This window comes from Microcebus murinus, chromosome 4 (genome assembly GCF_040939455.1).
Source record: "Microcebus murinus isolate Inina chromosome 4, M.murinus_Inina_mat1.0, whole genome shotgun sequence".
In the NCBI taxonomy this organism is placed as follows: Eukaryota; Metazoa; Chordata; class Mammalia; order Primates; family Cheirogaleidae; genus Microcebus; species Microcebus murinus.
The window spans coordinates 62,210,167-62,419,027 of NC_134107.1; the positions used below are offsets into that span (position 1 = coordinate 62,210,167).

The following is a 208,861-nucleotide window of genomic DNA, read 5'->3' on the forward strand; positions in this document are numbered from 1 at the left end:
GAAAATCTTTAAATGCCTATAAAAATTAAGTTTTATTATAATGCCAGCCAATACTGAATTTAGCCAGTGCCCCTAAAAGTGTCTAATAATTTAGTTTAAGGCTTTCTTATGAGTCCTGTGAGTTCCATATTACTTTGCTCTTGAAAACAATTTGTTGCTAAATTTGACAATTTTACTTACCAACTCCATGTTCACATAACATGACATTCTTTTGAACCTATGGTTTATGCCGTGCTACTAGAGAAGCATTTACGTAAAACTGATGTTTCATAGAGAACCAGTTATAATTGATATTTGCAACTGTTTGGCTATTTGCAGATCTACCTCTGTCTTATGTTTCACATCATATCAATGCTATAATATAATTAGTTTGATCACTTTTTCTTGTCTTTCAGTGTCTGTAATTACAGCTTATTTACTATAACCATTTGAAAATAACTAAAATTAGCTTAAAAGTCATTAAACATCTTTATGGAAGAACCTGTAAAATGAAAGAAAAAAAAAAAAAGGAATCATGTGATCATGATCCATCTGACCGGAAAATTTCAGTGCTTTTTTTTAAACTGTTGCACTTCCTTTAAGAATAAGGAAACACCCCTTTTTTTCCAATGTCTAACTACATAATTGCTACATAGGGAGAGTTGCTGGTGTTGCTGAGGTCTTTGTGAACATGCCACTGGACTTAACCATTTCTCCAAAATTGCCATCCCAGTCAGCTTCGTTTACCACTTAAAATTGAAACTGAAGATAAGACTCCGACTTTGGACTATATACACTTTTGCCTTGAGTATGAAACCTTGACATTGTTGAAAGAAAAGTGGAAATTGTAAGGGGTAACAAGCTTCACCAAGGCATAGTTCTTTCTCTGATAGGCAATCAGTGCTGCTAAGAAGAGAGATCACTAAAGAATTTAAGTAGTATTGTTAGCTACAGAATGTCTGCTGCTGTTGATACACATTCAGCCGTTTTGAGTAAAAGCTAAGCAGTACTGACCACCCATTTTAATGCACTGTAAATTTCTAATGTTGTTTCTCAAGGTCTTAATCTATCACTACATCTGCAAATTACTACATGTTTTGATTGGCAGCTAGTGTGGAAAATATTGATCACAAAAATATTTCACACTAGAAAACCCTAAAACCCAAGTCACAGTCCTGCAAACTGAAATCCCCTGACTTTGTTTAGTTACGCATTTGTCAATATTTTACCACCAACCACACGTCACACTGTGCTCTGCTCACAGTTCCTTTTCAACTCTTATTAACAGGACCTGCCTCATTGCTTTAAAGAGCACAGTGTTGATACTTGAACTAAATTTAGTCATTGGTGGGCCAGGTGTGGTGGCTCATACCTATAATCTCAGCATGTTGAGAAGCCAAGGTGGGAGAATCTCTCAAGGCTAGGAATTTAAGACCAGCTTGGGCAACATAGCAAGATACACCCACCCTACAAAAAGTAAAAAAATTAGCCAGGTGTAGTGACATATGCCTGCACTCCTAGATACTTGGGAGTCTGAGACAGGAGGATCACTTGAGCCCATGAGTTTGAGGCTGTAGTGAGCTATGATTGCATCACTTCAGCTGGGCAACAGACTAATACCCTGTCTCTGAAATAAATAAATAAATTTACTCATTGGTAACATAAATAGTCACAAAATTTTCATAAGCTTCTGAAATTTTTCTGGTCATATCCGCAGATCAACACTTTCAAACTCAGTTTGCATAATTAACTCTAAGATTGCAGCAAAACATATTTATTAAATAAATCTTTAAACATAAATATGGCTCCCTATAAATATTCATTCTGAGATCATCTGTGCCTAAGAGAAAATTAAAAATGTGTTATATCAAAGGACTCTAGACCAGGGGTTGGCAAACTATAGCCCATGGGCCAAATCTAGTCTGCAGTTGCATGGCCTGCAAGATAAGAATTATTTTTATGTTTTAAAAGCATTTTTTAAACAGAAAGAAAGAGAAGAAGAATATGTGACAGAAACCATATGTTGCCTGCAAAGCCTAAAATGCTTTCTCAGGCTTAGGAGTTTGCCTCCCCTGCTCTAGACCAAACTTGGAGGAGTCCCATGATGGAAGTATAGTGGTACTACCCAACTGCACTTCCAGCAAGATGATGCTAATGTGTATTTGTCAGAATGAAAATGTTTTATATAAGTATATAAGACATCTCTTTATTGAATGTAATCAGAGGATTTGTGTTTAATATTTACACTGTAAAATTATTTTTCATTCTACTTTTACTGTATTGGCAACAGCCTCTTGCAAAGTGCCTAAATCTTTGAGAAAAAGTACTATGAGCAAAGTCCATGATTTTGTTTTCAATATAAAAGGAATTCCATTCTCTACTGTAAAATCCAAAAATGCTAGTTGCATTCAGCTTTTGTGTTGACTTCCAGAAAGCTGAGATCTTTCTACCATTCTTTTCTCATGTTATAATACCACATGGTAGTTGTCAAGGACCTACATGGTTGGCTACAAAGTTCTTTCCATAATTAGTCCTGACTTCTTTTTGGCTCTTCTTTTTAGAGCTAAATTATACCAATGAACAAGTGAGTCTATTTTAAGAAATAGAGACTATTATCTATTTTTGTTGAATGTACTGATTGGGCATTGTTTATTATAAAGCATTTCTATACTTTTAATATTTGAGTCATTTATCAATGTGACCAACAGATAAACTGTTCAAGCTAGTATAATGTTCCCTAGTTTCATATTTGTTGCAGATGTGTGTTATAGTAGCAATTATTTAATAAACATATAGATTATATGAATCTTTACAAGGAACTAATTGTTTTCAGATATCTCAGATCTGTATATTCACTTTTTCCATTTGGTTTGCCAGTGCTGCATCATTTTTCTAAAAAATAGGATAATGTATTTTTATCTAATCTGCTATAATCTAGGCTATATTTCAGCATTCATTATCTCTCATAGGTGAAAGTATTAAATTATATTGTTTTGAATAAGACTTCTGGTAATGTTTTATCCCTGATTTATATTTTAAAAATCCATATATAAAGGCAGGACCACCATGTATAGTTGTACAGTTTGTATGAAAAACAAAGGTACCAAGTTGAGGGAGGGGGATGGGTAGGAGCTGAAATCTAGCCTGTGCTCAGCTTGCCAAGATACATACCTTGGTAGGGTTGCATCTCAAAGGACATACCTTCTTCCAGTTTGCTTAAGGGGGCAGCATAGGCAGAAGTGATCCTGTTCATGGGAAGGATATGCAATAATTATGCTGGGATGACTTTGTCATTAGACTCCTGGTGCTATACTGCAGTACCTTTCTACTGCAAGCCTGAGTAAGTTACAAGGCTAAAAGCTAATGATTTTTCAATTAAACATTTATAATCTATAAGTACACCGTATCTTCAACTTAAGAATCTCTGGAATAAACACATGAACCTTCCAGCTTCACACAATGAAAAGGGACAGATTAGGGACAGAAAAAACAGTACGGCATAAGCCATATGCGTCTATGGTTTCTATCTTTGACAATGGCCAAATTGCCATTTGTAAAACAAATTAGAGTTTCCCCACAACTCACCTAGTTTGTCAAACCACAGCTTTTCAAATATTAGCTTTCCTAGCCAAGCCTGCTGGAATGCGTAGTTTCAGTAATTGTTGACCATATGGTTGACTTCAACTAATCTCGCCTTTGTGTGTCAGGGAGGGGCAGCCTTGCCTGAATCAACAGATGGATGCTGGCAAGGGGGGAACCAGGAACCTTTGCCTGGCAGAACACAGAAAGAAATAGGCAAAGCAGTGTGGGGTGTACTTTGTGAGATGACTAAAAAGAGTCCGGAGTGCTTTAATTCCACCCTGAACAGTACACACCTTTCTAAAGCCACCCTGCCACACACATACCCTTATATGAGGCATCCATCATTTGATTTAGCCAATTTTGTAAACTTACTCTGGGGTCATCTCTAGCCTGGTCTAAGGTGGTGACATTTTTAGCTGTTTTTTTCTTTCTTCAGCTCTGGACTGAAATGCAGTCTACCTAGAATGGGTTTGCCTAGGTGAGAGAGAAAGCAGGACTTGTCTCACTTGGTAGAATGGCCTATTCCCAAAATAGGGCTTAATCCTCAAAGGAAAATGTGGAAAAAGAGAAAAGAGATTCTTTTCTTGAGCCTTACTATGTGGGGACCATATGGCTGTGCCATCCAGTCAACAAACCGGGATGCTATTTCTGTTTTAGTTGCCAGGAGAACAAAACAGGCCTGCCCTCATGGCACTTACAATCTAGTGTCTAACAAATAATTGTGCTGATTACATTTGGGATGAGTGTCATGGGGAAGGGCATAGACAGCATAGGAGTGTACACCAGGGAGGTGGAGTAGGGAAGACATTGAAGATGAACATCCACATCAAGAACTGAAGGAGGAGAGGTATTAAGAAGGGGAAATGCTGTTAAAAGCAGGGAGAGCAAGAGGTGAGTGTCTGGAGAGAGGCAGGAATTAAGTCACACAGGGCTTTGAAAGCCATCCTAAGAATTTGAATTGGGAAAGCTCTGGAAATGGACAATGGATTAAAGGAAGCCAGTGTAGATACAGGGATACCAGATAGAGAGGCAGTGCGGTCTCGAGTGAGAGATGATGGTGAATAGTGGCGATGGAGATAGAAATTCAAATGTATCAGAGTTATATGGGAAGAAGATTTGGAGTGAGTTATAGAATAAGTTTGAGATTTGTTGAGTTTGTCATCTGTGTGAGACATCTTAAGGACAATGTGAGTCTGGAGATCTGGGCTGAAGATACAAATTTAAGAATCATGGACATGTTAATTGAAATGGGAGTGAATGAGATCACGGAAGAAAACAGGGTCTCAGACTGAGTCCTAGAAACAAAACCATTTAAGGATTAGGTAGAGGCACTCTGAAAAACAAAGTCACCTCAAACCAAAGAGAATCAGTTACTTGGAAAGGAAGCCTGGGTAAAGGCCTGAGGTCTAGTTGGTCAGGGTCTGTGGATGCCAGTGGCTGGGCTGGGTACAGCTGTGGCTGTCAGCAGACCTAGCTATGTGCACGAGGGGCCAGGGGAAGTAACGCTGACATGACGCAGCAGCCTCCAAGGTAGAACCCACTGGCATTAATCCTGACAGGTTACTCACTGTTAGATACATTATCTCCTCTTTGGGTGTCTGAAACCTGACTTGGAACCCTGGTCCTCCACTGAAAGCTATGTGATTGTGGCCAGGTCACTTAACTAAATTTTGGATTCTACATCTGTAAAATGTAGGATTGTCTAAAGGGTTAGCACCATGGGGAAGTAGAAATCTAATTATAGTTTCTGAAAACTATCCTTCCTATAAGAAGGCCTGCCAGGGGTACCTCAAAACTGGACAAATGGGAAGAGTCAGCCCCTTTTCCCGATCCCTTCCTCACTGGGCAGGACATCCTGGAACAAGGGACCATCCAACCTTCCTCTTCTTCCTCCCTGGTCTTCAGGTGCTGGCCTGTGCCTACAGAACCTTTTTGTCTTGGAGGTGGGGATAGATTCTTCTGTCTTATCCCACCCCAGTGTTTCTCACTAAGGTGTGGTAGAACAGGCACTGGACTGAGACTTTTTACACTAGATTGAAACACCCACCCATTGTAAAGGACTTAGGATTGCCCTAATTCCAACTCTGAACATAACATACCTTTCCAAAGCCACGGTGCCACAGACACCCACTATGTACATCTCACTAACTAGAGAGGTCATAGCTCTCTGGCTGAAAGTCTGTTCATTTTACTCCAATAATCTTACCCTCTTTTAACTTTCTCCCTGCTTCAATTCATTTCCAAATTTCCCAGAAGACATATGCCAGTGAGTCTTTGGGCTTCCCTGATCTAGACATATCACCATCCCCAGCTAAAACCTACACTCCACCCCTCCCTTTCTTTCCCCCTTCCTCCCACCATCTCTACCCCCTTCATCCTTACCCCTCTTTCTTCATCCAGACCCTACCCGAGACCCCTCTAAATTATTAAGAAAGACAAGGAGCCTGAGGGGTGAACATTCTCACAGAAAATCCACTAAGTCACCAAGCTATGAGGAGGCTGTTTTGAAGGAAACTTGAGTTTCTCTATCAGCTTAATTCATTGCTGTTGTCTCCAGCAGCCACCAGCTAAGTTGATAGAGAACTCAAAGAGTTTCATTGGAAACAATTAGTGTAGTTGGCAGGAATGAGGTTGTGGCTTGGACACAATCTGAACATCTGTCCGCTATGAATGGCTTACTAACTTTCTGTATCAGCCAGCCAACTCAGTCTGGGACGACACTAGTGCTTGCTGGCGGTTCACACTGCTGTGCCACCACTTAACAGCTGTTTTAAGTGTTGCCTTGGGGATTCACCTGAAATTATTGGGGTTGCAGGTGATTTCTGAGCTCCAATGATCCTCCTGCCTCAGTCTCCCAAAGTGCCCCAGCAGTGAGTGAGCCACTGTGCCCAGCTATAGGTTCTAACTTAACATTTGTTAAAATGTACTAATTGACAAAACTTAATACTGTGGCTCAAATTATAATTGTACCTGGGGATCCCACTAATTTAAAATCTCTGCCCCTATAATCTTGAGAAAGTAACCAAATGCAAAATATTTTTAGTGAGTATGCCTCACTTTAACTATAGCATTGCCTAAATTTCCCATAGGCATATACCCATTGCTGTAAAATATTCTATATTGGGCATAGATGACTAATAATAAAATTAAAGTAACCCTTCATCACTTACAAATTGGCTTGCTAAAATGGGACTCCATGAACCCCTAGTTAAAATAGTTAGTATGTCCCAATGTAAGTTAAAGCAGGGCCTTCAAGATTAAAACTTATTATAATACATAAAACCTAAGTTAAAAGGGGGTGATTATCCTCACTGCTTCTTAATAGCCCAATTTTGCCTGTTCTCAAATCTGGAAAAAAAAATACAAAAGAGTGCCCTATGACAGATTACTACAACCCTAACCCTGTGGTCTCCCATCCACTAGGGCCTCATACCTAATACCTAATATTATTAAAAATTATGCTGATTTTCTTTAATCAATGACTGGTAAATATTTTGCTCTCATAGTTGTGGCTAACCTGTTCAGTGCCTATTCCAACAGCCCCTCAGCTGCAGTCAGCCTGCACCCCTGAGGGGCACAATGCACCTTTCCAGGCTACTCATAGGGGACCTCCACGTGAGGTTTGTCACCACATATCACACACAATCTTTGCAGACAAGGTCTTAACGGCACCCACCTTCTCCAGGAGCACAGGTACCACATTACATTGAGGACATCCTCCTCCAAGAAGATTCCTTTGATACATGCAGTAAGGACATTTGAGCTGAAGAGTGCCTGCTTAAAGTGTAAGCAGGCAGTCCCTGTTGGCTAAGGAAGCTTGTATCTGCCCTCCTCCTCTTCACCCTAGCCCTAAGGAGGAGGAGTGATGTCATGGATTGGTCAGATTCAAGAATATTAAACTAAGCCACAGTCCTGGGGGGTAGAACCTCAGTGTGTGAAACAAAGAGGTTAGAGGTTGGTCCCAGTCTGGGGATGGCGCTTGTCTCTTCTCTCTCAGACACTTGAGGTAAGATGGGGGCTGGGCTTCTTCCTATTGGGAGGGAGGTGCATTTTCTTCCTGTCTTTGGAGTGCCAAGCAAGAAGCAGAGGGAGGCCGGGGAAAGGAACCAGGACGAAAGTTGCCCTTACTGCACAGGTGCAGTGGAGCCCGAGGGGTTAGGGCTTCATCATGGGGGTTGGGGCCAAAGCACTAACAAGTAATAAAAGGTTTCCTTGCCTGTCATATCTGCTGTGCATATATTCCCCCAGGAATACCATGAGGTGGTAGGGAGCTGGTGGGGGACTGGAATCTGTGTTCCAGCCATCCCTCTCTTGGCATTGAGCCAGAGAAAGGAATAACCAAGATAGCTCTGGGGAGAGTAGTAAAGAAGTTGGGGAGTAGGGATTTTTAGGCAGAGTAAATAGCACTGGAAAGGCAAGCAATAAACGGGTATGTTAATATGTGTGGAACAGTAAACAGAAAGACTAGCAATTAGAGGATCACAAAGAAACTTTATACCATACTGTGTGAGAAGGCCAGACTTAATCCATAAAAAGATGACATCCTGTGTTAGCTAATTGCTAATGTTACTGTGGTAATTACTTCATGCCACGCACAGTTCTAAGTGCCTTACATGAATTAACTTTTATAATCCTGAGACACTGAGATAAATAAGTTGCCCAAAGTCCCACAAACAAGGAACCTAAGATTCAAAAGGGTTGGGTAAGTGGCAGATCTGTCCTCTTTTACCAACTTTGCTAGTCTGCAGCCGTGGCATTAGTAAGGAGACAGGTTCTGTTGACCTGGACCTACCAGGGGGTGACCTAGAAGAGGTGGCACTTAAGCTGAGACCTGAGAGACAAGGGATCAGGGCCAGCAGAGGCTGGGAAAACTTAAGGGGCAGGGGCTCCAGGGTGCCTGGAGGAGTGCTTTGAGAAACAGGGGCACCCACCAAAAGGAACCACAGAGAGAATGCCCTAGCTTTCACAGCCAGTGAAAGACCCTGCGCTACGCAGTGCCACATCCAAGAACAGGGCTGAGCAAGCTAGTGCCGCCCTCAGCAACAGAGCCTGGCCCAACACCTTTTTCTTATTTTTAATATCAAAAGTTGGTTGTGATCCAGGTTCAGTTGTATCAAAGTAAATGCAAGTTTCTTTGAAGCAAGATTTATTGCTGCATTAAGACAGATTATTTTTCTTTCTAGAAATGATTTCGAGGGAAGAATGCTTTTTAATATTTTTAAACTAGATATATATGGCACTTTAGCATTAACAAAATTTTTATTTTCTTATATCATTAAGAAGTGGTGTTATAACTTTCTCAATTTTCAGATAGAAAACTAAAACCTAGGAGGTTAACTAAGTAATGAAGGGAGGTGGGACGGAGGCCCCATTATTCAGACTCCAAATTCTGTTTTCATTCATTTTTTTATTCTTTCATTCACTGAAGAAAAAATTTATTGCGGCCATACATGGTGGCTCACACCTGTAATTCTAGCACTATGGGAGGCCCAGCTGGGAAGATCACTTGAGACCATGAGCCAAGCCACAGCCTCTGACTACCAAACCTCTTCCTACCTTTGGGGTGTTTCCTTGTGGATGGTAGCACTCTGGGGCAGATGTGAGAAAGAAGAGAGTTCAGGTTCATTCCAGGTGGCTGTGGACAGCCACAATGAGCAGTTAAGTAACAGGTGGCTGGTTGGACATATGGCTCTGGAGCTTGGATGCCCTAATGGTGAAGGAAACCATTTTGGACAATGGTGATCTGGAGGCAATGAGGTGCACAGATCTGAAGGTCAGAGGAGCACTCTGCACTGTGGGAGGCCTGACATGCTTCCATGTAATCTTGAATTTTGGTTCCTTTTTACCTCTTTAACAGCAGAGCTGAGAAGGGGATGGGGCTGGGTTCTGGCAGAGAAGTGACGAGGGAAGGGGAGCGTCCCGCTGATGTCAAAGACGACTCCTGGCTCACCTCTACCTCAGTTTCCCCCACAGATGGCTTTTCCCAGCCGCAGGTCCGTAAACCTCAAGACTCTGGCCTGCCTGCTGGCGGGCATGAGCTTCTTGGCACTGCAGCAGTGGCTCCTCCAAGCCCCGGGGTCCCAGCAGCAGCAGGAGGAGAGGCGGGACGGCCCCACCGATGCGGCCGCCACGCAGCCCGCGGTGCCCTACCCGGGACCGGGACCGCAGTGCGCGGCCAACTCTTCGGCGAGCACCACGGCCGACTTCGAGCAGCTGCCCGCGCGGATGCAAGACTTCCTGCGCTACCGCCACTGCCTCCGCTTCCCGCTGCTCTGGGACGCGCCGGCCAAGTGCGCGGGCGGCCGCGGCGTCTTCCTGCTCCTGGCCGTGAAGTCGTCGCCCGCGCACTACGAGCGGCGCGAGCTCATCCGGCGCACGTGGGGGCAGGAGCGCAGCTACGGCGGGCGGCCTGTGAGCCGCCTCTTCCTGCTGGGCACCGCGGCCCCGGAGGACGCAGCGCGCGCCGAGCGGCTGGCGGCGCTGGTGGCACTGGAGGCGCGCGAGCACGGCGACGTGCTGCAGTGGGCCTTCGCCGACACCTTCCTCAACCTGACACTCAAGCACGTGCTCCTGCTCGACTGGCTGGCGGCGCGCTGCCCGCACGCGCGCTTCCTGCTCAGCGGCGACGACGACGTCTTCGTGCACACCGCCAACGTGGTCAGCTTCCTGCAGGCGCAGCCGCCCGACCGCCACCTCTTCACCGGGCAGCTCATGCACGGCTCCGTGCCCATCCGGGACAGCCGGAGCAAGTACTTTGTGCCGCCGCAGCTCTTCCCGGGGCCGGCCTACCCTGTGTACTGCAGCGGCGGCGGCTTCCTCCTGTCCAGAGCCACGGCCAGCGCCCTGCGCACGGCCGCCCAGCACACGCCGCTCTTCCCCATCGACGACGCCTACATGGGCATGTGCCTGGAGCGCGCCGGCCTGGCGCCCAGCGGCCACGAAGGCATCCGGCCCTTCGGCGTGCAGCTGCCCGGCGCCCAGCAGCCCTCCTTCGACCCCTGCATGTACCGCGACCTGCTGCTGGTGCACCGCTTCGTGCCCTACGAGATGCTGCTCATGTGGAAGGCGCTGCACAACCCCGCGCTGAGCTGTGGCCAGAGACGCAGGGTCTCCTGAGGCCGGGTGCGCAGCTGGGTGGATGAGCGGCCTCAGCCCCCAGGCCGCACCACGGGAGGGTGTCCGTGCTGAGAATGCCTCTCTCCTGCCCTGGCTACCTTCTGTCCTGCCACCGGCTATGTGCATCTGAACCCTGGCTGCGCATTGAAATCAGCCGGCGAGGTGGGGGTAGGGAGGTGGGAAATACCTACGTACTGGCCCATCGCCAGAGTTTTGGTTTTATTGGTCTGGGTGGCCCCAGACATGTAGGTATTTTTTAAGTTCCTCAGGTGATTCTGATGTGCAGCGAGGCTTGCGGGCCACCGAGCTAGGAACGCCTGTTCGTCCTTGCAAACCAGCTCCAGTGCCCCTCTACCAGCCTTCCGGTACACCTACCTCCCGCACTGCGGTCGTTGTGCAGTGGGGCAAGTGCGGTACAAATACGAGTTGCCGTTTCCGTGGTCTCCTCTGCAGACGCTGGAGCGGGAGCTGGGCTGACAGTCGTCAGATGGATCCCGTCCCAGAGACCAGCCGTCACTTGTGGCGGAGGGGCATCTGGCAGCCTTCCTCCCCCCACTGCCTCAGGACCCCTGCGAGGTCAAAATCCACGCTGCAAAGTGGAAATCTGCGCCCCAGTCGGGACAGTGACTAATCCAGAGCCACGTGGACATTCGTGGACAACACACTATCTGCAGTCCCATCCACACTCACCCTGACCAAAGCTATTGGCTGTTCGGGTCCTACCCATGCACACCTGCCGGCCAGCACCCACTCGCAGGCCGCAAAGACAGGCTCCTTGCCAGGGTCAGGGCCTGGGGCAGTGGCCTGGGAGGACCACGGTGGGGGCTGGGGAAGCCTGTGGAGGCCAGCGTGTAGAACCGTGTCTAACGGTGGGGGCATGTGAGACTGTGGTGGACAACAGTCAGGGAGTGTCAGGGGTGGCTGGAGGGTCTGCAGTGGACAGTGACAGGGGCTCTGAGGACCAGACAGTGGTCCTGACCTCCAGCAGCTGCCAGTCATCTTGGTAAAGTAGGCAATCAAGCAGCTTAAGGGCAGCCAGAAATGTGTGTGACCAAGGTCCCGACTATGCAAGACAGATGAGAAGATCTCAACTTTCAAGGAGGAAGGAGGCTGGGCAAACGCCTTTCCCCACCTTCTGGACGAAGCCCAGACTCCTCAGGCAGCACTTGAGCTTCCTGCAGCCTGGCTTTTACTCACCTCTCCATCCTCGCCGTTCCTCCCCACTGTCGGATCCCATCCAGGCCGACCACTTGCGGCACCCCTGCTTTGTCGGGCTCTCTCCTGCCTCCCCATCTTTGCACAAGCTCTGACCTGGTTACCTAAATGTCCCCCAACCACCACCACCATCCCTGTCTCTCGTATCATTAGGAAGCCTGTGATGGAGGCCACTAGCTGGCCACCAAATCTGCCACTCCCACCTCCTGAGCACGCACCTAGGCTACATTGCCTGCCTCCCTGCCCCGCCCGCAGTTAGCTGTGGCCATGTGAGGGGGCTCCCTCCAGCAGCCGTGAGTGGACATGAGGAGCACCACCCCTGGCCCCAGGCCCACCTGTGCTCACTTCCCCCTTCCCCTGGGCTGGAACATGGATGCACTATTGACCCAGCTCTGACTTTGCAGGTGAGGACAACTCTCCAGGCCTAAGCCAGGGCTCCCCAACTATGAGCATTTTGAGCGGGGCAGTGGTTTGTTGTGGGGGACTGTCCTGTGCATTGTGAAACATTTAGTAGCATCCCTGTCCTCTACCCACTAGATACAGGTATCACACCTGAGTAATGACAACCAAAAGCATGTCCAGGCATTGCCAAATTCACCCTGGTCAGAGCCACTGGCCTAGAGGAGAGCAGGAAACCGTGAAGGTTTCTGTGTTACTGTGCAGGGCAGAGCTGGCGGGGCTGACTTGGAATGCTCAGCTCAGACTACTGAGGAAGACAATAAACTTTTATGTATTTTGAGCCTCTGTTTCTTTGTTATAGCAGCTTTGTCCTCCTAGTGTTTTAGTCTGTTTGGATTGCTACAATAAAAATACCATAAACTGGGCAGGTTATAAACCATAAACATTTATGTCTCATAGTTCTGGAAGCCGGGAAGTCCAGGGTCAAGTTCCCAGCATTCCGGGTCTGGCAAGTTCCCATTACTCACCACCTTCTAGCTGTGTCTTCACATGGTGGAAGGGCCAAATGAGCTCCCAAGGGCTTTTTTCTGTTTGTTTAAGAGGTGAGGTCTTTGGCACCCAGACTGGAATGCAGCAGCATGATCATAGCTCACTGCAGCCTCGAACTCCTAAGTTCAAACAATCCTCCCACCTCAGCCTCCTGAGTAGCTGGGGCTACAGGCCTACAGGTGACTACAGTTACTGCCAGGCCCAGCTAATTTTTAAAATTTTTTATAGAGATGGAGGTCTTGCTAGGTTTCCCAGGCTGGTCTCAAACTCCTGGTGTCAGGCAATCTTCTGGCCTCAGCCTACCAAAGTGCTGGAATTACAGGTGTGAGCCACCTCAGGACCCAGTCCTGAGGGCCTCTTTTGTAAGGGCACTAATCCATGAGGGTTCTGCCCTCATGAGCTAATCACCCTGAGGGGCATGATTTCAACATATGAATTTGGGGAAGCATAAACACTCAGACCATAGCACTTAAGTACCCTAATGTGTCCATCTGATCCCTTTTTTCTCCCCAACTAGACAGGCTGCTCCCAGATTGAGGGCCCATGTCTGGTTTACATCAGGGCTGGCACGGGTTTACTCAGAAGGAACCAATGACAAGTCCCATCACTCCCACGCTGGGAACTAGAGCAGCCCCTCTCACCTCTCTGAGCTGCTCTTCCCACGGTGATGATGGATCCATGCAGGGGCCCCTGGAATCCTCTGTAAACCACATGGAAAGACACTGTCATACTGAATGCTTACTGTCAACTCTGGGAGGTGGAAGGAGGCAGGAGGAGATGGAATGTCTAAATGACCTCGCTGCAGCCCTAGCCATGGACCCCCAGTGCTCACAGCCACTCTTCCCTTGCTGGCCTCCCTTCTGAGCAGCCCATGGCGAATAGGAAATGCTTTAGGGGGAATGATTGAGTGGGTGAGGGCCCATCTGTCCCGATGGTGTGGGATGCGTCTGTAAGGACAGTTAGTTTCCTACTGCTGCTGTAACACATTCCTAGAAAGTTGGCGATTTAAAACCACACCCATTTTGTAACCTACGGCTCCATCATCCGACACTGGTCTCACTGGGTTAAAGTCAAGGCGTTGGCAGGACTTCGTTCCTTACCGGACGCTCCAGAGGAGAATCCGTTTCTTTGCCCTTTCCCGCTTCTAGAGGCCCCATCAAGACCAGCAATGCTGCGTCTCTCTGTGCCTTGCTTCTGTAGCCAAATCTCCCCGACTCTTCTACCTTCCCCTTCCACTTCTAAGGATGCGGTGATTACCGTGGGCCCACCTGGGTGATCCAGGATTACCTTCCCATCTTAAAGTCGGCTGATTGGCAACCTTCGTTCCATCTGCAACCTTATTTCCCTCTGTCATGTAACCTAATATCTTCAGGGATTAGGGTGTGGACCACTTTGGGTGGCCATTATTCTCCCTACCACAGTGCCTGATAAATATATGTAGAATAAATGAATAATGAAATAATGAACAAAAATGAATAAATGAAGAAATGTGCTTCCTTCGTACAGACCTCCCCAGTGTGGACTTTCATTCTTGATAATTAAATATCATTAATCCCGAATTCCCTGCCCCTAGCTGCCATTTGTCAAGTGCTTCCAAGAGACAAGAAAATAAGAACGCTGAGGCCAGAATGCGGAGGTGTCCTCTGGAAACTCTGAATTGTGCTTTGATGCAATTCACTGTGTCACAAAAGCACTCAGGAAAGGGCTTTGAAAACTTCCATTTCCCTGACAAGCAGGTGAATTATCCCCATTTTACTGGAAAAAGAGATTAAGATTCAGGAACTTCACAGCTCAGAAAGGTCGGGAAGCCACAGTTATGGATCTGCTGAATGACTCTGGGTCCTGGGCACCCCGCTTTGAAGATGGGTTGCTCCCGTGTCCAGGCCCAGGGATGGCCGCTCGGCCCGCTCAGCGCTGGCACCATTTGGTGCCACCTGGCGGGTCACTGGCATGGCCATGGCAAGGCGGGCACCTAGCCGCTCCTCGGCTGATGAGCCCTGCGGCCGCCAGAGGGCGCGCCTCGCACGCGGCTCTCCCGCCCTGCACCCCGCACCCCGCACCCCGCACCCCGCGGATCCCAGGAGCAGCCCGCGAACGAGTGCCCCCGACTCCCTTCGTGAGGCCAGCGTGACTTTGATACTCAAAGCTCCCAGGGACCCCGCGAGCAGGGGAAAGCCTGCCTCACGAATCTGGATGCAAAAATCCTACACAAAAGGGCTAGCAGACGAAATGCAGTGACAGGTAAAAAGGAGAATTTATCAGAACCCAGACGGCTTTATCCCAGAAATTCCAGATGGGTTTAACATTAGAAGACAATCAAAATATATGAATAAAGCAGGAAGGTCAATGTAGTACATCAAGAGATATATGAGCATTTCAGATGCTGTGGGGAAAAGGTTTGATAAAATCAACATCCATTCGTGATTTTTTTTTTTTTTTTTTTTTTTTTGAGACAGAGTCTCACTTTGTTGCCCGGGCTAGAGTGAGTGCCGTGGCGTCAGCCTAGCTCACAGCAACCTCAAACTCCTGGGCTCGAGTGATCCTTCTGCCTCAGCCTCCCGGGTAGCTGGGACTACAGGCATGTGCCACCATGCCCGGCTAATTTTTTATATATATATCAGTTGGCCAATTAATTTCTTTCTATTTATAGTAGAGACGGGGTCTCGCTCAGGCTGGTTTTGAACTCCTGACCTTGAGCAATCCGCCCGCCTCGGCCTCCCAAGAGCTAGGATTACAGGCGTGAGCCACAGCGCCCGGCCCCATTCGTGATTTTAAAGAAAATTTTAGTAAAAGGTGAAAGCATTTAGAAGCATTTTGTTTGAGGTTAGGAACAAGACGAGATGTGCACATTATCACCACTTTTGTTCCACATTGTTCAGAACTTGAGAGAAAAGCAAGACAAGAAAAGATATGAAAACATAATGATTGGAAAAAAAGAAAAATTTCAAAACCTCAGAAGTTTATAACCCTATGAGAAGCAACTTCCCTTTCTTTAACAACTTAATGCCACCCTCCCCATCCTGAATTGAAATTCTTAGGTAATACAATCTGTCCACAAACATATCTTTAAAAAGGCAATGCAATGCTTTAATTGTAGCATAAAATATAAATAAAAGAAAAATACTTTAAAATACAATAATACATTTTGATGTGTCAATTCTGGGGCAAAAGAAAGAAAAGGGAAGGAAGAAAGGAAGAAAAAAAGAAAGAAAAGTATCAGGTTTTCCAGATTGAGAAAATCAATGTGCAAGAATCAATAATTCTATATAGTAGTAACAAGAAGTCAGGAAAAGTCATTTTTTTAAGTGTCAACAGGCCAGGTGTGGTGGCTCACACCTGTAATCCTAGCACTCTGGATCACTTGAGCTCAGGAGTTCAGGACCAGCCTAAGCAAGGGTAAGACTCTGTCTCTATTAAAAACAGAAAAAATTAGCTGAGCATGGTGGCATGTGCCTGTAGTCCCAGCTACTAGGCAGGAGGATGGCGTGAGCCCAGGAGTTTGAGGTTGCTGTGAGCTATGATGACACCACTGCAGTCCAGCCTGGGCAACAGAGCAAGATTCCATCTCAAAAGAAAAAAAAATACAATAGAAATATCAAGTGAATGACAGACAGTAAAGATATAGGATCATGGCTGGGCACGGTGGCTCATCCCTATAATCCTAGCACTCTGGGAGGCCGAAGCGGGAGGATCACTTGAGGTCAGGAGTTCAAGACCAGCCTGAGCAAGAGTGAGAGAGACCTTGTCTCTACTAAAATTAGAAAAAATTAGCTGGGCATGGTGGCTCGCACCTATAGTTCCAGCTACTCGGGAGGCTGAGGCAGGAGGATTGCTTGAGCCCAGGAGTTTGGGGTTGCTGTGAGCTATGATGATGCCACTGTACTCTATCTAACCCGTGCAATAGAGCGAGACTGTCTTGAAAAAAATATATATAGGATTGTGATATAAGATGTAATTCTAATTGCAGTTATGGTTAAAAAAAAAAATGCCAGCATCCTTGTAACAAGGTTGTCAGATTTAAGATCAACATACAAAATCCAACAGAGTGAGACAGAGTCTCGCTGTGTTGCCCGGGCTGGAGGTCTGTGGCGTCAGCCTACCTCACAGCAGCCTCAAACTCCTGGGCTCAAGCAATCCTCCTGCCTCAGCCTCCCGAGTAGCTGGGACTACAGGCATGTGCTACCATGCCCAGCTAATTTTTTCTATGTATTTTTAGTTGGCCAATTGATTTCTTTCTATTTTTAGTAGAGGCGGGTCTCTCTCTTGTTCAGGCTGGTCTTGAACTCCTGACCTTGAGCAATCCTCCCGCCTCGGCCTCCCAGAGTGTTAGGATTGCAGGCGTGACCACTCCTAGCTCTTTCTTTCTTTCTTTCTTTCTTTCTTTCTTTCTTTCTTTCTTTCTTTCTTTCTTTCTTTCTTTCTTTCTTTCTTTCTTTCTTTCTTTCTTTCTTTCTTTCTCTTTCTTTCTTTCTTTCTTTCTTTCTTTCTTTCTTTCTTTCTTTCTTTCTTTCAAGACTAGTCAAGTACAGTAGTGAGAAGGAAAGTAGCAGAACAAGGAGTTCTATCTGTAATAGACTGTGAACAATCAAGTGAGATAATTCACTACCTTCATACCAGCCTAACAGGTTATTTAAGCAAAAGGTTCAGACCTTGGCTCAGGGCCATGGCTAGGCAAAAGTGTCTAGCTAGCATCTGAGAACATTGTTTTGATTTCATTATACTTGTATTTATATGTCTTTCAATTTATGGCAAATAATCCTGGTTTCCATTTCTTTTCTTTTCTTTTTTTTTGAGATAGAGTCTCACTCTGTTGCCCAGGCTAGAGTGTGTGGCGTCAGCCTAGATCACAGCAACCTCAAACTCCTGGGCTCAAGCGATCCTCCTGCCTCGGCCTCACGAGTAGCTGGGACTACAGGCATGCGCCACCATGCCCGGCTAATTTTTTCTATATATTTTAATAAAATAAAAAAAAAAGACAAAAACCAACAGTGTTTCTCTACACCGAGCATAACCCAATGTCATTTTTTTAAAAAGACAGCATTCAACCTTAAAATCTGTACCCCCATAATATGCTGAAATAAAAAAAAAAAGACAGCATTCATGACATCACTTTCCCATGGTTCAGAAAAAAAGTGTGAATATACATGAAAGAGGGGAGGAAGGAGATAAACCAAATATGGCAAAATATGAACAGTGGGCAAGTGAAGCACATGAAGATGTTCATTGTTCTATTCTTTCAGCTTCTCTATGGGATGACATAGGAAAAAATAAAAGCCTGGGTGAAAATACCACTCACGTAGAAAGAAAAACTATAAAAGTATCTAGGAATTAAGTGAATGTGTAAGACTTCCATGGAGGGGAAAAAAACTCTATAAGGACATAGACAATGATCTGAGTAAGAAGATAGTTCACGTTCTTGGTTAAAGCTGCATAACATGATATTAAATGAAGTCAGTATGTCAAAGGGGCGTCCGCACTCTCCTGTTCACTGCAGCCTGACTCGGTGGCAGGGAGTTGGCAGCTGCGTGGTCTGCCCCAGGGAGCAGACAGGACGCCGTGGGGGGACACTCACTACACCCACGGCCTACTACACTGCAGTTAGAAGCAACAGCTTCAACATCATGCATAGTGTAAGGAGAGGCCTGAAAAATAGCACTCAGTGCGAAAAGTAAGAAACAGAAGGAGATAAAATTACATTTATGTAAATAAACAAGACACATGCAAAAAGATGCACATTAACTAAGAATAGCTGCCTCTGGCAGGAGGAAAACAGGAATGTGGGTAAGAGGGACTGGAGAGATGGAACCGGAGCAGGGCCCAGCACGCACCGAGGCCACGGTGTGCCCAGGACCAAGGAGTGGGCCAGTCGGCCTCTGCACTGGTCCCAGCCTGGCCTGTGGGGAGGCTGCTTCCCTAAGTCCAGGTGCTGAGGCTGGGGGGAAAGGAGAACAGGGACGAGACAGCAGGGGAAACATCCAGGCCGTCCTGGTAGCAGCAGAGCCCTGCCTGGGGTGAACAGGTCACCTCCCCTCCGCTCCCCACCTTGGCAGCCACATCCCACAGGTGGGGACACAGAAGAACCCCATCCTCCAGGTCTCTCCATGGAGCATGTGGAAACACTGTGGATTCTTCTGGAACGGGGTAGGGGCTCTGATACAGAGCTATTGCGGCTGCGGGGCTGGGAACGCTGGCCTACCACATTGAGTGTATGGGGGAAGTGGGTCTCACTGATCCCACAGCTGCCGCCCAATATGGAGGCGGAGACCACCCTGTAGACTCCTAGCCCCGGTTCCTCAGAGTGAGGACGGCCCGGTGGTCCCTGCAGACACCTCCCCTTGCCCAGGGCTGGGCTGTGGGCCACCAGAGCCAGGAGATAGGAACCACTGCCTGCTTTGGAGGGTCAACTTTCTCTTTCTTCAGAGCCACAGGGAAAACTGCCAGTCTCTAAGCTTAGATCAATGTTATAACAGTTTCTTTAGAGATAGCCCCTTTCCACTCAGGGACAGTCATTTACAGAATAATTCCGTTATGACACAGGCCCTCTCCTCCCCCCAGCCTAGACTCAGCCTGGTCTTTGAATAACAAACAGCTCCATTAATGTATTTTTCCCAACAGAAGAGCAGTCTTTCCAGAAGATTAATTCTGGTGCTCCCAAGAACACAGCGATGACATCAGTTTTTAAAATGTCATCCTTGATTCTTTGCTCCTGCTCTCAAGAATTTGAATCAGTAGAGTAGGGGACTGGATTTGGATTTGAGCAAGTTCATTTGGCTGCTGGGGCAGAGGGATCAGAGGGGCACAGGGAAGCCGGGGGACAGTGAGGAGGGAGTGGGGTGACTCCTCCGTGACGGGGGCGGCAGCCAGGGGCCTGGAGCTTGGAGAAGGTCTGGACACCTGAACCTGGAACTTGAGAGAGCCAGAGCCTGTGGAAGCACCTGGAGGCATGGAGGGCCCCTCACCCGACATCCCAACAGCCTCTGGCCCTACCCCCTTGCCCACAGCCCCCAGCATGTAGGCAGAGCGGGGAGGCCCCCAGGCGCTGGTCTGGCTCCCAGCTCCTCCCACGTCCCCTCCCTTTGTCCCCTTCATAACAACCGCCCTGTGGGCTGAGGGCCAGCTCCCCAATCGTCCCTGCTGGGCCAGGATGGAGTGTTCTGAAGCAGCCCCTGCCCAAGCAATGCTGGGCTCTGCACAGACATAGGAGAAGGGAGCCCCCAAACTCTCAGGGATGGGGCACAGCTGCTGGCAGCCCCATCCAATCCCTGCCCAAATGGGTGTCCAAGAGGCCAGCCGTGGTGGGACAAGTGCTCCCTCCCATACCTTAGGACCCTCCAGGTGCTAGAATCCCAGAAACCTTCAGGGAAACCCAAAAGCTTTCTAAGCAAATGAGCTCCTGTCCCTGGGCCCAATGGAACACACCTTCCTGGCTGCCTCCAGGACCTAAATCTCTTAAAGACCCAGCCAGGACCCCTTTCACACCCTATTCAGCCATATTCCCCTCTACCCCCACCCTGAGCTGGGAACCCAGAGCAGAATCGATGAGACCCCACACCCCAGAAGGGGGCGGTGGGGACCCTTATCAGCCTAGGGAGGGGCATAGGCAAGTGCCACCTCCTTTAGGTCTCAGATGGTACAGGGAGATCCCGGGCATCTCTGATGCCCACCCTCACTCCCCATGCTGCCTGCTGCCACCTGCCTGTGGGGCACTAGAGAATCTGGGGCGCGGGGAGCCCTGCTGGCCCTCCTTGGCAATGTGCAGGCAGAGGGCCCCGGTTGCCAGCGCAGCTACGGCTCCTTCCCCGGCTGAGGCCTTAGGCAGGAGGTTCCCACTCCAAGGGTCTCGGGGTCTACAGGTAACTCCCAGGGCCCAGTGGGGAGGACCCAGGTGGACATTCCCAGCTCTGTGGAAAACAGTCTGGCAGTTCCTTAAGAAGTTAAATAAACCAGGTGCGTGGTGGCTCACTCCTGTAATCCTAGCACTCTTAGAGGCTGAGGTGGGAGGATTGCTTGAGGCCAGGAGTTTGGAACCAGACTGAGCAGGAACAAGACCCATCTCCACAAAAAAATAGAAAAATTAGCTGGCCATGGTGGTGCATGCCTGCAGTTCCAGCTACCTGGGAGGCTGAGGCAGGAGGATCGCTCAAGGCCAGGAGTTCAAGGTTGCAGTGAGAGCTGTGATGAGGCCACTGCACTCTAGCTTGGGTCACAGAGCAAGACCTCATCTCCAAAAAAAAAAAAAAAAAAAGAATAGCTCATCAGAGCCAGAGGTGATACGAGTGATGAGGAGCATTGTACATACAGATGAAGCTCGACTCCCTTACTCACTGCTCACCTCCTGCTGTGCGGCTGGTTCCCAACAGTCCACAGACCAAACTGGTCCATGCTGGTCCGGGGCTTGGGTGTTGGGGACATATGTATCTATGTAACATATGTATCTAATTTTATCCTTTTCCAAATGGCTACCCAGTTGTCCCAGCAACATTTACTACAAAGTCCATCTTTAGTGTGTAACAAAGGTAGCATCGCAAATCACCAGGGAAAGATGTATTTAGGTATAATGCTGAATTTTCTGGTCTATTCATGCACCAGTACCACCCCATTTTTAATCACAGATTTTATTTTTAAGTGTCTGATGAGACTAGCTCCCCCTCAGTTTTTCCTTTCCAGTGTCTCCCTGTATGTTCTTACATGTTTATTATTCCATGTGAACTTTACTATCACCTTCTCTGTCTTCATAAAATAGCTTGCTGGTATTTTTATTGGGATTGCGTGGAATTTAAAAATTAGAGAGAACTGACACCTTTATAATTTTTTTTTTTTTGAGACTGGGTCTTGTTCTGTCACTCAGGCTGGAGTGCACTGGCATGATCATAGCTCACTTCAACCTCAAACCCCTGAGCTCAAGTGATTCTCTTGCCTCAACCTCCCAAGTAGCTGGAACTGTAGTTGTAAATCACCACACCCTGCTAATTTTTTTATTTTTATTTTTTGTAGAGATGGTGTCTCGCTCTTGTTCAGGCTGGTCTCGAACTCCTGGCCCCAAGCAATCCTCCCTGCTTGGCCTCACAAAGTGCTAGGATTACAGACATAAGCTACCTGGCACACATTTATAATGTTGACTTATCCTATTCAAGCACAGAAGATATCTTTCCATTTATTTTTCCTTAGTGTCTTTCAAGAATGTTTAAAAATTTTCCTCATATAAATCTATACCTACAGGCTATTGAATTTTATAACATATATTAATTTTATATCCTGCTACATCACTGAACCCTTTTACTGTTTGAATTAGTTTTATCATTGATTCTCTGGGGTTCTTCAGGTATAATTTTATACCATCTGAGAATAGATATACATTTAGTTCTTCTTTACCAACTCATAGGCCTCCCATTGATTTCTCTTGTCTAATTGCATTGGCTAATACTGCTAGTACAATGTGAAACAGTAGTGGAGATTGTGGCATTCTTACCTTGTTCTTGATCTTAGTGGAAATGTTTCTAGTGTTTCTCGATTAAGATGCTGGCTTTAGGACTATATTTTATCATGTTGAAAAAGTATCCCTCATTTCCTATTTCACTATTTTTATCAAGAATGGGCATTGAATTTTGTTAAAGCTTTCTCAGCATTTATTGAGAAAAACATATGATTTTCTTTTTGGGTTCCTTAACATGGTACATGCTTATTATAGGTTGCATTGTGGCCCGCAGAAGGAACCAACCCTGATGACACCTTTATTTCAAATTTCTAGCCTCCAGCACTGTGAGACAATAAATTTCTGTAGTTAAGGCCACCCAGTTCGTGGTGCTTTGTTATGGCAGCCCTAGGAAACTAATACAATGCTATTAATACATTTTCTAATATTAAACCAACCCTGCATTCCTGGAATAAACCCACCTTGGTTCTGACTGGTTTTTAATAACATCCATGATAGTAATAAAATATAAGCAGGATTTCAGAGAAGGATGGAATTGAAGGCAATTTGGATGTCATTCTGTCCTCCATACCTCCCTTTTCCATGATATCTGCCCCAGAGTTCAGTGTGACCCTCCCATTTCTTGACCGCTCAAGGTAGCACCATGAGCAACTACTCCCAGCTGGAAGTTCTGTGTGTCTGACCGGATTTCTCTCCCTGAAACCTTCACCCTTGCCCAAGCTAGGCGGGAACAGGAAGGACTAGATAACACAGTTATTTAACGTCCCACCTCAAGATCCCAAGCAGTAGGAGCCTTCACTTTGAGCTACTGCCCAGGCTGAGGGTTTTCCTTTAGGGTTCTCAAGCAATAGCTTGGCAATTAGGTGTGCTGGGTTTTTTTTTAAAAGCAAAATTATTATAATCATACATTTCAGCTGAGAACCCATCTCACACACAGGAGCAGTGAAGACAGGGCTTTTCTGGCCTGGTCCAGAGGAAATGAGTTCCCAGTCACACAGGGATCCAAGCGGAGGTTGGGCAACTGGTCAAGGGGCCCACAGAGTGGACTTTTCCTGGAGGAGATGGGGGAGAGGGAGGGAGAGAGAGCACAGGAGTGAAGTCAGACAAGGTAGGTTTGAATCCCAGTTCTGTCATTTAGTAATTGTGTGACCTGGGGCATCTCCCTGAGGCTCAGTGCTAACATCTGCAACATGGGCTAATAAGGGCCCCTGCACGAAGTGGTCGTGAGAGTTAAATGGGAAAGGCACCTACACTTCAGGCCCTGTAATGGCACCATTAGATGACTCAGTTCATAAAAACCGACCCGCAGGATCCCTGGGGGCAGAGCATCATCAAAGCCCCAAGATGTGATGGGCAGCCCTGGCTCTTCCGGGGGTTGTCTTAACCCCTCCCTTCCTTCCCCCTAAGAGCAGGGCCACTGCCCCCCTGACCCCCCAGCACCAGCTGGGTGCCCTGGACAGACTGTTTCTCTAGGCCGATTCCCTCCCCTGGCAGAGAAGGCGGAAGCTGCCAGAGACAGACTCTGAGGTGTGCCCCTCCAGCCCTAACATTCTAGGATGCCTGGGATTCTAACCAGCCATGTGTACACGTGTCTGCTCCTAGGGCCCAGTGTCTTCACAAAGTGAGGCGTTCGGACTAAATGAAAATAACACCAGCTAACACATGCTGAGCTCTTACTCCAAGCAGGGGCCACTGTAGGGCTCCGCATGGATCCACCCAGCTAATCCCACAGCAGCTCCATGGTGAGGCTGCTACTATGCTGGTTTATAGGTGAGGAGACTGGGGCACAGCGAGGGGGGGTCACTTGCCCAGGATCATACAGCTAATAAGAGCCCAGGCAGAGTCCACAATTGCAACCACCATTCGACACCCTTCTTGTGGCTCCAACACTGAGATACAGGAGGATCTGAATTTCTGATCCTCTGACCGTCTCCCCATTCCCTGTCCATCATGCGGGCCAAGGCGGACAGGCTTTCTCAGAGGCCACCGCAGCTCCAGCTTGCCCAGCCCAGAGGCAATGCTGCCCAATGTCCTACATGATGGGGCCCTTACGGAGCCCCATGACTTGCCTGTACCCGATCATCACATGCTTCAGCTAGAAGCCTATTTTACAGACAAGGAAACTGAGGCTCTGAAAGGAGAGAGGACTTGCTCAGGTCACACAGCCAGTAACTGGTAGAGCAAGGACTGGAGCCCAGATCTGCTTGGCTCTACCAAGTGCTACTGTCTTCCTGAGAATGACCCTGAGCCTCTGCCCTCAGGAGAAGCGAGGACCCCACCAGTAACTCAGAGATGCACCCGAGAGGAGCGCCCCGGAGGGGGGGTGGGAATGCTGCATAAGGGGGGCAGCATGCTGGTGTGTGGGGGAGGGAAGAGCCCTTCAGACAGCAGGAGATCAGCACAAAAGAGGCTGGAGGTGGGGAGGACAGTAGAGCCCCTGAAATGAGCGCAGTGGCATGGGGTTAGCGGAGTTGGGGAGTCAGATGGGACGCAGTCTTGGAACGTTGTCCTGTGGGGGGCAGCTCGCAGCTTCGGATTTGAAAGTAAATGTTCCTTGGCTGGAAAGGAGGCTCTCGAGGGGGCTGGGGCTACACTTAGGGGAGAAACGTCTGGGTGGCCTGGGACAGAGGCCTCGAGGTGCAGGAAGAGGTTAGAGAAGTCTGGGTGACTGCGACGTTGATGACATCAAGACTGGGAAACTGGAAGGGGAGGGGGAGCGGGCCTCAGTTTCTCCACCTGCAAAGTGGCAGACAGGAGCCTTGGAGAGCGAGCCGGCAGGCCCTGAGCCCCTGCTGCACCGCAGAACTGGTCATCCCTACGACTTCTCAATCGTATTCCCCACACTGCTCCATTTTACAGATGAAGAAACCGAGGCTCGGTGCCTTTCCAGGGCATCCTGGGAGCCAGTCACAGAGTCAAGTATAACCCGGGACCCAGGCCCCTCCTGCGGCAGTCCCAACACAGCGCAGGCACGCGCTCGACAGGCCGGGCGCTTTCCCCATCTGGCAAGGGCCCTCTCTGGTCTCACTGGGGCTGGGCTCCCCTCCTCCGCCCACCACCTGGCGATGGGCGGGAAGGCGGAGACGGGGAAAGGAGGCGCGCCCGCCTTATCAGGTCCTTTCCACAGCCACTGGCCGTGCCGGCGGGCTCATGGCACGAGATGCACGCCCCGGTGGCCGGCGGTCCCGCAGCCCCCGCCTCGGCCGGACGCCCTGCTCTCGCGCGCTGCCGCCGGGATGCTCCCTGCGGCGGGCAGGGCCCGGGTGGGACGCGGGGAGGGCCGCGGCCAGACCTCGCCGGGACCCGCAGGCACCTGGCAGCCTCGCCCCGCCGCCTCCGGGCGCTCGCCCCGCATGCGCGCAGCCCGGCCCGCCCGCCCCGCGGAGGCCACGCCTCCGGCCCCGAATGGGCGGGGGCCGCGGGGCGGGGCCGGGCCGGCCGAACCCCGGGAATCCGAGCCCGAGCCCCCGCCCCAGGCCAGCCCCCGCTGGATCTCCGGCCGGAGCCCGAGGCCGGCGCAGCCTCCGCCCAGGCGCCCGCGCGGGGCCCCGCATCCCGGCTCGCAGCGCGGCCCGCGGCGGCGGGGCAGGTAGGAGGCGCGGCGCGGAGGGAGGCGTGTGCGAGCGCGCGCGTTTGTGTGTTCCGAGCCGTGTGTGCGGGTGCGGCGCGCCGGTGCGCGCCCCGGGAGCTCCGATCTGTGTCGGGGGCTGTGCCTCCCGGCCGCTAGTAGGGGTGGGGAAGGAAACGAGCAGGCCTAGGGGGCGGGGGCCGCAAGGATCCGCCCGGCCCCGGGCTCGTCCCCACCCCCACTCCAGCGAGGGGTCTTTTCCACCTCGCCAAGCTAGTTCCGGAGTCGTTTTCCTAGTGCTAACGCGCTGGGCTGCGCTGGACATTCGGGGCTTGACTGTCCCTTCCCCGCCTCTTACAATTCCCCTTTACTGTGCCCCCTTAACCCGCGCCCAATCATCCCGCAACCCCTTCTAGGCCCCCTACCCCAAGACTTAGGGGAGCTGGCAGGGCCGAGCCCCCTGTCAGAGCCTGTTCCCCTGCCTAGCCCTGCTCCCCAGGTGAATGGGGGCCTTTCTCCTGGGCTGCAGGCGTGTGGGGGCGGGGGACCTGGGAGAGAAGGGATCTTCACCTTGTTGATCCTGCCCGCGTTCCCTCCCCCATCCCTCAGGTTAGGGGGTCGGGAGACCGGCCTAGGGGACCCGAGGTGAAGTAGGACAGAAGATCATTAACAGGTGCCAGGTTCTCTCCTGGCTTCATTCCACGTGTTGGGACTCAGCCCCAGACCCCACACGGAGGAGGAGAGTGGAGCACGGAGAGGTGATGTGAGCTGCCCTCTCAGGGCTGCTGAGCCAGAATTTGAGGTCGGGTCCACCTGGCTCTCAAGCCAGAGTCTCTTCCTGCACCAGCCTGGAGGGAGAGGAGTGCTAAGGGCAGCTAATCCCGAGAATCAGATTCTGGATTCTCGGCAGGGAGAGAGAGATCTGGGCAGGCCACTTGGAAGAGATGGGTTTAATGGTGAGGCTCAGCCAACCCTCTGAGTGTGAGGCCTCCTGGGGGAACCACTGTGTTCTGCCAGGATGGAGACCTCCCAGGTCCTTGGGCTGGTCCTTGCTCCTGTCCCCAGAGTCCTGGGGTGGGGGTGGGGGTGGAGTGGCTCTGCTGCCTTCCCCTGCTGAGAATCTGGGTGGGGTAGGTTGGGCCCAGCTGCTGCTGCTCTGGGTGGGGGGTACCCTAAGGAGCCTCTCTTCTGATAGACAGCAGGACTTATGGGTCAACAGATAAGCCCCCACCTAAGCTAGGACCAAGGACTGATCCTTGCCTGGGGGTTGGATCTCAAATCACCAAGCAGAAAAGGAAAGGCAGGGCATTGCAGGCCCAGGGCTCAGCATGGGTAAAGGCTTGGAGGTGTGAAAATGGGTGCTAGTCCAGTGGGTGGGGGATTAAGTGGGTCAGCTGTGTGTCTGAGAGGGTTGTCTCGGCTGCTCTTGAGGCCTGTGAGGAGGAGGCCACTGCTGGGAGAGGCCCTCCCCCCTGCTCTCTGCTCTTTCCTCTCCCCAGCTGCCCACCCAGGGCTAGGCTTGGGAGGGGGAGGGGCCTGCTAAGGGCTCCAGAGCAGGGGTGAGGTGGGTGGGAAGCACCAGGGCTGCACTGGGCCCCAGCACTGGGGAAGCGGGGGTGGGGTGCATCTCAGACGGGGCCAGCACTGGAGGTGGAGCAGGTCTGAGGGCAGTTGAGGAGGTGAGGGTGACAAGGTGGTTGTGAGATGCCTGTGGGCTTTGACATCCAGGACACTGCTCCAGGCCAGTGCTGTCTCTGGCTGCTTCTGCCCCTGCCTTCCCTGCAGGCTTTCAGGACAGCCCTGAAGCCCTGGTCCCCAAATAGGAGCCCCCTGCAGCCCCCAGCGGCACAGCAAGGCCTCTCTCCCCCACCTCGCCTCCCTGCCTGCCTGACCTTGAGGCAGGGAACTTCCCCTTTCTGTCTCAGTTTTCTGGAGTGTGGAATGGGTACAGATGCTGCCTAATCACAGGCATTGGGGAGGGGTGATTAAGTTAGATGGTGGCACTGAAAGCACTTTTCTAAGTACATGGTGTTTGGTAGCCATTATTATTCATAGTAATTAACGATCAGCATCACTTAGTTCCTTCCCTGGGGAAGGAGGGCTGACTTAGGGAGAAGAAGGGTGGAAGGGAATGGGTCCCTCTTGGCTTCAGGGGGCGAGGGGAACTGCTGACTCCCTCAGTCCCCTCATTGGAGTCTCTGTCCACCTGACCAAGTCCCCTGGGGAGAGGCGGGGGCTGGGCAGCCAAGAGCACCCCATAGTGTGCCTCGGAGGTGGTGGGGGAAGCCTGGCAGCGGGCCCTGGGCTCCCCAGCTGTGGCAGGCAGGGTCTGCAGCTGCGCTCCTCACCACACCCCCGGCCCCATCTCTGCCCCCTTCTGTTCGGGCATCGTGAGTGCCTTTGGAGCCCCTCCCAGCCACCCCTCAAGTCCCCCCAGAGACCTCCTCTGCCCCTTCATCTCTTAGCCTCCTTGCTCAGAACCTTGCCTTGCCTGCGTGGCCCCCCAGGCTTGGCCTTCCAGCCCCACCCCGACCTCTGCAGCCTCTTCTCTGAGTTGATGGGGACACCCTGGGACGGCCTCACTTCCTTTAGGTATTAGGCAGAGCTGTTGGCTTCTTTTTGGCCTCGGGCCTTGCCTTTCCCTGCTCACCAAAGGCCAAGTGGGCCAAGTCCCCATGGGGTTCAAGGCAGGATGTCTTAGGACGCCAGCCCTTAGGCTTGGGCATGGCAGTCATGGGATGGGTGTGTGCCGGCCTGTAATGCCCATTCTCATTGTTCTGACAGGGTTTCTAGGGCCCCTGGCTCTCCCAGGGCTAGGGGAGGGGTGTGGAGTGGCTGAGGCCAGGTGGCCTCCGAATCTGAAGATCCTCAATCATTTCTGCCACCGTGGGGCATGTGGTCAGCTGCGGGAGAAGGGGCTGGTGGCCAGAGCAGACCCGCCCATCCACTGGTGCTGACCTTCACTGTCGGGGTGTGCCCGGGTGGTGGTGGACAGAGGCTGAGAGCCTGTGGCCTGATATGCCTGCCTTGCCCAGCCAGCCCCTGCCCGGGGCCCCCACTGCTGTGTCACCTCTCCTGCCAGTCGGTCAGGTGGGGCCCAAGTGATTTGTTACTAGTAACAGTAACGGAGGCTCTGAAGTGTGAGTTCACTGGAACACTGTTGCACGCTGGAACGGTTCAAGGTGTACTAGCTTCATCCCCACTCCCTGGCTTCCCTGAGCAGGAGAGAGGGGCGAGCACTGTTACCCCCCTGCCCCCCACTGTTCTTCAAGAACAGTATTTGTTTCCTATCCCTGCTGTGACCTGGTGGCCAAAAGCAACACAAATTCATTCTCATACAGTTTTAGAGGTCAGAAGTGCAACATGAGTCTCATGGGGCCACAGTCCAGGCTGGGTCCTTCCGTAGGCTCTAGGGGACACTGTTCCTGGTCTCTCCCGGCTTCTGGCGGAGGCCGCACCCTGTGACTGCACCAGCCCGGCCTGCACCTCCCTTGCCTCGCGGCCTTTTCCTCCTCCGTAGTCAAGTCTCTCTCCTCTGCTTCCCTCTGATAAGGACACTTGCGATCACATTTAGGGCCCACCCGGATAATCCAGGATAATCTCCCCATCCCTCAAGATCCTTAATCATATCTGCCGAGTGCCTTGTGCCATGCAAGGTAACATGCATAGGTCCTAGGGGCTCCATCGTGGATATCTTGGGGGCCATTATTCAGCTTACCATAGGGACCAACTGCAGCGTCATTGCAGGCACCCAAGTGCCCACAGCTGGCCTCCCCAAGTCACAGCCCTGGTTACCCCATGAGGTCACTCTCCATGTCCATCTCCCCCCAGCCTGGGAGCCTTGCTGACGGGGCCCAGGGCTCTGCACCTCTGGCCCCAGGGCCCAGCCTGAGCCCATGGTAGCAGGGTATCAGGGATGTCTGGAAGAAGGGACTGTAGGGGCATGTCCCCATGGGCTGCCCTGGTGACTGGGCCCCGTCCTGCATTTGGCAGTGTGCTGGGCCCTTCAGGGCGGAGTGCAGCTCATTCCAGATACTCATTCCATAAACCCAGGCCCTGCAGGGTCATTTGCTTCTCACCATCACCCTACGAGGGGTGGGCCCCAGGGGTCCCTGTTGGCAGATGAGAACACCAAGCCTATTGAGGCCAAGTCCTGCCCAGAGCAGAGGTGTGCAGGGGTGAGGTGGGCAGGTGGGGCCAGTGGAGCATAAAAGACCCTCGTTTCACAGATGAGCAGTCTGAGGTGTGGAGAGGCTACTGCTTTGATGCTCCCTGGCCTCAGTCTCCCCGTCTGAGGATGGGCACGTGGGCAGGACATCTCTTGCCCCACCTGACACTCTGAGGCTCTGATTCGCCCTCTGCCCGGGCATGGGGAGGAGGCCTTGGCATTCGAGGCTGCCGTGGTCAGGAACAGGACACAGCTCAGAGCAGTGCCTGGGGCCTGCAAGTGCAGACGTGGGCTGCCATTCTAGCAGGTCAAGATGCCATCCTGCAGGCCCGGCCGTTCGGGGCTGCTTCTCTCGGGGCCATCTCTACAGCTTGGTCTTCCTCTCCTTCGCCAGGCTGCCCTCCATGGTGCAGCCCCATCTGGCTCCTCACTGCCCCCCGGGCCAGGCACAGAGCAGCTGAGCGTGAAGGTTGGGTGGGGCGGAGGGGACGCATACTGAGCTAGTGAGCAGGTGTCTTTGCCTGAGAGTGGTGGGCCAGGCAGAGCAGGACTTTGACCTGGGACAGATTCCTGCCTCTGCCCAGCACATCCTCTTCCCCCTCTGAGCCTCTGTCCCAAGCTGTGCCATGGGAACAGCACAGCTCTTTTCTGAGGGTATGCAAGAGCTTGAGCTGAGGAGTGACACACCTCAGTTTCCCAGCCTGACAAACGGGCACCATCTCACTGGCCTTCAAACCTTGAGTCTTGGGGGGCAGGTGGTATTAGGGGTACAGACTGCCCGTGCAGGAAGTGGGAAAAGAGGCTGTCCTAGTGACAAATGCGCCAGACGGGAATGAGCAAGTGGCGCCCCTCTCCTTGCTGTCAGTATGACAGCCTGTAGGCCAGAGAGGGCAGAGGCCTGCCTGGGACCACACAGTGTAGGGAGGCAGAGGTGGCTTAAGTGACTTGATCAAGTCTCATTTTGTCAGGTTGTCTTGCTGTGGGGGAGTGCGGGAGCACACATCCCCCGCCTCAGCCGGGTGAGAGAGAGGAGGCCCCTCTCGGGGGTGCCCGGCCTCACCTGCTGCTCTCACATCTCTGCAAGGCCTGGCGCTGGGCTGGGAGGCCCGAGGTCGGGGGCCACTGCCCTGCGTTGCCCAGGACTGAGGGGTTCCCGGGATGTGGGTCTTTCAGTGCTGAGACCGTGCTGAGCTGGTCACCTGAGGCTGAGCCTGCGCCAGCCCCCTGCCCAGGGAAGCCCCCATCTCCAGGAGGGTGGCCAGGCTCTCAGCTTCCTCCTGTCCCTGCCCAAGGCCCGCAGGAACCCATGAGCTGAAACAGCCCTTTTGGAGGTTCCTTTCCTGCGCACACTCCACTTACAGACTTCCCAGCTCCCCCTGCTCCCGCCGCCCTGGGGCCGGGCCCAGCCCCCGCTTGAGGAACAGCTGTGGGGTCAGGCCTATGACTCAGTCAGGGCAGCGCAGCGCCAGGCCCAGAGGCCAGCTCTTTCCTATACACACTGTGGGGACCTCAGAGCTCCAGGACCACTGTCCCCTGGGCCAGCTGGAGACCCCATGCCCTGCATGCACCTGGCCCTGCCCTCCAGGCCCTCTCATGTCTAGCAGGGAGCAACCTGGCAGGACTTGGGTGTTAGGAAGATCACCCTGCAGCTGGGTGGAGGACGGCTTGGACACGGACAGAAGCGATAAGGGCAGGGGAGGGGAGGAGGAAGACAGGATTTCCCAGCCCTGGTGCCAGCTTGCCTGGCGTTAGCTGGGGTGACTCACTGGGCTGGGCCGCCTTGGCCTTGGTTCCAGGACCCAGGAGCCCGGAACCCTGGGTGGCCCAGGAGCTGGAGCCTGTGCTGGGCCTGAGCCCACTGTCCTTCCACGTGCACGTTCTCCCTGTCCTGCCGTCCATTCCTTGGCACACTGGACGTGGAGAGCTGGAGCACACCCACAAGAGGACAGAGACACACGTTAAGCATCTTATTAGAACGGTGGCTGGCGGAGCAGGTAGAGGATGGCAGGGGTGTGGGATAGAAGGGAAGAAATACATTAACAAAAACAAAAGCACAGATAACCCGTCAGTCACCAGACTGACGCACTGCCCTTCCAGGCCCCTCCTCTGGCACCTGGCCTCCCCGCCCTGGCTCAGGCCATGGCACTCCCTGGCCTGGGTTACTGTGTCAGCTTCTGACCTTCAGTCTCAACCCTGGCTCCCCTGGACCCCAGTGTGAGCAGATGTCACTCAGCCTGGCATCCCCAGACCTGCACAGCTGGTCCTGCCAACTCTGTCAGGCTCTGCCCGCCCCTTGCTCTCCCCCTTTCCTTCCTCGTCCCTCCTGCACCCTGCCCTGCGCACTCCTCAGGCTCCATTTTGAAGAGCCACCACCATTCCCTCTACCCCATACCCACTCTAAAACCTGCCCTACTCCTGGGAGCGCTGACCTCAGAGTGTCTGGCCACGCAGGGCCAGCCCAGCAGGGGTGTCGGCAAAGGTGTGCAAGCTGGAGTGGGCTGCAGCCCCCAAACTCTGAAGGCGCCGCTGTCCAGCCCTTCCCTGTTCATATGGCAGAAGGGGGCGGAGGGGGCGCTGTCATGCCTTGAGTGTGGGGGGCAATGGGAGGTCAAGGAGGGGGGAGGGGGGCTTGGATGCCAGGGTGTGGCTGAGGTCATGTTGGCTCCTTCAGCCGACGCCTAGTGACACCCACTCTCCCAGGCCTGTGCCATGCCGCGGGCATCACCGTGGGGTGTGGGAAATGGGCTCAGAGGAGGCCCGGCAGGCATTCCTCATCCCCCTCGCAGCCCCTCCACTGGCTGGCTGCCAGGTAGAGCTGAGCCCCCTTCCAACACAGCCCTGGGACCCGGCTCCTCTCCCCGCACCGCAGCCTGCCCGCTCGCAAGTGCCCTGGCCTGCCTTCTGGCGTTTCTGCTCCAGTCTGGTCCTTTTCTGTCCATTCTCCATGTGGCAGCCAGATGGAGCTCCCTGAGACAGCCGTGACCGAGTCCCATCCCAGCTCAGCGCCCTTCCACAGCTCCCTGGCACCTGAGGATGAAGCCAGCCCCCTGTGCCTGACGTCTCTGGATCCAGGCTGGGATCCTCTGTGGCCTCCTCCGCCATCCCTGCACCCCGCCCCTCCGAGTTGGCTCGTTTCCTTTCCTGAGTGCCCGGCCCACCCTCCTCAGGGCCAGGAATGTCTCCTAGCAGTGGTCTCAGGCTGGCGCCCCCTTCTCAGGTGCAGAGGAAACCTTGGAGCTTCAGGGCACCACCCACCTGTGGGACCTTCTCGTGGACCTGAGCACTCCAAGCGTCAAATCCACAAGTGTCCTGAGAGAGAGATGAGGAGACAGGATCAGAGAGGTAGAGACTTGCAGGAGGTCACACAGCCTGTGTGTGGCAAGGCCAGGCCAGGGCTAGCGCTCTGACCCAGCCTGGGGCACCTTCCTGCTCTGCCTCCCCCGCTCCCCAGCTCATCCCGCTAGGTGCCTGGGGTCCAGCTGGACAGGGCCAGGGCTGTGAAGGGCCCAGATCTGGGGGGACCTGGGCCACCAAGTCCAGCCAGCCCTTCTTTCCAGGGCCACTGTGCTGGCTTCTTTTGTTTAACTGCTTATTGGTAAGTGATCTGCAGAAAGGTGCATAAGTCATAGGTGTACGGCTCAGTGGATTTCCAGCATGACCACACCTGTGTACCACACCCGCATCAGGAAATGGAGCCCAGAACCACCCCCCATGCACCTGCCAGTCACAACCCCCAAGGTAGCCACTGTCCTGCTTTCTATTCACTGTAGATAACTTATGCTTGCTTTTCTTTTTTTAATTAATTTTTAATTTATAAAAATGTATGTATTGGCCGGGCGAGGTGGCTCAGGCCTGTAATCCTAGCACTCTGGGAGGCCGAGGCAGGCGGATTGCTCGAGGTCAGGAGTTTGAAACCAGCCTGAGCAAAAGTGAGACCCCGTCTCTACTATAAATAGAAATAAATTAATTGGTCAACTAATATACAGAAAAAATTAGCCAGGCATGGTGATGCATGCTTGTAGTCCCAGCTACTCAAGAGGCTGAGGCAGGAGAATCTATCAAAAATAGAAAAAATTAGCTGGGTGTAGTGATGCACACCCGTAGTCCTGGCTACCTACCGATAGTCCCAGCTACTCATGAGGCTGACGCAGGAGAATCACTTAAGTCTAGGAGTTTGAGGTTGCTGTGAGCTAGCCTGATGCCATGGCACTCATTCTAGCCTGGCCAACAAAGCGAGACTCTGTCATCATGCACAACACAATATTTTGAAATATGTATACATTGTGGATATTGATCTGATTAACACATGCATTACTTCACATGTGTATCATTTTTTGTGGTGAGAACACTCAAAATCTACTCTCAGCAATCTTCAAGAATATAAAACATTGTTATTAACTATAGTTACTATGTTATACAATAGATCTCTTGAACTTATTCTTCCTAAGTGAAATTTTGTATCTTTGACCAACATCTCCCCAAGGTCCTCTTCTGTACTTCTATCAATGAGATGACATCTGATTGTGGTTTTGATTTTTTTTTTTTTTTTTTTTTGAGACAGTCTCTGTCATCCTGGCTAGAGTGCAGGGGCGTCATTGTAGCTCACAGCAACCTCAAACTCCTGGACTTAACTGATTCTCCTGTGTCAGCCTCACGAGTAGCTGGGACTATCGGTAAGTAGCGAGGACTACAGGTGTGCATCACCACACCCAGCTAATTTTTTCTATTTTTAGTAGAGGTGGGGTCTCACTCTTGTAGAGGCTGGTCTTGAACTCCTGACCTCAAGCAATCCTTCCGCCTCAGCCTCCCAGAGTGCTAGGATTACAGGCGTGAGCCACCACACCCGGCCCTTGATTTTCATTTTCCTGATGATTAGAGATGTAGAACATGTTTTTCATATGCCTGTTGATTGTTTTTAATGTCTTATTCAGATCTTTCATCCATTTTTTAATTGGTTATTTGTTTTGTTGCTGTTGAGTTTGTTACATATTTTAGATATTAACCCCTTATCTGATACATGGTTTGCAAATAATTTCTCCCATTCTGTAGGTTGTCTCTTCACGTTGTTAATTGTTTCCTCTGCTGTGCAGAAGCTTTTTAGTTCGATGTAGTCCATTTGTCTATTTTTGCTTTTGTTGCCTTTGCTTTTGGGGTCATATCAAAAAAATCACTACCCAGATCAATGTCATAAAGCTTTTCCTCTGTGTTTTCTTCTAGTAGTTTGATAGTTTCAGGTGTTATGTTTAAGTCTTTAATCCACTTTGATTTGAATTTTGTATATGGTATGAGATAGAGTCTGATTTCATTCTTCTGCATGTGGATATCTAATTTTCCCAACATGCTTTATTGAAGAGATTTTCTTTTCCCCTGCGTGTGTTCTTGGCACCTTTGTCAAAAACAAATTGACTGTAAATGTGTGGATTTACTTCTGGGCTGTCTATTCTGTTCCACTGGTCTATGTGTCTGTTTTTATACCAGTAAAACTATAACTGTAGTATACTATATAGTATAGTTTTGGTTACTATAACTTTGTAGTATATTTTGAAGTCAGGTAGGGGGATACCTCCAGCTTTGTTCTTTTTTTATTCAAGATTGATTTTGGCTATGCAGGGTCTTTTGATGTTCCACATGAATTTTAGGATTTTAAAAAATTTCTTGAGAAGTGTCATTGGAAATTTGATAGGGAGTGCATTGAATCTGTAGATTGCTTTGGGTAGTATGGACATTTTAACAATATTACTTCTTCTGATCCATGTATGTGGGACATCTGTCCATTTGTGTCATCTTCAGTTTCTTTTGGCAATGTTTTATAGTTTTCAGTGTGTAGATCTTTCACTTCCTTGCTTAAATTTATTCCTAAATATTTTATTTTTTGGTAGCTATTGTAAAGGGATTGTTCTCTTGATGTTGTTTTCAAATAGTTTGTTGTTAGTGTATACTGTGCTACTGATTTCTGTGCATTACTTCTATACCTAATTTTTTGAGAATTTTTATCATGAAAAGTGCTCAGTTTTGTCATATGCTTTTTCTGCATCTAATGAGATGAGCATGTGGCTTTTGTTCTTCATTCTGTTAATGTGGTGTATCGCTTTTATTGATTTGCATATGTTGAACCATCCTTGTCTCCTCTTTGAGATACTTCCTTCTTGATCATGGTGGATGATCCTTTTAATGTGCTGTTTAAGTTTGTTTGGTAGTATTTTTGTTTTGTTTTAGGGACAGGGTCTTGCTATGTTGCCCATGCTGGCCTCAAACTCCTCCTTCCTCAGCCTCTTGAGTAGCTGGGACTATAGGCATCAGTCACTGTGCCTGGCTTATTTGCTGTGTTTTGTTAAAGATTTTTGCACCCATGTTCATTGGGGATATTGGCCTGTAATTTCCTTTTCTTGTGGTGTCCTTGTTTGGCTTTGGTAACAGGGTAATTCTGGCCCTGCTTTTCAATTTTGTAAATTGTGGAATCCTATAATATTGCTTCTCTTGCTTAATATGCTTGTGAGATCCATCCATAGGGTTGTGTGCAACCACAATTGGTTCATTTTCATTTCACTGTTCATTTCATTCTTCCATTATATAAATATATAATAACATTTACTCATTCTTTCATTGATGGTCATTAAGGTATTTATGGTTTCTAATTTTCAGCTGTAACAAATATTACTGTGATAAATATTCTTGCACATGTTTTTTTGGTAAATATGTGCATGCATTTCTGTTAGACACATTCTTTGGAGTGGAATTACTGGATAATAGAGTATGTGTTTAGCTTTAATAGATATAGTCAAATAGTTTTGCCAAGTGATTGTACCAGTTTACACTCCCATCACCAATGTATAAGAGCTCCACTTGGGATTTCTGTGTGTGTGAGGTTTTTCACTGTAGCCGTTCTAGTGGGGGTATAGTAGTATCTTGCTGTGGTTTTAATTTGCATTTCCTTGATAATTATTAATAGTGAAGCTGAGCACTTTTTCTTCTGGATATGGGCCATTTAGATATGCTATTTTTCTGTGTTATATTCTAATAGCATTATTGTTTTATCTTTCAGTTCAATTTGCAATCTATGTGGAATTAATTTGGGGTATGGTATGAGGTGGGGGTCAGGATGAATCTTTTTCCGTGTAGACAGCCAGTCTACAACCAGCACCATTTATTGAAAGGATGATCCTTTCCCCAACGCACTGAGACATCACCTTTGTTTTATGTCAGGTGTCCTTGTAATTGTGGCTTATTTCTGGACTTTCTATTCTGTCCCGCTGGTCTATTTGTCTGCCCTTGCACGCACACCACACCGTGTAATGACTAGAGCTTTATGATCGTCTTGTTAACGGGTAGTGTAAGTCCTCTAGCTTCTAGCTTGTTCTCTTCAAACGGCTCTGGCTATTCTTAGCCCTTTGTGTGCTGGCTCTGAGGCCCTCGTGCTGCCGGAGTTGGGCTCAGCTGTGTCCTCTGGTTCTTATCGTACTCCTGAGGCTGAGGCTGGCTCCACTACCCCACCTCTGAGAAGCTCAGAGAGGTAAGTGACTTGCCGCTGCCACACAGCTCTGGAGCCCAGTCTCAGCCCTGCCTCAGCAGTACGCTGCCCTCCACGGCTTGCTTGGTGTGATGCTAAGCATCCCCCCACCTCACCCCCATCACCTCTGGCAAATTAATATTTTTCTTTAATTCAGCTTCCAAGCTGGGCACAGTGTGCACACCTGTAGCCCCAGCTCCTCAGGAAGCTTAGGCGGGAGGATAGCTGGAGCCTAGGAGTTCAAGACCAGCCTGGGCCACATAACAAGACCTTATCTCTTAAAAAAAAAAAAATCAGCTTCCTTTCTCCCCATATTTCTTTTTGTTTGTTTGGACAACAAGAAGATCTTTATTTTTTATTTTTGTAATGACTTTTATAGATTTAGGATGTACATGTGCAGATTTGTTACATGGATATATTTCACAGTGGTGTCATCTGGGCTTTTTGTATAACCCTCACCCAATTAGTGTACTTAGTACTCATTAGGTAGTTTCTGATCCCACACCACCCTCTCTCCCTCAGCCCTCCTGCCCTCCTGAGTCTCCAGTGCGTTCCATCCTCTATGTCATGTGTTCTCACTTATAAGTCAGAACATGGCGTTTTTGAACTTTCTGAGTTTTTTCACCTAAAATAGTGGTCTCCAATTCCATCCAAGTTGCTGCAAAAGATATGATTTCATTCTTTTTATGGCTGAGTAGTATTCCATGGTGTGTGTGTGTGTGTGTGTGTGTGTGTGTGTGTGTGTATCACATTTCTTTATCCAGTCATCAGTCGATGGGCACTTAGCTTGATTCCATATCTTTGCTATTGTGAATTGTGCTGCAGTAAACATACGGGTGCAGGTGTCTTTTTGATATAATGATTTCTTTTCCTTTAGATAGATACCCAGTAGTGGGATTGCTGGATCAAAAGATAGTCCTATTTTTAGTTCTTTGAGAAGTCTCCATACTGTTTTCCATAGAGGTTGTGCTCATTTACATTCCCACCAACAGTATATAAGAGTTCCCTCTTCTCCACATCCTTGCCCCAACATCTGTTATTTTTTGACTTTTTAATAATGGCCATTCTTACTAGTGTAAAATGATATCTCATTGTGGTTTTAATTTACATTTCTCTGATGGTTAGTGCTATTAAGCATTTTTTCATGTGTGTTGGCCATTTGTATGTCATCTTTTGAAAGATGTCTGTTCATGTTGTTTGCCCACTTTTTAATGGGGTTATTTGGTTTTTTTCTTCCTGAGTTGTTTGAGTTCCTTGTAGACTCTAGATATTAGTCCTTTGTTAGATGCATAGTTTGTGAATATTTTCTCCCATTCTGTGGGTTGTCTGTTTACTCTGTTTAATATTTCTTTTGCTGTGCAGAAAGCTTTTAGTTTAATTAAGTCCCATTTGTCTGTTTTTTATTTTATTTTATTTTATTATTATTTATTTATTTATTTTGTTTGTTTTTTAGAGACGGGGTCTCACTCTTACTTAGGCTGATCTCGAACTCCTGAATTCAAGCAATCCTCCTGTCTCAGCCTCCCAGAGTGCTAGGATTACAGGTATGACCTACCACGCCCAGCCTCCATTTGTCTGTCTTTGTTTTTGTTACATTTGCTCTTGGGGTCTTAGTCATAAATTCTTTGCCTTGGCCAATGTCTAAAAGAGTTTTCCCTAGATTTTCTTCTAGAGTTTTTATAATTGCAGGTCTTAGATTTAAATCTTTAATCCATCTTGAGTTAATTTTTATATATGATGAGAAGTAGGGAAACAGTTTTATTCTTATGCATGAGACTATCCAATTTTTCCAGTACCATTTGTTAAATAGAAGATCATTTCCCCAGTGTATGCTTTCCTCTGCTTTGTTAAAGATCAGTTGGTTGTAGGTATATGGCTTTATTTCTGCATTCTATATTCTGTTCCATTGATCTATGTGTCTGTTTTTATGCCAGTTCCATGCTGTTTTGGTTACTATAGTCCTGAAGTATAATTTGAAGTCGGGTAATGTGATACCTCCATCTTTGTTTTTTTTGCTTAGGATCACTTTGGCTATTTAGGCTCTCTAATGAATTTTAGGATTGTTTTTCTAATTGAGTAAACAGCAACATTGGTATTTTGATAGAAACTACATTGAATCTGTAGATTGCTGTGGGCAGTATGGACATTTTAACAATATTGATTCTTCCAGCTCATGAGCAGGGATGTCTTTCCATTTGTTTGCATCACCGATGATTTCTTTTGTCAGTGTTTTGTAATTTTCCTTGCAGAGCTCTTTCACCTTCTTGGTTAAATATATTCCTAGGTATTCTTTTCCTTTGTAGCTCTTTTAAGTGGGATTGAGTTCTTGATTTGGTTCTCAGCTTAGTCATTATTGGTGTACAGAAATGCTACTGGTATTTGTGTGTTGATTTTATTTCCTGAGATTTTACTTATTTTATCAAATCTAAGAGTCTTTTGGAGGAATTAGGGTCCTCCTAATATTTCTTAAACAAAACTGTATATCTACTATAAATTGAGAGTCAGTATTATTCTCCGTAAATTCAAAGTATCTGGAAGAATCTTTTTTTTTTTTGGAGACAGAGTCTCGCTTTGTTGCCCAGGCTAGAGTGAGTGCCGTGGCATCAGCCTAGCTCACAGCAACTTCAAACTCCTGGGCTCAAGCAATCCTACTGCCTCAGCCTCCTGAGTAGCTGGGACTACAGGCATGCACCACCATGCCTGGCTAATTTTTTCTATATATGTTAGTTGGCCAATTAATTTCTTTGTATTTATAGTAGAGACGGGGTCTCACTCTTGCTAAGCCTGGTTTCGAACTCCTGACCTTGAGCAATCCGCCTGCCTGGGCCTCCCAGAGTGCTAGGATTACAGGCGTGAGCCACTGCACCTGGCCAGAATCTTTAAAATAAAGTAAGAACAACACCAAATTCATTCAGTTCCAGCCAGACGCTGCTGCCTGTGGAAGGCTCTCGGCCTGAGGCCTGCTTCTCCTCAGTTAGGCAGGAGATGGGCAAGGCCCGCGACGGGTTAAAGACACTTTGGCCTAAACGGAGTTTTCCTTGGGAGAGAATGGAAGAGAATACCGTTCCAACTGGCTTCTTTATTGTCACACCAGGGTGCCCCTCAAATGATCAGTTTAACCCAGGCCCTGCCTCAGGAAGTCCTGGTGGGATGTGGAGTCTGGGGGCCATGTAACAGGCTACAGACTTCAGACAATTTCCTTGATGTTTCCACCTGCAAAAGGGCTTTCGTGGCTGTCATGTCTAGAGAAGGCTCACTAGTGTCAGCTGGTATAGCATGGCCTGCTGGAAGATGAGCCCTTACTCTACCCTCTGCACAGCCAGGCTGTCCCTGCCACCTCTAGCAGGTCAACAGAACAGGCCAGGCCACTGTGGAAGGGGTGCACCATTTCCATGGTAAGGGCAGACTAAACTTCCCTAAGGCAGGCCCAGGAGCAGAGGCTCCTTTCTTTCTGTCCTCTGTTACCTCCTAGGGCTCAGGGGAGGCCTGCTGGTTGATTGACAGCAGGTCCAAGGAGCTCCCAACTTGCCTAAGGACTCACAGTGGCTACAGGGTGCAGCTGAGACCCAAACTCAGGTCTACCTGGCCTGCCAGAGGGCTGGGTTCCTGGAGCTCCCTGCGAGCACCCCAGGGCTCTCAGGCTCTCATTCTGATCCACCTCAGAGCCACCGCTCTTGGCCCACTGGGGCCTCACTGTGCCAGGCTGGGTCTGAATCACCAGGCCATTGCCTTTGCCCAAAATGGCCTTTCTCTCCTGCTTCTGTGGCCAGGCCATTGTGAAGGCTTCCCTGCCCTCCTCTTGCTGGGACCTCTGAAGTGACACATATTCCTTCCATCCTGCCTCGTGTCTGTCTGTCGGTCAGGGAGGTGATGCAGCCTGTCCAGGGTCTCACAGCTCCAGGGACAGTGGGGACAAAAGCGAGTCTCGGTCAGGAGCTGGAGAAGGGCTGGGCCGCAGCGGAGAGTGCCAGGGCTGCAGCCGCCAGGACAGTGGGGTGTGGGCGTGGCTGGCTCCCATCAGGAGGGGGACAGAGAGCCAGGCCTATGTGCTGGTGGCTGGGATGTGGAAAGCTGATTCCCCTTGGAGCCCCTGCCATTCTTTGGCTTGTTTTTCCCATCCTGGAAGGAATTCCTTCCACCCTTAGCTTTGTTGGTTTGTTTAAGAGTTAGTGAATTCCCTGTCCCTCACGTTGGACCCTGGGGTTACAGAGAGGTGCTGGGGAGGGTCCTGCTGGGGTACAAGGTCACAGGCGCTGTCCCGGGGGCTCCAGGACGGCAGAGGCAGAGGGTGGATTGTGGAGGAACAGTGTGTGCAAAGGCCCCGAGTAATTAGCTCCGGGAGCAGCAGGGAGCGCTGAGCCCTGGACCTGTGGCCCAGGGTGGAGAATGGTGGGGCTGAGATTGGCAGTGAAAGGGAAGCGGGCAGGCTGTCAGGGCAGCTGGGAGGCTTGGCCTGTCCTGAACCCTTCAGGGCGTCACGGGGCCCAAACAGTGTAAAAGTGCTCAGGAGATGGGAAGTGCTGCGGCTGGAAGCTCAGGCCCAGAAAGGAGAGGCCTGAACCTTAGAAGCAACTTTCCTGCCTCCTGGTTTATCTGTGGCCTTCCATGAGTATGCCTGGAGCTACCGGGGAGGGCTGTGACCCCCGTGCGGGTGTTGGCCCAGTGGGTGCCATGGCGGGTGACTTTGTGGCAGATGGAGGGTGCTGGGGGGCAGGCTGTACAAGGGCCAGGGACCAGACAAGCCTGGCATAAGTAGGCCAGGGTCAGCCTGGCGGACAGGGATGAGGCTGGAGGGGTAGCTCAACGATGTCAGACCCTCAGCTAGCAGGGCCTGGCCCCTGTGCTCCTGGGCCCTGCATAGCTGAACTTTCCCCTCTCAGCCCCCACCTCCCTCTGTCCTCCCCGGAGCAGACCCTCCCTGCAGTGTGGGCCTCTGCCTTTCCCGGAGAACAGCCAGACCCTGTTTCTCCACCAGCCTGGCTGTGTGACCTCAGCCAGCTCGCCCACCCCCTCTGGGCCGGCCCTCTGGGCTCTGAAACACTGGAATTGCAAGAGCAGATTTCCGGCTCCTGCTTTCTACTTCTCTGATCTAATTCTTGCAGCTTAAATTGCTTCCTGAGCTGACCCTGCTGGAAACATGTGGTGCTAATGGTGCTTGTTGGGGACTGTGCCAAAGCACAGGAGTTAGCTCTGCAGCCTCCTCTCCTCTCTTTCCCTCAGGCCCCCAAGGCTGGGGGGGCAGGGCTGTTGGCCTCCTTGGGCAGAAGAGCAGCTAGAGAAATTAAGTGGCTGGCCTAAGGTCACACAGCAGCGAGCCCGTGGGCCCAGTGTGGATGTGGGGACAGAAGGTGGAGTGGCTTCAGGTGCAGAGCAGGTGACAAACTAGCCCTCAGCCCTTGAGCTCCCCTCCTTCCCTTTCTGTCGCTCCCCCCCTCCTCTCCTCTCCCTGCAGCCCCAGCTTAGCCAGGGCATGTGGGAGAGCCTGGCCTGCCCAGCACTCAGCCCTTTCTCCTGAAACGCAGGCTCACGAGACCATGGCAGAGGACCTGGGCCCGAGTCCAGACTCCGAGTTTTCATGGGAACTTGGGCAGGTCACCTCACCTCACGGGCCACAGGTCTCTCTTCTACAAAATGGCAGACGTGCACCCACCCAGCACTGTTTGCATAACAGACAGGAACCTCCTGTCAAGCGGTTTGCACCTGGCAAGGAAATGGAATCTCTTGAGCAAGAGGTGTCCTGGCCCCTTCTCTCCTCTCTGTCCCTGAGGCCTGCTCAGCAGCCTCCTCAGCCTTTATTCATTACAATGGCGTCTTGCAGGCGTTGAAGCAGCATTGTTCCCATCACAGAGATGCAAAAACGGGGGCTCAGAGAGGGTGAGTGACCTGTTCAAGCTCACCCCGCAGGTGAGTGGCGCAGCTGGGGTTGGCAACCAAATCAGTCTTGCTCTCAAATGTCACCCCAGAAGCCAGTCTACCTTGCCTCAGTTTCCCTCGGGGTGGGGCTGGGAAATTCTGGCCTGTACCCTGACAGATTGTAGTGCTGCCCTGGGCAGGCCCCAGGATGAGCAGATCCGGAGGGTGTCTCGGAGCTCCCTGCGGGCAGGATGGAGCCTGAGATGGGTGGCACAGACAGGGCAGTCATGCCGGTGCTTGGCCGTCCAGGCTCGCGCCTGTGCACCCCGCTGATGGCTGCTCCCCACCCTGCACCCCTCCCCTCCCCGAGGCCTTCCCTCACCATGTTGGTCCAGTCTGTGTCCCTTGCCCTTGGTCACCAGGGAGGGCAAAGGCACCGTGAGCCTGCTCCTACGGAACTGGAGACGTGTTCCCGAGGTGCAGACGGGAGGGCAGCCTGCTGGAACGGGGTCTCGAGGGAATAGATGACTGATGTCAGGGGTGTGCCTGGGACAAGGTCCCTCCCACACTGGGCAAAAATGTGCTGCACTCTAGAGGCGTGGAGAGAAACCCGGAGATGCACGCTGCTGTTTTGCTGTGGGTGTGACATCAGCCACAGGGCCACTGGGTTGGCCACTTGTCTGATTCAATCCGGGAGGTCTGGGGAAGGCTGATCAAACACAGGGAAGGAGGGCAGTGGGTGTGGCCCGGCCAGCCTGAGTTCCGCGTGCTGTTGGCCTGTGGGCCTGTATCACCTCTGAACATCAGGAGCGAGAGGATCCAAGCTGTGGCGTCCAGCCAGTGGGTGCCTACCCCTGTTCTACTTCGTACCAGCTGTGTGACCTCGGGCAGGCCTCCACCCCTCTCTGAGCCTTCTTCCCTTGCCTGTATGACGGGGATGATGCTACCTGCTTCACAGGGCTGCTGGGAGGGGACACAGGGGACCCGTGCACAGCAGGGACCCCGGCACTCAGAGGTGACGGTCTTCTTCCCCTCCCGTCCAGGTGTTCCCGGCTCCCCTCCCGGGGACAGCGGCCACCATGTTCTCGTGCGTGAAGCCCTATGAGGACCAGAACTACTCGGCCCTGAAGCGAGCCTGTTTGCGCAGGAAGGTGCTCTTTGAGGACCCCCACTTCCCCGCCACCGACGACTCGCTCTACTACAAGGGCTCCCCGGGGCCCACCGTCAGGTGGAAGCGGCCCAAGGTCAGTGTCTGTCTTGGCTGGAGCCGGGACAAGCAGGCCCAGACCCACCCTCGCGCTGGTCTGCAGGGCCCTGGGGCGTGGGGGCTGGTGGGGAGCCATCCTGGGCCCCAGGCTGCCGAGAAGGTGGAGGGGCCGGTGCTGTGGATTGTTCTGGATCGAGCGTGGACACGGGCCCTAACCCCTCGGCCGCCGCTGCCCACCAGGCCCTCACCTTTCTCCGGACCCTGCCACCCCTGTGCCCCAGCTTGTTTTAGGAATTTACTTTCCTGGTTATTATCGTAATGATTTTGAAACAGTCATTTGTTGTATAATGGAAAGTATTTACGATGATTAGTCAATAATAATAATAGTAGTAAAAAAATAATAGTGCCTCATCACAGGGTTGCTGTGAGGATTAAAAGAGGTGATGGGTGAGGAAGTCTGCACGGGGCCTGGGCCCCATGTGGGGAGCCACGGCCACAAGTATCGGTCACGATGAGCTCTGTAGTGTCTCTCTGGCCGCTCCTGACCCGGCCTTGCTCCCTGAGGCTAGAGTGTGTGAAACGGAAATGTTCGGCCCTATGGTGTGATTTCATCCGCCTGCACCCTGGTTCCTCTCCTGGGCGATGATCTCAAGTCCCTTCCAACTCGAAAATCCTATGAATTTGTTTGAGCTGGGACTCTAGGAAGGTAGAGAAACTGAGGCTCAGAGGGGAAGCTACGTGTCCCGATGGCCCAGGGAGGCACTAGCAGGGGTAGACTAGACCCAGGGTCCTGCCTCCTGGCCCCACCTCCCTGACTCCAGATAAAGGGTCCTTGGTGCCTGTGAGCTCAGCCCCGAGAGCTGCAGTAGAGTCTGGGCCCTACACTGGCCGTCCGGGCCGTCCGGGCCGCCCGGGCGCCTCCTGGCCTGGCCACAGAGCCCTGCCTCTTGGGCACCCTCCCACGCCTTCCTCCCTCTCCTTTGTCCAGTGGGTGGGGGAGGAGGCTGGCCTCAAAGGGCCTTTGTGAGGCCTTAAGTGCGGGGAGGAGGGGTGGACACTCAAGCTCTCTGGCCTCCTCTTGCTGTACCTTTTGCTGTCCCCACACTGACCCTGTCCTGCCCTCTGGCATCACCTGGACATTTTAGGTCTGTGGCTCTAGAAGGAGGAGGTTGGTAAGGCCCGGCTGGGGCAGGCTGGGCTTGTTGCGGTGAGAGGAGGAAATGGCAGGCTGGCTGGCTCAGATTGCCCTGCTATGTGACCTGCTGGAGTCACCTGCCCTCTCGGTGTCCTGCCACACCACCTTCACTGCCTGCCTCGCTGCTGCCCTGCCCTTTCCAGACCGCAGAGCCACCCTGCCCTGCCCGTGGAGGCGGGAGACAGACAGCGGGTGGTGGCTGGCGTTGAGATGGCTGTCCGAGTGGGGCCCAAGGGCAGAATTAGGGGGGCAGCGCTCGGTGGGGGCAGTTCAAGGCCAGGCACCGGCCGAACTGCGGTGGCTGAGGAGGTGAGACTGCAGGGAAACCACCGTGTGTAGGCAGTGCCTGCTGGATCCCAGGAGCAGGAAGTCAAGCCTGGGTCTGTGGCCCAGCCCAGTATGGTGATCATTAACTCCCAGCTGCCTGCCAGGCCAGGAAGGTGAAACTTTGGCCTGAGGCAGCCGTGTTTCCTTGGAGTTTCACTTCCTGGGTCCTGGCACCTCACTGTTTACAAATAGAGCAGGAAGCCAGCTTTTTCTGCAGCCCAGGCGAAGCCTCTGCACTGCCCTCCCCTCCAGCGCCTTCTCTCTGAGTTGGGCCTTGTCGCTTGCTCTCCTACTTGGACCTCAGTTTCCTCATCTGTCATTGGGGAGAGTAATTTTTTTTCTTTAAGACAGACTCTTGCTCTGTTGCACAGGCTTTAGAGTGCAGTGGTGTCATCATAGCTCACTGCAACCTCAAACTCCTGGGCTCAAGCAATCCTCCTGCCTCAGCCTCCCGAGTAGCTGGGACTACAGGCATGAATCACAATGCCCGGCTAATATTTTTATTTTTTATAGAGATGGGGTTTCACTGTGTTGCCCAGGCTGGTCTCAAACTCCTGGCCTCAAGCAACCCTCCTGCCTTGGCCTCCCAGGGGAGCGTAATTCTTGCTGATCATGGTTTCTCTTGCCCACCTTCTCCTTGCCAACCCCATGTTGGGGACCCAGAGCTGCCCTGCGTGGGACGTCTCATCTCCTGTGGACTCTGCAGGTGGCACTCGGCCTTGTTCTCTTCAGTCCCCACCCAGGGCACCTGCCTTGGCCTGACGCCCCTGCCCCCACGGGCTCATTGTTTTTCGTTCTTGCCAGTACAGTAAGCTTCTGCCGCCTCCCACGGGGGCCTGGTCAGGGAGATAAGACCTTCCTCTTTGCTTGGGCCCAGGGATCCTTCACCCCGTGAGGGCATAGTGTCCGCCCATCCAGCACTCTGCCTCGCCTGTCCTTAGACATCAGCCTGGAGGCCCTCTGGTGGAATGCGGAGGGGACAAGTGGGGGACAAGTAGGGGTCCTATGAACACACGTCAATTCTGGAACCTCCCAGATTTCTCCCAAGGCAGCCTGGTGGGTCCCAGTGCCCCCCACCCCCCCGCTGCTCAGCTGCTCAGCGTTAGGCCTTTCCATGCGGCAAAGCAGGCAGTGTGCGGTGGGGGCTAGCAGCGGGGGCACACCCAGCCGTCTGGGCCTCTGCCCTGCCCAGGAATGGCCCCCTCCCGGGCATGTGCTCAGAGACTGAGTTCAGTGGGGTCAGGGAAGGCTTCCAGAGGCGGTGGCCTGGAAGGGTGGGGACTGCCCTGGGAGGAGATGGGGGCAGGGCTGGAAGGCCAGTCTGTGGCAGGGGCGGGCCCGCAGGCTCTAACTCCTGAGAACACTGTCCTTGCCTGTCCCAGGCTGAAGCCCTGCTTCCTTCTGGGCCTCAGTTTCCCCAGTTGCCTAGTTGATTCCTTCCGTGATCTTCAATTCCAGGAGGGAGGTGACTGGGTGATGGTGGATAGAAAGGAAGGGGGGTGCAGGGTGGAAGGAGCCTGTGCAGGTGCAGCCCAGGCTGTGCTCCCACCTGCTGCCCTCCTGCCTTCCTGTTTGTGCACCAGGACTGGAAACCTGAATTTCCTGTTGTGCCGGGAAGGGAGGGTTGGGCTGTGGCTCCTCTGGTGGAGCTGGTCTCACTCGTGGGAGGGCTGAGGAGGCCAGAGGTGACTGCAGGTGCAGAAGGCCATGCCCTGGAGGCATGTGGACCAGGAAGTGGTCAACTCCAGCCCTCAGGCGTGGCCCCCACTCAGTAAAATTCTGCCTGTCCCTTTGTCTTCCCTCCTCCCGGGGAACTGTCTGCGGCTCCAGTGGAAGCTGCCAAGCTTTGCTAACCATGGATGTGGGCAGAGCCGGGCGTGGACACTGCCTTGGAGCTCGCAGGCTGGTGGGGGAGACCCAAAGGCAAACTTAGTGTGGATGGGGATGGAAGGGTGCATAGGAGGCTGGGCGCTCAGAGGAGGGCCATGTCAGAAGCAGCTGTGTCTCGTGGCTGTGGCTAGACCCTGTCTTAGGGTGTTTGGAGTCCCTATCCCCGCCCTGAGCCTCCTGCCCAAGCCCTCTCCATGCCTGCTGTACTAGCCACCACCGCCTGCAGGCATCCTCCTCTGACCTCTCTCTGGCCCCCCTGCTGTCACAGTTCTGCTCACATGAAGGGTGTCAAAGTCTGGTTCCTTCTCAAGGGTCCTGCCTATGGGCAGGGACCTTCCCTAACCCAGTCTGTGGCCCATGTCCAGCCAATAGCAGAAGGGCAAACACTGGTTTTGAGAAGCCTGGCTTCTTGGTGCCAGGGGTCAGGGCCTGGGCTCCCCTGACTCCTTGGTCCCATTGCTAGGCTTAGGACAGGCGCAGGGAAACAGGTAAAGGAAGAGTGGCTTTGTCACCCATAAAACCTAGCCTACCTGGAGGCTCTGGAGCCAGACAGCCTTAGTTTGAATTTCAGTTCACCTCTTCCTGTGTGGCCCTGAGCAACTGACTTAACCTCTCTGTGCATTGCTTTCCTCATCTGTAAAAAGGGGCCACTAACAGTACCTGTCTCCCAGGGCTGTTTTGCTCAGTGCCTGTGACACAGCAGGTGCCCAGCCATTGTGAGCTGTTTCTGAGGTTGTTCCTTTAGAGGTGCCCCAAGGTGGCCTCTGAATTCTAGGGCAGACCCCAGGTGCCACCAACCTCAGGCGGTTTCTCTAGGTTAGAGCTGGTAACCCTGAGGGGTTCTGGCAGTGGGGACACACCTGGCCACCTCCTCCTCCACCTGCTCCCTCCCAGGCTGCCCGGCCACCCCCAGGTCCCCACTTTGCCACAGCATGCCAGGGGAGTGGAATCCAGGAATCCCTGGGCTCGTTCCTCCCAAGGGCCGGAGCAGTGTCCGGGCTAGGGACCTGTCCTGGGGCGTCGGGGCCAGGCTGGGATGGCTGGATCTGCCCCACGGGTCTGCCCCGCCTGCTGCTCAGGGGGGAGGAGCCCTGGGCGGGAGCCCGGCAGACCTGGGTTCTGTCCCATTCACTTGTTTGCCTAGTGACCTTGGATGTCACTGCCCTCCTGGGCTCAGCCTCCTCCTCTGCGGAATGGGGCAGTCACGTCTCTGTCACAGGGCACTGGCTGGGAGGATTTGAAGTGGAGGGACACCTTGGAGTCACCTTCCCCTGCAGACCCTGGTGACACCAGGCAGTGGCTGTCTTTCTTCCCATGGCAGGATGTGGCTGGGGTCTTCCAGATACCAACCCCCCCCCAACTTCCTGCCTGCCCTCGGGGCCTCAGAGAGGCAGCAGCTAAAGTAGCTCGGTCTGGTGGGAGGGCTGGGCTGGGTGTGGGCAGGGCTGGGAGATAAGATGGGGGGCAAGACCCTTCTTCCCGGCTGTGGCTCCTAACGGTGCCCGGGGACAGGATGAGAGCAGGCACCCTGCAATGCCACCTGGAAGAGGCCACTCCTGCCCTCAGGGGGTTCTGGCCCGTTTTCTGGGCACCTCAGGGGGACTGAGAGCCCTTTGTCCCATTTCCCTTGCCACCTGTGGGGTCCCTACACAGCCCTGCAGGGATGACTGTTCATCTCCTTTGCACAGGGGAGGGATACAGAAGTCCAAAGTTTGCACAGCCGGTGGACAGGAAGCAGGAATTCAGGTTCCGTCTTCCTGCCTCTGCCGCCCCCTGCTGGCTGCCCGCGCGGGGACCTCTGAGCTCTTGTGCTTGAACTAGCTCGGGAACACCTGCTGAAGCGGAGGCGGGCAGAGGGCTGCTGCCCTCCTGCTCGTGCTGTGTGGCTGGGGCATGGCACTCAGCTTCTCTGGGCCTCAGTTTCCTCATCTGTAAAATGGGCATCTTGCCCACCTCTCAGCTTGGTGGAGTGAAGATGCTGATGGGAGAGGAGAGGGGCCTGCTGGACGCCGGTGGCACGTGTGTGCCACAAGCTGAGTCCTGGACTGGGCAGGGGAAGCCACCAGCCTGGCCGTTGGGCCCACATCAGGCACAGGCAGGGACTTGGGGACTCTGGAGGTATCTGCATGGCTCTGGTCCCCTGGCCAGGGCTGGGGGCCGTGCCAGGCACTCTTCGCTGCCCCTGCAGAGATCTAACCCGGCCAGGCTCAGCCCGAGGGTGGGATGTTAACAGCTGCGGGAACACGGGGTGAGCCAGCCCTTCCCAGTCGTGTCTCTTGGTGCTGGAGCCACCCATATAGGTCTGGCCCAGACACACATCCCGGCACCTGACAATCTAAACAGACTTTCATTCTCTTTGGGTCAGGCCCTGGGCTTGGCGCTTTGCATATGCTGATTCTTCACCAAGTAGGAATTACTGTTCCCACTTTATGGATGAGAAAGCTGAGACTCAGGCCAACTGCAGAGTGAGGAGCAGGAATTCAGTCTCCAGTCTGAAGCCAAAGGCCCTGTTTTTCCCACTGGCAGCACTGCCTCGGGAAGGGGTGTGGTGCTTTCAAGGAAAAACCCCAAAGCACGAAGAGGTGGAAGCCCAGGCCTGAGCCTCGGCGGGTCGGGTGCAGAGGGCAGTGGTCTTGGGGCCTCCCCCCACCCCGGGCTGGCTCTCTCCCAGCGGACAGAGCAAGGGGCTCCCGGAAATTAGGAAGGGCTGGGCCTGCCAGCTGCCAGTTGGGCATGACTCACTTTCCTGCCCGGGGCCGCCCCGGCCCAGTTCCCTGCAGCCGCCCCTCTGGCGGCACCCGCCAGTCTCCAGGGAAAACCAAAAAGGAGTTTCTGCCCCACTCGGGCATTGCTTGCTGTGTGCCTTTGACAAGTCACTGCCCCTCTCTGAACTTCGGTTCCTTGTCCACACGTCGGAATGACAGCCAGCCCCGTGCTCCTCCGAGGGTGTGAGGGTCTGCTGAGACCGCACTCAGGAAGTGCCACTCGCGGCCTGGCCCGTCCTCTCCCGCCCTCCCCTCACTTAGTGCCCATCATGTGTGACTTTGGCGTGTCACATCCCTGCACCCCCACACCACTTCCTCGTGACTGGGCCCGAGGGCTGCCCGGGCGGGCACTGCTGGCTGTGAGTGCGGGAGGGTGAAGGGGACTGAGCCCTTGCTGGTCGGGGCGCAGAGGCAGAGGAAGGTGGTGCCGGGGTCCTTCCCCAGTGTTCGTCCGTGGGCAAACCTGTGGCAGAAGCGCGCCCTCCAGCCGGGCAAGGGGAGGGGGCATCCCAGGCAGGCCCTGGGGGAGCAGACAGGCCACGTGGGGCCCCCGGTGTGCGGGGGAGGCAGACGAGTTTCTAGGCTGACAATGCAGTCTCCTGTCTGCGGTGACAGGCATGCTTGTGCCCCTCGGCCCTCACGTCTCCCCTCGCCTTCCCCGCAGGACATCTGCGAGGACCCCCGCCTCTTTGTGGACGGCATCAGCTCCCACGACCTGCACCAGGGCCAGGTGGGCAACTGCTGGTTTGTGGCAGCTTGTTCGTCACTCGCCTCCCGGGATTCGCTGTGGCAAAAGGTGAGGCCTGGGGCGGGGCGGGTAGGGGGAGCGGGGGTGTTGACGCAGCCCGCGGCCCTCGCTGCCAGACAGGTGTAGCCTGAACGCACAGAGGAGGCTTTCTGACAGCCGGTGCCAGCGATGGGTGGAGGTGACGCTGGGGCCCAGCACTGGCGGAGCCTCGGCGTTGCCTTCCCTCCCCCACCAGCTGGGGGTCCCGGGGGCAGGTGCTGGGAATCTGTGCGGCCCCCGGGAGGATTCCAGTGCGTCCCCTCCCCACTGTTGGGGACCCACCGTGTCCCTGAGCCACTTGGTGGGACACACCCCTTTGAAATGTGGAAGCTGCCTACAATGCAGAGACACCACTAAGGAGGCTCAGGAGACCCCTGCCGGTAACCTGCTGTGTGACTTGGGCCAGTCGCTGTCCTTCTCTGGGCCCCCCTTTGCCCAGCTGTTCAGCAGGGCTGGTTGGACCACGCCCAGCTTCGTAAATCCTGGTTGCAAGCTGCTGGCGTTCCGGACTGGGGCCGAAGGGCTTGAGTCGGAAAGAATGGGCTCTGGCCCTGCCAGTCCGTCCTCCTGAGGCAGCACCGGGCAGTGCGGCCCTTACATCCCATGCTCAGAGCTCCCTGTCTGGGGAGGCGGGAGGCGGAGGCTGCAGTGGAGCCGGACCTGGCTGTCTGAGGAATCACCGGCAGGGACGGCAGGGAGAGACACGGGTGCTGCCCCTTCCTAGCCCTGCCCTTCCCGCTGTCCCCGGGAAGGGGCTGCCCGTGGAGCGCTAGGCGTCTGAGAGTCCCAGCTCGGGTTTGAGCACCAGCCGCACTGCTTGGTAGCTTTGTAACTGGCCTCGTCTGCAGAATTAGGAGGATCGGAGTAGCTGTCCCTCGGGGAGCGGCGAGGGTGAAAGGAGACGCTGTACTTAAAGCACCTGGTGCCGTGCATTGAGGGAGTGGCGCCGGCGTTGCGATCGCTGACATCTGTAGAACACGAGGGTGTCCTGTGCCAGCAGGGCACAGGAGCAGAGCGAGTTTTCCTCGTCCTCCGAGGTGTCCCCATCCATCAGAGGGAGCTGTGCCCCCAGCTGAGGCTGGGGCTGTGCAGGTGCCCTGCGCTCACGTCTCCTCAGCAGGTGTGTGGCCTCGGAAAGGCACCCCTGGGTGGGCGTCCCTGGGGCTGGCCTCGGGTCGTCCTGCCATAGGGCACTTGGGGCCTCGGCAAAGGTCACTGTGGCAGCCTGTAGACGTGGGCACTCCTGGGGCGTCTGAGCCTCGGAGAGCCACGTGTGGGATCATGTCGCTCATGGGCCTCAAGGCCCAGAGAGGGTCAGGGCATGGCATTGACCTCCCAGTGTGGGGCCGGTCCCCACTCCCCAGCTTCCAGGCTGCGACCCCATTCTCCGAGCCCTGCCTCAGAGCCCCAGCTAGGTCCAGGCTCAGTCTGGGGCTGGAGGGCACCTGGGAGTCCTGCAGGGCGGGCCCCCCACTTCCTGCCCTGCCCTGTAATTGCCTGTTTATCTGTCGTCTCCCCCCTCTCGAGGTGAGCTCCCTGTGGGCAGAGCCGGCCAACTTATATCTTCCTGCCGAGCCCAGCAGGGACCTGGCACGGAGAAGGCTCTGGAGAGGTTTGGGTATGCAGTGAGCCCCTCCCCAGATTGTGGGGCCCAGCCACTGACCAGCAGCTCCACAGTGGGCCTTGGCGCCCCGGGACTCCCGGGGCCTTGGGTGGGACTGGGCCTGACCACACTGGGTCCTCTCCTGGGAATGGGCCGGCGATCACTCGGAGGTGGGCTGTGTGTCCCGCTTGGGCCTGGCCCCAGGCAGGTCTATGCCGTTCCCCAGCCGGCCAGTGGGAGGGGGCCCAGGACTCGCAGGCGGGAGGCTTGTCACTGACACAGTGCCACTGTGGGCAGGCCTGAGTGTATCTCTGGGCCAAAGGTTCCTGCTGCAGGGCGTGGGGGCGCCTGGCCTGGCTGGTCTCCAGCAGCTTGGGTCCCGGCGGGCTGCGTGTTCTCGGCTAATTGCACTCTGCCTCCTGTGCCGCTGTGGCCATAGCCCCCGGGGGGCTCATTACCGCACCTTACCTCCTCTTCTGTCCCTGCTGGCGGCCCTGTTTGTTGTCACCCCTCGCCTTGTGGGCCTGTTGCCCTGCAGGGCCTCCCTGCCCCGCACTGTTTTCTCCATGGAAGGGCAACTGGGGGGCTGCTTAGCACCCCTGTCCCACCCTCCCCACCCACATGTTGGGGACACTGAGCCTCAGACTCAGGGCCACCACACCTCAGCACATATGCCCCTCTGGGAAGCCACCTTTAACCCCACCCTTGAGGCTGCCTGGGGCTGGTGCATACAGGATTGAGGCCACCCAGATCTGCAGGTCGGTGCCCCTCTGCCCAGGTGAGACCAAGCCCTCCCCAGGGGCTCTGTGTCCTTGGTCCTCATCCTTAAGGGTCCAGTAACAGGAGGTCCTCTTGCCCAGTGCCGCTTGCAGACGTGACTCCTCATGCAGGCGCCTGGCTCCTGCTAGCAACTTGGCCCCCCAGCCCACTGCAGTGCTGTCCCCTGCCATCCGGCAGCCCCAGCCGGTCACCCAGGCCCAGAGGGCCTGGCACCTCCACTTCCCCAGCCTTTTCTACCCCAAGTACTGCTGTCTCCCAGGGGTTTACTGGTCCATGTGTCTGTGTGTCTGCCCTCTTGCCCCGGCCCCCTGTTACCGTGGTCTTAGTTCTTGGTCTCATTTCCATCAGCCTTCATCTTCAGCCACCTGGGTCACTTGCTGCCACAGCCCCAGCCTGGACCTAGACCTGCCCTCCCTGTCTTCAGGCAACAGCTCCACCTGTCTGACCTCACCTCAGAGTCCTCTTGCTCACTCCCAGCCCTGACACACCTGTCTCTAAACCTCATTTTGGCCCCAGCCAGTGCCCATGTACTGTCTCCCCACCTGTCCACCTTCCTCTGTTGTCCTTGGCCCCATGGTCCCTCACATCACCTGTCTCCTTGCCAGTTGCCCATTCATTCATCCGGCAAGCATCTCTGAGGCCTCCTGCGTGGCAAGGCCTGTGCTGGGTGCTGGCTTAGAGTAATGGACAAGACACAGAGCTTGCCATCTCAGGCAAAAATTAAGCACACGTACAAATAGAAAGCAAAATGCAGCGGTAGGAAGGGTAGAAACAGCTCCTCCTTATGGAGGAGAGGGAAGCCCCCACCGTAGCTCCTCAGCAGAGTTGGTCCCCTCCTCTGCCCCTGCAGCTGCAAAGTAAAAGGCTCTGTGAGGGTCAGGCAGTTTAACGTGCAGCGTGTGGTTCTTTCTAACACTCTTGGGGAATTGCTGCCAGTGGCCACCAGAACTGACCCCAGGGCCTGAAGTGTTGTTTGAACAGGGCCAGGTGCTCTGTCTCCCTAGGCGCCCCTGCTGTCCATGTAGCCCAAGATCCCACCGATTTACTTATCCTCCATCTAGCAATTGACTGTGCTTGTGGTCCACTTGACCCTTCAGATTGTTTTCAGTTGTTACACCTTGGCCTGTGGCTCTGTCCTCTTTTCTGAGTGTGGCATGTTGTGGCAGAGGCCCCTGTCCCCCAGCCCCCCCCCCAATTACACTCACACACTCCAGTTCTGCCATTTGCCCATTTATGATAGCCGAGCTCCTGGTTCCACCTCAGGTGCTGGGGACGGAGATTTTGCCAGATTATTCCTTGGCCCCAGGTCTCCTGGGGGACACTGAAGATCAGTGCAGGGGGGATGAGTGGTGGGATTTTAGCAGAAGCGAGACCTGGTTACATGGCTGCCATGGCTAGGGCTGCGGCAGGGCCAGCAGGCCACACTCGTCTGGGTCAGTGACTCTCAGCACAGCCCCAGGCCGCAGCATGAGTGTCACCTGGGAGGCTGTTAGAAATGCAGATGCTGGGCTCTCAGAGACCTGCCAAATCGAGCGCTCTGGGACGGCCCAGCAATCTGTGCTTTAAGTCCTGCAGCTGATTCTGATGCTCACTCAGTCTGGGAAGCCGGGGTCTAGGTGAGAGATGATGGCGGCTGGGCTGAGGTCCTGGCAGTGGGAACGCAGGAGAAGGTTCCAGGCTATTTGGGGAGCAGAATCAACAGGCCTTGGCGATTGGGTGTGGAGGAGGCAGGGGAGGCTCCATGGTTGGCTCGGGTGACTTCGGATCTCAAATCGGGAGAGCCTTCTCCGGCCCATGCTCTCCCGCGCCCTCCTGGAGGCCTTTGGCCTGTGTCCCTGCAGTGAGCACGTGCTCCCCTCCGCCCTCCCCGACACTGCCCGTGTGAAGTGCTCCCTTCTTCGCAGCAAGCCAGCTCCCAGCCGTCCCTGGTAGTCAGGGTGGTTGCCACAGCAATTGACATCAGCGATCTGGTCCCCGCGGAGCCTGCCGGCAGAGCCTGCATTCTCGCTCCTGCAGGAGTTTAGAGGAGGCGGGTGGGGACTCCCACGCCCCCACACACCCCGTTTTGAGAACAGGGCTGCAGAGGGGAGGAGGCCAGGGGAGGGCGGAAGGTAGGCGGGGCCCCCTTTGGTGGCCTCTTCTCTTGGCGGGGAGGCCCCAGCCCATTTGGCTCCTTGACGTTGGCGGGAGCAGCAGCAGCAGCAGCAGCAGCAGCAGCACTTGGGCCATGGCGGAGGACGGGCCGCAGCAGCCACAGCTGGACATGCCGCTGGTCCTGGACGAGGACCTGACCAAGCAGATGCGGCTGCGCGTGGAGAGCCTGAAGCAGCGCGGGGAGAAGCGCCAGGACGGCGAGAAGCTGCTGCGGCCGGCCGAGTCCGTGTACCGCCTGGACTTCGTCCAGCAGCAGAAGCTGCAGTTCGAGCGCTGGAACGTCGTGCTGGACAAGCCAGGCAAGGTCACCATCACCGGCACCTCGCAGAACTGGACGCCCGACCTCACCAACCTCATGACGCGCCAGCTGCTGGACCCCGCGGCCATCTTCTGGCGCAAGGAGGACTCGGATGTCATGGACTGTAACGAGGCTGACGCCCTGGAGTTCGGGGAGCGCCTGTCGGATCTGGCCAAGGTCCGCAAGGTCATGTACTTCCTCATCACCTTTGGCGAGGGCGTGGAGCCCGCCAACCTCAAGGTCTCCGTGGTTTTCAACCAGCTCTGACGGCAGCTGCTCGCTGCCGCCCCTTCTCTCACCCCCCTGCCCTCTCCCCTGCCTGCACCTCCTGTCCCCAGGTGTGTTTTGCGGGACCTTCTTCTAGCTGCTCAGCCTGCACCCAGCTTGGCACGAGGCCCCGAGTCCCACGCCCTTCCTTCTCTCCTTTTCCCTGGTGCCCGCGCTCCGGCTCGCAGGAGGAAGAGTGCCAGGCGCCATAGTCTAGAAGCTGGACTGGCCGCCGCTGCCGCTGTAGACTTTAAAGGCCTGGTCGGGGCTGGTGTGGCAGATGGGGAGGCCGTCGGCAGCTGCCTTTTCTGCGTCGTTGTGAGGGAGAGAGACTGAGAGAGACCAAAGAGACAGACACAGAGAAAGAGAGGTCTGAAGAACCAGCCATCCGTCTTTCTCCAGAGATGGGGAGACAGAGACGACAGGGGCAGCCTCGCTGGGGCCTGCAGACAGCCCCACTTGCTGCCCGCCCTGCCACAGCGCCCTTTGCCGAGGCCCATGTCTGGAGGTCAACACCAGCCTGGGGCCCCGGGAAGGCGCTGCTCCTGGCACCGGCCCAGTGTGGTCCCGCAACGCCTCGGCCGCCCTCAGGACGCGGGCAGGGTTGCTAGGGGGTGGATTGGGGCAGTGGGGAGTGGCTGGCTCCCGGGGGGCTGTGCAGGCCCAGCTCTGGCTCTCCGGGGCATGACTTCGGGGGCGGAGTGGAGTGGCAACATGAAGGGTCACACAGATCTGCCTGAGCACATACATATACATTGAAGGAGAGCATGCTGTATTCACCTGGATGTAGCCTAGAAGTCTATACCTGCCCTGCGAACAAGTCTGCTTTTAGATTATCTGGTGTCTAATTGCTGCTGGTTCAGGGGTGGCCCTTAGCAGGGGCTGGGTCCTGATGACCTTGGTGGGAAGGCCTTCTGAGCAGGAGACTCCGAGTTCGTGTCGTGAAGCAGGGAGCAGTTTAGTAAAGGGGTTTCCCTCTGTCTGGGGAAAGCTGGGTAGAGGGGTCCAGGGCCCAGGAGTTGGACACAGTGGATTCCCTGGGGCCTCGGTGTCCCCGCCGGGAAGCCAGGCTGCTTTGAGCTCTCAGGTCAAGGCAGGCGAGTGTCTCGTCCTGAAACATCTGGTGGCATCTTGGGCTTCTTTGGTGGAGCTGGGGGGCTGCAGCAGGGTGGCCTGGAGGGTGGGCATGGTGGCTGACGGTCGGACATGGCTGGAGGTGGCAGTCGGGTGATGGCAGAACACAGGCCTGCGAGGTCATCGGGTGCCACCCACTCTCCAGCCAGACAGGGCGAGTGTGGCTCATTCACCAGCAGGCCCAGTTCTGGCCCCGAGCCACGTCCCCTCCACGCTGCGAGGGCCCAGGGCCCCCTTAGCGGGCAGCCTGGCCTGCCACCTGGCACCAGCCGAGGGCACTTCAGCAGGTGCCCCCAACGCCCTGTCTCGGGGCCAGCCCCATTTTGTCCCTGGACAGCCAGTGACGTGACACTTGCTGTCACGGAGCAGAGCCAGCAGGGGAACCCAAGCCCTGGGCACAGTGGCACCAAGGGCTGGAGCTGGGGCTGCTGGGAGGGCAGGCCCTACCTCGGGGGTGCGCAAGGAGGTTCTGTCGGCAGGAGGTTGCTGTGGGGCAGCTCTGGTCCTCTCTCAGCTCACAGCTCTGGGGCCTGTTCCGGGACGTGCCTGGAGTCCCGCGGCTGCCCTCGTTCTCTGTCGATGACTGCAGGAGCCAGCCCGTGGGCGCTGGCCTGCCTTCTGCCACTTTGCTCGACCTCTCCCCACAGCTCTGGGGACCCTCTTAGTCCAGATTGCCTGCCCCCCATGCTGCCGCACCCCATCTGCCCTGGGGGGGCTGAGTGCCTGTGCTGTGCCTGCTGCAGGTCCCCAATAAAGCTGTGTGCCCTCGCCTTGGTGGTGTGCAGTCTCTCTCCGTGAGCACCCCAATCCCCCACCCCACCCTGCCTGGTGCCTGCCCTCCTGGCCCTGAGCCCCCTCCCTGGGCTTTTTCCCACACTCCCCACCCCTCCTCCCACCAGCTTTCAGGGACGAGGCCCAGAATAGTCAGGTGGCTGGTCCAGACCAGGATTGGGTTTTGCCGTGTCTCCTGATGCCCAGCCAGAAGCCACCACCCCTGTTCCTCCACAGCCCCAGACCTACCCTGTAGGAGGTGTGGAGCAAGCCATGCTGAGGCCACCGGCAGGTGCTGTTTGGGCTTTGTCGCCCGGGGTGGTGGAGTGGGAAGACGCTGAGCTGTGCGTCTCGAGTCTCCCTCCCCTGCAGGGTGGCGGGGCTGGGGGCAGATGGAACAGCAGTAGCCCCGGGGTAGGTGGGGCTGGGGCTAGGCCTGTGTCCGGGTTTAGTTTGGCCTCTGTCACCGAGTGGCTGTGTGTCATCTGGCAGCCCCTGGCCCCCTCCCAGCCTCAGACTTTGCAGAGGGAACAGCCTGGTTCTGTGACGCCCTTCCAGCCTGCCCGCTGGGATTATTAAACCCATGACTGATGGGGCTCTGTTGGCACTGATGCAGCCCCAGGCCCGGTCCCCGTGGCGCCCCGTGGTCCTCCACAGCTCTACACAGTGGGCAAGGAGGGGCTGAGCTTGGGCCAGTGGGCTTGCGCCATGTCCCCACCCCACCTGAGGGCCCAGGCCCGGCGGCTTCCTCCCGGGAGACCAGCGCTGATCCCTGCTTCAGAGGCTGAACTTGTGGCTTTGCTTGTGAGATGAGCCCTGCTTCACAAGCCCCGGCCCAGCCCGGCCTCAGCCCTGCAGAGCAGCCGCCGCCACGATTTCTGTCCCCCTGCGCAGCCCCTCGCAGCATCCAAAGCCCCTCCCCAGCCTGCACGCTGGTTCTCAGGAGTCCCCACTCTCCCACACTCCCCCCCAGCTGGCCCTCCAGCCACTCCTGGAGGGGCCTAGGGTGGGGTACCGGGTAGAGACAGAGGACCCAGCCCCTCCGCCCCACGCGGCTATGTGACCCTGGGCGACCTTGGAGCCTGTTTCATCACCTGTGAGTTGGGGCTAATGGTGGTGCCCCCCTTGTGGGGCTCTTGTGAAGGTCAAATGGGTTAAGGTGAGTAAAGGGCCCAAGCTTCTCAAAGCCAGCACATGGGCGCCCTCTCTGGGTTTGTTCGTCATTACTGCCTGGTCGCCGTAGAAACGTGGTCTCAATTACTTTTCACAGTTATTCTGGGAAGAGAGGGACTGGCTAGGAGAACCTGTTCACTGAGGAGGAATGCAAGGTTCAGAGAGGTGCAGTGAGTTGCCTGAGGCGACACAGCAGCCCGGTGCTATGGCAGAGGGTGGTGTGGGTGCAGGGATGGGCCGCTGCCAGGCCTGGCTCTGTGGTCTGGAAGAGCAGTCATGTGGGCGTGCATTTCCCTCCACCACCGTCACCAGGACCAGGATGGCCCCACGCAGGGGACCTTTAGCCCTCACACCATAGCTGGGAGCCTGAGGCCCCGGGCATGGCGCCTGCCCCAAGGCTGGGGGTCCCCGCCCCAGTCTCGCCCACGGCCCCTCTGCGGTGAGTCAGCGCCCTGGTCTCCGGCGTGAGCAGCCAGGCTCTGCTCCCGCAAGGAAGCAGGGGTGCCCCAAGGCCTGCCCGGCCTCTTCCAGTCACCGCACCTGAAACTCGGAATTTGAGACTCTTGGAATTAATTATAAGCTGAGGATTGAGGAATCTTAGAGACTCAGAACCAAAGACTCACTAGTTGTGAGGACTCACAAAGGCCTGGTGGCTCACCTCACCCAACCCGGGTGACACAGGAAACCCACCGTAGGCCCTTGTTCCCCAGCCCTGCCCGCGTGGTTCAGAAATGTTTCCAGCTGGGTTCCCAGGCAGAAATCTTTTTTTTCTTTTGAGATGGAGTCTCATTCTGTCACGTGGGCTAGAGTGCCGTGGTGTCAGCCTAGCTCACAGCAACCTCAAACTCTTGGGCTCAAGCAATCCTCCTGCCTCAGCCTCCCGAGTAGCTGGGACTACACGTGTGTGCCACCATGCCCGGCTAATTTTTTTATTTTTAGTAGAGATGGGGTCTCACTCTTAATCAGGCTGGTCTTGAACTTCTGACCTCAAGCGATCCTCCTACCCCTGCCTTCCAGAGTGCACACTCTCGCATGCAGGTCCCGAGCATTGCCGCCCTCTCCCCCCTGTGGCACACAGCTGGGCAGAGTCCTGTCTGCCACGGCCCCAGGAGGGTTTGAGCTCAGCCATTTGAGTCCAGGTGGGAGCCCCCCAGGGAAAGCCCAGGAGCCGGGGAGACTAGGGGTGCTGAGGCGTGCCCATCAGAGGGGCCCTGGGCTTTCCGGGCCCATTCTGCTGTGGTGGCCATTAGTGGATCACATCCCAGGGTGGGTGTGAAGGGGGCTCCAAACCCAACATAGTCCTTGCGTTGCTGCCGGGTCAGCCTGAGTAAGTGAGCAGGCTCGTGCTGAGATTTTCCTTCCTCCTCTCGGGAAGGAGGTTGACCAGGTCGTCTCAGCTGCCTCTCAACCCCAAGGTTTTCAGACTGTTGTGTGAATACACGGATGACCCCTTGCATGTGCACAGCCCTCTACAGTTTATGAAGTACCTCCAAGGCCATCTACTTTAGTCCTCATAAAAGTCCTGGAGGCTGGAGTAGGTAGATGAGGAAACTGAGGCTCAGAGAGGTGGCCCAGTCAAAACGTAAGTCCCTGTCATCACCCACCGTGCTTGGTGATGTGGTATTAAGCAGTGTGTACAGGTCACTGGCTGGTCAGGGGCTGTACAGTGACCAGTTTGGGGGATTTTCCTCTCAGAACGACTCTAGCCAGCCTTGGAGCTGGGCCAGGCCCAGTGCGGGGTGCTGGGGTCTGGGCATGAGTCCAACTTGCCCCCTGCCCAGCAACTCCTCAGTGAGCAGGGAGAAAAGAAGGGGCTGCCCCACCATGCCTGGGGCAGGGGGCTTGGCAGGGAGGCCCCTGGGAGCTGCTGCTCAGTGGACCTCTGAGGGGTGAGGGAAGGGACCGGCACGGGCACATGCACAGGGGCGAGGTGGCGTGAAGCATCACGGGTGTTTAGCGGTCTTGGTGGATTCCCATGGGTCCCAAAGGGCGGAGGCTGGGAGGGTCTGCTGCCGGGCCAGGCTGCAGTGTCCGTGGTGCTGGGCATTTCAGCCACGGTCAGCACCAGGGCAGGGTGCACGGCCTAATGAGCCCTCTTGTCCCCAGCCCCTGGCCTCAACAATTGTCAACTCACGGCCACTCTTATTTCCTCTACACTCCCCCGGACAGCATAGCATGTCTGTAAATATTTCTGGATGCATCTCTGAAAGATAGGGATTCAGCAAAAGAAAAATAAATAAATAAAATAACCCCCATACCAATATAGAACTGAAACATTTTAACGTTTCTCTTGTATCTTCAAATATCCAAGAAGTGTTCTAATTTCCCATTTGTGCTGTAAATATGCATACATTTTACTGTTTGTTTGAATGAGACCCAAACAAAAGTCCATAATTGTAGCAATTGTTTGATTGCTCTTTCATCTTTTTATTTTATTTTGTTTGCAACTTGTTTATTGAGGAAACTGGGTCATTTGTCCTGTGGGATTCCCCACTGTCTGGATTTTGTTGCCTGAATCCTCCTGGTGGGGTTCAACATGTTCTTTGTCTCTTGCATTTGCTGTAAAATAGGACTTAGCTCTAGAGGGTTGGGATGGTTTAGGTACAAATTTTTTTTGACGTGACTGTCCAGGAGGCACATAATGGCAGGGTGTCTCTTTTCTGACGTTAAAAGCCATCTGTGATCATCACCTCAATCCGTTAATTCCTCAGTGGTTACAAAATGGTGGTGGTGTAATGTTAATCACTTCTTCCTGTCTTACTTAGCTAGAATTCTTTTCCAGATAAAGACTTCCCTTCACCTGCAATTTGATTACCCCAGGGACAGTTTACAAAAGCAGGACAAATGCTTGATTCTTTAATTTCCCAGTTTCAAAAAACTGAGTTGATTCCCTGCCCTCCTCCAATAGTGACTGTTTGCTTTTGTAAATATCATTCTGATCTGTGAATTTGAACGCGCTTAATGTGTTTCGATCCATTGCAGCTATTATCCTTATCGATGCTCAGATTGGCCCATCTTTCGCCAGTGGGAACCTCTTCGTGTTGGTTCCTGAATGCTTTGACCTGGGCCAGGGAGGTTTTGGTGGCTTCCTTGACTTGTGGCATGGCCAGCTGTGATGTGGGAGGTTTTCTGGGGTGTGGGCACTCGTGAGTACACCTGCCGCCTGCTCAGCGTCCCAGCTAGCAGCAGCGGGTTTGAGAGGCGAGAAGGCTGGGCTGGGGCCCGCCCCGTGCCGGGTCCAAGCGCTGTGAAGCAGGGGTGCAAATTAAGGCCCTTGAGGACCCCTGACTCTGCGTCTGCAGGCCCTGGGGCCTCATTAGCTGCTTCTTGAGCCGCAGAGGGCTCAGGGACAAGCCCTGAGTTTGGCTAATGATCCTCCCGAGGCCCCGGCAGCATCTCCCAGCACCCTGCGGGGGCTGTCCTCCTTCCCTCCGGCACAGTCCAGAGCATTCCAAGCAGGGTAGGAGGGGAGGAGGGTGGTGGAGGCAGTGGCCAGGCCCTAAGTTCTCCTCCTAGGCCTCCCCGTTGCTCTGTGCCCCTGGACAGCTTCTTGCTTCTCTCTGGACCTCTGCCCTCCCATCTGTGCAGCGGGGACGGTAACCCCCACCCTGCATGTGGCCCATTTCTGATGCAACTTTCTGTCCTGAAAGAAAGGTGGAAAGAGAGCACTAGGAGACAGCGCAGAGGCTGGCCTTTACATAGAAAGGACACAGACGTGACGCACATCATGACAAGGAGGTGGGGGAAAGGAACAAGCCAGTCTTGGGCCCTTGCTGGGTTCCAGACACTGCAGCTGTGGGTTTGAATCCTGCCTCCCTCACCTGTGCCCACGGGCAGCCTTCCGCGAGTGACTCCCTGTGGTATTGCTGCAAGAGCTTGTTGTGAGGCTTGGGGGCGACACAGTAAACACCTGGCCCTGCGCCTGGCACCTAGCGGGGCTCCATTAGTGGCGGCAGTACCTCTCAGTGTGGTTAGCGTTTTCATTTTCTTGGTCTCAGATGGCCCACTAGGGAGTGTTTCCCTTTGCCAACATCCCTGTTGATGGTAAGAGGCGTGCAAACAAGGGCATCCTTAATGAGTGTGGGGGTGGGGAGTGGCTGTGACGTCTCCGCTGAAGTCTGGCGCTCAGGTGGGTGCAGGCCTCCTGTGCATCTCTGGCTCCTCAGCCTGGGTGCCCGGGTGCCCACCCCTTATCTCTGGGTGGTTTTCTTCTAGAAGGAGCTGCTTGTGGTCCCGATGGGGGTCAGCCCCACTTGGTGCCATGCCCACCAGGGCCAGCAGGTGACTGACACACCCTGACTCGGTAGGGTCCCTGCCCACCTCATGCTGCCCAGATTGCCTCTGTTTGTCATCTTCTGCCTGGGGGTTGCCTCCTGCCGGCTCTCAGGGTGTGCTGCCGGCCTCTGAGGCAGGGCCCACCGCTCCCTTCTCTCCGCCACCCCGAGTGCACTTGCCTGTACGCCTGCCTCCCTCGCCAGACTGGGGCCCCTTGAGGGCAGGGACTATGTGATTCATCTGGGTCCTCAGGGTCCCACGTGTGGCTGGGCGCAGAGCAGCCCACAGCGCTAAAAAGCTCATTCTTTGGGGGCAGGCAGACCTGGGTTTGAATCCTGGCTCCAAAGAACACGAGTATTTTCTAGCTACGTGGCCTGGACAAGTTACGTGCCCTCCCTGGTCCTCAGTTTGTCATCTGTAAAGTAGGGACAGACAACAATATCCTACCGTGGCATTGTTGTGAGATTAAATGGAGGTGATCCAGGGCTATCACAGGCATGGGACCTGCTGCTTCCAAGGCACTTCATAAATAATAAACATTATTAGAGTCCCAATTAATGTCTGTGGATTTATTTGTTCAGTCAACACATGGTTAATAAGCATACTGTCTGTGCCAGGGATAAGGCCTGGGCTGGGTGCTGGGTGTATAGCAGTGACCAGACCAATGTCACCCTGCCTCAGAGAAGTGACATTCCAGTGATAGTGTCAGACACTGAGCTCAACGTCACACAGCTATTAATTATAACTCAGTAAGCTAAGTTCTCAGACGAGAAGTCCCAGGGGCCCTGGCCTACTGTGAAGATCAGGGAGGGCTTCCTGGAGGAGGCGGGCGGACACTAGTGGATGAGTGGAAGTCAGTTGGGTGAAGTGGAGGAGGAAGAGCAGGTGTAGAGTTCCCGACCAGACAAAGCCTGGAGCTGAGAGGAGGGGTGGGGGCTGCCGTGGGGGAGTGGAGAAATGAGGCGGGAAAGCACAGTAGGGTTGGGCCCTTATTTTCCAGGGAGGTGACAGGGTCAGGCTGGTCTGCTGCTGTGTGGGGCGAGGGCGGACGTAGCTGCAGACGCTGGTGCGGTGTCCCGGGCAAGGAGGTGGGGGCTTGGGCCAGGGCGGTGCCTGCGGGATGCAGAGGAAGAGACGGGTTTCAGAAGAATGGAGGTGCTCGGGTGGGTCTGGTGGGATGGGCAGAGGGCAGGCGAGGAGGCCGGCGCGGCTGCAGCCTCTGATGGGCTGGTGGGTGGATGGTGGCGCCGTTTTTCGGGTAGGAACTGGTGGTGGACATGGATAATCTCTCGGTGCGGCTGCAGGGAGGCAGGAATCCTAGAACGACACAGGGAGGGAGCCTCCCACCCGGCAGAGATGGGAACCTGAGGCCCGGAGACGAGAGGATTCACCTGAGTCTCACACTGCTTCCTGGCAGAGACAGAACTTGAACCCAGGTTCCTTTCCGTTCTGATTGCCTGGAGGTGTGCGCACCCCCATTTCCTCAGGAAGCCAGACGTGCCCCTCACTGTGTCCCCATCCTGTCTCCACCCCCCTCCAGGTCATCCCGGACTGGAAGGAGCAGGAGTGGGACCCCGAGAAGCCCGACGCCTACGCGGGCATCTTCCACTTCCACTTCTGGCGCTTTGGGGAGTGGGTGGACGTGGTCATCGATGACCGGCTGCCCACGGTCAACAACCAGCTCATCTACTGCCACTCCAACTCCCGCAACGAGTTCTGGTGTGCCCTGGTGGAGAAGGCCTACGCCAAGTAGGTGCCGGCGGTGGGCGGGCGGGTGGGCGGTGGCAGCTGCGATGGGCTCTGCCTGGTGTTCCTTTAGCCAGGGCTCCAGGCACAGGGAGGCGAAAGGCTGGTTCAAGGACTCGCGGCGTTCTCAGAGCCCGGGCCCGGGGGCACAGCCCACTGAGCCGTGCTGGGTGGAGTGGAGGCCTGGCCCTGGGAGGGGAGGGATGGCTGTTCCACTCACGGGGAAGCCTGAGGCCCAGGCAGGAGTCCTGCAGGGGGCCAGGGGCAGGGCCAGCACTTACATTCGGGATCTTTCTCCAGGCCACGCTGCCAAGCCCTGCCTGGGGGCCTTTGTTGGGGATGTGGTCACTCTGGGCCAAGGGCCTGCCTTCCCTGTGTCCCCCACGCCCAGCACAGAGCCTGGCACGGGATGGGCACCAGCAGATGTCTGCCGAGCTGTGGAGGGCTCTGAGGTGGCGTGACCTGCCCAGGCCCTTGTAGGGCTGGGGTGGGCCGGGTGCAGGAGGGCTGGAGACCAGCCTGGCCAGCTCAGTGGGAGCCACCCGCTGGTTCCTCCTGCCAGGCCCGTTTGTCAGTCTCTTTGGGAAATGTGTGTGTGTGTGTGGGGGGGGGCAGAGAAACAAAAACTCCCAACATTAAAGACAAACGTAAGAAATCACGACATTGGCAGCTTCCATTTTAAATCCTAAGAACACAAAGCCACTCCCTGGGGGCCACTGAGTCACCACCACCCTTGGTGCAGGCTCCTCTTCTCCCACCCCAGGAAAGCCAAGCCAGTGGCCTTGTTTTCTGCTTTTTTTCTTTTTTTAAAAAAAGTTTTATTGTGGTAAAATACATAAAACATAGTATTCCTCATTTAACCATGTGTAAGCGCACGGTTCAGCGGCATTACGTTCACAATGCTGTGGACAGTCACCACTGTCTATACCTGGAACGTTTTCATCGTCCCCAACGAGAGCTCCGTAACCATTGAACGTAACTGCCTCCCCTCCCCCAGCTCCTGGGAACCTCCATTCTGCCTTCTGTCCATGAACTTGCCTGCTCTGGGCGCCTCACATACGTGGAATCATGTCTGGCTTATGTCACTGAGCATAATGCTTTCAAGGTCCATCTGTGATGTAGCGTATATCAAAATTTCCTTCCTCTCTGTGGGCGAACAGTATCTACTGTGTGTGTATATATCACAGTTCGTTCATCTGTCCATCTGTTGGTGGACACCTGGGTTGCTTCCACCCTTTGGCTGTTGTGACTGATGCTGCAGTGAACACACGTGTGCAGATGTCTGTCCGAGTCCCTGCTTTCAGTTCTTGTGGGTGTGTGCCTAGGAGCGGTTGCTGGGTCAGTGGGAGTTCTGTGTTTAATGTTTTGAGGGGCTGCCAAACTGTCCTCACAGCGGCCGCACCCTTCATGCTTGCTTGCTTCTTGTTGTTGTTGTTTTTTACATTTATTTACTTTTTAAATGATAAAATAAATACATGCCTGTTACAGGAAATCCAGAAAGTCTAGAAGACCACGAAGAAGCTAATATCAATAAAAGTCTCCCACACTGCTGCAGTTCTGCCAGCCCCCTGCTTGCCCCTGCCGTGCTTTGGGCCATCTGAGTCACCGGGGCTGCTCCACCGTTGGTGAACAGCGTGGCGGTGTTGGCTCAAGGCCCTGCCCCTGCTCTGTGCCCCATCTCTCCTGCCATTTAGCAACCCTCTTAACATCTTTGATGCATTTTTGTTTGCAGGTAACCTTGTAAAACCCGTGTTGCTGTTTTGTGGGCGTGTATTTTCAATTTGCACAAGGTGTGCCGTGTTATGTGTCGTATTCCACACTGTGCCTTGAACTGTGCCCCAGCCCTCTTCCTGCTCGTTTCAATAAGAAGCACAGCTGTATTTCCCGCATGTTGTATGTCACACATGGTGGATGCTTACTAAATATTTTTAAAGGCATTATTTAAACATAATTGGATTCCAACCATATTGCTTTTTCAAACAGAATAAGCCGGCGCTAGCAATTTCCCTCCCACAGGGATTCTTTTCCAGCGATTTTTTTCCATGGCTGCTCAGTGTTCCGGAGTATAGATGCAGCGTTAGTTTTTAAACCCAGTTCCCTCTTGTTAGACATTTAGGTTATTTCTGGCTCTACATCATTATAAATCATGTTACTTATCCAGAAGTGGTGTGTAAAAGATACATGAGCTGTTAACACTTTTGGAAAGATTGCTCCATTTTTGGACGCTGATTTGCGAAGATGGAGCTGCCGAGGCTCAGGGCGCGGCGAGCCGTAAGTAGTGTGTGCCAGTGGGACAGGCATAGCCCGGAGTCAGACCTGCGTTCCCGCGTCGGCTCTGCTGCGGCCTGCGCCGTGATCTTAGCAGTTTGTGTGACCTCTCTGAGTCTCAAAAATCCCCGCATGGGATGAAGGATTCAGACCTACGGGGGCGCGTGAGCTGGGCTCTCTTTCCACGCTGCCCCAGGCTGGCCGGCTGTTACCAGGCCCTGGATGGAGGCAACACGGCGGACGCCCTGGTGGACTTCACGGGCGGGGTCTCCGAGCCCATCGACCTGACTGAGGGTGACTTTGCCAACGACGAGACCAAGAGGAACCAGCTCTTCGAGCGCGTGTTGAAGGTGCACAGCCGGGGCGGCCTCATCAGCGCCTCCATCAAGGTGAGCACACAGGGCAGGTCCCAGCCTGGCCTCTGCCCTCTTGACGGGGATGGGAGGTGACTGCTACTTCCCGGCCAAGCCCAGGCCCAGGTCAGCTCATAAAGCCCTGTGGGGGAGGGGAGCGGTTGGAAGGCAGGATGCTTTCCCCATGGGGGGAGTACAGCCTCGGACCCCCTGCCCTGCCTGCCCTCAGGCTGTGAAATGCCTTTCCCACGCCGGTCAGCTCCTTTTCTGACCCCCCTGGGTTGTGGGTGTCTGCACACCGAGGGTCCCTCAGTCAAGGTGAGGCATCAGAAGCCGGGACACCTGGGGCACCCTGTGCACGCAGCACAGGGCTGGGGGCTTCAGGAGGATCCTGATCTCACTGCTGGCCGGTGTTGGGGTGAGAAAGTGGGGGTTCAGTGAAGGTGGAATTTGAACCCAAGTTTAGCAGACCTGTGGTGTGCTGAGAAACTGGTTCTCTAGGAAAATAGGCCAGATTTGTAGCATTTGCTGATTTCTGTGGTATGAATACTCCCCGCAAGGTTGATTGCCAGCTCCCAGTGTTTAACAGCCAGAGCTCAAAATTCCTGAATATTTAACAGCTGAGCCCATGCAAGCTCCAGCACACCCTGGGCTGACCCCACTCCTTTCTCCTCTAAGGCCCCGTGGGAGTTAGTAAAGGTCCCTGAACACAGCATTGTCCCTAATCACAGCAGAACAAGGTCTCACCTTTGTATGGGGCTGCAGTTCCCATAGCGGCCCGTAGAGGGTGCTGTGGCCTCCTGGCTGTAGCCCCAGCCCTGAGTCCCACGGGGTTTGGGTTCCAGTGTGGCCTCTCTGAGCAGTGTGTCCTCCCGCAGGCGATGACCGCGGCCGACATGGAGGCCCGCCTGGGGTGTGGCCTGGTGAAGGGCCACGCATACGCCATCACTGATGTGCGTAAGGTGCGCCTGGGCCACGGCCTGCTGGCCTTCTTCAAGTCGGAAAAGCTGGACATGATCCGCCTGCGCAACCCCTGGGGAGAGCGGGAGTGGAACGGGCCCTGGAGCGACACGTGAGGCCTGGGGATGGGGGTGCAGGCACAGGCTCAAGTGCGTGGACAAAGATGGGTGGGCTTCTTGGAGGAGGTGGCACTGAGGCTGGGCCCTGAAGGATCTGTGGGGAGGATGACACTGGGAAGAGACGGGAGACTTTCTTTGGAGTGAGTGTGGGGTGATGGATTCAGCACAGGAAAAGCCTGGGGTGGGATGCTGATTTGCAGGGGACGTAGAGACCAGTCCTGGGCAAGTGGGGAAGGGGCAGGGAGTGAGGCCACCAGCAGCGAGTGAATGGGGGCACCCCTGAGTGCTTGGCTCACGGCCCTGCTGAGGCCAGGAGGGGCATGGAGCCCAGGTGCCCAGTGAAGGAGCCCCCTCCACTGGGGTCGTGCCCCCTCGCCCCCAGCCTGCAGTTTTGCTTCCAGACCACGCAGCCCTGGCATGGTGGCACCCAGGGTTCCCCGTGGGAAGGGGCAGACAGGGTTCTGGAGAGGGGCTGGGCGTGGCCCTGGGTGCCCTTAGCCACACCGCACTGCTGGAGGCCTGGTGCTGAGTGTCCTGCCTGCTTCTGTGCCATTGTCGGGGGGTCCTGGTGGGGCCCCTCCTCTTAAATGTCTCCCTCTCCCCACCCCGGCACTCACATCCCAGCTCAGAGGAGTGGCAGAAAGTGAGCAAGAGCGAGCGGGAGAAGATGGGCGTGACCGTGCAGGACGACGGGGAGTTCTGGTGAGTGTGCGTGTGCGTGTGCCCTCCATGTCTGGGGCTGAGGGTCCCCCCGGGGGCCTGGCAGGGAGTCCAGGTGGGAGTCAGGAGCCAGGCCTCTAGCACAGGCCCCTTCCTCAGCTTGCTGTGTGGCCTTGGGCAAGTCACACCGTCTCTCTGAGGCTCAGTGTCCTCCTCTGTAAAATTAGCTGGGCAGTAACGGCCCTTTCATCCCCACAGTGCCCTCCGCCCACCCGAGGGGACCTTGGGCTGCTCTGGCACCCAGGCTGAGCCTTGGCAAGCAGCCAGGGTGCAGTGGGTAGGGGATTGACCAGAGGGCAGGGCCTCGCTGGCAACCTTATTGCTGAGAGTAAGTAGGGGAGAGGGGAGGCTCACGGAGGAGCCTACCTGGGGTGCAGGGTAGCCATGGTGGGCAAGGAGAGCGACCTGGCCCAGAGGTGAGAGAGCACAGCTGGGTTTGGGAAGAGTGAGCGAGGGAAGAGAGGGGAGCTTAGAGGGCACATGGATGGGGATGGGCTGGGGACATGGTGGCAGTCTAGCTTAAGGAGCCCGAAAATCACTCCTGCCATTCATCCAACCTGCGTTTGGTCCCGACTGTGGGCCAGGCTCCGTGTCGCTCCTCAGCAGAACACTTGACAGGGAGACTCAGCCACTTCCTGGAGGGGTGAGGGCATCCCGGGTGTGCCGGGTGCCCAGAGGCAGATGGCAGTGATCCTGGTGCCCCGTGGAGGACCCCTCCTGCAGGCATCAGGGGACCCACTGCAGGAAGCCACCCAGCCCTTCGTCTGGGCTCCCACGGATGAGCTTAGCTTTGCCAGTCTGGCTTAGGGCTCAGCTGCATTAAAACAGCAAAACCCCTCATCTGTAGAAAGGGCTTCTTTTTTTTTTTTTTTTTTTTTTTTGAGACAGAGTTTCACTTTGTTGCCCAGGCTAGAGTGAGTGCCATGACGTCAATCTAGCTCACAGCAACCTCAAACTCCTGGGCTCAAGCGATCTTCCTACCTCGGCCTCCCAAGTAGCTGGGACTACAGCCATGCGCCACCATGCCCGGCTAATTTTTTCTATATAATTAGTTGGCCAATTAATTTCTTTCTATTTATAGTGGAGACGGGGTCTCACTCTTGCTCAGGCTGGTTTCGAACTCCTGACCTCGAGCAATCCGCCTGCCTCGGCCCCCCAAAGTGCTAGGATAACAGGCCTGAGCCACCGTGCCCGGCCGAAAGGGCTTCTTCGTAAGGCCTGTCTCCTGCGTGTTCCCACTCAACACACGCCTCCTGCCCCCGCCCAGGCTCCTGGAGGTGCACAGCGCATGAGACCGTGGCGAGCCCCGGCCACTGTGGCCGCTCCTCACGGGGTTCCCACCGCCGGCTCACTCAGGCTTCGCCCAGACGTGGAAGATGATGGGTGGAAACAAGCTTTGTAAACAGTAGCAGGCAGCACACGTTAGTCACTCGACCTATCCTGTCACTGAGTGTCACAGCCGCCTCTGCCAACTGGCCCGTCTGCCGGAAGTTGTCCTCGGTGACTTTATTGCAGTATTTAATCCCTACGCTAACCCTGTGAGATGGGCAACTGTCGTTAGGTTCATCCCCATTTTACAAATGAGGAAACTGAGGCCAAAAGAGAGGTTACGGGTCCGTGTGGCGCCACATCCGTGCTCCTGTGGGGACCGTGGTTCAGAGCGTGTGGAACCGTGTGGAGCGAGCGGGCAGGGGGGCCGGGGGCCAGGGAGAGCGACTGGTGAGCCCCTTCCCGTGCCAGGATGACCTTCGAGGACGTGTGCCGCTACTTCACCGACATCATCAAGTGCCGCCTGATCAACACGTCCTACCTGAGCATCCACAAGACGTGGGAGGAGGCCCGGCTGCGCGGCGCCTGGACGCGGCACGAAGACCCGCGACAGAACCGCAGCGGGGGCTGCATCAACCACAAGGACACCTTCTTCCAGAACCCGCAGGTGGGCGTTCTCAGGGGCCCCACTGAGCCCTGCAGCCACGAGGCCCTGCCACTGTCCTGCCAGGGACTCCTGCATGACCTTGGGTACATCCCTGTCCCTCCCTGGGCCTCAGCAAACCCATCTGTACAGTGGGGGTTGGGCGGGCTCGTTGGTCCTGTCCAGGGGTCATGAAGGCCCCAGCCTCACAGTCTAACCTGCAGAGGGTGACAATGAGGAGACTGCGGGCTGAGGGACTTAGGAGTGCGTCGTCCTGAGTTACAGGGACATTTATAGGCTGAGCCGGGGACTCCACCCCATGTTTCTACATAGCACGGTTCTGTCCCTCCTGGGGACTTGGCCAGGCGGGGCTCCCCACAGGGACCTCTGCCCTGCAGCTCCCTCAGATATGACCCATGCAGCTGCTCAGTCCTCATGCATGATGTGCCCTTATTGAGCGCCGCCTGTATGCCAGGCTGTGAGCCGAGCACCCCTTATCTCACTGAGCTCCCCCACGCTGCATGCGGGGCAGCCGTGGTAGACACTCCTAGGCCCGTCTCACAGAGGAGGGACCGAGGCCCAGAGAGGTGACGCAACTGGCCCACGCTCCGGAGTCCAGGCTCCTGGGAGCCAGCAAGCGCCGGCTTGCACGTCCTTGGCACGGCCTCATGGCAGCGTCTCTCTCCTTGGCCACCCTGCAGTACGTCTTTGACGTGAAGAAGCCGGAGGATGAAGTGCTCATCTGCATCCAGCAGCGGCCGAAGCGCTCTACCCGCCGGGAGGGCAAGGGCGAGAACCTGGCCATCGGCTTCGACATCTACAAGGTGAGGTCAGCTGGACCCCTGCTGTGGGTGAGGAGAGCAAGGGAGCTGCAGTTCTGCCGAGGGGAGAACACTCTAGAACACCTTGGTCACTGCTATCCCTCCAGCCGCCCTGGCCGCCATGGCTGACATTGTGCTCATGCTGTGGGCCCCGTTTGGAATAGCCACCGAGGGCCCCGCCTGCCTGGGACCAGCTTCTGCCGAGGCTCTCAGTCTCACTTCTTTCTGCCCGAGACCCGCAGGCCGGGGCTGTTTGGCGGCTGAGGGAGGGGAGGGCTGCCGGAGGCTGGGGCCAGGCTCTGGGCGGTCCTGGGTGTCTGTTAGGCCCCACTGCTCCTCCCTCAGGGCTCAGGGCCTGTCGCAGCTCCTGTAGCCTCCCCGCACTGGAGGCCTTGCTGGGCACAGGAGGGGGCGTCCTTGGGCAGAGCCAGGCACACTCACCCCAGCCGCTCCCATGGCCTGGACCCTGAGGCCTTCTACACGTTGAGATGCCCGGTGTATGGTGACGGTCAGCATGGCGGGACCGCAAGCCCTTGTCAGGCTGTGATAACTTGATGAAACCACATGGATACGGCAGGGCTTGGCCCATGCGGAGTTCCTGGCATTTGGTGTCTTGGTCATGTCATGGCAATTTGCTCACGCCATTGCGCTGGTACATTCATTGTGTGCTGCCATGTTGTGACACTCTGCTGTGACTTTGGCATGCCATCTTCACGAGTGCCACTTCACTACCGTGGCACTTGTTTTCGGGTTGTCTAGCATGACCTGGCAGCTGGCAATGCCATTTCATGGGCACGGCTGCGACTCAGGCAGATCCGGATACTTGTTTCTGTGGTGACAGTCAGAACCCCGGTGGACATTGTTGCCAGGGGACTTCCTCTCGCACCCCCACCTTTTTAACAGCTTTTATTGAGATATAACTCATAGACTATGCAATTTTCCCATTCAAATGTACAATCTGTTGACTCCTAGTGTAGTCACAGAGTTTTGCAACCATTACCACGATCCATTTTAGAACACTTCATCACATCCCAAAGAAACCCACTCCCTTGGCAATCCCACCCACCCCCATCAACCCCTCCCCTGGGCCCCAGGCAAGCACTAATAGGCTCCTGTCTCTTAAGATTTGCCTGTCCTGGATGTTTCGTATAAGAGGGGTGGGGTGGGGAGGGGCGCTGGTGGCCCAGCCCGGCCCTCCTCCCGCAGGTGGAGGAGAACCGCCAGTACCGCATGCACAGGCTGCAGCACAAGGCCGCCAGCTCCATCTACATCAACTCGCGCAGCGTCTTCCTGCGCACGGAGCAGCCCGAGGGCCGCTACGTCATCATCCCCACCACCTTTGAGCCAGGCCACACCGGCGAGTTCCTGCTCCGGGTCTTCACTGACGTGCCCTCCAACTGCCGGTGCGTGGGGGCAGGCAGGGGTGGGTTGGCTGTGAGGGCCACACTGGGGTGACCCGGATCCTGCGGCCCCAGAGATGCTCAGTGTCGGCCCAAGGTGTGGAGCCCAGGCCTCCAGCTGCCCTGGGGACACTGCGGTGCCCACCTCCTCCCTCTCTCACCCCGCTCCCTTGTCCCAGCATCTCTGGCCATGACTAGGGTCAGTTTCTCATGTGCACCGCACTCCACAGTTTACAAAGAGGCTTGCACTCATCTCATTTGACCGTATTGCACCCCTGAGCAGGAATGAGAATAGGGGATCAGGTTAGATGGGTTTCCCAAGGTCATGCAGCCAGTGGCGGAGTCGGGCTGGGCCGCCCAGCCTGTCTGATTCCGGGATTGTGGTCTTGTCACCACAATCCCCTGTCCCATGGTCCAGAGGACTGCTGAAACCATCCCTGTCCTTGCTGGGGTGTAGACCCTGTGCGTCCCACACCATCCTCCCCACCTTGGTATGCAGCCCAGACTCGGTGTCCCCAGAAGGACGAGTGGGCCCTGCCCACGTGCCGACCCAGGAGGCAGCCTGTGGTGTGGCAGAGTCAGGTGGCCTTGGGTCCTGCCAGCCCAGCCTCCCCCACTTCCCAGCAGGATGGGCAAGTCCTTTCACCTGGGTGACCCTGCTGCTTCCTAAACTGTAACATGGGTACAATGACAGTTTCCTGTCTGCCAGGGCTCTGTGGGAAATAGGAGTCACACCTGTGACACCCCAGCAGAGGGCTTGGCACACAGCAGGTGCTCAGTAAATTGCTTCCCCGTTGCAGGAGGATGGAGCCCCCTTGGTGGCGATAGAGAAGGCAGGAAGCCCATGGGGGCTAGAGGGTCGGGATCTGCCCTTGGAGATGTGCCCAGGACTAAATGCAATAAATGTCTGGATTAAATACTGCTCCTCTTCCCTCCCACTTCTTGAACCCTTGCCTTACCTTGTGTCTCCTTGGTGCTCCTCCATCACCCGCCACCCCTCTCCCCTGCTCGTAACAGGGAGCTGCGCCTGGACGAGCCTCCCCGCACCTGCTGGAGCTCCCTGTGTGGCTACCCCCAGCAGGTGACCCAGGTACATGTCCTGGGGGCTGCTGGCCTCAAGGACTCCCCAACAGGTGAGCTCCCCCTGGCTTGCTGGTTGCCCCATGCCGCCTCCCTGCCAGCTCAGACGCCAGCCCCAGAGCCCTCTGCTCTCACTCAGCAAGTCAGCAGACCTTTCCTGACACCCATGGTAGGCCCAGCAGCCCTGGGGTGATGCCAGGCACAGAGAGAGGAGCAGGTCTGCCTCCTCTCGGGGAGCTTTCGACAGGGTGGGGCCGCCAGATGCAGGAATGGACAGCTGGGAGGGAGGGCTTCCTGGAGGAGGGGGCCTTCCTCCAGACTAAGGAGGTCTTAAGGTATGAGCCTGATGAAACGGGCTTGGGGAGAAGGGTGCTCTGGGCAGAGGGAAGAGCATGGGTAATGCCCATGTGCCCCTGCAGGTCAGCTGTCTTGGAAGTTAAGGGGCCCTGAGGTGGGTCAGGCTCCAGTCTCCCCCTCTGAATAACTGAGCCCAGGCGGGCGTCTCGCCTCCCAGCTTTGTCCCATCTGGGCCCTGCTCCTGCCCAGCCTCACCCCATCTTCCACCCCACTCTCTAGGGGCGGACTCTTACGTGATCATCAAGTGTGAGGGGGACAAAGTCCGCTCGGCCGTGCAGAGGGGCACCTCCACGCCCGAGTACGATGTGAAAGGTGTCTTCTACCGCAAGAAGCCGGGCCAGCCCATCACTGTCCAGGTGAGCCCGCCTGTCCGCAGGGCCCCTCCCATGCCCCCAGCCTGAGGCTCTTCACGGAGAGGGGCAGGGCCCAGGGTGAAGAGCCTTTGATGGGGACCCACGTGCCGGGTTCTGGTTGTCTGTCTCTGACCACCGGGGTGGCCTTGGGAGTTCTCTTGCCTCCCCTCTACGGTGGGCACGTTGGGTTGGCCGGCATGATTCTGGACCCAGCAGGGCCAGTCTCCTGGCAGGGCACAGTGGCCACCTCTGCTGGTCCCACCCAAAGCCAGTGGATCCCCGGAAACATTCACTGAGATGGTGCATGGTGGGTGCGGCCGTTTCCTAAGAGCCTTGAGCAGGGTCAGAAAGCCAGTGTGCTCCGCCGTGGGCTCCTTCTCCTCCCAGGCCAGGGTGGCTGGTGGACAGTGATTCTGTGCTCATTAGGGAAGCTCTCTGTCCCCCAGGCCTTGGTCAGCGTCTCGCCGGGTGAGAAACCATCTGTAAACAAATACTCAGGTACCCTGGGAGAACCACCGTAGCTTTTCTGAGTTCCTTAACACTGGGTCCCACTGCATCAGATCACAGACCCACAGATATCAGGACTGGAAGGACCCCTAGGGGCAATTGGTCCAACCCTCAGATTAAAGATGGGGAAACTAGGGCAGGGGGCGTATCACTTGCCCAAGTTCACCCAAGGTCAACAGCAGAGCTAATCATAACAGATTTAACTATGAACATGGAAGGAGCTTTGACAGATGGTGAGCCTGAGGCTCGGGGAGGGGCATGACCTTATCCATGGTTCACAGAGAGGCAGACAGTCCGGACTCCTTCTCCTCAGCTAGGCTTGCCTGCGGGAAGCAGGTTCAAGGCTGCCCGTGCTACCACCACCGGCACCCACCATGGGCCTATTTCCTGGCCTTGGAGCCAGCCCCTCCCACGGTCCTCTGTCTCCTCCCAGATCTGGAACCACCGAGTCCTGAAGGACGAGTTCCTGGGCCAGGTGCACCTGAAGGCTGACCCAGACGACCTCCAGGCCCTGCACACCCTGCACCTCCGGGACCGCAGTAGACGGCAGCCCAGCGACCTTCCGGGCACCGTGGCTGTGCGCGTCCTCAGCAGTGCCTCCCTCATGGCCGTCTGACACCTGCCCGCCTGCCTGGCCCTGACAGTTCTCACCACCATCTGCATGTCCCCACCAGCCTGGGACTAGCCTGAGAGCCAGGACACTGGGGTCCTTTTCCCACTCTTCCACTGACTTGCTGTGTGACCTTGGGAGGTCTCTGCCCCTCTCTGAGCTTCAGTGTCCTGAAGGCTCCAAAGCATTCCCTTCTTATGGGGGCATTTTCTTGTCTGACTTGAAATAGCCCTGCCACCCCAATTGTCACCACCGCTAAGGGACTGTCTCCGTTGAAAACATTTTCCCAAGGCCCTGCTGTCTGCCAAGGGGTGCCAAGAAGATGTCACTTGTTTACACACAAACTGCCATGTCCCCAAGCCCTATTCTTGTCCCTTGTGTCCTGTGCCCACCTCTCCCAGAACTCACTTTTCCTGTCACCTACACCTGGTTTTCTGCCACCTTGAAAGAGCTCCTGGCTCCTGCTGGGTTCCTGCTCAGCTTGGAATTGGGCAAATGTTCAGGAAATGTTTGTTCGTTCTCTAATCCTGTCCACCAACCCATCCATTTAGTCATTCAACAGAGATTTGCCAAATGAATTAATGACACCCTTGAGGCTCCGAGTGAAGCAGGGCACTCCCCGGCCTCTGCCTTGGGCCTCTCAGAGGCGGGCGCCCCAGGAGCTGCGGCTTCCCGCTCATTCCAGGCTCTGATCTCATTCCAGCCCCTGGCTTCAGGTTCCCAGAGAGGTGGTGGCCATGGGGGTGAGGAAGGCGCATCTTCCTGCCTCCACTGCGGATGCGAGCCTGGGCTGGTGGGCCAGGGGACTGTCGGTGGGGGGCCATGGGGACTCCAGGTCCTCCCAGGCCCCCAACTGCTTTTCCTGGGAGAAGGGACTCTGGGGTAGATGGTGCCAGGCCCACTGGGGTCAGCCATCCATTGGGCTTGGCAGGAGATGGTGGCTTTGTCACCTGACCAGAGGGTCCCCCACCACCACTCCCAAAATGCAGCTATGGAGGCCACAGCGCTCTTCTTGCTGCCTGGACCAAAACGTTCCTTGTAGTCTTTAATGTTTTATATCCTTGCAGTTTCAAAAGCCTCGATTTTAAGTAGGGGCTTTTAAAGGAAAATTTGAAGGCTGAACCTCATTTTTTCTTCTTGAACTCCAGTTTTGTGAGTTCTCTGATTTCATTTTGATTCCACTTGGGGAGGGACATGGGAGATGGTGTCCTCTCCGAGGAGGTCTGCAGTGGATGAAGAAGAGGGTGTTTTGAACTTGAATGTCTTGCAGGTTGGCACAGCCATGTTCTTGTTGTGTGTTGGTGCCATGACCCACCTGGGATCTCTTGTGTGCCCTTCTTGGGCTTCCAGACCAGGCATAACAATTGGTTCAACCACGGCAATTCCTGTGGCCTCGCTGGGAATTCCTTTTGGGAACCTGACTTTTTGAACAAGCCCGCCATCTGGCCCAGTGTCCTGGCTGGAGGTTCAGGCTTCTCTGACTTTGCCTCCTCCCCCGTGGCTGGCTCTGCTCCTGGGCCCTGGCCCTGGGACCCGTGAAGGGCCAGGAACTAGAAGATAAAGAGGACAAGAGGACTCTTTCTCGGATACCAGGACCTCCCCTCGAGACCCTGAGCCTGGGACCGGCACTCTGCGAGTGACCAGGAGCAAGTCACTAAACCTCCTGTGCCTCGATTTCCCCCTTCTATAGAGTGGGACCAATGATTCTCATTGTCAGCACTCTTACTACCAAGTGCTGAATAAGGGCAGAACAACCCCCCTTTCTCTACGTGTATCTGTATGCGCGCACACTACACGCACGTTCATGTAATCCCCACGTCTCCATGTCTTTCAAGTGACGCTCCTGCGATGGGCTGGAGAGGTGAGTGCTGGGGCAGCCAGTGTGGGCTCCAGCACTGACTCCTGGGTCTTTGCTCGGCCATGTCCCCCCGGATACAGGAGCGGACCAGGGCCAAGTGTCAGGCCTGTGTGGGCCTCAGCCTGGGGCCAGGCAGTGTCTCCCACTCCCGCCAGCCGCTTCAGCTGCCCTGCCCCTGCTTCCTGCCCGCGGAGGTGGGCCAGGCTGGCTCCTGGCTGTGCAGGCCTCTCTGGTCCCCAGCAGGTTAGGGTGCAGGGCGGATGGGGAGGAGAGTTGCTTTGTTCGCCTCACGCACCCATGGGGACCTTGGGGTCCCCATTTGTCAAAGGGTGAGGCCTCAGCCCACACACCCAGACCTGGGCTTCCTGCCTCTCGGAGCCCACCATGGGGTCAGAGGAGAGGAGGCCTGTCCTGTGCTCAGAATAAATGTTACCACTATTCCAGAAAGACTTTCCTGTGTCTGTGTGTCCCTCTGGGGGAAGGGACAATGGAGGGAACACTGCCCAGCCCGGGTGGCTGTCCCCTGGTCAGAGGGACGCGGGTGAGGACGCTGCTGTGTGCCTGGTGGGCCTGCAAGCTGGGATCTTGGCGTCGGCCCTTCCTTCCTTCCTTCAGCGACCCAGGGGCTGGCTGGGTGCTGAGCCCCAGCCCAGGCACCGGGGCGTGGGAACCAGACAGTCCCCGCTCTGGGACAGTCTACACACTAGTAGGGAGAGCACACAAGCACTGATGGTGACAAACGCTACGCAGTGTGGGACTTGCCGGAGCTCTGCCACCCTGCTGGGCCAAAGGGGACCTATGTCCTGGTCCCGCCGACAAGGCGGAGGCCGCCATGACTGCTGGGAGGTGGGCTGGTGGGGGCTGTTGAGAGCGGATGCAGCAGCTCGGCCAAGAAGAAGGGGTGGCAGTGGGGAGAACCAGGGTTGGGATGGATTCTGAAGGCAGGGGGGACAGAACCCAATGATAGATTGGACTTGGGGGACAGGGGCGTGATTTCAGTGTGAGGACAAAGTAAACCGGGGTGCCTGAGTTTTCTCATGGGATTGTGGGCAGTACCAGTCACGTGACCTGCTTGGCGTAGTGCCTGGTCCACGGAGGTGTTGAGTGCCCCGTAGCTGTGATCCAGGGCACTTGGAGGCCAGCCTGTCCTCCACCCCTACAGCTAACCTGCACTCTGTCCCCACTGCCAGCCCTGAGCCTCAGGCACCCTTATGCTCCTCTCTGGGTCCCACTTTTCCAACCTGTGTCAGGCTGATGCCACCTGGGAGGCTCAAGGAGAAGGCATTGAGGAGCAGCAGGTTCCCGCAGAGGCTGCCTGTTGCCAATGGCGCTTGTCCCCTCTTCTCCTTGGTCCCGCGGGAGCAGCGGGGCAGTGGCACCTGTGCCCGGCAGGTGGCGCTGTCGGGCCATTGGTGCCCCACCCCACACCCTTCTGGGCAGCTTCCCTGCAGACGCACCCCAGGTACAGGGCCGGGGACCCCAGAGAGCCCTCCCTGTGCCAGCTGGGACCCCCCCCCCCGGAGAGGTGAGCTGGTGGGCGGCTGCCAGGTGCGGTGCAGGCGGAGGGGAAGGAGGAAGTGCCAGGTCTCAGCAGGGAGGGCTCGAGGTCGCTGTCTTCACCAGCACTAACAAGGAGGATTTTGTGTGCTCTGTGCTTGTCCAGCACACCCCCCTTTTAAATCAGAGATTTCAGTTTGGATTGGACGGGTCCCTGTTACGTGCGGGTTGTTCCTAGCCAGCTGGTTTGGCGAAGTTTCTGGGAGGTGATAGAATAACACGCATCCTGTGGGCGGCGGTGTTGAACTGATGAGGGACACAGGTGTTGGACTGATGAGGGACACAGCTGCGGGAGCCCTCACAAGTGGGAATGGAGCAGGGGGCGTGTGCTCAGCGAGGGGAGAAGGCGCCAGAACACGGGGCCTGCTCAGCACTCTGCCTCCTGCCGTGGGGCCTGGCCTTGCCCTCTCAGAGTCCCAGCCCTGGAAGGGAGGAGGAGCCGGCGGAGGAGGGCAGGCAGGGGCTGAGGCCTCAGCACATCAGTGACCAGGTCAGGATCGGGCACGCTCCCTGCCCAGGTGCTGAGACAGCAGGCCAGGTACTGCGATTGACAGGCGGTACTGCAGGCCAGGACAGCCCCAGCCCAGGTCCCACGCGGTCAGCAGCACAGCCAGAGAGAGAGCCCAGCGCTCTGCCTCCCCGTCGGCCTGCCAGCCTCGCACAGAGCCCTGGGCAGCCTCTGGATGTCAGTCCCAGCCCCAGCTCAGCCCGCCCCCCACGCTGATGTCACCGCACCCAGACCTTGGAGGCCCCCTCCGGCTCCGCCTCCTGGGAGAAGGCTCTGGAGTGAGGAGGGGAGGGTGGCAGTGCCGGCTGGACAGCTGCCCTGGGCAGGAAGAAAGGGAGAGACAGTGTCCAGGGAGGCAGCCAGAAACAGAAAGACCCAGAGACCCAGAGTGAGCCTTGGAGCAAGAAGAGGGAAACGTGTTTGCAGAAGGTCCTGGGCCCATGACCCCAGCTTCCGGAGTCCTCTGTGCAGGTGGACGCTGTACCCAGGCTGGTGGGTCACTGAGAGTGGGCAGCTGGGACCCAGGTAAGAATGGTTGCCACTGTCTTGGGCATTAGGAGAGGGTTCGTTGGATGTGGAACCTCCAGAGCCTCCAAAGCCTCTGCCCCCACAGCCACTGGCTCTTGGACCTGGGCTTCCTGCTGCCCTTGAGGGCTCAGCCACAGCAGCCATTGAATGGCACTGTCCTGAGCTCGAGAAGATGAAGGCTTGTACCCCGGAGAAGGGAAGCGCCCAGGGGTGTGGCGTCCATCAAATCGTCTCTGAGCTGGGGCTGTGGGTGGGGGCGTCCTGGGGCCAGAGGAGCAGACCTGCTGGGGCAGCAGAGAGACCTCTGTCCTTGTCTCTGTCTCCTTTGCTTTCTCTCTGACACACTTTATCTCTCCATTTGGATAAGTCACTTCCCTCCTCTGTGCCTCAAATTTCCCACCTGAGAAATGGGAGCACAGAGACTCGCCAGCCAGGGTTGCTGTGGGGGCGAGGTAGTACCAAGCATGGTCACAGAAATGTCCACACAGTGTGTGTTCCCTGTTGTCAGTTTGAAAAGAAATGAGCTTAAACACGGTCTAGTTCTCATTGTTTTGAAATAAGATGTATATCTCATAGTTTTTCCTAATGTAAAAACCCTCCTCCTCCTCTGGATCCCCCAACCTTTAATGGAGGCGTGGGCTCTGCCCTGGCGCTCGTGGTTCATGCTGGCATAGGGCGCGGCCACCAGGGACCAGGCACTGTCTTCAGACGCAGCGCCCATGGCAGCAGCTTGCTGGCCTTTGCTGACTCCATTTCCTGGCCAGGCACCCAGGTGGGTGCAGGTCTTGGGAAGGACAGTGTGTCTGCTGCGTCCCAGAGCTCCAGGGCAGAGGTTAGGGCTCGGGTGTCAGGCAGTGTCATGGGCAGAGGATCAAATGACCCAGCGCCTCTGAATGGACCCTTGTGAAAAATTGATGCCCATCCTGGGGGACACGTTAGGAGCCAGAGGGGCCTCATGCCAGGGCCTGTGGGCCGGGGATGACTTCGAAAGCCACACTCAGTTCCATGAGTCCTTCCTGAGCCCATCTCTGAGCCTCGCCCTGTGCTGGGGGAGGCTGCAGACAAGTGACGGCTCAGACCTGGTCCCCCTGCCATGCCCTGTCCTGGATCAACTCCCCAACTTTGGGGGCAGAGGTGGGGACAGACCCTGTCCCAGACAACATTATGTGTATAGTCAGGATGGGATAAAGAGAAACAGGCTGTTGGCAGCTTGGGGGTGGGCAGGGAAGGCTTCCTGGAGGAGGTACCATCTGAACTGAGCCATGGGCCATAAGTGGGAATTTACTAATCAAGATTCCAGGTAGAAGGGCCAGTGTATGCAAAGGCCAGGAGTTACAGAAAGAGCTGGAATATTTCAGGAACAGTGAATCACTAAGGATGGTCCAAATGCAAGGGTAGGAAAGGAAGAACATAGGGAGAGAAAACACTGAGTTATCAGTGGGGGCCAGACTGTGCTGGGCCTCCAAAGCCAGGCTGGGGTGCTTATGCCCCCCCCAAGGACAACAGGTGCTCTAGGAGGGTTTCAGGGTGGGCCCTGAGTGGGTCATGCCCAGCCCATGACCTTTCCCTTGGGCCAGGCTGCCCTTGTCATCCATACTCCTGAGAGGAGTGGGAGGCCAGCGACTAAGTCCTAGTCCTAAATTTGCCCTGCCCTGTTGTGTAACCTTGGGCAAGTCTCGGTCCCTCTCTGAGCCCCTTTGCCTGTGTGTCCAGGGTGAGGCTAGACTTGCTACTTTCTAGGAGCTCTTTGGGAATCTCTGAATGATAGTGGCCAGGAGAAGAGCTCAGCGGCTCTGGGCAATGGAGCCGGTTACCGTGGCTGAGGCTCAGGTCATGGGGGCTGGGCTGTGGCCAGAGGGAGGGAAGCCAGGGAGGGTTCCCTCTGGGGAGGAGGGGCTGGGGCTTTGGGAGGAGCCCAGGTGACCCTCGCCAGGCTCAAGGCTGCCAGGGCTGGCCTCCCAGAGCATGACATGGTCTCTCTCCCTGCAGAGCTGTGTCTGGCCAGGCAGGCAGTGGGAGCGTCTGGCTCAGGACCATGGTGATTCTTCAGCAGGTGAGACCCCACACCCCACCGGCCCTCTTCTCCCTACACTCTCAGAGCCAGGAGTAACCTCGCTGGGGAGCTCATCCTGCCCCGTCCCGTATTCCCCCAGCCGCATGCTTACCCGTGGAACACCCTCCCCAGTCTTGCTCCTAGAAACTTGCTACTTGGTTTCCAAAGCCAGCTGTGAAACTTTCCCTGACCCTCCAGGCCTGGTCCGGACCCTCTGATGTGCTTGCTGGGCCTTCCTTCTCTCTCGGACTCACCCTACTGGGTAGACATGACTGATTTACACATGTCTCTGAATTGCAGGCATTCCAGGCAGTGGAACAGCATGTGCAAAGGCCCAAATGTGGGGAGGTCCGTGGGGATGGGGGTGAGGAGACTGGCAGTGCTCCCAAAGCCAGGTCAGGAAGTGCCCTGAGAGTGACTTATGCTGAGGGCCTTGGGGAGCAGTGAGTGAGGGGTGACAATACACCCCCCTGTACCACCTCAAGTTTTATGGGAAGAAGCAGGGGTGCTGTCCCAGCTGAGTCCTCCAGCCCCTCTTCCTACCCAGGGCCACAACGGCCTCTGACCCTCAGCCCTTCCCCGTGACCAGCCCGAGGCTCTAATGAGCTCCTGGGCTCCAGAGCAGGAGCCAGGAATGTGGGCCGTGAGCCAGGTGGGGCTGGCACGGGCCCTGGGGCTTGCAGGGCTGTGTGCTGTGGGCCGAGGCCAGCAGCTTCCCATCCTCCAGGGTCGCCAGGGGCCAATGGAGCCGGCTCGCCTTGCAGCCCGGAGGCCACACGGGACCAGCGTGTGTGCGTGTGGGAAGGCAGGCTTCAGGGCAGGATCAGGACGGTCTTCCGTCCCAGGACCTGGAGGAGATCCCCTCCAGAGCCCCTTGGCCTCCTGAGAGCCTTCACAGGCCCATCAGAGATGGCCAGGGGCTACAGGAGAAAGAAAGTCATGTGCACACAGTGCTTGCTGTGTGCCGGGGCCTGGGCCCCAGGTGGGCACACGCACAGCCCCCCAGAGCCCTCCGGGGTGGCCTCCCTTGGGGCCCTCTGGGGCAGGCCTCCGGCTGGCCAGACGCCCCATGTGCTCTCCCCTCCCGCCCTCTCTGGACACTGGCCCACCGCACCTGTGGGTGGCCTCTGGTGGGAGCAGGTGTCCGCAGGTGTCTGCCTGCCCCGCAAACAGGAAGTACGTGTCTGCTACTTGTTTGGTCCTAAAAAAGCCCCCAGCTATGGGGAGCTGGCCAGCTCCATCCTGGGCTTTGCTACTGACATGCAGAAGGACCTTGGGCACATGACCCAGCCTTCCTGAGCCTCAGTTTCCTCGTCTGTAAAGGAAAGATTAAAATCTTTCTCCCGCGGCTGCTATCAGGAGGGTGAAATGCCATGAGGAGCTCCACGGAAGTGCCTCTTCTTCACCTGCCTCCCTGGTCTGCCTTCCTCCTACTGTCCTCCTGCCACTTCCTTCCTTGTCCTGAAAGACCCGCAGAGTGCCCAGAGTCCCCTCCTTGCCTGGCCGACTTCTACTTATGCCCCAGCATGGCCTCCTCCTTCCTGTGGGAGCCTTCCCTGCTCTGTGACCCCCAGAGCCCAGGTCACGTGCCGCTTCTTTCCCTGCCTGCCTGGGGCATCCCGCTGAGCCCTGGACATGAGGGACAGCCTTCATGCCACACCCACTGTCTGCTCAGCCCCGGTCACCAGCGCACACAGGGACGATGCTCTGTGCCGAAGGAATGAATCGTTGTGATGGCACCATCATTTGGTCCCCGGGGCTGGGTTCGAATGCTGACTCCATTACTAGCTATGTGGCTGTAGGCAAGTTGCTGAGCCCAGTTTCCTTATCTGTAACAAAGTGCTGATGACGGTGCCTTCCTCATAGGATGTCTGAGGATGAAGCGTCAATGCATATTAAATGCTTAGCCCAGTGCTTGACCCAGAGCTCACTGAAGCTCAGCTGCTACGAGGACTGGTGCTGATAAAATAATACTGCCCCTGCCCCTGTGGGTGTGATTTCTCCAGTCTTTGTTCACCCCCACTTTACTTGGGATAAAACATCTCAGGAGACCTCAAAAGATATTATGGTTCTTTCTGCATGTATAGAGTGTCCCCATGTGGGACACATCAATGACAGAGATCCACCCATCCATCCATCCATCTGTCATCCCAGCCTTTCTTAGCCTCCCCAGGATATAGACACAGGACACACCTTCATAAAAATGGTCTAAGAACCCAAATCTCTTCAATCACGAGAAAAGCTTATTTATTTGTTAAGGGTTCTCATTCATCAGCGGTAGCATCCCTGGTGGTCCTGCTGTGTGCGGGCACTTCATACATGATCTCAGTTTACTGCACTAAGACTATGAGGTGGGCACCTTTGTGCCCATGTCACAGGTTAAGAAACTGAGGCTCAGATAGAGTAATTGAACATAAGCTGGGGTAGGTCCAGACAGGAGAGGGAGCCATGATGGTGCAGTGGGGGGACAGCAGGCAGGAAGACGCGGCCCTGGGAGGGGCTGCTGTGCTGGGCGCAGGGCTGTGGCACCAGGGGCAGGCACAGGCTTGGGGGAGGAGAGGTCAGACTGCTCGTGCTGGGTGCTAGTCATAGCACGTGGGCTTTCCTAGGGACCCTGTGGATGTGTTGATGGTCTTGGGAACAGGATGGGGGAGCCTGAGGACTCCTAGAATGTCAGAGGCTAGCTGCTGCAGCCACATTGTCACCCCCCCCCCAGCAAAGCGCCACTGAGCCCCTTCTCTGGGCCAGGGTGGACACAAAGGGTGCAGAGATAAAGTGGCTACCCCTCCCTGGAGGAACTCCCTGACCAGTGGGGGAGACAGCATAGAAACCCAGGGAGGACACCTGTGACTAGAAGCATGACAGCCAGAATGCAGGGGTAGGGTGGGAGGGAGCCTGGGAATGGGGGAGGCTTCTGCCCAGCCTGGGAGGGGGTGGTCAGGGAAGGCCATGAGACTGTTGCAGGGACGGAGGTGTCAGGGGGAAGGACTTGCCCAGGGTTGCAAGGCCAGCTGGTGCCAGGGTGGGAACAAGAACCCAGAGCTCTATGATGCATTTGACTCGCTCTGTTAAGGCCCTCAAGGAGGGCTTTTTCACCTCACTATGATGTAATTTCTGGTTCTGTGGTACAACCAGGGTAGGGACTGCGTGTACCAGCCCAGATTTGTGGGCAGAAGAAGCTTTGAAGATAAATTTGCAGGCTATTGATGACAGCTGGATTGACACTTTTAGTGAAATAGAATGTCCTCCTTTGTCTTGTGTAACAATTTTGGACTTAAAGTCTATTTTGTCTGATAGTATAGACATCTTGGCTCTCTTTTGGTTACTATTTGCATTAAATACTATTTGCACGAGAGCCTTGCACTTTTAACCTATTTGGGACTTTGGCTCTGAAGTGGATCGCTTGTAGGCAGCATATAGTTGGATCATGTGTTTTTATCCATTCTGCCAATCTCTACCTTTGTATTTGGAGAGTTTAATCTATTTACACTTAAAGTAATTATTGATAAAGAAGGACTTAACTTCTGCCATTTTGCTATTTGTTTTCTATGTGTTTATATCTTCCCCCCTCAATTCCTCATCATGGTCTTCTTTTGTGTTTCATTGGTTTTTTCTAATGTGCTGTTTTGATTTCCTTCTCATTTCTACCTCTGTATTTTTTCCTTAATGATTATCCTTAGGTTGACAATTAGCATCTTAAATTTATAACAACACAGTTTGAGTTAAGGCTCCATTAATTTCAATAGTAGTTAAAAATTATATGTAGCTCCATCTCTTCCCCCTTTATGTTTTTATTGTCACAAATTACATCTTTGTACATTGCATGTCCATTAGCATAGATTTATCATTATTTTATGGATTTTTATTCTAAATCACACAAGAAAAAGCATAATATCTTCATCCTCACATAAAATGTTCATCCAAGTTGTAGCATGTCAGAATTTCCTTCCTTTTTAAGGCTGAATAATATTTAATTGCACATATATATATATAAATCACATTTTGTTTATTCATTTCACCAATGATGGACACTTGGGTTGCTTCCATGTTTTAGCTATTATGGATAATGCTGCTTTTAACATGGGTGTACAAATATCTCTTCTAGTCCTTGCTTTCAATTTTTGGAGTATATACCCAGAAGTAGTATTGCTGGATTATGTGATAATTCTATTTTTAATTTTTTGAGGAACTGCTACACTGTTTTCCATAGTAGCTGCACTATTTTATATTCCTAGCAGCCATGCATCAGGTCCCAATTCCTCCATATCCATGCCAATACTTATTTTCTGTTTGTTTTTTTTTTATATCAGCCATCCTAATGGATGTGAGGTGCTATCTCACAGTAGTTTTGATTTACATTTCTCTAATGATTAGTGATGTTGAGCTTTTTTTCCCCATGTGTTTCTTGTCCATTTGTATATCTTCTTGGGAGAAATATCTATTCAAGTCCTATGCCCATATGTGAATTGGGTTGTTTTCTTTATTGTTCAATGTCCTTAAATTTTTAGCATTTCTTATAGAGCAGGTCAACTAGTGACAAATACACTCAGCTTTTGTTTATTTGGGAATGGCTTCATTTCACCTTCATTTTTGAAGGATAGTTATGCCAGACATAGAGTCCTTAGTTGACAGGTTTTTTCGACCATCATTTAAAATATATCATCCTTCTGGCCTCTAACTTCTGATGAGAAATCAGGTAATAATCATCGTAAGGATTCCATGTATGTAACAAGTCACCTCTCTCTTGCTGCTCTCAAGATTCTCTCTTTTCTTAGTCACCTGGGGGGAAAGGACCTATTCCTCCAGCTCAGGGAGGGTGTGGGTGCGCGGGGCTGAGTGGCAGGTCTGGCTCCAGGCAGGGCCAGGGTCTCTGTGCCTTGCAGGGTCTTCTCCAGGGGCCGCTCTCCAGCCACCAGACCTATTTTATCATATCTTTCCTCTTCCTTCTGATTCTGGTTGCTTTTCCCTATTCCACAAATGTCCTTCCCCCTCTTGCCTGCCTAAAAAACTAACACCTAGCTGTCACCGCTAACAGGACACTCGTATAGCATCTGCTCTAACAGGCACCAATCTGTGTGTCTTGCACATCTTAGCCTGTTAAATCCTCACAAGCACATGGAGATACTGTCATCTTGTCATCTGACAGATGGGGAAACAAAGGCACATGGAGGTTGAGAAACTGGCCCAAGGTAGCTGAGCTCTTGAATGGCCAAGCTGGGATTGAACCTGAGTTGTCTGGCTCCAGAGTCCGAGCTCTTAGCAGCCACGCTACCCTGTCTCTCCATGCTGGATCTGTGCTTTCTCTGCTGGTACCATCTTTATCTGTGTGTGGGTCTTTCCTTCCCACCAGGCTGGGAGCTCTGAGGACAGGTCTTGTTAACAGTCTCCTCTCTGCTTTAGTGTGAGCCTGTGCTCAGAGAAGGCCCCTTACATGGACGGATGGAAGAAGGCCTGGAAGCCCACTGCCCACACTGTCCTGTGTCTGAGGGTCTGGATCCTGTTGCAGTGCACTCCCCTGGGAGGGTGGGCAGAGATAGGTGCCCTTGTTCTCAGCCTGAGAGCAGGGTCCCCAAGAGGGCACAGGAAGTGTGTGGGAATCCCTGTAGCCAGTCAGCTTTGCGCTGGGTGGCAGAGCCCTGGGTCCCCAAGGCTGGGACAGCTGGAGACAGGGAGTTGGGTCAAAGGGGGCCCTGGGCCCAGCCTGGGCAGCTCTGAGCTCTGTGCGGGGCATCGCCGTCCCCTTCCTCGCCACTTTCTGCTGTCTTTCGTTTGTTGGGGGAACAGGTGGCTCCAGGATTCCAGACTACACCAAGGGCCAAAGATGGAGACAGGAGGCCTGGAAGAGAGAAGAGAGAAAAAGGAGGGAAGAGGGGAAGAGTGCAGAGATAAGCAGGGGGAGGCAGGGGGAAGGGAGTGGGAGGAGAGCCCCAGGGCCTGGGCTTCTGGGCCCTGGGATGGAGGACAGTGGCCTCTGGCTCACAGCCCAGCATGGACCTGAGCCCGGCTGGTGCTGTGTGACTGCCAGGACACAGGGGCCCAGCTTGGTCCAGTGCAGGGCGAGCTCTGAGCCGTCAGGGGGGCCGGGCTGTCCTGGGGAATCCAGGGACCCCACAACAGGCCTCAGCGGCCTCTTCTGTGGGTGGACATCACCTGCCAGGTGAGGAGGGCCGGAGACAGGCTCATCAGCGGCTTCCCCCAAAGTTGCTCCAGAAGGAAAAGCTGTATCTGCCCTCACTTCCCAGAGGAGGTCGGTGAGCCGGAAAGATCTTTCACGCACCTCCCCTTCAGTCTTAAAAATTCCGGAGTGTTCTACCCCGTAACATCCCCGCGTTCCTGCTGTGGAAAACATACTGATTTTCTCCAAAACTGCAGTCAGGGTGAGGTTCCCACGTTTACCCCGCGGCTGCGGGCCCAGCGAAGCCGCCGGAATCGCCGACCAGTGGGGGCTCGGGGGTCCCGCCAGGACGGGAGGGGCCCGGGCGGCGCGGGCGCCCCCTCCCCGTTCCCGCCCGCGGGCGTCACCTAAGCCGCGGTTGCCATGGGCCCGCGGCAGATGGCCCGGTTTAGGGTTCCCGGGCGGGCGGCGCGCACGGGATTAGGTGAATTAGGGAGCGCGAGCCGCGCCGCGCCGCCGTCGCCGCCAGACCCTCCGCGCCATGGAGCCCCCAGCCGACCCCGCCGACCCCGCCGACCCCGCCGACCCCGCCGACCCCGCCGACCCCGCCGACCCCGCCGAGGCGCATGCCCAGCAGCCCGGCAAGTGGGCGCTGGTGCGCAGCCTGAACCAGGCGTTCAAGACCTACGCGGTCATGCCGGTGAGGCCTGGGTGGGGAGCGGGAGGGCACCACGCCCCGGCCCTCAGTTTCCCACCTGTCAGAAGCTGGGCAGGCGGGCCTCAGGGTCGCTAAGCCCCGAGTGTGCACGAAAAGAAGCCCTAGGACGGTGCGTGCGGTCCCTGACCCCCAGCGTGAACTTGGCCCCGGTGGCCCCTCCCTGGGGCATCTATCTGGATCTGGGAAACCCGAGGCAGGTGGGCAAGGTCAGGGAAGGGGCTTCCCACATTTGCTGGGGCCCAGAGAAGGGAGCCTCTAGGTGCACAGAGGGCCTCAGCCAACGTCCTGCGGTGTCCCCACTGCCACCCAAGTTTAGGAACTGGACACTGTTCCTTGTCCATGGGCATCTCTGGCAAGACACCTGCTCACCTTCCTCACCTGTGAAACCGGGGCTGATAAAACTAGTATCCCAGAGTGAGCATGAAGATGGCTGAGGGGGAAATGTCCTGAACAGACTCCTTTTTATTCTGCAGAGAGGGACTGAGCCCCAGGCCTGGTCCCAGAGGAGACAAGAGGCGGAAAGGCCTAAGGCCTGCGGGGAATTATTAATACTGACCTGAACTTGGTGCCAGGGAGCAAGTGGGGTAGACAGCAAGGACAGCTTGCATTTGCATGGGTCTAGCATTTTCACCTGCACCGACTCCTTCCACATTAAGGCTGACACACAGCATTAGTAGTAGCAAACTAGGACTAGAACCCAGATCTCTTGATTCCATGTTCACTGTGCATATGTCCTGGCTTTCCTGGGGCGAGGCCTCCCAGAGGTTTGGGGTACACTTGGGGACATTGGGACAGACCCATTCTGGGGCTGGGAGCCTGCGTAGCTGATGGGGCCTGGGAGACTCTCTGTTCCAGCCATTCATTTGACAGCGAAGTTGGGACTTGTCCCAAGTTACACAGCCACACTGAGGCATGTGTCATGTCACAAATGGGATCATCCATAGAAGATGCAGTCACTCGTGGGGTGCCCCTCACAGTGCATACAGTTGTCCCTGGGAGGTAGTCGTAGGAATGAGGCAGGATGCAGCCCTGGGCCGCCTGGGGACTAGCCACGGGATGGGAGGGGCTGAGGGGATTAGACCTGGAGCCCAGTTCCCCTTCCCAGCCTCCCCCTCCAGCCCCTTCCTTCCTTCCCTCCCTCACCCAACCAGTGACTCCTGACTTACCCCAGTTTTGGTTCTGGCTCTGTCCTCCGGATGCCAATGGTCTTATAGGCACTGATTTGATGAGTGACTGTGTGGTCATGTTCCTTTCTCTCTTTGGGCCTCAGTTTCCTCACCTGTAAAATGAAGATCCTACAACCTGCCTGCACTCTGCTCCTTCAGGGACTTCCCCTGGGACCAAAAGACCGTTCCCCCTCAGAGGTTCTCACCCCTCAGAAGTCTCCTGTAGCCTCTTACCTGCCATTTGAAACTCTTTCCTCAAGCTCTGACCTAGAGCAGAGATAGTTAAGTCATTGCCCTCCTGGTGACAGCCCTAGGTTAGAAGAGTTCTAGTCAATTCTGTTTGCTGTGTGGCCCTGAGCACCTCACTCAGCCTCTCTGAGCCACCATTTCCTGTTTACATGAAGTTTTTTTCCTTTTGGTTATTCTGTGTTCTTCCACTGGGAAACAAATATTTTCTATGTGCCAGGCCCTGTGCTGGGCTGGGGCATATGGGTGACTCAGAGAGACCCTGCCTTCCAGCTGCCCGCAGCCTAAGTTTCCAGCTTGCTCTTTGGGCTCAGGAGGTATTTAGGGCCAGGGACCCTGTCAGCGCTTCCTGTTTTGCTCACCCATCTGGGTTTGGGCCTGGGCCCAGGGAATGTCTGAAAAGAGTGCAGGATTTGGAGTTTGTGGGCCTGGGCTTCAGCGCTGGCTCTGTGACAAAACGGCTGTCGACCTTGGGCATGTTTCTTGACCTCTCTGAGGGGGTAAAGTGGAGACAGAATCCTCTGCCTAAGGCCGACATTTGAGGTTCGATGAGATAGCTGCTGGGAGCCTCCGTCCCCTGCCTGGCAGAGCGCCTTCTCTCACCCCCGCCTCGTGCTCTCTGGGGACACTCACACACTTGTGCCCTGCGCCCTCCTTGCTCCCTGGCGCCTGCTCTGTGCCTGGCTCTGCAGAGCCGAGGAGGAGATGCTGAGCCCCTGCCCTCGGAGCTCCAGGCCGGTGGGGAATCGGGGCTCCGCTCTCAGGGGGAGCCCAGGGGCCGTGGAGCCCTGAGGGATGACTGTTCTCCACGCAGCAGCCAGAGTGAAACTTTGAAAATGTGACTCCATCATGCCATCTTCCAGTGGCTTCTTGTCACACTTAGAATCCAGCTCCTGTCCCTGGCTTCCAAGGCCCTGTGTGACCTGGAGTCTCGCTGTGGCCTGGGCTGTCCTCCTCACTGGGAGATGTGGCCCTCTGTGCGCAGTCCCCAGAGCCTTGGCAGGCTCCCCACAAACACGAGGAATGGACCAGTTACCGCTGGCAGGGGCGGAGGGGGGAGGTGGGGAGGTGGGGTGCGCAGGAAGAGTTGCCGATGTTTGCTCTGTGTCCCCCCCTTGCAGTGGGGTGGGCGTCCTCTAGGTGGAAGGTGTGTGGGGCAGACAGGTGATCCTGGGTGGCACTTAGAGGGCGTGAGCACTGTGGCAGGAAGCGCAGCTTGGGCTTGGGCTTGGGCTTGGGTCTCAGGCAGTTGTGAGCATTAAATGGGGCAGCTTGTGGGAAGCAGCCCATGGAGGCCCCGGCCCATGGAGAATGCTTAGTAAACACGTGTTCTCCTCCCTCCGGAGTCTCTACAGTTTTTCTTACTTTTTCTGGGAGAAAGTGTGGATTTGGGCCTAGCCTGACTCTGACATGCGCCAACCTCCCATCCCATGAAGAGTGACAGCTGTGGCTGAAAGATACCGTCACGTACTGCATGGTTATGACCATGTATTGGTCACTGATGGACCACGTATGGACAGTGGTCCCGGAAGATTGTAACGCCGTATTTTTACGTACCCTTTCTATATTTCGATAGGTCTAGATACACCAATACTTAGAACTGTGTTACAGTTGCCTATAACGTTTAGCGCAGGCGTGTGGCCTCGGAGCAATAGGCTGGGTGTGCAGCCGGCTGTCCCATCTAGGGCGGTGTAGGGACACTCTGTCGTGTCCACACAGCAACGAAATCTCCTAAGGACGCGTTCCTCAGGACGAATCCCCATCGCTAAGTGACACGTGACTGTGGTTGCTTCTGATGGGAACAGGAGATGTGGAAACTGAGGCTCAAAGAGGTCAGTGATTCGCCCAAGCGAAGCCTGGAACCAGTCTCCTGACCCACACAGTCCAGAGCCCTTTCCACTGGGCCGTTCCCATGGGCTTGCTTCATCACGAATCAGTTTTATCAGCTGTTATGTTTTTAACTGCTACTTGATATTTAGTTATATTTTTCTTAGAATGTCTGAGTTCTCTGGGAACCACTAAAAAAAAAAATAATAATGTTGCTAGGTTTAGAACAAAGTCCCAGACTTTTCTCCCAAGGCTGAGAAGGGCCTGTGTGTCCTGGACCTGCCCACTTCTCTGACCTTCCTCTCTGTCCTCAGGGCCTGCCACTACTGCCTCCTTGCTGTTCCCTCCTGCCCCAGGGCCTTTGCACTTACCATTTCCTCTGCCCAGATTACTGCCCTTGCTCCTCCTTGGCTGGCTGCCCAGGGGTTTCCTCCGCAGAGTGGCTGTGTTGGCTACTGAGTCAGTTCACTGGCTACGTCTTTCTCCACCACTGGCGCGTCTGTTCCCTTCTTGGAGCTCACTAGTGTTCAAAGTGACCATGTTAATACTTGCTCAGTTGCTCATTTCAGTTTCCTCCAACTAGAATGTAGGCTTCATAGTCGGTGCCTTGTAGTCAGTAGGTGCTCAGTACATGTGTGTTGGGTACACATCGTTGAATGCATCGGCACTGAATGTGGTTGTTCTAAGTCCATTTGTCTGACCCTGAGTTTCAGGTTTGGCTTTCATGAGCTCTTGCTGAGTGTGCAATGAGGTTCAGGCCTTGGGCCAGATGCTGCAGGGGACACAAAAGTGACATCCTCCCCTCCTAGGCCAGGACTCTCCCCACAAGCCAGGGGCCAGTGTGGCCCTGATCACAGAGCCCACCACGGAGTGGTATCCCTGTAAGAAGCCCATCACCACAGTGATGAGAATTGTCCCCAGAGGTGATGGAGGCTGCAGTGTTCACCCACAGTCTGGGTGTCCTCTGGTGCCCCCTTGTTTCGGATAGAGAGGAAAGGGTTTGGTGTCTCGGTGTGTCTGGCTGGACCAGGTCAGTCTGCTGTCCATGTGCAGGGGGCAGAGCCATAGGAAGGCCAGGCTTCGACAGGCCGGGGTTTGATGCTGCCCAGCTGTGTGGTCCTGGCTCCCTCCCTCTGAGCCTCTGCTTACTCATCTGTAAAATGGGGAGGGCAATGGCTGCCACAGAGGAGAGGTAGATGACTTTGTGTAAGTGCTCAGCCCAGGGCCTGGCTCCAGACAGTCCCAGCAAAGTCGAGTTCTTGTTTTCCCCCTTCTGTGGTTGGCATCAGAGCCTCTGGTGGTGGTGGGGGTGGGGTATGGGGCTGCCCAGGTGGGGTGCCCAGTCCCCCTCCCTGCTCACCTGGCCTGGGACTCTCTCTCGCCCACAGGGGGACTATGTGTGGATGGACCTGAGATCGGGGCAGGAATTTGATGTGCCCATCGGGGCGGTGGTGAAGCTCTGTGACTCTGGGCAGATCCAGGTGGTGGACGATGAAGGCAACGTGAGTAGCCCCCTCCCCGCCCTGCACACCCCCACACCTTGGGGAGGCTGACAGGTGCCCTGAGACAGGGGCCCTGAGATGGGGCCAGGCAGTGACCTGCATCAAGTGCATGGAGGCAGTGCCTGTGTCCCCACTTCTGCCTCTCAGTCACCCCTCCTCCGTGGGGCTTTCCCCGCTGCCCCAGCAAAAGGGAACCTCCCCTTGCACCCCCGCCTACTCGCTCCACTTCCACAACACTTCAGTCCCCTCTGCTTGGTGTTAGAGGTATGTGTGTGCAGTGGTGACCCCACGCCAGGTGCTCCTCAGACACTGGGTGCCCTGGGGCCTCTGAGCATGTATGCACATATACAGCACATGTGTATGTGGCACTGGGGACATGTAGGTGGGGTGCAGAGCACCCCTTGATTAGCAGGGACATGAAGGACCCAGGGAAATTTAGTTCCACCATAATTTGGGTTGTACCAAGTGCTGTGTCAGGTGCTGGGGACATAGAAATAAGGCTGAGTCCCTGTCTTAGTCTCCTTGTCTGAGGGGGAGAGTCAAGCAAAAGAGGGTGCAGTGACCTGGGGCAGAGGGCTCTGCTGGGGGCGATGGGAGGCCAGGTCTAGATTTGGAGCGGGCAGGGGCACCCCTGACACCCCTGACACCCCTGCAGCCCTCAGGGGCACTCAGTGTTTGCAAAGCCCTTTGACCCAAGTTCTGTCTTTGGATCCTCATGGCATCTGTGAAAGGCAGGGAGGGCAGTAACTGTTACTCCATGGGGAAACTGAGGCATGGAGAAGGACCACATGGTTAGTCACACAACTAGTAAGTGATGGTGCTGGCATTAGAACCCAGGACCTCTGGCCTTTATGCATGCATTTCCCCTGTCAACATATCAGTGGCAACTTTGGGGCCCAGGTTCTGCTATCCACACTTTTGTCCCTTGGGCTTTAGAACCTGAGTGTCTGCAACGTCATTCCTGAGGCTGCAGTTCTCGGACCCTCTAGGAAGCCACTGTGAGGCTGCAGCCACAGAAGGGGAGGCGCAGGCTCAGCTGGCAGCGCAGACAGGCCCATGAACCCGCCTGGAGCCCCCAGAGCGGGGACCGGGGACTCTGACAGCAGGCTTGGGTTTCACTTGGGTCTTGTTACATGTCAGATGGTGTCCCGTAACTCTGTGTCACCAGATCCCAAAGGTCCATTCCCCTCTCCCCCAGGCCCTGAGCGTGGCGGCTGCAGGAGGGGACAGTTAGGGAGCCATCAGTGTGTTGGGCCCCGGGGCTTCTGGCCCCTCCTTTCTGAGCCTTCCCCCGCCTCCCCCAGCCAGGCTGTCATCTGTTCCCTGTCCTCCCACAGACTCTAAGCAACTTGAGAGCTCAGCAGAGGGTCTTCCCAGGGACAGCCCGTGGCAGACCTGCCGCACGAATGAATGAGTGAAGGGTTATGGTTCCACTACTCTCTGGATCCCAGGGCTCTGCCTTGGGCCACGCCATTCCTGTACCAGATCTACCCTTCCTCTACTGAGCACGTTGTCCCTGCCTCTCCAAGCTCAGTCCCAGGCCAAATGTGTCCCCAGTCCCTGGAGTGGGCCACGTTCTCTCCCTCTCCCTTTCTCCCACTCTCCTCACCCACTGCCCATTGGCTGGCATTCCTTCAGGGCCGGCCTCCGCTACTGCCCTGGTTACACTTTGGCCCCTGCCGAGGTGCTCGTGGACCTTGACCTGAGGGGTGCTGGCCTCAGCTGGGAGCCCTCCCTCGCAGGGAAGGGCGGGAGGCGCTCAGCTCTGCCTCTTAACTGGGCAACTCATTTTCCCTCTTGAGGCTGAATATGTCACTGTAAAATGGGATCAGTAACTCTCTGTTACGGCATATCATAAGGAACAAAGGAGAACATACATCTTTGTAAAACAAAATGCACTGGAGTAATAATATCCAGCGCTGGTTGAGCATTTACTGGGCACCAGCCCTTTACAGACCTGGCAGGACAAAGCTGTCAACAAAGGTTGCCATTGCTGTGTCTGTTAATCCTTCCAACACCCCCAGGAAGACAGGATTGTCATTCTCATTCCCATTGTACAGCTGAGGTCATGGAGGCTCAGGAAGGAAAAGTGACCTGCACACGGTTCTGGGGTCACGCCTTGGCTGAGCCACTTCTTCATTTCTATGTTGAACTGGGGGGGGCGCTGTGGGGGCCAGAGATTGAGGCTGAGTGGGGAAGGCAGACAGCTGCCCCTCCGGCCCACGCCGGGCCTAGGACTGGGTCAGGGCGTGGGGACCAGGCAGAGGGAATTTTCCAACTGGATCAGCTTTTATCAAGAAATAGGGTGTCTGGGAGAGAGGAATGTTCCATAGGGGACTGGAAAGTCCAGATGGATCTTCTGACCTCACCACTGGGCCCCCTCATCCCCCGGAGAGGGCTGTGTGGGGGCCTGGCCCAGGAGTGCTGCGGAATGCCAGGGAAACTGGGGTGGTGGGCTGATGCCCCCAGGCCCTGGAGGACTGACACTGCGCCACCTCTGCTCAGCGAGTCTGAGGGCTTGAGCTGGGAGGTGGCAGCGAGGTCTGCAGTTGTGAGGGGAAGGCGCTGGATTCCCCCTGTGTGCGGGGAGGCTCCCAGCACCCATAGGTAGCCAGGGTTTGCTCCTGGATGGGAGAGCCAGTGCCACCTCGCGCAGCAGGGAATACTGCCCGGGAGAGTGGGGAGCCGGGAAGGCAACCTGCGCCCTCGTTTCCGCTTCGGCTCACAGGTACTGAAAGGTCACCCCTTGTTCCACATACGTCACCCACCCTGTGAAATATATCCCGGTGGGGCCACTTTCCCCATGGCCACTGCCCTGCCTGCTGGCTTTCCCGTGCAGCGCAGCCTCCACCAGCCTCAGAGGCGTTGCTTTTGCTGTTCCCTGTCCCCTGGGCCCGGAATGCTACCCCCACCCCGTCTTCTTACAGGGGGCTCCTTCCCTGCAGTGAGTCTCATCCCAAACCCAGCCTGGGAGAGGCGGTCCCGACCACCCTGTGTAAAGCAGCTCCCTCCTGGATTCGAAGCCAAGTGTGTTCAACTCCAGTTATTACACTTTCCACTCCATCCTGCAAAGTGACGGGGACTCTGATCCCCCCTAATGACAGCCCTCAGGTCCGGCCACACCCCTGCTCGGCCCACCTCCCAGGTCTGCGGAGAGACTCCCCTAAGAGGAGGAGGAGCCATGCTTGGGGTGGGCGGCACCATCCGGAAGATCTAACCCTGCTAGCGCAGCCGTGCTTGGCCCAGGGTCGCACAGGCCCGCGCCCCCGCCCTTCCCCAGGTGCGCCGCCTGGACGGGCGCGCAAGCTGACGAGGCTGCCTCCCCGCAGGAGCACTGGATCTCCCCGCAGAGCGCCACGCACATCAAGCCCATGCACCCCACGTCGGTGCACGGCGTGGAGGACATGATCCGCCTGGGGGACCTCAACGAGGCGGGCATCCTGCGCAACCTGCTCATCCGCTACCGGGACCACCTCATCTACGTGAGTGGGGTCCTGGGCCCGCACCCTCTGCCCAAGGCCCCGCCCACTAGACAGTGCCACCTCTGCCCTCCCACCGGGGGGCAGGCACTCCCCTGTGGCCCATCCTCTCGGGCCATGGCTTGTGTGGTCTGTGGTTGGGGAAGGGGAGGTTTGTACTGCAGGTTCCTGTACCTCCCTAGACCTTGAAGCCACCGGGAGGCGAGGACATAGTAGTCCAGGAGAAGCTTAGCTCTTTGCCAGGGAACTGCAGCCCCACTGGGCGCTTGCTTTGGGCTGGGGCCTGCCACAGGGTCCTCAAGGCCAGGAGGGATGGGTCAGGAGTCCGTCCTCAGGAAGGGGATGAAGGAGGACCATGCTCCTCCCCCTCAGAACGTTGTAGTTAGAACTGGTCACACACACACCCCACGCCCTCTGCCTCCAAACTCAGTAGGACAAATAAAGGCGTCCACTCAACCACCGCAAGCTGATCCCAAGAGTGTGGGCTCAGGGAACATCGGAACAGTAAGGGCCCACGGAGATCATTCAGTGTAGAGGTTCTTACATTTTTTGATCACAGGAACCCTTTATTCTCTTAAAAATTGAGGACCCCAATGGGCTTCTGTTTGTTGTGGGTTATATCTATTCATGTTTACCATATTAGAAACTAAAATTGAGAAATTTTAAAATAATAACCATAATACATCTATTGCAGGATAATATCAATGACATATTTTAATGAAAAATAATTACATTTCCCAAAATTTAAAAAAAAATGAGTGGCATTGCTTTACAAGTATTTTTTATTTTATTTATTTTATTTTTTTGAGATACAGTCTCACTCTGTCACCCAGGCTAGAGTGCCGTGGCATCAGACTAGCTCATAGCAGCCTCAAACTCCTGGGCTCAAGCGATCCTCCTGCCTCAGCCTCCCAAGTAGCTGGGACTACAGGCATGTGCCACCATGCCCAGCTAATTTTATATATATATATTAGTTGGCCAATTAATTTCTTTCTATTTTTTAGTAGAGAAGGGGTCTTGCTCTTGCTCAGGCTGGTTTCAAACTCCTGGTTTTGGTCTCCCAGAGTGCTAGGATTACAGGCGTGGGCCATTGCGCCCAGCCTATAAGTATTTTATTTTTTACCCTCATCCTCTATGTGATGGTAGCTTTACAGGTTTTTCAGATCTCATTAATGTCTGGCTTAATTGGAGACAACTGGATTCTCGTATCTGCTTTGCAGCCAGGTGATGTTTTGGTTGAAGTGTATGGAGAAAATCTGGCTTCACAGATATGCAACAGGCTTTCTGAAAGGGTTTTGGGGACCCTTAGGGCTCTTTGGTCCACACTCTGAGAACTGCTGCTATCATCCAACAGCCCCATTTTACAGACAGAGAAACTGAGGCCCTACAAGGTTTAGCCAGGCTGGGGTCCCTGGGTGCCTCTGACCCAGCCCCATGCTCAAGCAGCTCAGGGGCAAAGGACATCAGGATGTGCACCAACTAGGAGGCACAGGAGGGAGCCCCTGGAGGCAGGCAGGGCCGATTATCTTGGGCCCTAGGCGAGGGGACATTCTTGGGGGAGGTGTGTGTGGGGGGATAATTGCTGGAGAGAAGCGCAGAGTAAGCTCCGTGGGGTCCACAGCAGCTCGAGGGCGAGTGGTGGCCTGGCTCCTGGGGGTGGAGAGGCTGGCTGGTAGCGGTGGCACTCAGGAAGGGGTGCTGCATGAACAGAAGGCTGGAGGCAGGACCGTTATGGTCAGTGTCACTCAGGTTGTCAGGACCATGAAGGGGCCCCGGAGGCAGAGCTGGAGGAGTCTGAGGAAGCCCTGGGTGTTGTCACTGAGGAATCATAGCAAGGGGCCTTTGGGGCAGGGGTGCCAGTCCCTATCAGAAGCCCTGGAATTGTGCCCCTCAGCTGCCAGAGATGCCGCCAGCCATCGTCCCCACTCTGGGTCCCTTTGTGGCTTTAGGCCCCTGAGCAGGGATTGTATAACTGAGGGACAAGCTCAAAACAATTAACCATTGCTTAAGTTGTTACAGGTGACATAGAGCCACAATTGCAAGTCATGTAGGTGGGGCATGCACAGCGGGGAAAAGCATTAACCTCCTAACTATTAACACCACCAGCCTCGGAGACGGGTGCACGGGTGTCACCCGGGACTAGTTAGAACTGCCATAAAAGCTTGACTCCCGCCCCCCCCCCACACACACACCCCTCCACGAGAGGTCTCCTTGCCAGTTGACTCGCAATAAGGCAGGGGTCGCCAACCTATGGTGAGTTGCATAATTATTTCATTATATATTACAATGTAATAATAATAGAAATAAAGTGCACATTAAATGTCATGCACTTGAATCGTCCCCAAACCATCCCTCCTTCCCTGGTCCTTGGAAAAATTGTTTTCCATGAAAATGGTCTCTGGTGCCAAAAAGGTTGGGGACTGAAGCAATAAAGCTTTCTCTTTTCTCAAAAGCTGAGGCCACAACGTTAACTTCTGTGCCCGTCTGGCAGTGAGCCAATTGCTCGGTAACAATGTGACTGGGTCCTTAGTGTCCATTGTGTGGGCACCAGGAGTGGCTTTTGCAGGGAGCCCTTCCACACTGACAAAGCCCCCCTCACTCTGCCACTCACCCAGGCCTCACCTGCTCTGGGAAGGGGCAGGGCGCAGGTGGCACCTCCAGAAGTGACAGTATTGCCCGGCCAGAAGGTGAAGCTGGAACTCGAGCCCAGGCAGAGGCACCCCACTGTACCCCAGGGGGACCTGGTGTCTGCACCTCTCTGCTTGGCAGCCCCCTCCCTCCTGTCCCTGTAGGGCAAGTGGCCCCGGGTGGGTCCTGGGGCTCTCTGTGGCCACTTGCCCTGGCCTGGGCAGTCGGAGACTTGGGAGCAGGAGCCTGCCTGCCCACCTGCCTGCCCACGGGCCGCTGCCAGCGCCCAGGCTCCATCACTGTCCGTGCTGAGGGCTGAGCCAAGGCCCGCTCTCCTGTCAAGACGTGGTGGAGGGCCCCCTTCCCAAGGGAGGGGCTGGGTAAGACAGGAGTCCTCCCCCCAGGGACCCGGCAGACCAGTGAGTGAGAGTGACGCAGAGGCACGCGGCGTGTAGTTTAGTGATGGTGCGCATGCGGGTGGTTGGTAGGCTGGATCAAGGACAAAGGCAAAAGCAGGATTCGTGGGGGAGAGCAGAGGAAGACCCTCCAGACAGTCTTGGAACAGTGAGTCTCGTTGGTAAAATTGGGAGGGCTTGGCGCACTGGCAGCTCGCAGGGAGATCAGCCTGGACATATGTCTTTAGTGGGCCGACTAGGGGGTCAAAGAAGATAATTCCATGGGTTTATGGATTCTCTAGAAAGTCCTGAAATCAGCATTGTTTGCTTGATTAGAAGATTCCGCCAGTAACCTATCTGACCTTTCTGGGTGAGAGAGGGACGGGGCAGGAGCCCAGAGGAAGTGTCCAAGCTGCTTTCTTATTGGGGACCCTTGGCCAGGAAATCAAGCCATGGTACCTGGAAGGTCCCCCACTCGGGTAGTCCATGGGCCTAAGATTCTGGGCATCTCTTGGCCTGGGGGTCCCTGCTCATAAACTCAGGGTTCAAAGAGGTTTCTTCAACTTGCTGAGTCCATGATTCTGTGAGTCGGTGGATGAGGTAGATCAAGAACAGGCAACTCGGCCATTGTCCCACCCAGAAACCGTACCTGTCCCTAACCATGGCAGCCCCGGGTCACTTCACAGATTGGGTTACCCTGGGCAGCGCCCCACACACTCAGGATTTCCTCAGATTACCACGGCCGGCTCACAGCCTTGGCTGGTGGACACTCTGTCCCTGACTGTCTGCCCCCAGGAGCCTGAGAGAGCAGCCCTGGCCCCCTAGAGTGGGGGCGGCCCTCAGAGGACACCTAGCAGCCTCTCCCTGGGTGGTCCCAGAGACCAGGGACTGTGCCCGGGTCCTGCAGGGTGAGGTGGCAAGGCTGGTGGGGCCCCAGGGCTCCTGGTGCTGGGCAGAGGCTGGAGTCGGGTCTGGGAGGTGGGAGGTCGGGCTTCAGTCGTGGATTGTGACCTCAGGGGAGTCCCTGTCCCTGTCTGGTCTCATCTTTCCCTTGGGCACGACGGGGACTGCGTGGAGTGAGCATCTCCGTGACTCTGGGAAGGTGTTTGAGTCCCAGGATTTGTTCTTGGGGTCCACAGCCTGCTGTGTGCCAAAGGAGAAGTCCCCGGGGCTGGCAGTCCCCCGTGGCTTCCTGGAGGAGGCGGAGCTGGAGGTGGAACTGATTCCTCCACATCGCCCTGGCCTTGGAGAGGCCCCTGACCTCTGCCTGGGGACTCCGGGGGCCCCTAGGGACCACGTGTGCTGTCTTTGGCTTGGGATTAGTCCTTATTCTTCCCCACCCAGCCCGTGGCTCCACAGGGCAGGTTATTACCGGGGACTTGAGCCAGAGGCCCCTGCCGCAGCTGGGCATTAACTCTCTGCTGACCAGGACCGTCAGCAAGAAAAAGGCCGTAAGGGCCCAGGGAGCAGTGCCAAGGACTGGAGGGCTGACGGGCAGGGGGCCGGGGCTTCATTGCCAGGGGCAGCCTCATTCTCTTCCCACTGCCCCAGCTGCCAGCCCCATGGTCCTGCAGGTGCATTCCTGGGGTTCGGGGCCCCAGTGCCAGGGTCCCTGGTTCATCCCACTCCCTGCTTATCTGCTGTGTGACCTTGGCAAGTCCCTCCACTTCTCAGGGGCTCAGTCCCCTCACTCAAAAAGGGGTGTGTGACCACACCCCCAGTGGCCTGAGGAGTGAAGGGGAGGGGGTGAGAGCAAAGCAAAGCCCTGTGCTTGGTGGGGATCTTCCAGCATTTGGCTTGTCCCCACCCTCTTGCTGGGGAGGGCCCTCACTGAGGAATGAGGCCTCCTTTCTATTACTTATTTTAAAATGGGTATATGTGCTACAGATTGGAAAGTTTTGTCCTACTGGAAAGAATCACTGCTACTAATTTCTTATCTATTCTGCAAGAGAAAGCCTGTGAGTGTGCATGTGCGTGTGTGTGTGTGTGTGTGTGTGTAACTTCATTTTCCCACCCAGGTGGCAGTAGATCCCGTGCTGCTCTCTGCTTCCCTGCCAGCCACGTCCCCTGGGCCAGCTTCCTGTCAGCGTGGTTAGGTCTGCGTTGGTGATGCTGACAGGCCTGTCCCCTAGATCCCTTCCCTCCTGGCTCCTGTGGCGCAGGCAACGCTCCTCCACCTGTTAGCATAGTCACTCTCCGGTCACTCTGCAAACATGCTGAGTGTGCCCTGTGAGCGTGCACAGTGCCAGGCCCTGGGGCACAGAGGCCCTGGACCAGAACTGTGGAGGAGTCGGGCGAGCAGACCGGAGGGGTGTGGCGTGTGGCGGATCACACGGAGGGGCCTCGCCTCCTGGAGGTGGTGTTGTCTCAGCTGGACCTGAGGGACGAGAGGAATTAGTTGGCTGATGGGGTCTGGGACCCGTGTTCCTGGCCTGAGACGGCAGGGGATGGAGTGTGGTGCTTTTGACCGACGGTGTGACAGGGAGGGAGACCCAGCTGTGCGATGGGGCTGGCAAGGGTGGCAGGGTCAGTGCTTGGGGACTTTGTGGGCAGGGAAAGGTGTTGGCTTTGTCCTGAGGCTGTGGGCAGGTTTTCAGCGGGAAACGACACTGCCAGATTTTTCGAAAGCCCCCCGACCCGCGGCTCTGAATGGAGGCTAGATTGTAGGGGGGAAGGGGAGGCGCCTGCAGTGGTCTGCTGAGACATGAGGGTGACCGGGCCAGGCAGGTGGCCACACGGCTGGGAGATATGGGGGTGGTATGATGGAGGGGCCCTCCCGGTTCCCGCCCGGGCGAAGGGTGGCGGTGCTGTTGGCCCAGCTGGGGAGGCCGGGAGCAGCAGGGTAGGAGGGGAGGGATGAGCTCTGCTTTGGACGTGCTGGTAGCGGAAGGGTGTTGTGTGCAGGAGGGCCCTTGGGGCTGGGGGTGGAATAGAGAGGTCCACAGGAGCCATGAGTGAGAACAGAGGGTCCGGGCCCAGCCCCGGAAGGTTTCTCATGGTGTCTTGCTGTCCCCCACATCCCTCTCTGGCACTGCTGTGCCCTGCACCTGGCCACCGAGCCTGCTCCCAGGGCTGCCCTGTCTGGCTCTGATGCCTCCTGGAGGCTGGTTCATCAGGTCTGAGACAGCGTCTGCTTCAGCCTTGGCGACCACCATTCATCGTCCCACGGCTGCCAGGGCGACCTTTTGCCAGCAGACCTCCCAAATGTCACGCCCTTTCATGCCTCTGTGCTCACTACCCGCTGAGCTTGAGCTGACGGGCCCTCTGGCTCTCCCTCCTCCAACATCCTCCCACCCCCATGGGACCCATGTGCCTCCGTCTGAGCCCCCATAGCTCCAGCCTCCCCGTGTGTCTCTGTGAAGGGTTGTTGAATGCCTGTGTGGAATCAGCCTCATGCCCCACGTGACCACAGGCCGACGGTTGAGCATCCCGTTATTAAGCAAGTATCAAGAAGAAAGGGGCGGGGTGTGGTGGCTCACACCTGTAATTCTAGAATGCTGGGAGGCCAAGGTGGGAGGATCCCTTGACAAGGTCAGGAGTTCAAGACCAGCCTGAGCAAGAGCAAGACCCTGTCTCTATAAAAAATAGAAAAAATTAGCCGGGCATGGTGGCGAGTGCCTGTAGTCCCAGCTACTCTGGAGGCTGAGGCAGGAGGATGGGTTGAGCCCTGGAGTTTGAGGTTGCTGTGAGCTATGATGATACCACTGCACTCTAGCCTGAGCTACAGGAGACGACCCTGTCTCAAAAAAAAAAAAAAAAAAAGGTGGCTCTTATGTACCAGGTGCCTGGCAAAGGTTATGTCTTTGCTGTTTAGTCTTTTGAGACAGTATTACCCAGGCTCATTGCAACCTTAATCATAGCTCATTGCAACCTTAATCTTGCCTCAGTCTCCTGAGTAGCTGGGACTACAAGTGTGCACCACCATGCCCACCTAATTTTCCTATTTTTAGTAGAGACAGTGAGGGCGGAGGTGGGGGTCTCACTCTTGGCTCAGGCTGGTCTGGAACTCCTGACCTCAAGCAATCCTCCTGCCTCGGCCTCTCAGAGTGCTAGGATTACAGGCATGAGCCACCATGCCTGGCCTGCCTTTTACTCTTCATAGCAGCTCTAGGGGTAGATACTAATGTCCCCCTTTTACAGATTAGCAAACTGAGGCTTGCCTAAGGACATTCCTTATGGCTGATTCCCAGTCTGGCACAGGTTCCCCACCTGGGGGCTAGAGTCTAGCCAGTTCCTGCCAGAGCACATCAGCTGGGCAGGGCTGAACTATAGGGGACAGTTAGAGGAGGTCCCGGGTCAGGGTCTGGTGTGCTGGGGGTCCACAGGTCCTGGTCTGAGAGTTTAGGCTAGCCCCGGGCCATGTGGGGCACTGCTCGTGAAGTGCCTTATTGTCCCGTACTCCACTGACCAGCTCCCTTTTCTCCCCACCTGCACTTTGGAACCTCAGACCAGCTGTGGTGGGCGGGTGAGTGTGGCCCAGAGAGCCACCAGTGCTGCGCGGCTCCTGGCTTACTGGGCTTGTCCGCTGCTCCCCTCCAGCCTCCTTCCCCCCACCCCTCCCCACCTCTGCCTGCTGGGGCTCTTGCGGCACAGTTAGTCGGTCAGCACGGTGGGTCTCGGGTGCTTCTGGCCCTGGGCTGCTTGGAGGAAGAGCTTAGGTGGGAAAGGAGTCTTCCTAGGCCCAGAGAAGGGCAGGTCAGGCCAGGTCTCCTGGTCTAGAGCAGCCAGGGCCAGGACGGGAGCCTGGGTCTCGGGCCCCTCCTGGCCCCAGGGTGGGCATTTCCCCGGCATGCAGCGCCTGCAGCCACGCTTTCCCTGCACGGCCGTGGTGGGCTGAGGCTGCTGCGGCTCTGGTGGGATGCGCTGAGCCCTGGGTGGGCGGGGCTGGGGGGCTGTCACTTCCCTGTGTGGTCACACCTTTCTCTGGCCTCTCCAGGCCCCCGAGGCCAATATATCCTTCGCCAATTATAGGATAGGCCTGACCTTTTCAATCTTGGGGGGCGGGGCGGGAGGAGGGAGGAGTAACCCCTGAGTGCCTCACCCTGCCCTGCTGGCAGGAGGACCAGGCTGTGTTGTCCCCTGTGTGACAGGGCCCCAGGCCCACAGCGGGGAGCCTTGCCCATGGACGGCCAGTCTTCGCACTAACAGAGGAGCCCAGGCAGAGAACCCCCAGAAGGCCCCTGCGCCCACGCTGCCCAGGAGGCTGGGCTGCTCTGTCCTCCAGAGCAGGGGCCCGCTCTGCCGTGGGGCAGTGCTGCAGGGACTGGGCCCACGCCGCCCCCAGGCCACACACCCAGCCCCTCTGGCTCGTATGGCTCGTGTCCTAGTCCCCGCTCCCTCACCAACCTGGCGTCCCCTTCGGACGTGGTCCAGTTTAGGAATTTCACTCTGAAAGTCTGGGGTGCGGGGCTCGGAGGCAAGGGTAGGAGCCAACATTTGAGAAGTACCTACTGTGCGCTATGGATTTTAAGCCCCATCTGCTGTCATCTTCATAAACTGTTGTGCCCACATTACAGGAAATGAGGCCTAGAGACCCTCCCTCCCCCCAGGTCCCTCCTGCCCTCACTGAGTGGCACTGAGCGAAGCTGGTGGGGAGGGCCCGCCCCAGCTCCTCAGGAGGCCGGATTCTGGCTCCAGGTCCACCCACCGACTCCAAAGCCAGGGTTCCTCCTCCTGGAGGCCAGAGCAGGCAGAGCCTGAGGGCTTTCCAGAGCTGGAGCCTCCCACGTGGGAAGTAGTGAGCTCCCCATGCCTTGTTGCCTGCAGACGTACACGGGCTCCATCCTGGTGGCCGTGAACCCCTACCAGCTGCTCTCCATCTACTCGCCTGAGCACATCCGCCAGTACACCAACAAGAAGATCGGGGAGATGCCCCCCCACATCTTCGCCATCGCGGACAATTGCTACTTCAACATGAAACGCAACAGCCGCGACCAGTGCTGCATCATCAGGTGGGCGGGCCAGCACCTCGTGGGGCTCCAGGCTTAGCACCTGGAGCTCCAGCTCTGTGCTCCTGCCGGCACCTCTAGGGATCGCCTGCACCATCAGAAATGCCACGAGGCTCCTCAGGAGCCAGATCCCACGCGCTCTGTGCTGTGATATGATGTAGAGAATCACCTCCTTTTCCCCAGGTCTTCTATCTCTATTAATGTGACCGAAGCTCATGTTAGTTTTTGGGACCAACCTTGTTTACTGCTGGTCCCTGTTAAGTTATGGTGAGTTGAAATTTCAGGTTCCTGTTTGCTCTTGAGCATACAGTAAAAAGACAAAGCATTGATTCAGCATCTGATATGTGCTGTGCTCTATGGCAAGTATTGATGGAGGGGTATTTGTATCTGAATGACAGGGAAGGAGAGTAACTTTCGCGTGTGGCAGAGCACTGAGCCCTTTAGCCCTCCCCCAGCCCTGGAAGGTCCGTATTGCCAGCCCATATCATGGATGGGGGGAAGCCTGAGCAGAGCCCCGAGCAGGCGGGGGTCCCTGTGGGCTGTGACGGGCCTCTTGCTCCCGCCTCTGCAGCGGAGAGTCGGGCGCAGGGAAGACGGAGAGCACGAAGCTGATCCTGCAGTTCCTGGCGGCCATCAGTGGGCAGCACTCCTGGATCGAGCAGCAGGTGCTGGAGGCCACCCCCATCCTGGAAGGTAGGGCCGGCTCGGAGGGCAGGGCTGGGCGGCGGGCTGGGCTGGCTTTGCCTGTGACTCTCGACCCACCCTGCAGCGTTTGGCAATGCCAAGACCATCCGAAATGACAACTCGAGCCGTTTTGGGAAGTACATCGACATCCACTTCAACAAGCGGGGCGCCATCGAGGGCGCCAAGATCGAGCAGTACCTGTTGGAGAAGTCTCGCGTCTGTCGCCAGGTGGGCCCGAGCCCCTGGGGGCGGGGGCGGGGGGTGGGAGGAGACCTGGGCCCCCAGCCTCAGGGTGGGTGGGTCCACCTGGCTGCAGGCCCCGGTGTTCCCTCGCCCCCGGGCTGCTGCCTCCCTGCCTCCCTGCCCGAGATCCCACCGCGAGACCCACTGACTGGGCTTCTGCACGACAGCCATCTGTTAAAATAGTAAACCGTGTTTATGTCTCCCTTCCTCTCGGACCGGCCGGCTCCTGCCCTCAACACCTGTGCCCACGCTTCCAGGCCCCGGATGAAAGGAATTACCACGTGTTCTACTGCATGCTGGAGGGCATGAGCGAGGACCAGAAGAAGAGGCTGGGCCTGGGCCAGGCCTCCGAGTACAACTACTTAGCCATGGTGAGGCCCTGGCGGCACCGGGACGGGAGGACACCTTCCCAGGGTTGGAGGGTGCGGGCTGCTGTGGCCTCAGACTTGAGAGCGTGCTGGTCACGGGTCTACGCCAGCCTCTTGCTGCTGTCTGGACACCAAGCATGGGTGGGGCCTGCGGGGCCATGAGCATGGCAGGCTGGCTTGGGAGCACCATCTCCCTGTCCCTTGGGAGAGCCCATGTCTGCTTGCTGGGCTGCGCCAGGCCACGTGGACACAAGTGCGGGCTGCGGTGCGTGTATGTGTGTGTGTGTGTGTGTTGTAGGTGTGACAGGCCTTCCTGGACACTCCCTGTCGCTGGCTGCCACGCTTAGGTAAATGCACACACACAGCCTGGGTCTCGCAGGCGCACAGAATGGGGCAGACCCCCTGCGGATGCCCAGCCTCTCCGCACCAGGCTGTACCACCCCTGAGAGTGGCTGTCCCCGGGGCGCTGTGGGGAGCAGGGTAGGGCCTTGGTGCCGTGTCTGCCAGGTAGGTGGCTGGGGCAGGCCTGGCATCATGACTCAGCTATTCTCACTCATGGGAAGAAGGGGCACCTGCGTCCCCGATGTGGGAAGTGCCTTCTTGAGAAGCTCAGGTTTGCAGACTTCCTAGACTTTCGGGAGGGGCTGCGGTGCTCACCAGGTGAGGCCAGTGCCTGCAGCCCTGGCCTGGCCTGGCAGAAAGGGTCCTTTGGCCCAGACTGCCTCTCAGGGGTGTCCACGGTCTCCCTGGCATCCCCTCACCCCCACGTCCCACCTTGCCCACCAGGGTAACTGCATAACCTGCGAGGGCCGGGTGGACAGCCAGGAGTACGCCAACATCCGCTCCGCCATGAAGGTGCTCATGTTCACGGACACCGAGAACTGGGAGATCTCCAAGCTCCTGGCCGCCATCCTGCACCTGGGCAACCTGCAGTATGAGGGTGAGGCTGTGCAGTACGTCCCCTCCTGCCCCCACACCCTGCACCGCCCGCAGCACGACACCCAGCTCCCAGTGGGGTACGGGTGGCTCAGTCTCTGTCCCAGCGTGTTCCCTCTTTGGGATGAAAGCTGGGGAGAATTCACCTGTGGGTAGATTTGAACAGTCTGCTGGCTTGAAATCAGCCTCAGGTGTAGTATCACGGCGCTGAAATTCCATCACTGCAGTTAAAGCATACTGGGAGTTGACTATGGGCCCTTTAAGACTCCTTCCAAATTTGGTTTCTTAAGGACAGATGTCTTAGAGAGAGGGTAGATTTTTGCACCAATTCATACTAAGATGTGAGTGACTGAAAAGCCATCTCTGAAAGGGGGAAGGCTAGGGAAGGGAACGTGTCCACTCACCTAACATTCCCTGGGCACCCACTATGTGCCAGGCTAGGAGGTGGCTCCCTGAGACAGGTACCAGGTCCCACTCTGAGCTTGCCCCTGGTGCCCAGCATGGTTCCAGGGCAGGGTAGGAGCCTTGGGAAATTTTCTCAGTGAATGAACGACCCCAACATGAAGGAAATCGCAGTCTGGAGATCTTGAAAGACTAAGAGATGCAGAGGAGGATACAGTGGCAGAAAGAAGAGCTTGTGAAAGGGTCCTGTGGCCCAAGACAGCAGGGCACATGGGGAAGGCCGAGTTCCCAAAGCCTGTCTCATAGGAGCTGGGGCTGCCACCGAGAGCTCTGGGAGGCTGGGGTGGAGGCCGGGGGAGAGAGGCGCGGCTGCCAGTGCCTGCTCCTGCCAGGCATGGTCCTGGGCGTACATGGTCCCTATCCTCAGGGTGCCCCTAGGCGCATGGCGAGAGCGGTGATCAATAGGCGTTGTCCATGCCCTCTCTGCACGAGGCAAGCCCCCGAGAGCAGGCGTGGCAGCCTGGTCCTCCCAGGACTGTCCCCTTGCCCCTGTGCCCAGCCTCCCTGCCCTGATCCTGCACCCCTTGCTGCCGACAGCCCGCACGTTTGAAAACCTGGACGCCTGCGAGGTCCTCTTCTCCCCGTCGCTGGCCACGGCCGCATCCCTGCTTGAGGTCAGCGCCCCGGCTTCCCTCACCCCACCACCTCTTCCCCTCTGAAGACAGCTTTGACTTCGAGCTCGGCGGGGGCTGGGCCGTGGGAGCCAGGTGCTGGCCCCGGTGGGAGAGTTCTGTCCGTACTGAACAGCTGTGTGCAGGTCCCTTGCTGGCTCGCTCCCGGAGGAGCGGATCCAGCGCCTGGGAGCCTCCCGGGCCTGTCCTGGCCCGGCGGCCCCGGGGCAGTGTGAGGCGGGTAGGGGGCCTGGGCTGGGGGCCTTGTGACGCCTTGGCTGTGGGACCCTGGGCGAGTCATCGCTGCCCTCTGAGCCTCCAGATCTCAATGTCTGGGTGAAGGGTACTTGTGTCCCTGAGGCCACTGCATCGAGTCCGGCAGTGTCTCAGCAAACACTAGGTCCACCCTGGGCTGGAAAGCTGGGAGGAAGGACCTGGAGTCAGGGCTAGTCCTGGAGGGGACAGGTAACATGCAGGGGAGTTGAGGGGACGTCAGGGAGCGGGAAATCCCCTCCAGGCAGCATCTGGGTGGGTTTCAGTGGCCGAGGGAAGCGAGTTCTTGGCGGAGGCGGAGTCTGAGCGGGGCTGTGCTGGGGAGCGGGGGAGGGGGGAGTCTAGGTGTGGGTGGGGGAGGGACGACTGGCCGTGGCTGGGTGAGCACCTGGCTGTCGTCTGTGCCAGGTGAACTCCCCGGACCTGATGAGCTGCCTGACGAGCCGCACCCTCATCACTCGCGGGGAGACGGTGTCCACCCCGCTCAGCAGGGAGCAGGCGCTGGACGTGCGGGACGCCTTCGTCAAGGTGGGCGGGTGTGGACGGGCCGCCCGCCCCTCGGGAGGTTGGTCGTCGATGGGCAGGTGCCCAGGAGTCCGCAGAGCCGGGTGGGCATGTGGGGCTGGAGGCGGCTCCAGCTGCTGCCGCTCCTGGGGCCTGCGTGACAGTGACAGTCGGCCTCCCCCTGAGCCCCACTTGTCTGTACGTCCTACACGGCATGGCGCTCTGTGCGCCCCAGGCCCCTCCGGCTCTGGCCCCCTGCTTTGGTCAGCCGTGCTGTTCCAGCCCGGGGACACACTTTTGGTCCCCCTGCAGAGGACAGAGAAGAGGGTGTGGGTGGAGCTCGAGGGCCTCCAGTCCCTTCTGTTTCTGCAGCTGCGCATTTGCCACTCCTCGAGCCCCCCTCTCTGCACCGGCCTTGTGCCGGGCTCAGGGACCTCAGAGACATGCAGAGCTGACGGGGGAGTCGGAGACAGAGAGGTGGGAGCCCCACAAAGGGCTCCTAACCCACAGGGTCAGGACAGTCCCCGAGAGGAGCGGATATCTCGTCGTTAAGCAGGAAGGCTGCCAGGCGGAGGGAGCAGCTCGGGCAAAGGCTGGGGTTTGAGCAGCATGCTGTCCATGGAAGGGGCTGGAGCGAGGCCATGACGGGGAGCCTGGCCTGTCCCCGTGGCGGGCGTGGCTGGGCCCAGTGGCTGACGTGCCGCCTTTCAGGGGATCTACGGGCGGCTGTTTGTGTGGATTGTGGACAAGATCAACGCGGCCATTTACAAGCCTCCCTCCCAGGAAGTGAAGAACTCTCGCCGGTCCATCGGCCTCCTGGACATCTTTGGGTTCGAGAACTTTGCCATGAACAGGTACCACGTGGGGCTCTACTCTGTGAGAATTTTCTTCTAGAACACGGACGTGAGAAATGTCACATCTCTCCCTTTAAACCACATTTAGTTGGCTCCAAGCATACTCTGCCAGGCTGTTAGAAAAGTAACTTCAGTGGTCCTGGCGGACACTCTCCCCTCCTTCCCATGCCCTCCTGCCGTGGGCCCCTGGCAAGCCACGCCAACCCCTGTGATGCTCGGTTGTCTCAGCACCGCCCCACCATGACACCCATAGCATGTTAGCAGTCTAGGCCGTGCTGGCCAAGTCTTATCAGCACCTGTCTGCCTCCCATGGGCACTTTGGATGTCCTACGGCCACCTCCCCAGCCTCCTGGCTTTCCCCCAGGTACTCTGCCCGGGGTTTGGGTGTCCACCTGCCAGCCCCCAGCCCTCCCGACAGGGCCTGGTCGTGCAGGGGAGGGGGCTCAACTGAGGGTCCTGAGCCCTGGTCCAGCCTTAGCTCTCCTCCTGACACACTGGGTGACCTGGGCAGGTCCTTTGCCCTTGCTGGGCCTCGCGTCCTCTTCTGCACCTAGAAGGGGCTGGGATGTCAACCCAGCTCAGAGGTTCGAGGGTCCCTGATGGGAGCGATTTGCTGGCAGTCAGTGCAGGTGCAGGTAGAGCTGGGCGCTGAGCAGCAGGCCGGGGCCTGACCAGCACCCCAGCCCGCGCCTGTGCCCCTGCAGTTTCGAGCAGCTCTGCATCAACTTTGCCAACGAGCACCTGCAGCAGTTCTTCGTGCGGCACGTGTTCAAGCTGGAGCAGGAGGAGTACGACCTGGAGAGCATCGACTGGCTGCACATCGAGTTCACCGACAACCAGGACGCCCTGGACATGATCGCCAACAAGCCCATGAACATCATCTCCCTCATCGACGAGGAGAGCAAGTTCCCCAAGGTGGGTCCGCAGCAGGGCAGGATCCTGCCGTCACCACCAATGGGCTGCGGAGCGAGTAGGTTCCTTCCTCACGCTGAGCCTCAGCTTTCCTCATCTGTGAAATGGGACTGAGTACACCGCCTCTCAGGGTAGCTCTGGGCCAATTCACGTGCACTCATCTGACATTTGGAAGTCACAGTCCGCTGGGTCCTGGATCTGAGCAGGCAGTTGGCACAGAATGGGTGCTCTGGACACAGTATATCTCGGAGTAGGGGAGAGGGAGAGAGGATCGCTCCTGTGATTAGATTTTCTAAACTGGAATGCACTTTCAAGATTGTGCAGTTCCGATTCATCCACTTAACAGACAGGGAATTGCAGGCCTGGAGTGCTCCTGTGTGGGCACGAATTAAGGAAGAGGAAGCTCTGGAGAAAGGGGTGCAGACACGAGGGCAGGAAAGGCAGTGGGGCCTGCAGAGGAGAGGGTGGGCTCGGCAGCTGTCTGTCCCCTCCCGCAGGGCACGGACACCACCATGTTGCACAAGCTGAACTCCCAGCACAAACTGAACGCGAACTACATCCCCCCCAAGAACAACCACGAGACCCAGTTTGGGATCAACCATTTTGCAGGCGTCGTCTACTATGAGACCCAAGGTACAGGCGGGCTGTCCGGCTGTCTGTCTCTCCTTGCCTGTGCCTACCTTCCCCTACTCCAGCCCAGGAAAAAGACATCAGGAGTTTTAAATATTGTGGAATTTATGTGTGTGTGTGTATGTATATATACACACACACATACATATAGAATTTACCATTTTAGCCATTTACGTGTACAATTCGGTGGCATTAAATACATTCACAATTTTGTACAACCATAACCACTATCTGTTCCATCTCCCCAAATAGAAGCCAGAAGCTCTGTGTCAGCAGAGCTGTCAGGTGGGTAATGCCTATAATCTCAGCACTTTGGGAGGCCAAGACAGGAGGATCCCTTGAGGCCAGGAGTTCGAAACCAGCTCGGGCAACATAGTGAGACCCTGTCTCTACAAAAAAATAAAATTAGCCGGGTGTGGTGGTGTGCATCTGCAGTCCCAGCTCCCCCAGAGGTTGAGGTGGGAGGATTGCTTGAGCCCACCAGTTTGAGGTTGCAGTGAGCTATGATGACACCACTGTACTCTAGCCAGGCAACAGAGTGAGACCCTGTCTCAAAACCAAAAAAACAAAACTCTGTGCCTGTCAAGGAATAACCCCTCCTCCTTCCCCTACCCTAACCCCTTATAACCTCTATTCTACTTTCTGTCTCTCTGAATTTGCCTATTCTAGTTGCCTCATGTCGGTGGAATTGTACAGTATAGTCGCACATTACTTAACTATGGGGACACATCCTGAGAAATTGATTGTTAGGTGATTTCATTATTGTGTGACCATCACGGAGTCAGACTGCACTTACACAAACCTAGAGGACATAGCCGGCTCCACTCTGGGCTGCAAACCTGTACCGCGTGTTACTGTACTGAATGCTGTAGGCGATTGTGACACAATGCTGAGTTTCTATGTATCTAAACATGGAAAAGGTACAGTAAAAATATGGTATTATGTATAATCTTATGGGGCCACTGTCACACGTGGTCCCTCATTGACAGAACCGTCGTTATGCGGCACGTGACTGTGTTTGTCCTTTGTGTCTGGCTTATTTCATTTAGCAGGAGGCCTTCAAGGTGCATCCGTGTATTACAGTATAGCATGTGTCGATTGCCTTTGTTTTATGGCCGAATACTATTCCATTGTATGGATGGGCATACGATTTTTTTTTTTTTTTTTTGAGGCAGAGTCTCGCTTTGTTGCCCAGGCTAGAGTGAGTGCCGTGGCGTCAGCCTAGCTCACAGCAACCTCAAACTCCTGGGCTCGAGTGATCCTTCTGCCTCAGCCTCCCTGGTAGCTGGGACTACAGGCATGTGCCACCATGCCCGGCTAATTTTTTATATATATATCAGTTGGCCAATTAATTTCTTTCTATTTATAGTAGAGACGGGGTCTCGCTCTTGCTCAGGCTGGTTTTGAACTCCTGACCTTGAGCAATCCGCCCGCCTCAGCCTCCCAAGAGCTAGGATTACAGGCGTGAGCCACAGCGCCCGGCCGCTATTTTGTTTATCCATTTATCTGTTAATAGACATTTGGAGTGTTTTTCACCTTTTGGCCATTGTGAATAATACTGCTAAGAATACTAGCGTGCAAGTATCTGTTTGAGTCCCTGCTTTCAATTTTTGAGTAGGTTCAGTGCTCTTTTGTACATATGAGGAAACTGAGGCTCAACAGGATGAGGGGTTAACTGTCCTTACGTGGCATGATAGAGCCTATTAGGCTCAAAGCCAGGCCTTGGACCAGCCCAGTTACCCAGAAAGACTCTCTCAGCAGCAAGACCAAGTGTGAGCTTTGAAGGGGTGGGGGTGGGGCAGCTCATTTTCCTTCCCCCTAGAGACAGGCAGTTGGGTTCATCTTATAGGTAGAAGTTAAGAAAGGGGTCAGGACACAGGTTTATGTCACTTGGAATTCTTACAGGGTCTGTCAGAAGAGAGCAGAGTGCCCTTGCCAACCCCTCCCCCCACCCTGGTGTGGGGGACCAGCCTCACTGGTGTCAGCTGTGTCTACCCTGAGCCCTCCCTGAGCCCCAGAAGGCCCCACACAGTCAAAAGCCAGTGAAATGCAAACTAACACGCTCCGGGCTGCCCGTCTCGTACTCCCTTGTTGAACTGGTCCTGAGGTCAGTAGTGCATCGCTGAGCCACGCTGCAGCGATGGGGGCTGACTGACGGCTGCTCAGACCTACTTAGAATATTGCACTGAGATCCAGCCTTGTTGGAAAGAAGGAAACAGACGTTCATTTTAAAGGCCCGTTGAGCAAGTAAATTGGTCTTGCGTTTGGAGTCCTAGAGGACTGTCTTTTTCGGTTCAGTTCAACCAGTGTTCTGTGCCAGGCTTCATGCTGTGGCTGAGGATACAGAGATGAAATCCGACAAATGCTATGCTATAAAATTATAGAATTCTAGATCTGGAGGGACATAGGGTCATCTGCTTTTGCAGAATTGGAAACTGGAGCCCAGAGAGGGAAATGACTTGCCTCAGGTCGCTGAACAAGTCTGAACTACTTTTAAGCAATTCTACCGGCATTTCCTGGTTTGCAAAGTGCTGTTCTAAGACAGCACTGCAGTAGGGAGCGAGGGTGTTCTGAAGGAAGCGAGCTTACAGGTGCTGCCAGCCCCACCCAACAGATGAGGAAACTGAGGTCCTAGAAAGGGGTGGGGGAGTCCCATAGTCTGTCAGAGCTTTAATGAGAGCCCGTAATTCCACCCCAACTGCACAGCCCACCCCCACCCCCGTCACTGTGCCTCCTGCACCCCGCCCCTCCCCAGACACCAGCCCGGCAGCCCGAGTCCTGCTTCTCTGTCGTGGCATTCAGCCTCAGGCATCCCCAGCCCCTACACAGCCCATCTCCTGTCCCACCCCAGCAAGGCCCCCCAGTTCATAACTCCTCCGCCCCTGGGAATGGCAGCGCCCTGGGGTCTGTGTGGTGCAGGGCAGTCTCCCCAGGTTGGCACTGGAAGTCCTGGGTTTGAGTCTTAATTCTGTCCTTGGCTTGCTGTGTGATGTTGGACAACTCACTTGGCTTCTCTGAGCACTGGTTTCCTCCCTTGTGGGTTGGAGGAGAGAATCCCTGCCCGCCCTACAATACAGGTGGAGTGTGAGGGTACTTTGTAAAACACAGGCTGGTGCTCAACTACAAAGTGGCTTTACTGTTGGCTCGTGCAGGTCAACACACGTTCTCTCCCGGGTCACGTACTTACCTAACAAGGCCTTCTGACACCTCAGTTCAGAAGACTCATGGGGGCTCTGGGGAGCTTCCACCAGGAAGGAGGCATGGCCTCTCCCAGAGGCTGAGACCGCCTGCCTTCCTGAACAGGCTTGGAAGCGGGGGGCTATGTGAGTGGGGAGATGGCCTCTCACTTTGTGATCTCGGCCAAGCCACTGTCCTCTCCATGACTTAGTGTCCCCACTGTGAAATGGTGTGCTTGAACTAGGTGGATTTTCAGGATCCTCCTGGCTCGGTGTGGATTTGAGGAGGGCCTGAGTCTCGGGGGCGCTGCTGGGGCTGGTGAGGGGTGACTGCTCTGTGCCCTGCCCAGGCTTCCTGGAGAAGAACCGGGACACCCTGCACGGCGACATCATCCAGCTGGTCCACTCCTCCAGAAACAAGTTCATCAAGCAGATCTTCCAGGCCGACGTCGCCATGGTAGGGCCGGGCGGGGTGTGTGCCGGGTAGGACGGGCCCTAGAAGCCAGGCCGGGGTCTAGGCCTTGCCCTCGTCCAGCGGCTTCAGCTCCAGCCCCTCTGACCACGTGGTGGGGACGGGGCTTCGCTGGGGCTCCAGGAAGGGCCTCCGAGATCCTCCCATCTGGCTCTCTTATCGTACTGATTGGGGGGGAGTGTGGCCACGGTATCAGGCCCAGAAGAAGGGTCACCTGAGAAGTCACAGAGCAGAGCTGATCAGAACTCAGTTTACCACGGGGGTCCACCCACCCCCTGCATCTCCAGCAGCTAATGGGAACAGGGGCGAAGGGAGCACATCCAACCTCAAGGACTTGGGGTGGGTGTGGACATGCAGAGAAGCTGGCACAGGGGTGTGTCCACGCGACCCTGGACACCATCAGACAGTGGGAGAAGTTCCCCCTCTCTGCCTTTCCATGGGCCCTAGGGTAGGGGACGGTGGGCTTTCTCCTGCTTGTACGCCTTTTGATTTCCTGTTTCCCCCGTCCCCATGGCTTCCTGGAGGGCGCATGGGAGGGCAGAGGCCCGGCCCCCTCGGTGCCTGTCTGGGTGCTGCCCCTGCCCCTGCCCTGGGGACCACCACGGAGCTGCCAGGACCCCAGACTCTCCCTGAGGGTCTCCCTCTCTCCATGGCGAGTTTCGCCCTCTGTTTTCCAACCTACCACGTTCTCCTTGCCCCCGCGCTCCCCGGCTCACCCTGCACTGCGGTTCCTGTTGTAGTTTCTCTGTGGTTACTCGTCGGGCACTGTGCACCAGTCCGCAGCTGCTGCGAAGGTAAAGGACCCCAGCCTGGGGCCGCGGATGGTGGGAGAGGCCACAGCGCGGGCTGGGCCTTGTCCTCGGCCCTCCTGGGGCTGAGGCTTGGGGCAAGGGCTGGGCGGCTGCTGCTTTTTTGAAGTGTGTTTTCCTGTGGAGTGGTTTGTGGAGTGATTCTTGCTTTTGGTTTTTGAGTCGTGTGTGCTGCAGCACTTCAGTTTCTTATAGGGGGAAACTGAGTCCTGGAAGAGGGGCAAGACTCACCCAGGGTGCCCATGAGCCAGGGGCAGAGCTGGGATGCAAACCAGGGCCACCTCCTGCACCGCCCCTGTTGAGTCTCTTGGGGGCGCCAACCCCTGCTCCTCCCACCAGCCCCTGGCGGGTGTTCCTACATCCACCCCTGGTCAGACCCTCGGATGACCTTGCAAAGCAGGGGGTGCAGTGGTATTTTCTGCGTTTTGCAGCTGAGGGTCTGAGGCTCAGAGAGGCAGTGTGACTCCCCCAAGGCACAGTGTTCTGCTGGGGAGCTGGGTCTAGCAGTCGCCGTTCCCTGGGCCTCCGCAGGCCTGGAACCACGTCCCTGGTGCATCCCAAGCCCACCTTCAGGTCGTGGCTCCCTGGGTGTCCTACATCCCCACGGCGCTGGGTCCCCCTCAGCAACAGCGTGCGCTGCCGGCCCCTCGGCCTCCCTTTCCTCTTCCCAACCCTGTTTCCTCTCTGCGGACACTGACATCCTCCCACTTTGGGCCAATGCCGAGTCCCTCTTCCTTCCTGCGTGTCTGGCATCCCCACTGCCCAGCGCCTTGCAGCTCTGAAACAGTTCACAGCCCCAGCAGAACAGGGCACTGGCACGTCAGGGGCAGGGAACTGTCTGGACGGTGGCCTCCCCTCTGCCGTGATCGCCTCAGGTTCCCCCACCCCTGCACAGACCAGCACCGCTGCTCGGCCGCTGATGGGTGCGCGCAGTGCCGCCCGCAGAGGGGGGCCCCCAGAAGCTCCAGCATCCAGGAGGGTCCCCATCCCACGGCCACACGCTGTGGGGCTGCAGCCGTCGGGAGAGACAGTTGCAGCCCTGGACCCTCCCCTCCCACTCTCTCTCCTCCTGTAGCTCCCAGCCCCACTCCTGTTTGTCTCGGGCGTGGCTCTGGTTCAGCCCCACCTTCTCCTCCTACCCCCCCCCCCAATCTCTTTCCAGAGCTCCCGGAGGCATCCGAGGACTGTCCATGAGGTTTCCTGTCCTAAGTTTCCTACCCCTGGGACTGGGACCCATTTGCTGAGAAATCATGGAGAGGTCCATGCGCAGGAGCCTGGAGCCTCCAGAAATGGCCCAGTCCTGAGGGAGTTTTAGGAGCAGAGAAGTAGGAAACAGCAGGGACAAATCTGATATTGATCACATCGACTGGGCACCTCTTCCAGGCTAGAGATGAGCTAAGCACTTACGTTTATCACTTTATTCACTCCCCACCACAACCCTGTGAGTGGCTACTGTTACTCCCACTTCAGGGCCCAGAGAGGTCAAGGTGCTTGCTCGAGGTCACACAGCTTGCAGTACAGCAGGGATTTAAACCCAGGTCTGTCTTGAGGAGGGGCAGGAATTTGTCCAAGGTCATACAAGTGAAAGCTAAAGTGAAGTTTTCCAAGTCCCTGCCTCTTAAAAAACATTTTAATTTAAATTAAAAAAAAATTTGCTGTTGTTGTTCTGTGCTGGCTCTGTAAGCATTGCATGTAGGAAAGAAAAACATGCTCTGTAACTGCTGGAAGTTTAAAGAAAGATGGAAATTAGCCTGGTTAATTGTGAAACGTTAAGTCGCAGTTTATTCCATGGCAGTGTACCAGTCGAATGTTCCCGTCAGGATGGAAGCCTGGGCCACCTCCTTCCAGCGATCTGAACACCCAGCTGGCACCCATTCCCCAAGCACTAAATTTTCATCCTTTGACTCTTGCATCTGCCTCTCCTGGGTGGCCCTGGGCGGCCCCACCCGGCCATTGTTGGAGAAGCAACCAGCGACCAGCGAGTGGGGATGAAGGCAGCTCTTCCAGGGCATTGAGAGCCCCTGAGGAATGTCTAACCGAGTCACGCGTCCTGGGGCCCTGAGGCCATAGGACTCCTGTTCACTCTTTATGTGGGTGTCAGGAAGGACAGCTTTTCCCCTCAGCGAAATAAAACCAGACCAGAGACCCAGGTGGCCGGCACGTGAGAGCAGACTTCACAGCTCCGTGGCTCCCATTCACTCACTCAATCTGCAAGCGTTTGCTGAGTGTCCATGTTAGGCCAGGCATTGTCCTAGGTCCTGGGGACACAGTAGTGAACAAAACAGAAAAAAAATCTCTGTGCTCGTGGAACTTATGTTCTAGCTGAAGGAAGAGTTAATAAGTCAGCAACTAAGCAAAACCTAGGGCATGTCAGATGCTGACCGTGCAGGGAAGGGGGGAGGAAGCGTGCGGTGGGCGTGGTGATTCCCAGCAGGGGTCAGGAAAGGCCTCGCTGAGAAGTTGGTGAGGAAGAAAGTGTCCAGCCTCCTTCTGCAGGAGCGAGAGGGGACAGCGAGTGCTAAAGCACGGAGGTGCTTTCCTAGGCGGAGCAAGGAGGCCGGAGCGGCTGGAGGGGAGTGAACAGGTGGTGGAAGAGCAGGGTCCTCAGGGCAGATCCGGGGGGCTTCGTGGGTCCTTGCAAGGACCTGGCTTTCACGGGGAGTGAACCGGGGGTCGTCAGAGGGGGAGGTCTGAGCGGGGAAGAGACATGGTTGGATTTATTTCCACAGCCTTGGCAGCTGTGTTGCGTGTGCAGACAGGGTGGGGTGGAGTTGGGCGGTGGCAGCGGAGGCTGGTTTGGAGGTCACGGCAGGAGGCAGGGGAAGAGGCCCTGGTGGCTGGGCCCACATGGACAATGGAGGGAGCTGTAAGAAGGTCCTGCAGGGATTTTGAAAGTGGAGCCAGTAGGATTCGCTGCTGTACTGGATGTGAGAGAGGAGGCATTGAGGACGCTGCCTAGATCTTTGGCCTGATCAGTTGGTAGGTGGAGCCCGTGGGTGACATTAGGAACCAGTGTGACAGTGCTTCAGCTGATGGTTACTGGCGCAGGCTGCACAGCAAGCAAGGCAGACCCAGCCTGTCCTCACGGTCACGGCCTGGCAGGGCTGACAGGCTGGAAGGAGCAGTTCTGGTGGGATGATTAGAGCCAAAGAAGGGTGTGTGTGTGTGTGTGTCGTGTGTGCCGTGGCGTGTGTGCTGTGTGTGTGCACGTGTATGCATGTGCTCATGGCAAGGGGCTCTAATGCGGGCTGGGTACGGCCCAACTTGGACGGCTCCCCCTCCAAGTGGGGGGTCACCCAGTGCTGCTGCTGCTTCAGGGGCAACCTGGGGCCACAGATCTGACCGTCACCCTACCTCATAGCAAATATTCCCCAGCTTCCCTGGGCTGAATCTTAGATTCTTATAAGATTTATTTGGAATCTTATATTCCAAATAAAACTGAAATGGAAAACACTGGAAATTTCAGAATAGCGAGCATTTGTTCTGCCTTAGCAAGTTTCATTACGGTCTCGTGGCATATTGTCTAAATTCAGTGTGGGTTCAACACCTTTGCTCCCCCAATACCTCACACATCTATGTCTGCACCCCTGATTTTTGATGCTATAGGATAGCAGATGAAATTAATGACTCTAAAATCTTACAATATTAACCAAATGAAATCAAATTAAATGAAATAAGGAATTCTCACCCAAATGAGAATTTCCAGGAAAACACTACCATCAAAATGCTTTGGAATAGAACCTGGGCTCTGTGTCCATTTTCTCTCTCTCAGTTGAGCTGTTTCGCCTCCTGTTTGTTTGTGGCTTAGGCTGCCCCGGCACCCCCTCCCACCTCATTTCACAATATTCCGAGAGGGACCCTAACAGGCAGAGGGATCGCTCGCTGAGTGGATCACTCAAGTAGTGGCTGGTGGGGCACAGAACCCTTGGGGGGCCTTGGGAACACAGAGCGCTGGGGGAAGTCAGCCGTGTGCCTTCTTAGGAGGATTAGCCAGGTCTGCCCTGCCCCACCCCCAGCCTGCTACTGCCTGGCTAATCCAGCAAAGAGGGGAGAGGTCACAGGCAGCTCCCCGCCACCCCACCCCACACACACACTTCTCCACGGGTTCCCAGGAGGCAGACAGCCGCCCTTCCAGGTTGCTGTGTATGGAAACATACCCTGACCTCCGGTCCTCTTGACAGTGCTATCAGGTGGACAGAAGGCATTATGGCATTGTTCCCATTTAGGGAACTGAGGCTTAGCACCATTTAGGAACCTGTGCAAGGTCACACAGCTAAGTAGTAGGCCAGGGTTTGAATTTAGGATTGTCTAACCCCTGTGACTTCAGGATACTTCAGCATCCTGAAGTGACCAAGTCCGACTACTCATTTATATAGGGAGGTCTGGGGTCCAGTCTGCAGCCCAGACCAGGGGGGTTGCAGGGGAACCGAAGTGCCCACCCAGTTGCTCAGGCCCCTGGCGCTGCTGACCTCCCCTCCTGCTTCCCTCCGGGGCAGGCACAGCCCCTCCCACTGCTGCCGTCTGTCCCGCAGGGTGCCGAGACCAGGAAGCGCTCGCCCACACTCAGCAGCCAGTTCAAGCGGTCGCTGGAGCTGCTTATGCGCACGCTGGGTGCCTGCCAGCCCTTCTTCGTGCGCTGCATCAAGCCCAATGAATTCAAGAAGCCCATGGTGAGCGGCCCTGGCCGGGGCAGGGGCCGGGTGGGGCAGACTGGGAAGGACAAAGGGGCTGGGATAAGGTGGGGTGGATGTCATGACACTGTCCTCTTTGGGGAACAGTGGGGCACCTGAGGCCTTATAAAACAAGGTCTTGATTTACGGGAGGCAGCAGGTGCACTGGAAAGAGCCTAGACTCTGCAGTGGCTCACAGCGGGTTCGAATCCTGGCTCCACCACTTACAAACTGGGTGACCGTAGACAAGTTTCTTCTTTTATGCCTCAGTTTCCTCATAAATGGAAATGGGACCGATCTCCCCTGGTCTATTTTATGCAATAACACATGCAGACTGGCCCCTAGCAAGTGCTCAGTAAGCGGCAGCTGGTTCTAGCTGGGGCCGCTTCTTTGAAAGGCCCCTCTCCTTCAGCCCAGCTCAACCGCTACCTCCTCCTGGAAGCCCCCCCACCTCTGGTTGGGAATGTCCTCATTTCTGGCTCTGCTGAATAACGCTCATCGGGCCCTTTCTGTGTGCTGGGCACAGGCTGGATCGTCTGTCCATTGCCTGGTTCACGCTTCCCAAACAGTCGGTGAGGAAGGGACTGTTGTGGGCCCTGGTTAGAGATGCGGGACTGGGGGCTCAGGGAGGGTAAGGGGCTTGGGGCGCTGGCTGCCCCACGTGAGCCCCCTCCTTTCACGGCAGAGCCTCTGGGAGGGTTGTTTACCCAGAGGCCTGGGGGAGGCCCGTGGGGAAGCTGGGGCCACAGGGTCTGGGGAGGGAAGGAAGGCCAGGGAAAGTGGCCCAGAGGGAAAGGAAACAGGCTGCGGAAGCCGACCGTCCGCAAGCCCTGTCCCCACCCGCTGTCCCCTGCCTGGAAAACATTCCAGAGAGGGTGAGGCCTGTCCCCTTTAGTACTAGGTCTGGGCTCCAGCAGGCTCTTCGTCCAGTGCAGGGGGTCCAGGGAAACTGAGGCGAGGGCAGCTGGGCACTGTCTCCTTGGCTCTGAGGTGCCTCTGGGGCCCTTCTACAGCCCGGACCTCAGCATCTGCGGACTGGATCTCAGCAGCGGCCTCCCCCAGGGTCTCCCATGTCCCCTGCCTCCTGTCTTGGCCCCTCCACCCGCACACACTGGGGTGACATTGTTCTCAGAGGCAAACCTGACTCGGCCTCTCCCTGCTCCAGACCTCCCCTGGCTTCCATCACACTTCCACAGGGCGAGACCCCACAGCCCGGCGCCTGCCTTCTGCTTTCTCTCCGGCCCCACTACGAACCCGGGGGCTGACTCTGCCCCTCAGCCGGCACAAAACACAGCTTTATGCAAATTAGAAAAACGTGCCCCTTCCTTAAGGCAGCCAGGGAGTTGTCCAAATAGCTACGAATCTGTGACAACGGCCACTCCACACGTGAAGGGCACTGCCTGGGCTGAGCAAAGCACCCACCACCTGCACAGCCACAGCTGTGGCCTGGGCTAGCCGCCTCAGTCCCCTCGAGTCCCCAGCAAGTCCCGTGCTTCCAGACGTCCGCACCTTGTCATGCCCACCCTCCAGCCTTGGGATGCTCCCCATCCTGCTGGGGTTTAGGGCACAGGCGCCTCCTCTGTGAAGCCCCCTCTGGGTGTCCCAAAGGGAACTAACCCTGGTCTCCTGCGCTCCCAAAGCGCACAGCTCCACCACGGTGAGGTCTCGCTCCCTGCGGCTGGGTGGTCTGCCTGCAGGCCGGGGTGCCTGTCCCCACCACTCCTCATGTGCTGTGTGGCCTCTCTGGGCTCTGTCTGGGCTGGTCAGATGCAGAGCAGGGCTGCCTCCCAGCAGGAGCCTCAGCCCTGAGGCCCTTGGCTCCATCCATGCCCGCAGCTGTTCGACCGGCACCTGTGTGTGCGCCAGCTGCGGTACTCGGGGATGATGGAGACCATCCGGATCCGCCGAGCCGGCTACCCCATCCGCTACAGCTTCGTGGAGTTCGTGGAGCGGTACCGTGTGCTGCTGCCCGGTGTAAAGCCGGCCTACAAGCAGGTACGGGCTGGGTGCACGCGTGGGAGGGGCGGGTCCCAGTTTTCTCATTGGGACAGTGGGCTGCGCATGACGTCTGCTCAGCCTCTCAGGCGTGGCCTGGAAGATCGGGGACAGGCAGTGGAACGTATCCAAGGGCGTGGACTTCACACGCGGTGGTGTGATGAGCAAGGCCAGGGCTGCCAAGCGGGCCCCTGATGTCAGGCGTGGGAGGGGGATTTGCAATCACAACGTGAGGCTGAGCCAAGGAGAACACTGAGGTCCACAGAAGGCAGGACCCAGCTGGGGTCACACGGCCAGGCAGGGACAGGCCTGGGGCGAGAGCCCTGCCTCCCAGCCTCTAGAGGGACACCCCGGGGGTCTTCCTACTGGCGAGGACGCCCATGCCCTGGTGCCTCCCTACCCCAGGGCGACCTTCAAGGGACATGCCAGCGCATTGCTGAGGCTGTGCTGGGCACCCACGATGACTGGCAGATCGGCAAGACCAAGATCTTTCTGAAGGTAAGCACGGTCTCTGTCCCCGGGCTGCCCTGGGGGCTGCAAAGTCCCATCACGGTAGGGCAGGGTCCTCAAGAATGGCTAGTTGTAGCGGCAGCCAGGAGGAGGGGGTGGGGGGAAGACAGTGCTGGGCCTTTCAGCTCCTTCCTACCATGTGTGGCTGGAAGGGCAGTGTAGACTATGGCCTCTCTGGCGGGAGAGGAGAAGTTGGCATTTGAGACCATCTGTGATCCAGGAGTGGGGTTAGAGCACAGACCACAGGTTTGAAACCAAAGGCCAGAGGTGGGCTGTCTGTCAGGCCTGCCTCGGAGAGGCCGGGATTCAAATCCTGACCCTATGGCTGTTTGTCCAGGGATGTTTGGCTTGTCACGTTCCTTTCTGAGCCTTGTTTCCCCATCTGTGAATTGGGGTGTGCCTATGGGGGATGGCTCTTGAGCATAGCTTTGGGTTCCTTCCTGTGGTTTCCTGCCTGGTGGGGTCCCTCTCAGCCTGGGGTCTGCAGGGCGCCACCTGCCCACTGCTCCGTAGGGCCAGGGCCTGCTCCTGCCGCCCTGAGCTCGGAGCCGGAGCTACCCCGGCAGCTGGGGGAGAGAAGCAGGAAGCAGGGCCGTGGGGGCCGCGGCCTGGGAGAGGTTGCTGGGAGTGGGCAGCCGCGGCAGCAGCTGTGGGCCCCATGCGGGCTTCCAGCACTCGGCTTCCCCATTTCCATTTCCACAATGCAGGGTTTCCGGCAGTCCTGGGCGGAGGGCAGGGCGCCTTTTTGTGGTGTCGGGGGTGGGGCCTGGGCGTCCAGCACAGCTGGCGGAGGGAAGAGAGGAATCGGCCCTGACCTGGAAGGGTCTGGGGCCTGGTCTATTTCCTCTCTGGCCCCGGGGCTCTGGGCAAGCCCCTTTCTCTCCCTGAGCCCTCATTTCTTCCTGGGCAAGAAATGTTGGATGTTACCTGCCTGGAAAGATTATGCCCATTTCCCAGGCTCAGAGAAGTGAGTGCCCCAAGCCGGGCAGCTGGGAAGCAGAGACCGGGCTTCCAGCCTGACGCCCAGCCCCGTCTGGGCTGAGGAGGGAAGGCCGAATCTCGATGGCATCGAGTGCCAGAGAACTCAGAAGAGTGTCATTGTCCCCTTCCTTCTTCACCCCTGTGGGCTCTTCAGAAATACCCATGACTTTGAGAGGCCCCAAATATACAGTTCTCATTCATTCATTCATTCATTCATTCATTCATTCATTCAGAAAGCCTTGGCAGAGCAGCTCCTCTGTCCTGCGTGTCTGTGACTATCTGATGGGTGCATGGGTCCCTGTGAGACTCTACCCTACCCAAGTGCAGGGCCGCGTCTCCTGGTTCACCGTGGCCCCAGCACCCAGCTCAGGGCCGGCATGTGGAGACGTTCAGTTCACATGTGTTGAATGAGCCAGAGAAGCTTTGTTCAGCAGGAGTGGGGCTCAGTGGCGAGGAGGGGAGAAGGCTGCGGAAGTCGGCAGAGACCGTATCACGGGGGGCCTGGAGTGCCAGGGTGAGGATCCCAGCTCGACCTGGAGAACTGTGGGGTGTCACCATAGGGTCGCTGTCAGGCTTGTGTTTAGGAGGGTCCCTCTGGCAGCTTGTGAAGGAGGCCAGACAGGAAGCAATGGAGGCTGGAGACCTCTGGTTAGGAGGCTTCTGCCATGATTCTGGGGAGAAAGGACAGTGGCCTGGCCCAGGTCAGGGGCCGATGTGACAGGGATGTCTAGAAGTGAGGCTCGAGTGGAGACGGCAGTAGAGAGGATGCCGGTATGTGTGTGTTTTGGGTCCTCTGACCCCATCCAGTGAGATTAGACTCCTTCTGCCCCATCTGTCGTGCCTGGGCCTCTGGGGAGCAGCCACACCCCGTCTGTACTGGCGGCCGTAGGAGGCTGCCTGGGGCTGGAGCCAGTGGGCCCAACCGACCCCGGGCCTGGGCTCCAAGTGAAGGAAGAGGGCCCCCCGGGACTGAGCTGGTGGCCCCGGTGGAGACGTTGGAGGGGGCTCAGGTCAGGAGCTCTGCCTTCCAGGACCACCACGACATGCTGCTGGAGGTGGAGCGGGACAAGGCCATCACCGACAGAGTCATCCTCCTCCAGAAGGTCATCCGGGGCTTCAAAGACAGGTGCGTGTCCCAGCCAGCTCCTCCCCGCCCGTGCAAACACCAGGAATAAATGGAAACAAGCACACACGCACAGCACGCACACAGACCATGTGACCATGGGGGGACACAGATCATGATGTACACAGACCTGCCATGCCAGAGAAGCCAAATAGTATGGCACACTCGCCTACATACACATGTGCACATGTGGATACATGAGATACACGCGTGGACCCTCTGTTAGACTCAGATGCTGAGGAAATTTCCCAAAGAAGAAATTTCAGATTTTATAAATTACTAAGTGTGTCTCCTATTCTATGTAAAGGACATATGTATACCTTTGGCAATTCTCAAATGTGCGGGGCTAACTCCAGATTTGATTCAGGCTCCACAGAAATCCTACAACCTGCCGCTTTTGCAGTTCATATGATCACTCCCACCCCAACCAACACATCCCCTTGTCTGTGCGCTCACCCACCCATCCACCCACCCATCCACCCACCCACCCATCCATCCACCTACCTGTCTACTCTTCTACCCATCCATCTATCCACTCACTTGTCTGTCTATTCACTCATCTATCCACCGTGTATCCATCTATCCACTCACCCATCCATGTGTCTATCCATCCATCTACCCATCCATCTGTCCATCCACCTATATATCTATCCACCCACCCACCCAACCACCTGTCCACCCACTCCCACGGCTGATCACGTGTTTACGTGGGGTCCAGGCATTGGCCGCTACCTCACCCACGAGCTGACACGTCCATCCTTCTGTCCTCCTTTATCTCTGTGTCCAGCAGACTCCTGCTGTCTGATGTGTGGCCTCTCTGCCCTCCATCAGGTTGGAGGCGACTGTTCTCCTGTAGAAGCAGCCTACTGGGTGCAGGGCAGCACTTGCCTAACTCGGGGTCAGTCGGAAGACGTGGGCTCCAGTCCAACCTCGTCAGCTCTCGCTTTCGTCATCTATAAAATGAGGAAGTTAGACTGTTTAAAGCTTTTAATCTTATATTATTTCATTTACTTGTTCATACATGTATTCTTTCAACAAACACCTTTTGAATGTCTACCTTGATGGCTTATATGACAGCCTGTGGGGCAGGAAGTGCAGGAATCATCCTACCCATTTTACAGATGAAGAAACTGAGGCATGGAGGTTATATGTCTTGCCCGAGGTCACAGAGCCGAGAAGTCACAGAGCTGGGGCTCAGCCTGTGCTCTCCTGATTCCAACCCCCCTGCACCCTGGCTGCCTCTGGGCACCATTCCTCTGCTCTGAGACTTGCCCATGCCACGGCTGCCGTTTCAGGTCCAACTTTCTGAAGCTGAAGAACGCGGCCACGCTGATCCAGAGGCACTGGCGGGGCCACAACTGCAGGAAGAACTACGGGCTGGTGAGCCACCCACAGGGGCTCTGTGTCGTCACCCCCTGGGCCTGTGGACCCAGCCTCATTGCCATGGCAGCAGGGCCTTCCTGCACCTGGGGCAGCACGGCTGGCCTGGTTGGCCCTCCTGCCACTACCCTGACCATTCCTGCAGCCCAAAGTCCAGGTCTGGTTCTTATGGCTTGTCCCACCTGGCCAGCAATGTTTGTTGCTCTCCTAGAGTGTTTTGGTGGGCTGTGAGCACACCGCGGCTGTTAGAGACCCCAGAGGGGGCGGAGAGTGGCTGGGTGCCATGGACCCGTGCAGAGCAACTGGGCTGCGGCCTGGACATAGAGCTGGGGGAGTTGGGGGGAGCGCGGGGGGGATGGAGACTGGGTAGTTGCAGCTCCTGGTCTGAGGATGGGAGCCCCTCAGAGGGACCCAAACTAAGGGAAAGTCAAGGTCATAGACTAAAAATCTTTTTCCTGGGAGAAGACGGAACTTTCTAACTGCGGCGGCAGGGGAAAGTGGGGGAAAGGGGGTGTTGTCTGAGTGGAGACTGAGCCGTGCCTGGAGCGGGGAGGCCAGTCTGAAAGTGGAGGCTGGCGCAGTGGGAGCTCCTGCCGGCAGGGTCAGTCTGCGGTGGGGCATGGCTCTGAGCACGGGGTGGCTGTCCTTGCAGATGCGCCTGGGCTTCCTGCGGCTGCAGGCCCTGCACCGCTCCCGGAAGCTGCACCAGCAGTACCGCCTGGCCCGCCAGCGCATCATCGGGTTCCAGGCCCGCTGCCGCGCCTACCTGGTGCGCAAGGCCTTCCGCCACCGCCTCTGGGCTGTGCTCACCGTGCAGGCCTACGCCCGGGGCATGATCGCCCGCAGGCTGCACCGGCGCCTCAGGGCCGAGGTGAGGGGCCTGAGTCGCAGCACCTGAGGCTCTGAGCCTGGGGGCAGGAGGAGGGTGGTGTCCATAGGTCTCCCCAGCTGTTAGCCAGGAAGCAGAGGCCTGGGGGGCCCCATGGCTGCCCTGCTCTGAGAAATGCAGGAAGCTGGGACCGGAGCCTTCATCTCTGTCCTCCCAGCCAAGGGCAGGGCTGGGCCCCAGTTCCTCTTGGGAATCTTCGGGGAGCTGAGGCAAACCTGGCTGGGCTTTCGCATCAAGGGTACCTCCAAACCGCCATGAGACCTAGAGAATTTCTCAGTTGCCTCAGTTTCCCTATCTGCTAAATTATTTGGCAAAGTCGCGCTGGTCCCAGAATCCGGGCTGGGGTGGGATGGAGCTGGCGGGAAGCGCTGTGACAACAGCTCCACACGTTTCTGTGTCCACCGGGCTGTCCCTCCCTCAGTACCTGCGGCGCCTCGAGGCCGAGAAAATGCGGCTGGCGGAGGAGGAGAAGCTCCGGAAGGAGATGAGTGCCAAGAAGGCCAAGGAGGAGGCTGAACGCAAGCATCAGGTGAGCTTAGATGCCACTCTCGGGGTGGTCCGCTCTACCCGGTCGCTCAGCTCCTGCCCAGCCTCCCTCCCGTCCTTCAGAGAGTGCCTCGCCAGGCCCGGTCAGGCCAGGTCGTGCGCCAGGCAAAAGGACGGGGGCTGTGGCTCCAGGGGAAGGGCCCGTGCCCTCAGCAGAGCGTTTCTAGCTGGGAGACAGCACCCAGGTAAGAGGCCCGGCCGGTGAGAGCCCGATTCGGGAGCCGCCAGCCACGGTGGCTGCTGAGCACTTGAAATGTGGCCCTTGCGAGTGACGCAGCGCCCTAAGTGTGAAATACGTGCTAGGTTTTGAAGACTTGGTAAGGGAAAAAAGAATTATAAAATCTCAGTATTATTTTTATAACATTGATTTACATATTAAGATAACATTTGGGAAATACTGAGCTAAATAAAATGTATTAAGATTAATTCCACCTACGTCTTTTTATTTATTTATTTTTTGAGACAGAGTCTCACTCTGTTGCCCGGGCTAGAGTGAGTGCCGTGGCATCAGCCTCGCTCACAGCAACCTCAAACTCCTGGGCTCAAGCAATCCTCCTGCCTCAGCCTCCTGAGTAGCTGGGACTACAGGCATGTGCCACCATGCCTGGCTAATTTTTAATATGTATTTTTAGTTGGCCAATTAACTGCTTTCTATTTTTAGTCTTTTTATTTTTTAAAATGTGGCTGCTACACACGTGTCTTGCGTTACGTGCCTATCAAGCAGCGCTGGTCTAGTGCCCCAACCTGATGGCCGTGGGACCTCTGGGTTGGTGTGGCCCCCTAGGGCCAAGGACAGCACTGCGCAGGCTGCCTGGAGGAGACAGTGCCCAGCTGAGCCGTGAAGGACACTGGGTTCGCTGTCTGGGTTTGTCGAGAGGCCTCCCCGTGGCCCCAGTGCCGGGCGTCTGTCTGCCATGGACTGAGGGCTGAGTGTGGCCCCAGGGAGGTCGGAGGCTCTGTTCTTCTGGGGGTCAGGAGGTTGGGACTCAGGCACTGGCTGCTGCAGAGGCTCCCCCAGAAGCCTCTTGTTCCCTGAGGCTGTGCCACCAGGCGCGACACCGTGTCTTCTGTCACCCCGGCCTCCCAGGAGCGCCTGGCCCAGCTGGCTCGGGAGGACGCCGAGCGCGAGCTGAAGGAGAAGGAGGCGGCGCGGCGGAAGAAGGAGCTCCTGGAGCAGATGGAAAGGGCCCGCCACGAGCCCGTCAATCACTCGGACATGGTGGACAAGATGTTTGGCTTCCTGGGGACTTCAGGCGGCCTGCCGGGCCAGGAGGGCCAGGCACCTAGGGGCTTTGAGGTACCAGGCTGGGGATAGGAGCTCCAGAGACCCCCGGGCCCTCCTGTGTATTGGCCCTCCCTTCTCTTGTGTCCCTAGGCATTAACGGCCACCTGGCCCCTGAGCAGACAGGAGCAGGGATGAGCTGGGTTAGGGGCCGTAGGTGCAGGCCTTGGCCAGCCACCAGCCTGCCCTATGGCCTTGGGCCAGTCACTGCCCTTCTCCAGGGCCATCCTCAAGCTTTTATCTGTTTGTCCACCGAGGACCTACCACGCTCCGTTAGGGTAGGGGGCAGGACTTGGCCCTGCAGGGGCAGCATGGGGAACATCAGCCCAGCCCACAGCAGGCAGCCCCTCTCGTCTCCTGCAGGACTTGGAGCGCGGACGGAGGGAGATGGTGGAGGAGGACCTGGACGCAGCCCTGCCCCTGCCCGACGAGGACGAGGAGGACCTCTCTGAGTACAAATTCGCCAAGTTCGCTGCCACCTACTTCCAGGGCACAACCACGCACTCCTACACCCGGCGGCCTCTCAAACAGCCGCTGCTCTACCATGACGACGAGGGTGACCAGCTGGTGAGGACTGCCCGCCGCTCAGTCACTTCGAGGGCGTGGGGACTGAGGCCGTGGTCTCCCCCTGGGTGGTTGGTCCCTGCCCACCAGCCTTCACCCCAGTGCCTGGGCCGGCCACGCAGAGGGTGTTTTTCCAGCCCTTCTGACATGCGCGCTGTGCCCCCAGGCGGCCCTGGCGGTCTGGATCACCATCCTCCGGTTCATGGGGGACCTCCCCGAGCCCAAGTACCACACAGCCATGAGCGACGGCAGCGAGAAGATCCCCGTGATGACCAAGATTTACGAGACCCTGGGCAAGAAGACGTACAAGCGGGAGCTGCAGGCCCTGCAGGGCGAGGGCGAGGTGCGGCCCGGCTGCCCCGGCTGGGGTGCGGGGTGGCACCAGGCACCCCCGGCCGCAGATCCTCTGCAGAAAGAGCATCCTATGATCCATCTCTGCCCCTCTGTCTCCCACCGTCCTGGGTCTACTTGTGTCGACAAGTGTGTGAAAGCTTTGTAAACTGTAAAGTGCCGACTGTAACTGCAGTGACCGTGTGGCACAGTAGACGGGCTTTGTGGTTGGCACCATCTCCCATGCCGGCCTGTCGGGAGGCCCTGGGCAGATCGTCATGCCTTTCTGGGTCTGCCAGTTGGCTGGTGGGGTGGAGGGGGGGAAGGGGGTGTCCCTCAAGTCTTCCCGTGGAGGTGAGCTGGTCCCCAGGCTCTGCCCTGTGTCCAGAGAGAGGCCTTGCTGTCGCTCTCTGCCCAGCTGTCTCCTGCTGGCCCTGCAGGCCCAGATCCCTGAGGGGCAGAAGAAGAGCAGCATGAGGCACAAGCTGGTGCACCTGACCCTCAAGAAAAAGTCCAAGCTCACAGAGGAGGTGAGCATGGGCCCCAGGGTCTGGCAGCCCACAGGTAGCCGTCTGTCCTCAGGGGTCCTGGCTGGCTGGGGGCAGGACAGGAAGCCCCTGCAGAGGGTGATGAACTCCGGATAGGGTCAGGAATGGCTTCCCAGAGAGGGAAACTGGGAGCTGGGAGGCTCAGAGTGGCCCATGGTTTGAGGGAGGACATGCCCTGTCGGGGTGGACCCGCAGCGTCTGGTCCAAGAACCATTCAGACAGGAGAACTTTGCTATGGGACAAGAGTGCTCATGCAGCACCAACACTGTTGACTTGTTTGAATTCATCCTTAGGTTGCCTCACTTCTTCTGTGCACTGCCCCAGCCCTTGTACTCTGAGGTTGTCTGGGCTGCTCTGTGTATGGCTGGGGGTGGAGGAGGGGGAGGGGACACAGACACACACTAAGGCATTTACAGCCTTGGAGACCAGCCTCTCCCCACACCTACATTTGCACACACCAGTCCCTCTGCCCGAAATTCCTCCCTCCCCTTCTCTGCCTGGGGGTTGCTGCCTCTAGGAAGCTTCACCTCACCTCCCAGCTCCAGAAGCCTTGTCCTGTCCCCACCTCAGGTGCAAATCCAGTTTTGCAGGGCATGTGGCCTTGAATTTGAACTCCAACTCAAAGGGGCCAAGGAAGAAAATGCCCAACCCATGGGGTTCTTGGAAGAGGGTGGAGATGGCAGCTGAGGGTGCTCAGTAGATGTGAGGACCTTCCATGGCCCTCCCCGTCTGCAGTGTCCACTCCTGCCACTGGCCTCTCACTCACGCCGCATCTTCTAGGCAAAGCGTGGGGCTGGCGCTGTGGGACCAAAGAGGAGAAGGATCTTGTGAGAGCCAGTCTGAGGCTGGTCATGTCGGGGCCAGGGCTGTTGGTGACAGGGTGATGGTGGCTGGTGGTTAGAACCTAGGGTGTACTCTGGGTTGCAGAGTTGTGTGTTGGGGCCCACCTTAGAACAGGGATCCTGCTTGGAGTCAGAGGAGAAGGTCCCTGTCCTAGCAGAAAGGTCCTCCTGGGGGTGGGGCGCAGGGTTTCCAGGAGGTGCAGAGGAACCTGACCCCCAGAAGTGGGTGGCACTGGGCCAGCACTCCCAGGCTGTGTGGCCAGTTACTGGCCCAGCGTCTGTTCTGCACGTGGCGAGGAGTGGAAGGGGTGGGGGTCGGCAGCAGGAGCCCAGCTCTCTGGGTTCTGGTCTCTGGGGAGTGGGCAGACTCAGGTGCTGGGACCCTGCTGGCAGGGACAACACCCCAACTTCACCTGCCACTGGGCAAACCTGTCCTCTCCCTCTGGCCCAGGTGACCAAGAGGCTGCACGACGGGGAGTCCACGGTGCAGGGCAACAGCATGCTGGAGGACCGGCCCACCTCCAACCTGGAGAAGCTGCACTTCATCATCGGCAACGGCATCCTGCGGCCAGCACTCCGGTCAGTGCCCGGGGTGGGGGGTGCAGGGATGGTCACTGGGCAGGGAGGGTCATCCCCGGAAAGCCCTCATAGGCGGCTTTTTTTTTTTTCGTGGCTGAGTAGGGCCTCTGTCATCTTAGCACAGATTAAGCCAAACAGGCCTGGGCTTGGCTGTGCTGCTAGCTAGGTGTGTGACCTTGGCCGAGTCACTTCATCTCTCTACGCCTCTGTTTCTCGTCTGTAGAGGGAGAATAATAACAAAAGCATACCTCGGGGATGTCGCAGGGGTGGTTCCAGGCCACCTCAATAAATCGAACATCACAATATAGCAAGCCACACAAAGTTTGTGGTTTTTCAGTGCACATAAAAGTTATGTTAACATGATGCTAGGTAGTCTAATAAGTGTGCGATAGTGTGCAATAGTCTATTAAGTGTATGTCTAAAAAAAAATATATATATATATACATTAATTAAAAAATACTTTATTGCTAGAAAATGCTGATAATCACCTGAGCCTTGAGCGAGTCATATTGGGGAGTATGGCCTCAGTGTTGGGGCTGCTTGACTGAGGGTGGTGGTTGCTGAAAGCTACGATGACTGTGGCCATTTCTTAAAATAAGACAACTATGAAGTTTGCTGCCTCGGTGGACTCTTCCTTCCGTGAAAGATTTTTCTGTAGTATGTGATGCTGTTTGATAGCATTTTACCCAGAGTAGAAATACTTTCAAAACTGGAGTCAATCCTTACAAACTTTGTTGCTGTTTTATCAACTACATTTATGTAATATTCTCAATTCTTTGTTGTCCCTTCAACAATATTTCACAGCATCTTCACCAGGAGTAGATTTCATCTAAGAAAACACTTCCTTTGCTCATGTATAAGAAGCAACTCCTCAACCACTGAAGTTCTATCATGAGATTGCAGCAATTCAGTCACATCTTCAGGCTCCACTTCTAACTCCAGTTCTCTTGCTATTCCCACCACATCTGCAGTTACTTCCTCCACTGAAGTCTTGGACCCCTCAAAGTCATCCATGAGGGTTAGAATTAACTTCTTCCAAACTCCTGTTCAAGTTGGTATTTTGACCTCCTCCCATGAATCACAAGTGCTCTTAATGGAGAGAGTGGGGAATCCTTTCCAGATGATTTTCAGTTAATTTTACCAGTATCCATCAAAGGAATCACTATCTTAAATAATAATGACCTCTTAAATAGTAAGACCTGAAAGTTAAAACTACCCCTTGATCCATGGGCTGCAGAATGGATGCTGTGTTAGCAGGCAGGAAAACAACATTAATCTCCTTGTCCTTCTCCATCAGAGCTCTTGGGTGGTCAGGTGCATTATCAATGAGCAGTAATATTAATATTTTGAAAGGAATCTTTTTTTGTTCCTGAGCAATAGTACTCAACATAAAATATTAAGCGAACCACGCTGTCAACAGATATCCCATCATCTGGGCTTTGTTGTTCCATCATAGAGCACAGGTAGAATAGGTTTAGCATAATTTTTAAGGGCCCTAGAATTTTTGGAATGGTAATTGATCGCTGGCTTCAACTTCATGTCACCAGCTGCATTAGCCCTAACAACAGGGTCAGCCTGTCCTTTGAAACCAGGCATTGGCTTCTGCTCTCTGGCTATGAAAGTTCTAGATGGCATCTTCTTCCACTAGCAGGCTGTTTTGTCTATGTGGAAAATCTGTTTTTTATTGCAGTCATATTAATTATCTTAGCTAGATCTTTGGGGTAACTTGCTGTAGCTTCTACATCAGCACTTGCTGCCTCCCCTTGTGTTTTTATGTTCTGGAGATGGCTTCTTTCCTTAAACCTCATGAACCAACCTCTGCTGGCTTCTGACTTTTCTTCTGCAGCTTCCTCACCTCTCTCAGCCTTCACAGAACTGAACAGAGTTAGGGCCTTGCTCTGGATCAGGTTTTGGTTTAAGGAAATATTGTGGCTGGCTTGATCTTCTATCCAGACCACTAAGACATTCTCCATATCAGCCATAAGGCTGTTTCGCGTTGTTACCATTCAGGTGTTCACTGGAGTAGAACTTTCGATTTCCTTCAAGAGTTTTTCTTTTGCATTCACAACTTAGCTGTTTGGCGCAAGAGGCCTAGCTTCCGGCCTGTCGTGGCTTTCAATACAGCTTGTTCACTGAGCTTAATCATTTCTAGCTTTTTGATTTAAAGGGAGAGATGTGCAACTCTTCCTTTCACTTGAACACTTAGAGGCCATTGTAGAGTTATTAATTGGCCTGATTTTAATATTGCTGTGTCTCAGGGGATGGGGAGGCCTGAGGGAGAAGGAGAGAAGTCAGAACACACACAACATTTATCAGTTAAGTTCACCGTCAATATTGGCACAGTTCATGGTGTCCCAAAACAACTACAATAGTAACATCAAAGGTCACTGATCACAGGTCGCCATAACAGATATCATAATACTGAAAATGTCTGAAATATTGCAAAAATTACCAAAATGTGACACAGAGACACAGAGTGAGCACTTGCTGTTAGAGAAATGGTGCTGATAGACTCGCTTGACACAAGGTTGCCACAAACCTTCAATTTGTATTAAAAAATGAAATATCTGCAAGGTGCCATAAAGTGAGGTGCAAGGAAGATGTGCTTGTAGCACTTACCTCATAGGCTTGGGGAGATAGATCCATGAAAAGCATATAACACGTGTCAGCCGAGGCCGAGAGCGGGGAAGAGACTTGCTGGTGCACAGGAGGCTCCCAGTGGACCACAGCTCCGATCTGCATCATCAGACGTGCACTTTCTGCTTTTAGCCCCTCGCTGCTGGCTCACCCTCTGCCGCCCACCCCAGGCGCGGTCAGGGCTACTGTGGGCAGCACGCCCGGGAACCCCGCAGGTGCCGCCTCCACGTCAGGGCCCAGGAGAGCCCTTCACCCAGGTCCTGGGGCATTTGGGAATTGATGGGAAGGCCCAGGAGTCACCAGGAGCAGTTAAGAAGTCAACTCAGCTGGGTCAGAGGAGGGCTAGGCCTGTTATGAGAATCGTGTCTGCACATGGCGGGTTGCGTAGGAGAGCTGATCCCACGAACTTGTGCCTGCTGGTTGGGAGAACGGCAGGATGGGCAGGGGTGAGCCCCAATTTCCTGATGGGAAAACTGAGGTCCAGGGTGGGGAAGAGACTTTCTCAGGGGTCATTGGGCCTCCTGCCTCCAGCCAGCCCTCCTCTCATTGCTCCCTGAGGTCAGTTGCTATGTCCCCAGAGGTGGCCACACCACCCAGGGCCACCCGCTCCAGGAGGAAAAGGGAGCTGCCTGAGGCACGTCTCACGGGCGAGCGTCAGCCTGCCTGTCACCCTACCACCAACCTCATGTTGACACTTCTGGAGAAGCCGGTGCCCGGAGCCCCGGACCAAGCGTCGAAGGCTGGGTGTCCACTCCTGAGGGGCCTCGCACGGCTGATCCCTCCCTGTCTCAGCCTTGGTCTCCCTGTCTGTAAAGTGCGTGGGGTTGGGTCAGAGACGCCCAGTCTGTAGCAAGACGGGAAAAATGAGGGTGTTTCTAAAGCTAAATTTATTTTATTTAAAAACCCACTTGGAGATTTTGTTCTTCCTACTTTTTGGATATTTAATTGCCTTTGTTTTAAGAAATGATCAGAATGTGGATAGTGGTCAGGGTGTGTGTGCGCACGTGAGAGAAAGAGAGATTGACCCATTTGTCATGATAAAAAATTGACAACTTCCAGGATTTACATGGAACTTTTACCGGTTTGTGAACTGAAAACTAGTGAGCCACCAAGTTGGATATTCCCGCCTTCCTGCCCAGCCCTGTTCTCAGGGAAGAGTGAGTGTCCCCTGGTGGTCACTGCGTCACCACGGGGCCCGCCCTGGGCCCTGGACAGGCAGGCTGCACTCTCAGAATACCTGGTTTGTTGAGGGAAGAAACGTTCCCAAGAACAACAGTGACCACTGCAGCTGGCGTTTGTTGAGGGTTTGCTGGGCTCGGCACTGCACTGGGTGCTTCATAAGCCTTGGCTCGTTTGTCTTCATGGCAGTCCCGTTAGGATCCCTTTAAAACGAAAACAAGTTTCCTTCATAGTTTTTATTTCTTTACAAAAGTAACAGCCACTTAGATATTCAAACATTACAAAAACGTATCAAGAGACAAAGTCCCTACCCAGTCCATCCCCTGAAGCTGCCCCCGTTCCTACCCCGCCCATGGCCATTGGTAGGAACTGCACCTGCTGCGGCAACTGTGGGCTGGGTCAGGGAGGGGAACTCACCTGCCCGGGCCACCCAGCTGGTCAAGGATGGGGCAGCGGCAGGGCCTGTGCTTCTTGTCAGCATGGTCACCAGTGGCTGTGGCCACTGTGCCCAGAGCAGTGTACACACCACCCTCTGGATGGTGGAATGTGGATCGCAGTCAGGGACATTCTTTATGCCTGATGATCCTGTCTCCAAAGCCAGACCCCCTCGATGGCTCCCCAGAGTCCTGGGCTCAGCCCTCCCACCCGGCCCACTCTGCCTCCTCCTGGTGGTCTTGGGCGAGTTGGCGAGGACAGCTGTGTCCCATCGGGGGCGGGGCTGCTCCTCTGAGGCTTCTCTCCCTGCCCTGCTGCCCGGCCCAGGGACGAGATCTACTGCCAGATCAGCAAGCAGCTGACCCACAACCCCTCCAAGAGCAGCTACGCCCGGGGCTGGATCCTCATGTCTCTCTGTGTGGGCTGCTTCGCCCCCTCTGAGAAGTTCGTCAAGGTAGGGGGTGTCTGGCTACCTGGGTGGGAAGGGGAGTGGGGCGCTGTCCCGGCACTGGGGAGACGGCAGGAAGGAGGGGCTGGGAAGGACTGGGAAGGGGCCCAACCGGCCTTCTCCTCTCAGGCCTGGCCACCCCCCCGAGGGCCCGTCCTCCTGGCATCCCTCTGCGTGTTGTCTCGGGGCGAGCACTTCGGTTCACCTAGTGTCAGGCGCTGGGGACGCAGGGGGTCTCGGCAGGCCAGCTGGACCCTCGGTGCTGTGAGGGTGCGGGCGGCGGTGGGGGCTGGACTGATCCCTGGTGGAGGCACAGCTAAGCCGGGTGGGGGGGGTCTGTGTGAGGGCGGCAGCAGATGCGGCTGCACCCAGGCGGGGCCGTGGGGGCCCGGCTGCCACCCTGCGGTGTGCTGAGGGGGCAGCAGGCGCCAGGGACAGCAGAGGAGGCGTGAGGGCAGACTGGCCTGGGGGAGCAGGCTCCCTCGCAGGTGAGGGCCTGGTGACTGGTCCAGGCCAGGGTGGGGAGGCGGGGGTGGGGAGGCCTCACCGGGCCCTCTGGCTGCAGTACCTGCGGAACTTCATCCACGGGGGACCGCCTGGCTACGCCCCGTACTGTGAGGAGCGCCTGAGGAGGACCTTTGTCAACGGCACTCGGACACAGCCGCCCAGCTGGCTGGAGCTGCAGGTGCGGCCCGGTCCCACCCAGCACATGTGTGTGTGTGCACGCATGTTCATGTGTGTCCAGTATGCTTGGGTGCCCCAGAAGTGTTCCCTGCTCTGGAACACTGGTTCTTCAAGCACCCTCCCTCAAGTTCAGGCCCATGGGGACAAGAAAGCACCCAGAGGACAGTTGACCCCCATTTGCTGGCCATATGGACAAAGTGACTTGGGCGAGAGGGATTCCCTCTGGGTCTCAGTGGCTTCACCTGCAACATGGTGATAAGGATGCTCATCTCACAGAGTCTTGTGATGGTCATGTGAGGTGACAGCAGAAGCCCGTGGCAGGACCCGACCTCTCAGCCCCAGGGCCCCTAAAGGTCCAATTGGCGTGGGGCGCACAGCCGGCTCCCTGGGCACCTGTGGCAGGGACAGGCAGTGGCCCGGTGGGATGCGGGGCCTGGGGCTCAGAGGTAGCTCCGACCCCACAGGGAGAGCCAGAGCCCAGAGGGAGGGGCTGGTCTGAAGTGGAAGGACCCCACAGCCCTCTTGGGTCACTTCCAGGCCACCAAGTCCAAGAAGCCCATCATGTTGCCCGTGACGTTCATGGACGGGACCACCAAGACCCTGCTGACGGACTCGGCGACCACAGCTAAGGAGCTGTGCAACGCGCTGGCCGACAAGATCTCGCTCAAGGACCGCTTCGGGTTCTCCCTCTACATTGCCCTGTTTGATAAGGTAGGGTGGCTGGAAGCGCCTCCCCCGACACCGCCCCGGGCCTGTCCCGGCGCTGCCCCCACAGGCCCAGGGTACTCGCCCTTGAGAACCGGGGTTTCCTCCGCAGCAGTGGTGACCACGGCTCTGCCCGGCTTGTGAGCTGCTGAGGAGCTCTCTGCGAGCCTGCGGAAAACCCCGCAGCAGGGTGTAGACGGGAGCCCCGGGCTCCCCCCAGTCATGTGGGGCCGGATGCAGCCTCCTGTGCTGAAGGAAGGCCATGGGAGAGGGTGGCCGGAGGGACGCGCAGCCACTCAGCTGAGACACACTTTCTCACGTGCACGTGGGAACAGAACGATGGCCTGTCAGGTCGCTGTGACGTATGGGGGACAAACTCCTCGACTCGTCCTCAGCCAGCTGCGGCGTGAGCGTCCCCCAGCTGCGCCTCTGGGATGGAGGCTCCTCCGCCGAGCGGCCTGGGCTGCCTGGCTTGCCTGCACACCCCACACGCAGGCCCAGGTGTGGAGCCCTGCCTCTGGACACGGCTCACCTGGATTTTCCTTACCTGTAGATACCACGTGTGTTCTCAGTGGCAGTTTGTCCAACAGTTTCACAGAGGGCTTCCACTAAGAAACGGGAATTCCCATGTAACAGCCCAGAACTGAGGCTGGGAAACAACTGCTGTGCCGGCTGGGAGCCACGGCTGGGAGCCAGGGATCTCCGTCCACTCTGCCTCCTAGGGGACCTTGGGCATGTGGTTCCCGCCCTCTGGGCCTTGACTTTCTATTGGAACTAGCCCAGGTGGCACAGCTGAGGCTCCTCGAAGTCTCCTTTGACTTCGTGTGTACTGCTTGCCCACAGGTGTCCTCCCTGGGCAGCGGCAGTGACCACGTCATGGACGCCATCTCCCAGTGTGAGCAGTACGCCAAGGAGCAGGGTGCCCAGGAGCGGAACGCCCCCTGGAGGCTCTTCTTCCGCAAAGAGGTCTTCACGCCCTGGCACAACCCCTCAGAGGACAATGTGGCCACCAACCTCATCTACCAGCAGGTGGTGCGCGGAGTCAAGTTCGGGGAGTACAGGTGTGAGAAGGTGAGTGTTCTGCTGAGCCGCCTTGGCCCACAGCGCCTGTTTTCCCACTGTCTGCGACCCCCGTTAGCAAATGCCGAGGTTGGCACTCCCCAGGCTGCTCCTGGATTTGTACTACCTACCTACAAAAACAAGAGAGGGAGGTGGACTCACAGCAGCAAGGGTTGGGGAGAACGTCCCGCTGGGCAGGTCACACTGCTGCAGCGACGGCACGCGGCACCGAGCACGTGCTCCGGGACTAGCATGTGGTTCTGAGTTAGTCTGGTAAACGCAGCTCTACACGAGAAAGACCTATTCGTTGAAACCAGAGTTTGCAAATGTTATTCTTTTTTCTGCTTCTGAGGACAGGAGTGATGTGGTTGTTTTATTTTTGATAATGGTCATGGTGGATCTGATAGTACTTCTCCTGTGGGGATCGTGGTGAGAGATGAGGAGGGAGGTGACGGAAATGCAAACGGTGGTTATTGGTGGTGGCGATGGCGGAGGTGGTGGTGGCGTCGGGGATAACGGTGTCGTGGTTAGTGGCAATGGCGGCGGCGAGGATGCCGGCGTTGTGGTTAGTGGTGGAGGCGGAGGCGGCATCGGGATGCCAGTGTCAAGGTTAGTGGAGGCGGAGGTGGCATCGAGATGCCAGTGTCCAGGTTAGTGGAGGCGGAGGTGGCATCGAGATGCCAGTGTGGAGGTTAGTGGAGGCGGAGGTGGCATCGAGATGCCAGTGTGGAGGTTAGTGGAGGCGGAGGTGGCATCGAGATGCCAGTGTGGAGGTTAGTGGAGGCGGTGGTGGCATCGGGATGCCAGTGTCAAGGTTAGTGGAGGCGGAGGTGGCATCGGGATGCCAGTGTGGAGGTTAGTTGAGACGGTGGTGGCATTGGGATGCCTGTGTTGAGGTTAGTGGAGGTGGAGGTGGCATTGGGATGCCAGTGTTGAGGTTAGTGGAGACGGTGGTGGCATCGGGATGCCAGTGTCGAGGTTAGTGGAGGCGGAGGTGGCATTGGGATGCCAGTGTCGAGGTTAGTGGAGACGGTGGTGGCATCGGGATGCCAGTGTCGAGGTTAGTGGAGACGGTGGTGGCATTGGGATGCCTGTGTTGAGGTTAGTGGAGGTGGAGGTGGTGTTGGTGGCGATGATGATGGGAGTTATTGGTGGTGGTAAGCAAATAGTCATGATGCGTTAGTACAGCCTTATCAGTTGTTAAACTTCTGAAATACTCAAAGTAGTTGGAGCATATCCCTGGCCTTCAAGGTCCCCGAGAGCCTTTCTCCGTTGCCCCTGCTGCCAGAGCCCTGGGGAGCCCTAGGTAGGCATCCCTGGGGCTGCCACCCACAAGCAAGTGCCCAGTTCCACTTGGCTCTCCAAATCCTCTGCAGTGGACGGACTGGCTGGTAGAAGCTTCGGCTCTCCCCTGGTGTGTGCTGCTGGTGACAGAGGTGGTGACGTGGTGCCCTCCCCTCACCCTGACCCCCTCCAGTAGTCCCCAGGCCTCCTGTTCTCCAGGACAGGCACTTCCCCTTCTCGTTTGTCAGTTCCAGTCGCTGTCTCATAGAGCCAAGCGTAGTGGCTGCTCGGTGGGCTGGCTGGTCTCTTTGGGTCAGCTCATTTGCCCCTGGGCAGGGTTCGTCTCTGTGCAGGTGAGGACCCGGGAAGAGGTGTGCGTGGCCCTGCCTATGGGGAGCTCACGGTTCCACTGAACAGATTAAGAATTCCCTGGTGAATCAGTGAGAACACAGGGTCCCAAAGGCCAGGCTCTGAGACAGTAGGAAGCAGGCAGGAGCAGGGCCTGGGGGCCTCGGTGGTCTGGAAAGGCTTCCTGGAGGGGCCTGGGCTGCACACGTGACCGGGCCTCCTCCCCCTCCCAGGAGGATGACCTGGCCGAGCTGGCCTCCCAGCAGTACTTCGTGGACTACGGCTCCGAGATGATCCTGGAGCGCCTGCTGAACCTCGTGCCCACCTACATCCCTGACCGCGAGATCACGCCCCTGAAGACGCTGGAGAAGTGGGCCCAGCTGGCCATCGCCGCCCACAAGAAGGTAGAGGGGCTGGGAGGGACCTGGGTGGAGGCAAGGCCCCGAGCAATCAAGGCCCCAGCCCTGTCTGTTGTGTGTGGAGGGGACCCGAGAGGAGGTGAGGGTGTGTCCTGGGGACAGGATGGCTCCCAACCTCTGGCCTCCCAGCAGCCCTCTCTCTACCACAGACATCAGCTCACAGGAAGGCGGGCTGGGTGCCAGGGCCACAGAGAGCATCGAACCCAGTCTTGCGGCTCCTGAGGGAGCCTGAGGGGCCGTGGGTGTGGGCGTCCCCTTTCCTGGTCCCATGCCAGCAGCTCGCTGGTGCTGCAGCTTCCTGAGAGCTGCAGCTCAGTGTGGTAGGCGCTGGAGGGAGCTTCTGGGAAGTGCACCTCCTAGTTCCTCAAATAACTCCAGCCCAGCGTCCTACCTGGGGGACGCTAGGTACAGCCCCCTGAACCACCTCGCTTGGAGCGCAGGCCTGTAACCAGCTGAGTAGTTCCCGCTGGGGTAGAGCAGGGGTGTCCAGGTGGGGAAAAGGGTGGCTCCTGCCCAGCTCCTGCCCAGCTGCTGGCAGGGCACCATGGCCTGCTCACCTCCGTGGGCCCTGTGAGCAAGAGTAGAATTGTCTCTACGCAAAGTGGATGGAGGGCCCCCACACCCGCAGTCGCTCAGCCGCCCCCCCCTCCCCGCCACATGGCCTCCACCCACCCTGCTGACCTTTTGCCTTCTCCGCTGGCCCCCACCAGCCTCTGCCTGTCCCCAACACTCCCTGTGTGGCTTCTCCATCCAGTCTGGCTCACCCCAGGGCCCTCATCCCCAGCCCCCTCATCCCCAGCCCCCGCCAGAAGAGGGGTGTGTTCTCCCTGCTGCTACCCTGTCCTCTCACGTGAGAGACTTTCTTTGTGCTTGGCCACCTCTTTTCCTCAGCCCTTGTGTCCCCTCAGCTGCGGAAGCCTGTCCACCTGCCTCCCAAACAGCTGCAGCCCCACCCGGGCCGCCTGGTGCTCACTGCCACTGTGGCGCTTGGCGTGGGGCGTGTTCTGGGTCGGGTGCTGTTGTCATGCATTCATCCTATGCCGGGGACTTGCCATGCGCTGGGCACCATAGCAAGGCCTGGAGACACAGCACGGATGGCACAGGGACGTGGTTTCTGCCCTTTCGGAGCCCATGGCTGAGCCGTGTCTCCCCCCAGGCCGGAGCTCCTTGGCGTGTGCATCCCAGAGCCCTGGGCCAGGCCTCCTGTAGAGTGGACAGATGTGAATTCGTGTTGTTTTAGGGTGGGGGGGGTGTTATTAGGGTGTCAGGGCCGCCATAACAAAGTATGGACCGGACGGCTTAAAGAACAGGAATTTGTCTCACGGTTCTAGAGCCAAGAAGTTCACGATCGAGGTGCTGGAGAGTTGGTTGCTTCCGAGGCCTCTCCCCGGCCTGCACGCTGTGCTCTCCGGCTGTCTCCACGTGGCCTTTCCTCTGTGCACATGCGTGTCCATGTCCAAGGTTTTATTATAGGACGCCAGTCATACTGGATTGGAGCCAACCCCAATGACCTCATTTCGACGTCATCATCTCTTTAAAAACCTCATCTCCAAATAGAGCTGCATTCTGTGTTACTGGGGGTTAGGACTTCACACAAATTTGTGGGAAGTGGCAGAAGGGTGAGGGACACACAAGTCAGTCCCCATAACAGAAGAGTGTTTTAAGAAACATTGTTCTGGCCAGGCGCGGTGGCTCACGCCTGTAATCCTAGCTCTCTGGGAGGCCGAGGAGGGCGGACTGCTCGAGGTCAGGAGTTCGAAACCAGCCTGAGCAAGAGCGAGACCCCGTCTCTACTATAAATAGAAAGAAATTAATTGGCCAACTAATATATAGAGAAAAAATTAGCCAGGCATGGTGTCGCATGCCTGTAGTCCCAACTACTCGGAGGGCTGAGGCAGGAGGATTGCTTGAGCCAGGAGTTTGAGGTTGCTGTGAGCTAGGCTGATGCCACGGCACTCACTCTAGCCTGAGCAACAAAGGGAGACTCTGTCTCAAAAATAAATAAATAAAAATAAAAAACATATTGTTCTGAAATAACTTCAAACTTAAGAGAAGTTCCAAGTTCGAAAACTTAGAGCTGTATACACCTCAGGCAGATTGGCCAGTGAGCCACACTTGCTTTGTGGTTTCCCTCCCTGTGCACATAGGCATCGTTCTCTTTTCTAAGCCGTTCGAGGTCAGGTTGGCAACACTGAGCCCCTCACCCTGAATTCCCCCTGCTCCCACAGTGGCACGGCTGCTTGGCCCTGCCTCGGTGGAGCTGGGGCAGCGTGCGCAGGCACACGCTCACCCTCACCCACGCCTGCAGCTACGTACTCTAAAACCACAAGTTCATTCTGACCCTCCAGTGCCCCCCACCTAACACACACACAATGTTCTTACTAGAGCGTAGGGGAGTGTTTTTGGAGGAATAAAATGCTGGTGCTTTTGTATCTTGCGGGAGCAAGGCAGCATCCCCAGGCTTGCCTTACCCAGGCTCCAGGCCTCTCTCCACTTTGATCCAACTCCGTCAGCTGGGCAGTTTCTCTAGGCACGATCTTGCAGCTGCAGCTTTGCCCATGGTCCTGTAACCTGGCTACCCCCCACTGTGTCTCCCGTCCCTCTCTTCCCTGCCTGCCCAGCACACACCCCTCCTGCTGACCCAGGCCCTTTGGCCCCCCACATGCGCGGGCCGGAATCCCTGGCCTTCCTGTCTCTGCCGAAGCGGGAGCTCCCTGGAGCAGCACCCGTGCCTTACCTGCCATGTGCCCCGGGCCTGCATTAAGGCAGACTCACAAGTGCTCACTGACGTTGAGTGAATAAGAGAGACGAAGGACAGGGGTGGCCATGGTGCAGGCGCCTGGGCCACGCTGGCTACAGGGCAGGGACAGCTGATTTCCAGACAGAGTTTGTACTGTATGTCTTATCCTGTGTCTCTCTCTGTCCCCCCCAGGGGATTTATGCCCAAAGGAGAACTGATGCCCAGAAGGTCAAAGAGGATGTGGTCAATTATGCCCGCTTCAAGTGGCCCTTGCTCTTCTCCCGGTTTTATGAAGCCTACAAATTCTCAGGTATTGTCCCCCAGCCCCTGTACGCCCCGGCCCATAGCAGAGGGAGGGGAACGGCTCAGCCAGGCTCCCCGCTCGGCGTGACTCCCACCTGTGGGCTGCTCGGTCTTCCCTGGCCAGTGCCGCTGGTGTGGGTCCATGGCACACAGTAGGTGCTCAGTGGCACACTGGATTGATCAATTGAATGAGGACTGGAATCAGTAAAGCACCTATCGGGTGCAGAACCGCGTGGCCCAGAGCAGAGGCAGGCCAGCCCTGCTGGGCCAACTCTGTGAAGTTGAGTGTGGCTGATATAAACCCACGTGGGCCATTGCTCAGCCATCTTTGGGCCGTCGTTACTGGCCTCTGTTCCAGCCCAGGCCCTGCGCAGATGCTGCACTTCACAGAACCAGGGCCGGAGGGAACCTCGGGACCCAGCCCGGCCCTCCCCGTATCCCACCTTGGTACAGGGCAGGGACTATCCAAAGCCGCACAAAGACCAGTGGCAGGGAGGGGGCCTGAAACCAGTTTCATGCTTCAACACTCTTCCCACTGCACCTTGCGTTTTGGCTTATAGGGATGCTTTGTCCTTTGAGTCTCAGCTTCCCTGTCTGTAAAATAGAAACCAGTATACTCCTGCCCTCGCCCCTGACAGTTGCGAGGACTGGGAAGGGCAGGGCCCGGGTGTGGGAGGGCCCTCAGTGCCTCGGTCTCTGCCAGGCCCCAGCCTCCCCAAGAACGACGTCATCGTGGCCGTCAACTGGACGGGCGTGTACTTTGTGGATGAGCAGGAGCAGGTGCTGCTGGAGCTGTCCTTCCCAGAGATCATGGCCGTGTCCAGCAGCAGGTGAGGAGGGCCAGATAGACGCACAGACAACAGAAGGGAAGGAGAGGGGCGGAGCTGTCCTGCAGCTCACGGGGGGTGCGAAGAGGCACAGGGGCGTGTCCTGGTAGAAGGCAATCCAGCAGTTTGTGCTGCACCGTGGTGACAAGACAGCCCTTGCCCTCTTGGGGCTTCAGTGGAGAGGGGAGACAGACATTGGATGGGCCATTTTAAAGCAGGGAGCAGTGTGATGAGGGCTGTGGGAGGGCAGGGAGGACTTCCTGTAGGAAGTGGCATCTATGCTGAGATTTAAAGGGTGAGCGGGAATTAGATAGGCAAAGGGGAAGTGGGCTGGGCCAGTGTAGGTGTCCCCAGACCTTGCCTGGCCATGTGCGACTTGGACTAAGATGTGCCTGACCTGGGTCACGTCTCACCTGGTTGGACCAGGCTCTGCTGTAGCTGGGCCATGATTCCCTTGACTGGGCCATGTCTGACTCGACTGGCCTTGGTCTCCTTCAGGGAGTGCCGTGTCTTGCTCTCGCTGGGCTGCTCTGATCCGGGCTGTGCTGCACCTCACTCAGGCCGGGTAGGACTGACCCCGGCTGCACCCTGTTCTCCGTGTTGGTCCTGCAGGGGAGCGAAAATGACAGCCCCCAGCTTCACGCTGGCCACCATCAAGGGGGATGAGTATACCTTCACCTCCAGCAATGCCGAGGACATCCGTGACCTGGTGGTCACCTTCCTAGAGGGGCTCCGAAAGAGGTCTAAGTATGTCGTGGCCCTGCAGGACAACCCCAACCCTGGTGAGTGGCTGCCACACGGGCTGCCAGGCATGGGGGTCAGAGTTGTTGGGCAGACCATGCACCTTGGCCTTGGCCTGGCGTTCAAGGCTTCCAGTGCCTTATTACCCATTCTTCCCCACTGGACCAAACAGCAGAACTCTGTGCCTTCAACCTGTCCCCTGTGGGGAACCTTCCCCTCCCTCGCTCCCTCCCTCTCTCCCTCAGTCCTTAGATACTTATCTCCTGTCACCTTCTCCAAGTTAGGTCAGGGTCCTCCTTTGTGTTCTGCAAATACCCACCACATTCAGAGATTGACAACCACCCTGACTGAGACCACCTGGGTCCTGGGAAGAGTGTAGACAGGACAGAGATAAAAGGGACCCTGCCCGGCCCTCAGTGTGGGGGATGGGAGGTACAGACAGACAGTGATGGCCCTATGATGGTGCAATGACCAGGGACGCCCAGAGTTGTGGGAGCCTGGAGAGAGAGGCCCCAGGTAGCCCGGGGTCCGGGGGAGCCGTGTGAGCAGAGCATGTGAGGCAGAGAACAGAGCGGGACCGAGCAGAGGCAGGAGAAGGCCGGCACCTCGGGGATCTGCAGAGAGTTTGGTTGGATGGGTGAGGAGAGGGGGGCGAGAAGTGAGGAGGCAGGAGTCCAGGAGGCCAGCTGGGCGGGTGGTCTTTCTCCTGAGGGGCCTGGGGAGCCACAGAAGGCTTTTGAGCAGGAGAGTGGCTCCCTCTGGTGGCTGTGTCTGTGTGGAGTGTTGTGACAAGGTGGAGGCAGAGTGGCAGGTGGGCAGACGTGAGTGGGACGGGGGAGTTCTTCAGTGGGGAGTAGTGGCGTGTAGATCATCAACCCGGATAAAGAGGTTCCAACCCAGCCCCTCTCCACAGCGGGTGAGGAGTCGGGCTTCCTCAGCTTTGCCAAGGGCGACCTCGTCATCCTGGACCATGACACGGGCGAGCAGGTCATGAACTCGGGCTGGGCCAATGGCATCAATGAGAGGACCAAGCAGCGTGGGGATTTCCCCACGGATTGTGTGTACGTCATGCCCACTGTCACCATGCCACCTCGGGAGATTGTGGTATGTGGCCTGGGTGGCACGTGGGCGGGAAGCTCCCCTAGTCTCCTCTTTGCTTTCCATAGTGGAGTGAGGGATTACAATAGATTAACGGTCTGTAGCTTCTGGGAAGATGATCTGGGGGTCTTAGGGGACCACAAATGTAAAGTTGGGGCGGGTGTTAAACCTGTACCAGGTGGGGGCAGGGCATAGGAACTGTGTCAGGTGAGGCACTGCCGTGGGGCAGGGGTGGGAGAGAGTGGTCTGGGGGAGAGATCGCCGTGTGATTCCTGCACTGTCTGAAGGGGCAGCGAGGCACAGCTGGGAAGGCTGCCGGTTCTTCTGGAGTCCTGCCATGCACAGCTCGGAGGACTTGGCGCCCAGCCTCCCGGGCGGCTCCTGAGCCAGGCCCAGCCGACTGACTGGGCAGTTCTCACACTGCGTCCCCCTGCTGCGTCCAGGCTTTCTCACTGGCCCAACCGGATTCAGACACTGAGGGGAGGGGTCCTGAGCCCAGAATCATGGAGGCAGCAGTAACTTCAGAGACCCCAAGGAGGAAGGGGGCTCCCCAGTTCAGAGTGGGGCATGGGGCCCACCCCATGGAGAGAGTCCCCCAGCCCCAGTGCAGAAGGCTGCAGGCTTCACCATGTCGATCCCAGTGCCCTGGATGGAGACCTGAGTCTCCTGTCTCCTGGCCCCTAGGCCCTTGTCACCATGACGCCCGATCAGAGGCAGGACGTCATCCGGCTCTTGCAGCTGCGAACGGCAGAGCCTGAGGTGCGCGCCAAGCCCTACACGCTGGAGGAGTTCTCCTACGACTACTTCAGGTGACGGGTTCCGGGAGAGGGGTGCACAGGACTGCAAGCTGCGGGCTGCTGCCATTCGGTGCTGGGGCTGCTGTGAGCTGGGCCTGGGTCACAGGGAGCAGGGGCAGTTTCTGTCTGCTGGGATGATCTGTGTTCTCGTCTCATCATTCCTTCATTTAAGAGACAGTCACCGTGCACACCCCAGGCAGGGCCTGGGCACTCATGGCTCACTCCTGTGCCTGCCTCCGACTCATGGTCCTCTGCAGGAAACAGGCAGCCGCGATTCTGGTGCCCAGCCTTGTGACAAGGGTGCTGGGGGTTGGGGGACAGAGGAGAGGCTTCCTGGAGGAGGTGGCACCCACTGAGCTCTGCAAGGGGTGACAGGGCAGGTAGGGGAGGTTGGGCACAGCCAGCGGTGTTACTACCTGTCTTATAGCTGAGAAAATAAGGCCCGGTGACTGTCAGTGGGGACTTGTCCCAGGGCCACACACAGGGCAGGGACAAGCAGGGGCAGGGTGCTCTGCCCCGGGGCTGCCGTGGCAGGGCCGTGCTGACTAGCCCTGTGCTGTGGCAGGCCCCCGCCCAAGCACACGCTGAGCCGCGTCATGGTGTCCAAGGCCCGAGGCAAGGACCGGCTGTGGAGCCACACGCGGGAGCCGCTCAAGCAGGCGCTGCTCAAGAAGATCCTGGGCAGCGAGGAGCTCTCGCAGGAGGCCTGCATGGCCTTCATCGATATCCGCGCCGGTAGCCGGGCCGCGGGGAGGGGCATGGTGGAGCGGGTTTTCATCCAGACACCTCCTTCGTCCCGAGGCCCCAGCCGGGTCCTGGCACACGTGGGGAGGGTCGATGGGGGAGCCCTTCCACGTGCCTGGCACCGCAGGGTATGCAGGGGGCTGCCTCGCCCACTGTTTCCTCTGACCCCGTCATCTAGTTGGCACATGTGCTGGGCCAGGCATGGAGAAAGAACAGGGACCAGACCTGGCGCCTGGCCCCATTGGGGGCAACACATGCATTGCGATCAGTGCTGTGATGGGACCAGGCAGGCACAGTGCCTGGACCTGGCCTGGAGGGGGCAGGAAGGACTTCCAGGAGGAAGTGGTATCTAGGCTGAGACCTGAAAGCTGGGCAGGACTTAGCCAGGCTAAGGGCAGAGGGCTGGGGAGTGTTCCAAAAAGAGGGAACAGCACATGCAAAGACCCTGAGGCAGAACAGAGCAGGGATACTTCTGGGCACAGCTGGAGGGCAGAGCTCACCAAGGGAGCCTGAAGACCGGGCTGAAGGGAGGAGCTCCCAGGCGCTGGAAGGTAGCTGCGGCTGTGGCTCAGGGCCAGGGCCAGACTCTGGGCTGGGGTGGCATACTCAGATTGGTGATCTGGGAAGTCCTGGCTGCTGTGAGGGATTGGGATATGGGTTGGGGGCCTGAGGCTGGGGGAGCTGTGAGGAGGTAAGAACAGTGGGTGGGTGGTAGGCAAGAAGAGCAAATGAGTGGCCTGGGGCCCAGGGACCTGCCCAGAGTCACACCCTGCCCCCCAGCCGGGTGCTCCTCCCACTTGGCCACTAGCCCTTCCTTGACAGCCCCCACCCGTGCTCAAGTACATGGGTGACTACCCATCCAAGAGGATGCGCTCTGTCAATGAGCTCACCGACCAGATCTTTGAAGGCGCCCTGAAGGCCGAGCCCCTCAAGGACGAGGTTTATGTGCAGATCCTGAAGCAGCTGACCGACAACCACATCAGGTGCGCCGTGCCTGCGTGGTGGGCGGGTGAGGGCAGGCCCCCACCTGCTGTGACGGGAAACTCACTCCCTCTGGGGCAGCAGCTGGCTCTGCCTGGAAGCAGGACTTCCTCACACAGAGCAGGGAGCTGCCCCGGGCCCCTCATGTCCTCGCTTGGCCCCTGAGGCCCGAGGAGAGCCTGTCAGGAGCCAAGAGGTGGTGGCTGTCCCCTGCTGAGCGTGTCCTATACGTTTAACACCTGGTCCTGCCTGAGCCGCCTCTGAGTACCCCTCCCCAGCCAGACCCTGCAGCCTGCCTGCAGGTTCAGCTCCTAACCAAGGGTCCCAACCCTGCCTCGGGCTGAGCTGCTGTTAGTTGAAACGTTGGCTGAAAACTCTCATGGGTTCAGGCTGTTGGGTCCCAGAAGGTGTCACCTTCAGCCTACTGGGCCAGCCTGGATAGGAGCAGGAAGTCAGGCACAGGCTCCTCTCAGAGCCTGAGAGAAGCTCCACCCATCTCCTTGCACCTAGCCCCGCCTCCCTTCCCAGCCTTGTCACTCTCCACAGATCTTCAACAAATCCACCCTTGAGCTGCACATCAGATTTTTCACGCTGCCAAACTTTTGTACACACTGTGCCCACAGCCCTGAAATCCTCTCATCCCCTTCTCTGCATATCAGAATTTGCCTCACCTTCAAAGCCTAGATGCCACCTCCTCCTAGAAGGCCTCCAAGCTTTCCAGTCAGGCTCACGGAGCTCCGAGTGGTGCCTGAGGGACCCGGGCGGGCTGGTCTAATGCCAAGCTACTCAGAGTGTAGATGAGTTAAGGAGCTTCTGCCAGAACATCAGTCACACGCTGCTTCCTTCTTGGGGAACGTCTTGCTGTGGGAAAAAAATCCCAGCTGAACCCGGGTGCCTGGAAACATGGCATCTTTGCGCCCTGGCGTTAGCACTCATGTCCACGTGAACTGGCAGCTGGCCTGGCGTGGCATGGCCGGGCCAACCACGCTTTGAGCAGCTCTAGCTGGATCTGGCTGTCGGGAGGGGGTCTGTGTTGGTCCTCACGGGGGTCAGGGCGGACAGGCAAGTGCTGCTGCGGTGAGGAGCCAGTGGTGTGTGGCTCCGACTGAGCACAGGGTCCTCCCGCAGGTACAGCGAGGAGCGGGGCTGGGAGCTGCTCTGGCTGTGCGCCGGCCTCTTCCCGCCCAGCAACATCCTCCTGCCGCACGTGCAGCGCTTCCTGCAGTCCCGCAAGCACTGCCCGCTGGCCATCGACTGCCTGCAGCGGCTCCAGAAAGCCCTGAGGTACAGCCCTGGGCTGGGCTCCTGGCCACGTGGGGCTGGTGGGGCCAGCTCCCTGGGGATGAGGATGTGACCTCACAGCAGTTGGGCCTATGCCTGGGGCACCTCAGCCGCCAGCTGGGCAGAGGCGTGGGGCCCAGCGGCCCATTCCAGACCCAGCTGGAGAGTCGGCTGCTCAGGCGCTCCCATGGCTTATGCCTCCAAGGCCACTGGGGGGGCACAGACACCTGGCCCCGCTTCATGCTGTGTGCACTTGCCTCCTTCACTTCATCTGGTCCCTCTACAGCGCTTAGTGTTATCCTCCCATTTTATAGATGAGGAGCTCAAGGCTCTGAGGGGTCAGTGGCTGGCCCCATGGCAGGAAGTGGTGGATGGGGATAAGAACCAGGCTTTGTCTGGCCCCGAAGTTTCCTGCGTCCCTGGTCCCCAGTCCCCACAGTCCCAGAAACCTGCCCCCTCTCCTGCCTCATTTTTAGAAACGGGGCCCGGAAGTACCCTCCGCACCTGGTGGAGGTGGAGGCCATCCAGCACAAAACCACCCAGATTTTCCACAAGGTCTACTTCCCTGACGACACTGATGAGGTGAGGGTCCCTGGCGTATGAGTCTGCACCTGACGGGGCTGGCTCCCTCGGCTGACACAGAGGGTGGTCCCGAGGCCTTTCCCTGCCACTACACATCTGCCCTTGGTTCCTGGTCTGACCCCTGCTTCCAGGAGCAGCTTCCTTCAGAGGATGTCCCTCCCTCCCCGCCTCTGAGGGTCTTTCTTTCTCCCTCCAAGCTGGGCTCTGTGCTGGTGCCACTTCCCTGACCCAGCTCTCTTCTTGGGCACAGGGCCCCTCTGACCCCACAGTCCAGGCTCCCTTATCGCCCTTAGCCCACTTTCCTGCAGGCAGAACCCCCAGGGCCCCCCTCCCTCCCTCCCTGGTGTGGCGGGGGTCGCTCCAGCCTGGTCCTGTCCTTCAAGGTCCTGCTTGTCTTTCTGTCTACCCATAGCGTCAGGGCCCACGACCTCCACTCCCCGCCACAACTCGGCACGGGGTCTCTCATTCAGATAAACTTATTAATAGTTTGAAGACTAGTTGTAAGACATGCCTGACACGCTAGACACTCAGAAATGCCACGTGATTCAGGTCACAGGAACAGAAAACTTCCTCCAGTCATTTCCCATCCCCTGCAGTGGGAGCTGCCCCCAGCTCTCTCTCCTCCCTCCATGTAGGACTGCACCAGACTCAGATCTCCTCGCCATGGGGCTGCTTCCCCTCCTGCTTTTGGGATTTGCTTTTCCTCTTCCTCGAATCCCTTTCCTTCCTATCCTGCCCCCTGCCCCGTCCTATGGTGCTCCTCTGGCCTCTGCTGTCACTCAGCTCTGGACCCACAGAGGAGGAGGTGTCGCATGTGGGAGGGGGCTGGTGTAGGAGGTGCAGTCAGAGGGGCAGGGGAGGGCCAGGCACCTAGGACAGGCCCTGCAGGAGCCAAGTGAGCACCACCCCTCCCAGGCCTTCGAGGTGGAGTCCAGCACCAAGGCCAAGGACTTCTGCCAGAACATCGCCACCCGGCTGCTGCTCAAGTCCTCAGACGGATTCAGCCTCTTTGTCAAAATTGCAGACAAGGTGGGTGCTTGGCTGTCTACCTGCCTACTGTCGGCCCATCTATTGGAGATTTCCTGTAGAAACTCTTGGGCAGCAGTGGGGAAGTGGTGGGGGTAGAGGGGAGGTGCTCATACGCAGCCCTCTCCTTCCACCCCTGCAGTCTCTCACACGGAGCGGCTACCCTAAATCTCTCTCCCCCAAGGCATTGCACCTGGCCTCAGACCCTCTTGTGAACCCTGTTCCCAGGCATTCTATGTTCTGGACACAGCAGGCTCCTGGTCATGCCCCAATACACATGTACTTCCCAGATTCGCTTTGACTGGTCCCACAGCTGCCATGCTAGGGCCAATTAACCCTAGAAATAACCCTCGAAGGAGGTATGATTATCATCACTTAATAGATCACAGAACTAGGGCCCAGAGAGGTCAAATAACTTATCCAGAGGCACACAGCAGGGACTCAGCTTCTGGCAGGTCTAACTCCAAGGCTCACACTGCTGCCACCATCCCACATCACTCTCCTTCAACTCCTCTGTCCGTGGAAGGCTTAAAAGTCCGGCTTGAAGCCCCCTCCCATGGGAAGGCCGAATTAGGTGTCCCTCCTGTTGCCCACTGACAGATCTGTGTGCATCTATGTCTGTCTCCTCACTTCATGACTGTCCTTGTGACAGACACAGGTGACCCTGATGAGGTCCTGGATCCAGGGGAGTTCAGAACCTGCAGGAGAGCTTGACATAGACACCAGAGAATGTCCAAGGCAGGGATTGGGCCTGGTTCCTGGCTGGTTTCCTTTGAGCCTAGGGCAGTGTTCCAAGTCCTAGGCACTGAATGGCATGACTGTCACTCTGGGCGGTTCTGGAGATACTCAGCAGGCTTGGTCGGGGCAGGGTGGGGCTGACTCACAGAAACCCCTTCTGGCTGGGAACGGAGTCTTTCTGGAGAAGGATCCGCCAGCAAGGCCTTGAGTGGGAACATGAGAAAACCCAGCAGTGCTTGAACTACAATAAGTGGACCACAATGGCTGTGTCCCTAGGTCATCAGCGTCCCGGAGAATGACTTCTTCTTCGACTTTGTTCGCCACCTGACAGACTGGATAAAGAAAGCGCGGCCCATCAAGGATGGTAATGAAGCCGGGTCTTGGGATCATCAGAGGCCGGAGTGGGGAGGTGCTGGCTCAGGGCCGGGCTGTGAAGAGCGTGGACAGCCTCTGTGCTGGGACTTTCTGGGTGACTGACTGCTCTGTGCCACAGGAATCGTGCCCTCGCTCACCTACCAGGTGTTCTTCATGAAGAAGCTGTGGACCACTACGGTGCCAGGGAAGGACCCCATGGCCGACTCCATCTTCCACTATTACCAGGTGAGCTGCCCAGCACCTCTCTGCTCTGTCTGTCTTCGTGTGCTGTGGCCTTGCTGTACAAGGCCACAGCACACGATCTTTGCTTTGACCTTAAAAGCAAAGATCTCTTACCAGGCGGGCACTTGTAACAGCCCAGCGTCAAAGAGATTCCTGTCAAGACCACTGGGGCCTCCAGGAGTGGTCCACCCTCTGATGCTTCTGTCTCCTAACCCGTTAACCCTCAGGGGCCTGACAGTTCTTCCTCTGAGCTCCCAATCCCCACCTGCTCAGGCACCCCCCTTGGTGCTCGGCTGTTCTCCAAGTTCAAGATTCTGCTGCAATAACTGGTCTACCTAAGGCCTCTGCGCGATCTGTAAATACTTCCTAGCACAGGCATGCACCTGCAGAGCCAGGAGGGAAGCTCACGTGCTAGCCTCTATTATGTGTGTCCGGCACTTTTCACTCATTCTGTCGTCCCAACCAACACGTCCATTTCCCTATCGTACAGAGGGAGAAGCAGGCTCAGACAGGCCCAGTGATATAATTAGCATCATACGTCTGTCATCCTGATGGAGGCAGTGATCTTCTCCTTGGTCTCCCCCATTCACCTTTGGCCCTCTTCTATCCTTTCTCTAAAGGGGGGGTCATCCTTGTTTCTAGAGCCTCTCAGTGGTTTCCCATTGCTCTTAGCTCTTAGGGTGGAATCCTGAATCCTGATGTGGACCTGCATGGTGATGCCACTACCCCACTCCTGCTGCCTTGTTTCATACCTGGAAGCCTTAGGCTTGGTTCCCTTAGCTTATACTTTTTCAGATTCTCAGGTGTGCCATGGGACCTTTGTAATGTTGTTCTACTGGGATGCTCTTCCCTCAATTCCTTGCCTCACTGACTGAGCTTTTAGATGTCAGTTCAACCATCTTGTCTTAAAGGACATCTTCCCTGCCCCCAAGACCAGATGAAGTCACCTTGTTTATATGCTGTCATAGCACTGTGAACAGTGATTATACATACGTTTGCTGTGGTTGTTACATGGTACTACAAGTTCCATGAGTAGGGAGGGTGTGCGTGGTTGCTTTAAAGGGCCTGGCTTGTAGTAGATGCTCAACAAAAATGTGTTGGATTGATGGACAAGTGAATTAGCGAATGGCTGGGTGGAAGGATGAATGATGCATGGACTTATGGGAGGATATTGGTGAGGGGGTAGGTAGGTGGAGGATGGACAGATGGAGAAGTGGCTGTGTGGGTAGATAGACCCCTAAATAGGTGGTGGGTTGGTGGATTGACGGATATGGATGAATAGACACGGGGTGGGTAGGTGGAAAGGTGGAGGGATGATGATTGACTCGGGTCTCTGGCAGCCTGTCCGCAGGCTAGCCTCAGTTTCCCTGCCCTTCAAACAGGGGCTGAGATGATGATGCTAAGGCTCCAGGAGCCTCTGGGTGGCACTGGCCTGTCAGAGGCTTCATCTCTGCTTTTGATCCATTGCCCGCTCTCAGTTGTTCTGGGTATGGACTTTTAAGGGGTTGGGAGGGTCCGTGTTGCTGCTGAAACCAGCAGTCTCAAGGGAACACATGGGAGACCTCTCGGGCAGACTGAGAGGCTCCTCCGCAGGAGGCTGGGGGTGCACAACAGTCTCAGTTCCCCAGTTGGTCATGCTGAGCTTCTCCGTCTTTGAAGGGAGACTGTTCACCCCACTAGACTGCTACGAGGGAAAATGAACTGATGTTCAGACATGACTGTGCTAAACTGTAAAGTGCTGAACCTGTGCAGGCAGACTCGCCATCTCCCTGGGGGAACAGTGTCAGCTGAGGGGGCCTAGATGGGGGGTAAGGCAGGAGACCCCAGTCTTGGGGTGGTGGGAGAGGGCCCATGTCTTCCAGGTCCCTCCACACCTGTGACCTGCCCTGTCTCTGGCAGGAGCTGCCCAAGTATCTCCGAGGCTACCACAAGTGCACGCGGGAGGAGGTGCTGCAGCTGGGGGCGCTGATCTACAGGGTCAAGTTCGAGGAGGACAAGTCCTACTTCCCTAGTATCCCCAAGCTGCTGCGAGAGCTGGTGCCTCAGGACCTCATCCGGCAGGTCTCACCTGACGACTGGAAGCGGGTAAGTATGGGGTGGGCAGGGGGAATGGGGGACCTCTGAATGGAACTTGGGCACCCCAGAGGTCCAGGGACCAGGTGCAGCAGCCCAGGAGCCTCTCGTGGCTCCTGAACAGGGCAAGGCTGCCCTCTATTCTCCCCCACCTGCTTTATACTCCTTAGTCCTCCATGCACAGGACTTGGTGGCCACCTGGCAATAATGTACCCATGGTGACCTGCTCTAGTACCCTCTGGCAGGCCTGCCTGGGGGTGGGAAGGGAAGTCAGGAGTCCATCAGCTGGGGTAGGGGGCTCTCTCAGGACCACCTGTCCTAGGCCTGCCCTGACCCCCCGACCCTTGCAGTCCATCGTAGCCTACTTCAACAAGCACGCGGGGAAGTCCAAGGAGGAGGCCAAGCTGGCCTTCCTGAAGCTCATCTTCAAGTGGCCGACCTTCGGCTCAGCCTTCTTTGAGGTGAAGGTATGCCTGGGGGCTTCTCAGAGGGGTATAGAGGGTGAACAGGAGGGAGGATGAGAAGCCATAGAGGCCACTCCACAGGACTGCAGGAAAACACTGGTGGCCTTGGACACGTGCCCTGGCAAGAAAAGGAGGGACATACCCTCAGCCTTATCCTGCTGAGTGTCTTGGCTAAGGGCTCAGCCTGGCAGGGTGACATTTAAACAGGCCAGAGTAATGGAGGACGGCCTGTGCTGTGACAGTGGGAACCCTCGCCCAGGTGCAGAGGCTCTGCCCAGATTGAGAAGGGCTGAGAGACTTCCTGGAGGAGGTGACCCCTGAGCTTTCCAGGGAGACCCTGGGTCCAGTGCTCCTGGCAAGGGCCGGCAGGCATGAGAGGTTAGGTCTGGGCAGGAAATGCAAGGAGTTGAGTGCAGATGGGTGGAAGGTGTGAGGTGAGCCGACTACAGCGGTTGAGCAGGTGGGGTGCAGGTGTCCTGCAGGTGGTGACAAGCCTTGGAAGGTTTTGAACAGGCATGACAAGGCCAGAGGCCACTCTGGATGCAGGAAGAATCTGAGGGGCAGGACGGAGGCAGGAGAATGGTGAGGAGTTGGCGTGAGGGGATGGCCTTGTCACTCCTAGGATGGGAGGCCTTTCAAGAAGTTCAGCTGTGCAAGAAGAGGTAGGTAGGTAGCTGGAGGCAGATGCAGGGTTCAAGGACGGCTTTGTAAAGATGAGAGCCATTTGGGGTGAGAGAAAGAGGGTCATCCGGGGACCCATAAAGGGATGTGTGGTAGCACCGAGGACCCAGCAGAGGTGGAAACTGTGAGGTCCTGGCAGGGCCGCCAGTACCTCTGTGCCCTGGCACCAAGTAGGTGGCAGGAGAGGATGACTTTATCCCAGCTGGGGAGGCTTCATTCCTGTCCCCAAATGTTTTCCTGCTCTGGGCCCCCACCTGATGGTTTCCCACCTTTCTTTGCTAGCAAACTACGGAGCCAAACTTCCCTGAGATCCTCTTAATTGCCATCAACAAGTATGGGGTCAGTCTCATTGATCCCAGAACAAAGGTAAGCCAGGATAAGAAAGAACAGGAGGGTGGGCCTCAACTTTGTCACTAATACAGGTCGCAGATGGACCACCACAGCCCCTGCCAGCCACCATTCCCCATTCTCACATCCCCCTGGCCATGCATCTCGAAAGGTGGTCCGGATCGCTGGCCACCGTCCTCACTCCACATTCGCTCCATTAAAATTGCTTTCCTAAAGTTATTAACATGTCCCTTCCTACTAAATCCCATGAGCTCTTTTCAGTACGTGGCCTTTTCAGCATCATTGGCCACTCTGCCCAGATGAGTCAGGTTGGCAGGCTGAGCTAGGGTCACCTGTCACTGCTGCTTGTGTTTACGGGCCAGAGCAGTCCTGTGCAGAAGGGGTACAACTGGAAGGTGGCGAAGCGCTCGAGCCCTCCATCTTCCCCTTGGCTTCATGTGCCTTGCTCTCCTCATCTCTCCTAATCTAGCCCATGCACATGGTGTTCCCCAAGGCTCTGTCCTGCCTTGTCTCCTTTCTCAAACTCTCCCTGGACTGTCTCATCCAGGCATCCCAATTTTCCAATTTCTGCCCCAAGGACCCAACAGCCTCCTGGACTTCTTTGTCCAACTGGCTGGTCCAAACCAAGGCATGGAGGCTGTGGCTTTATGCCCTTTCTGCTCCCCCAGGACATCCTGACTACTCACCCCTTCACCAAGATCTCCAACTGGAGCAGCGGCAACACCTACTTCCACATCACCATTGGGAACCTGGTGCGTGGGAGCAAACTGCTCTGTGAGACATCACTGGTGAGAGCTCTTCCTTGCAGGCCTGGCGGGCTCCCCACTCACCTGCAGCTTAGTCATCCTCCCAGCCCTTGGAACAAACATGGGAGTGTGCGGTTTTGCCTTGGGTGAGGGTCAGGTCAGGTCGAGGCCCAGCTTAGGGCTGGGTAATAGACCCCTCCTTCCACCACTATTGTTTGAGTGCCTTCAGTATCTGGAAATTGAGCCTGTGGTTAAAGCCCACTCACTCCCAAGTTCAACAGTACAACCACTGGCAATGAGACCTCCTGGACTGGGTTCAAACTTCCAAAGTATGGCCCAACTGAGAGCCTTTAGAGTCACTCCTGTAGGGAGACATCCAGGATTTGAGAGACCCACAAGCTAGGGGCTTACTGTGGGGTCATAACAGCTTAGAACCTTAGCCATCTAGCCAGATGAGTCCTACCCTTCCAATTGTGCAGTTGGGGAGACTGAGTCCCGACAGGACAGTATTTTCCTTTGTCCTCAGTTCTGCCCACTGCAGAGGTCCTTGGAGCCATGTTCTGGGGCTGAGAGGCTAGCCCTGCCCACCCACTGCTCTGCTGTTCCCCTCACCTCTGCTTCCAGGGCTACAAGATGGATGATCTCCTGACTTCCTACATCAGCCAGATGCTCACAGCCATGAGCAAACAGCGAGGTTCCAGGAGCAGCAAGTGAACACTGGGGAGGAGCTGCTGGTTCCATGCCTGTGCTCAAGGCAGTAGCTGGGGAAGACTTGCCATCTAGGCAGTGAGACTGGGCTGGCCTGTTGCCACTGACAGTACCAACTGGGCCTCTGGCCTTCTCCAGGGAGGTAACCTCTCTGGGATGCAGAACTCTCCATCCACCCCTGTGGCGCCTGGGTTGGTCTAGCCCTGGTTTGCTGTGGCCTTCCCAGTTTTAAGAGCCTGTGTTCCTTGGATGGCTCGCCTGTCTCAGAACAGCCCCATCATGCACCATTAGGACAGAGGAATCAAGAGGACACTCTAACTCTCCATACTGGCAGCAACCAAACGTGCTGCAGCTGAAGGGGCTGGATCCTCCAGCTGGGGTGAGGGAGACAGACCACGTTTATATATTGTAGTGTGAGTATCCCCACCCCAAGCCTCCCTTGATCACCTCAGGGCATAAAGCATGTGTTTCCTCCTTTGGCCATACAGTGTCTTTGCTGGGGGAGGGGGAATGGAAGGGAGGGCATGTAGGGTCAGGACAGGTCCCTGTAGGGAAGTGGCCTTTATAACTACTTCCTTGGTCTGTGCCTGCCAGGTCCCAGTTGGGGAGCTTGAGTTCAAGGTGTGCTTGAAAATGGCTTAAAGGGACCAGCTGTGACCTGGGTGAGTTGGGGGGAAATGCTGGACATCAGCCTGGGAGCTGAGGACCTAAGTGTGCATGGGCTGAGGGGTCTAGAGGAGGATGATTCCTGGGTCTTAACTAGGTCCAGTGGAGCCAGAGTGGCCCTTGCACCTACCAAAAAGATCTCTTATATCCAAGACATGTCCAAGAACCCCAAGAACAATGCCAGTTTGTGTTAAATCCTTATGCCCAGTGGGTGCCTGTAAAACGTTGCTTTGTGACCAGCAGGGGACAGGGCATGACTGGGGTAGGTCTGCAGTGGGGGCTTCAGCCAGTGAAGGTATGATTTGGGGGTGGGGAGTCCTCTGGGGCTGTGGCAAGTGCCCGTGGAGAATCCCCTGAAGGGGAGAGAGTTGTGATCCGCCCTCAAGGTCCTCCTTAAATATGTCAGCAGAGCCAGGTCCTGCTTTCCCTCCCACATTCAGGAGTCTGAATCACCCGCATCTATGTCCCCAGCCATCTAGGAGGAGGGGCTGGTGTGTGTAAATGGAGGCCCCCAACCAGATAGCCCAGGATGAAGCTGAGGCAGCCGTGGTGGCCTGCACCTATGCTGTCATGGAAATGGGCATGCTGAGGCCAGAAAGGAAGTGTAAATGGGTGAAGGCCACACCATGGAACTCAACTCACTGCTGCTAACTTTGGGCTTCCGATGCTTGCTCTAAGCTCAGTTTTCCCTCAGGGCCAAAGGCTGTTAGGTGAGCATGGGCTTGTGCCCACCATCCCGATGGGGGATCAGCAAACCACAGCTCTTAGAAAACACTCGGTTCACCCTAGATCAGAGAATGTGTGTGTAGGGGGATGAGATCTTTGCCCTAACATGTGCCTTTGCCCGCTCTCATTCTGACTCAGGATGGCATTAGCATTGTACCTGCCCCCTGAGTCTGGGTGATCACAGAGGGGGCCAAATAGTACCCCATTTTCCCTCTGGCTTCTTGAGAGCTTCCTTTATTTACATGCACAGTCACTCCTTTAACAGGAAATACTATGGAAGTGTCAGGATGAACAAACCCTGTAATCCCCAGAGAACAACCAGCTCCAGTTCCAAGACCACACACAACTGTTTTCCCCTGGTCTACGCCCTTGAGATGCATTGCATTCCTGATAGAAAGAATGGTTCCCCTGAGAACCTCAACATACTCCCCCTGCTTCCTCTCTCTGCACAAGGGTGGTTGTGGGAAGAGATGGGGCTAAATTTTCTCCCAGGACATCTGATGGGAGAACGTGGACATGCTAGAGGAGAAGGAACGTACCGTATAAAAGGATTCATGGGAAGACAACTCAGCCATGGTGGTCTTTTGGGGTTGAGTTGAGGATGAGGAGCCTCTTTGGTAGACACACTAGATCATGATCAGTCCTAGGGGTCTTCATGGTGATAACGTGGTTAGGTGGGGCATCTGTCTCATGTCCTGGTGGGAACTCTGGTAGTTTGACATTCCCCCTGGGGGACACTGGTGATTCCATGATGATCTTTTTGGCAAGCCCTGGTAGAATAATGTTCCCCTTGAAGCGGGCCTGGTGTTTTAAGGGCTGCCTCCCTGGGGGCTGCTGTGAAATGGAAGGAGTTTGGATATCCAGTGGTTCTTTTGATCCCAGCTTGCTGGAAGGTGGGCAGAGTCCAAGAGTGTTCTGTGACCTTTTATTCTGTCATAGGGGCTGTTACCTGAATGTCTTACCTGAATGTCTGTGAGGAACAGAAAAGACAAAGACAGATTCCCCAATTTTTGTTGCTATCTGGTAGACTCATAGTCATCTCTTTAAGCTTCCAGTCTGAAGATTTTGTACAAACTTATAGATGGTCCTCCAGTTCTGCCTGGGGCAAAAAGGTCCATCCTGTGAAGCTAAGGCTTATCAAGGAGCTCTCAGAAAGTAGGCATTAATATTTGCTTCAAGATTATACTTTTTACAATAATTGCTTCCAAATCAGCTTATATAGAAAAATGAACACCTTTCTCCACTAGAATGTGAGTTTCTTAAGGGGAGGGACTTTCACTTGCTAGCCACTATATTCCCAACACCCAGAAAAATGTCTGTCACATACCAGTTGCTCAATAAATACATATTTTATATATATATATATATATATATATAAAATTTTACTAATTGGCTGATAGAAAAACTGGTAATAGGCAGCTTAGAGAATTCAGATAAACCTTCCTGCTCAAGACAGACTTTAAAAGTGGATAAAATTCAAAGAAAAAATTTCCTAGAATTGTTTGAGTTAACAACATAGGGAGGAATTATGGGGCCCAAAAAAAGAATGTGAGAATCCAAAGAGGTAAGCCCAGATCCAACTATATGCTACTTGTAATAGTAAACTCATTTTATATCTAAAGACCCAAATACATTGAAAGTAAACAGATGGAAAAAGATACAACATCTTCACAGAGTTGCTATTAGTATCATGCAAAATAGATTTCAAAGCAAATATTACCAGGAATAAAGAAGGTGATCTCACCAAGAGGATAAAACAAATCTAAACATTTATGTATCTATTAACAGTTTCAAAACCCATGAAGCAAACACAGATGAAATGCAAAAAGAAGTAAATCTACAATTATACTCAAAGATTTAAATATCCCACTATTAGTAACAAGTGGGTAGAAAATCAGTAAGACACAGAAGACTTGAAAAACACTATTAACCCTTTGCACTGGGATGTTGAGTGTGACTTGACACAGTTAGCATCGGTAGCAGCTCGTATGTCGAGCCACACTCGATGCATAGTTTCACCGCAGGGGGAAGGGGGATTTTTGCATAGGCAGCAATCTTGAGTAGGAGCGTCCAAGGCATGAGTCATTCCATCATGCCTTTTTGAGCTTGGATCATATTCTAGATGGAAAGCTCCATATAATCACACCTCACCCTAACAAAAAACACAAAGATTGTGTTGTTTGTTCTAACAGAAAAATCAAAGGAGGAAGAAGAGAGACGATTTATATTTGCGAAACATGTGAATGTAAACCAGGTCTTCATGTGGGTGAATGTTTCAAAAAATATCACACCATGAAAATTTAGAGAGATTAAAATTACTCTTTGAATGCATCAATAATTTGAAATACAAAAATATCCAAATAAGTTTATATGAAAAGAAACTCCATTTTTTTATTCTACTGCCGCGCTTTGTAAAATCTGGGGTATTTGAAAAATTCCCGAATAAAGAAATCGAGAAAAAAACGAGTACAAAGGGTTAACCAACTTGGCCTAATTGACATTTATAGAACACCCCAATTTACCAAGACAAATGATATTCTGGGCATAAAAATAGTCAAAATAAATGAAAAGGATTTGTCAGACAAAGTATGTTCTCTGGCCATATGGAATTAGAAATCAATAACATAAATATATCTGGAAAATCCCCAAATAATTTGGAAACTAATGGACTCCTAAAAACCCCATGGGACAAACAAGAAATCACAAAAGAAAAAGGATTTTGAAATGAATGAAAATGAATATATAGCTGTCTTTGTCTCCTCCTGCTGCTATAACAAAATACCTTAAACTGGGTAATTTATAAACAGAACTGTTATGTCTCACAGTTCTGAAGACTGGGAAGTGCAAGGTCAAGGTGCCAGCAGATTTGGCATCCGATGAGGGTTATTTCCAAGGTGGCATCTCTTGCTATATCCTCCAGAAGGGACGAATGCTGTGTCTTCACTTGGTAAAAGGGTAAAAAGGGACTAGGGTGATTCCTTCAATTTCTTTTATAAGAGCACTAATCCTATCCATGAGGGCGCAGTGCTCTTGACTTAATCACTTCCCCAAAGGCCCTACCTCTTAATACTATATCACATTGGGTATTAGGTTTTAACACAAATTTTAGAGGGACACATACATTCACACAATAACAACAAATCAAGTCTGTGAAATGACATTAAAGTATTTAGGAGGAAATTTATAGCATTAAATGACTATTATAAAAGGGCTCAGAAAAATGAATTCAGCTTCCACCTTAAGAAGTTAGAAAAAGAGCAAATTTTAAACCCAAAGTAAGCAGAAGAATGGAAATAATAATGATCACAATGGAATGGAAATCAGTGAAATGAAAAACAGAAAAACTGTCTGGGTACTGTGGCTTACACCTATAATCCTAGCACTCTGAGAGGCTAAGGCAGGAGGACTGCTTGAGCTCAGGAGTTCGAGACCAGCCTGAGCAAAAGCAAGACCCCATTTCTACTAAAAATAGAAAAATTAGCCAGGTGTCATGGCGTGTGCGCCTGTAGTCCCAGCTACTCGGGAGGCTGAAGCAGGAGGATGGCTTGAGCCCAGGGGTTTGAGGTTGCAGTAAGCTATGATGACGCCACTGCATTCTACCCAGGGTGACAGAGTGAGACTCTGTCTCAAAACAACAACAAAAAACCCAGAAAAATCAATGAAACCAAAAGCTGGGTCTTTGAGAAGATCAATAAAATTGATTAAACGCTAGCCAGACTGATATGGAAAAAAGGAGAAGGCATAAATTACCAATCTCATGAATGAGATAGTATTAGCACAGATTCTCCAGATATTAAAAGACTGAGCTATTATGCCAATAGATTTTAAAATTTAGAGGAGATGAACAAATTCCTTGAAAGAAACTATCAAAGCTCATTCAAAAAGAATTACCTAAATATCCCTATGTGTATTAAAGACCTTCCTACAAAAAAACCTCCTGGTTTAGACAACTTCATCAGTGAATTACACTAAACATTTTAGGAATAAATAATACAAATTCCATACGAATTCTGTCAAAAATTTGAAGAGGAGCGAATATTTCCCAACTCATTCTATGAGGCCAGCATTACTGACATTAAAGCCAAAGAAATTATAAGAAAACTACAGAATAATATCTCTCATGAAAATAGAGGCAAAACTCTTAACAAAATTTTAGCAAGTCAAATCCAACAATACATAATACATCATGACCAAGTAGTGTCTATTCCAGGATGCAAAACCATTTAAACATTGGAAAATCAACATGATTCACTATATTAACTAAAAAAGAAAATCTGTATGACCATCTCAGATGCAGAAAAAGTGTTTGACAAAATTCAACATCCATTCCTGATAAAGGGCATTTATGAAAAAACTCTAGCTAATATACTGAATGCTTTCCCCATGAGATCAGGAAGAAGGCAAGGATATCCACTCTCACCACTTATATTCACCAGCATACCTGTCGTTCTATGTGGCAAGAAAAAGAAATCAAAGGCACCCAGATGGGAAAGGAAAAAGTGAAATTGTCTTTATTTACAGACGGCATGATCATCTATGTAGAAAATTAGAACCTACAATAAAAGTAGTATAACTAAAAGAGAACTTAGCAAAGTTTCAGGATACAAGGTCAATATATAAAAATCAACTATATTTCTATATACTCAACATGACCAACTGGAAATTTAAAAATATCATTTATAGTAGCATAAAATGTGAAAAACCTAGGGAGAAATCTGACAGAAGCTATATAAGATATGTTCACTGTAAAGCACAAAACCTTGCTAAGAGGAATTGCAGAAAACCTAAATAAATGAAGAGATATATATTCATGCATTGTAAGACTAAATATTGTCAATTCTCCCTAAACTGATGTATAGGTTCAACACAATCCCAAACAAAACCGTAGCATGCTTTTTTAAAAATAGAAATTGACATACTGATTCTAGAATTCATATGGAAATGCAAAGGACCTAGATGAAGCCACTGCAACTTTGAAAAAGAACAAAGTTAAAAAACCAGCACTAATTTCAAGAATTAAAAAGGTACAATAAGGCAATATAACATTAGCTTAAAAATAGACAACACATCAATGGAAGAGAATCAAGAGTTCAAAAATACACTCATACATGTATGGAGAACTGGTTTTCGATAAAGGTGCATAAGCAATTCAGTGGAGAAAAGCGGGGTTTTTGTTTTTTGTTTTTTAGGTTTTTTTTTGAGACAGGATCTCGCTCTGTTGCCTGGGCTAGAGTGCAGTGGCAGCATCATAGCTCATAGCAACCTCAAACTCCTGGGCTCAAGGGATCCTCCTGCTTCAGCCTCCTGAGTAGCTGGGACTACATGCACGTGCCACACTATATCTAATTTTTATTTAGTTATTTATTGTATAGAAACAGGGAGCTCACTATTGCCTAGGCTGGTCTTGAACCCCCAGCCTCAAGTGATCCTCTCACCTCAGCCTCCCAAATTGCTAGGACTACAGATATGAGCCACTGTGCCTGGCCAAAAGATGCTCTTTTTAACATATCATGCTGAAACAACTGAGTGTGTATATGCCAAAAAATTTGAAAAACTTCAATCCATACCCTCCACTGAATATGAAAATTCAAAGTGGACCATAGACCTAAATATAAAACCCCAAACTATAAAACTTCTAAGAAAAAACATAGAAGAAAATCTTTGCCTTAGGCAAATATTTTAGAAATAACAACAAAAGCATGAATTATAAAAGAAAATAAATTACACTTAGCCTAAGATTTAAAACTCTTTTTTGGGGGGGGCTCACAAAATAGGCCCGAGGGACAATTTGTTGTTCTCCAAAATACTGAGTTCCAACGCCTGACCAGTTGTCTAATAAATATATGCTCTTCTTTAAAAACAACAACAAAAAACCCCCCAAAAAACAAAACTCTGCTTTTTGAAAGACACACTTAGTGGGGAGAGGGGGGGAAGACAAGCTACACACCAGGAAAAATTATTTGCAGTACATATATATCTGATAAATGATTTTTATATATGTCCCAAAACTCAATAAGACAAACTCACTAAAAAAGACAACAAATTGAAACAGATATTTCAGAAAAAAAGGTATGCAGATGGCAAGCAAGCACAGGAAAAGATGCTCCACATTTTTAAACATTAGGGAAATGCAAAGGAAATGCAACTTAAAATCATAATGATACATAGAGATCTCTGATTTAGGTAAAAAAAAAAAAAATCACAATGAGACTCCATTCCACACACACTAGAATGGTTAGAATTAAAAAGATTGACCAAATCAAGTATCTGTAAAGATGTTGAAAGTGAAACTCTCATCCATTGCTGGTAGAAACATGAGATGGTACAACCACTTTGGAAATCAGTTTTGCAGTTTCTTAAAAAGTTAAACATGTACTTATTATATGATCCAGCTATTCCAATTCTAGGCATTTACCCAAGAAAAATGGAATCATATGCCCACACGAAGATATGTACAATGTACACAAATGCTTATAGCAGTTTTATTTGTAATAGCCCCAAACTGGAAAGAACCTAAAGGTCTTATCAACATGTGACTGAATAATTGTGGTATATCCATACAATGGAATACTACCCAGCAATAAAGTATTGATACAGACAAGAAATAATCTCAAAAAATAATTATGCTGAGTGAATGCCAGAAAAACTGGTATATACTATTGATTTCATTTATATAAGCTTCTAGAAAATGCAAATAATCCACAGGACTGAAAGGCAGTGGTGCCTGGGGATGAGATATGCAGCCAAGGGCAGGAGGAAGTGATTACAAAAGGGAATGAAGAAACTGTTGACGGTGATAAATCTGTTCGTTTTCTTGGTTGTGGTCATGGTTTTGTAAGTGTATACCTAACTAAAAACTTATTAAATGCTACACTTTAAATATCTACAGTTTATTGGATGTTAATTATTCCTCAATAAAGCTGTTTCTAAAGTTTTTCTGGTCATTCATTTAAAATATTGAGTTTCATCTATATGCCAGCCATTGTTCTAGGTATTGATGATATTATCAGTAAACAACAAAGTCCTTTCCATCACAGAGCTTCCATTCTCACTGGAGGAGGAAGAATAATAAATAACTTAATAGTATGATAGGAGGTAAAAAATGCTATAGAAAAATGATTGTTCAGGGGAGTAGTAAGAGTGGGTTTGCAATTTTAAATAAGATGGTCAGAGTAGGCCTGAGATATTGACTATACATATATGACTATATATATATATATATATATATATATATATATATATATTCAACACTTGAAGTAGCTGAAGGAGTAAACCCTTTTGGATACCTGAGGCAAGTGATTCCAGGCAGTGGACAGTTAAGCACAAATGCTCTGAGGCAAGAGCATCTTACTAGAGAAAAGTGAGGCCAGTGTGACTTGAGCAGAGTAAGGGAGATAAGATCATGCAGGACATTCTAGGCCATCACTGGGGCTTTGGCTTTTATTCTAAGTGAAACAGGGAGGCATTGGAAGTTACAAGCAAGTAGTGAGGAGTAATATGATCTGCTTAGGTTTTAACTTTGGCTGCTGTGCTGTAAAGAGACTTGGGGAGGGTAGGGAAGGGGAAGGCTGGGCAAGAGTGGAAGCACAGACACAAGAAACTATTCTCAAGACCCAAGTGAAAGATGATGACACCTCGATCCAGGGTGGTAGCAGTGGAGATGATAAGAAGTAGCTGAATCTGGATATACAGGTTGAGTATCCCTTTATCCAAAATGCCTGGGACCAGAAGTGTTTTGGATTTCGGGGTTTTTCAAATACTGAAATATTTGCATATACATAATGAGATATTTTGGGAATGAGATCCACTTCTAAACACAGAATTTATGTTTCATATACAACTTATATATATATAGCCTGAAGATAATTTTATACTGTATTTTAATAATTTTGTGTATGAAATAAAGCTTGTGTACATTAAGCCATCAGAAAGCAAAGGTGTCACTATCTCAGCCACTCATATGCATCATGTCAGTGCTCAAAAAAAGTTTTGGAGTTTGAAGCATTTTGGAGTAGAGATGCTCAACCTGAACTTTGAAAGTACAACCAAGAGAATTTGCCAATAGATTGGATGTGAAGTATGCAAGAGAGGGAGGATTCAGGGATACAAGATTTTTGGCCCGAGGAACAAATTTAACTTCCATTGACTGGAAAGATGCAGATAAAGGAGGTTTGGGGAGTGGAAGATCAAAAATTCAGGTGTTTGGGCATGATATGTTTGAAATTTCTATTAGACATCTAAGAGGAAATTAAAGACATGAATCTAGAGATTATAAAAGTACACTGAGATCAAGGAAAAAATGACCAGAATGATCAACATTTTAAATGTCAATTTAAATTAAGTCAATGGCCTCTTCTTTGTTTTAAGCCAGGCAGAAAGATCAATTTATTTTTTAGGTGAAACTAGGTTGATCTCAGATTTCTCCACAGTATCATTTAATGCTTGAAAATAGTGAAGCAATTCAACAAAATCTTTAAGGAAAGAATATGTGACCCAAGAATGTTCCCAGATCCACTTTGATATCAGTTTAAAGTCAATAGTTAAAATTTTTGAACATCAAGAACTAGGGTATATTGTTCCACAGGCCCTTCTTGAAGAGACTATTAAAGAATGAATTTCAGCCAAGAAGAAATAAATGGAAATACAACAACAAAAGGACTGTTTTAAGTACTGAATTTATTTGAAAGCCTAAATACTAAAACAAATATAAGTATAATGTAAATATTATAAATCTTGCCAATGTAGAGATGATATACTAGAAGGGGAAGAGGGAGAAAATATTTAAGTTGGCACCCTTCTCATTCTGTTAATTTTCTTAGGAGGGGGTGGTTAAAAAAAATCGACTAGTGCTAATAAAGCATTGACAGTAGATTTAATTATCAAAGTAAGGATTTCTATTGATGATGCTAGCTAGTTTTGCACCTCCCCACACATTCTCTTAATGACCACAGAGAGCAACAAGGAGAGAAAAAATACCCAGGAACACTCCTACAGACAAAGGAATAGGGAAGAGTACAAACCTAACGGTAAGCAAAATGGTGGAAATAAATTCTAGAAGCATCAGAGTTGGTGCTGGAGTACCCAGTGGTGAGGAGAGACCAGGGAGAGCTGGGAAGAGAGGTTCTTGTGAAGGTGGCATCTGGATAATGCCAATAAAGAAGGAGAGGTCCCATACTGAACAGAAACTACTGAGAGGAGGTCTGAATCTTAGCAGTGAGGACTGTCACTGAAAGAAAGGAGTTTCAAAGTTCAGAGGACTGAAAGAAAGTCTTGGAAGACACTGGTTCTGATGGAAAGACAGACAGGAACATTAGAAAGTGGCACCCTGTGAAGGCAGCTACTAGTTTCCGAAGACAAGTAAAGATATACCTGACATTGCTATTGCGATAAAGTAGGGTACAAAGACAAAAGAAAACTTGCACCTAAAAGGTCACTCTACATTAAAGAAACTTCATTTAATTTGACAAACAGGAAAAGGTGCCCTCAAACTAAGAAAAGTGGAAAGTAGCCAAGATTCTCCTCTTGTTTTCATATTACAGAATTATCCTGCTGATGAATAGTGGGTCATTGAAATTCAACATATTCTAAAGTTAACAAAAAAAATTACACTAAACTATTTTTACAAGGATACCATGAGAACAAACAAAAAAAATTAAAAGCAAAACTTTTGGGCAAAAAGAAAAAAATGCATCCCAAAAAAACATGCCACGAAGAGAAGAAAAACTCTAACACACTCCAATGTGACATCATTAAAATATTTTTAAATAAGCACTTGTATGTTTGAAAGAGTGCCATGAAAAAAAAATGAAAAAAACTCAGAGATGGAAAAACATAGGAAGATCTGAAACAGAAATGATAGAACTGAATTAAAATTTTAAAAGGAAGACAAAGATTAACTTGCAAGGCATACAAAAGAGAAAAGTTGGGTGACATAGACAATAGTAATGCCCAGATCCAAGAAAATAAAACAAAGAGAATAAGAAAAGATCAGAGAGAAGATGGCAGACGAGAAACACGGCCAGACAGAGTGTCTCTGCAGAAAAGACAGATTCTAGCAGAAATTAGAAAAAAGAAGCAAGACGACGAGCATACATCAGACGAGGGCCAGAAGGAGGGGTACCTGAGACCCCGGGAGACTCCACAGGAGGAGGCTGAAGAGGAAAACTGGAGGCTGAGACCACCGGAGCAGCCCGGAGACCAGTGGCAAGGGTAGGTGGATTTGCTGTTTCCGCTCCCCTGCATTTGGGACTGCTGGTGGGCTCCCCAGTGGGTGGAGAGACCTACGGACACCAGCCCAGAGACCACCGCCGCCAGCCAGCGGTGAGCCTGTAGCGGACATGGCACCAGGCTCCCAACTCCCTCCCGGCACCTCTGTGTGCACAGACCCCAGCCGTGCGGCAGGTGCCATATTGCCTCCTCCTCCCCTCCGCCGATCCTACCCGCAGCTGCCCAGAGAGACAATACAGCCACCAGCCGGAGGCACCCCAGGGAACAGGACCTTCCCTTTTAGGACCCTACAGCTCACTCAGGGGAACTCTGACTGTGAGCTCCCTACCCGCCAGCCCTCCCAGGTGCTGCTGGCACGGTGTTCCCAGGAGAACGGTGCCGACTCAGAGGCTAAGAGACATAGACCCAGCTTGGGCTCCCTGTGGGTGAACTGGGACCAGAACTCCTCTCCCTGGTGGGGATACAGTTTGAACTCTGGGACCCAGAGGTCGGACCTTCAGACCAGATCCCGTGCACCGTGGTCTAGCACTGCCCGGGGCACAGAAGGGTTATACGTGAACAGCCTACTGAGGTGTGTATGCCTTCAGGGGCAGATCAGTGTCCTAGAGGGCAACCCTCCTCCCAAAGAAGGGCTGTGTGCCCAGCCCAGGCGGCAACCCTGCTCAGGAAACCTCCCGGCCAGCATCACACCCAGGGGAGGCCCGGTGGCATGAGGTCTGGCCTGCTGGCAGAGGCTCAGGAGAAGCTGCGGAGTTGGGGAGGGTGGAAAGAAGCAAGGCCCGCTCTAGACTGCAGGTCTCAGACAGCCCCAATCCCACACCCAGACTTTCTGGCTGAGCGGGACCATTCCAGCCCCGCCCTGACAGCTTTTCCTGGAAGCAGAGAACAGAACTTTGACGCCTGCTAACGACATTGGTGGTGCCTGAGGGCAGGCTTACCCAACCCAGCTCCGCCCAGAACAAGAGCTGATAACAGGACACAAAATCAACAGCATAGCCTGTTCCTCCAAGCAAGCGCCACCTACTGACAGGGACGGCATCCTGCACAGCCTTCTCCCGGCACCCACTGACTCAATATACAGGGAGTGGTCAAATCTCACCCACAGACACAACCTAACGCCTCAGAAACTAAACAAGGTGTGTGAATACCCAAACAAAAACCTAAAGGAAAGAAACAACAACGGATCAAAATGGGAAGAAATCAGCGAAAGAACTCAGGAAATATGAAGAACCAAACGGAAAACACACCCCCAAAGAGGAGCACCAGCCCCCTAGAAATGGACACCAACCCAAATCAGGAAACCAATATGACAGAAGAGGAATTTCCTATGTGGATCATAAGAACACTCACCGAGCTGCAACAACAACTCAATAACCAACACCAAGAAACCACAAAAAGCCTCCAGGATCTGGAAAAAGAAATGGACACAATGAAGAAAAGTTTAACCGAACTCCTGGAAATGAAGAATCAATTCAGGGAATTACAAAATACAGTGGAAAGTCTCAAGAACAGGGTAGATCAAACAGAAGAAAGAATCTCAGAGATTGAAGATAACACCTTCCAATTAAATAAATCAGTCACAGAGATAGAGCAGAGAAACAAGAGAAAAGAGCAAAGCCTACAAGAGCTGTGGGATTATGTGAAAAAACCTAACGTGAGGGTCATAGGGTTAGCAGAAGGGGAAGAAGACAACACTCAAGGACTGGACAAGCTTTTTGAAGATATAATAGAGGAAAATTTCCCAGGCCTTGCTCAAAATCTCGATATACAAGTTCAAGAAGCCCAGAGGACCCCTGGGAGATTCAATGCAAACAGGAAGACGTCACGTCATGCAGTCATCAGACTGACCAAAATATCAACTAAAGAGGCCCTTCTAAGGGCTGTAAGAAGAAAGAAGCAAGTAACCTACAAGGGAAAGCCAATACGAATAACACTAGACTTCTCTAATGAGACTTTACAAGCAAGGAGAGACTGGGGCCCCATTCTCACTCTTCTGAAACAAAACAATGCCCAGCCTAGAAACTTATTCCCTGCAAAACTAAGCTTCGTATATGAAGGAGAAATAAAAACATTCTCAGACAAGCAAAGTCTCAGAGAATTCACCAAGATAAGACCAGCCCTACACGATCTACTCAAAACAGTGTTACGCACGGAGAACCATAATAAAAAGTCATGAATATAAAAACAACCAAAACCGCCAGGCGCGGTGGCTCACGCATGTAATCCTAGCATTCTGGGAGGCTGAGCTGGGCGGATTGCTCGAGGTCAGGAGTTTGAAACCAGCCTGAGCAAGAGCGAGACCCCATCTCTATATAAATAGAAAGAAATTAATTGGCCAACTAATATATATAGAAAAAAATTAGCCGGGCATGGTGGCACATGCCTGTAGTCCCAGCTACTCGGGAGGCTGAGGCAGAAGGATCGCTTGAGCCCAGGAGTTTGGGGTTGCTGTGAGCTAGGCTGACGCCACGGCACTCACTCTAGCCTGGGCAACAAAGCGAGACTCTGTCTCAAAAACAAAACAAAACAAAACAAAAAATAACCAAAACCCAAAGATTAAAGGCCAGATAATACAGTGGCTCAAGAGAGAAATCAAAGCAACAACATCCAATCCAACAGAATGAACAGTAATCTACCTTACCTATCAGTTCTCTCAATAAATGTGAATGGCTTAAACTCTCCACTCAAGAGACATAGGCTGGCTGAATGGATAGGAAAATACAGGCCAAGTCTATGCTGTCTTCAGGAAACACATCTAACCTGCAAGGATGCATATAGACTAAAAGTAAAAGGGTGGAGGTCAGTATTCCAGGCAAGTGGGAGCCAAAAGAAGGCTATTGTGGCAGTTCTAATTTCAGACGACTTACTTTTTAAACCAACAAAAGTAGTGAAAGACAAAGAGGGTCATTATATAATGGTGAAGGGCGCAGTTCAACAAGAAGAGATAACAATTTTAAATATATATGTACCCAACTTAGGTGCACCCAGTTTCATAAAGCAAACCTTAGTGGATCTAAGAAAATGGATTAATAGCAACTCCATAATCACCGGAGATTTTAACACCCCACTGACGGCACAAGACAGATCCTCCAAACAGAAAATTAATAAAGAAATAATGAACTTAAACAAAACCCTGGAACAATTGGGTCTGACTGACATCTACAGGACATTCTACCCAAAATCCATTGAATATATGTTCTTCTCATCAGCTCACGGGACATTCTCTAAGATTGACCATATCCTAGGACACAAAGTAAATCTCAAGAAATTAAAAAAAAAATAGAAATCATACCATGTACCTTCTCAGATCACAGTGGAATAAAACTAGAAATCAACCCTAACAGAAACTCACATTTCTATACAAAAACGTGGAAATTAAACAACCTCCTACTAAATGATTACTTCATAAATGAAGAAATCAAGACGGAAATAAAAAAATTCTATGAAGAAAACCACAATGGAGAGACAAGTTATCAACTCCTCTGGGACACAGCTAAAGCAGTTCTGAGAGGAAAGTTTATCTCCATAAATGCCTATAACCAAAAGACAAGAAGATCACAAATAGACAATCTAATGAAACGACTCAAAGAGCTGGAAAAAGAAGAACAGACCAACCCCAAACCCAGCAGAAGAAGTGAAATCAACAAGATCAAATCAAACTAAACGAAATTGAAAACAGGGAAGCTATTCAGGAGATTAATAAAACAAAAAGTTGGTTCTTTGAAAAAATAAACAAAATTGACACACCATTGGCTAAGCTAATGAAAAGCAGAAAAGAGAAATCTCTAATAAGCTCCATCAGGAATAAAAAAGGAGATATCACAACTGATCCCAAAGAGATACAAGATACAATTTATGAATACTACAAAAATCTTTATGCACACAAACTGGAAAATGTGGAGGAAATGGACAAATTTCTAGAAACACACAGCCTCCCTAGGCTCAACCAGGAAGAAATAGATTCCCTGAACAGACCAATCTCAACAGCTGAAATAGAAACAGCAATTAAAAATCTCCCTAAAAAGAAAAGTCCCGGTCCAGATGGCTTCACACCTGAATTTTATCACACTTACAAAGAAGAACTAGTACCTATCTTGCAGAAACTATTCCACAACATCGAGAAGAACGGAAACCTCCCCGACACCTTTTATGAAGCGAATATTACTCTGATACCAAAACCAGGAAAGGATGCAACAAAAAAGGAAACTACAGACCAATATCTCTAATGAATACAGATGCAAAAATTTCCAACAAAATCTTAGCTAACCGAATCCAGACGCTTATTAAAAAAATAATCCATCACGACCAAGTGGGCTTCATCTCAGGGATGGTTCAACATACGTAAATCTATAAATGTAATTCACCACATAAACAGATGCAAAAACAAAGACCACATGATTCTTTCAATAGATGCAGAAAAAGCTTTTGACAAAATTCAACACCCTTTCATGATACGAACACTTAAGAAATTAGGCATAGAAGGGACATACCTAAAAATGATACAAGCCATATATGACAGACCCATAGCCAACATCATACTGAATGGGGAAAAATTGAAATCATTCCCACTTAGAACTGGAACCAGACAAGGCTTCCCACTATCTCCACTTCTGTTCAACATAGTGCTGGAAGTCTTGGCTACAGCAATCAGACAGGAAAATGGAATTAAAGGTATCCAAATAGCGGCAGAAGAGATCAAACTTTCACTGTTTGCTGATGATATGATATTATATCTAGAAAACCCCAAAGAGTCAACCAAGAAACTCCTGGAACTGATCAATGAATTTAGTAAAGTCTCAGGATACAAAATCAATACACAGAAATCAGAGGCATTCCTATACGCCAACAACAATCTAATTGAGAACCAAATCAAAGACTCAATTCCCTTCACAATAGCAACAAAGAAATTAAAGTACCTAGGAATATATTTAACCAAAGAGGTAAAAGACCTCTACAGGGAGAACTATGAAACACTGAGGAAGGAAATAGCAGAGGATGTAAACAGATGGAAATCCATACCATGCTCATGGATCGGCAGACTCAACATCATCAAAATGTCTATACTACCCACACTGATCTACAGATTCAATGCAATTCCTATTAAAATTCCATCAGCATTCTTCACAGATATAGAAAAAATGATTTTACACTTTCGTATGGAACCAAAGAAGACCCCGAATATCAAAAGCAATTCTAGGTAACAAAAACAAAATGGGAGGCATTAATATGCCAGATATCAAACTATACTACAAAGCTGTAGTAATTAAATCAATATGGTATTGGCACAAAAATAGGAATATTGACCAGTGGAACAGATGTGAGAATCCTGATATAAAACCATCCTCATATAGCCGTCTAATCTTTGACAAAGCAGACAAAAACATACACTGGGGAAAAGAATCCTTTTTCAATAAATGGTGCTGGGAAAACTGGATAGCCACCTGTAGAATTCTAAAACAGGACCCACACCTTTCACCTCTCACAAAAATCAACTCACGCTGGATAACAGACTTAAACCTAAGGTATGAAACTATTAGAATTCTAAAGGAAAAAGTTGGAAACACTCTCCTAGACATCGGCCTAGGCAAAGAGTTTATGAAGAAGTCCCCAAAGGCAATCACAGCAGCAACAAAAATAAATAAATGGGACATGATCAAACTACAAAGCTTCTGCACAGCCAAAGAAATAGTCATGAAAGTAAACAGACAACCTACAGAATGGGAGAAAATTTTTGCATCCTATGCATCCGATAAGGGACTGATAACTAGAATATACTTAGAACTCACAACCCCATTAAAAAGTGGGCAAAGGACTTGAACAGAAACTTTTCTAAAGAAGACAGAAGAATGGGCAACAAACATATGAAAAAATGCTCAATATCTCTAATCATCAGGGAAATGCAAATCAAAACCACAATGCGATATCACTTAACTCCAGTGAGAATGGCCTTTATCAAAAAGTCTCCAAACAATAAATGCTGGCGTGGATGCGGAGAGAGAGGAACACTCCTACACTGCTGGTGGGACTGCAAACTAGTTCAACCTCTGTGGAAAGCAATATGGAGATACCTTAAAGCGATACAAGTGAATCTACCATTTGATCCAGCAATCCCATTGCTGGGCATCTACCCAAAAGATCCAATGACAGTCTACAAAAAAGACACCTGCACTCGAATGTTTATAGCAGCACAATTCATAATTGCAAGGCTGTGGAAACAGCCCAAGTGCCCATCAATCCAAGAATGGATTAATAAAATGTGGTATATGTATACCATGGAGTACTATTCAGCTCTAAGAAACATAGGTGACATAGCACATCTTATATTTTCCTGGTTAGAGCTGGAACCCATACTATTAAGTGAAGTTTCCCAAGAATGGAAAAACAAGCACCACATATACTCACCAGCAAATTGGTATTAACTGAACAGCACCTAAATGGTCACATAGATACTACAGTAATAGGGTATTGGGGAGGTGGGAGGGGGGAGGGGGGCCGGTATATACATATATAATGAGTGAGATGTGCACCATCTGGGGGATGGTCATGATGGAGACTCAGACTTGTAGGGGGAGGGGGGGAAATGGGCATTTATTGAAACCTTAAAATCTGTACCCCCATAATATGCTGAAATAAAAAAAAGAAAAAAAAAGAAAAGATCAGAGAACTTACAATGGATAATCCAAAAATGAAATTTTAAAAAATTCCATTTACAATAGCATAAAAAGAAAAAAATACTTAAGAATAAATTTAACCACAGAGGAGAAAGACTTGCATATGAAAACTATAAAACACTGCTGAAAGACATTTAGAAAGACATAAATGTTCCCATATTCATGAATTAGAAGATTTAATATTAAGACATCAATACTACCCAAAGCAATCTACATATTTACTGCAATCCCTATTAAAATCTCAATGACATCTTTATATCTGAAATTCGGATGGAATCTCAAGGGACCTTGAATAGTCAAAACAATCTTGAAAAAGAACAAAGTTGGTAGACTCACACACCTCCTGATTTCAAAACTTACTACACAGCTACAGTAATTAAAACAGTGTGGTAATGACATAAAAAAAGACATATATATCAATGAAACAGAATAGAGAGTCGAGAAATAAACCCTTTTATTTATAGTCAATTTTTTATACAAGGGTGCCAAAACCAAAGGGCAAAGCATAGACTTTTAAACAAATGGTACTGGTAAAATTGAATATCCACATGCAAAAGAATGAAGCTTGACTCTTATCTCACACTATATACAAAAATAACATGGATCAAAGACCTAAATTTAAGAGCTAAATGATAAAATTCTAAGAAGAAAACACAGGTTAAATCTTCATGACTTGGATTTGGCAATAATTTCTTACGTATGACACCAAAAGCAGAGGCAACAAAAGACAAAATAGATGAACTATACTTCATCAAAATTTAAAACTTTTATGCTTCAAAGGACACTGTCAACATAAGAAAGAGGCAATATTTGAATGGTATAAAATATTTTCAAATCACTTGTCCGATAAGGGATCCAGAGTAAGGGACTCCCCAAACTGAACTCCTAAAGAGCAAAAAACAAAACAAACCATCAGGTTAAAAAATGGGCAAAGGGCCAGGCCCAGTGGCTCACACCTGTAATCCTAGCACTCAGGGAGGCCGAGTGGGTAGATCGCTGAAGGTCTGGAGTTCGAAACCAGCCTGAGCAAGAGCAAGACCCTGTCTCTACTAAAAATAGAAAGAAATTAATTGGCCAACTAAAACATACACAAAAAATTAGCTGGGCATGGTGGTTCATGCCTGTAGTCCCAGCTACTCGGGAGGCTGAGGCAGTAGGATCATTTGAGCCCAGGAGTTTGAGGTTGCTATGAGCTAGGTTGACACCACAGCACTTTAGCCCAGGCAACAGAGTGAGACTGTCTCAAAAACAAACAAACAAACAAAAAAAAAAACGGGCAAAGGACTTGAATAGACATTTCTCCAAAGAAGATGCACAAATGGCCAACAAGCACATGAAAAGATTTTAAACATCCCTAATCATTATGGAAATGCAAATCAAAACCACAAAGAGGTATCATTTCACACCCATTGGGATGGCTGTTATTAAAAACACACATACACACACAGAAAATAACAAGTGTTGGTGAGGATGTAGAGAAATAGAAACCCTTGTGCATTGCTAGTTGGAATGTAAAATGGTGTAGCCACTGTGGAAAACTATAGGGGTTCTTCAAAAAATTAAAAATATAATTACATTATCCAGCAATTCTACTTCTGTACATATACCCAAAAGAAGTGACAGTAGGGACATGAACATGTATTTGTACACCCATGTTTATAGCAGCATTAGTCAAAATAGCCAAAAGGCAGAAGCCACCCAAGTGTCTATCAATGGATGAATGTATAAACAAAATGTGGTATATACACAGAATGGAGTGTTATCCAGCCTTAAAAAGGAAATTCTGACACACAATACAACATGAATGAACCTTGAGGAAATTATTCTAAGTGAAATAAGCCAATCACTAAAGGACAGATACTGTATTATTTCACTTATATGAAGTATTTATAATCAAATTCAGAGAGACAAAAAGTAGAATGGTGGTTACCAGGGGCTAGGGGAAGAGGGAAATGAGAAGTTTTTAATTGGTTCATTAACAGTACCCCAGCTTTATTGAGATATACTTGACAAATAAGAATTATATATATAGGTATCCAACTTGATTTTTTGATATGCCTATACACTGTGAAATAATCACCACAATCATGCTAATTAACATACACATCATACTACATGGTTACCATTTTATTTTTGTGTGGTGAAAACACTTAAGACCTATCCACTTCACAAATTTCATGTATACAATATTGTTAACTACAGCGGTATTGTACATTAGATCTTCAGAACTTATTCATCTGCATAACTGAAACTTTGTACTCTCAGACCAACATCTCTCCATTTCCCCTCCCCCATCCCCTGGCAACCACCATTCTACTCTCTGCTTCTGAGTTTGACAATTTCAGATTTCACATAGAAGTGAGATCATGCAGTATTTCTCTTTCTGTGTCTGGTTTATCTCACTTAGCCTAATGTCCTCAAGGTTCATCTATGTTGTTATAAATGGCAAGACTTAATCCTATTTAAGGCTGAATAATATTCCATCGTATAAATATGCCACATTTTCTTTATTCATCTGTTGATGGATTTTCTTTATTCATCTGTAACCTAAATATAGAAATTTAGGTTATTTCTGTATTTTGGTTATTGTGAAAAACGCTGCAGTGAACATAGGAGTACAGACATCTCTTCAACATATTGACTTCCTGTCCTTTGGATATACACCCAAAAGTGGGATTGCTGGATACGATAGTTCTATTTTCAGTATTTTGAGGAACCTCCATACTCTTTTCAATAGTGGTTGTATTAATTTAAATTCCTAGCAACAATGTGTAAGAGTTCTCTTTCTCCCATCCATGCCAACACTTGTTACCTTTCATCTTTTTGATAATAGCCATTCTAACAGGTATGAAGTGATACCTCATTGTGGTTCTAATTTGCATTTCCCTAATGATTAGTGATGTTGAGCATTTTTTCAAATACCCACTAGCCATTTTTATATCTTTTTCTAAGAAATGTCTATTCAGGTTTTTAGCTCATTTTAAAATCAGTTTGTTTCCTTGTTATTGAGTTCCTTATATATTTTGGATATTAACCTGTTAAAGGTATGATTTGCAAACGTTTTCTCCCATTCAATAGGTTGTCTCTTCACTCTGTTGACTGTTTCCTTTGCTGTGCAAAAAGCTTTTTAGTTTGATGAAGTCCCACTTATTTTAACTTTCGTTGCCTGTGCTTTTTTTGGTGTCATTTGCAAAATATCATTACCCAGACCAATGTCAAGAAACTTTTCCCCTATGTTTTCTTTCTTCTAGTCATTTTATGGTTTCAGTCTTTAATCCATTCCGAGTTTAACAAGACGAAAAAGTTCTGAATTTGAACTGTGGTGATGATCGTACAACAATGTGAATACACTTAAAGCCACTGAACTATACACTTAAAAATGGTTAAAATGACAAATTTTACGTTATGTATATTTTATCACAATTTTTAAAAAGGACAAATGAAATATTTAAGATTGGAAACAAAGTTTTGTTTGACTATTATCTAGCCTATTTACTATGCACTCTGTTTCCTTTTCCAAATCCTATTCAATCTTCAAAATCCATTTCTAAACCAGGCACAGTTGAGTGTACCTATGTGTACCCAGCTACTCAGGAGGCCCACACCAGAGGATCACAAGGCCATAAGTTCGAAGCTGTGGTGGGCTATGATCACACCTGTGAATAGCCACTGAACTCCAGTCTGGACAACACAGTGAGACCCTGTCTCTAACAAAACAAAACAAAAAAGGAGAGAAAAGAATCCAGACCAGTTCTATTATAATTCCTCCCATATTTCAAATTCCAAAATATGTTACTATTACTATCTAAATGAATTTGGCAATTAATCATGTTTTGCCAGGTTATCACTATTACTATGGGTCTTCCACTGCTGTCTTAAAGATTTATAAATATTTATATTTGACTTCTTTAATAGATTGAATCTTATTTGAGGGAAGTGGCAATATCCTATTTTTAGTGACAGTTAGGAGGACAGGCTCTAGAGCTTATGCCTGAGTTTGATTAATGAAGTATTTTTAAATATTCCATTTTTATCTCATCACACTGCTTCTCTCACTTGGTAGATCCTGATTCTTCTCTCTTTGGGTGTCTCCAGATTGACAGGCCTCCAGACATTTGCTATGGCTCTGATTTTCTCTCAAGGCCAAAGGCCATTGGGTGTACACAGAATTATGCCTTCTGGGGAATCAGCAACTGCACACTAGATCAGAAAATGTGGGCAGGGGAAGGAGATCACCATTGTGCCCACCCTCCAGACTTTGTCAGTCCGAGTAATCACAGAAGGGTCCAAAGAATATACCATTTCCCTCTGGCTTCCTGAGAAATTTATTTACATGCACAGTCACTCCTTTAACAGGAAATACTATGGAAGTGTCAGGATGAACAAACCCTGTAATACCTATAGAACAACCAGCTCCAGTTCCAAGACCACACACAACTGTTTTCCCCTGGCCTACGCCCTTGAGATGCATTCCTGACAGAAAGGCTGAACCAGAATGGTTCCCCTGAGAGCCTCAAAGGCCCTGCTGCATACCTTTACTTACCACTTGCCACCACCACCACCCTTATGCAGAGAGAGGAAGAGGAAGAAGGGGGAGAGGTATGGCTAATGCTTCTTTGAAGATAACCCATAGGAGGACGATGCGTCAGACGTGGTAGAATATATAGTTACATAGGTTTCTTGGGAAGAATCATCCATGGGGGGCTCTTGGGGACCTCTTGTTTCAGGATGGGGGGCCTTTACAGAGGGCACTGTTGGTGTATCCACCTCCAAGGCAGGCAATGTAGTTTGAAGGGCGGTATCATTGGTGGCCTCCCCTCTGGATGCTCGTGGTTGAAAGTCATGTTTGGCAGGCATCGGAGGTGCAACAGTGTTCTTGACAGGTGCTGGTTTCTTGGAAGCTACACTAAAATGAAAAGCATCTGAGTGTTTATCTGTACTCTTGTTTAAAGCGGGGTTGAGGGCCGCTAAGGTCCAAGGATTTTCTACAACTCGGGCGGGTGCCTTCATGGATGAGTGAGAAGTTCTCTGATGCTCACTTGGGCTTCTACTGTTAGAACCTGTGGGATAGAAAAGACACAAACACAGATTTCTCAAATGTCACTTCTCCACTCCCTGCCAGTCACTTGTGAAATCCAAGTCATCTCTCAAATGTCAGCCTTTCACTTATCCTCTTAGGTTGTTTCCTCAAAGCTCTCCTCTCTATCTCACACTTTGTGCAAAGTTTATTATGGCCCTCCAATTCAGTCTAGGGCTGGGGTTTAAGAGTCTACTGTGTGACACTCTGGCTCACCATGGAAGTCCTCAGATGGCAGGGACTAACATTTGCTTAAAGTTCATGTATTTCACAACCACGGGTTTCAAATTAGTTTAGATAGAAAAATAAACACATCCTAAGTAAAAATGGGGGCTTTTTAAGGGCAAAGACTTCGTCTTCCTTGCTACTACATCCACAGTGTTCAAAACTATCTCTCACACAGTAAATGCTCAGTAAATAATTTTTGTCTTACTGATAGAAAAAAATAAATGGTAGAGACTTCTTCTAGTAATGGAGGTAGGAAACTGAGACTGATCCTTTTACTAAAGACAAATTAAAAACCAGATGATATACAAAAACAAGAAAACATCTTTAAATTATCCAAGAGTTTATAATATAGTGAGAAATTGTGTGGCCAAAATATATAAAGTAAGAATCCAAAAAAGCAAGTCCAAAACTCAAAGTTATTATTTTTGCTTAGATTTACCTTTTATTTTTAAAATTTTTTATTTTTAGTTATTATGGATGCTCAAAATTATTTTTTATTTCAGAATATTATGGGGGTACAAATATTTTGGTTACATATGCCTTTGCCTCGCCCAAGCCACAGCTACAAGCATGTCCCCTCCCCCCATACAGTGTGCTCTGCATCCATTAGTTGTGAGTCTACCTACCTCAAAGTTATTTTTGATCTGAATACAATTCAGTCTGGAAGCTGTGCACATGAGCTTAATTTTTTGTCAGCTTCATAGGAGAAAGGGGATTTTTTACTGGTGAACTGTAGGTCAATCCCATGACAACTAATATCTTTATGATATTAGGTTTTCTAATGCATAAACATAATATATTGCTTCATTTATTTGAGTCTTTTTCTTTCAGTAAAGTTTTGTAGTTTTCAGTGATCAATCATATATCTTCCCTTATGACAGCTTTTCTGATCAGAGTTGATTTTGTCTGACATTAGTACAGCCAGCCCTGCTCTCTTTTGGTTACTATTTGCATGGAATATCTTTCTCCATTTTTTCACTTTTAATTTGTATCTTCAGATTTAAAATGAGTCTCTTGTAGACAGCATATAGTTGGACTGTATTTTTTTAATCAGTTCTGCCAAACCCCATCTTTTGATTTGAGAGTTTAATTCATTTACATTTAAAGTATTAAGGAGAAATTTACTTCTATCATTTTGCTACTTGTTTTCCATATGCCTTAAAGGTTTTCTTGTTTCTTATTTCCTGCATCTCTTTGTCTTCTGACAGTTTTATTCTAATATTTCCTGGTGTGGTTTTAAGTTCATCTTACTGCAACTATCTTGAGTTCCTTGGATATATATATATGTGTGTGTGTGTGTGCAAGTTTTTCATCAAAGGATGATAAAATTGAAAAACTTCTAAGTGAGATCCTGTAATCATCTATAATATATACCATTTTGCCGATAAATGTGAAAATTTAGATCAGCAGTTCTTAAAGTGTCATTTAAAGGACCTCTGGAGGTTTCTGAGACACTTTCAGGGGGGTCCATGAGGCCTAAATTATTTCCATAATAATACTAATGTTATTTCATGTTCTTATTCTCATTCTCTCAGCAATTTTCCAGTGGCCACATGATAGGTGACAGTGCAAGAGACTGAACACAGAAACAGATGTAAGAATTCTTGTCATTAATCCAGACATTAGAGAGATTTGTAAAAATGTAAAATAATTTCCATATTTTTGTTTTATAAAATAATCATTTTTCAAAAACTGGTATTTATGTTATTTATAAATGGGTTTTTAAATTGTTTTTATGTGAATCAGTAAATGTTTTTAAATTTATTATATGGTAAATAATGGCAGATACTAGACATACTAAGAATCAGAAAAATATGATCCACATCCAGAAGACTGAGCTAATAGAAATGGGCCAGAAATAACAGAAATGATGAAACTTGCAAACAAGAATATTAAAACAACTATTGTAACTATATTCAGATATTTAAAGCAAACATGGATACAATGAAGAGAGAAAAGGGAGATATAAAAAAGAACCCAGTGGAAGTTATAGAGATGAAAAATATAATATTTGAAATAAAAATTTCACTGGTTGAAATTAACAGATTAGATATTACAGAAGAAAAGATCAGTGAAGTTGAACATACAGTATGGGTGGCAAAATTCTACGATAGCCCTTAAGATTCCCAACCTTTGCTATACATCCTATAAGCCCCTTCCCTTGAGTGGGGTAAGACTTGTGAATATGATAGGACAGATACCCCCTTGATTACGTTATATTATTTAAGGTAACAGAGGTGATGGGATAGTTACTCCCATGATTACATTACATTACTTAAGACTTCATCATAGCAAACTGGAAAGATATTCTCTTTCTGGCTGTTAATAGTAAGCTACCATGTTGTGAGGACCATGTGGCTAGGACCTGAGGGTAGCCTCTAGCAGCTCAGAGCAAAACCCTGCCAACGGCCATCACGAAAATAAGGATGATTTCACAGTCCTACAACTAGAAGAACTGGTATTTTTGTTATGACAGAGGGGTCTGTTCACTGTTCTATGGAGAATGTATCTTGCTCTTACTCTGTAAACCTATACCTTGGTCTTGCTCTGTAAATCTATCTTGTCCTTCCTCAATAAACTTCATTTTACGCTTAAAAAAAAAAAAAAGAAAACAACCTAGAGGAACTAAATTCTCCTAACAACCAGTGAGACTGGAAGAGGACATGGAACCTCAGATGAGATTGCTGCCCCAACTGATATCTGATTTTAGTCTGGTAAGACTCTAGGCAAAGGACCTGTCTAACCTATGCCTATGAGATAGATGTGTGTTATTTTAAGCTTCTAGGTTTAAGGTATTAATAAGTTTTTATATAGCAATGAAAAATGAATATATATAGCAATAGAATCTATCCAAAGTGAAGCAAATAAATAGGCTAAAAATAAAAATGAACAGTCTCTGTAACTCATTGAGTAATATCATACTAACGTCTGTATAATTGGAATCCCAGAAAGCAATGGTGGGTAGGGGCAGAAAAATATTTGAATAAATGCTGAAAATTTGTCCAATTTGATGAAAATTTTACTCTGACAAATCTCATATTTTCAGCAAACCTCTGGACAGTTTCTCTCTCTCTTTATTTTTCTCTCTCACACATACCCCCCAACACCCATACCCACATACCAAGGTAAACTCTAATCAAACTACTAAAAACCAGCAATAAAAGAATAATCTTAAATAGCAGCCAGAGGAAAAACAGACACATTACAAAGGAACAAAGGTAAGAGAACTGAAGACTTTTCATATGAAACTATGTAAGACAGAAGACAACGGACTGACTCCTTCAAACTGCTAAAAAATATACCCACAAGCTAGAGAGGCAATGAATGCCTTCTGGTGGTAGATGTGGCATGAGCAGGTATAGCAGTACATGCCCATCCTGGAGGTGGTTGTGGTGCAAGATGTGGCACTCTGTGTTTAGCGTTAAAGGCTCCATTATCCTTAACCTGAGTGCATCTGGGCTGTGGTCGTGGCTTCTCTCTAGTCCTCCTTCCTTCCCTGATTCTAAACATAGTCCTGAACCTTCTAGGTGTCTCTTGGATGTACCCAAATAGCCTTTTAATATATTTTCTTTCTGCTTAGATCGGGCAAAACTAGTTTCTGTAATAGGCAACTAATAACTCTTAAAAATAGAGAAAAGTCTTAATTTCTACTCATCTTATTTTCTTACCACCATTTCAGCATGATAGGAGGTAAGGTGAAGTTAACTGAGAATTTTTTCTAAGGCATTATAGGCACTCCCTTTATCCAAATTTATATAGTTCTTCAAAATTACCTTCAAAACTTCTTTCCTATCCATGTTTTCTCCTCACCATTTCCATTTCTAGTCATTTCTTGGCTGCATTACTGTTATGGGCTGAATTGTGTGCCCTTACACCCACTCAAATTCATATGTCAAAGCCCTAACCCTCAATGTGACTGTTTTTGGAGATAGGGCCTTTAAAGAAATAATTAAGGTTAAATGAGGTCATAAGGATTGGGCCCTATCCAACAGGAGTGGTGTCCTCATAAAAAGAGGAAGCGAGACCAGTGATCTCTCTCTCCCCAAGCACACACAGAGGAAAGGCCATGTGAGGACGCAGTGAGAAGGCAGCTATCTACAAGGTAGAAAGAGAGCCCTCACTAGGGGTCTTCACCAGATTTGCCAGCACCTTTATCTTGGACTTTCTGCCTCCAGAATTGTGAGAAAACAAATTTCTGTTGTTCAAGCCACCCAATCTATGGTATTTTGTTATGGCAGACCTAGCTTATTAGTACAACTACTGATAATCATAAGGTAACTGGAATATAGCCTTCAGAATTCTTAACATAGTCGAGTGATCCTCTTAACATCTACATAACCTGGAGTTATCTGCTATCTCCCTGCCGCATTGAGATTTGGGTGAACTTGGCTTAAACTTTCAGTTTCATATGAAAGACCATTTAATTTGTTCAAATTTATAAACTTATTTTTTCATGGTCCCTGTGGGTCTCTTCCTGCAACCCTAAGTGTTGTATCAGTTTAGAATCTCAGGATCTTCACCACTGTCCACAAGAAATTAAATTAACTCATGATTTTATGACTGTAACAACTTAAAGCTCCAGGAGCTATGTAAGGAAATTATATCCCATAATGCACAATCTTCTGCCTGCTCACTGGTTTTCCCTTTGACATTGCATTGGCTTCCAAAAATTCTAGCTCAACTGTGTGATAATCTCCATCATCCTCTAAAAATAAACTCTAGTAGCTTCCCTTCCCTTACTGGGCCTATTTCACTTCCTCAGACCCTGAGTTATTCTGCTAAATAAACATTTTTCCATCCCTTTACACAGAAATCTAACCATATCGCTTCCTTATGTGAAACTCATTTGCCATCTCCTGATTGCTGATATGCAGAGACTAGACTCTTATCTAGCATTCCAAGGCTTCTGAAGTTTTCTTCCTCCAGCCTCCAATATACATTACCCACAAACGAAACCCCATAAAGCACCTTCAGCCCTAATGGGCATGGAAGCTACTGTTCTGGACCTAGATGCCTGGCCCCATGGTGTCAACTGCTATACTTTTGCCTGTTACTCACTGTTCTTTGTGGGCCAGCCCTCCTCTCTCTTAGGTCACATTCCTGGTCTCTTGGGCCACCCCTGAGAGACAGCTTTCAGTTATCTCTAGCCCCTTTCCAAATGTCTGGTACAAAGTGGGTACTCAGTAACTGTTTGATACATGAATAAGTGAACAAATAACACCCACACTTGAAATCTTCCAAGGGATCTCATTGCTTAGAGGATGAAGCCTAATATCTGAAGCCTGATATAAACGGTCCTCCAGAATCTATACCCAGCCTATACTTCCCCTAGTGCCTTCCTACAATGTCCCAGACTCCCTCAGCTCTTGTCAGAGACATGAAAAGCAGATCACGTCTCCTGGAAGCAATGGGGAGGGATGGAGAGACAGGAGTGGCTAGACCTCTGACTTTACCTGAGAAAATGGTGGAGCTTTGGAACAATTTTGCTTTTGTCATCTCTCTCCGCCTGCAAGAAAGCAGACCATTCATGAATTCACAGAACCCTTCCAAAAAAGGCAATCATCCAAGGCAGTGGCCAGAAAAGCAGCATTATCCAGTCACATTTTTACTTATGCTGAGATGGGCTTTTTATGGGCTTTCCCTCTTTAAAGGATACATCACAAATCAAGAAATTATGGCATCTAAAGAACCATGGTATCCTCTAACTAACATTCCTCTTCTAGGATGTTCCGTCTCTCCTCCATCTTAAAACCCACAATCCTGTAGCGTTTGGCTGCAAAGATCCTCAAATGTCATTTTCTTGGACAGATAAAAAGACTGTGGCCCAGAATGGGACAGTGATTTTCCCAGGGTCACCAGAAGCTAAGAGGGTAAAGCCAGGGCTAAAACCCAGTCTTCCTGGTTTGTGAACTTGTTCTTTGCGCAATACCCTGCTATGTCTAATTTCATGGAAGGTAGGAAGCTGGAGGCAGTTGTTCTGGATAATCTTCAAACCCTGTCCTCTCCCAGCTGCTCCACACTGAATCCATAGTAATAGGCTTGACTAAGCTTCAGTGAGAGTCCTTATCCTGAAAATGCTGTCTTGTGTTGGGGAAGTCAAAGGGCCATGAGGAGCCGCAGACAGTATGAGAAGAAATGAGAGGTTCAGATCACAAACCCCATTTTACCATGTGGGATTACAGGAAGAGTATAACTGTTTTTTCTCGACTTTCTATAAGAATCAACTTATTACTTTTATTTTGGTAAATTTCATTTGAAATTACAAATATATACTTACCAGCGAATATAAAATATGGCAAAAATGACAATTGCAGAAACAATATCCATGCAAATCCACATGAACATATAGAACCTTGGTGTCTGCAAAAACATAAAACAAACCACAGTGAAAGAACTTTATAAGTAGAAGTTGTGTGAGTTTTCTAATTCCCTGGTTTGATCCTCCCTTTAGATCACATGAGCCAACTCCCTTGTTCTGCTGCCAGGACTGGAGGAAGAGATCAGGTGAAGGAACCTTGACTGATGTGGCATTCTCAAACACAGTCACCCTTGCACATGCAGGGGGCTCTCCAAGTAAAGAACACTGTATACCCTTCATCTCTCTTGACTCTCAAGACAGAGGTCAGAGGCAGTCCCAGAAAAGTCACACAGCAAGTCTATTCTGGACCCAAGACTACAGCCTAGGTTTCTTGACTCCTATTGCCCTATGTTTTCATGGCACAGCTTCTCAAACCTGGCTGTGCAGCCAAATCTCCCTCCCTCCTGGTGATACAGGTTTCTGGGTCTCACCACAGTCCTAAGGAATGAGAATCTCTGCCTTTTTAACATGCTCCTCAGGTGATGCTGAAGCAACCAGTTTGTGAAACAGCATTTGGGAATCATTGTTCTAAATCACTTCAATAAAGTATGCTGAAGTATAATCCTCCCTTACTTGATGTCCCTTCCTCTATGCTTCTTGCATAAATCAACTATTTCCCAGAACTCCATCTCCTTTTGTGTGAGTTTTCTAATTCCCTTTCCACTTCTATTGCTCCCCTTCCAATTTCACCCGATGCTACTGGGGCTGGCACTTTTTATTCTTTTTCAGACCATTCTTCACCCTATCCCAAGGTCTTCGCTTGGGTTGAATATTAATAATAATGATCATGATAATGAGATAACAATGATTAATGAACATTTACTAGGAGCCAGGCAAGTGTTATAAGCACTGAGGGGTAATTTCACATTTAATCCTCACAATAGCCCTACTTGTAGAAGCTCTTAACCAACTTTCAACAAATTGAGGTTCTTAATCCCCTTTGGGAAACTTATTGACTAATGCTGTGGTCTGCTGATTGCTCCAGGATGCCTTCCAGGTGAGCTGAATGTTCACCAAAAATCAGTTGTCCTTGTTCCCCAAACGGCCAACTGTAATTGTGCAGTGTAATTAGTTGTTGATTAAATCTGTAAAATCTGAAAAAAGGTTATGTCATTTTCAAGAAAACTAATTCAAATGCTTTGTTAAACTCAATGAAGACAGAATAGATCATTAAAAAATAAACTGCAATTGGATTAGGTGTGGGTGAAACACTATAAGAGATTAGGGTAAGGTGATTATAAAAATCTAGGTGGATTACTCATTCAGATTGATTCTTTGAATGACTTTAAGCTCTTGTTGAGCTTTAAAAAAACAAAAATTGGAATTCATTCCTAATTCATTTGGATGTTTAAATAACCAAGAGAACATTGAACTCAATCAGCTAAAGTATCTTCAAAGAAAAGACTACTTCTATGTCAAAAGGTGAATAAGTATTTTAAATTAAAATAAAACATGTGAGGTATGTGTGTGGCATACTGTTTATAAAAATGACCACAAAATGTCTTCGAAACCATACATGTAGGCCCCTATGCAATGTGACTTAGCTGTGCCTCTTAGCCTAACAAGAGGTGAAGTCTGTCTCTCACCCACCTTGAATCTGGACTTGGCCATGTGATTTCCTTTGGCCAATGGAACATTAAGCCATTGTAGACCATCCAGCTCAGCCAAACCAAAAGAACCACTTAGCCATCATCCAAAATGTGAGACATAATATTTTAAGATACTAAGGTTGAGGTAGTTTTTTTTTTTTTTAAAGCATTTAAGTAGGTTTTTTAAGGCTTAGAGTATATGTATTTTTTTATGGTTCCCGCTTTAACTTTCTCAATTACCAATGATCAGATCAGATTGTGTTGGATAAAAGTGCTTCTATTGCACTATTATTCCCAATTTACAAAATATAAAACAGAAAACCACCAAAAACTGAGGCACAAAAAGGTTAACTAATATTTCCAAGTTCATATAGTGAGTGGTAGAGCTAAGATCTGAATTTGCATAGTCTTAACTCCAGAGTGCGGGCTGCCTAGAAAGCCTGTGGAATACTGTTCCCACCTCCCTAAACAAAATGAATTTATCAACTCAAATATTAAAATGAAAAAATGCTTTCAGAAAAAGCATAAATGTGTACCTACCAAACGGACAACTTTAAGACATTACTGATTCAGGGGGAGAGGATTATGCAGGGGTGTGTTGCTTTCTAAACTATGCATTTTCATAATGACTTAATTTTAAAATGTTAAAAAATACATAGTATACATATGAAGGGGAGTTGTATGGGGACAAGTGGGTGGAAAGGTTTCACCTGTGCTGAGGGACCTGCCATCAAAAGTTCCCTTCAGGATTATCTCCAGAAAGCTGCTCAAGTCATCAGAGAAAGGAGGAGTCGACGATTTCACATTTCTACCAGAGAGCCTTAATGCAGTACTGGCCCTATGAGACTGTGCCCTTGACCCTAATCCCCTCTCTCTCCCGGTCCTGATCCTGAATAGGTCAGAAGCTAGGGTCAGTGAGAGTAGAGATATGAAGAAGGCAAACTGAGATCCCACCCTACTTAGGCTTCTCTGCCTAAAGTTTTAACTTTCAAGGCAGTTTGGAGTTTGGGATATTACTACTTTGGACTGGACACTTTAATTCTAAAGTAAAGTTTTTGATGACTAGAAGTGAACTTTTAAAACTTATCTAAAAGTGAGTGGAAAAGCTATGTGACCTGAGAGATTTCATTCAGGGGCAGGGAAAGGCCTAGCTCACAGACTAGATTTAAAGAATCAATGCAGCAAATTAAACTGTCTTCTGTTGTATCTGCTACTGTGCCCTACCCAGTCAACCTGCTCTTTATACAGCTAAGAAAAATGAACTCTATAGCAGCAACTGGTTAGCTGGGGCTCCTTCTACAGATAATAACTGATGGGATTTAGCCTGTTTTTTTTTTTTTTTTTTTTGGAGCCTGGATATTGTAAACCTGGTCCCCAGGTCTCTGGCAGTGACCAACAGAAGGGCAAGAACAGGAAACCAGGCCAGGCAACTAGATGCTGGCTGCCCTCTTTAAAAGCATTTTTTGTTCAGGACACACAGTTTTCACTCTGGAGTCAAGTACATTTGGTTTTCTCTCCCCACCCCATTGCTATTGTCCATTGTTGCCATGCCTCCAGGAAGGTGGGGCTGCAATAACAAAACTCTGGAGTCAGACCTCATTCTGAATCCTATATCATGAGATCATACCTTTGAGCTTCAGTTTCTTCATGGGGATTATAACAATGGCTAATTCAGAGGGTTATGTTACATAATATACCTAAAGTACACTGTAAGGATTCAATAAATGTCAATTATTCTAACTATACTAATTTTTCCCTGAAAATCACAGAAGGATCTGGGTGAGAAAATGGGAAATGCCACATCTCCAATATTCAGAGAAGTCTGTGCTCTTAAGTAGCTTCCCAGGTGATTGCACAGTGGGCAACATAGGGTGCGGGGACCTATACCACTATTGTACCAGGCTTGGAAGAACAATCTAGCCAACCAGCTCACCATGAAGAACTGAGGGTGATTAATCTGACTCAGGAGTGCAATGTTGTCTGTGGTCACTGAGGTAATACTGGAGCACCAGGCCAGTGAGAAAAGCCAAGGCTCATTGACGACGTATAAGTTGACCTTGATGTTGGCTGCTTTATAATCTCTGGAACAAAAACAGAACCGACAGGAGATTTAGATTCCTTTTCACTCTCATCATCTAAAAGAGGAATAGCCATGATGATTGTGAAAGGCTATTGCTTAAATCACCAGAAGCAGTTGGTCTGAGGACAATTCATGATTTGATGTGACAGAATGGGCTCATGGTGCAATGAGATAAAGGATTGGATTTAGTACCTCTACCCCTGTAGCAACAGTAGTGTGCTGGCAAACAAGATGTCCTATGGGAGAGCAATAAAAAAGAAAGAAAGAAAAAGAGAATGAAAGAATGGGGAAAAAAGAAAAAGGAAAGTCCTACTGTATCATTTGCAAATTTCCATGGTATAAATACTCCTACCACAGCCCACTGCAAGCTACCACTGGTAAAACCAATTTGCAGAGTTTCTGAGTATTTAATAACTGTCTTCCACAAGCTAGTGTGAGCTGGCTCTGGCACACTACTGTGTAGCAGCACTGATATTTCCATCAAAGCATTTGCCACCCCTACGATCTCACCTGACAGTCTTTACTTGACTGTAAGGAAATGGAAAACAGAGAATGTGTCTATTTGTCTCTGTACATCCAGTACCTACCACAATACCTGGCTCCAGAAATATTAACTGAAAAAAATACATAAATGAATACCAATGTGGCGAACATTTCAAATTTCAAATATAAAGAATTTTCATAAATACTGAGTAGAGGGAATAAAACCCAATTTTCCTCAAGGTATTAAATGTCAGTATAGAGACAGGAAGAAAATAAGTGGAGGAATACCTAGTAATTCTAGTCAAGTTGTAATTTTCAGGGATTCAATTTCTCAGAAAACACACCATGTAAGTGCCTGCAGATTTTTTTTAATCCTAAAATGGTACAGGGCATATTGAAAACTGCTCTGTATAAGCCTGGCCTTGAATTCTAGCTCTGCCATATACCAGAGCTTGGCAAGTTCTTAGCCTCCATGTATAAACTGTAAAACAATAATAATACCCTTTACAGGGATGCTGGCAGTTAATTACCCAACATGTTACAATTGTCTGAGTCAATTCTACAATATAACTAAAAGTTTAAAAAATGAAATTAGGAAAAAGTAGTAAAAGTTACTTCTTATCTTTTGAAACTAAAACTCAAAAACCAATCACATTTCTATAATATTAATTAAAACCCCACAATGAGATATCACCTCACACCTGTTAGAATGGCAATTATCAAAAAGATGAAAGATAAGTGTTAGTGAGGATATGGAAAAAAGGGAACTCTTATATACTGTTGGTGGGAATATAGATTAGTACAGCCATTATGGAAAACAAGATGGGGGTTCCTCAAAAAACTAAAAATAAAACTAACATGATCTAGACATCCCACTACTGAGTATATACCCAAAAGAAGTGAAATCAGTATGTCAGAGACAGCTACACTCCCATGTTCATTGAAGCATAATTCACAATAGTCAAGATACAGAATCAACCTAAGTGTCCATTAATGGATAAAGGAAATGTGCTATATTTTGATGCTTATGATGGAATACTATTCAGTCTTAAAAAAGAAGGAAATTCTGTCATTTGCGACAACATGGCTGAACCTGGAGGACATTATGCTAAGTGAAATAACCCAAGCACGGAAAGGCAAATACCACATCATCTCACTTATATGTGAAATCTAAAAAAGTCAAACTTGCAGAAACAGAGAGTAGAATGGTGCTTACCAAAAAAATGCTAGGGGATTCAGAGAGAAGGGAGATGTTGGTCAAAGGGTATAAAGTTTCAGTTAAACAGAGGGAATAAGTTTTTAAGATCTACTGCACAGTATGATAACTATAGTCAATAATGTGTTATATATTTCAAACTAAGAAAAAGGCTGAGGCAGTAGGATCTCTTGAGGCTAGGAGTTTAAGACCAGTCTGGGCAAAATAATATGAGCTCCCATTTCTACAAATATTAAAAGATTAGCTGGACATGGTGGCATATGTCTGTGGTCCTAGCTACTGGGGAGGCTGAGCCAGGAGGACTGCTTGAGCCCAGGAGTTTGAGGTTACAGCAAGCTATGACTGTGCCACACTAGCCCAGGCAACAGAGACCCTGTTTCAAAAAAAACCATACACACACAAAAAAACAAAACCAAAATCCTCAAAAAAAAGTAGCCAAGAGAGTAAATCTCAAATGTCTTTAAATGAAAAATGATAAGTGAGGTGATGGATATGTTAATTAGCTTGATTTAACCATTCTGTATTGTATACATATATTAAAACATCACATACCTTGTATAATTATGTCAATTAAAAATATTACTTTTAAAAATTTCTTAAAAACACTTAAAAAATTTCCAACCACAATAATAAAACAGATAGCAATTCTATACTCATATACTTTAAATATATTATTTTAATTAGAATAATTAAATACATAAATACATTAATTAAAACAATGTATTTAAAGCATTCTCAAAATGGCAAGTTCACAATATTTTGTGACTGGTCTGATAAACTAGGATGTGAACACTGATCATTGAGAATGTATTGGCAATGTGATTGTAATCACAAATATTCTGGTCATAAATATTACTCAAATATTGAAAGTATAATTGCTTACTTTCTTAAAATGTACAGGTCCTTGAGGGGCATGATTCAGAATATAGTCCTGCTCATGAATTTATCATGATCAGCTTTATGGAAGCAGTGTAGTTATATGGAAAAAAGCCTTATTCTTCTTACTAGAGTATACGTGCTCCTAAAGGAGAGGGATGACGTCTTGCTTACGTCAACGTTTCACATAAAACTATCATGGTGCACTGTTCAGATTACTACTTGGTAAATATTTGCTGAACTAAGCTAAACTGCTTGACTTTATAATAGGACTCCGGATATGATCCCTGTTAAATCTGATGCCAGCTGAAATTATGCCTGTGTAACTGTGGCCAAGGAATTAATTTTAAAGGCATAGTGGTGAAAGAATTTGAACTCTGTAGTCTGTCAGACCTATATTTAAATCTCAGGCTCAACACTGACCAACTGTGTGAACTACCTAACCTCTGTGAATAGGAAATGATAATTCCACTGCACATGAAAAGATGGTGACAATAAAAGCAGCAGCTAACATTTACTGTCTTCTTACATTCGCCCAGCATTTTGCTGTGTGTATAATATGAATGATCTCATTTGACCTTTTAACCATCCCAGCAGGTGCCACTCTTATCCTAATTTACAAAGGAGAAAACTGACTATTAGAAACTTGTCCTAAGTCATATGAGCAGCTGATGGATAGGCCAGGATTTGAAACAGAGCCCACAGTCTACCAAACATAGAACTTGAGATATAATAAAGGCATAATAAATGAAAGCCATTGTAATTATTTTTTCATCTACTAGATCAATCTAAGTTAGGATTAGGAGAGGAAGAAATCATTTTAGAGCCATTTTCTACATGGAAAAAAAATAAAAATAGAAACATAGTTCTAGAAATAGAACTATGCTCAAAATAGAGGAGGAATAAACAGAAATCTTCTGAATGGGAAATAAAAAGTAAAACATATATTTTCCAATACTAAAAGAAAAAAGACATTATACGATCAACCACCTCCTGGCCAGAAAGACATAAGAAGCAGGAACAGAAACAGGTTCATGCCTTGGGATGCAGAAAGGTATAGTATGTAAGAAAATTTTGCGAAGCCCAGAGTGTGAGTCTACACACACACACACACACAAATATATATATCTGCAAGGAAGACTTTGTCTCTGAAGCATTTAGAATTATCTAAAAAATTATTCTTAAATCCAAGAGAAAGGGAATATGGATCAATCATGATTAATAACAGTTAAGTTTGGAAAGTTACCATCTTATCTCCAGGTACTTTTAATCTCCAATTGTATATTTATAAATGTAGCAGTTAATAATTTTAATTTCTTCTTGTGTTTGGCTATTTTAAGTTTTTTATAATAGTTTACAGTTATATCCTTAATTATTCCTGTCAGAAATATGGCTATTTGGATCACAAAGCCATTTATGGTGGTATTACATCAACTAGTATCGGCAGGAGGAAATAAACATCCACCTTATTTAAATACAGAAATGGGCCAAGCATACAGAAAGTATGTTGAATGATGAGAGACTGGAGCATACAAGAGAAGGGGCCAAAGTCTATGTTCCAGGCACATAGCCTATACTAGATCAATGTTTCTTGGCAGAAGGAGGGATAGAGGAACAGGAAGGAGAAAGTAGGGTATTCCAAGAAGATAATCATATAAATGCTGAGACGGAAAGGAGAAGTTAAGCAGTTTAGTTATAATGTGTTTTTTTGGGCAAGTAAGGCAATACATGCCAAGAGAGATGTGGTCAAACACTTACCCCATCTTAGAGTAGGATATCTTCTTGTAGTCGACATTTATTCTACTGACATTTTCTTTTGTAAGCTTTTCAATGGAGAGTGAACGGCTTACATGCTGAACTCCAGGAGCCAAAAACTTGACATATTTCTTATCATGGCCCGGTAACCAAAAAATCTGTAAGGAGAAATAGGAAGTTCTTCAGTAGATAATCAGCTGTACAAACAGCCCCATAAAGAATGAAGGGAGCTCCATTCCAGAACTGGTGGTAGCCTACAGGGAGCAGAGAGAGATTTTAGCCCTTGGTAAAAAGTCAACCTGGACTTTTGTCTAATATTGTCTAATGAACTCTTATATGAAGAGTTCAACCTGGGGCTTTCACCAGGGCTGTTCTGGAGCTGAGTTTTCTTAGGAGTTAACATCAAGGGTCAAGGGCCCACCGTGTACAGAAAGCCTCATGCTAGCAAAGTACATGCGGAGTTGGCAGATACAGATGAATGGGGAGAATCAAAACATCTCTGGTTGGTGATCCTAAAAGTCATCTTTGAGAGAAGTCATTTACTGCCAATGGGGATGCTATTATGATTCATCTGTAAAAACAGTTCCATTTGTAAAAAGACACTTTTTTTTCCACAACACTCCCACATTCTGAGAATTTAACAGATTTGAAGTAACTGCCAGATGCAGAGTTGCTTGTGAAAAACATAATGAGCAAATCTCTACTCAAATAAAAACCAGTTGTCTTTTGTGTATCATTCACTAAAGCCAAGTTCTCAAAGCCTTAGTGTTACCCAAGCTCTCTCTAATAGATCTATGCTGGTAATGGTGCAGGTCACATCAGACAGTTATCACACACATTCCTCTTTAACAGGATGCTGATATTTCATTTGGTTTGGAATGGCAAACAGCCTCAAAATGGTTTTCCTCAATGAGGTAAATTTAACTGGGTCATTCTTAAATTATCACATGTGGCTGTATAAGCAACAATCTCCATTTCCTCAGAAAGTAAAATTACTAAAGAACCCCAGGGAAGACTGACAAGGTAGGTCAAGTTCAACTATTATATTCCTGGGACATGCTACCCACCTCCCAAACCCTATCATAAATACTGAGATAGACATACCAGATGTTGCTCAATTCTAGAGGCAAGAATCACTTCTACTATTTTGCGGACAAATGTGTGTCTGAGAGGATGTTTTGGTGGCGGGCCATAAAGATCAAATATCACAAATTTTTTTTCCTTCTTTGCAAGTTTCAATAAATCAGCTAGTTTTGGAATCGACTGATTTCTTGCTCTTTTTTTATCTTCCTCTGATAGAGGTTTCATATTCAAAAATGGTCTGCGCTAAAAATAAATGCATCAAAAATACATTGATTCTCATCAAAAGCATTTTCCAGTTCTCATGCTATGTAGCCCCATAGCCAGCTCTACCTCCATGTTGCTCCATTACCACTCAATCCACCAGGCCCTCTGAAATACTCACCCTGAGATAAGAGTTGACAAGGAAAGAAACAAAACATAATCTTCATCAGTAATTCTGGTGTTTGGAATGATTTCTTCTCTATCCTAGAACCTGCTGTATTTGCACTGAAAGTCCTTCATGTTCTTACCCTGACCTTCCTTTCCAGCCTTTTCTTCTGTAACTCAAGATAATACATCTCTTTTTGGTCACCTTGGCTTTCTACATGTGCTCTCACTGTTTTAACTTGTGTGATAGAAAAAACACATGCTTTGGCTTCAACTGGATTCAGTCCCAGCACTACCTCTCACACTTGCCTTTTTTGCCATATCCACCTGTTAAAATCCTCCCCTCAACCTGCAAAGCCCAGTTTAAATGCCATCTCCGTCATAAAGCTTTCCTTTTATATTCCTTAACTAAAGAGTATGATGGCTTTAAGCCCCACTGGCCCATTTTATCCCTCTGTAATTGTATGTCTCATTCTGCCTTCTATTTGTACATATCTTAGACTAAAGCTCAAACCCTGGCTCACTATGGTTCTTGCTGTGCAACCTTGGTAAAACCATTTAAATTCTCAGAGTCTTCACTGCTCAAATTACAAATGTAGGAAGGGAGGACTAATATATATATTTCTTAGAATTATTCTGAGGGTTAAATATGATAAAATATTTGCAAAGTCTGAGAGAATGTTTGATACATAGAAAAGTGCACGATTCACATTAGTTCCCTCACTCTCTATTGACTCTAGTTACTAGAGTGCAACTCCCTCACAGCAGGAACTGTCATATATTCTCTACAACACACAGAATCTCACCTAACACGTAGCAAACCATACTAAATTTACAATTTAATAAATGGCTACTTTTTACCAATTAAATTTAATATATGGCTATTTTTACCATCAATTGATAATTTTAGATCATTTGTGGGTGAAAGCAGTGATTAAAGGCAACCTTTCAGGAGAAGGAAGCAGTAATTACCTCACGTTTTAAGACCCAAGTCATCTCTCTTTTTCTCTACACAACTTTATCTTCATTCTCATTCACACTCTTTCTATTTCTTTTCCTCTTTCCCTTGACCTCCTAAACAAGCTGCCCTTTCTCACATTTTTCTTAGGAAAGAAACAATCACATTGCAAAATATCCCCCAGAAAATTGCTAAACCAGAAAGAATATCATAGAATTCGAATTATACCATGATCTAGATCTGAGGTGAGGACTACAACTAAGGGTTTTTCTTAATTCTCAGGAAAATAGAAATTTGCTTCAGAATTCAAGATTTTGTTAGAAACTACCAGATCCAGACAAATTGGTTCACTTAATTGTTAGACCTTCATGTGAGAAAAATTGTTAAAAGAACAGGATGGGAGAGACCCAACACAAGACCAAATATTCAAAATAGCAAAGATGATAAAGATTAATCAAATACAAGAGTATAAAACTAGACTCCAGCAAGCTTTAAAAAGTATTATGGGGCAGATTTAACAGCTGAAGTAAACTGAACCTCTTTTTCTCATATGCAATAGGAGACTTAGTCAAAAAAATAAACCAGTATGGGACAATGCCTGTTTAAACTATATCCAACATGTGCTGAATGTTTTCAAAAAGCCCTCGGAAGTAAAAAGGTAGAAATGGAAACAAACTTCTGGTTCTCCAGATAAAAAATATCTAGATCCTCGAATAATAATAAAATGAAAAGATCCTTTGTTCTCTATGCCTATGTGTGGAGAAATTATCAGAAGATTATGGGAAAAGGCAATGTATAAATAATATTGGTTAAGAAACAGAAGGGTAATTATTCGAAATCTGTACAATGGGTCCATGTCAAGGAAAGCATTATTACCACTGAACAGAATAATTCTGATGAAAACAATCTGTAACTACAGATGATCAATAATACAGTTTTCTTGTTAATATGGGTGCCACTACATCTACCACTAATTCCATTACCATAAAATATCAGAACACTCAGAGTATTAAAACCACTCAAGTAGTAGAAATTTCTAACAATCCTTAGTCCTGTTCCATGTCCCAACATAAAACTGATACTTTGAGACCACTGTCAGAAGAACATTTCTTTCTTCTCTATGGCACTTCCCCTATAAATTTAAATCTTAGGAATCTACTTTGCAAAAAGAGCTATCAGAAGAAATGTACTGCAGACAAATTATTTTTAGAAGTCTCAGAAATTTTACTGCACATTATCAAATTATAGCTGATATGAACATTACTATCTGGATTAAAAAAATAACCACATAGACTTTCTGATTCCATATATATGGAGCTTAGAAGATGCCACTCCATCCTAACAAGTAAAAAATTGAACAGAATGCAAAATCAGCAACATTTCTTGGATCTGAAAAGGGAGGTGAGGACACAGGACAAACTACTGCCCACAAGATTAGAGAGATAAACAGGTGAAAAAAGGGGAGTCACAGCTTACTGAAATGAGACCTATAGGTGGAAACTAGAGTGTTAGGGTAGGAAAACCTGAACTATAATTGCTAGAGGCTTAGTGTTGACAAGTCTGGGAGTTAAAAGCTCAAGGGGGATGCAGTCAAAGGAGAGCCCCCATACTTTTGTGAGAGTTTTAGCTCCAGGAGCTTCATCAGGTTTTCAAAAACATTGGAGAAAAATCCCCTCATGTTTTTGGCAGGGAGAAGGAAAAGGAATTGTTCTGAAATACACCAGAGCACTCTGCTTCTTAACAAGGCGGCCTACACTCAGGAGAAACTATTTAACTACAGCCTAACCTGCTGGGATTTTATTAGAGCCTAACTGACCTGGAAGAAGGGAATTACCCAATTCTAGCCTACTCTAGCCATCCTGCCCCACCTAAGCAGTTTGGAAGGTGGGGAAACATAGAAGCACTTATGAAATTTGAAGCACAGAGGAAAAGGCTCACAAAGACTGAGACCTAATTATATGACTATAGAACACTTCCTCTCCTCCTATACCTAACCACATTACTAAAAGCCTATTTATAGCAGTTCTTTTTACCTGGTAAACCACATCCGATTATTAAGAAAAAATTACAAGGCATATTAAAAGGCAAAAAAACAAAACCAAAAATTACACAACTTGAAAGACTTTTGTCCTCAGCAGAACCAGACATAGCAGAAATGTTGGAATGATCAGACCAAAAATATAAAATAACAATGATTAATATGCTAAGGACTGAAAACTAGATAAAAGAGGTAACATACAAGGACAGATGGATAATGTAAGTAGAAAGATGGAAATCCTTAGAACCAACCTAAAAGAAATGCTATAGATTAAAAAAAAAAAAAAAGAAAGGGAAAAAAATAAACCACTGTAACAAAAATAAAGAATGCCTTTAATGGGCTTGCTATAGACTAGACATGGCTAAACTCTCTGAACTTGAGGATCTATCAATAGAAACTTCTACAACGGAAAAGAGAACAAAGACTGAAAAAAATCAGAACAGAATATTAAAGAACTATGGGATAACTATTATACAAAAGGTGTAACATATGTGTAATGGTAATATCAAAAGGAGAAGAATGGAAGGAAGGAAAAGAAATATTTGAAACAATCATGGCAGAATTTACCCCAAATTAATGTCAGACACCAAATTACAGATCCAGGAAGCTTAGAGAAACCCTACCAGGATAAATGCCTCATCTGACTTCTCCTCAGAAACCACATGCAAGAAGAGAGTGGAGTAAAATATTCAAAATGTTGAGAGAAAACCACCAACAACTTAAAATTCAATACGCTGCAAAATGATCCTTCAAAAGTGAAGGAGAATAAAACACGTTTTTAGACAAACAGAAATTACGTATCATTTTAGAACTACAGAAAACAAAGACAAAAAATCCTGACTGGGCACAATGGTTCACACTTGTAAACCCACTTCTTTGGGAAGCCAAGGTGGAAGGATTGTTTGAGGCCAGGAGTTTGAGACCAGCCTTAGCAACATAGTGAGGCATGTTGCCACCTCTATAAAAAAATTTTTAAATTAGCCAGGCATGGTGGCATGTTGCCTGTAGTGCTGGCTACTTAGGACGCTGAAACAAGAGGATCATTTCAGCCCAGGATTTTGAGGTTACAGTGAGCTATGATTGTGTCACTGTGCTCCAGCTTGGGTGAGAGAGTGAGACAAAGACGAAAAGAAAAGAAGGAGAGTTAGAAGAGGAAGGAAAAGAAGGAAAGGAAGAAAGAAAGAATCCTGAAAAAACACAAAAGAAAAAAATACCTTACTTATAGAGCAGCAGTTCCCAACCTTTTTGGTACCAAGGACCGGTTTCATGGTGGGGGTGGCAATGGAGCTCTGCAGGCCAGTCTTTAACAGGCCACAGACTGCTACTAGTCTGCATCCCATCCTGGGGTTGGGGGAATACAGCTATAGAGGAACAAAGACAAAAGAATTTCATCTGACTTCTCAGAAACCATACAAGCAAGAAAAGAATGGAGTAAAATATTTAGTGTTGAGAAAAAAACACCACCAACTTAAAATTCAGTTGCAAAATGATCCTTCAAAAATGAAGGAGAAGAAAACACTTTTCAGACAAACAAAAACTGAATGAATTTGTTACCAGTATGTTCCTTGCAAGAAATGTTAAAAGAAGTTCTTTAGAGAGAAGGAAAATCATGTATAGGTCAGAAATTAAGATCTTCATAAAGAAAGGAAGACCATCAAAGAAGGAATAAGTGAAGATAAATAACTTTTATTTTTCTTATTCTTAATTGACCTAACAGTTAACACTTTAAATAATGGCAACAATATTATATATGCTTATATACACATATATAAGCATATACATACAGACACACACTTGTACGTGCTTATATGTAAGTGATATGAAGGACAGTAATGATACAAGAGACAGGAGGTAGGAATTGGGATTATTTTCTTATTATAAGGTACTCACAGTACCTGTGAAGTAATACAGCGTTATTTGAAAGTGGACCTGGATTAGTTGTAAAGGTATATTGCAAACTCTAGGACAATAACTAAATAGACATTAAGTAAAAAAACTGTAAAAAGAGACAAAGAAGGTCATTACATAATATATAAGGGATCAATTCATCAAGATGATATATAATAAGTGGAAATATATATGCATCAAATTTGGGATACCTAAATTTATAAAGAAAATATTATAGAGCTGAAGGGAAAAACAGACAGTAATATAATATTAAGTAATATTAAGGGACTTCAATATTCCACCTTCAACAATGGACAAATCATCCAGACAGAATATCAATAAACAAACATTGAACTTAAACTACACTTGTTAGACCAAATGGACATAACAGATATATATAGAATATTGCTCCTAACAGCAACAGAATATTCATTCTTCTCAAGGACTCATGGAATATAGTCCAGGATGGATCATATGTTAGGCCACAAAACAAGTTTTAACAAATTTAAGAACACTGAAATCATACTAAGTATCTTTTCTAACCACAATGGTATAAAATAAAAAAACAGAAGGAATTTTTTAAAATTCACAAATGTGGAAATTAAACATGTTCCTTAACAACCAATGGGTCAAAGAAGAAATTAAAAGGGAAAATTTTAGAAGATCTTAAGACAAACAAAAAACAAAAACACAACACACCACACTTAAGGGATATAGCAAAAGCAGTTCTAAAAGGGAAGTTTACAGCAATAAATGCCTACATCAGAAAAGAAGAGAGATCTCAAACAAATTAGCATGATACCTCAAGGAAATAGAAAAAGAACAGACACAGCCCAAAGTTAGTAGAAGATAGGAAACAATAAAGATCAGAGCAGAAATAAATGAAATAGTGACTAGAAACACAATAAAAAAGAACAAAAAAATAATAATTGGTGTTTTAAAAGATAAAAAAAATTGATAAACTTATAGCTAGACTAAATAAAAAAGAAAGACTCTAAATAAAATCAAAAATGAAAGAAGAGAAATCACAACTGATATCAGAGAAATACAAAGGGTGATAAGAGATCACTATAAACAATTATATGCCAAAAAATTGGATAACCTGTATGAAATGGGTAAATTCTTTAAAACATACAACCTACCATGACTAAATCATGAAGAAATAGAAAATCTGAACAGACCAAAATTGAATAAGGAGATTGAATCAGTGATAAAAAGTCTCCCATCAAGAAAAGCCCAGGAACTGATGGCTTCAGTGATGAATTCTACCAAAAATTTATTTATTTAACGGGAACTACGATACCTATATTACATAAGGTCTTTTCATAGTTTTTATACCATTCCTACTGAGATAAGTATAATAGTTTGTAGAAAATACATGATTTTAAAAGACAAAATCAAAAACACCTCAGTCAGAGATGCCTCAGCCTTAGTTGAGGGCTGGCCATGGACTAATCAGGTTGGAGCCTCAAAAAACCCATAACACACTTAAAAAGAAACTCTGGAAATTAAAGCTCATCTTTTTGTGCTGCATCCCTTTCAATGAAAGGATTTGTTCTGTAAAATTTGGATTCAGTCAAAAGGCCTCACTTAAGGATCTAGAAGGCTACATGTGACCTTAAGGCAACAAGTTCCCCACCCATCTTTCAAATCGCAACTTGACTTCACCTTTTCCTAGAAGATTTCCTTGCCCTTTTCCTCTGGATTTACCAGCCAGCTCCTCAGGGCAGCATGTGCTTTCAAATTATAATGTCTAATTCTCCCAGTAATCCCATGTGATATTATTTCTATTTTATAGTTAGCCTAATAGCACAGAATATTTTGTCTATGGTGACGCATGTGACTAATATGGTAAAACTAGCATTCAGATTCAGGTTGGCCTGACCTGTATGCCTAGGGACTTGTCACTAAATGCCATATTCACAATTGCTTTTTGGAGCTTCCAAAATAAAATCTCTTTTATGTCGCAAAACAAACAAACAAACAAACAAAACCCAAACAAAACTCTGGAAATTAAGCAAACAATCCTAATACCAACTAGAAGATGTCCTAGTTAAAGCCCCTAAAATACAAAGAAATATTTGTTCTATTTTGTTTACAGTACTCCACTTTTCCTGCAAAATGGGAATTTTGAGCACATAGTCAGACTACTAACATATTTCAATTGAATTAGTATTTTTTGTTTTTCTTAGGAAACTCAAAATATTTGTCAATTCAACATATATAATGATCATTTAACATGTGAAAACACAAGTACCAGAAAAATAAGCTGACAGCAGCACTACTCCAAATCTTCAAACAAGTTTTATTTCCATACAATTCTGAAACATTTCCTTTTTTTTCTGTTAAACATACACAGAGAATATGATTCTTTTATGTAAACAGCAACTTACAGCCTGTCTCAACTACAGTGAAGTATGGCATCACTGTGGTGTCTGAATCTGATGCCGAAGGGCTGCTGGGAGGAATCTGCAGGCAGTGGGCATGGAGAGGTGGCTACAGGAAGGGGAAGTAAGGGGGGCCTTCCCTACTCCCATCCTCAGGGACCCCAGGCAGCCAGCCCTTCTCCAGGTCAGCACAGTCCTGGAGGTGACCTAGCTCATAGATTACCTAAGCAAGACAAGCAGCTCAAACCTGCCAAGCAATAGGAGTGCAAGCAGTTCCACTGTGTGGTGCTGTTTCTACTCAGCAACTCCACATCTGACCACAGCCAGCAAGCCATGCACCATGCGCCAACCCCTTCCCCTGCCACTTCTCAACCCAGACACGGACCACATGCTGAGGCAGATCATCCCATCACACTTGAGAATATTGAGTGAGTGAATCTGGATCCTAAGCACTTTACTGAAAACCCTGCAGCTTCCTTGTCAGAAAAGCAGCAACTCACTGAACCAGGCCTCCAAGGCAGAAGGCCTTCCCCAGCCATCAAGAACTACTTCTTCAAGCCAAAGCCCCCTTCTTCTCAGAGGAGAGGACTAGAGGAGAGCACAGGTTGAGATGAC

At 52.2% G+C, this 208,861-nt stretch overlaps 5 protein-coding genes across 7 annotated transcripts; 4 read left to right on the plus strand and 1 right to left on the minus strand.

Moving 5' to 3' along the window:
- Window positions 1-2,942: 2,942 nt before the first annotated feature.
- B3GNT6 (UDP-GlcNAc:betaGal beta-1,3-N-acetylglucosaminyltransferase 6) lies at window positions 2,943-12,635 on the plus strand. Its single transcript, XM_012745050.3, has one exon. It carries the CDS (start codon window positions 9,487-9,489, stop codon window positions 10,675-10,677), a length of 1,191 nt encoding a protein of 396 aa, XP_012600504.3. The 5' UTR covers window positions 2,943-9,486; the 3' UTR covers window positions 10,678-12,635.
- A 13,087-nt stretch (window positions 12,636-25,722) lies between these two features.
- CAPN5 (calpain 5) lies at window positions 25,723-79,506 on the plus strand. 3 transcript variants are annotated; one of them, XM_076002327.1, is made up of 15 exons: window positions 25,744-25,862; window positions 34,571-34,682; window positions 38,970-39,060; window positions 44,413-44,613; window positions 51,418-51,549; window positions 65,536-65,744; window positions 68,206-68,398; window positions 69,241-69,434; window positions 70,066-70,143; window positions 71,902-72,097; window positions 72,775-72,897; window positions 74,101-74,297; window positions 75,312-75,427; window positions 75,951-76,087; window positions 77,025-79,506. In XM_076002327.1, exons 4-15 carry the CDS (start codon window positions 44,449-44,451, stop codon window positions 77,205-77,207), a joined length of 1,923 nt encoding a protein of 640 aa, XP_075858442.1. In that variant the 5' UTR covers window positions 25,744-25,862; window positions 34,571-34,682; window positions 38,970-39,060; window positions 44,413-44,448; the 3' UTR covers window positions 77,208-79,506. The 3 variants fall into 3 exon arrangements, with proteins under 3 accessions (XP_012600501.1, XP_075858443.1, XP_075858442.1); XM_076002328.1 differs by lacking the exon at window positions 34,571-34,682 and having other exon boundaries at window positions 25,740-25,862; XM_012745047.3 differs by lacking the exons at window positions 34,571-34,682; window positions 38,970-39,060 and having other exon boundaries at window positions 25,723-25,862.
- On the plus strand, window positions 53,728-58,527 carry OMP (olfactory marker protein). The gene has a single exon (XM_012745049.3). It carries the CDS (start codon window positions 56,151-56,153, stop codon window positions 56,640-56,642), a length of 492 nt encoding a protein of 163 aa, XP_012600503.2. The 5' UTR covers window positions 53,728-56,150; the 3' UTR covers window positions 56,643-58,527.
- Window positions 79,507-81,331: 1,825 nt separating the features above from the next.
- On the plus strand, window positions 81,332-162,058 carry MYO7A (myosin VIIA). Its single transcript, XM_012744995.3, has 49 exons — window positions 81,332-81,649; window positions 83,642-83,705; window positions 95,166-95,279; window positions 98,609-98,761; window positions 107,548-107,732; window positions 108,301-108,422; window positions 108,499-108,641; window positions 108,914-109,027; window positions 109,811-109,964; window positions 110,960-111,036; window positions 111,715-111,834; window positions 112,522-112,664; window positions 113,369-113,579; window positions 114,074-114,209; window positions 117,733-117,839; window positions 123,196-123,333; window positions 125,170-125,328; window positions 125,734-125,826; window positions 127,851-127,945; window positions 129,238-129,322; window positions 129,975-130,193; window positions 130,633-130,740; window positions 131,845-132,054; window positions 132,403-132,606; window positions 132,770-132,946; window positions 133,374-133,463; window positions 134,775-134,902; window positions 139,481-139,607; window positions 140,167-140,286; window positions 140,823-140,996; window positions 141,834-142,061; window positions 143,915-144,085; window positions 147,033-147,150; window positions 147,847-147,973; window positions 148,583-148,752; window positions 149,625-149,815; window positions 150,494-150,618; window positions 151,172-151,329; window positions 152,180-152,333; window positions 153,460-153,615; window positions 154,089-154,194; window positions 155,110-155,223; window positions 156,235-156,322; window positions 156,452-156,558; window positions 158,455-158,640; window positions 158,979-159,095; window positions 160,056-160,139; window positions 160,790-160,909; window positions 161,492-162,058. The coding sequence occupies exons 2-49, from the start codon at window positions 83,688-83,690 to the stop codon at window positions 161,579-161,581; spliced, it is 6,534 nt and encodes a 2,177-aa protein (XP_012600449.1). The 5' UTR covers window positions 81,332-81,649; window positions 83,642-83,687; the 3' UTR covers window positions 161,582-162,058.
- A 20,073-nt stretch (window positions 162,059-182,131) lies between these two features.
- On the minus strand, window positions 182,132-193,671 carry GDPD4 (glycerophosphodiester phosphodiesterase domain containing 4). The gene is made up of 3 exons (XM_012744988.3): window positions 191,448-193,671; window positions 190,624-190,676; window positions 182,132-184,925 (listed from the first exon to the last, which is right to left on the minus strand). The coding sequence occupies exons 1-3, from the start codon at window positions 191,540-191,542 to the stop codon at window positions 184,471-184,473; spliced, it is 603 nt and encodes a 200-aa protein (XP_012600442.2). The 5' UTR covers window positions 191,543-193,671; the 3' UTR covers window positions 182,132-184,470.
- Window positions 193,672-208,861: the final 15,190 nt, after the last annotated feature.

Coding starts and splice junctions, on each gene's coding strand:
- B3GNT6 (XM_012745050.3), top strand. CDS start 9,487: ATGTCAAAGACGACTCCTGGCTCACCTCTACCTCAGTTTCCCCCACAG.
- CAPN5 (XM_012745047.3), top strand. CDS start 44,449: ATGTTCTCGTGCGTGAAGCCCTATGAGGACCAGAACTACTCGGCCCTG. Junction 65,745..68,205: donor GTGGAGAAGGCCTACGCCAA/GTAGGTGCCGGC, acceptor ACGCTGCCCCAG/GCTGGCCGGCTGTTACCAGG. Junction 72,098..72,774: donor CCTTCTTCCAGAACCCGCAG/GTGGGCGTTCTC, acceptor GCCACCCTGCAG/TACGTCTTTGACGTGAAGAA.
- OMP (XM_012745049.3), top strand. CDS start 56,151: ATGGCGGAGGACGGGCCGCAGCAGCCACAGCTGGACATGCCGCTGGTC.
- MYO7A (XM_012744995.3), top strand. Junction 111,835..112,521: donor TGCGGGACGCCTTCGTCAAG/GTGGGCGGGTGT, acceptor GCCGCCTTTCAG/GGGATCTACGGGCGGCTGTT. Junction 114,210..117,732: donor CGTCTACTATGAGACCCAAG/GTACAGGCGGGC, acceptor TGCCCTGCCCAG/GCTTCCTGGAGAAGAACCGG.
- GDPD4 (XM_012744988.3), bottom strand. CDS start 191,542: ATGTTTTTGCAGACACCAAGGTTCTATATGTTCATGTGGATTTGCATG. Junction 190,677..191,447: donor GCCATATTTTATATTCGCTG/GTAAGTATATAT, acceptor GCTTTCTTGCAG/GCGGAGAGAGATGACAAAAG. Junction 184,926..190,623: donor AAGCTCCACCATTTTCTCAG/GTAAAGTCAGAG, acceptor TCTATCCCACAG/GTTCTAACAGTAGAAGCCCA.